The following is a 236,217-nucleotide window of genomic DNA, read 5'->3' on the forward strand; positions in this document are numbered from 1 at the left end:
CTGGACAATTTTATGCTCCTAGTCACCCTGGTGTGCTAAAAAATTTAAATATGAATGGGAATATACTTCAGAGATATTTTACTCATAAGAATTTCTAGGGGTGCTAATAATTGTGGCCGACATTCATTGGAGAAAAAATAAACACAACATGTGACGAAATCCCATTAGGCTTTATAGTTTTTTAATGAGAGGCTAATTTGTAAATGAATGTTAAAAGACTGCTGCAGGTTTTCATATATTTACTGATATAGGAAAAGACACGATAGTTACTATTTTTTACGATACTTAGTAAACAGGAGTAAGCAGAGTCAAGGACCCTAAAAAAGTGATATTTTGGCTAACTTTGAAAGTTTATTTTCGCTTTCTTTACGTTTCCTTTTAGATGTCAAATAGACGTATATTAGATGTCTTTAAGATGTTATGATTTAGAATATATATAAAACTGACATCTTACAGACTGTCAAATGTTTGTACACAGAAGATGCTTTTTAGATCAAGTGATCTTTAACAGACATCTTGCTATCTGGGACAGCATATGAATATTCATTTGAACATATTGTGAACAGCACCTTCTGTTAACAGCATTTCTGCTACCAATATTGTAGCGATAAAGAGGATTTATAACAAAAAACAGAAGTAAAATCCAGCATTGGGCATTGAGTGATAGCTCAAGTGATTCTACGAAATGATCCATTTAAACGAACCGATTCTCTAAATGATTCAGAGCGCTCTTCATTAAAGTGAGCTCGGTTTGTGCATGCACAGCCAGAGGGGGAGTTCAGCTCATTTCACCGTTCACCGACGCCGCGTGACGCTTAAACACGGGCAGCGCGCGCCGAACGCGAGGAAGCTCTCGCGCTCTCTCACGCGCAAAATAACGAATGCATACTGATGCATTTGAATTTACCGTGTCAGATCGGACCTGAGCGTTTTAATCAATGTCGGAGTTTTATCTCTGGATATAAGCCGAATCACCATCCTCCCCAGCTGAAAGGAAAGACCTCATCAAAGGTAGGATGTTCACGCAGCGGCCTGGCGCGTTTCGAGTTAAAATGGATCTTTTTAAACAAATGATGGAGTGCCATGGTTTTGCGTCCGAGTCCGAGCTGAAAAGATGCTGATGCAGAGGGGTTTGCGCTCGTTTTGGTCCAGTTAGATCTTTGATGTTGTCACTGCTTGTCATAATCAGGCGTTTTTTAACGAAATGAACAGTCGGTGACTATAAAGATGCATCACAGCTGTTGCAACTGAGCATCATTGGCATCATCTAAAGAAAGACACAGATTCGGCTGCTATATGCAATATTTCATTTTTGAGGAGAAACGCTGCAGTTATTGTCTTAGAGTCACGAGCATCTTTATGTATACGCATTAAGCATATATGTCATCAAAAATATGCATTATGCGTCTAAAGGCATTATTGCCGTGCGATGTTACAATGACAATATGTGTCATTGTCCTACAAAATAGTTTAAACGTCAACATTTAGTATGTATGCAAGCACTATTCGAATGAAATCATTAAGGAGCTATATTTCGTTTTCAATTTGCATCATGTATGAGGTTAGAATGATAAATATATCTAATATACCAGCCAGTATTTGACAAGGATATAGTGCAGTATATGTCCTATATCATTAGTGTGAAGATTAACAATTATTGTATAGCCCATCCAATCACAGCAGAGCATAGGCTTGCATTTGTGACATATTTGGATGCCATGTCTTAGGTTTTCACGATCCGATGGCAGACAAATGCTTGAAGGGAAATGTATACAGGCGATATGACCTTTCCATGCATGTCTTAATTTCCTCTGCAGGGCCTAGTAGGTCAAGGACTCTGATGGATATGAGTGACATTTGTGGATCCCATGAGCCTGATGTGTGCTTTTTGCTAGTATTTAAATGCAGAGTGTGTTTTTCTTGCTGTTGTTTGCTGATAATGTCTGTTTTTATGTGGGGATGTTGGTAGTGTGATTCTCTGCCACAATGCATCTGTTTGCTGGCTAGTTTTCATTGGGTCACACTACACGCATTGATTTTTCCACAGGCTGTAACTTTTTTTTTTTGTGACTATCCTAATAATACTTCTGTCATTTAAGCAGCATGTTATGCATTTTCTTTTTGCTGCCCTGGTTTGTTGAGAAATCGTAGTAACCTGTACAAGGATATTCTTAGTTAAAACTGGCATGTTGTTTGTACACCTCATATTCGATACTCCTGTATTCATGGTTTTGATTTTAGATTTAAAGGAATAAACATTGTCAATATATACATAATGGGACAAGTTTTATGCCAAATGCTGTTTTTTTTTTTTTTTTTTTTTTTTTTTTGTCATGACATGATGTAGCAGTTCATATATGTAGAATATAAGGTAACACTTTATAATAACATTAGTTGATAAACCTGAACTAGCTATGAAAAATGCTTCTGAAGCAATTATTTATCCTAATGTTCATTTCAACATTTACTAATGCAAAATCAGAAGTTGTATCTGTTAATATTAATATAATATTATTTAAATACTCTAACAAATGCATTGATCATTGTTAGTGCATTAACGTTAAGTAACGGGACCTTATTGTAAAGTGTTACTGATTAAAAAAGAAGATTTATGTGCCTTTAATAATCAAATAACGGCCTAAATTTTTGTCTAATGAACGCTTTTTACATGGTGTTCTCAAAAGCAGAGGCTAAATATAACGCATGAGTCGTATGGGCTACTTTTATAGTGTTTCTGACATGAAAGTAAGTAAATAAGGGCCGAATTTTCATGTTTATATTAACTATTCCTTTAAATATAGAGGTTCTTTTGGTGCCCACGTCTTTTACATGTTGGTTTGCTCGCAAACATTGGTTGAGACACTGGCCTTTTAGACCCAAAGACATACTGTATGCATCTTTTTGTCCTACGCCCACATTGTTGCATAATATAATGTAGCAGTGAAGGAAGTCACTGCACAGCCTCCCACTATATTCTCTGCGCTTTCTCGTTTTCTCTCTAACTCTCCTCTCTGGCTTTCACAGAGGCAAATTATGCCAGCAGTACCAGAGTCCCTGTCTCTGGTGACGTGCCAGCCTGTTGGTGAGACCCTCCGCTCCAGTGCCCACCCCTGTGCCCTCTCCCCTGGCAGGCCCATGCTGGTGGACGCCCCGCTCAGGCCCACGCCCGCACCATGAGTGCCAACGGCCCTGCTCCGCCTGCTGCGACTCCTGCCGCGCCCCCTGCAGCCTCCGTGCCTGTATCGTCAGTGGTACCGGTCGGCTCGCTGGCCCAGAAGAAGCGGCAGCAGTATGCCAAGAGCAAAAAACAGGGCAGTTCGGCCAACACGCGGGCGCAGAGAGCTCTCTTCTGCCTCAACCTCAACAACCCCATCCGCCGGGCCTGCATCAGCCTCGTGGAATGGAAGTATCCTTTTCTGTTTGTAAAACATTGGGATTGATTAATATCAAGACCCTTAGGGTGTTTAAAATGTTCTCATATCCAAGTTTAAAGGAGTTTTTTTTTCCCCAAAATGTACATATACTAACCTTTGTGTCGTTCCAAACTTGTATGACTACTTTTTTCCCTCTTTTTCCACACAATGGAGGGCAAAGTTGTTTAGACCCCAACTTTCTTTAAAATGCTTTGTCTTTCACAGAAGAAAAAAATGCACAACTTGATGTTAAGACAGCTATAATTAAGCCATTTATAGGTTGAGTCCATTGAAAATTGAACGATTTGGCTTTGTGGTGCCATCAGAACATTGCTGTTTGACTATATCCACCCAATGGTGGTAGTCATTGCGAAAAATTTACTGTGGTTTTACTACAAATAAAACCAAAAAAGCATGGTTAGGTAAACCATGGTAACCACAAATTAACTGTGGTTTTGCAAATTAACTGTGGTTATACAAATGGAAATGAATACGCCAAAAACTATGGTAGTACTCTTTTACTATAATAAAACCATGGTTAATTTTAAGAGTTTGAGGTCTATCAGGTAGGTTAGGTCTATCAGGTTGAAGGCAGCTTAGCAGCAAAATTGCAACAGAGCGATGCATAGCATTTTTGTAGGCCAACTCAGAAGTTTGCATCACCCTGATTCCCTCGACAAAAACCCAACAGGATTTTTCCATTTGCTTTTGGATTATGGCAGAATATAAGATCTGTGATCAACAAAAGTTGATGATTCTTTGTTGTTTGGTTCATCATGATAATCTTCTCCAATGAACACAACTTCTTTGAATTTTGAAGTCTAAATACAATTGCCAGAAGTAAAGACGTAAATGTAGGCTATAAAACAAACAGACTTCGACGTCATCACCAGTAAGCTTCTTAACTCTTTAACTAACTCTTTTCTGATTCTTGATTTTAAAAACATTTTCTCTAAAAGTTTGAGTTAGAATGGTTTGCAAGTGCATGATTACAAACACAATGAGGCTGTAAAAATAGACTAGTGAAGAACAGTGGACTCAAATATGTTTGTTTCATGGAAAAAATGGCAGCATACAGTTTTTCAGTATACTCGATTTTAGCAGACTTGCATTCGAACATGTGGAAAACTAGTGGTCTGCTCTTCAAGTCCAAGTTTGTTGTTTGTAAATACGCTTTTGAGTTTCCTCTGCCATTATTTCTCTAGAAAACTAACGTATGGTGTGGTTTGGTTGTGGCCTGTGCTGAAAATAGGTGAAGGTGAGATGAAGTAATTGAGCGAATCATCAAGAGAACAGGTAAACAAATGAAAGTAGTCCACCTTTGTGTCTCTAGCAGACATCCCAGCTCGTGATCTCCGGTAGAATCTTGTCTGGTGGTCTTTATTAGAGAGAAGCTGTGTTCCCTGCAGTGAGAAACACCTTAATCTCAAACGCAAGTTAGCGTTTGTAGCTGAGCTTTGAAAAGGACATCTGTTCCCCGGCCCTATGGGAAGAGCTATGGCTTCCAGGCTGTAGATTTCAGATTCATCTCTTCGAGAGAGGATGTATAGCCTAGAATGTCTTATTTTTTTTAAGCTGCATATTGTTGTTAAACAATATAATGTACAGTGAAACAAGCATTGCAGGTGTTAACATTTGTGTTGTGTAGAAATATGTTAACCTAGCGCTAGCAGCCTTGTCTTTCCTCAAGGGAATCATGGGAAAGTCAGAGAGAACTTCCCCTGAATGGCGCATAATCTAACATTTTAGTGTCCTAGCTCATGGCCTAATAAGAGTATTTAGCAGCGTAAAATTAGAGCATTGCATTGTACTGGATTTAAAAAACGCAAAAGTGTAATGTGAGACCCAACCTAGAATGTAGTGTAAAATGTATCCTTGACACACAAAATTAGGCATTTTTGTGAAAGCAGAGGATAGCTTTGTATGATTGACTGTCAAATATTTAATGTAGACTGCAGCATTTTCAGGTCCTCTGACTCACAGCTGTTTTATTTACATTTTGTACGTCTCACTAGCAGGAAAGCAGAGCGGCTGAGTCAGTGCTGTTGTGATGGACTTTTTACTGTTAAGCCGCATGCAAGTAGCTACTCACTGCTATTTATTTCTGACTCTTTTGAGCAATCACAAGATAAAATTTTGCTCAGTTGAATAATAAAGATGTACAGATTAACAGGGGCCGGTGTGACCGTTTCAGGCCAGCTGATGAACATAGTCCACGATCACTGATTGAATAATGAGGTGATATGTTTTTATGCCTCGTAAACTCACAAATTTTGAAAATGAAATATCACCAAGGAAATATAGGTACTTATAGGTTTTGTTGAAATTTAAAAAAATAAAAACAAATCAGCCATCTTATGCATAATAAAATAAATAAATAGGGCTTATTAAAAAACATAAATGTGTTTTTCAGACCCTTAGAAAATGAAATAAAAATGCTAGCAAGCCAAGTAACCAATCTGAATTTATGGCATTTTGAATAATCGGTTTGGAGTAATTCCATTTTAATCGAGCCAACTTGAGGAATGAGTTGAAAGTTGACTTATTCACATTTCGACCTTGAATTAAAATTTGTCCCCTTCCCATGATTTTAAATATGTCCAGTTGTCAGTCTTGTGTCCCCATGTCCTGTGTTTCCCTCCCGTTCCCATTAGGTTCTTCGATTAGGATTCCTCCCTGCTGTGTTTGATTTCCACCCCACCTGTTTCTGGTCCCTTTGATTAGTTTCCCAGTATTCTTAAGCCTTGGTTTTCCCTGTGTCTGATGTCCGGTATTGTTTGTCTAACCCCCGAGCTCCATGTTCCTTGTGTTGGCTTCAATAAAAAGGATATTGAATATTCTCCTCGTCTCCTTGCTCCTGCTTAGTGTGTGACACCAATATATGCCAGATTTTTTGTTGTTGTTGTTGATTGATTCCATTAGCAAATTTAACTTGTAAACCTTCACAAGAATGACTGGATGTATATTAATTGCCTCTGACTTGAATTATTAATGATTAATTCACTTTGTTCTACTCCTTAACTCTCATCTCAGGCCATTTGATATCTTTATATTGATAGCGATTTTCGCCAACTGCATGGCCTTAGCTGTATACATCCCCTTTCCCGAGGATGATTCCAACTCAACCAACCACGACCTGGTGAGTAAATAACTGCAACCTTTTGACCTCTTAGCTTGTTCCAGTCTGACCCCTGCCATGACCCCAAACCCCACACTCACATTAACTGTTGTTTGCATCTGAAGATGGGTCTCTGATCAAAGAGTGTGGGGTTTTTCATTTTTTAATGGAGACTAAGCTCCGCCCTTTTACATTTTAATGGTGTGTAGTTGTCATTTATAGAGAATTTCATAGTGAATCCTTGTGGCTTAAAGACCCCATGTGGTGAAATTCAAGTTTTTAAATTTGTTTACATGTCTGTCTACTGTTTTTAATATGCTTAAAGACAAAACATGTGCAAATTCATCAGTCAACGCCATTGCTGAGCATTTTCTCCTTGAAATCCAGTGTAGCAAAGACGTGGTTTGGAATAACGCATGTTTCTTATGTCACATACATGTAACCAATCCTGTCAACTTGCGGGGCAGGACTTTTCATATCATTAGCAAAGTGTTTGTACATATGGATGTTGAGTTTTAGAAGGTAGCTCTCTGAGATGGTGAACAGGAACATGGTTTGTTTAACATTTGTAACGCATTACTAGCTGTTTGATAATGCAGTCAAGCCAAAAGCTAATGGTATCAATTACCATTACATGTCCGACGTTGTAGAGAGCTATACATAAAATAAATGACCATTCTGATACATTGACTTTTATAATTCACTCTTCCTCTTCTTCTTCAGAATCAGTTTCTACAGTAGTTCAAACATATACGGATGGATTGATATAATATTGCCACTTGCCATTGTGTAGCGTTAACTACTTCAGTTAACCGAGTGAAAGTGGAGCAGTTTTGAGCTGGTGCATTGAGTGGAGGCAGGGACTAATTAGCATATTCATGCGGTTCTGCGTATACTTAGAGTTAAAGGTTTAGTTCTTCCAATCTTTATAATGGCAGTGAATGGGGGTTAAGAGTTTGAAGCCCAAAAAACTGCATCCATACATCATAAAAAGTGCTCCACATGGCACCGGGGGGTTAATAAAGGCTTCTGAGGTGAATTGATGTGTTTGTGTTAGAAATATTTAGATTTAAAACTTTATAAACTGTAGCTTATCTCTAGTTTCTGTTAACTGTCGTACGCATGTTCACTAGAAAGTGGCATTCGAGCAGATGACGAATGCGAATTAGAAGCACAAAATGAGGATTTGTAAAGAAAAAGGTTGAAGGTATAAGGCAATTTAAAAAGGTTTCGATATATGGCAAGAGGAGACTGGTTTTCCTTTGCTGTAAACACAACTTAGTTCTCGCGAGACAAGCATATTCTCACCAGTTTACGCTACTCATACGTCCTACGTCATCTGCTGGACGTCTCTCTGGAAGCTAGAGATTACAGTTAAAGGGATAGTTCACACAAAAATGAAAATTCTGTCATTAACTTTTATGTTGTTCCAAACCCGTAAGACCTCCGTTCATCTATGGAACACAAATTAAGATATTTTTGATGCATCCCGTGAGCTCTCTGACCCTCCCATAGACAGCAAGGATCCTAACACGATCAAGGTCCAGAAACGTAGCAAGGACATCGGTAAAATAATCCATGCGACATCGGGGGTTCAACTGTAATTTTACAAAGCTACAAGATTACTTTTTGTGTGTGGAAAAAGAATTATAATAAAAAAATAAAAATACCGACTTTGTTCAACAATTCGTCTAAACAGCATATCCTGTTCTGTGTCAGCTTCGTAAAATTACAGTTGAACCCCCGATGTCACATGGATTATTTTATTATTTTAACGATGTCCTTGCTCACGGGATGCATCAAAAATATCTTTGTGTTCCCGAAGATGAACGGAGGTCTTACGGGTTTGGAACAACATGAGGGTGAGTAACTAATGACAGAATTTGAGTGAACTATCCCTTTAAGGGTATAAAGTGTACATTAACGCTATTTTGAGGCATGAAGAAATAATTTTCACTGGGGGAAAACGTTATGATTTTACGTATAATGTATAATATATTTAATATATCATTTTGATTGTCAAAGATGAGTTTTAATGGATAAAATTTGAGATTGCAGGGAGACTTTAAGAATATACAGTATATTATCAGTTAAGTTATAGCAAATGAGGACTTTATTTGTCAAGAATTTGCATAATAAAGACCAAATATTGTTAGGAAATCAGGCCGGATTTCAGTTGTTTCATAATATTTTTTTTCTTTGAGAACAGGCGAATGAAAGACACACAAAGCCACGGCATTGTGATTATATGTGTATATTTCTGGAAGGACATAGAGTAAAATCTGTCACATTATAATCTCGATGATCTTTTCTGAGAACAGATGCACGCTCAGCTCAGACATTTTCTTTTCAAACTTGCTTCGCTTCCTTTCGTCAAACTGCTTCGCTTGTACAGTTGAATTGATCTGATCTTGAACTCTTCTGATAAATGATTTATATTTAGACAAGCGGAGCATTTGGACCGGGTTCAGAGGGGGCGGATGTTCTTCTCTGTGCTTTGGATCGAGAGGACGATTGTGAGTTGAGATAAGACAGCTGTTCAATCTTGTGGCGGAGCGTGGCTCAGCACGAGGGCTTCGTGATTTGTGAATAGCTCTCATGGCTACTGGCACAGTTTGAGTGATTTCAGCAACTCAGACAGGAAAGAGAAATGGCAGGGAGATAGTGCTTCCTGGGTCCCCAACCCCCCACCCCCGAAGCATTTTGGGTGTTTTGCATTTTTTTGGCTGTAAAACTTTATATTTCTGTTGGACTTCGTTTGTAGTCTTACCACACGACCAATTCAGATTACTGTAAACCTCACAAGCAGGGCATTGTTCTTTTAATACACATCAAACAAACAAGCTTGTCGATTGTTTTCCTCTTGCTTGATTTATTTTTTCATGTGTTGGCTGTGTTATCTCATCCATCTGCACTCCCATGTGTGTGTGTTAAACAGCAGGAGGTAATCGCACAGCAAAATTTCATCAGAATCCCAGCAGGTATGATAGCATACTTCCCAGGTTGTCTCACACAGATGAGCAGAGGTCATGCTGGAGAGCCTATAGATGCATTAGAGGGTCAAAGATGTTCCAGCAGCCCATATAAAGGGTCGATGAGGCTTTTATATTTTACTAGATGAATAATTTGTGATGTTGCTGTGTAAAGAATCACCATTAGTTTTGGTCATTTTGAGCAAACCCTTTACCTTAAGTCATGCAATTTACAAATTTTGATGATTTTCATCTGGCTGGTGATAAAACTGGTGAAAAATTCATACTGACATACAGTCATACAGGCACCAAGGGACAGATTAATGAAACATTCTAAAAATTATTTTGATCTGCTATTTATCATCTTATTATTGTTCTTCTCTTTTTTTTCTAGATTTTTCAAAAGACAAGACTTAAAGGTGCCATAGAATGAAAAACTGCCTTTACCCTGGCATATTTAAATAATAACAGTTCTGTACATGGAAATGACATACAGTGAGCCTCAAACACCATAGTTTTCTCCTTCATATGTAAATCTCGTGATTAAAAAAGACCACTGAAAAACAGGCGAATCAGAACATAACACCGACTGTGACGCAACAGTCGGGATCACTACGCCCCCAACATTTGCATAAACCCGCCCTTGTTCTAAGCCGGCCGAACCATCAGAAGCTCTGCAGGTATTGTAAATAAACAAGCGCGGACAACAGCGAAAATAACAAAATAAATGTTATGTTCCAGGCCGTGCAGGGGGTGTGAAGTGCAGGGATGGGTTGGTGTCTGTATTCAGAAAGGCACAGAAAGCAAATAACGCGAGCCACTAAAGGGACATGGTTAGCTCCTTGCTAGCGGTAGCCTGTGACAGTACATACGATTTCACTCTCAGAAAGGAGAGATGAGGATGATGGCGAATGACTTACAGATCCTGAGCACCACTGACAAGCATCTGATCTTGTGAAATGTGTGGTAAGTACTGCCGCTCCATAATGTAAACATAGTTTGTGTGATCGCGTCTCTTGAAAGTGAACTATAACGCGATCGATGGATCGTTCAAAAGCAGTTTCAATGCCTCGCATATTAATAACGGCTCCCTGATGCCCGCGTTTTATAATACAGTATAATTACCCGACGATATAACTGCGAGAGAAAGTATTTAAATATATATTTTCCTCCCTGTGCTTCCTTCTTGCTGATGAGCCGTACTGTGAAACAGCCAATCAGAGCAGAGCTCATTATTATTCATGACCCTGCCAAATAAGCCAATAACAGACCGTTTCATTCTAGGGAGAAATCCTAGGGTTGTAAATGGACATGTAAAATCGTTTCTGGAGATTTTTTGCCCTTACCTAAGCCACATACCTTCTGTGTAGATATCAGAGAACAATTTAAAAATACTGTATCAATGCATTCTATGGCACCTTTAAGAACTTGAGATTTTAAATTCCTAAAAAACTGAATTTTCTTAAAAATGATCAGAACCTCTTAAAGTTAGCACAACCTTGTCTAAATCCTCATAGGTAAGATGTTTAAGGAATTTGTTGGATTGTTTTAAATATTAAACAGAATATTAAACATTCTGCTACAACAAATGCATTTATATTACTATGGATGAGTGATTATAATATATAATTATTAAATAGTTATCACACACATGAGAGCACCAGAGTCAGATAACACCATATTTGTCCTTTTCTTTTTAAGAAAAATGAATAAATATATAAATACAAATGTTGTTCTTAAGAATATATTCAAGAACCTTTCAAGAACTACCCATAGGAACATTCTTACAATCTTAAAACAATTTGTTCACATTTTAGTTTGGGGACCAACTCTCTCTAGTAGTTATTAACTACAACTTCTGCTTATTAATAGTTTGTAAGGTAGTTGTTCAGTTTAGGTTTGGGATAGGATTAAGGGATCTAGAATATGGTCTTGCAGAGTATGGTATTAATATGTGCTTTATAAATACTAATAAACAGCCAAAATGCTAGTAATATGCATGCTAATAAGCAACTAGTTAATATTGAGAATTGGTCCTTTAAATAAAGTGTTACTTAATTTCTTTGTGAATCTGGCCCCAGAATATCATGAGAACTTTATTGTGGGTGTTTTTCTTTGGCCAGTATCTCATTTTATAATGTCCCTGTTGTTTTTTTCCCACTTGCCTGCAGTTGTAAATGGCTTGCGACGGTTTTGAAAGCTGTGATATGTAATAGAAAGCGAGGAATAGAAATAGATTGGTGCAACCTAGCATCACATTGCTTCCTCATATAATACTATGCAAATTAATACAGAGGCTGTCTTTCGCTGATTTTAGCACCACAGAGAACACCTCACACAGGACTGCATGAGGTTGTGCTGCTTTCAGAGCACAGAGAGCTCAGAAATAACGTCTGTGGCACAGATCAAGCATTGTTACTGACTAAAAAGCAGGTTGGTAATTCTTAATTTCCTCAGCTGAGCTTCAGTTTTAGTTGTGGTTATAGATGCAGCTCTTGGGAGTTTTGTTAAGATCACAGATTCCAATTAGGGGGTCCGGTTCAGGATCAAACGTCTCTTAGATCCAACAAAAATGTTTAAGTATTTTTCAGAGCATGACTTTATCACAGAGCACACACAGACCCTACACTGCCTCATGTGAACAAAATTCCCAGCTGATATCATCATCATGCTTAAGTGATCGTAAAGACATTAAGAATGTTTCAAAAGTTTTCTGTTTGAAATATTTGTTGTTCTTTTGAGCTTTCTATTCTTCAAATAACTCTGGAAAAAAGATGTATCGTGTTTTTCCAAACATATAATCAATAATTTTTTTAATAATAATTAAGCATCAAATCATCATATTAGAATAATAAGGACATGCGAGACTGAAGACTGGAGTAATGATGCTGAAAATTCAGCTTTGCATCACAGGAATAAATTACATTTTACAAAATGTTATGATATTTCACAATATTACTGTTTCCACTGTATTTTGATTATATAAATGCAGCCTTGGTGAGCATAAACATTTGAAAATCTTACCAACCACAAATTTTCATACTAAATGACATCAAATAGTACAGTATGTGAAATAGGACAGTCCTCCAGTGATTGGGTAGTAACCACCTGTTTAACAAATAATGCAATGCCTTTTCAGTGTAAATTACAGGATCTTTTCCTTTGTCATTCTGCCTCTACAGAACAACGGTAATGTCTGTGCTGTGTTGTGAGGTGTTTCTGTGCCTCTTTTTATGCATGAGCTCCTTGTGTATTAGGTGTCCTATTTCTAAGGTACTTCGTTACCCAAAGGTATCAGCTTTCATTTGGCCTTTCCAGGTGATAAAGGTTGAGTATTGGAGTGTTCTGGGCTCAAAACAAGTCGAGCAATGACACAATACACAGACAATCACTTTGACCTTCTCTCAGTTTACACTAAGGCACTTGGAATGAAAGTCAATAGGACACGATATTCAGGACCGTTAAAAACAGTGTGAAGTTCAAATTTATTTTCTGTTTTAGGTGGACGAATCGCACATTTCAAGTCTAAACAAGTACATTCTTGACTAAAAAACTACGGTCACAAAAACAGTGTTATTTCTTCAATTATAGTGGATTTGGGCGTCCGCCATGACGCTTGCTGTGAGAAATACTAGAAGTGGAGTGATACAAACGGTTGGAGTTCTGTTACATTCTAAAAAATGCTGAGTTAAATACAGCCCTGTGCTGGGTAAAGTATGGACAAACTCAGCGATTGGGTTGTTTTTGACCCAGCGGTTGGGTTACTGGTAAACATTTAACCCAACTGTTGGTTGAAAACCACCCAATCGCTGGGTTTGCACTGGGCTGTATTTAACCCATTATTTTTTATAGTGTATCACTAGAATATTGCACTTCTCTTGGCTAAACCGATTTGAAGACCACAAAGAACTGCTGTATAAATATTTTTTTACATCCGGAAAGTATTCACAGCGTTTCACTTTTTTCCACATTTTGTTATGTTACAGCCTTATTCCAAAATGGATTAAATTCATTATTTTCCTCAAAGTTCTGCAAACAATACCCCATAATGACAAAGTGAAAGAAGGTTGTTTGAAATATTTGCAAATTTAAAAAATTAAGGTTAAAGCAATAATCACATTTGTTTTCTTTTCCGTTTTGACAGTAAACCTCTGTTGTGCAGCACTTTGTTTGACAAAAAATAAAAGGGTTTAATTTTCATTTGATTAGGATAAATGCAATTAATGTTTTATGGCTTCATTTGATTACCAGGAAAAAAAATTATTCCCTATTATTGATTTAAAAAAAATAGGACCCTATTAAAAAAAAAAAAAGAGAGAGAATAGGTTTACAATACAGGCCCGTGTCTCTTAATTTGTTAATTCACCACTCGTAAACTGATGTTTAGTAGTCAGTTTTTAGAAATATCAATTGCATTTGTATTAAAACTATATTCACTGAATGTAATAAAAAAAACTGAGAATCGAATCAACAATCAAATGGAGAGCTTGCGAATCTGAATTTAATTGATGTAGTGCTAAATTTATCCAAATCTGTTTTACAGCCAGAATTTCGGAAATGTTGGGACGTTTTTTAAATTTGAATAAAATGAAAAGAATTTCAAATCACATGAGCCAATATTTTATTCACAATAGAACATGGATAACATAAATGTTTAAACTGAGAAATTTTACAATTTTATCCACTAAATGATCTCATTTCAAATTTGATGCCTGCTACAGGTCTCAAAATAGTTGGGATGAGAGAACGCGATCATTCCTTCTTTAATACTAGTTTTAACGTGAATAAATATGTTTGAACATCTCATGCATCTCATGTAATCGCTCACTCAGTGTTTCAACCACGGAAAGACATCAACAAAACAGCATGGAAATAAAATGTCACGTAGCATTTCATTTACCTCAGCAAGTCATCAGTGTCCACAGCTCATTAGTTCACTAGAGAAATGAAGTCTAGAGGAGCATTTTGCAAAATATTACACCAAATGCTCATGATATTTTATTAAACCTGTTAGTCTTGATTATTTAATGTATGTTTAAATGAATCTGTTATGAAACATGCTATGACAGCCAGTGTGTAATTGAATTTATATACAAAGAGGAGAATCTTAAAGTCTATTCTTTGACAAACCGGCAACCAGTGTAAGGATTTAAGACCTGGGGTGATGTGTTCATGTTTACGACACTTTAAAAGAAGTCTGGCCGAAGCATTTTGAACAAGCTGAAACTAGAGTTTTAGGAGTGACAAAATATTTAATTTTGGACAGTAAGCGATGCTGATAAAAACTGGATCCGATAACGGAAGAGATATGTTTATCAAATTTTAAATGCTGGTCAACAAGAACTCCTAGGTTCCGTACCCGTAAGGATCTAAAAACGGATAAGCAAACAGCTTGTAACACTCCAAAGAGAAAGGAAAACTTGAAATCGCATCATATGACCCCTTTTAATGTGTTAACTTTGACAGCACTAATATATATATATGTATGTTAGTCATGGCCAAAAATATCGGCACCCTTGGTAAATATGAACGTGTATTTGAAAAAAACATTTATTTCATAATGATATTTCCCCCCATTTTAAATTCTTATCCAATGAAAGGTTAGATTTTTGTGAATTTTTAAAATAAAAGATCAAAAGGATTAACAATGCAGATAAATTTTCACAGCCTTCTTTGATCCTATTTACCAAGGTTGCCGATATTTTTGGCCATGACTGTATAAAATAAAACCGATTTGGAGAAATGTAGCACTACATCATTTGATCACCAATGGATCCACTGCAGTGAATGGGTGCTGTCAGAATGAGTCCAAACAGCTGATAAAAACATTACAGTAATCCACAAGTAACCCACACCACTCCAGTCCATCAGTTAATGTCTTGTGACATGAAAAGCTGCTTGTTTGTAAGAAAAAAAAAAAAACCATCACTAAGGCGTTTTAACCTTATATTGCTAATAATATTGCTTTCTCCATTGAAAAAGTTGTCTCATCTGAATCACGAGAGAAATATGCACAGATCAAGCACTGTTTGTAAGTGAAAACAGTTCTAAACAAATATGTCAGTGGATTGTTATGTGAGAGGACAACAGAGGATGGATTTTTTTCACTGATGGAAGCATTATTTTGGATTATGGACCATATTTTGGCCAGAAGCAACAGTAACGCCTTAACGAGGGATTTGTTTCTTACAAACTAGGGATGCACCCGATACAGAGCTCCTGTACTTGTACCCGTTAAAATGTCCCGATACCAAACGCCGATACCACACAGCATGTGAAAAGTGCCATATACAGACAACAGAACAACAGACAGCAGAATGGAGTTATTAGAGATTAAGGATGTGTACGAAGTAGGGCTGGGCGATATGTCAAAAATATCTTATCGATAATCGCCTTAAAAAATATTGCGATATCCGATAATATCGTCTACCTAAGCCCCACCTCCACCAGGCCCCGCCCCCGCTAAGAAAACATTGCCGACGTGCACCATATTCAGTTTGGTCTTAATTATTGCCACGTTAAAGTTTGGTATTACTTTTCTTAGTTTGTGCTTAAACTAACAGAAAACAGCTTTACTGTTATGTTGGTGTTGCTAATAATTTCCACTCTGTTCTGATCAAATTTGTGTTTGAAATTAATTTCGTTTTGTGAGAAGAACTGTTGAGGAAAAATGATAGAACCCAATTTTAAGTTCATCGTGGTGAAGTTGGACATTCTGGCGGTGATTGTAAGAATGATAAATGCATGTTGGTGTCATATAGTAATGTCTTGAATAAATATGCCTGTTTTCCGATGGTACTCTTTCTTTTTGGCATTAGACAAATTTCATGATGGTAAGTTTAATTTCCTTTATTAGAATAATTGTAGCGCTGTTTTTAAACTTGTAGCTATAAGTTATTTGATATTTATCATGTATGACTAAAGTCATGCAGAGATTAAAAAGAATTCTGAGCAAAAACATTACTTTGTTCGGAGGTCTCTTTTGGCCTGTTTTTAACAAAATAAAAATAACTGATTTATTTAGAACAAGGGGTAATTGAAAATTTTAGTTTTGTATTTTAGTTTTTATCATTTTTATTGTATTAATCAAAATACAACGCCCAAAATATAATATTCAGTGTTGGGCTGCCGAATCTCCGAACACGTGCATGTTGAGCCTATAATGTCTTCATCCGTTTGCAACAAAACTTTATAGTTTTGTTGCAAATGAATTAAGAATTTATAGTGCTATATCTCCGCTTAATTAAACATAATTATACTGTATACACTGTTTAAAAAAATAGGGCACTGTGTGTGCTGTATGAATAGGCTGTGAAGGAATTTGCGTATTTTAATTATAACTGTCATGTGTGTGGTTTTTCATCATTATACAGTCCGTTAAAATAAATATTCAGAAACACATGCAGTGCCACTGTTTGTCCTTTTTTCTGGTTAACTTTGATTAAACTGGAGATCAAAATAGAATGGCCTTACCCTAAATAAGGAGCAATTATACTGGAACACATCTCCAAAATAATCGCATACACAGATGCTCATTGTCTTTACAGTAGTCAGCGCCGAACAACAGGAAAATAAAATATAAACTGAGGTTACAAAAGTGATTCAGTCAAGATCAGTGAGGGATTTTCTTTTCTTTTGTTCTTTGATTAACATTAATGACTGGCGGCAGTGACTGCTGTCAATGCACGGATCCAATACACCCTCTTTACGTTCACTTAAGACATAACCGATTATATTTATGGGATATTTGGATATAATTTTGTGTGTATTTGTCCATTCGAATGTGTAAATGCAAGAAAGAGAGCTCAGTCCAGTGTTCGCGTATATAAGAGGTGCGAGCTGTGTGTGTGTGTGTGTGTGTGTGCGTGCGCGTGCTCTGCACAGAAAACAGCGCGCGAGTGCAGAAGTGAGTTCTATTTCGTCTTCTTGCAGTTGAATCTTTTGAAATCACAAAAAATGCGCATACAGGAATCGAGAAGCAGAATCGAAATTTAATTTTATAACAAGTAATTCGATTCCTGACCTTACGCATCTGATCTTATCTCCAAAATTGGAATAGCTTTTCGATTCCCAACCCTCCTATTAAATTATTTCATTCTTGCATGCAAAAAGACCTGTATGGTGACTATGGGGCTGTGTAAAATATTTTTTGCAACCTACTAGGTTTATCATTTGTCATTTTTTTTTCCTGATAATGTCGATAATCGTCTGTTACCTGACTGTTGACATCGACATCGTGATACTTACGAGACATCGTCGATTATATGATTATATCGTCATATCGCCCAGCCCTAGTACGAAGTATATGCATGCAATGAAATTAATGTTAAAGGTGACATAGAATGCATTGATACAGTATTTTTAAATTGTTCTCTGATATCTACACAGAAGGTATGTGGCTTAGGTAAGGGCAAAAAATCTCCAGAAACGATTTTACATGTCCATTTACAACCCTAGGATTTCTCCCTAGAATGAAACGGTCTGTTATTGGCTTATTTGGCAGGGTCATGAATAATAATGAGCTCTGCTCTGATTGGCTGTTTCGCAGTACGGCTCATCAGCAAGAAGGAAGCACAGGGAGGAAAATATATATTTAAATACTTTCTCTCGCAGTTATATCGTCAGGTAATTATACTGTATTATAAAACGCGGGCATCAGGGAGCCGTTATTAATATGCGAGGCATTGAAACTGCTTTTGAACGATCCATCGATCGCGTTATAGTTCACTTTCAAGAGACGCGATCACACAAACTATGTTTACATTATGGAGCAACAGTACTTACCACACATTTCACAAGATCAGATGCTTGTCAGTGGTGCTCAGGATCTGTAAGTCATTCGCCATCATCCTCATCTCTCCTTACTGAGAGTGAAATCGTATGTACTGTCACAGGCTACCGCTAGCAAGGAGCTAACCATGTCCCTTTAGTGGCTCGCGTTATTTGCTTTCTGTGCCTTTCTGAATACAGACACCAACCCATCCCTGCACTTCACACCCCCTGCACGGCCTGGAACATAACATTTATTGTGTTATTTTCGCTGTTGTCCGCGCTTGTTTATTTACAATACCTGCAGAGCTTCTGATGGTTCGGCCGGCTTAGAACAAGGGCGGGTTTATGCAAATGTTGGGGGCGTAGTGATCCCGACTGTTGCGTCACAGTCGGTGTTATGTTCTGATTCGCCTGTTTTTCAGTGGTCTTTTTTTAATCACGAGATTTGCATATGAAGGAGGAAACTATGGTGTTTGAGGCTCACTGTATGTCATTTCCATGTACAGAACTGTTATTATTTAAATATGCCAGGGTAAAGACAGTTTTTCATTCTATGGCACCTTTAAATATTCAGTATTGACGCCTGCATAGCTGATGTGTGCGAGCTGATGGGCTAAGCAAAGCACGCTGAGTGGATTGAGCGTGCGGCGGCGCAGATACGCAAGCTCGTCGAGTGAATATCCCTTTCTCACAGACATCACTGGATAGTTTGTAGTTCGGTCGGATATGTCAAAAACAAGTAAAACAATACACGAGTTACTTAACGGTAGGGAGGGAGGGAGAGAGAGAGAGCGTGCGCACATTTCTGTTGTGTGATCTTTATTGGGTTTTTATGAATATTTTCAAATTGCCTTTCCTAATAATGTGCTAGTTAGCCAGTTTTGCGGCTGAAGTTTAGTAGTATGCTCCATAGATATACCTAGATGCCTCATTATCGACTGTTTCTATGGCCTGCGATACGCAAGCCATCCACCATTTTTGGAACGGTCTGTAAATCTTTGTGTGCATTGACTGTGTGCGTCTACAACAGCAAGTTATATGCTTGTATATCTTTGAATATTCATTGATTATTATGGTGAATGCAAGATGGCTGACGCGTCAATGTATCTGGAGCGGTCAAATAGGGAATCTACACATATCTATGGTCTGCTCGTCACTCCACGGAAGAGAGTCAGCAGAGCTCATAGGATTTAAAGAAACATGGATGAGATCAGCGTGCTGAAGACAGAGCTGATTTTGACAGGATAAAGGCGTTTTTACATTACCATTGAGAAATTTTAACCACAGTATGTTACAGACCTTTCATTAAGACCCTAAAGAATCATATTCCCATTGTCTAAACTTTAAGCAAACAAAATCACAATAAATTGTAATATTGAATTGCAATAGTAATTGCTAAGATGTTTTTTTTTAGTCTGAATATTAAGTGTATCATTCAACTTTTTCCCATGGTCTAGACTCTAGAGTTAAAAAAAAAAAGAAGAAAATTGCAACATATAGTAATATCGAATCGCAATACTTGTAGAATTGAAATTCTTTAAAAAATCGCAGTGCATATCATATCGGCACCCAGGTATCGTGATAGTATCAAATCGGGAGGTAGGTGTATCCCTCCCTACTGTTCAGATGAACAAACAAGTTTATATATATCTTGGATGCCTTGAGGGTGAATAAATTTCAGCTACTTTTTATTTTTAGGGAAATGTTTAATCCTTTAAATGTAATATTTAGTACATCTCAAAATAAAAATCTATTATACTGCATAATTTCACTGATGACAACATCTATGGCATACTTAACTTATTTTACTTGACATATTGAACCCGGTCTCCTGACATTTTATCCTACCCGTCAGATTTTGCTACCGGGGCTTACTGCGCATGCACACATCAATTTCGTCCTTTTTCTCACGCTGAACAACAACATTTAATGTATCTGCATTACTGTAAGGGTAGGTTTAGGGTTGGGGTAGGTGTGGGTGTAGACGTTAATAAAACACAATCTAATAGGTAGAAAAAAAGGTTTATTGTTGATTTCCGGTAGCTGTATCCCTTCTAGCCACAACCGCGAATATAACACAATTACTGTATTTGCATTACTGTAAGGGTATGTTTAGGGTTGTGGTAGGTGTAGACATTAATAAATCATAATTAAACGGGTAGCATTTTTCATTGTTGAATTGTACTACCTACTGTTTTAATGGGAGGTAGCAAAATCTGACAGAGTAGCACAAATCGACAGAACACCGGAACATTATTTTAAGACATTTAGTTTCATTATTGGTTATTTAGCAGATGCTTCAAGAGACTTGTGTAAATCAGAATCAGAATGAGCTTTATTGCCAGGTATGTTTAAACATACGAGGAATTTGTTTTCATGACAGTAGCTACCGCAGTGCAACAGAATGACAGTGACAGAACAAAAAACACAGATAATAAAAAGAAGAATTAAAAAGAACAAGTAAATAAGGAATAACAATAAACAAATTGACAATTGTATGTACAGGTATATTACAGTAGGCAGTTTTGTATGTAGAGGTATATTATGTGCAATTGAAATGTAGACCAAGTATGTGTGTTAGATAAATAAGTGTATAAATAGTGTGTGTACCATAATTATTGTCAAGTGTACATGAGATGGATTGCCTGAGGGAAGAAACTGTTCCTGTGTCTGGTCGTTCTGGTGCTCAGAGCTCTGTAGCGTCGACCAGATGGTAACAGTTCAAAGAGGGAATGTGCTGGATGTGAGGGGTCCAGAGTGATTTTACCAGCCCTTTTGCTCACTCTGGATAAGTACAGTTCTTGGAGAGTGGGGAGGGTTGTACCAATGATACGCTAACCTCTGTAGTCTTCTGAGGTCAGAATTGGTAGTTGAGCTGAACCAGACAGTTATTGAAGTGCAGAGGCTGGATTCAATGATGGCGGAGTAGAACAGTTTCAGCAGCTCCTGTGGCAGGTTGAACTTCCTCAGCTGGCAAAGGAAGTACAACCTCTGCTGGGCCTTTTTTACAATGGAGTCTATGTGATTGTCCCACTTCAGGTCCTGGGAGATGGTGGTGCCCAGGAATCTGAATGACTCCAGTGCAGTCACAGTGCTGTTCATGTTCATGGGGGTTTCTCCTGAAGTCCATTATCATCTCCACAGTTTTGAGCGTGTTGAGCTCCAGTTTATTAAGACTGCACCAGACAGCCAGCTCCTTAACCTCCTGTCTGTAAGCAGACTCATCACCGTCCTGGATGAGGCTGATCAGTGTGATGTCGTCTGCAAACTTTAGGAGCTTGACAGAGGGGTCTTTAGATGTGCAGTCGTTGGTATAGAGGGAGAAGAGCAAAGAGCAGTGGGGAGAGAACGCAGCCTTGAGGAGCTCCAGTGCTGATGGTGCAGGTGTTGAATGTGTATTTTCCTAGCTTTACTAGCTGCTGCCTATCTGTCAGGAAGCTGTTGATCCACTGACAGACGGATGTGGGCACGGAGAGCTGAGTTAGTTTGAGCAGGAGGACGTTTGGAATGATCGTGTTAAAGGCCGAGCTGATGCCCACAAACAGGATCCTCACATAAGCCCCTGGTCTGTCTAGATGTTGCAGTACATAATGCAGTCCCATGTTGACTGCATCGTCCACAGACCTGTTTGCTCTGTAGGCAAACTGAAGAGGATCCAGCGAGGGTCCAGTGATGTCCTTCAGGTGGGCCAACACCAATTTTTCAAATGACTTCATGACCACAGACATTAGAGCCACAGGCCTGTAGTCATTTAGTCCTGTAATTTTGGATTTCTTTGGGATGGGGATGATGGTGGAGCGTTTGAAGCATGAAGGGACTTCGCACAGTTCCAGTGATCTGTTGAAGATCTTTGTGAAGATGGGGGCCAGCTGGTCAGCACAGGATTTCAGACAGGCTGATGCGACACTGTCTGGGCCTGGTGCTTTTTTTCTTTTCTGCTTCCGGAAGACCTGGCGCACCTCGTATGAATATTACAATGTCATATAATGCAAGCAGCCTTCATTACTGCATATTAAAACTCGTTATCTATCACTAACCATACGATTTCTGCTTCCAATAGATCATGCGTCAGTTTGCAAAAAAAGGAACATCTTCTGTCGAGTATATGAAAAGCAGTCAACACATGCTGAAGCCCCAATCTCTTGGTCCACTAATGACGTACCTGTCTGAGTCAAACATTCCCTAGTCAAGTATTCTCTACAATGTTTTAGGTTACCCATCTTTACATACAATATGCCGCTCAGAAATGTGGCTTGCAGCAAGTATGAGTATAAAAACATAATTTGGTACATTTTAAAGTGCGCAAGGTGACACACAGACTCTTTAGACACTCACATTTCTTCATCAGACACAAGCACAGACTCAGAGTCTGGTATAAGGTTATTCCTGACTGTTTCTTGCAGTAGATTGAAGGCTCCAGGCAGCTCCTGCTGTGTACAAGCGTGCCCTTTTCATGGCCAATAATATTCACATTCTCCAACCTTTCCCATAAGTACACACACACACACAAACACATGCACACACACACACTTGTCATGTTGTATATCACGATGGAAACCTAACATTCACTTCTGTTGTTCTTAAATTAAGCTAATTATTATTACTACACCAGCACGTTACCTCTTGCAGTCATATTTTGGGAATTACTACATGTAAAATAACACAGTAACATGGTATAGTGATTGTAGTGGATGGGTGACATGACATTTCAAGCTGTGACTGCATTGTCCTGCAGTGTGACTGTTTTAAAATGCACTTTTCTAATTCATTTATAATTATACATGCTGCTTTTGTTATCTCATATCGAATATTTAGACATTTATAAATGCACTTGTCACATCACAGGCCGTTTTAGTGAACTCCAAAAAAGCTACGTGGGTAAAAATGACATGTTGTGAGTTCTTCCAGCACATAAAATACACACGACTATAAAAAATGTAAAATTGTAACTTTAAAATCGTTTAATAATTTGCATTTTCAGAATTTATGTAATAATTTAGGTTTGTTTCATAATTTACATATTTTAAGTATTCCAACGTACTTCACAGAATAAAGATCATGGTACTAGTGTAAGGAAATTAAGTTTTATTTTATTATATTTTATTTCATTATATTCCCACTGGAGTGGGTTTCATAGAAAGTTACATTTATATATTTTTCTAACTTTTCTAACCAACACTCTGTCTGTGCCCCATTTATGTCAAATAGTTCAACTCAATTCATTAAAATAAGTTTTCCAACTGAATAAATAAAATGAATAAACTGGCTTATAATAGAATTTTATGTAGTATATAAGATATTAATAAAAAAAAAAAAAAAAAAATGTATTCCACACAATTGGAATTTTTCTACCAAACCCATTCATTTTTTTTTTTTTCTTTTATCCTGCATTTTCAAAAAGCATTACTTTTGGTACTTTTTGATAGCAAATTAGTCCCTTTATAAAGCTTGTTTCCACGAGGTTGGCCACAGACATCATTTTAGAACAAATTTATCCCTATACGAGAAAGGACAAATTAGAGCAAACACAGCACATTCTGGCCTATGCAAGCTTCACACCATCATTTTAACACAGTTGTCTGGTTTAACCTATATTAGAGTCACAAGTGAGATAAGACAAGCTTAAAATAGAACAAAATTTGCGATGGAATCAGTCCTAAGCACAAAACTGCACCATAAGAAGTATGAGAAAAAGACTGATGCTAAGCATAAACCTGTTTAGAAGGAGAAGCCGCTGATTTCTCTGAGGGGAATGAGACGTGTGTGTGTGTGTGTGTGTGTGTGTGTGTATGTGTGTGTCTGGCTGTGTCTCCGGACCCCAGCAGTGATGAAGGCTGAAGTGTATGTTTAATCACTTAGCTAACTGCTTATTTTCACCAGAAGCGCTGACTTCCTAGTGCTCTTTATCTTAGCTTGTGTGGGTTTGATGGCTTTGGAAAGCCACTGTCCGTTCTTGTGTATATGCATATGTAATACTGATATGAGTGTTTGATTTTGTGTGCCACACTGTGTGTTTTATATGCATTTCGATTAGTGGGATTCTGTGTAATGGTGTGTGTGAGAGGAGAAGAGAGAGAGTCATGGAGTTTGTTCTAGTTTACATGCTCTCAATGCATTTACTAACATTTCAAATTGTATATTTAATACTCTTAGTTATAGTTAAAGCCATTTCATTTCTGGACCCACATATTGCACATGTAGTAAGTCGTTTTAGGTAAAAGCATCAGTTAAATGAATAAATGTAAATGTCATGCTCTAATGTGAGACAGCATGGAATGCAGTAGCATTCATAATCTTAAACATTTCTGAGCAAGTGATTTTAGTCAGGAAAAACTATTACCTGGGATTTGATGTTATCTACTGTCAATTGGGTAGATCATCAACATTTTCTGAAATATTAGATTTTTTAATATATATATTTTCTTTTATTGTAATGTTTATTTGTCTTTAAGATAACATGCATTTACAGCATGAGGGAAAGTTTATTTTTCTTAAAATATAAATAAAAATAATGTTAAAAAATAATAAATAAATAGTCATTTATTTAAAAATGATTGCTCTGTTGTGTGAATTCCTATGGAGATTTGTGAAGTGTTGAAAATCTCGTATTTTTCTAACCATTTGTGAGTAATATAGAACAATACAAGTTTTTTTTAGATTTCTGTCTTTTCCTCAACCACTCAGATTCAGTGTTCAGTGGCTTCAGGTGTTCACGTGTATGTGCAGAAGCTGGTGGTCCACTGTGTGCGTGTGTGTCTCTGGCATTAGCACTCTGTCCTGGCTAAGTTTTCCTCAGGTGATCTTTGTGTTCAGGCATAAATAAGCGATCTTGCTAATGGGCATGGAGTCAAGTCATATTTCAGAATCACACTTACTAACATGCAGAGTCACTCAGAGGGACACACAGGCAAAATAGATGCAGATATAGCCATAATATACAAGGTAATTTATTTTTGGCAGTGCCTGAATTTGTAAAGGTGGTTGTAAGTAACTGGACTAGTGTTCTAGAATAAAGGATTCTGGATTATTCTAAGCATTTCTTTCATGTTAAACAAGACATGTTGGTCCAAGAATACTGTCCATGAAATGTAAGTAGAAATGAAACATCTTCAAATGACTAACTAGCAGCTGTTTTTGTTGCAAAGACTTCGCTAGATGTTCTGACTTCAGTGCTGATGTTTGTATACAAACATCAGCACTGAATGATGCACCGATTGCAATTTTCTTGCCAGATTCCGATTTCTGACTTTTTGGAAGTGTACCCTTCCAAAACCGATTTTTGTCGATTCCGATTTTCTTTCTAAGAACTATAATTGACAGCATATACAAACAAAAATCTATGCAAATTTCAATTTACATAATAAAAGCAATTATTAAATCTAGTGATCGACCGATATTGATTTTTTTATAACCGATACCGATACCAATTATTTGCATGTCTATGTGCCCGATAACCGATATGCAGAACCGATATTTATTTACTGTTATAAAGTAAATAAATGACTGCGTGAAGTAAGTCCATACTTCACTTTGGTTTTTCCTCCTTTCAGTCATCTTAACAAAAAATGTTTTGAGAATTAGCAGTCTTTCACGCAGGGCTCTAGACTCATTCTTCCCACTGATCTCACTTTTGCGCACGAGCACATAATTTGGTTGCAATTTGTTTTTTGTTTTTGCTACAACATTTGATTAATCAATGCATGCTGATGAACTTTTATCATAGTTTATAGTTATATGGTAACGAAAGTTTTCAACATTCAACTCGTTCTTTTTCATCTGTATTATTTGTGATTTAAATTTTGTGAACAGGAATTTCTTTTTTCGTGCGCTTTTTACTTTCAAATTTGCGATCTTGGTGTCACATTTTACAAGAAAAGATCATTGTCTGTTTTGCTTATATCTATACACCTTTAACTTTTTAAGACTAAAACAAAAGATGGATTCATTGTTATTCTTAATTAAAAAGCGCAACAACAATAAAACAGTACGTTGACAATGACAAACTCTTACATAACATTTATCAACAAAAACGAATAAGACGAGGCATGGCATAGGACACACCACATGCTGTACTATATACCTAGTATATTACAGAATGTTTAGCAAACTCTGAGGAAGCAAATAAATATTAATATATATTTTTTTTTAATTAAGGAAAGCCTCCATAGCATAACCTGAGGTAAACAGCAAAGATAACAAGCTTCTCAAAACGAAAACAAAAAGAAAAGTAAAACTAAACTGGCTGTAGCTGACAGGAGTTTTTTCTACAAGAATACCACCACGTTCACCTTCTCTGGTTTAAGAAGCGGTCTTTTACTTTAGTTTGAAAACAAATCCATCCGTTGCGCTCCATCCGCGACGCGCACCTTCACGCTCGTGCTGACGCGGCGAGTATAAACCAGGCTCTACCCACTAAGCGCTCGGCTGAAAGCACCTCTCTTCACGTGATCAGTGAAATCTGACTCCTGCTATAATGTGCTGCGGCTGGCAGCGCGCGCTGTATGAAGCAGACGCTTTGGAGCAGCGCAGACCATGCACTCGTACAAATGCGACCACGTCAAATTTTAACTCGCAAACAATTACCATTTTGGTCGCAGTCTAGAGCCCTGTCATGTTCAATTTAATCTTCGTATTACAACAATAAAAAAACATTTTATTTATAAAAAGCTTTAGCAGCAACACTAATATTAGCAGTAAGCAAAATTAACATAGAAAGTCTAATGTTTTCAAATGGAGAAAATAAAGGAAAGGAGTCATATCAACTTAATTTTTAACTACAGTTTTAGTAGGTTTATAAGCTGTTTAATAGGATAAAGAGTGAAGAATAATTCACTGGATAATGTTAATTCACGGAATAATATTCTCTGGAATATTGGAATATAACAAGCATTGTATTTTATTGCATTTCTCAACTGGCATGCTCTAAATTATGCTGCTGACAGCGCGGTTTATCTATGCATTTACACAGAACTATAGGCTACTCAAACTGCGATCGATCGCGGAGATAATAAATAATTAATTTCCATAGAGTTGTATTAATTTAGATGTTTATAAACGAAATAATGGTTATATAGTAAGTGTTAATACAATTTAGGGTGCTTCAAAAAAGTGAATCTTGTTAAAAGTTACATGCGGTGGCCGAGCTGAGCATTTCTTGAGCATCAACTGCTGAGTGAACTGCAATATGAAAGCGGCTTCACGAGACTAATGATGAGCATATAGACAACAGAGAGAGAATTACATTCAATGCTTTTCTTTCCAACATGCAATCATTCATGGCTGTATTATTTAATTCATGCAAAGTTACGTCTTTATTGGGAGAGGACTCGACGGATTATCTATGTGACTCCGACTTCACGAGACTAATAGACCACAGAGAGAATTAAATTCAGCGCTTTTATTTCCACCATGTGCTAATTCATGGCTGTGTTATTTCAGGCAAAGTTATAGCCTATCTTTATAGGGACAGGGCTTGACAGAGTATCTTATTTATCATATTTCTTAGAGCCAAGTTGCATTTAAACTATATATCAGGCATTTATGTAATACATCTAATTTGTGCATTAATGCCTGTAATATTAAATAGTTTACTAACTACAGCAAATCAAGTACCTGCATGCCGTTGCTGTCTCGTCTCCCCTCAGATGCGCTGCAATTGCGATCCTGCGCGCAATTCTGAAAACGTCCACAAGATGGCGGTGTTTATCGGGGAATCCGATATTACAAAACCGATATTCGATTATGGAAAAATGCTTAAATATCGGGAAAAATATCGGTAAATCGATATATCGGTCGATCTCTAATTAAATCCCAATCTGCACTAAGTTACAGATTTTCTCTCACTTAAACAACTATCAAAATAAAGTGTAAAATGAGTTGCTGTATGTAACACAACAGATGTCATTTCCCACTGTTTATAAATGGTAATTTTTTCCTTATTAAATGTCATCTTTCACATCAAATTCTTACTTTGTTTCAATTAATTCAGTTAGCATAATAAGAAACTGTAGAGTTGTTACTATTCAAATTAAATTAGTATTAACTAATTAATATTAGTATTAAAAATGCAATGATACTTTTAAATATGACTAAACCACCAGTAGGTGGCGGCAAGTGTCTGTTTTAATGAGTGAGTCATTTATTCATTAATTTAACCGATTTATTCAAACGGCTGATTCATTCAGAAACGAGGCATGTGACTGTCCTTATGAATGGGCCACTGAATCATTCACTCACTCGATTTGTTCAAAAACGTGGATTCATTCAGTAACGAAACACCGCTGTGTGTTGCTCAGATACACACAACAGTTCTGCTGTGGCTTTGATCGGAACTATTTTCGTCAGCGAAATTGAGCAAAAACTGTCAGTATTCAAGTCGCTTAATTTGAACTTGTTTATTGAAATAGTATTGTATAAAATCAGTGTCACGTTGCAATCGTGTTGATTCGGGGAAACACCATGGCCGTATAATGTCGCATATCTAAATCGTATTTAGAATTAATTTTTTTTTCTTCTACCGCAGTATGCATCTATAAATTTATGTTTACACAGAATGCTATTAAAATTTGAATCTTTCTCACGCAAAACGACGTGTTTACACGTGGCTGTGACGTCGTTGCCTGCACCGCTGGCAATAAAAGGATGGACGTGAGACTGACCAGCCGGTCACCGATCCGAGCCGGTAATGCGAAAAATCGTCCGATTCCGATCACTGACCGGTGCAACTCTAAATACAACCTTATTTAGTTTTGCCTGACTAATATATTTCTTGCATGAATAGAACATCCTGCTGCTTATTAAGAGACGGTGGGAAGCATTTGTCAACGTTTGGTTAAATGGTTTCATTTTAAATTAGCTGACTGGCAGTTTCACTTTGCATCAAGCTGTGAATTTGTAATTTACTCTAATTTATAATAAAATATTATTAGTAAATGCTTTTTTTCTATTTTACAATTGGGGAAGTGAAATTAAAGTTTTTCTTTTGTGTTTTAGTATTAACAATAAGTCTCTGTTGAGCATTATATAGGTTTTATAGATACATTAGATACATTATACATATATACATTATTTTTATCTTCAAAAATTTTATCAATGATTACCAAATGATGGAATAAAATATTAACAGTTTAATGAAGCTTTTAAAATGCAATCCAATTACAATTTGACAATATATTATTTAGCAAGTGCTACACAGAGATTTAGTCTTAATTAAAACAAGGATGGAGGAATCATTTTAATGTTGTTATTATTATTTCTTAGAAATGTACATTCTGCTGTACGATAGAAACAATTTCTGTTCAAGTTATTGTTATGGTGTGTCTTAGGAAGGCAGATTGACAAAAGGTGCAGTTCCAAATCTTAGTTTAATCATAAACATAAGGAGAATGGTGAAGGTACACACAACTTAGAATAACGTAGAACGGACAAATGCTGAGGGAGAACTGAGTGTTCAGGTAGGAAAACTAGGTCACAGGGGAACAGGCCAACTGAAAACACAATGAAAACTAAAAATCAAACATAACTAACAGTTATCTGTTCAACGATAATTTCTTAGTTAAGCTAAACTTTTCTGTTTTCTGCATCACAGAAATCATAGAGCCCTAAATAAATGCAGGCTTGTTGAACATAAGAGACTTTGTAACATTTAAAAACTCTTGCCAACCCCAAATTTTGAACTGTTGTGTCTGTCCAAGCACCTTTTGTCCATATAATAAAATTGAGTGACATTCCTGGTTCTTTCCACTTTCGTTGTATGGAAAAGAGCTGCTTAGTTGTGTTCAATGAATGACAGAGTTTGACCCTGAGGTTGTCTAAATAATGACTACGTTTTTGGCTGAACTATCCCTTTAACGCTCTATCTCAAACGTTTCTGCTTCGACAGTCCCCTCTGTTCAATCAGAGGTCACATTTTCAGGAGAAATTGCTTTGCTCCAGAGGTCATCGTGTGATAAATGAATATCTGAATGGAATCTGAGAAGGAGTGTTGAATTGCAGTATAATGGCAGATGATGATGTTTTGAGGGAGATCTTTGGTGCAGGAGATTTCTCTCCTTATTCAGTCATTTTTTGCATGTGCCTGTGCTCTCTGCTGCCGCCCCCACACACTGCCCCTCAGTGGTTAGGGGTGGAACAAGACTGCTGGATTCTGAGCGGCACTGCATCATGGTTTGTTGCTGGGTTACTTATCACAGGTTTGTCATTCAGGATTGCATGGCTGAGAGGGAGAGGTGGAATAGATGCTGCATTCAGCTGCCTGTCTTCATGCATTGAGTTTATCACTGCAAGGTCATTGGAAATACCATCATATTTCTAGAGCGTGTTTGTGATCAGGATCTTTTCTCTTTGAGTTCCTTTCTTTCTGGAGAAAAGTACTTCCTGTGCCGGTACGTGGTTTATTTGTCACTCTTGGTCAACAACCCACACACACACAACACACACCGTAGGAGGTAGAGGGGCAACTCTATGAAGTGGTCTCCGCTCCCTCCAGCTTTCCTGGTGTAGACTGACGGATCTATAAGAGAAAGAAAGATGGAAGTAGAGGAGGTAGAGAGATGCATTTTTCCTGTCTCTCAGAAATACCAAGCTGTAGCTGTGTCACAATGCTTCTACTGCTTTGAAACCTTAAAATCACTAGTCAAATGACATCAAGAACTTGTATGCAAATTTATTTATTAGAACTAGTGCTCTCAGTGGTCTCAACACCTTTATTTAAGGTGATTCATTCCATTTATTATAATAGTACATTTATGTAATATTATGCAATATCTTTTTTCGATTGCGCACACAATACTGGTGGCCAAAAGTGCACAATATTTCGTTTTAATGACCCCTTTTGTATTTGAGTTTAATTTGACCTTCATATTATGAGGAATATATTAGATTGGGGAGAGAAAAACACCCATTTGCTTTTTAACTGACTAAATTATTTGGCAAAAAAGGCAAACTACAGCTTATGGTGGAATATTGGATTTATTTAATGGGGTCCTATTATGCTTTTTCACTTTTTGAATTTTAGTCAGTGTGTATGTTTGGGCATAAAACGATCTGCAACGTTACAAATCTCAAAGCCCACTCCAAAGGGAGATATTTTGTTTAAAAAAAATTCCTTTTCAAGAACTACAGCGAACGGCTCGTTTGGACTACAAATTTGCTTTCCTGTATTTGACATCACAACGTTTCAAAATCGAAACCCAGTGCGAGTGTTTTTATATCACTGTATTCCTGAAAGAAACCAACTATTTTCAGAAAATTTTGGATGTCATTTTTCATTTAATCTTGCATGTAATATCTGATAAAGCAGAGTTTGTGAGCAGAGCTCTGCTTTGTGTACAGCGTTCCCGGGGAAATCTCGCTCTCTCCTGCTCCAACAGCACCTCCTGCTGGCAGAGAATTAATTTGCATATATATGCCGCCACAAATAGTGCAAGTCTGTGGGACTATGGTATAAATAAATTCAACTGTATAACAGTTTCAGTGCAATTCATGTTATAATGTTAGAATTAAAGAACAATAAACATAATACATATTACCGTTGCACTTATCTGTACATAGTCAATGCAGTTATTTTTAAGCTGTTGTTGACATCCCATATAAAATGTGATTTAGCCAAAAAAACAACTATAATATTACCACTTTAATGTCTTGCAATATCCGTGCATGCAAAGGCTCTGTACGATCCTCTTGTTCAATATTCTCGGGGTCTGAACTGATATAGCAATATTGACGAACTTGCTGTTCTGACAAGGGGCGGGGAAACTTGCTGTTTCTGACTGAAACGCCGTCTAAGCTGTTCGCCAATCACAACGTACTGGGACAGCTAACCAATCACAACACATTTCGTTTTTCGGAAGGTGGGCCTTCATCAAACCCGGAACTAATTGAGTCGTTTGTGTCAGGCTGGGGAGAAAGGTATTGTAATAATGTAAATTATGTGAAAAATAATGTGATTTTTGAACCACCAAGCACGAGAGCATGTTCTAGTACACCCCCAAAACAAAATCAAGACTTTGTAAAAGAGCATAATAGGACCCCTTTAATGTTCAATAAAAAATGCATAGAAAAACAAAAAGCTCACAGGAAAGTATACCTTGACTAAAATATTATCAGTTATTAATATTTCATTGGTTCCCCTTGTATTTGATTAGCAGTCATTCTCATGCACATTCTTCAATAAAAATATATCTGCTTCAAACTAAATTTATAAAATGTATTGCTGTGGAGGTCTGACATGAATGACAGACAGCAGGAATATTAGACTGCTGTCACTTTAAGAGCTGCCTGGATCCAAAATACTGTTACATGCGTTTTCTTTCTCAGCTGTTTGCTTTCACTTGGAAATGTTACGCGCCTTACCGTATTGTGATGCCGTGTCCCGGTGCGACGACACAAAACCAATAAAACCCATTATAAACGAGGCATTTGTTACATCCAGTGGGGACATAATTACTGATTATATGACTTTACTGTCTTTTTACACTCTGCGTTGCATCACGCCACGTAAACATTACCATGTCTGCATTTGTGATCAGAGAAACGACAAACAACAAGCACTACTCTACACTGCTCGAAACTTGCGCTTGAATAGTCAGTGGCAAATTCTTTAAATAAGAAATCGTACTTTCAGGCTATGAGTCAGAAGCGCCAGGCTGTCCTTGCAAAGTTGGAATTGCCCCACTTTATAGAAACAGCCTTTGTGCAAGTCAGCATTGTAGGCTACTCTCCCAGGTTCAGGAAATAGTCCTCCGTAAAATGCGCTGCACACACTCTAATATGTTGGGAACAATGTTGTAAATGCAACTTAACCACTGATGACTTTTGGAAGTCCAAACAAAGCACTTTCACTTTCACAACGAGAAACATTGTCTCCAGGACATGGCGCCTGCGGCAGCAACAATACTACAACGATAATAATAGTTCCGCCTTCTTTCTATGAATATACATTTGGGAGGTGTTATTAAAATCTTCCCACACCATGATGTAGACATGTGGGGGCGTGTTTAATGTTAACTTTTCACTTGTAACACACTCACATACAGTCATGGCCAAAAATATCGGCACCCTTGGTAAATGTGATCAAAGAAGGCTATGAAAATTAATCTGCATTGTTAATCCTTTTGATCTTTTATTTAAAAAAAAAATCTAGCCTTTCATTGGATAATAAGAATTTAAAATGGGGGGAAATATCATTATGAAATAAATGTTTTTCTCAAATACACGTTGGACACAATTAATAGCACCCCTAGCAGGGCTCGCAAAATTTCAAAATCCCTGGTAGCCCTTCGAGCAGGTACTCTTCGGATTTTGGTAGCCCGGAAATTAATTTAACTAGCCCAAACAGAATAAAGACCATAAATGTCAATCAAAAACATTTTCAATACACAAATATCAACGAATATCAAGGAAAAAGTTTTATTTGACTATTTACAAGGTATCTGCAGAATTCTTAAAAATCTATTTAAGGCAATTTGAAAAATTATTTCTTATACCATTTAACGTATTTAAAACTGTCTAAGGCCTTAAACTCTTCAATTTAGTTGTATCAAATTTAAGGACCCGAGGGAGCAATGTTGCCTCTTTTTTTTTTTTTTTTTTTTTCTTTTCTTGCTGAGCAAAACTTTTCTCTATTGGGCGGACATTTCGGACACCTGAGCAAAAGCATTCTTTATACCAGACCTGTACAGCACGCACACAAAAAAGTGTGTAACTTTTAACTTTTGATTTGACCCTTGATGTAACTAAATGATGTACATTTTAGGTTACCTGAGAAAACATTTTTACTGTACAATACACTGCAGTTCAAAAGTTTGGATCAATAAAGTTTTTTAAAGAAGTTTCTTATGCTCATCAAGACTGTATCTATTTGATAAAAAAAATACTGAATATTTCACAAAATAATATTGTGAAATATTATTGCAATTTAAAATAAATGTTTTCTATTTTAATATACTTTTAAAATTTTATTATTTCCTGTGAAGCAAAGCAGTATTTTCAGTCACATGATCCTTTAGAAGTCATTCTAATATGATAGAAAAAAACTATATAAAAAAAAAAGTTTATGCCTTTAATCTTGTAAGCTTTATGAAATATTTTTTCAAATGACTGATACAAGTCATAGTCGATTTATTGACAGTTTGTTGCCAGACGAACATAGTGCATTTGCTGATATGTATTCTGACATTCTGTTACTTTGAACAGAGGACATTGTGATGTTTCCGTGACATGATGTCACTCTGACTCATGTCACGGCAGCTATTCGCCACATGCACACATTTGCCTGCGTGTGTGTGTGTGTGTGTGTGCATGTTTATATATATATATATGCTTCATTTCAAACCAATGGTTATGCTAAATGACATGCTGTATTTACCAATTATCAAAACACTAAAAAGAACTAAATCAGAATCAGTTTAGCCTTCTTGATGGATCAGCATTTAGCATTAATGTATTGCATTTTTCTGCTCACATTTTTTTTTTTTTTTATGAATCAGTTCATTATTAATAATTTTATCAAGCACTTACATGATTTCATGGATTCATCCTGAAAGAGTCCTCATACACTGATTTAGTTTTGTTTCCACTCTATAGTATTGATTTTACTGTAATATAGGCTTGATTTTGTATTATGGTTGTGGACCAATATCAAATTAGTCAACTTTAAGTTCAAATGAATAGTTTCCTCTAAAATGAGTCATTTAGACCTATCACGGCACTCATATATAAGGTCCTTCAGTATTATCACCAGCTTCGAGTTGCTCAATAACTAATTAATGGCGAATTCGCCAGGCAAACACTAACGTTTCAGTATTGTGCAATCGGGGATATAGCTTGAGGATTCGCTTCCCTTATGGATTTCACCTCGATTCATTCAAGTGTAACTTGAACATGTGCTTTCACAGCGGGGTTAAGTTTGTGCTTGATTTTCTCACACATTCAGGGATTAACTTGCCCAAAAAATTAAAACAGTATTACGACAAAGAGCAAAGCTGATTATGTTTCTCATCATTATTTCAGTTGTAACGTGCATTAAGCCGTGAGAGATCGCTCTGGCGAACCGTAAGTAAGGGACCATGGGGAAACTGCAAGTTTTCGCGTATTGATGCCTGATTCGGAAATTAGCATTGCTTCACGCATTGTTATATTATTGATATGGACTCCATTAGTTATGTGACTGACTAAGAACGAGTCAGATCTTCAATCCCCACATGAAGAAGGATAAGAGATCAAGCATCCACGTCCCAGCTGGCTATATGTTTCATTCTCCATTCATCTCTGAAGGTCTTCAGGAAGCTAAACTAAGTTCCTTTTTAATGCTCTTAGATTATTGGCAACATGCTTGCTAAGGCTATCTGTATTGCTTAGGCTTTAGTTGTTTTCAGTGAAGTGATTGTGCTAAGCTTGTGATCATACTGACAATATGCCTTACTTCTGATTGTTGGGAGCATGCTTGTTCCTAAGCGGTCTGGTTGTTATTGGGAGCATGCTTGTTCCTAAGCTGTTTGGTCATTATTGGGAGCACGCTTGTTCCTAAGCGGTCTGGTTGTTATTGGGAGCACGCTCATTCCTAAGCGGTCCCTTTTGTTATTGGGAGCACGCTTGTTCCTAAGCTGTTTGGTCATTATTGGGAGCACGCTTGCTCTAAGGCTATCTGGTTGTAAGCGAGAACATGTTGCTTAAGCTTTTCAGGATTGGCAGCATACTCGTTAGGTCATCTGGTTAAGGGCAACATGCTTGTGGCTATGGCGTTTGTGGGTTTTGGCAACATTTTTGTCATTTAATGGTTACATGCTTGTTGCTTAAGGCTTGAGATTTTCGCTGTCATTTTGTGTTGGGGGTATGGCATATGGTTTTGGTGGGTTATCGCTGCTCTCCCTGCTCTTATCCATGCTAGGCTGCATGGATGCGAAGGGAGTTCTTGCCCAGAACAGAACCATACCGCCAATCCAAACTGTATGCTAATTGTCAGTCATCTTTGACGATAGTGGTCCTGACAGAAATGTAGCATTACATCACTTGCTCACCAATGGATCTTCTGCAGCTAATGGGTGCCGTCAGAATGAGAGTCCAAACAGCTGATAAAAATATCACAATAATCCTCAAGTAATTCACACAACTCCAGTCCATCAATTAACGTCTTGTAAAGTGAAAAGCTGCGAGAAACAAATCCATTAAGGCATTTTAGCGTGAAACCGAATCACTGTATGGCTGTTTTGAATGAAAAAATATTTTAGATTTAACAAATATCCAGACAAAAAATATACCACAGCACTAACCAAAAAATTAAAACAGATTCATTAACATAAAAGGGATGTTGAGCTTTTGATGTTGAAGGTGAAATTTGCATGTGTGGAACACTAGGGCATGTGTTTGAGAGATGTTTTTGTTTCAGTAAACTAGCTAATGATGGTTTGTGTGTATATGTATGTGTGTGTGTGAGAGTATGTACAGTTAGTCTTTAGAGCATAAATAAGCCGAGATGAGTCAGAGATATTTATGGCTTTCCCCACAGGCCTCTGTTTTCCTCTCTCTCTTTCTCTCTATTCTCACACTCTGCTGATGGATGAATAAAGTAGAGGGGTAATGGATCGGGAATGCTGTATCACATTGTCCTCAACCGCATATCGCTTAATGAAGCTCTTCTGCTCCTGTTTGTTTATTTGATATGCAAATTTGCTTCAGTGTTGTTTATTTGCACAATATGATAAGTTAAAGGCTGTTTTGTTAGCAAAACTCATCATTTTAAGTAGCCATATTTAAAATATGAAATTGAATCGGTGTTTCCTTGCTCGTTCACTGAATCTCACAGAAATATGCCTTGGCCATATTTTGCCTTAAAGTCAGAAGAAGAAAAAAACATATTTCGCATAATGGAAATAAAGTACATTTTTAGCACCATTGCAACATTTTCATGTCACCATATTTCCCTCCAAATGTTCATTAATATGATGCATCTAAACATTTTTATACAAAAAGTTGCATCATAAACCTTGTATAAAGTAAAAATGTATATATTTACACCTATATACACTTATCTTTTATATATCTTCTATATATCATTATATACTCACTGGCCACTTTATTAGGTACACCTTGCTAGTACCGGGTTAGACCCCTTTTTTCCTTCAGAACTGCCTTAATTCTTCGTGGCATAGATTCAACAAGGTGTTGGAAACATTCCTCAGAGATTTTGGACCATCCCAAAGGTGCTGTATTGGATTGAGATCTGGTGACTGTGGAGGCCATTTGAGTAAAGTGAACTCATTGTCTTGTTCAAGAAACCAGTCTGAGATGATTTGAGCTTTGTGACATGGTGCATTATCCTGCTGGAAGTAGCCATCAGAAGATGGGTACACTGTAGTCATAAAGGGATGGACATGGTCAGCAACAATACTCAGGTAGGCTGTGGCGTTTAAATGATGCTCAATTGGTACTAAGGGGCCCAAAGTGTGCCAAGAAAATATCCCCCACACCATTACACCACCACCACCAGCCTGAACCGTTGAGACAAGGCAGGATGGATCCATGCTTTCATGTTCTTTACGTAAAATTCTGACCCTACCATCTGAATGTCGCAGCAGAAATTGAGGCTCATCAGACCAGGCAACATTTTTCCAATCTTCTATTGCCCAATTTTGGTGAGCCTGTGCGAATTGTAGCCTCCGTTTCCTGTTCTTAGCTGACAGGAGCGGCACCCGGTGTGGTCTTCTGCTGCTGTAGCCCATCTGCTCAGGTGTTGTGCGTTCAGAGATGGTATTCTGCATACCTTGGTTGTAACGAGTGGTTATTTGAGTTACTGTTGCCTTTCTATCATCTCTAACCAGTCTGCCCATTCTCCTCTGACATCTGACATCATCAAGGCATTTTCGTCCACACAACTGCCGCTCACTGGATATTTTCTCTTATTCGGATCATTCTCTGTAAACCCTAGAGATGGTTGTGCGTGAAAATCCCAGTAGATCAGCAGTTTTTGAAATACTCAGACCAGCCCGTCTGGCACCAACAACCATTCCATGTTCAAAGTCACTTAAATCCCCTTTCTTCCCCATTCTGATGCTCGGTTTTGAACTTCAAGTCATCTTCACCACATCTAGATGCCTAAATGCATTGAGTTGCTGCCATGTGATTGGCTGATTAGCAATTTGTGTTACCAAGCAATTGAACAGGTGTACCTAATAAAGTGGCCGGTGAGTGTATATTAAACATGATCCTATTAAATTTTTATATCCCACTATTATCAAAGGTGATTTTTATTTTATTTTATTTTTTATTCCAACCATAATTTATTTAATTTACTATTTAAATCTGTATCCTTATTCGATTTTTTTGGTGGATAGCTAAATGCTATACTGTACTACAAAGGTTTGAATTTTGGCAAGTGGATTTGTTTGTTTCTGTAATGTGTTTTTCTGTGTCATCTGTTTTTGATTGCCTCTTTGATATCCTGTAAATATCTCATATTCAGTGCTGCGACTTCTTCTCCGCTGCTGTCACTCGTATAACTCTCTCTCTGTCTGGCTGTAGTAGTAGGATCAGTGAGCCCGGGTTACTCTTTTCCCGCAGAAAGGCTCTTTCTCTGATGCACAGGGCTAAGTGCTCCATTCAGTCATCTGTAAAATGTTGGCCAAACGAGGCCCACAGCGTATAAAAGCTTCCCAAATGTCGCTACACTTAAACGCACACGCACGCACGCCAACTAACCTCTTTCATTGTGCAACCTTTGCACAGCTGTCACACACACATAAAGGAGAAAGCTTGAGTCTGTCTGTGTGTTTGTATAAAGAGATGCTATTTGACAAGTTAAATGGCTGTGTCTAACACCATCAATGCACCGAAAACAACCCACTAGCCACTGCATGACTGAGCCGCATGCTTTAATGCTTCAAAAATACTTTGCTTTAGGTTTTAGTAAAGTACTGTAGCACTATTGTTGAGGTGTTGCGGAGTAACTAAAAGGCAAATCACATGGAACAGTATTTTCCTTCATAACACATATTCAATGACAATTTCAGCTGCCATTGATCTGTTTATGCTTGTACAGTTTCTAAGACAAAGACTTAAAAGGCTGATGATAAATAGGATTATTTATATTATGTTTCTGGATGTGCTGTGGAGATTCTAGCTTATGAAGTGTTTTGCATCCAAAAAAGTGGAAGAAAAAGATAATTTTCCATCTTTTTTTATTTTATTATAGAGTAGTGGAATAAAGATAATTTTGACTTGGTGTCTAACAATTCAGATTTTTTATCTCAGTTTATATCTCACTTTTTTTATATTGTAAGTTCACAAATCGCAATTCTGTTCTAATGTTTCTTATGTTTCCGCCATGGAACCCCCCCCCCCCCCCCCCCCAAAAAAACAGAATAATTTAGATTATTAATTTAATAAAGAAATATCTAATTAATTAACATTTAAATAACTTGTTTTCATGCTAAAATTATAATTTTTTTGTCATCTCTGACTTGTTCACATAGATTGGAAAGACCTACGCTGACAAAATTGGCTGCACAAAGTCATTCAGCTGTCTTGTGATTTATTATTGTGTGATCAAACAAATCCAAAAAAGTACATGTGTGTATGTGTTTGACGGAGGATTGCATAGTTTTGGCAGTGAGCTGTAATGTGTCTTTGAATTTATTGTACACTCTCTGCAGCTGTTCATCTTATTGATTGGTTTCTCTCTCTCCCTCTTCTGTCTCCCACAGGAAACAGTTGAATATGCCTTCCTTATCATTTTCACTATCGAAACCTTCCTGAAGATCATAGCGTACGGCTTGGTGATGCATCAGAACGCGTATGTCCGAAACGGATGGAACATGCTGGATTTCGTCATTGTCGTCATAGGGTATGTTTTATCTGCTTATATTCCAAAGCATAGCTACGGTTCAGTTAACTCAAAGTTTTTGCACATCACCTTGATTACAAACAGCACATCTTTTTAATTTTTTCTCCTTGATTTCTTGACCCCAACCCCCGCCTACAATTTAATTAAAATTGTACGTTTTACAGTTATATTGGTAAATCATCAGTGAAGTAATAATAGCAAATAAAATATTGATAAATTTCAATAATAGTGCATAAATGAAATAAATTATACATTTATTTATATTCAATATGCATATATATTTATATATGTACGCAAGGGTTAAAAAAATCTACAGTTTACTATGGTTCTCACCAAGGCTGCATTTATTTAAATATTATTACACTTTCAAATAATTCAAATATATATTAAAATGTATATATTTTAAAATGTAATTTATTCATGTGATGCAAAGCTAAATTTTCAGCACATTACTTCACATGATGCTTCAGAAATCATTCTAATATGCTGATTTGCTGCTCAAGAAACATTTCTTATTATTATCAATGTTGAAAACAGTTCTCTTTTACTGCTTTTTTTATTTTTTTTATTAATTTAATGCATCCTTGCATACTAAAAGTAAATAAATAAAATAAAATCTTATTGACCCCAAACTTTTGAATCTATATACAGCGGTTAAAAATAATAGAAACACATAATTTTTTTCTGTTTAATATTAATAGCTTTTATGGATTTGTATTGATTTGTTTTATGAAAGACATTTTGCTGTCCCCAAACGTCTCAACAGCTATATATATATAGATAGATAGATAGATAGATAGATAGATAGATAGATAGATAGATAGATAGATAGAGATAGATATATATATATATATATATATATATAGAGATAGATATATATATATATATATATATATATATATATATATATATATATATATATATATATATATATATATATATATATATATATATATATATATATATATATATATATATATATATATATATATATATAGAGAGAGAGATATATATATATATATATATATATATATATAGAGAGAGATATATATAGATAGATAGATAGATAGATAGATAGATAGATAGATAGATAGATAGATAGATAGATAGAAAGAAAGAAGAAAGGCATTTAGAAGGATAAGGTAGTTTCTGTTTCCTTCTTTATTTCAGCATCTTCTGGAATGTCACTTTCAATTTTCCTCCTTTCAAGCTCTTCACCTTCTCCTCAACTCCCAACGCACACACATGCACGTGCTCCTCATGCGGCTATATGACCCAGAAAAGACCTGAGCTGCTGTCTTGCTCTATACTGTCTCATTATACCAGCCTCTGTGGAGCATTTCCTGATTTTAGATTAAGAGTTCATCATGGACTGTCTTACTCTTTATTCTCAGATGAAATATATTCAAAAACCATGTTTGCAGACCTACGCTTCCTGTGTCCTTTTGCCGGCATTAGTTGCTTTATATCAATTGGCTATTTTATTTTTTGAAGACTTAGTAGATGAGGTAGAATCCTCTGGCTGTTTTTTGTAAAAATGTGTTAATTACATGTCACTTTCTACTGTATCAGCCTAAAAAAGAAGCAGAGGCCCAGAGATAAAATTTTGAAGAAAAAAAGCTGCTCTTCTTTTGTCCGTGCCTCAGGCCTGTTTCATAGCGCATGCATAAGCAGTGTGTAAGCAAAAGCAGCGTAACTGCACCATCAGGATCACATGCTTTCACACTGCCAGCGCCTGTGCTGCGTAACACTACTGTGTCTCTATACAGAAAATAAAGGGTTCTCTGGGTGATTTCATTGAGCATTTGCTTTAATAATTTTTGATACTTCTTACACTTTGAAAATATGTATTTCTTCAAAGTTCCAGTGGCCAAAAAATACCTTTTTCTGTCTCTATCAGTTTTTTCCCCCCAAATTATATTTGGCAAATTTAAAATTTTACATACAGTATATTGTCAAATAGTTTGCAGCAGGTGTACTCAAATTATGGAGCAAAGTATTATTATCAGATAAAACATTGATATGTTTAAAAAAAATGGAGCAACACTACACTGAAAATGGGTGATGATGAAGCCATTTTCACTCAGAAACTGCTAGTAAATTTCACAATTAATTATAAAGAAATGGTAAGTAACACAATAAATTAAACATGAAATTTAGAAGTATAACACAGCTCTAAGTGAATGAAAGCACCCTGCAACGTTTTAAATCTGATGCACCGTGCATAAAGTTATTGTCTCTCAAAAGAGAGTCGACTCTGAATCATTGAAACGAGTTTTTAAAACGAATCCCAAGCCGTTTCATGTTGACCTCAGCATGAAACATTAGCATATATTGCCCTGCATATTGAAAATATGAACCTTTCTTTACCCATAATAGGGGCACTTTAAAAAAGAGCCAAAATCAAGGTTATGAAGAGGCACTTGTTGAAAGCAGAATTATGAAGCATTTAATTTTATAAATACACTGACATTAATTCTTCACTTTAAATTTTGGTATTTGAGCTGTAAAGTTTATACATTTTACAGTCGTTTTATTATTTATTTATTTTTTGGGATAAATTATTGCTTTTATTCTGCAAGGCCACGTTTATAATCTAACAAAATATTTCTATTTCAAATAAATGCTGTTCTTACACACTTTCTATTTATCAAAGAATCATAAAAAACACAGTTTCCACAAAAATATTAAGCAGAACAACCATTTTCAGCAATGCTAATAATAAGAAATGTTTCTTAAGCAAATCAGCATATTAGAATGATTTCTGAAAGATCATGTGACACTGAAGCCTGGAGTAATGCTGCTGAAAATGTAGCTTTGCATCACAGGAATAAATGACACTTTACAATCTATTCAAATAAAATTGTAATAATATTTCACAATATTACTGTTTTTACTGTATTTTTGTTTTTACAATGTATCTTGATGAGCAAAAAAGAGACTCCTTTCAAGAAACATTAAGAAATTTTACTGATCCCAACATTTGTTTAATTATTGATTCTGTTGATTTGATCTTAGCTTGTATTGAACCCTGAATTTTCCTTTTAATTTAAACCTTACACCACACTGTAGCCATAAACTACTTAAATTTACATTTAGTCATTTGGCAGATCATTAAATCATCTAGATTCAGTCTGTAATTGTACTGAATTGAAACTCACTGTTTGTGAGTCTGTACTGTAAATTCCTTGTGTGCGATTTTATATAAAAATAAAAAAAAAGCTTTAACTGTTCTGTCCACTTTTACATCTGCATTAGGGATGTTCATTTCGGTTACTTCTCCTATCCGACAGCCGATGCTCGTTAACCGATTATTAACCGATAACCGACAAGATTATTTTAAATTAGAATTTATTTCAATTAGAAAGGATAAGTTATGTGACCCGTTAATAATAGGCTACTATAAAATTAGTTTTCCGGGCAAACAACAGAACATGAGGATTCACATGAACATATCATATCACATTACGCACCTGCAGCGCTTCTGTGAGCGGAGAATATATAGGCTATATATAAAACGAATAAATAGGCCTATATGAGAAATATATCTTTACTTAAATAATAAATTAAGAAAACAAAAGAAATTGTGCAACAAGTAGCCTAGTTCATTTTTGTGCTGAGCAAAAGGAAACGGCAGACACCAGCATCCTATTTTACAAAAGCACAAAGATTTGTTTGTGTTGTGAATGTACACAAATAAAAGCAAACCTTTTACAATTCCGATTATCTGACTAAAAGGAGTAGTTGCTTCCACTGTTAGAAGGAAATAATTCAAGTGATTGTGCTGGCGCCACATGCGCGCACGGTTAAGCCTTGCTTAAAATCTGTGCCGTTAAGCGTTACCACCGTACCGTGATGCTATCCAAAACATTTTGTTTAACGTGGATATTGGAACGCCAGTGAAGTAGCTACATAATAATATTTTGGCATTCAAATACATCGAGAATATGGAAATATTTGATTTTGTCGAATGAGAGACCTAACTTTGTTTTAGCCTAAATTAATTAGTTTTGGCTTGTCGTTTATAGGCTATAGCGTTTTATATTTTTAATTCTTCTTCTTTTCTAAATACTATTAAATTGAAAGGATTTGTTGTGGAGTGAGGGGTACTAAAATAGCCTAGCTATGTTTACAGTGTTTATTATAATGTTTATAAACATTTCGGTTAGGCATTAGGCCTTTTTCTGAATTAAATAATAAAATGCGCCTTATACGCAACTTATGTTTTTTTTCTCTAAAAACGCATTTTTTTTATATAAGCATTTGCAGCAAACCTTTTAAAGTATTTTGATAAATTAGTCCTACTGAATTTTTTTTTAAAGCGCTTAACTGATTGTAATAATCGGTCAAAATTCTATACGGTCGGTTAACAGTTAACTGGTTAAAATGGACATCCCACTGTCCTGTTGGCTTCTTTGTAGATCACCTCAAACTGTATACACTCTCCTCTTCCTCCTCTGTATTTCCTCATCTCACTCATACACGCACAGTCCACTGGGTAGCTAGGTCACATTTCGATCAGTTCACCTCATGCAGAAGAGCTGTCTCCCTCTCTCTCTTCACCTACCCGTCTCTTTGTTCACGGGGCTGTCGCTCTTGATCTTTAGCTCCCGCGCAGCAGCCCCTCTGTAGCTGAAGATTAACCAAGAATGCTCACAGATGGGTGATTCATAGATGATACTCAGATAGATGTATTCAAAGTACAATTTGTTACAAACACATTTTTATTAGTGTTTTATCTGCTGTTGTTGAGGCCCTGTAAAACATCATTATTCCGATGTGCACCATGGTCAGTTCAGGTCATCGCATGCTGCTTTTTTATCATGTGTACAGCAGATGATGCCGCCTGATGTTGTTCAGATTGAATGTCTTGCTGTTTATGTTTTGGCAAATTCAGAAAAGGTCATGCAGACATGTGATGCTGAAAGTGGTTTATCTATGTTATAATCCAAAGACGATTTGATATTTTGGCCATTATTTTGCTACTTTACATTACAAGCAATTTCTGAAAGCATTATTTTCAAAGCAGGTAACACTTTTTTTATATTAGTTATTGTGACTCATAAAATAGAAGTTATTTATTTTATTTTATCCTGATTTGAATACAGTGAAGAATAAAGATTATATATTGTACATACTATGTAAGATTTTATATACTAACCCCCGGTTTCAAAGACAAGGCTTAAAACTAGTCTCAGACTAAAATGTAAGTCTAAGCTGTTTCAGCTGAAAGACACTTGCACTGACTGAGCTTAAAATATACCAGTGTCTTTGTTTGTCTCAAGATGCACACCAGTAATGTTTTTTTCTAAGGCATATTTATAAAAATTACTTAAATGTCCTAATTGAACTATGGCCTAATCCTGGCTTAATCTAAGCCCTGTCTGTGAAACCAGCCCTAATATGTTATTGCCCACACACACAACAAGTATTGCTGTTAATTAAAAGTATTAAAGTTGCAATAATACATGAACTTAACCATGAACGTAACTTAAACTTAAAAAAAAGAAACACATACAAAAATGTTAAATGTTGCCTTATAACTGGAGGAAAAATCAAACAAACAAAAGTAGCCGAAGTACCAAATCTGTTCAAATTGAAATTGAAATAAAATAAAGCTAAACTAATAAAAATGACAAAAGCACATCAAAATTATTGAAACGCACTATGAATTGAAAACTGAAAATATAAAAATAAAACTAATTTAAAATATAAATAAATACTGTAATACTAAAGTGCATCTGGAAAATATTCACAGCGCTTCACTTTTTCCACATTTTGTTATGTTACAAGCTTATTATTTTCCTCAAAATTCTTCAAATACCCCATAATGACACAAAGAAATTAGTTTGAAATCTTTGCAAATTTATAAAAAAAAAAAAACTGAAAAAGAAATCACATGCACATAAGTATTCACAGCCTTTGCTCAATACTTTGTTGAAGCACATTTGGCACAAATTACTGCCTCAAGTCTTTTTGGGTATGATGCGACAAGCTTTGATCCTCATCATCTGGCAATTATCTGTCATTCTTCGCCTCACCTCTTCACCTCTCAAGCTCTGTCAGGTTGGATGGGGGCAGATGCACATTTTCAGGTTTCTCCAGAAATATTTGATTGGGTTCAAGCCCAGCCTCTGGCTGGGCCACTCAAGGACATTCACGGAGTTGTCTATAAGCCACTCTTGCTGTGTGCTTAGGGTCCTTGTCCTGTTGGATGGTGAACCTTCTGCCCAGTCTGAAGTTCTGAATGCTCTGGACTAGGTTTTCATTAAGGCTATCTCTATATTTTGGTGCATTGAGCTTTTTTTCTACTTTGTGTCCCTCTGTCCCTGCTGCTGAAAAACAGCCCCACCGCATGAGGCTGCTACCAGCACACTTTACTTTTGGGATGGTACTCTGCAGATGATAAGCAGTGCCTGGTTTCCTTCAAACATGATGCTTAGAATTGAGGTTCATCAGACCAGAGAATGTTGTTTCTCAGAGTCTGAGGGATCTTTAGGCGCTTTTTTATTCTTTGCAAATTTCAAGTGTGTTTTCATGTGTCTTCACCGAGGAGAGGATTGAGTTTGGCCACACCAACATAAAGCCCAGATCAATGGAGTGTTGCAGTGATGTTTGGCCTTCTGTAGGTTTCCCCTATCTCCACATAAGATTATGGAGCTCAGTTAGAGTGACCATCAGGTTCTTGGTCACCACACTAACCAAAGCCCCTCTCCGTCGATTGCTCAGTTTGGCCAGGAGGCCAGCTCTAGGAAGAATCCTAGAAGGTTCCATTAAGGGTAACAGAGACTACATTCTTCTGTGAACCTTCAATGCAGCAGAATGTTTTTCTATACCCTTCCCCAGTTCTGTGCCTCGATACAATCCTGTCCTGGATTGTATACGAGCCACTATATATATGCGACAGGCGTAACCATAGCAAAAGTTGTGCGTTTTCAAATGCACTAGTGTAAACGTAGCCTGAAATCTTTGAATTTGATCTATATTTGAATGAGTCTAAAAAGCGTTTGGTTTGCTTGAGGTTTGTAAGATAGAAACGATCAGTAAATACATTTAATTTTATATATATATATATATATATATATATATTATTGATGTTTTGTGTTATGAGCGAGTTATTTGTCTGGTTCATTATTATTTTTTCTCTCCAGATTGTTTAGTGTTGTTTTGGAAATTCTGACCAAAGATGGGGAGAAGGAATCTGTTGGAAGCCAGCCGCCCGTTCACGGCCATGGAGGGAAACCGGGAGGTTTTGATGTCAAAGCCCTCAGAGCCTTTCGAGTGCTGCGACCGCTTCGCCTGGTCTCAGGAGTGCCCAGTGAGTTAAAAAAAAAACCTTCGTCATTAGCTGGTACTAATAATGGTAGTCCCTATTTGTTACAGTCTTCAATTATAATGAGTACACTGAAAATGTGACTTTTCTAGAAGTCAAAAATATCATTTATCTTCACTGAACCTACCAATATACAATAATCTACACAAACATAATTTTATGGGTTAAATCAGGTGGAAATGACTCTTTAAGGTAACAGTTGTAGGTTGCCACTTTTTACAGTAAATATACTGTAATTTCGCTAATATTGTAACATTGTTATTTTAGTATCATTGATAACTATTTTTAAATTTTTATTTTTTTTTTTACTTTAGTTTTATTAATTTGTTGCTTGCTTTAATCATTTATTTATTAAGTTTTTAATAATTCATATTTTTATTATTACTTTTAGTTAAACTTAACAAAAAGAGAAACTGGTCTTTGTCAGATTCCTTGTGCATACAAATATCCCACTGGATTATTAGTTATTTTAGTTAACATTTATTTTATTTCAAGTAACTAAAATGTTTTTAATGGGTTTAGTTAATGAAAATAACTAAGGGATATAGATTTAATAATATAGGTTTAGCAAGGTAAAAACCATTTTGTAGGGAAAAAAAGTAGTTCAATAAAGGTCAGGAGAAGCTGATTACATATTCAGGGCTTCTAATTAAGACTGATTAGTCGACTAGTCGTTCAGACAGCCCACGGCTATTCGTTTTCTAGAAATATGCACAGTAGTTTTGCACAACACTATTCATGAGGCACTTTGACAGCATCCCCTTCTGAGTCCCCAGAGCGCCGGACCCCCGCTGTGGGGTGGATGTTGGGTGAGAGATGATGGCGCATGATGTGGCCATATGGCAGGAAAAGCGCAGTATTCCTTACTGCATCCCCGCAGGAGCGTTCTCTGAGAACAAGCTGTCAAACTCAATGCCCTAAAGACACTAGTGTGTATGCACTCTGAGTTAGATGTGAAAGTTTGGACTTAAATGCACCCAAGCAAACAGCAAACACTCGGTCGATGTGAATAAGTGTCAATTTGTGTGCGTGTACATGCATTTTTATGTAGTTTTGCATATCCCTAGGTTTACAGGTGGTGCTGAACTCCATCATTAAAGCCATGGTTCCTCTCCTCCACATCGCCCTGCTGGTTCTGTTCGTCATTATCATCTACGCCATCATCGGTTTGGAGCTTTTCATTGGAAAAATGCACGCTACCTGTTATTTTAAAGGGACAGGTGTGTTTAACCTCTATGGCAACATAAATGCTGATACACTACTGTACAAAAGAAATGTTTCTTATTATGACCAATGCTAAAAACAGTTGTTCTGCTTATTTTTTTGTGTTTAGTAATAATATAAAAATCTTTACTGTCACTTTTGATCAATATAATGCGTCCTCCTTGCTTAATAAAGGTATTAATTTAATCTTAATCAATCTTGCCTATTCTTGAATGCTTAGTGTATAAAAAAATTTTTTTATGGCGTTTAATCTAAAGACAGAATATGGCTGTGACACTAGATTAGCATACATGTTTGTAAAAGGGTTACATGTCTGTGAATCTCTAAAAATAACACATGTATCAAAAATAGTACATGTGGCTTGTGCAACGAAATGAGCAATGCTAGCATTAGTGTTTGCAAACAATCTCAAGTGTGTACATCATATGAACACTTCATTATGTGGTTGAGGTGGTTGATTTCTGCCATAGTTTTGTTATTTTCCGAGCTGATTATCGTAGTGTAGAAATTCCCTCAGGTAGCCCAATTAAATTTCATAATCACAAAAATAACACACTGAATTAAACGTGATATTTTTGAAGTACAATTTCCAATAATCTTTTGTTTACAACTTCAAAAAATATTTTTTTACAGTGTAGATATTATATACATTCATATTTTTTGAACACATTGAGATTCATATGAATTGTTGTAAAGTAAAAAAAGTATTATTTAAAATACATTTATTTCATACCAAGTACAGTACAGGGCGATACGGGCAAATACAATATCAAAATTTTTGTTCATATCAGTCGATAGTTTTCACGATAAATGTCAAATCTTTTATTTATTTCAAGTTTAAAGCCACATTTTTGCTCCAAAGTGAAAGTTGTAGAAACCAGACCATTAATTTTCTTTAACAAAAAAAAAAAATGTCTTAATAGAATAATTTATTTTCTTTTCTTAGTTTCTGCATGTTTTGCATGTGATTTTTATTATTTCAAATCAAGAAACAAGTTTGTGTTACCTGATAATATTAATAATAATATTACTTTTTTGTCTCTTAGTAATGCACATTTGACAATAGTAGTCGCTTGAGTTAAGATGCAGATGTACATTTTTGTTCATTATCAAAATCAGTTATATACGTCAAAATTATAGAAACTTCATTTTTATATGGTGAAATGTAATTATTCTGTTTTTTTTTTTATTATTGGCCTTCCATAGTAATTAAGTCATGATAAACAGTTAAAACCACACATATAGCACACCTCAATACCATGGTAAAAATATAACTATATGGTTTTTAGGTATTTGTATGAAAAACAGTAGTCTAAAAACATTTAGTATAGGCTGAATGCACACATGTTAGGGTTAGCTTAATCACAAAACTACTGTAATTATATTCCATTACTCCTTTAATACATTTAATTCATGTCTACATTAATAATATAATATTTGATACAAATACCCACATTTCTGATACAATACCATGGTGCAGTTGGTGTTACTACAGTAAATCCATGGTAAATAATGCAATTTGTATATTGAAAAGCCTTCTGACGGTCTCGTTGCACACTGCTGTTTGTCAGTGCTTTCATCTGGCAGTCATTTGTGTTCTTTGCTGAGTTCAAGCACTTCACACTGAATCTCACAACGCTGCTTTAGTGTCACATGACCAAGTAAACGCATCTGCTCTAGTGATCCGAGCGGATAAACGGTCCGTGTGTCGCACGTCAAATGAGTCGCGTTATGTTTCTGCTTTTGCCGCATAAACATTATATCGAGCATTTATCGAACTCTTTATATCGTTTTATCGAGAAATTATATTGCGATAATTATCATAATCGATTTATTGCCCAGCCCTCTAGATCAAATCTATTAACATATTTACTCACATATCACTCGAAACTTACTGATATAAAAAGTTTAATTTAAGTTTATTTGGAGTACTATTTGTGCACAATGCACATTTCCTAATATTAAGCCTAAAATGTGTTTTAATGTCACTATTGATGAGGATTGTATGACCTATGTCTTTTAAATGCAAGATATTTAAAGTGTGCCTAATAGTTCTTCTTTAGCACAATCAAATATACTTCAGTATTCAGTATTTAGTTGGACTTCAGCACTACTTCCACACAGCTAAAGTGCATGAAGTACAAAATTTGTTGTTTCAATTTTGCACTTTAAGTATACCAGTTTAGTATGCTAAAAGTACCAATGCAGGGTATTTTTATTAAGTACATAAATATGTATTTGTAGTATACTTAGCATTAAATACATGTATTTCAAATACATTTTAGTATATTTTTAACTAGGGTTTATAGCTATTATGTGTGTTTAGGTTTGACATTCTCTCCTCTTTCTGCAGATATAATAGAGGATGAACCTGCGCCGTGTGCCGTTAACGGTCATGGCCGCACATGCCCCATTAACGGCACTGTGTGTAAGGAGGGCTGGCACGGCCCCAACGGAGGCATCACGAACTTCGACAACTTCTTGTTTGCCATGCTTACCGTGTTCCAGTGCATCACCATGGAGGGCTGGACGGATGTGCTCTACTGGGTTAGTATTAGCTTGCTACTTGCTCTCGCATCCTAACTAGCACGTCGTCTTGTTGGTGTACTGTATAATGAACGTTAGTCAATAATTATATTTGTGTAGAGAGGATGAAGGGCTCGTACAGTCATTACTGCTTTGAGGAGAGTGTGAGAAGCTCAAACTAGCAGCCCACACACTGAAGCAGGAACTCAAGGGTCTGTGACTGACCAGTGTGCTCTGTTGAGATCCACCCACCTCTCACATCATCCGCTGGAATATTGTTTCTCCATTTCATCACAGCACACTGTTCATTTACAGCACCATAAACTTTAGATTTTCAGCATAGATTTCCTGCGAATCACCCCCAAAATGTTAGTAACTGCTTATTTCACATGCACTAATTTAACATGTAAATATGCATAATGCAGCAAGGTAGTGCAACTTGCCTCCTGAAAAAAGTTTTTTATTGATTTAATTTAGATAGATAGTTTATTAATTAAAAATTTCCTTCTTAATTTATTATTTATTTAAAGAAAATGCCTGACAAAGGTTTTTATATTCATGCATTTATTTATTTATTTAAAGAGCATGCCTGTTAAAGGTTTACATATGTATTTATTTAAAGAAAATGCCTGAGAAAGGTCTTTGAAACCTAACTTGTTCAATACTATTCTTTTTACAAGCTTATGGCCAGTGTGTGGGACTTCTCCTTTATCTTATCTTTATATCGACTTCATCCTACACTCAATTTTTTTATTAGAAGTTATGCTTGTGAAAGCCTTCTGGTATTTATTCAAAACATTGAAATGTGTTATAACTGAAATCCTGTTTGATTTTGAGCTGAACGTCTTCTTGAGACCTATTTTTTAACCTTCCCCTTACAGTTTCTGTTTCATACTTAATCTTTCATCCGTCTCTCTCTTTCTCTCCACCTTGTTTCCTCTTCCTCATTCCTCTCCTCTCTCAGATGAATGATGCTATGGGGTTGGAGCTGCCCTGGGTGTACTTTGTGAGCTTGGTCATCTTCGGCTCTTTCTTCGTCTTGAACCTGGTTCTGGGTGTGTTGAGCGGGTGAGCAGCTCCTCTTTTCTCTTCACTACGGCCCCTGATCTCCAGTTTCTTTTTCTCTCTCTCCTGAGACTAAACTCCTTCCCTGGAGTTTCTCACAGCTAAATGTAGCCTCTCTCTGTGGGTTAACCGTCCTGTTTGGGCCCCTGTAGGTGAATGATGCCATCGGCTGGGAGACGCCATGGATCTACTTTGTTAGTCTGATCATTCTGGGCTCGTTTTTTGTGTTGAATCTTGTGCTGGGTGTACTCAGTGGGTAAGAGATTGTGTGCGGTGAAGACTGCTGTGCTTTTCTTCTGTCTGCTGGTCATTTCTTTCAGCATTTTATCTGAAGATTTTCCTGCATGGGGTTCAGCATGAAGTTTGATGTTAGACCTGGTTATGGGTCAATACTACAGTCATGGACAATTGCAAACTTATCTGGTTACTAGGGTAAACTAGGGTGAATTTGGTTAAATGGGGCAACTTTTTGTCATGTAATGGAGTAATGCTAATAATTATAAATAATAATAATAAACCAAGTGTTAAATTAATTATTAGGTAGCAGTTTATTATTAGTAATATTAATAATATGCATGATTGATTATTGAAATAAATAATTTAATATAACTATAAATTATTATTTTTTTAATTATTATTCTGTATAATTTTAGGTGCCCACACAAAATATTAATTTTCTAAATATTTATATTAATAATATATGTATTAATAATATAAAAATGTGCTTTATATTCAGTTAATTTTAAAGTATATTTAAATGTTTATACTTAAATTACTAATAATCATTGATCAGTACTATACTGGGCAACTTTTGTCACAGTGTCTGAATAATAATAATAATAATAATAATAATCATCATCTGAGTATTAAATTCATTATATAGTACATATTTTAATAAAAAATGATGCATGCATTAAGGATAATATTAACCATTTAATATGCATATACTATTTTTAATTTAAATGCATATTATTATTTTAGTTCATTTATTTTTATTCTGCAAAAATTTTTGATTACTTTCATATGGGTAATAGATGTTCACTTGTTTTAGCGATGCTCGTTTACCTTCAACAAAACAATTTATACCAGTATCATATCAGAATCAGAATCAGAATGAGCTTTATTGGCCAAGTATGTTTACACATACAAGGAATTTGTTGTAGTGACAGAAGCTCCACAGTGCAACAGAAGGACAGTAACAGGACAGGACACAGGTAATGAAACAAAATAACAGGAAATAGCCAATGACCAATGTGCAAAGCAGCAAAAAAAAAAAAAAATACACAATATATAATATAGGCGACTATGTATGTATCAGGATGGTTATCTAATATTTAAAACAAGGGATGTACCGTAATGACCCACAGGTCCACAGAACAACATCCCAGCGAGCACTTTTAGTCCAGTGAAACAATAACGTTGTAATAAGGATGAATATTCCTTTGTTTACATTTCATTTCTTCGGGAGAGTTATTGTTCGCGTCTGTTAGGGGTGTGCATTGGCACTGCCCTCACGATTCGATTCGATTACGATTCACCAGGTAACGATTCAATTCGATTCTATGATGCATTGCGATCCATCAAAATTCTACTGCACACAAGGCAAATTTTTCATCAGTCATGAGGCAATACAAGCAGATATTAAACAACAGATTTTATTGGCTGCTATGTGTCTCCTGTATCTTTGACATAAGTTATTAAATTAAATAAAATGTGATTTAAATAAAATGTAATTAAATAAAATGGTACAGGGTATTGGATATGGCATTTTCAAACCTGAAAAAGAAAACAATCAAAATCAGTGCTTTCAGTGCTTTGAATGAGAAATGTTTCTCTTCTCTCTGCTTAAGAACCATTTGAAATTAAATAAATAGAGCAATAAAATAACAGCCAATTTTTTTCAGCAGTGAACATAAATATTTTTTTTTTACACACAGTAAAATAGCAGCTCTAATAGCAGCTTCCTGAAGTCCTGTACAAATATTAAAATAATAAGTAGCACTATTTTAACAACAACCACCCAGGAATAAAAATATTCAGTGCAACAGCAGTAACCACTTATTACTGTGAAACTTTTTTCAAGTAGTAAAGTAAAGTTTAAACTATTCTCAACAAAACAGCAGCTTAGCAGCTTTAAGACAATGGCAATTATATGCCTGCCCTGATCCTACATCACATCAACTGCATACAACAAAATATCAAGATGTTAAATACAGTAATGTAAACAAAAACAAAGTGTGTAGGCTTAGCCTACTACCAAATTTGTGCAAACAAACAACTTCTTCCATCTGCGTTCAACATCATCATCAACAATCCGTTTCAGAGTGAGGAAATGTATAGTTTAACCTAAGCCTACATCATAACTTCTCGCTGTTTAGCATTTGGGAATTTCAAGGTTCTTGTGCAAAAACACAAGCTGATCGACATGGTCCGGTTTGAGAGCGCTTCTTTTTGCAGTGATAACATCTCCTGCAGTGGAGAAGACTCTCTCTGCTGACACACTTGTCCCGGGGATGCACAAGTATCTCTTTGCTAACCTAGAGAGGAGAGGAAATGTGCCCAGATGTCCGCTTTCCAAGCTTTGGGCGCGTTTTTAATAACCCGTCTATCGCGGTCATCTCCCTCCGCCTCAGCCATCTTGCTCGTTGTTGTTGTTATTCCCCCGGGACCGGAAGTATTTGAAATTTCACAACTTTATTTTCCGCCAGAAAATAAACAGTGACATAATCGATTATGGCACTTTGCCGCATCGATGCTGAATCGTTCATGCCCCGCATCGCGATGCATCGCCGAATCGATTATTGTTGACACCCCTAGCGTCTGTTATGGAATAAATTACGCTCAAAAACAGCGTCTTGGTGGTAAAAAAACAACACTGTGCTGTAGCATACAGTTTTACAAACAGAATGAGACCGTCCACGAAAAAAAAGTCTCAGAAAAGCGGAATATAGTTTATTTGAATTTGGCGCTCTCTCCTGAAAGTGTGATGCACGCTGTGACGCAGCTGTCATCTGAGCGGGGCGTAACTTAGCGATCTGCTTTATCCATAAAAAACTGTTTTTTTTTTTTTTTTTTTTTTTCTTCAACAGTTTTTATATGTGTGTGTGGGAAATGTGGCCGTATCTGCATGATTATCATATGTATGGACGCACATCAAGGTGTTTATTACCGACTCTATGACGGCCATCATTGTGATTCAATGATCAGCTATTATTGATTATATGGCCCATCTGTATGATTATCATCTGTATGGAAGCACATCAGCGTGCAATTACTGACTGTATGACCATGTCATGAATATGTATAATGACTAAAATAGTTTGTATAATTCTGCAATTACTAATAATAATACTGCAATTCTGGTGGTTATTTTTCCTCAAACAGGGGCTGGGGGGACTATAAATATTTTCAGAAAAAATATAACAGGAATCTAATTTTTCATGGTATCGTCTTCAAATTTGAAATATAAACTCATGAGACACGTGGCTTTCAACCCATTACTTTTCTGGATTGCTCCAGGACTTATTTCATGTATTTGTATATGAAATAAAAAAATATTCAGTGTGGAAAAACATTTTTCAAGGCACGTCAGTGTCTATAACTTTTTATCTTTTTGAGCATTATCAACTCTGGATGATGGACAGTAAAGCCTAGAGTGTCTTCTTTCCAAAGACACCTAATTTGTTTGTGTAGCACACTTTGTCAGGAACTGTTACCATTTTAATTTAGGTAGGTTATTTTCACCTGTGAGGCCCCAAATGGGCGGGGCGAAGGTTAACAGGTTAATTGTCAAGCCGTTCGAATTTCATATTAAGAAATAATTTTAACCCAAAAAGCAAATGATGCTCCCTTCGGAGTGGTTTTCTTTAAAATACAAATCTTGTGTAATCCCAGGCTATCTGTAATCAGAAGCACATTTAAAACTGGAATATAATTTAATTTCAAAATAGAAAACATTATTATAAACTAACCGTTGTGAATCAGGCTAAAGCAGTGGTTCTCGGCCAGCGGGCCGCATTTGTTAAGGGAGAAAACAAAATGTGGAAAATGCCAGCGAGGAACGCATTCAAACATAGTCGCAGCATCAGCAGTGAAGAGAGTGCTGGACTTTCGGTTTGCTCCGCCACTCACTTGAAGATGTTCAGGCAAAAAGAAACACCCATAGGCTACTACGCAGCAATCATCCTTAATTACAGAAACGTGGCAAACCATCTCTGGAGAGAACCACAGATTATTACATTCGAAAATGCTCTCCATATTTGGTTCAACATAGGCTACATTTGTGAACGCACACTTTCTGCAATGTCGCGTGTCAAGTCACGCTTTCGTGCGCGTCTTTAGCCGGGCTCACACTGTGCGTTTTTTTTTGTTTTTTTTTTTTAAAGTCCTTTAGGATTATACTTGTCAGACTGTACGGACATGATGATCATGTCACACTATCGGATCTCAGTTGTCATTAATGTCAGATTGTACGACTGCGCGCAAGAAAACTTGTCTGGAGTTTTACATTACAGTGACTGTGAACTGCATTGCACACGGGACCGAAATGATGGCTATCATGAAAAGTATATGAACGGCGGCAATACCAGCATATTTAAGAAGAATAGTGTATGCAGCTCTACACACCCACATGAAAACAGCGGCGCAACCCGTGTTTATATAGAAAAGGCAACATATCAGATGAATTCGGTGAGCGGAGGAGCGCCAGAGTTTATGGCTGATAGAATAATTCTCTAGCGTTAATTCTGCTCATAGCTTGTCTTGAAAAACAGAGACAGTTTGACATTCATCGTAGGCGTAGTCACACTGCAGGACTGTGCGCCAAATCTTCTGACACTGCCAGAATTTCGTCAGAGGTGAAATTTGATCGCAGACTACAAATCAAAGACTTCAAATTTTAGCCTAGGATTATAGGAATCTTTTAGGATTTTTAAAATTTGTCTCAGACGACCAAATCGTGGCCAAAATCGCACAGTGTGAGTCCGGCTTAACAGACTGCAACTTACAATTGCAACTTCATGTGCCGTTACTCCTTTCGAGCAGAATTTCACAAAATTGGTCAGACAGCAAAAATTGGTGAAATTACAGATTCATCTGCTTTGGATGTCTGCAATCCTTTTTCCATGACTGTCTTTCTAGGGCTTTTTTTTTCTTCACAGGTTTCAGGTGTTTCTGATGTGTTGTGTGCTGTGAAATAATCATCACATCTCCTGGGTTGAATTGTTCTGAACTGATGATATTATTAACTAAAATGGTTTGAAGGACGGAATGAAACATTATGAGAGAGGAAGTGAAACAGACTCATGAAAGTCATGGAGGAGAAATGAAATAGTTTAGACTACAGGACGAGGGCAAGCAGGCGAAGGATGCTAATTCAGCAGAAACATAGAAAAACCCATCTGTCATTAAGATGTTTTAGCAATTCAGCACTTAAATACAGCGATCAAAAGTTTGAGGTCATTAAGATATTGTAAGCAAGGTAATATTTTGAAAGAAGTCCCTTATTCTCAGCATGGCTGCATTTATTTGATCAAAATATATTGTGAAATATTATTATTGTTATTATTTAAAATAACTGTTTTCTGTTTTACTATATTTTAAAATCCAGTCTTCAGTGTCACATGATCCTTCAGAAATCAATCTATTATTCTGATTTGATGCTCAAGAAACATTTTTTTATTATCAGTGTTGAAAACAGTTGTGAGGTTTAATATGTCTCTATTCATTGATGAACACCATTTATTTGAAATAGTAAAGATATTTATGTTATAAAAGATTTGTCACATTTGATCAACATTGCTGAATAAAAGTATCAATTTTACTGACCTCAAACTTCGATATAGGTTAGGAAACATGCACAGGTTTATCATAACTTTTGTTGGACATCTGTTTTTTGCATGAATCTTAAAGAGAGTATTGAGATTAGTTAAGACCGAAAGAACTTGAGGAGAATAAGCCAGTGAAAGGAAGTGCAGATGAAGGAGAGGAAGGAGACTTGAGCCAGACAGGTGACTCAATTCAATTCCGTTGTTTTGTTTTTTACATCAGAAAGACAACCCATGACTCTCACATTCTTCCTCTTCTCCTTCATTTCCCTCAGAGGGGGGCACAAATTTTGTATCCCCCTCCGGAAGAGTGAAATTAATCTCCTTCCTGTGTCCGTAAATCCTAAATGCATTTCTTAGAGCTGCAGGGTTATTAATATTCCACCACGAGAGACGCAGACGCTGTGCCCGTGGTGCAACATATACAATTAGCAGATTGAGCAATCTTTCTAAATTAGGTTTGGGTTCCATTTTTGTGCTTCTGCCATTTCATTAAGGACACCACACACACACGTCGTGTGACCTTTCCGAGTGTGTTTTTGTGTGATGTTTCTTTAGATCCTTTGTGGACAAGCATGCACCCTGCTGGCAGCACACTGAAGCATTTACATTTAGGTTTAGCTGTATGGTGAACCTGTGCATTAGTTTGTAATTTGATCAAACCCCTAACCTCTAGCATTATATTTTGAAGTGGAACTCTAACAGTTTGTTATACACATGAATAATGCATCATTTTTGCATATATCTGTTGTTTTATTTAAACCTAACAAATGTCTTTTTGTGAAATGTTATGCTTGAAAAGTGCCATCTTTCTGAAATTCAGTGTTGCTTGGTTTGATATTTTTAATTTGTAATAGCATTCAGACGTTTTTGAAAGTGTGGTTTAGGTTAAATGTTAAATAAATGTTGTGGGCCGTTGTATATTTTGTAGACTGTTAGTGCACTTGAGAGTAAAACTGTGTTTTCCTGAACCCAGGGAGTTCTCTAAAGAGCGTGAGAAGGCGAAGGCTCGTGGAGATTTCCAGAAGCTACGGGAGAAACAGCAACTGGAGGAAGATCTGAAAGGTTATCTGGACTGGATCACGCAAGCCGAAGACATCGATCCTGAGAATGAGGAGGAAGAGGAGGAAAGCAAACGCAACCGTGAGTACCTGAGTACTGCTCTCACAGCGCTGTGGGATTCGTATTTCAGTCAACTAATATAGGTTACTCTCACAAACCATCTAATCTCACTTCATGCTGGCCTGTGACTGTTTATTAGCACATTTCTACATGACAGGAAATAAGTGACGTGCAACCGGCATATTCCTCTCAACTAACAAGTCATTTCAATGCATACTAATAACTTGGCAATTACTGAGCGCTCAATCAGTTCATATTCAGGCAAATGCAGAAAATTATTGCATGTAAGTATTCAGAATTGAACTGAGAATGCTTTTTAAATACCAGATTAGTTTATGAATTTCAATTAAATATGACCTGAGGAGCAAACAGGATCAAATTGGTCAATTTGATTGCACATTATGGAAGTAGAATTAAACATTTATATTACTGCTGTAGGTGTGGTATGCTGTTTATTAAATAATACTTTCACTTTAAATATTAATGTAAAATAAATTGTAAATGTATTTGTATGTAATTTAAGTTTAAGATTCCTGAGCTGCATTTATATGGTTAAAAATACAATAAAACAGTCATATTTGAAATATTATTACAATTTGAAATAACTATTGTTTAAATATTTTTTAAAATATTACTTCAATATTCATTGTCACGTGATGCTTCAAAAATGATCAATTATCAATATTCTAAACAGTTATGCTGCTTAATTTTTGTGGAAACTGACATTTGATGTTTTTTCAGGGTTCTTTGATAAATTAAAGCTTTAAATTAACAATTTATTTAAAATATATTTTTTTCTTATTTTATAAATGTCTCCACTGTCAATTTTGATTAATTTCCGCGTCTTTGCTGAATAAAAGTATTCAATTATTATTATTTTTTTAAGCACAAGGTCTCCAAACTTAGGTAGTGTATTTAATTTACGTTTAATATTAGAATTTTATTTTATGCAACAGTCCATTTGGCAGAATGCAGTATTAAATAAAGATCTGAAACAGTGCCGTTGAGATTGCGGTGCTTAATAGCTGTTCATTATTTTTGCAGTATTTGTGTAGTTAATAAAACTGCTGAACATTTTGAAATATTAAAGAATCAATAGGCCTAATTAGTCAAAACTAATTATTTGTATTTTGTGTCGAATCAATGAAATTTGCTCAGTGAGCGTCGCAGTTTTTAAGGATTAAGGATGACATTACAACCAAAGCTTTCCAACATTTTGTAGCAGCCACAGAGCCATCTTTAATTGGCCCGTCATCCCCATCAAACTGCAGCGTGACACAGAACAGATGTCAGCAAACCCCAAACAGCTGCCTCCGGTGTATTTTTGATGAAATAGTTGAGGAGCCGTCTCTCCTGCCGAAGCGCAGATTTGTCAAAGTCAATCATCTCCAGGTCAGAGGGTTCAGCAGGGGCTGATTCTGGAAACTGGAGAGCTAGGGTTCATCATACTTCCATCCACATTCTATTGCCTCATTTTTCAAACATTGTTTATAACGTTGAGAGAACCTTGGCAGAACATTCTGAGAAGGTTTCCTGTTAGCTGGCTATCTGCTGAGCGAGAGGAGTCTGCTCAGAAGGGCATGAAGTGGAGAAACTGAGCAAAATAAGGACTAATCCTAATCCCTTTTATATAAGCAGCACGCATGATTCTGAGCGGTTAGAGCCGCTGCTACAGCTTCCACTGTCACCGGAGCTCTTTGACTGACCTGTTCTGTGAGAGGACGGTCGGGTTAGATTAGCAGGCTGCTTTCTGAAAGCGTTTTTTTGCTTTAATTGATTGATACAGACCCACAAAAGTCGCTTGTCTGGAAGGCTTAGCATTTATGCAGAACTTATTCTGCAAATGGAAATTCTGTTTCCGCTCACACAAGTCCACAAAATCTCTTAGAAGAGAATATATTTCCATTCATAATCTGTATCTTTGTCTTGTTTTCCTGTAAATGCTGTTGGAAACAAGATAGAAGCAACTGATTTATTATTTACTTGAAAAAACTATATTCACTTTTATATGCAGTTTTATACATCAATTGTAATGTTCTATGCAATTTTGTTTCTTAGTTGAATTTATCTTCAGCGTAAGAAAAAACATGCATGGAAAAACAGGTACTGGTAATTTTCTGCCAGGACATTATCTGTTACGTTTACAACAAGTTTTCATTAACATAGTACCTTGTTTCAATATTTTTACTGAAAAACTAGATTCGGCATGATATAGTCATCATATTTGCAGTTATTTTGTGATTTGAACTTGTTAATTTAGAATCACTATTAGAGATACTATTATAGTTTTTAATTAATATTTAAAAAATTTTATTTAATAATTTTAAATGTTCGTACTTTTGCTGTGTTAATTGTGTTAGTTAATTAAGTATGTTTGTAACTTTTATTATTTTTATTTCCATTTTAGTACATCAAGTTAAACTAAATAAAAATAAATAAAATAAAGTTTTCTTATTCTATTTCAGGTCAGGCTAATTTTATTTCAAGTAGCCAATTTAATGGCTTTAATTTTGAACTGTGATATAACATTCAACATCTCATTGCTGTTGCTTAGACATCAGGAAATACCATAAAATCACATTAAAAATAATTTGAGTAATGACTATTTCATTTGATTAGCCTGCTGTGTACACATTATATTCCTGATCATTTTAGATGTCGGTCTAAATTGGTTGTTCATTTTCGATAAGTCATTTCAATAAGTTAACAACATGCAAATAATGGCCTGCATTTCCAATCAAATATCAAACCGGCGTTTTCATCTCTATTGACTATTTTTATTTGTATTTGATTGTGTAGACTCGATATGAGATATCATTAAGATCTTAAGAGGCCTTTTTTAAAATTTATACACTGATTAACTTACTATGAATGTATGTTGGAGGCATCAGGGTCAAAGGTCAGCTTCATATCATGCACGCATCTCTATCAGATCTCTATCATCTGCACCATTGAATCTCAACACTTGGTCCCTCACAATGTTCCTATATGTTTTCACTGAATTCATTGCAATGTGATCCTAATAACCTGCTCTCACTCACTGTTAACTAACTACCCATCATCCTTTGCTCCCATCCAGCTGACCAGCTGCCTCAACGTTGATGTTGTTGTTTTATTGTTGTTAATTGTTGTGTCGGGGCTGTTCTTGTTCCCGTGCTGTAACCTGTGTCGATGTGGCCACTCGTTCTCGCCCCTTTGACCGTGCCACGGCTGTGCTGTGCTGTGTAAATCATGCATGGGCTTTGGGTGCATGGGAAATGAAGGGGTTACACTGGCCAGCCTGATGGAGAAGAAGAAGAAAGGGTTTAGCTGGTTCAGCCAGTCCTCTGACACTCATGGTAAATCTCCCTCCCACCCTTCTGTCCCTTTCATATGTGTGATATAACTTGATGATATTTATGAATATTACCTGTTAGAAGCCTTGTACAGTGTTTAATAGGAATTTTAAAGTGACTGGTTCTGCATTTAAAATCTGATTGGATTACAAGTACTAGGTAAAAAAATTGACTATTTCTGGTGGGATAATGAATGAATTCACTGATGTTTGTGCACAATGCACATTTCTTAATTTAAAGCCTAAAATGTTTTTAATGTCACTATTGATGAAGATTGTATGATATTTGAATAATAACAGTCTTTAAATTTGAGATATTTAAAGGGTGCCTAAAGTATACTTGCAATAGTTCGACTAGCACAATCAAATATACTTCAGTATATATTTAGAGTGACTTTATTAATACTTCCGCACAAATAAAGTGCATTAAGTACAAAATTAGTTGTTCCAATTTAACAGACTTTAAGTATACCAGTTTAGTATACTAAAAGTGCAATTGCAGGGTATTTTATTAAGTACATAAATATGTAAATGTAAATGTCTAAATGTTTTCAGTATTTTTTGCATTTATCTGTTTAATGTTACTTTTAGGCATATATAGTTGACCTCAAAGCTACCAGAAATAGGCATAAAGCTAAAAACTTGGATTTTCATTGGGTTTCTAACTAATAAAATTACTTTTCACTACTGTTCAAAAGTTTGGGATCACAAAGATTCTTTTTTTGTTTTAGAAAGAAGATTTAAGCAATATTGTATTTTTCTGCTGCAAAATACAATGATACAGTAAAATTCTGAAATAATTTTACCATTTAAAATAACTGATTTCTATTTGAATATATGTTCAAATGTAATTTATTTCTGTAATGCAAAGCTGAAATTTCAGCATCGTTACTCCAGTCTTCAGTGTCACATGATCCTATTCTTTTGAGAGGAATATTATGTTGAACACTTATATTTTCCTTAATATTTTTGTGCAAACAGTGATACATTTATCAAGATTCTTTTAATTAATTAATATAAAGTAAAAAAAGAATATCATGCAGATTATATAAATAGATTTTTTGTAACATTCTAAATGCCTTTACTGTAATTTTGTATTAATTTGATGCATTCTTGTTAAATAGAAGTACCAATTTCTTCTTTAGAAAATAAAAATCATAGTGACCCCAAAATTTTGAATGGTAGTGTATACATATTTGTATTAATCATTGACTTATGCACAAATTGCCCATTTTGGCCTGTACAGAAGTATGTATTTAAGCTAATAATGTCCATGTGTGTGATGTTTATGTGGACGCTGTAGTGTGTGAATGCACTGCTAATTCCTAAATCGTGCTACTTGTGCTTTGCAAGTGTGAGTTTTCCTTCTCTATGCGCTTATGCTCCTTGTGCCCATCAGTTTTTCCACAACATTAGTGTTATCAAACTCCTTGCTTGCCCGTTTCCTCCTTCCTGTACTAATTTAGTCCTCTTATTCTCATTTTCTCAAAATCAGAGTGAGTCAGAGATCAGATCCGACAGGAGTGGGAGTGTAGTGTCTCTCCTACTTAAAAATCCCACTTTAAAACAGTGACAGCGAGCTTCTAACATAGAAATGAGGTTAAACCCAGATCACCAGGCTCATGGTCAGCAGTTTATAGAGCAGTCACAAAAAGTCTGATCACACTCACTTATTACTGTCTTTGGATGTGTCAGAATTCATCCGTATATCCTGCGGGAATGTGAGGGCTTAGAAGAACAGATAGTTTTTACTTTTTGCCTTTGTTTTACCATTTCTGAACTCATGATAAAACTTTTGTCCTTTGATTTGACTCTGTAAATTTCTTCTCAGAACAGTGATGCAAGTTGACTGTCGTTTAGATATCATATTAATAATAACTAACACTTTACATAATGATTCTATGAATTAGCGAATGGAACTGTGGAGACAAATTAATGACAAATATATTCTAAAAACAAAAAGAGCATGGTGAATTGGTCTAATTTCAATGAATGTACATCGCGTGTATGTGGATACAGTATATATAATTTATATTTATTGCATATTTTTACATAATGCATGTTAGCATGTATTTGTCACGGTACGTGGTTGTAGATAAAGCGCTCGACAAGAGTAGACGAAAAGGAGTCTTTAATAAGCATCAACACACTTAAGCATTGAAAATAACATTTAATCCAGGACAAAGAAGAAAAAGATATTGAAAGCTTATAAAGACTGGGAAACAAAGGAGCAAACGAGATGATTAATACAAAACAGGTGATCTAAATGAGCGAGGAATTAACAAAACGAGAACAGGAAATACCAAATAAGGCCAGACAGGAACTAAACAGAAACCAACACGTAACAGTATATGTTTACATTTTTTAAACAAGATGAATAAATGCTGTAAAAGTATTGTTTATTGTCTGTTCATATTAACTATTGTTTATAAAGCAACTACTTTATAAAGTGTTACCACATATACCAAGAAGTCTTGTTAAGTTCAAGATCAAATTGCATAATATCGGAGTTATATTCATGTATTATTATTCTTATGCACATGCAGTTCTCACTCTTTTAAGCCTTTCTCTTTCAAAACAGTGTGCATGTAGTTATATTATAATTGGAGCTTTTGACTGGAATTGGGTTTCACCAAGAATGTGTCTCAATCTTATCTCGTTGAATGTTTTTTCAGGTTTTTGTCCACTAAATCTTTCTTGGCAGAGTATGTGTGAAGTATGTGTTTTAATGTATGTATGATGAACCTTGTGTTTGTGACACAATAGCGAGTATGCCGGCGAGTGAGACAGAATCCATGAATACAGAAAATGAGAAAGTGGAAGATGAGAAGGCAACGTGTTGTGGCCCGACATGGTGAGAAAACTCACAAATACACGTGAATGTATATTTCATCAGTAATGATTGCCAATTGTAATATGCTGTATCAAGAACATATGTGAATTTTCTGGTTTCTGTTTTAACTTTACAATTTGTTTTCATTCACAGTCAAAAAATTTCAAAATCAAAGTTCAGGTCAGTAATTTTGAGATTAGCTCACGCTAATGTTCATTTACAGTTTGTTTACAGCTGCATGTTATTGCATGTATTACTGTGAGCTTTCATCTCGCTAACTAGCTAGCAACACTGAGGTAGAATGTTAGACCGATAGATCAAATGTTAGCTAGCTTGATAGCTTTCTAGCATCTCGCTAGCTATCCTTTTGTCTGTCTATTATGTGTTGAGCATTCTGTCTGTTTAGCTTGCTAGAGAACATTCTAGCTAGCATTCTGTCATCTCAGTCTTTATATGTAAATATTTCACCCTGCTGAAAAAAACAATAGACACCATCAACAAACTTGTATTGGTTTTATGGACCCTGTGGCTTTCTACTGTTAAATGGTTGCCTTCTATAGAGGGCAAACATGTTCACAAGTCTCTGAGGTCCAAGTCAAGTCTCAAGTCTTTGTTCTATTTTTGTTCTTTCAGCTATTTATTGAGGCTAAATCGGTTTTGAAATACTGATTTCACAATACGAGTGTCCTTTATTATTTCTCAGACAATAGGCTGCACATTTCTTTGTAAAACTGAAATATGTCAAATAACAAAACTTAATTTAAATCCCAATCAATCAAATGAATAACACAAATGAAAGAAATCTCATAAACAAACTAAGGCTTTGTCTGTGCTTTTTCCATTTAAAATTAGAGGCAACCACAGCATTTTAAACACAGTCCAAACAAAGATGCTGCACACATGCAGCATGAACAGATTTTAATCTAAATTGGATTGTATAATTTCGTAATTTGAAGCAAAAACAGAATGGTCTGACTTTAGTTTTGTGAAACTATAAAACATATCTGCACGAAACAAAACATCAGACAAGCTGAATTAGAATGCATATTCACTCTTTCCCAGTAGGTGGCGCTTATGGAACAATGGTAATATAGAGTTTCCTTAGTTACCACTGTAAGCAAAGCAGTGCTGCTGTTATGAACACTACTTTAATATGCATTATACAGAGGCAAGATGAAAAGAAAATACCATCTAAACTCTTCTAAAAACAGTATAAACATATAAACTCCCATACCAAATGATTTGTTTTTTACGAGTCTCACGAGTCCAAGTCAAGTCTTGAGTCAGCTGTTAACGAGTCCAAGTCAAGCCGCGAGTCTTTATTTATGCAACTGAAGTGCATAATAAAAATTATTATGCACAGACTCGAGTTTCCATCCCTGATAGAGGATAGGCATTGACGTCACTTTCCCGCCGGAACAAGCCCCCTCAGCAGGACTAAGTGGAAAAAGAGCCTTTTAATAGGGAAGCTGCGAAAAGCTGAGCAAAACAAATGATAATCAGTTTAAAGGGGTCATCGGATGCAAAATTCACTTTTCAAGTAGTTTGAACATAAATGTGTGTGTGTACACTTCCATTCTATAATGATAAAAATCCACCCAGTGTTTTTTTTTTTAAATCCCTATTTTAAAATCCCCTTTCACAAATCAGCTGTTCGGAGAGCCCCGTTAGAATTACGTAGTTCTGTACAGACCGCTCCCACGATAGTTGATTGACAAGACCGTCTTACCTTATAATTTAATTTGAATTACTTTACTGTATTAGTTTTCTGTTTGGCATTCTAGCATCCTGCCTATCTACAGTAGCATTCTGTTGTTCTGTTTAGACTTCTGCCTAATCTTCTAGTGTTTCGTCTAGCGTTCTGTCTTTCTAGCATTCTAGTGTTCTGTCTTGCATTCTATTTTTATCTCCTTCTTTCATTGTATAAATCTGTTGTCATTTTTCTCTGTGTGTCTGTGTTGTCTGACTTCAGTCGGCGCTGGCGTCGCTGGAACCGGATGTGTCGGAGAAATTGTCGTTTGGCTGTGAAATCTGTGCCGTTCTATTGGCTGGTGATCATCCTGGTGTTCCTCAACACTTTGACCATCTCTTCAGAACATTACAACCAGCCCTTGTGGCTCACGCAAGTCCAGGGTGAGCCCTGCATGTGTTTGTGCTCTTGCAATAAATGTAAAAGATCAAGACTTCACATTCTTTCGTCTTTCAACACGTTTGGTTTTCTCCTGTAGATGTGGCCAATAAAGTGCTGCTGGCCCTGTTCACATGTGAGATGTTGGTGAAGATGTACAGTCTGGGCCTGCAGGCTTATTTTGTGTCTCTGTTTAATCGCTTTGACTGCTTCGTGGTGTGTGGAGGCATCACAGAGACCATCCTAGTCGAGTGTGAGATCATGTCACCTCTAGGCATCTCAGTGTTTCGATGTGTGCGACTTCTCAGGATCTTTAAAGTCACACGGTAAGGAATGGAAATTATGTTAATGGAATACGACAAATATTTGTAAAGAGCACAGGACACTTTTACATGGTTTGTTTTTTGCCTTTAGTCATTGGGCGTCTCTTAGTAACTTGGTGGCATCTCTGCTGAACTCCATGAAGTCCATCGCTTCTCTACTGCTGCTGCTCTTCCTCTTCATCATTATCTTCAGCCTCCTCGGTATGCAGGTGTTCGGTGGCAAGTTTAACTTCGACGAGACACACATGAAGAGGAGCACCTTTGACAACTTCCCTCAGGCCTTGCTCACTGTGTTTCAGGTCTGTCTGTGTGCATCTGTTAAGTCTTTAGATTTGATTTCGATGGGATATGTGTTTACGCTGTCATGTGATGTGTTGTTTTCAGATCCTGACTGGTGAAGACTGGAATGCCGTCATGTACGATGGAATTATGGCGTATGGCGGCCCATCATCGTCAGGAATGATTGTGTGCATCTACTTTATCATTCTCTTTATCTGTGGAAACTGTATCCTCTTACTGCTGCTGACTTGCTAACCAAAAAACCCAAAAAACTAAATTTCCTTAAGGAGTCAGTTCATCTACTGGTGGTAATCTAGCTGTGGGTTAGTTGGTTACTATCTTTGGGTTTTTTTTTAAAGAAATGATCACATTTTATTCAGCAAAGACGCATTAAATTGATCAAAAGTGACAGAAATATTTTGTAACCTTTTGTAGTCTTTCAAATAAATGGTGTTCTTTTTATTTTTATGTAAATGCATATAACTTTCTAGTCACCCTGAAAAAATACTCTGCATCACTGTTTCTCCACAAATAATAAGCATCTTATTTTACATATACAGAATATTTTAAAAAGACTAAAATTGCATTTTCACATTTTGCATTCAGAATTGCAAGTATCCCCAGATTTTATCCCAGATAGACTGTTGTTTGCTTATGAGCATCATAATATTGCTGGCTTTCTTAGCACATTGACACCTAGACATTCTTCTGAATGTGTTCTTGGCTATCGCTGTGGACAACCTTGCCGATGCTGAGTCTCTGAACACAGACAGCGATAAGAAGAAAGGGTAAATGATAAAAGCTTGTAGAGGTCATTTAATCTGACGTTGAGTGCCTGGATCTGGTTTCTATGCTTGTGTGTGTTTTTCTTTTTTTCCAAGTGATGAAAACGATGAAAATGAGGATGATGCCAAGGTAATTATTTGTTTTTTGTTTGTATTTGATATTTTTCTGTGTTAGTAGTAGCATATAATAATGTTGGCTTCTCTCCTTCAGGCTGGAGAGGAAGACGAGAAGGACAATGCAGGTAAAGAACTACATTTGCATGTATTTGCACATTGAAGATTATTTTTTTTAAATATGCTTGTTCTGATCATCATGTCCATGTAACAGAGGAGGATGAAGACGAGCCGGACGTTCCTGCGGGGCCCCGCCCACAGATCTCAGAGCTCGTTAAGAAAGAGAAAATCACGCCAATCCCAGAGGGCAGTGCGTTCTTCATCTTTAGCAGCACAAACCCGTATGTGTCACATGGACGTCTGCTCAAACTTACACAGAACCAGACAGGAGCAAAGAGACATGTAGACATTTACATATATACTATACATATATATAAAATGAGTCACTCTCATTTTACGTTGAATTACATTTATCCAAAACTACTTGCACTGCATTCTAGGTATTCACATCGGTTTATACTTTCCCTAAGAACTGAACCCATTGCCTTGGTGTTGCCAGCACCATTGTTTATTATTTGAGTTAGTGTTATTTTAGTATTATTTATATAGCATTATGGCATTTATCAATATTTTGAGTTTTTATATCTTGAATTATATATTTTATTTAATTTTTTTAAAATATTTGTATTTATATTTTTGGTTTTCATTTTAATTTCTTTAATTTTATATATTAGTCAAACGATTAATCGCGATTTATGGCATCCAAAATAAAAGTTTTTGTTTACATAATATATGTGTGTTTATATTTATTATGTATATAAATACACGCACATGCTTGTATATAGAAAAATGTTATATAATATATAAGAAAATGTTTATACATTTAAAATATTTGTATATAATATCAATTATATGAATATAAATATATACATGGAAATATTTTCAAAATATATACTGTATTTGTGTGTGTATTTATATATACATAAAAAATATGCACACATATATCATGTAAACAAACTTATTTTGGATGCGATTAATCGTATGACAGCACTAATATACATTTAGCTTTAATTTATTTATATTTCAGTTTTAGTCATTTTAGTACTTATTTCATTAAGTTTAAGTTTTTTAATCTACTATCAATATTTTATTACTTTTTACAATTCCTGGTATTTACATTTAATCCACGTTTCTGATTACTATTTTCTAATTCTAGTTTCTAATGTCACAAGGCAACTGAATTTTTCGTTTTAAATACTTAGAATAGAATAGCCTTTTTTTAAAAAAAAAAAGCTTCTGAACCCTGCAAACACACATATAGTGTTCAAGATGTGTCTCAGTGTGTCTTTTTCTCTTTCTCTCTCTGTCTGTAGAATTCGTGTCGCGTGCCACAAGCTGATAAACCACCACATCTTCACCAATCTCATCCTCGTTTTCATTATGTTAAGCTCCGCCTCCTTGGCAGCTGAGGACCCAATCAGAAACTTCTCTGCCCGGAATATTGTGAGTACAAATTGCGCACACACAGACGTACACACAAATAATTTGCTTTGGTTACTCATCAATGTCCAAAACTTTGGACATTGATGAGTCACATGCTCGATCAATTCAACTAAAACAACATGGTAAGTGATATTTAATTGTTATCAAGTTAACTTTTTATTTTCACATCCGAATATTGTAAAAATACGACTTATTTTGAATTGGTTAAGAACGGCTCGATGTACCCAGATTGTGAATATAAAAAAAATAAAAAATGTATGATTAAATAAGAGTTTTCCAAAGCATTTACAGATTATAAAATATCAGTAGAGTTGTAAATGACTAGTTGCTTTGTGCATCTGTTATTCCTTCATCTTTTCGTGTTTGCTAACTCTTTTCCTTCAAACTAAGGAAGCTATCTTCACTGAAAGCGTAATATTTTTGGGGTGTTACCGTTACAGACACACTGGTACACCCGGAATAATGAACTGAACTACACCACATATACTTACAGTTCTAAATCTATTCTATTCTGATAAGAAATGATGATTGCTGAATGTCATTGTTAAACATGTACGTTGCTCTTTGCAGATACTTGGTTACTTTGACTATGCTTTCACGGCTATCTTTACTGTAGAGATCGTGTTAAAGGTAAATGTCCTGCCCTGTGCTGGTGTTGTGTGTGGTGTATGTGCAGTAACGCTGTAACCATCTGGTTTATTCCAGGTCCTAGGCTATGCAGATTATGTCTTCACTAGTATGTTTACATTTGAGATCGTGTTGAAGGTAACCTCTCGGCACACAGGCCTAGCTGCATTAACTCCATGTGTGTCACCTGCTACTTCAGTACTACCTGGCTTGATCAATCTCTTTTCTTTCTCTTTTTTTAAACCATGGCACCTCTTTTACTAAAAGACTAAAAGAAAAGAAATGTCTCAGAACATGATAGCACATCTTCATCAAACAAAGCACAAGAGTTGTCAGGTTTTCAGCTTTCTTTTGGGGAGAAACGACAGGGCTTGAACTCAACCCTGATTGCTCAAAGTGGGGTTAAGGAAGTTTGGAGAAATCACACAGGATGTGTCTGTGAAACTAAAATGCTTTTTGTTGAGGAAAGAAACTAGTTTCAAAAAGACGAAACTATGCAACTCTTTGTGATATGAGAACAACACTGCCTCTCTCATGCCTTCATAACCGATTGGCCCGTATCCAGTCCATAAAAGAGGGGGCAAATACAACCATGCTTGGACAGAACATGGTTCAAACCCCTTGACTGAGTGCATATCAATGCAATGTGACCTCCAGCGCTGAACGGGGCAGCACAGTTATTTAATGAAGCTGCAGTAATTCTCTCTGGCTGTGTTCAGAAAATCATAATACAGTTCTATCCGTAATTCCGTATTGTTCCTATTCGAAGTGTATGTATATGTATATATTATTATTTTTTTTATATATATATTTTTATATTTATATTTACCTTTAATTCAGTTTTAGTAATTTAAAATGATTTAAGTTAACTGCCAGTATAGCATTTCCATTAAGTTTTAGGTTTATATTTTTATGCATATTTTATTAGATTTTTAGTTGATTTGAGCTACAATACAATTTGAGAAATTATTAGTAGCCTTCTCTATGATAAAGAAGTTGTTTAGCTAGTAGAAGAGAAAAACAAAACAGTTTAAATTTGTTCCTGACATGACAAAAATGTGTCGCCACAAGTTTTTAAGAACAATAAAAACTTTAGAATGTTTGACTGTCATTCTTGCATTTGATTAAATCTATATATACTTTTATTTATTTAATTACTTAAAAGCCAGTTTTTACACATTTGATGCTTTTGGACCTTGAACACACACACACACATATAGTATTCAAAATACAGAAAATGTACCCACAATTCAATGCGCATGACTTGACCTTCTATTTCTAGTGTAATGTATTAACCCAGAAACAACTCATATTTTTTCTTAATTACGTTTAAGTCGTTTTTGATCAGATTGCCAAAATGTAACATTTTCATACAAAATTTCATGCATATTTTCAAGATGCTAACTGGGCGCCACTCACATGCAGTGTTACAACACTATTAGCATACTAATATTTGAAAGTTTTATTGCATTTAGTCTATGGCTATTAGCTATTATCAATTGGAAACATCGACATGCTGTAGAAAACAAGAAAACTGCACTTAACAAATTATTTTAATTGGGTCTTTTAAAGAACAGTAGGCAGTATACGGTGTGTACTGGGCATTATTTAGTAAATAGTATTCTAATATAATATTTAGAACTTGGCCCTATGGTTTTGTGGAGAGATTATTATAAGTGCTGATAAGTGCTGGACCAGCAACTACTACTTCAAACATTTAAGGTAAAAAATTGTACAATTTTTATGTAGTTACCCAAAATTGGTCTCTGATCAGCGGCCTAATGTAAGCGTGACCCAGTGCTTGCCCTTCTAGTGTGTGGTTGCATCAGTATTCATATACATTCAGCGAATGACTCCTTTGCATTCATGATTTTGGAGCGACTTGCTTTGGTTTTGGCTGGTCTTTTCACTGCCTGCTGAATATGAAGTTGCAGTAGGAGCTTTCCCCCCCTCTTTTCTTTACCGAATCTTGCCGAGGGAACAGGGCACAATGTTCTCAAGGATAAAAAAAAAAAAAAAAACGGCTCACATGAATGTGACAGTAAGGGAAGTTCTCATTTCAGATCGCCTAATAGATAGGTTGTTCCCTTTCTGACTCTTTCTGTCTTTTCTTGCTCTTTTGTCTTCTCCTGTATTCTTTCTGTCGATCCTCATTTCTTCTGTCATAATTTAGGTCCCTTCAAAGCTTGGCAACAAACAGCATGTTTTATTGCCGGGCCCACTAGTGGCGGATTGTGAAACAGAGCTTACTACTACATTCATGTTGACTCAGGCCGTGAGGGTTTGGCGTTAGTGCTAGGATCTCGCCTTTTGTCCAACTCCGAGCACGCCACCCTTAAAAAAGAGTGATATTAAGGAGTGTTTATGTGTGTTTCTGTCTATACGTGTGTGTGTGTGTGGGAGTGTGTTCTCTTTCTGAGAGTGTGATTTGCTGTTCCATATGTCTATGTCTTTCATTGCGGTGGAGCAAGTTTTGACCTTCTATGCTTGTTTTGTCAGATGACCACATATGGCGCATTTCTCCACAAGGGGGCTTTCTGCAGGAACTACTTTAATCTTCTCGATCTGCTGGTGGTCGGCGTGTCGCTGGTGTCCTTCGGAATTCAGTGAGTGATCGTTATATTTTAGGGCTGTGTGTTAAATTAATATAAAACCAGAATCACAATTTTGTGTTTTATTAAATTGGGATTATTATCATTGGGATTCGTAAATCCCAAAGGTTGAAATGTACTTAAATAAATATATTTTTACAAATGCAATGTGTATATTATTATTATTATTATTATTATTATTATTATTATTATTAATTTTACAATTAAATATTACACACATAATGTTTCTTATTTTAATATTTTGATTTTAAAATAATAATAATACTTATAATACTATAATAATACTTTTTTTTTTTTTACAGTGAAATTACAATAGTATTTTTTTTTTTTAATATTTGTATTTAGTAGTAATCATACTTTTTCTTAAGGGCTCTAATAGCAAATTATTACAATTAATATTCCTTTTTTTCTTTCTTTTTTTCCACATTTATTTTATAGTCATTTTATAAATAATTCCAAAACGTTTTTTGCCAAATAATGCCACAATAATCACAATTGCAATTTTTTTTTATCAGAAAACAGTTAGATTCACAGTTTAACAGTAGACTGTAATTTCTACTTATTTCTAGCAAGGTATTATTTACAATATTAATATTTCTTATTTTGTTTATATTTATTTTATAGTCATTTTAATATGTAACAAAAAAAATGGCCAAATAATGCTACACTACAGTCAATCTTTTTTTTTTTTTTTTTTTTTTTTTTTTTTTTTTTATTATTACATTTTAAATCACAACTGCAATTTTTATCACAATAATCAATCTTTTTCCCTGATCATACGGCGCTATTATATTCCGTTATTGAAAGAGAGCTACACGACTTTGCTCAAAGTTTGCCTTTTTTCTTTGCTGAGTTCTCAATTATATTTCATTTAAGTATCAATTTTTCCTCAGAACTTTTTGGGTAAAATACAGTAAGAGTTCTGAAATGAATGTGTCTAGCATAGCTTGGATAAATTGGCCAGAGTTGAGATAGGACAAGTTGGCCTGGTTTCGTGCTGGTCTAGCTGTTGGCCTTCAGTGTTCACAGAAAAAAAACATTTCATGGCTCCATGAAGCTAGGTGACAAAGAAAGTCTTGCTAGTTAAGCTAATTTAGAAACCTGTCGAAGACACCAGCATCATAAGGACTTTAAAGCATGGATTTTTTTCTGTTTTGTATGTTTTTCGGTAACGTGTGCATGCTTCTGTCTCCTGCAGATCGTCGGCCATCTCAGTGGTGAAGATTCTGAGGGTTCTGAGGGTGCTGCGTCCACTCAGGGCCATAAACAGAGCTAAAGGACTGAAGGTTCTGCCCACTGCTTTGCTTTGTCTTCAGGAAATATGAATGTTGATATGATTAATTGGAATAGGGGTTACGTGCCCTGCCAGCTGTTTAAGCAACTATAAATTTGACATTTGTCTGACAGCCTCTGAGCTTTATCCTTTGCTTTCTGCAGCATGTGGTCCAGTGTGTGTTTGTGGCCATCAGAACTATTGGAAACATCATGATTGTCACCACACTGCTACAGTTCATGTTTGCCTGCATTGGTGTACAGCTCTTCAAGGTAAACTACTTTATATAGTTTTTATATAGGTATATATGTTGTTGGTTTTTAATTTTTTTTTTTTTGTGTATTTGTTTAGTGCTCACCCAGGCTGCATTTATTTGATAAAAATACTCTAATATTAATAAAAACTCTAATATTGTGAAATATTACTGTAATTTACTCTTTTATATTTGAATATATTTTTAAATGTAATTTATTCCTTTCATGCAAAGCTGAATTTTCAGCATCATTACTCCAGTCTTCAGTGTCACATGATCCTTCAGAAATCATTCTGATATACTGATTTGCTGCTCAAAAAACAATTCTCATTATTATCAATGTTGAAAACAGTTGTGCTGCTTAATATTTAATATTTCTTCTTTTTCTTCAGGGGAAGTTTTATCGTTGTAATGATGAAAACAAGTCCAGCCCAGAGGAGTGCAAGTGAGTCTAAACTAAAGTCTGAACATTTTAATCATTGCTGATATTAACTGTTTAACATCATGCACTTTTTAAATAAGCCTTTCTAATAAGACTACTTCCTTTCACAGCATTTACAATTATTGTAATAACATTCACAAAAGGAAACAAAAATAAACTTCTCTCTCTCTCAGGGGAACATATATCCTGTATAAGGAAGGAGACGTGAACCAGCCAATCATTCAGAAGCGCTATTGGCACAACAGTGATTTCAACTTTGATAACGTGCTCATGGCCATGATGGCTTTATTCACAGTGTCTACGTTTGAAGGCTGGCCAGCGTAAGCATTCAACAATACAACAGATATAGAATAGCACCTTTATTTTATTTTTAATTTTTTTTTTATCTTATTTTGCTGTTTTATTTTGTGCACGTTAATATACATCAGATACAGAATAGCACCTTTAGTTTATTTTAATATTTTATTTAATTATTTTGCTTCACCTTCAGATATAGAACAGAGCACTATATTTTATTTTATATTATATTTCATTCACCTAATTATAGATCAGGTATAGAATAGCCAATTTTATTTTATTTTTTTATGCACTTCAATATTTATGTATCAGATATAGAATGGCTTATTTTTTATTTTATTTTAGCATGTTATTTTATTGTTATATTATGCATCTTATTATAGATCAGATAAAGAAAAACAGCTTTGTGTAATTTTATTTCTGTAGACAATAAATACTAACCACATATATAAAACCTTACATGTATTACTCTTTATGCATCCATTTAAAAAGGAACAAAAATTCCCATTAGATAATTGGTAATTAAAGATTAAGTAATATAAGCAATAATCAGAAGCCTATTATTTTCCAACCTATAGTTTTGTGCATTTTTTAAATCAGCATTACTCTGTAATATTTAGAAAATGGCTCTACGTAATTGGATATTTAGAAATAGCTAATATTGGTTCTTGTATTGCACATTCTTACTCAAACAGTCGAGTTTCCATTTTCAAAACCACAGGGGAAATGAACGAGTGTGTTATTGTGTTTGTATTGGCGCTGTTGGTAAGTGCCACTGTGAACTCGATGCCAACAGTAGCACGCTGTCCCTGTAATTACAACACCACACTGCTACAAATGTTCTGTTAGTTTAACACGCACTTAGTTTCACACACACACACACACACGCTGTGACAGAATAACACAAAATAGCTGTTCTGTAACTGCGGGTGATGAAGTACACTTTTTCCTCGGCTCTCATTTCTTTTAGTTTACTTCTACATTTTGTCTTTCCTAAGGTTGTTGTACAAGGCCATAGACTCCAACCGGGAGAACTTGGGTCCCATCTACAACTACCGTGTGGAGATTTCCATCTTCTTCATCATCTACATTATCATCATCGCCTTCTTCATGATGAACATCTTCGTGGGTTTCGTCATCGTGACTTTTCAGGAACAGGGAGAGAAAGAGTACAAGAACTGTGAGCTGGACAAGAACCAGGTAAGAGAAGACACAATAAGAGTATGTGGAACATGGGATGCGTCACAAACCAGTGTGCTGCTTATCTAGACTGTATTTATATATAGACATATATAATAAATAAAAAGAAAACGAGTCGATAGAATAGAAAAAAAGTATAGGGAATGCTAGTGTTAGAGGGTCATTTTTATAATAAATAAAAAGAAAATAAGTAGATAGAATAGAAAAAGAATAGAAAATGCTAGTGTGTATATATGTGTATATATATATATATATATATATATATATATATATATATATATATATATATATATATATATATATATATATATATATATATATATATATAATATACTGTATATTATTTATAAATATTTTTAATTCATATTTTAATGTTTAGCTTTTATAGATTTTTATTTTTTATTTTAAATTTAGTTACATTTAATTAATAATCTTATGTGCTTTTGTCATATTTCTATTTCTAAAGTTTTAATTTATTTTTATTGCAGGTATTTAAGTACTATCAAGGACACATGTCTAATTTGATATATATATATATATATATATATAGCTTTTGCAACTATTTATTTCCGTTAATTGCCAATGCAGTATTTAATTCTAAAAATCTTAGTTTTTCAGCTTAAGCTTTATTCCAACATAAATTTTATTATTTAAAAATGATTATATAACGGTTTAATTTTTAGCTAGCAAAAACAACACTGATTGCGAAGATTCAAAATGTCAATATGAATTATTATAGTCAATATTTCTGACAGATTTTTTTTTGTGCTTGTTGGCATTTTATTGCTAATCATATGCTAACATCAGCTGTGAATGTTAGTTGAGTTTCTAGTGCTCTTGGGTTCCATTTCAGTGCCACCTATATAGACAGCGATTGAACTTAAGGTTCAGAACCAAGCCATTGAGTTTCTGCAGGTTCTTTGTACTGTATTCTGTTTATTTCTGGATTTTAAATTATTATGCATATGAGCTGACCACTTGTATGTTAATTGACAGAATGAAAAGCATGGTTTCATCTGTGTGTTCCTCAGCGTCAGTGTGTGGAGTATGCGTTAAAAGCACGTCCTCTCAGGAGGTACATCCCAAAGAACCCGTATCAGTATAAGTTCTGGTACGTGGTGAACTCCACCGGCTTTGAGTATATCATGTTTGTCCTGATCTTACTCAACACCATCTGTCTCGCCGTTCAGGTAACTTTCTTTATTCTTACATATTTTATTATTATTTTAGTAATATATATTTTACATATTGTAGTTACTAACTGCATATCTACAGTATATATTTACAAACTGAACAAAATAAATATTTTTATGGATATTTTCTGTATTTATATAAGTCAAACATTATTTATACTATTATAGTATTTATTGATATTTTGAAATTTATTTTTATGTGCTTTTGCCTTATTAGTTTTAAATATTTGTATTTAACTTTATTTATTTATTTATTTATTTTTATTTGAGTTAAGTGTATAGTAATTTTTGTCCAATAAATTGCTATTTCACATTTCTACAATTTTTCTATAATACATTCTGTTAGCATTTCTACAATTTTTCTATCACACATTTCTCTGTCCAGCACTACGGTCAGTCCGAGCTGTTCAATTATGTTATGGACATCCTGAATATGGTCTTCACTGCCGTCTTCACTGTGGAAATGGTACTCAAACTGATCGCCTTCAAACCCCGGGTGAGTAACTCAAACACACAGACACAGCCGTCACACAATATCACATCATTTCCCATGTGGACATTGATAACAGCACAGTATAATTACACTTCCTTTCTCAATATATCATACTGTTCCACTTATGATCCCGGTTTTCTCATGTTAACATCCCTCTGCCCCACTGTCCACTTTGACACATGCAGATTTGTGTTGAGAAGAAGAACAGAATGCTAGTAAGCAGCTCAGTGTGATTTGCAGTGCTGTCGTTTTCAGCTTTTCTGTTCTTTAACTTATTCAGTCTTGCATGAGGTTCTTGTGTAAAATGCTGTAGTAACCTTTCTATTTAATATTAATACTTTGTGTTGATTGATGGTGTAATAAATAACCCAGCTAACAAGGAATGTTCTCAGAACTAACAGGCTAACATTCAGGCAAACTTCTCTCATGTTATAAAATATGAAAGTTTGTTCAGAATTTTCCGGTCAATTATAACATTATCGGCACAAAAATGTTATTTATACATTGTTCATGGAACGCTGAAACATTTTAGACATTTGTCCAATGTATTTTTTTCTCTTTTTTAACATTACTACTATTGATTTTTACCATCTGAACATTCAAAAGAAACATTTCCATTATGTTTGCAAAATTACCATTTAACACTCCCTTGTTGTTTTTCTAACATTTTAAGGGAAAAAAATGTATCTATTGAGATTTATTTATATATATATATATATATATATTTTAATTAATTTATTTATTAAAATAAAATTAATTATTTATTTATTTATTTTTTTATTATTATTTATTTTATTTTATTTTATTTATTTTAGTTTATTTATTTTAACATTTATTAACATTTTACTGATTTTGTTTTGCTTTGCCATTTTTATTTATTTTAATGTCAGCTCATAATTTATTTTAATAAATTAAGTTGCCTTGGTGAATTAGAATAAATCTTAAATATCTTACAAATTTCAAACTGAATAAAAAAGGTGTTTTTATGAACTATTGTATTTCTATTAGTTTATTATTATTGATTTTATTTTATTTTTGTTTCATCGTTGTTGTTGTATGGTTTAACTTTGTTTTAGTTTACCATAGTTCAAACAACCAATAAATAATATTTTTAGAAAAAAGAAAAAAACAATTCTGAGAACGTTCAGAAATAACTTTCGTAATTTGATTCTTAGAATGCATCTTTTGTTCGCTGGGAAGCTAATATCTTTTTTTTTTTTTTTTTTTTTTTAAGTAAGAATTTCTGCATAATCAGATATGTACAGCAACTAATTGCTAATCATCACATATATTTTCTGGCCGTCCGCCCCTTTGCGTTTCTCAGGGGTATTTTGGGGACGCCTGGAACGTCTTTGACGCTTTGGTTGTGATCGGCAGCATTGTAGACATAGTACTGAGTGAGATTGATGTAAGTACAGCACAGTTGTAGGCCCTGTCCCCTCTAATATCCGCTCACCCGTCTCAGCCCTTTACTTCAGACAGACTCGCTTTCAGCTCAGGATGAGCTACTTTTCAACTGACAGCTGATTTCTTTGACTGCTGAGATCTAACATCTGTATTTCTTTCTTTTCAACCTCATTCTTTCTCCAACCATTTCTTCCCCCCTCCTCCTTGTGTGTGGTGTGTCTTTTATTAACAGCATTATTTCACTGACGCATGGAACACGTTTGACGCCTTAATTGTTGTCGGTAGCGTCGTAGATATTGCTATCACTGAAGTCAACGTAAGTACAACCGTCTTCACCTTTCTAAGTTCAGAAGCCTTGCAAGAAAACCATGTCTGGTGCCCAACACAAATTATATCCACAAGAGTATATGTTAACTATATTAATGAATGAATTTTAGTAACCCTTTATGATTTAATCAATTTGCTTCAGAGCCCAGGTTTTACATTGGACATCAAGTGGCGACCCAACAATTTAATATCATTTATTAATTGTGATTGTGTCATTTTATTTGATGAGATATGATAAATATGTATATTAAGGACCTCATATTATTATTTACCTATATACATGAGTTACCTCTGTGCAGTCTCCATGAAATCAAAATGTTTTGTGGTTTATAGTCCGTCTGTTAGCATTGAGATATAAAATCTACATTTGAAAAAAAAGAAAAAAACTGTAATATATATTTTACATATTGTAGTTCCTAACTGCATATCTGCAGTATATATTTAAATGTAACAAAATATATATTTTGTATATTTAATTATACAAGTCAAACATTATTTATAAACTAGTATAGTATTTATTGATATTTTGAAATATTTTATTTTTATTTAATTTAGTTTGTCAACATTTTAACAATTTTTTTATATTAATTATATTTTATTTTGTATTTAAAATGCAGACTATATATACATATATTAAACAATTTAAAATAAATCTTTTATGCTCAAGGCTGCACTTATTTGATCAGAATTACAGAAGAAGATCAGAAAAAAATATTACAATTCAAATGAACTGTTTTCAATTGTAATAAATTTTAAAACGTAATTTATTCTTGTGATGCAAAGCTGAATTTTCAGCATCATTACTCCAGTCTTCAGTGTCACACGATCCTTCAGAAATCATTCTAATATGCTGATTTGCTTCCCAGTAAACATTTCTTATTAACAGTTGTGATTTTTGTGTAAAACGAGACCATTTTATTCAGGATTATATGAGCAGGTCAGCATTTATTTAAAATAGTAATTTTGTAACATTTATAAATGTCTTTAGTGTCACATTTGATCGATTTAATGCATCTTTTATGAATAAAATAATTAATTTTGTTTCCCCCCCAAAAAAAATCTTACTGACATATGATATCAAATCTTAAATGAAATGTACAGTATTAATATTAGCATGAACTGCATATACCAGAAATAGGCTAAATTATTAACATCACACGACAGGAAAATTTTGTGAAAGCATAACAGCTAAGTGAATATTTTCCCAGTCAGTTTCATTTCTTGTAATGGCACTGATGTTTTTTTGCAAGGCTTCACTATATGTTGTCTTTGATGTGAATTGAGGTCGAACATCTAACCTTAATAACATTAACAGTCACACTTTCTGTTTCCCCTGCTTATCTGATAATAAATCCCTGAGGACTCTGCTGCTGAGAAAACAACCTTTTTGTTGTGTATTTGTGTTGACCATCAATATGTGGTCTCACATCCAAATGTGTGTGAATGCAGTCAGAGCTGCAGAAATCCATCAGCTGGTTTGTCTAACGCTTGTTCTTCCATTCTGTCTCCATAGAAACTTGTAGAGGCAAGTATGGCAAGATGTGATCTCCTGTTTGCTTGTGTTCTGCTTTGTAATGACTTGATTCCTTGAAGTGCTGTGAGGGCAAAAAATGTCCTTGTCAAAAGTTTGACAATATTGTACTAGTTTAAGAGCTTTCATCAAGATCAGTTCAGACGAAAAGAGCTCATTTGTGCTTTGCTGATTTTGTGTAATGAAGTAAAGCTCCCACCGCCTTGGCTTTACTGATTACAAGCCAAATCAGCATTAATGATTAGTTTTTGTGGGCAGGGAGGTTGACGACTTGTTAAAGGAACAGACCATCACTTTTTGGCATCACACTTATTATGTTCAGCAACAAACTAAGTTGATGTGGAAGCTTCGACAGCTTAATTGTCTGCTTGTACAAATAGAACAGATTCTAGAGTTTTGTTAATATTAATGGTGTATTTTTATACGAATGTTGTTAATATTTTGAATCAGATTTTAAATTTAGATGGTTAGTTTTCATTTCATGTGCTATCATTTTATTATTAGTCATTTTTATTTCGTTTTAGTTTTATTAATTTTAATGCTTTTATTTCATTTAGGCACCATTGCTGGGTTTTTTTAAGTTTAAGTTTTTCTTATTTAATTTATTTATTTATTATATAGTATATATGTGACCCTGGAGCACAAAACCAGTCTTAAGTCGCTGGGGTATGTTTGTAGCAATAGCCAAAAATACATTGTATCAAAATTATAGATTTTTCTTTTTTGCCAAAAATCATTAGGACATGAAGTAAAGATCATGTTCCATGAAGATATTTTGTACATTTCTTACTGTAAATATATCAAAACTTAATTTTTGATTAGTCATATGCATTGCTAAGAACTTAATTTGGACAACTTTAAAGGCAATTTTCTCAATATTTAGATTTTTTTGCACCCTCAGATTCCAGATTTTCAAATAGTTGTGTATCGGCCAAATATTGTCCTCTCCTAACAAACCATACATCAATGGAAAGCTTATTTATGTATAAATCTCACTTTTAATGACTGGTTTTGTTGTCCAGGGTCACATGTATTACACACATTTATTTTTTTATGTTTTTAATACATTTAATGTTGGGCATGAAGAGGTGGTGCTGGGAAGTGATGGTGTTCTTTGATTGAGTTTCAGTGTGTGATGTCTTGGGTGGTGCTGCTTAAAATCCTGTATCTCATAAATACTGTCCAGATTCAGACATATAACATAGGGAATACGCTAGGGATGTAACGGTATGAAAATTTCTCATCACGATTATAGTGACCAAAATTATCACGGTTATCAGTATTATCACGGTATTGTTAAAATGTGCTGGAGATGTTCAAAAAGTACCGAAACATAAATCACTTCACCAAGTTTCATACTTAAAAATCAACAAACAGCAAATAAAATGACTTTTTGTTTGCATAATCACTAAAACAATAACATTACCAATGAGGTCTGGATTTTAAATGACAACTTGACTGACACCAGTTTAATAGCATGTTCAAATAAATAATGTAAATGTTCAAATAAAGCTTTGAAAAAGTTTAACATAAAGGTAGACCACACATTTCAGCCTTTAAAGAAAAGGGTTAAATTAAAATGATAATTAATAAATGATTATATGTATTTTATCTGCTCCATAAATAATTCTATATAGCATATCTGAATTGTTTAAATGTACATAAGTTTGTTTTTCATCAACCGGTTAAAATTTACAGCAGGTCATGCAAATTTGGTCAATTTTTTGGCCAGACAGAAACTGCACACAGACTGAATGTAAATAAGTGTCTGTAAATCCACTCTCTGGCAGCAGGTGGCGCTTTATACGGAAAAGCTGAATTACAGCTGATTCCTGTGAACTCCGCGAACACTTCCTTTAGGTATTACATGGAGCAAAGATGAGAACAAAATGCCATCAAATCGTTTCTGAAGACAGTCCGAACCTTCAGAGGTACATTCATATAATTAATTCATTGATATATTAATTTGTATAATTCCCTTAGCACTCTTTTAAAACCTCCCAGCTTTTCCGCCCTATTTTCACTCAGAACGAAACTACTGTGCTGCTGTGCGCACGTGAGACTGTTACTGAAAACTGCTTTATGCCGGACAGTATTTATTTATCGCGAGTTGTTTAAATCACGGTAATCGAATACGGTTTTAATGATAATTAAAATATGAAACGGTAATACTAACCGCGGGGAATTTTATCATGATTTATCGTCAAACCGGTAATCGTTACATCCCTAGAATACGCACACATGTATATTATTCACACGGCTGTCACTCTGCTGTCTGAGCTACAGTGCTATTTTTCTGGTGTTTTTCATGTCCCAGCGTCCATATATAAATGTATATATATGTGTGTATTGTATATGTCCCTGTAGGTGTTGTGTTGTGGCCATTTTCATTAGATGTGTTGTATTGTGTGTTTGTGGAGTCTTTGGTGTGCTTGTATTGTTTGAATGTGGACATGTGTTATGAATTAATGAGAGATTGTGGATGTTTGTGTGTGTGTGTGTGTGTGTGTGTGTGTGTGTGAGAAAGAGACTTGTCTCGTCTTTATATGTTTCTTTTTTTGTCTGTGTTTTCCTCTAAATCTTTATTTCCCGCTGTCTTCGTGCTTTCAAGTGGTGATAAAATTATCAAGAGGTTTCACAAGGTCTTCTGTTAAATTTATTAAACTAGATTCTTGCCATCAGCTAGCTGTTTCAGAAGAATTTTAAAGGGATAGTCACCCAAAAATGAAAATTGTCGTCATTTAGTCATCTGTTTTTCTAAACCTTTTTTCTTCTGAAATTTTGAAAAATGTATTGGTCCCTATTTTCCCAAACAATTACAATGGACAGAAAATGAATGGAAAAGCTCCATAAAAATATCATAAAAGTGTTCTGTATGATTATTGGTTATTTTTTTTATAGTTTTCTGGACGTATTATATTAGCTTTGGGTGAGAATCTTATTTAAATGTAGGTAATTATTTCTTAAACATTGCAACTAGATCTTCTAGTCAGTGAGTTGAGAACTGGATCTCTCTGATTTGTGAATGAATCATTCAGACTGGTTTTGTGAACTAGATTCATTAAAAAAGATTCAATTCACATGAATCCAAGAATTCATGTTTTTCAGTGAATAACAGCTTAAAATTCACTGTTTATTATACAAAGTTATTATATGGTTAAGAAGGCCTGTTGACTGCTTTAGGACACATTTATGGCGCTTTTTTAGTCATTTTGGAGTGTCCCAGTCCTTATCAATCAGTTTCATGATTTTGCAAAGGATGGACAGGAAATTCTTCAAAACAATGAGGTGATCAAATAATGACAGAATTGTCATTTTATGGTGAATTATCCCTTAAAATGTTACTTCATTTGTCAAATAATTATTCCATAATTTTAAAAGCCTTGTGAAGCTCATTTTATCACATTGATTTTAGTGGCTTTCAGGCTTGTTAAATTGCAATTATAGATATAAAGCATTAGATCAAAGACGGCAGATATTATGTCTAGTTGTCGGATCTATCATGCTCGTATCTATATTCATCACTCCCCACTCATGGGTATGTGTGACTTTCACCCAATCTTGCAGTGGTTGGAGTGACTGGTTTGCTCATCCCCTGTTGCATGCTGGGATATGTAGCTGCTAACATTAGCTTCGTTTTCTGCAGATGGCGCTCGGCCACCCGCTCCATTCTCCTCCGGTCAGTGCCCAAGCGGTGTAGTCCGTTTGAAGTTTAAACTTCCTCTCTTTCAGTTCCTCCTGTTCCCCTCCAGACAGAATGGCCCTGGAGCTCAGAGCTGATTTAAATAACGAGAAATCAAGATATCAAAGCTGAGCGTCCAATCACTAGCAAACAAAGCACTATCATTCTAGTATACAGAGAAAGAAACAACACATGTAGAATCACAGGGCTCAACAGTGACCACCCACGTTGTCAGTAGTCTGGATTCTGGGAGTATAATTCAAAAATGAATTCTGTGTGAGCATAAAAAGTTACATTATTGTTCTATTATTATTATTATTAAAACAGTTTAACAAAGGAAGAATCTCGATTAGATGTGAAGGCAGCACAGGCTCATTATGAACGGCTGTTCGGTGTTCTCTCTGTAGTCTGTGTGTCTGCTGAGTGACCGTGTGTCTCTGTTCTGTCTTCCTCAGAGGAGAGAGCTTGAGTAGAGCAGGTGTGTAGACGTCAGACAGGCTGCATGACTTCCATTACTGCTTACTGCTCACTTCCTTCCTTCCTCCTTTACTTTTTTATTTCTGCCTTATCATTTCCTTGTTTTTCTTTTCTCACATACCTACATTTCTTCCTTTTTTTCCTTTTTTAATTTCCTTCCTTTTTTCTTCTTCCTTTTTCTTCTTCCCTCCCTCCCTCCTTCCTTATTTCCTTTCTTCTTCTTTTTGTATATTTCAGAAATTTCATTTCTGCCTTCATTCTTTTTCCTACTGTCTTTTTCCTTCTATTTCCTGCTGTTCCTGCTTCCTTCTTTCCTTCTTTGTTTTCCCATCTTTTATTTCTTTTCTCTCCCTTCCTTACTCATTTTTTTATTTTATTTTTCCTTATTTAATTTCTGCTCTCCTTCTCTTTTTTTTTAGAAATCTATGAAATTTTATTTCTGCCTTCATTCTATTTCCTGCTTTCTTTTTCTTACCTTCCTTCTTTGTTTTCCCTTCTTTTTATTTCTCTCCTCCCTCCCTCCTTCCTTTCTTCCCCCATTCATCCCTTCCTTCCTTGCTTCCTTCCTTCCATTCTTCCTTCATTTTTTTACTTTATTTCATCTCTGCCTTCATTCTTTCTTTACTGCTTTCTTTTTCTTACCTTCCTTCTTTATTTTTCCTTATTTAATTTCTGCTTTCTTTTTCTACTTCCTCTCTTCTTTTTTTACCCTTCTTTTTTTTTACTTTATTTCATTTCTGCCTTCATTCTTTCTTCTTGCTTTATTTCTCACTTTCCTTCCTTCCTTCATCCTTCTCTGAATTCTTTCCTTCCTTTCTATCTTTCTTATTTCCTTCCATCATTTATTTTTTTCTTTTTGCCATTTCATTGTTTCCTACCATTTTACCTTTCTTTCTTTCTTTCTTTGTCCCTGCTTTCTTGCCTTTCTGCTTTCCTTCTGTCATTACTTTTTTCTCCCTCCATTTTTCTTTTCCACCATATTTTCGTAGTTCTGTATTAGTTTTGCCTCATTTTGCCTTCCTTCTTTCCTTCCTCGTTTATGCTTTCCTTCCTTCCATCCTTCCTTCTCTGAATTATTTCATTCCATTTCCTTTTCTTCATTCATCTTTTCTACCATCTTTCTTTCTTTCTTTCTTTCTTTCTTTCTTTCTTTCTTTCTTTCTTTCTTTCTTTCTTTCTTTCTTTCTTTCTTTCTTTCTTTCTTTCTTTCTTTCTTTCTTTCTTTCTTTCTTTCTTTCTTTCTTTCTTTCTTTCTTTCTTTCTTTCTTGCATTGGAGTGTTAGAGCGCCCTCGGGTGGTGTCTCTTTTGCAGGGCACATGCATGGAGATGCTGCGGTGCTACTGGAACACTGAGCTCCTTCAAGTCTTCTGTTGCTTTTATGACGAGAGTGCGTTTGAGAAAGACATTGTATGTTTGTAAGCGTGTGCACATATGCCTGACTGCTTAACGCATGCACCATAAATGCTACAGCCAGAAACTGCATCTTATAATTTCTGCTTCTCATGCAAATGTAAATAGCTATAGACAAGGGATGCCAGGCTGTGTGACTGAAGCCATGTCTGTCTGGAGTCTTTCTGCACAGATGAAGGATTCATCTTTTTTTTCTGATTATATGCTGAATTTTCTTCCCACTGTGTGTGTGAGTGCTTTAATGTTGATGAATGTGGTTTTTGTTTTTTTGTTCTTTCAGAGTCAAGAACTGATCTGTTCTCCAAACCAAATGTGTGGATGGGGTTTATTTTGTGTGCATGTGAAAACATATAATGCTAAATGTAAAGCTGTTTGACTAAGCAAATAATAAATTACATCAGTAGTGGACATTGGTGGACATTTATCTAGTGAAACTATTATGACAGGGTATTTAATAAACATGTTCTGTGCATAAATTGTTAATTATTATACATTTTCAATGTTTGGTATTGGTTACTAGTTAACTGTTAGTGTCACACTAAACGATTAATTCACTAAATATTATAATGAATATAAACATATTATAAACATATAGATTCATGTGCAATCTTGTCAATGCACATGAATGTAGAAGAATGTCAATTTCATGATATGGCATTGTAGGTTTGTTATACTTGTCTTTAGCTGTTGCTTGTTTTTTTTGGATACGCTCTTGTTTACAAAGTTGTAATAGTTGCATAAGTGTGCACTAGTCCCAAACTGTCCTGTTAATGTGTGTTGTGTGCGCTGTACTGTACGTCGGATGCTGTCTGCAGCTGCTTATGTAATCCACAAGATAGAAATAAGGTCACATGATGGATCTTCGTATTATATAAGCCCCTTATGTGAGTCTAGTCCTGTTTGTCTCTGGTCACTGGTCATTTTCCAGCCCTTATAAGCAGTTTTGAATGGAAGATTGACTAATCTTGAGGTTGTTTGAACAGGTTTGCTGTTCTGATATCTGTCGGTTAGAAATGCTATTATAGAGTTTGTGATATTATGAGTGCCTGTGTATGTTGTGAATGCGTTTTAAAGCGTAAGTGGCTGTGCAAAAGTTATGTGTGAGTGATTAATTCAGGTCTTTGATTTTTAAAGCCCACAGAGGCACCTCAGGTGGATGAGTCGGGGGTAAGAAATTCTGCCCCTCTTGGGCTTTTTGCCCAGTTTTACAGTCTGCATTCTTTTTCAGGTTTCCGTTTGAGTTCTGAAATCTTGATTAAACATTGTTACCTGTCATCTTAACCCACCCCGACTTCAATTTGTTGAGTTTTGGCTTTATATTTACATTTGGTTTCTCTTTGTTTGCTTTGTTTGTCAAGATTTTGCTTTGGTTTTTACATCCTTTGACTATTTTGTCAATTAGGGGAGTGTCACCCAAACGTGACGAACTGTGTGAGTGTGTGTGTGTGTGTGGGTGGGGTCGTCGGCCCCTCACGTTTGTAGCGCTGACACTGCTGCATGGTTAAGTGGCCCCTGAAGTCAGGTCAGATTAGGTCGGATCGGGTCAGGTAAGGTTGTGACCTCAAACTGACCTTTCACCTGTGAGGTTTGGGGGCCCACTGTAAGTTGGCATGAAATAACTCTGGGTCAAGAGTGCCATGCTTGTGCTGATGCGTGCAGTCAAGTATGGCAAGGTTTTTTTGTTTGTTTTTTTTTCACCCAGCATGCACCCCTCTACCCCCTTCCTTTTCTCTCTAGGATAAGCATGAAACGCAGAGTCTCTGGTAGTGTTTATGGATCAGTCAAACCAGTCTAAATACTATTTACAAACCACTTAAGTTCTAAATTCAAAATTTGAATAATTATTTTTTAAATTTGGCTGCAAATGAATCAACTCACCACATGCTTTGAAACTACATTGTGGTTCCCTCTGCTGGTCAGACTGCCATAATACAGCCTGGTGCCCTGTGTTATATCTTTCTCCTGATTGGTTCACTAATGCTAACTCCACCCCCACAGAACACTGAGGACAGCGCTCGCATTTCAATCACCTTCTTCCGTCTTTTTCGAGTGATGCGATTGGTCAAACTGCTGAGCAGGGGGGAGGGCATTCGAACCCTTCTCTGGACCTTCATCAAGTCCTTCCAGGTCAGATGTTATTCTAACCTAATGAAATGCCAGATATTATTGAAACTTTCTACATTAGTTTTTTTTTAATCATAAAGCAGTTACTGTATGCATCAGAAAAGGTGACCGTTATCGTTTAGCTACAGAGTAATTAGTTAATTTTGGGGTTAATTGAACCCAGCATAACAAGTTTTATATTATTTTATGTTTTATTTTATTTAGAATGGAATTTGAAGCTTAAAGGGATAGTTCACTCAAAAATTTAAATTATGTCATTAATTACTCCTCATGCAATTAATCCTCATGTCGTTCCAAATCTGTAAGACCTTCATTCATCTTCGGAAGACAAATTAAGATATTTTTGATGAATTCCGATTCTCTGACCCTCCCATAGACAGCAAGGATCCTTACATGATCAAGTATCAGAAACGTGCCAAGGAGATTGTTAAAATAATCCATGTGACATCAGGGGTTCAACCGTAATTTTACAAAGCTACGAGAATACTTTTTGTGCGCAAAGAAAACAAAAATAACAACTTTATTTAACAATTCGTCTGCTCCGCGTCACCCTATAGCGCCATTTTGGAAAGTATCACATACGTAAACAATTTATACTGTTCTGTGTCAACAGCACTACGCTGATTCACTGTTTACGTTGTTTACACTTTGATCTGAACGTAAACAACGTATCTGCATACATATGTTGTATAAGTTGTTACGAATGTGATGCACTCCAAAATGGCTCTATAGGGTGACGCAGAGGAGACGAATTGTTGAATAAAGTCGTTATTTTTGTTTTCTTCGCGCACAAAAATTATTCTCGTAGCTTTGTAAAATTACGGTTGAACCACTGATGATGTCACATAGATTATTTGATCAATCTCCTTGCTATGTTTCTGAGCCTTAATCGTGTAAGGATCTTTTCTGTCTATGTCTATGAAGATATCAAAAATATATTCATTTGTGTTCCGAAGATGAACAAAGGTCTTACAGGTTTGGAACGACATGAGGGTTAGTAATTAATGACAGAATTGTCATTTTTGGGTGAACTATCCCTTTAATGCTAAAATATTACTATTAATAACTGGGGTTCTCAACTCAAGGTCCTCTTTCCTGCAGAATTTAGGTAACAAGCTGATCAGGGAACCCCTGATTTATAAAAAATATTATATAATAGTTATAGTTATATACATACACACACACATACATATTAATATATATTATGCTCTTTTCTCAGGCCCTGCCATATGTCGCTTTGCTGATAGCCATGCTGTTCTTCATCTACGCTGTCATTGGCATGCAGGTTAGTTTCATAATAAGTTGTACCACAGCCACCAAAAATCATTAAAATGCAATTCGAAAACGATATGTATAGCAAATCTATTAGGGTTATTTATTTTATTGTATTGCCATTTGTATGCTTTGTTTTTATGGTTGTCTTATCTGTAATTAAAAATGACGATTTTGCTAAATAGTATTTAAGTACTGTAATCGTAGCTGATATCTTGACGAAAATGAAAATCACCCACATTCAGTGCAAAAAATACACACTTGGGGCCAGATTTACTAACAGCTTGTACCAGCACAAACCGTCTTTTGGCGTTAAAATAGTACTGTCAGGATTTACTAAAGACACGCAGTGAAGAATTAGCGCTGAAAAGGTGTGGACAGTTATTTTTGCACCTGACCTTATTGAATATGCATTTGTAGGAGGTTCCCTTTCAGACACAAAATTTATGGGAGGAGAGTATTAAAATGAACCTCACAACGTGATTTACTAACGTTTACGCTCTACAAATTACTGGTATTCGGCCATTATTTAACGCCCAAAAAAAGCATAAGAAAAAAGCTTAAGGCAGGCGTTAATTTGCGGTCATTATGGAAATGAACTGGCTGTGTCTGTGTTAGTCAACGTGCGCATTGTTTGTAAATCACACACAGAATTTTCCCCTCCCATCGACGCTTTATATGGATTATGTGATATTTTTACTTGTTTAGTAAATCTGCCCCTTGACCTTTTAATACAGCACAGTGCAACTTGGTTTACCATCTTTCAGGTGTTTGGGAAAATTGCCATGGTGGACCACACACAAATCAACAGGAACAACAACTTTCAGACGTTCCCTCAGGCTGTGCTTCTGCTTTTCAGGTCAGCGAATGGCACAATGAGGATGTTAAAGCTGAAAGTGGCAGGGTTTTAAACCTTTATTAATATGTTTTTTCCTTTGGTTCTTATTCTTTTCCCCATTATATGCTACCACTTTATCTGTGTGTTTAAAAGAGTGTTTCACGAGTTCATACTTGCATATAATAAATAGAATAAAGTTTATGCGTATTTGGCGTGCTGTCCGAGGGGAGGGCTCCAAGCTCTGAATTTTGGCCTGAACCCAGAGTATCCCCCCCTTCAGGTTAGGACAGGAATAGTTGTAAGTGCGGAGAAGGGGTGGCGGAGGGATGCTGGAAAACATCTCAGGTTATGCAAGTAACCATGGTTCCTCGAAGGGAACGAGACGCTGCGTCGAAATGCTAAGGGAACTTCTCCAGCGTGACCGCGCTCTGAATCACATGTGTAATCTGTCCAATGGGTGGGCGAGACGTCACGGGCAGGTGACGTAATCGGCCAGGAAGCATAAAAGCATGTGCGGTGGAACTGGCGTCAGCTTCAGGAAATGAAGCAACCGCTCGCAGGGATGCCGGAAGTATGGCCCCGAGACGCAGCGTCTCGTTCCCTTCGGGGAACCATGGTTACATGCGTAACCTGAGACGTTCCCCTTAAGGAACTCGAGCTGCGTCGAAGCGCTATGGGAACGAGATGCCCACGCCGCCGGACTTCCAAATCCCTGCCCAGTGTGGAAGGAGCACAGCTAGAGCGAGAGAAAAAAGGGCCACGAGTGGCTATAGTGGGCGGGGCCTGCGTCCCAAAGGCCGACTTCTGAGAAGTGAGTCTTGATCCCCAAGAAGGGGGAGAGCAGAGGACTCGAGGCTATGGCAACCACATAGCATAGGCTCTCTGGCCGGAGGCCTCAGCCTCTGGAGGAAACATGTACTAGGGGGTGCCTACCCACTGAGAGGCCACCGAGAAGGGCGCGGTAGGCCGGAAGCCGCCACGTAGACTCTCAGGCTGGAGTGGGTTAACACTGCGAAGGAACAGGCCTGCACAAACTCCAGAACTGTACCAATCGGGGAGTTGGCTGGGTCGAGCTGGCAACCTCCGCACCATGAAGTGAAGAGCTTCCACTTCAGGGTGTACAGTTTCCTCGTAGAGGGAGCTCTGGATTGGAGGATGGTCTCAGCAACCTCGGTTGAGAGACCGGAAGCTATGAGCTGCGCCCCCTCAGAGGCTACACTCACAGCTTCCATAACTCCGGGCAGGGGTGAAAGACCCCTGCCTGTGAGAGAAGATCCCTCCTGACGGGAATCTCCCATGGACAGCCGTCGAAGATAGAAATCAGATCCGAGAACCATACTCAGCCCAGCCAGAATGGTGCTACCAGTAGTAGACTGACCTCGTCCCGGCGCACTCTCGCCAGAACTCCCGGGAGCAGAGCAATCGGGGAAAAAAGCGTACAAACGAAGCCTTGGCCAAGTCTGCACCATAGCATCCAGTCCCAGTGGAGCTGGAGGAGTCAGAGAGAACCAGAGGGGACATTGCAATGTCTCCTGAGTTGCAAAGAGGTCCACCTGTGCCTGGCCAAACACTTTCCATATCTGCTTCACCACCTGGGGGTGAAGCGTCCATTCCCCGAGCCTCGGCCCCTGTCTCGACAGGATGTCTGCTCTCATTGCGCACCAACACATGGTGACCTCTTAGGTCTGGGAGAAGTGTTTCAGTGCTTAAAACACGGCCAGCATCTCCAGGCAGTTGAAGTGCTATGTGAGATGGCGACCACTCCAGACCGCGGGCAGTGTGGCCACCCATGACCGCTCCCCAACCGGTGAGGGATGCGTCCGTCGCTAGCGTTACGCGGCGACAAGGAGCTCCCAACACCGGGCCCTGAGACAAGAACCAAGGACGTCTCCACATGTCTAAGGCACGTAGGCATCGTTGCGTGACCTTGATCATGTGAAGTGGGTTTCCCCCTTGGGGAAAACCCCTTGGTTCTGAGCCACCACTGTAGGGATCTCATGTACAGCAGGCCAAGAGGTATCACGTTGGACGCAGCTGCCATCAGACCCAGCAGTTTTTTATTTTAACTGCTTTACAGTGAGTGACTGGCCTTCTCTCTCTCTCTTGACTGACTTGAGGATCGACTCGATCCGAGCAGGGGACATGCGTGCCTGCATCGCGGTCGAATCCCACACCATGCCTAGATAAGTGGTTCTCTGTACTAGAGAAGCACACTTTTCCTGGCGTTCAGTCTCAACCCCAGCTCTTTCATGTACGCGAGAACGACATCTCGATGTTGAATCGCCAGTTGCTCCGATTGAGCTAAAACCAATTGTTGATGTAAAAGTGCAGGGTGAGAGTGCAAGGCCAAAGGGAAGAACCCGATATTGGTAAGCTTTGCCCCCAAAAGCAAACCTCAGGGACTTCCTTTGAGTGGGAAGGATGGCCACGCTCCATCCTTCTTTGGAACTATGAAGTACCGGCTGTAGAACCCGGACTCTCCTTCGTGAGGAAGGTACCACCTTGATGGCCTCCTTCCTCAAGAAAGTACTCTAGTTCTCGTTCCATTACCAGAGCTTGCTCTGTATTCACCCTGTTGTAACGAGGCAGAGGAGAACCAAACTGGATTCTGTAGCCTCTCTCTACAGTATGCAGGACCCATGGAGACACATTTGGCAGTAGTTTCCACGTCCAGAGTGATTTTACCAGCCCTTTTGCTCACTCTGGATAAGTACAGCTCTTGGAGAGTGGGGAGGGTTGTACCAATGATTCGCTCAACAGTCCGGATTACCCTCCGTAGTCTTCTGAGGTCTTGGTTGCTGAGGATTTGGTTGCTGAGCTGAACCAGACAGTTATAGAAGTGCAGAGGATGGATTCAATGATGGCGGAGTAGAACTGTTTCAGCAGCTCCTGTGGCAGGTTGAACTTCCTCAGCTGGCGAAGAAAGTACAACCTCTGCTGGGCCTTCCTGACAATGGAGTCTATGTGAATATCCCACTTCAGGTCCTGGGAGATGGTGGTACTCAGGAATCTAAATGACTCCACTGCAGTCACAGTGCTGTTCATGATGGTGAGTGTGGGGAGAGCAGGGGGGTTTCTCCTGAAGCCCACTATAATCTCCTCAGTTTTGAGCGTGTTAAGCTCCAGATTGTTAAGACTGCACCAGACAGCCAGCTCCTTAACCTCCTGTCTGTAAGCAGACTCGTCACCGTCCTGGATGAGGACGATCAGTGTGGTGTCGTCTGCAAACTTCAGGAGCTTGACAGAGGGGTCTTTAGAGGTGCAGTCGTTGGTGTAGAGGGAGAAGAGCAGTGGGGAGAGAACGCAGCCCTGAGGAGCTCCAGTGCTGATGGTACGAGTGCTGGATGTGAATTTATCAAGCTTTACTAGCTGCTGTCTGTCTGTCAGGAAGCTGTTGATCCACTGGCAGACGGAGGTGGGGACGGAGAGCTGGGTTAGTTTATTTTGAAGGGTTTCCGTGATGATGGTGTTAAAAGCGGAACTGAAGTCCACAAACAGGATCCTCGCATAAGTCCCTGGTCTGTCCAGATGCTGCAGGATGAAGTGCAGTCCCATGTTGACTGCATCATCCACAGACCTGTTTGCTCTGTAGGCAAACTGCAGGGGGTCCAGTAAGGGTCCAGTGATGTCCTTCAGATAAGCCAAAACCAGTCTTTCAAATGATTTAATGGCTACAGACGTTAGGGCCACAGGTCTGTAGTCATTAAGTAATTTTGGGTTTCTTTGGGACGGGGATGATGGTGGAACGTTTGAAGCATAAGGGGACTTCACACAGCTACAGTGATCTGTTGAAGATTTGTGTGAAGATGGGGGCCAGCTGATCAGCACAGGTTTTTAGGCAGGCTGGTGACGCACCCTCTGGGCCTGGTACTTTCCTTCTTTTGTTCTTCCTGAAGACCTGGCACACATCTTCGCTGATTTGAATCGTAGGTGTGGGGGAGAGAGGGGTTGCTGGAGGTGTGAATGGTTGTGTGGAGAGGTGTTCAGGACGGGTGTGGGGTGATCATTCATAACAACAATAGAACTCGTTCAAGTCGTCTGCCAGGTGTTGATTCTCCAGAGTGCTGGGGGATGGTGACTTGTAACTGGTGATATCCTTCATTCCTATCCACACTGAAGCAGGATCACTGGAAGATAATTTGTTCCTGAGCTTGTCAGAATAATTCCTCTTTGCCACTCTGATCTCCTTTTCCAGTGTGTATTTGGCCTGTTTGTACAAGACTTTATCCCCCTTTCTGTAAACATCTTCTTTGGCCTGACGGAGCTGTCTGAGTTTTGCAGTGAACCATGGTTTGTCATTGTTGTAGATTAGATGAGTCCTGTTAAGAATGCACATATCCTCACAGAAACTGATATATGATGTTACAGTCTCTGTGAGCTCGTCCAGATCGGTGGCAGCGGCTTCAAGAACAGTTCAATCAGTGAGGTCGAAACAGGCTTGTAGATCCCACTCTCTTTCGTTAGTCCATCTTTTAACAGATATCTCAATAATCTGAGACATCTTGTCTTCCCCTGCACCGGAGTCGACACAATGCCGGTCGGACTGTTTACAGCTCACTCAGTTCACTCAGCTCATTTAGGGCGGGTCTAAGGTAAGACGGTCTTGTCAACCAACTATCGTGGGAGTGGTCTGTGCAGAACTACGTCATTCTGACAGGAATCTCAGAACAGCCTGATTTGAGAGAGGGGATTTAAAAAAAAAAACACTGGGTGGATTTGTATCATTATAGGATGGATGTGTACACACACTTCCAACACATTTATGTTCAAACAACTTGTAAAGTGAATTTTGCATCCAATGACCCCTTTAACGTAAGATATAGTCTGCTTTATAGGATTACATTTAAGATTAATTATTGCTTGGGTGTAGATGTGCAACAGGTGAGGCTTGGCAGGACATCATGTTGGCATGCATGCCAGGGAAGCTGTGTGACGCAGAGTCTGATTATAATCCTGGAGAAGAGATGACCTGCGGGAGCAACTTTGCCATCATCTACTTCATCACCTTCTACATGCTCTGCGCCTTCCTGGTACATACACATTAACTACATAGAGACTTCCTTTTGATTTATTCTAATTTTTATAATTACCTTTTATAATATTATTATTTAGAATATTACTTTAAACCTCCAAAAATATTTAGAATTTAGCATTTTAAGAATTTATTAAAGACATTATTTAACTCTTTTGTCATTTAGGAATCCCAAAAGGTTTTATTTTGTTAGTTTTTTTAGGGTTATTTTTTAAATGATCAATAAGGTTGTTCTCAAAAGTTGTACATGAAGAGTTCAGATGCAAAAGCCTCCAAATACCGTCTGAAATTTTCTTCTAAAATGAGCATTTTCCTATACTTATGTTCAGTTATTTCACCTTAATTTTATAGTATAGGACTTATACATTGCCATTAGAGTAAAATTACTGAACCTAAACATAGCAGCCTGATAAAAATGCTCATTTTATATTAAGATTTCAGATGGCACGCAGAGGCTTTTGCATTTGAACTCTTCACATGTGAATCAAATTAAATAATGTCTTGTTTTAGATCATTAACCTGTTTGTGGCTGTCATCATGGACAACTTTGACTATTTGACCCGTGATTGGTCGATCCTGGGGCCACATCATCTTGATGAATTTAAGAGGATTTGGTCAGAGTATGATCCAGAGGCCAAGTAAGGATGTGAAAATGTTTGTCAAGTCACCTTTATTTCTATTGCACTTTATAAAATACAGATTGTTACAAAGCAGCTTATAAATAGTGAAAAAGCAGTAATAAACAGGAAAATAACAGAATCAGTGATGCACACCTCTTCAGATATGAGACGAATTCAAATTTTGCTGCAAAACGGCTCTAAAAAACAACAGTTGTGCCATTATTCAGCTCAAGTTAGTTCAGCTTTGGTTCACTTCAGTTCAATAGCGGTGTAAAGTTCATATAAGCTGTAAGCAGAAAAAAATGGTGTCATTATTCAGTTTGAATCAGTAAAATGTTGATTCAGTTCAATAACTGTCAATATTGCAAAATTTGTCAATTATTAAACAAATTCAATTCTGCTCAATTCTCAATATGGCAGTTGCTTGTCCAGGATATCAATGAGATGAAGAGTAAATGGAGAATTTCTCTCTCTTATTTTATTTCAGAGGCAGAATAAAACATCTTGATGTAGTGACGTTGTTGCGCCGTATTCAGCCTCCTCTTGGCTTTGGGAAACTCTGTCCTCATAGAGTCGCCTGCAAGGTAAGACACATTTATAAAAAAATGTGTTTGAACATTAGCAAACACACTCGAGCCACCTTCTCACTCTCTGTTGTTGTGTCTCTCTATTCCAGAGGTTGGTGGCTATGAACATGCCTCTGAACAGTGATGGCACTGTCATGTTTAATGCTACACTTTTTGCTCTTGTGAGAACCGCACTGAAGATCAAAACAGAAGGTATGTGCATTCTTTTCAGAACTACAAGTAGCCATCAAAATATAGAAAATTTGCCTTTTTTTCAGTCCTAGTTGACAGTAGTGAATAGAAACTGCATTGTGTTGATAACATGGTGTGTGTTTTGACCCAGGTAACCTAGAGCAGGCGAATGAAGAGCTCCGAGCTGTGATTAAGAAGATCTGGAAGAGAACAAGCATGAAACTTCTGGATCAAGTGGTGCCCCCTGCTGGTGGTCAGTTATAAAGCTCAGAGTTTGTCGCCACTAATGAGAATACGCACAACATGTCAACTCACACCTAAATCCCATTCGATCTAAATGCCATTTAGATAAAGATCAAAAATATAATTTTTGAACACACTTCAGTTTCCCAAATGTAGCGTATACACACACATACTGTACAGTTGTATCATGCGCACACACACACACACACACACACACACACTGTTGCACTAGCTTTTTCCTGCTATTGTACTCTTAGATTCTCCTGGTCGGGTCTCTGCGTTGTTTGTTCTGTTCCGTATGTGTTGCGAATGCTCTCCTGTCCTGCTCGGTACCACACTGCGTCCACACTGGAACCTCAATGATGTGTGTGTGTGTGTGTGTGTGTGTGAGTATATGGTTGGAGGATTTGGAGAAGGTGTGTGTGTGTGTTGAGCTTTGGGCTTGCATGGCAACTCGGGCATGCTGTGTCCTTTTAAAAATATGTCTCTTTCTCTCTGTTTCTCTCTCATTTCTACGCTGTCGCTCTCTCCTGTATCTGCTTGAGCTTTTCCGCAGCTTCCGTTCCTCATTATGTCTTTCTGTTCATGTAAAAGTTCAAATCTTCAGAATATTCTGAAGCAATTCTGTTTTAGGGTGGTGGCATGGAACTAATGTTGCCTCTTCTTTCCTGATGTGTCCCCAACGTGCTTGTTTAAAAAAAGTGACACAGACCCCTGCTTCAGAATGATTCTCACACACACAATTACACATACAGTACACAACATGCAGATATACACTTTATACTGTTTACACAGATGATTGAAATGCATATCCAAAAACAGAATATTAGACATGCTCAACTACACCCACAGAAATGCAACGCTAATATGCTAATACATATTGCTCAGTGCTGCTTGCTTGCATGCTTCCAGTAGAACTTAAACACATTTAGGACTAGATTTTACTGAAGTTAGATGGCTTAGCTGATGCAGTTTTTTTTTTCAAACCCCTGCCCTCCCCTTAGTTGCTATGCTAATGCTAACATGCTAATACTAATATGTTTACACATGTCTCGTGACTCAAACTAGATGGGTGCCAAACCGTGAATTTGAAATATTCTACCACTAACATTTACATTAAGCTGGTAGCTATATTTTGGAACAAGATAGCTAGTTTCTAGCTGGTCATTAGCTGTTTGACTAGCTGGTAGCTGGTTTGTTGCTGGTCCAAGGTGGTCTACCAACTAATAACCGGCAAATTACTGGTTTAAACCAGCTAGAATCCAGCTACTGTGTTCCCAAACACAACTAGCAGCTTAAGTTGAATTTTCCACTTATTATTGTAATTTGTCTTAGATCTAGTTGAATTGAATTACTTTTACAATAGCATTGTGAATAAAATTTGTAAACCTAACAACTATTAATTGTAATTATCTATATTTCTATCATGAATGGCTAGGTAGAAAAACAGCACAAGTTTTGTATTTTATATATGTATGTAATTTAGCATTATTTATATGCAAAATACTTTTTTTAAAATATTTTTATTACGACTTTTGGTTACACTTTATTTCGATAGTCCACTTTAGACATTCTACTAACTATAAGTAACTTTGTAACTACATGTCAACTAATTCTTATTAATTTGCAACTACATGTCTACTAACTCTCAATAGGGTAGGTTTAGGGTTAGTAGAATAAGTTGACATACACTTGCAAAGTTTCTCATACTCAGTATGTTGTATGTTGTGGACCCATCAAAATAAAGCTTTAGAAGATATTAAGCAGACAGTCTACTAATACTCTAATGACTGCTAGTTGACATGTAGTTTCAAAGTTACTTACTGTTAGTGGAATGTCTAAAGTGGACTATCGAAATAGTGTTACTCTACTTTTATTTAGCATAGATTCATTCAAATGATTCAACATTGATAATAGCAATGTTTTTGTGCAGTAAATCAGCATATAATAATGATTTCTGAAGGATCATGTGACACTGAAGACTGGAGTAGTGATGCTGAAAATTCAGCTTGGCATCATGTGAATTAATTACATTTTAAAATATATTTAATAAGTTATTTTAAACAGTAATAATATTTCACAATATTGCTGTTTTTACTGCGTTTATAAAATAAATACAGCCTAGTGTAGAGTACTGTATATATGTTCAAGGGCACTAAAACAACAAAATGTATCGGTGTCTTGTGATGTACAGCATATTTTGCTCATGTATGTGGTGTTTGTTAATTAAGACCATCTGTGTTTATTATGTAGACACAGGTCCTATTTTACAAGCCATTTATGTAGAAATCCAGATCATTCTAAATGGGTTATTAACATTTGATTCACAAAGCTGTTTTAGTAGTACATAGTTAGAATAACATAAAGCATCTCATTGCGTCAGTTTCTGTCTCTCACCGTGCGTCACCGCAGAGGTGTGTATGCGTGCGTTGAAACTACTTGCTGACAGCGAAGCCGTGTGTGTGGTCTGTTCACTCAGATGATGAGGTAACGGTGGGGAAGTTCTATGCCACTTTCCTGATACAGGACTACTTTAGGAAATTCAAGAAACGCAAAGAAGAAGGCCTGGTGGGCGTTCACCCAGCACAGAACAACACCGCCGTCGCCCTGCAGGTAAGCAGAACTTGGAGATAGATTCTTTAGAGTTAATAAGTTGTATGTTCTTTTATGGTCATAATGTTGTTGGTTATGCACTGTTGACACTGACAGAAATTGAATTATTGTATTGTTGGCACAAATTGTTGTTCTTTATTTTTTAATTGAACAGAATTAAATATTAAGGTTCCCCAAGAGATTTGTTGTCTGACTTTACATTTTGATCAAAAAAGTGCTTTTTTTATGCCAGAATAAGCTCCAATGTTATATGTTAGTCAAAAGCAAATCCATGTCAGTGTAAACACCCTGAATAGTCAAAAAAAGAAGACAAACTGTATTTCCTTTGCATGAGACCTTCTTTACCTCAACTGTATCTCTCTGTTTCTGGATGCGCTAATGCTGTTTTAGCTTGAATATGGATCCCTCAATGTGATAATGGTGATCTGTAAATGTATTTCTGTCTGTTATTCATGTAGTTTGAAGTGTTTGTATTCGTTTACCATCACTTCAGAGTTATAATTCATGTATTATTTTGTTGGTCTCCATCCTCATAAATCAAACACTACTACTAATGTGTTTGATTTCTCTGCTAACATAATCCTTGTTTAGAGGTTTTTAGTGTGATTAGTTAACCATAGAAGTGTTTTTCACTTTTGAAATATTATACACAAAAAGTTAATGTTTCTAAATAGCACATGTGGCTAATATAGTATTTTTTTAGAAAGTCACAGTAAAGGCTAGCATCTTAGTTAAAGTGTATTGGTTGTAGTGTACAATTACAGGAACGTTTTTGTGTGTTTTTCCTCTTTGTCTACTGTGATTTGTTGTCATCTCATGAATTTGTCCTGTCTGGAACTGTCTTCGTCAAGCTTGTGTGTCGGTGTGTCTGGTAAACTGCCCCCTGGTGGCATGTGTGTGTGTGAGGGTCTCCGTTTACAACATGTCGCTGCTGTTCAAGGGCTTTCCATTCAAGAGCGGGTCCTTAGCTATCTTGTCGTCACGGTTTCAGGCTGGCCTTCGTACGCTGCATGACATTGGGCCAGAAATCCGCCGTGCGATATCATGTGACCTGCAGGATGATGAGCTAGTAGACTTTATACCAGAGGAGGACGAAGAAATTTATAGGGTAAACTATTCACCTTCTATGACCACTTTTTCCTTATAAAATCGATCTGTACCTTATTGTCTCTCTTTAACTGCCTGGTACAATTGAAAACAGTTGTTTTTAATAGTAACGATTCCTTAAGGGAATTACGATGAATTGTTTGCCATCCCTGGAGGTCATACACACCTAGATTAAGTTGCCAAGTTGACAATCTAAAAGGTTGATTTTATTGAAGATTATACAATAGGTATATTTGTATGGCAGGTTTGTAGTAATAACGTTAGCCATAGCATATCTAATTCAGTTTTTCAGCATTTCTCTTGATTTCAAATTCAGTTCAGATTAATCAGTTCATGAAATTCACTCACACCATACGCCATTTTACCTCCTTTCCAACTTCTTTTTCCCATGAGATCATTAAAAATGGCAATCAAATTGACTTGGCATTGGATAATTGGTCAGAGACGCCATATTTCATTTTTGCAAAGGTTGTGTGGGATACATTTTTTTTTGACCGCAAAAGGAAATTTTTTAGTTTATTGCATCAGCGAAAGGACGATGTTACAATTGCAGCCTGTACATCTATTCATTAAGGGCCGTTCACACCAACGAGGGTAACTACAACAATAACAATTGTTCCATTTCAATAAAAATAGTGAAGTCCACATCATGGCTATAACAATAACAACAACACTGAGGAATGATATTGTTGGGATCACTTTTAGAACTATTTTTATTCCAGCTGATGAACAACTAAAACATTGACAGCCAATCAGAATCCACTCCAAATCCGCATTCAGGCGGCAGGTGACAAAATTGCAATGCGCAAGTAAAATAAACAGAACATTATCGTCTTTGGTGTGGATGTAGTTCTTTATAGTTATATTTTTAGTTATTGTTCTTACGTTTTCATTTCATTTCCGAAAACGTAAATATGGCGTCAACCCTGACAAAAGTCCATTGCGTATTTCTGTAAACTTACAAATACAAGTATATCTTCTCAGCGAAATGGAGGACTCTTTGGCAACCACATCAATCACATAAATGGAGACCCCCGGAGGAGCTCCGGCCACCAGACAAACGCTACACAGCGCCCCCTGCAGGTGCAGCCGCCTCCACATTACGCCCACATGGAACAGCCTGTGGGGCGTCTGGGCCGCGCCAATGCCATGGCGCAGCAAAACCGTCATCGCCACCACCACCACCATCATCATCATCATCACAACTCCCACAACAAGTCTCCCAAGTCTACCAACATCAACCTCAACAACGCCAATGTGTCCAGCTTACCCAACGGAGGACACAATCGTTACTATGAACACATGCCCGCTAATGGTTACCCGGGATCATACTACGGAGAATACGACAAGCCCAGGAACCCACATGGACAAAGGTGAATGCTTGTTTTGTTCATCCAACATCTTGATTTTACTATTTTGGAATATTTATTTGTATGTATTCAATGATTTGTCAGTGCTAGTAGATTATATTGTAATCTCATGTATGTCACTGACTTCTTAAACCAATTCCTTAAATCTATTCGGATTGACTGGAATTGCTTTAGGAAGGGTGTTATTCAAGGTCTTAAGTAATTGACTTCTTTAGTAGATTGATGAAGAAAGTGGCTTTTTAAACTCTGCATTCATTTACATTTATGCTTTTAGATGATTATTCATCAGCATTATCATCAGCTTACCATTACCATTGTTTGCCAAATTTTCACGGGCGAAATCCAGTCATTGCCACAGCCATATCACCTTGTAGCCCAAGACAGGTTGCACACGGAAGCTAAGCAGGGTTGAGCCTGGTCAGTACCTGGATGGGAGACCTCCTGGGAAAACTAGGTTGCTGTTGGAAGAGGTGTTAGTGAGGCCTGCAGGGGGTGCTCACCCTGTGGTCTGTGTGGGTCCTAACGCCCCAGTATAGTGACGGGGACACTATACTGTAAAAAGCACCGTCTTTCAGATGAGACGTTAAACCGAGGTCCTGACTCTCTGTAGTCACTAAAAATCCCATGGCACTTCTCTTAAAGAGTAGGGGTGTAACCCCGGTGTCCTGGCCAAATTACCTCCACTGGCCCTTATCAATCATGGCCTCCTAGTAATCCCCATCCACTTGATTGGCTCTATCACTCTCTCCTCTCCACCAGTAGCTGGTGTGTACTAGCGCCATTGTACTGTGGCTGACGTCACATCATCCAAGTGGATGCTGCACACTGGTGGTGGTTGAGGAGAGACCCCCACCAGTGAGATTGTAAAGCGCTTTGGGTGTATGGCAATACACAATAAAAGCGCTATATAAATGCATCATTCATTCATTCATTTCTATTGGAATGGGTGTGAGTGAAATTTCCCCATGCAGTTTTTGCATCAGGTCCCAAAAAATTTGCAACAGAAATCGCCTTTGTTTTAAAGTGACTTCTGTGTGAACTGGGATCCATTCATCACAATATTATTAACAATAGACAACTGATCTTTTTGCCCTCAAAATTTGGCCGAAATTTGCCTAAAGTGACCATACCTTTAGATTAAATTAAATTATTTTACGTTTTAGCATTTATCCACCTTTGAATCAAACCACCTGGCTCTTGTCCCACCCACTGTCCTCCTCTGACCTACACTGGTCCATTATCTGACCATGTTTTCTTCAAGGTGTTTTCACAAACCCGATCTCATGAGTAAACGTAACTATTTCACGAGGTGCTGACTTCGTTTGAATTCATACACAATGTTTTGTATGGAAATTTCAGATTTTTTTAGAGTAAAAGTTTGTATGAAGGTTCACACCTAACACCACTCCTAAAGCTAACCGTCAATGAGGCTTAAGCAGACTGTACAATGTACAAATGAAATCATACATATTAAGATGAATTTACCACTAATTTGCCAAAACGTAATTTCAATGAGTGTGTTGCTTTACTCTAGCACATTTGGTGCAGACCCAAGTCCATTTGAGATGTTTGCCAACCTTGATATTGGACGCCAAGATACAGTCTTACTTTACTGCCTCATCACTGTAATGAGGCCATTTCTGGGTGAAGGGCTTTAGAAACCAGAAAAGATTAATGAGGGTTGATATGGTCATCTGAGCAAAATTTAGCGAACGTTAGACAATATGTGTATAATTCACACCTTGATAGATTAGAGGAAATAGAATTATGTTGTAAAACATTTACAAGAAAAATATGGTCCAAATTTTTATTCATCAAAATGAATCAAACGTTCAGACCTTCGATAATCAGTTTCTACTAATTTCAAAAAGTGAAGCCAAAATTACCACCTTTTTGGTGCTTATTTAGCTAGTCAAACCACATAATGCAAAGTAAAATCATATGTGAGGGACGGAGGACATGTTTTTCAACTCGAGTTTAGACAAAGCAATCGAACCAAGTGTGAAAACAGCCTCACATATATGAAAATGCTGTATATATCATGTATATACTGTATGATATATGTGTGCATCCATTCCTTTATCCTATTCCTCTGCTTTTCTCCACCTTTCTCTCTTTCCTTCCTAACCGAAATGCTTTCTCTTAACCATCTCTCTGCTTTCTGGAACAGAAGGCGCTACTATGAGACGTACATTAGGTATGTTAAATTAGGTATTACATGTTCACATAACAGGTACTAATGCTTGTAGAGAAACAGACAGTGAATGATAAGCAGAACTATGTTCAGTGAATAACAGCGTTGGGATTTCCACCTCTGCCCTGTCCCATATGGTCCTTTTAGTTGATTTTACATGTTTGCGAGACTGGTGCTCTTGAAGGACTGAGAGTGCTATTTGGGACAGGGCTTTATACACACACACACACACACACACACACACACACAGACTTTCTACAAAGCTGGAACAAGTTGATAGGAACATCTAGTAAAGCATTAACAAATCAGGATGCGTCTTTGAGTCTCTGTGTGTTGTGATTGGGTGATGAAGGGAAAGAGGAGGGGCTCGTTGCATGTGTCTGCTGGATAACCGGTGCTAACAAAATGAAATGCTTGCCTTTAAAGGATGACTCATCAGATTAATACTTCATAGAAATGCAAATAACGCTTAAACACAATGTTTATTTATAGTTAAATAATTATATGGTTTATTTTTCTAAAACAAGAGTTGTCCTTTAAGTTCACCTCTGCAAGGATGTTGAGATGTCTTATTTAATTGGCCAGTGGGGCTGTACGTCTGTCTAGATGCCTTATCTTTCTTGTACAAAAGCATGGCTGTGAGTCATAGAAGTATAGTTTGCTCAACATCTTATTTATTTAGACATATTCAAATTAATGGAAGAATATGTCCCACTTTTAGTAGCACTTTTAGTTAGCAAATCTTTAACACAGTGTAATATATTGACCAGATTGTACTTCTTTCACAGCTTCATTTTTATGTCAGTAAAATGTAGAGTATTCACTCTAAGGTCTATGCTTCACAGTCACTGAAGACATCTAGACTCGGTGCACTGAAAACTTCAAGTAGAATGTCTCTGAGCTGAGACTAGATTTCTTAAGACTGTACAGCTTGTTACTAAAGACTATATGCAAAAGCTAGAAGGGTTATGACACTGCTGGCAGCTTTCTTGATAAGATTTTGCTTGTTTTCAAATGAGGTCTAACCCCGTCACTGCAGTCTGGAGCCGTACGTCTGCATGGTAGTGCATGGTTATTCACTGACTCGTTGACCGCAATCTAACCGGCCTCTCACTGACCTCTTGACCTTCACGCAGGTCACAGGGCAGTGACAGAAGACCCACTATATGCCGCGAAGAGGAGTATGAAGAAGATCGTTACTCTGGAGAGTACTACAGCGGAGAGGAGTTTTACGAAGATGACGGCATGCTGTCGGGTGACAGGTAAAACTTGCAACTGCTGCACGGCCCATTTCAAATAAATCACATTTAAAGAAGTTCATCCGAGGGTATTTACTGTATTACACGTCCTTGTGCAGGTATCCCAACAGTGACCAGGAATACGAGACGCCACGGGGTTACCATCATCCTGACAGTTACTATGAGGATGACGAGCAGCCCCTTTATCATGATTCACGTAGGTCACCAAAGAGAAGACTGCTTCCTCCAACACCGCAAGGCAAGTCTTGGGGTTCCTTACTTGGCCCTCTGCTTAATGGTTCCGCATCAGTGATGGAAAATATTAATCGCTCTCGTTTATAGGTAATCGGAGACCGTCATTTAATTTTGAGTGTCTGCGCAGACAGAGCAGTCAAGACGATCTTCCTCACCAGCGCACCGCTCTTCCATTACATCTCATGCAACACCAGGTAACATTAAATACGACACTATTGTTCTGTGACATGGAGTAAATGACATTATTATGTAAAGGCTGAATATGGTAATATTCTAGATAATAATAAACCATATTTATTAAAATGGTATTAAAATTAATTCCATATATATCAATGTATAAACTATTTATATTCAACAATAATTATTATTATTTATATATATATATATATGTATGTGTGTGTGTGTGTGTGTGTGTGCATGTTTATGTGGTTTATGAGGACACAAATTTGTATAATGACATGGGTATGACAGAGGTATTACAATATGAAGGTGGTTTATGAGGACACCGCCTATGTCCCCGTAATTCAAAAGGCTTAAAAAACATTTTTTTGAAAATATAAAAATGCACAAAGTCTCCTGTGAGGGCTAAGTTTAGGTGTAGGCTTGGTGTAGGGCAATAGCACACACAGTTTTTTCAGTATAAAAACCATTACGCCTATGGAGAGTCCCCATAAACCACAAAAACCAACGTGTGTGTGTGTGTGTGTGTGTGTGTGTGTAAGGGATAATCAACAGGCAGCCGTGCATTAAAGTGCATCTTGAATAATTTATTTAATCCTGTTTACTTCGTTTAGAAAACTTTTCGTGACAGTATTTTAATTAAATTTTTTAGTTTTAATATTTACAGATAATACTTATAGCTATAAATAAACAAGAGTATAAATTAGCATACAAGAAATAGATTTTGGCATCAACTAATGAAATAATCAGTTTTATTACAACCCTATATTCCAGCATAGTATTGTCTATATAGTATATTTGCTGTATTTATATTGCACTGTATATTAAAACAATACATATCTATTGGCCACTGTACTTGTTGGTCCAGGTGATGGCGGTAGCGGGTCTAGACTCCAGCAGGGCTCACAGGCTTTCACCTACTCGATCTACCAGATCATGGGCATCACCTCCTCCCACTCCTGCAAGTAAAGACCGAACGCCGTACTACACACCACTCATCCGCGTAGACCGTCCTCTGAGGGACAGCGCCCACAGCAGCCACTCATCCATCAGGAAGAGCTCATGGTATACAGATGACCCCGAGTACCAGAGGAACTACTCACCCGTTCACCTGCAGGTTCCACCCGAGTACAGAAACCAGTACCACCAGAAGAGAGGCAGCGCTACCAGCCTGGTAGAGGCGGTGAGTCTCAGACCTCTTTTGCCATTTGTAAGATGTAGGTTGGCAAACATTATGAAAATCAGTATCTTTTTTAACATTTTTTTTTTATGTCTTGACAACTTTCAGGAGATATCTCAGTATTTATGTATTTGCTATGAAACACTTTCAAAGTTTATTTATTTAAAATGTAATTAATTTAAACCGAGCTAAGTAGATACAAATTGGAATGCTAAATAAATAAACAAGAAAAATATTTGTGTGTATATTTTAGTGCTGTCAAAATTAGCGTGAACGCAGACGATTCATTTTTTCAGTTTAACGGGTTAAAAATTTTTAATACAATTAACGCAGGGGCAGAGCTAGGGTTGGCCACCCCACATCTCTTTTTTTCTTGAAGCGCATTTATTTAGTCGCAGGACATCTTTACGAGTATATCAAATGGTAGACATTTCAGACGCACACTCCAACTTCACTTCAGTCAAACGAGTTATGGAAACGGTGCTGTGCTCACAGCGCATGTTCTTCAATTGCACATGCAAAAGCGCCGGCGTGCACATAGCTTGTATCATTTCATATCAAAGCGCGAATGAAACCACGGTCGTGGTCAATTAAGTCACGAAGTTACCAAAAACATGATGTCTGTTAATCAAAGAAAAAAGAGGAAATCAATAAATTGTATAGCTTTAAGGATTCATCTATATTTAATTTAGAATTTAGTGTTTGAGAACTTCAATTTAATTTCTGGTGAAGGGCACAGGTGAAGATTGTTTTAAGTTCACTTAAATTAGAAGTTATTTTTTTTTAGGTATAATAAATGTTCAAATTGATATCTCTATCTTAAATATTAGGGGGAAAAAATTATTTTATAGAGACATCAGTAGTATTGGTATTAGTGATACGGGCCTTCAGTCATAAAAAAGATGCCATTAATCTAATATTAAAAATATACTGTCTTTATATTGTTTGTACATTAATTTGAAGATTGAATAAAATGTTTGCAATATAAAAGTATATTTAAAAACTTCAATGTTAGGAGGGAGTAATTGTGATTTAATTTCAGAAAAAATGTGCGATTAATTCGTTATTTTTTTTAATCGATTGACAGCACTAATATAATTAAGTAAATTACCTATTTAAATTAATAATAAATTTACTTAAAATAAATAATAAATAAATCAGGAAAAAAAATCAATAAACATCTACTGTGGCCACTTAGTTTCATATTGGAATGCAAAAAATAAATAAATAAATAAAATAAACACAGACAAACATTTGTATATTTTTATATTTATCAATAAAAAAATATATAGTAATAAGAGCTATTTATTTATTTACTTGTATAATTTAATTCAGAGAAACTGTCATTGTAGCCAATTAAATTTAAATTGTAAATAAATAAATACAACAAACAAAAAGAAATGTATGTATATTTACAGCCATTGTATCCAAGTAAATTCAAATTAGAAATGAATACAAAGATGCATATGCATGTATTTATTTAATGCCTTGTGGTTTACATTTACATTTGCATTTATTCATTTAGCTGACGCTTTCATCCAAAGCGACTTACAATTGCTATATATGTCAGAGGTCGCACGCCTCTGGAGCAACTAGGGGTTAAGTGTCTTGCTCAGGGACACATTGGTGTCTCACAGTGGATTCGAACCCGGGTCTCTCACACCAAAGGCATGTGTCTTATCCACTGCGCCATCACCACCCCATGCTAACAGGGCAGAAGTATGTAAGACACTTATGTTTCCATTCCCACTTTTGTATAGTTTCTAGTTTCGGGACCAAATGTTTTCTTCAGACAGTGACAGTAAGTCATACTATGTGTCAGTGAAGACAGAATCTATACTTACAGAACAAAGCATCATTTTGTCCTCCTCATGTTTGAGCAGGTCTTGATATCAGAAGGACTGGGTCGCTACGCCAAGGATCCGAAGTTCGTGGCCGCTACGAAGCACGAGATTGCGGACGCGTGCGAGATGACCATCGACGAAATGGATAGCGCCGCCAACCATCTCCTGAACGGTGGCATTACGCCGGGAGTCAACGGTGTCAACGTCTTTCCCATAATGGGCCCCAGAGACTACGAGATGCAGGATGTCTCGGCTAGCTACAGCGACGAGGAACCAGAATCCGAACCCAGACCGCAGTACGAGGAGGACCTGGCGGACGAAATGATATGCATTACCACTTTATAGCACCTGGTTAGCGGTTGCTGCTCTTCCTCAGAAACTGATCAGTGAAACAAACAAATCTAGAGTAGATTTACTGGCTTACTACCTAAAGAAGTGCCTTCACAGCAGAACAGAAAGGCACCATAAGAATGGACGCATCGGTGCCGCTCGCTCACTTCCTGTTCGCGCAGGAACTTGGCAGTCACGGCGCCGGGGAGGAGCTAATTCGAACTCTGGAGGTGAACTTTAATTGGCTGCTTGTACCGTCACTGCAGGAAATGGACCAATGAGCAGCGAGGGGCAGGGGTGGGGGGGCAGGCTGTTTCCACGGTGATGACAATCAAAACGAATGTCATTACCTCAGTCACTTTATTAAGGGTTCTGCATATCAAGCACGTTGCAAGCTCAATGCAAGCTAAGTACGGCATATCCCTCAGCAAAGGCTTTAGTTTCGACTCGCCCCGTACGACTATTTTAGTACCGTTTAAGGTCAAGTGCATATTTTAGAGAACAAACGCTAATTCTACAGCACTGGTTTACAATAAGGATATCATGCAGGTTTGTGGATTTGGAGAGGATTTCAGCATTAGTGTTAAATGCACTAGCAGACAGGTTATTTTTATAATTTAGGATAGCCTGTTTGATATTTCATAATATGCTGTAAATGACTTGTAATATATAAAGCAAAAGAAAACTTTGTAAAGAGACATTATATATTTTGTAATTATGTACTGTACAAAAAAGAAAATCAGCAATATTAATCCTAGTTGATGTTATTGCATTACAAAAAAGGCGAAATTTGGTGTTATTTTAATAGGTACTGTACTTTATTATTAAATTATTTGGCCTTTATTCTTTGCTCATATGCATTCTTACTCGTTTGTGAAAAGTATAGAACAAAAAAGCCAATTTTCTATGAGGTTACGTCTGTGACACACCTGCACAAGATATGCAAGTTGTTTTCTCAGTGTCCGTTTCATAAGCGTAACCGACGTAGTGTTCCTTTAATATCTACGGCATGCAGTATGGGGCACGAGCATCGACCCCCTTTTATGAGGACTTTAGTAGGGCTTACAGAATTGTGTCTTAATCATGCTCTTGTTTGTGTAGATTGAACGAGTTTCAAATAGGACTTCCCGTTTCAAGGCTTCGTTGCATATTTTGTGCCAGGGAGGTGCACAGGAAGGTGCAATGGTAAATGCTTTGTGCATTAACAATGCTGCTTAATTAGTCTGCAATTAAACTGTACGACCCTCACCAGGAACATGCTGCCACTTGGAAAAGCCTGCTGCCACTGGCTGATCTATGAATAGCTGATCTAGGACCGGCGCACTACCGCAAAGGGGTTTCGGATTAGCGAATCATTTCTGCCACTAACGTATTTAGGTGTGCTTTGAATACTGAAATCTTCCTTTAGCTTTATAATGATGTTGATTATGATGACAAAATGTGATGACGGGGGAGTTTTGGGTTGCTTGAAGTGCATGTTCGCATCATGAATCCTTAAACGGAACAGTTCAGGCAAAAACGAAAATTCTGTCTTTATTCACTGACTGTCAAATTGTTTCTTCCTCAGTGGAAAAAGTTGAATTTTGGAAGTAAAAACTCAATTAATTTTCTCCATTAGGGAAATTGATTTTTTATGATAACTGTGAGCTATGAGGTTGTTAATGTTTTGTTCAAGCCATCCATTCACATTATTTTAACTTTTGTGTTTAACAGCTGAATTTGTGCTGAAAACTACATTACCCATGATTCTATACAGAAAATTCAACCAATTACAGTCACATCTCCCATGAAATATTCATATGCGTTATTTTGCAATAAACTGAAACTTAAAAATCCAGTTTCTACACACATGATCCACATTTCTCCATTGTTTTTAATTTGACTGTCATTTGCAGTGCTTCATGGGACTGTAGTTCTTTCCCTCTTTTAAGTCTTCAAATCTTTTTGTCTGATTTTCAAATACTTTTTCTTTAAATAAAAGGTTGTCATGTGATTCACCTTGTAGCTGGTTGGTTTGATTTATGGTTTATAATGCTTTAATGAAGCCCTCAAAGGAATTTCTACAGAAAAAAAAATACTTCCAGAACCAATGCCACTGAAAAAGTGGGCGGCCACTAATGCACTCCATACATAGAGAATATTTGAAGAATTTTCCTGCTCAAAAAAATAAAAACTATATAAAATGCACACCTTAAAAATGCAATCTAATGCGTTGCTATATTGTAAATGTAATCATATGCCAAATTTACACTGCAAAGGTGGCACAGAAGCACTTCTAAAGTGGTTTTAGGTGTTTAATGCAGCTTAGAGGTGGAATAAATGCATTTACACAGATACAAATATATGCTTTGATACTAGGGGCTGAGGTGGGTCAGAGCAGGCTTACCTTAGTCTAGCTTTTATGTGACATTACAAAACATAATTTGTAAAGTTTAGAAATGTAAGAATTTGAATTGGAAAGTTAAAGGGGGGTAAATGACAGAATTTTCATTTTTGGGTGCACTGTTCCTTTAAGCAGGACAAGAAACTGGTTAAGCAATACTTTCCCCCTTATTTGTTTTATTTTACTCTTTCTTTGTTTCTTTCCACCTTTCACTTAAGCTCTGGCTTCTGGAAATACCTCTTTTAATGCAGGGGAAACATATCAGCATTTGAAGCGTCCTTTTTGTGAGTGTTTTTGCCTTTAAGGTGTTGTAAATCTGTACTTAGGCCTCAACTTGGGATACATCAATTCAATTGACCTTTTGTCATTTCTAACAGGCAAATTAATGCTGATTAATGCATTATGGGCAAAAAAAAGTTTGACTGCAAAGGCCTAGAAGTGTAAAGCTTCAATACAGCTTAAATAAAGGGAAATGAGGGGTTTGTTGGAATTCTTGTTCATGAGTGTTATTGATCTCTTGTGTTTTGGAAGAGTGCTGTGCTTTTCAGTCAACCGAATACTGTCATGAATCTCTGCGTGTGCACATCTGAAAGGGCTCTCTGAAATGATCCGTGCGGAAGAGAAAAAAACAAAAAAACATGATGTTGTGTTCTGGTCTTCATGTCAATTATACTGTATCTTGTAAACGGACCAATGCACATTCTTGGCACATTGTACTATTCGTAGCAATTACTGGTAAGGACAATAAAATATGCATTATTTTTAATAAACAAAGAAAAAAACGTCAAAAAAAACTTGTTAAACTAAAGATTTATCTTTTACCTCGTGTCAGGGACTCCTGAAAAGAAAGAAAAAAAATTTGGTTTCTTAATATACCAATGGGATTTTAATATTAGCACATTGCTGTTCGTCTTTGCACAAATTACTGTAACGTGCTATTTGTTTTCTATTCATATTTTATGTATCAAGGTGGGCGAATTTTGTACTATTTTCTGTGACTGTGTATGGTTTAGTGAAATCTATATTTGTCATTTACATTTCACCTTTCAGTGCTGGAGTGGGTCAAACAGGAGGAGGGGGAAAAGGTGCACTCCTCTGTATTGTTAACATTGTTAACCAAAAAAAAGGAAAAAGGTATTATACAATTTTCAGAGCCACATCTGTTGATTATCACATTTTCATCTAGCGTTGTTGCTACTACTATTATATACTTTTTCTTTTTAATGCTGTAAGGAAACATAAGATTATAGTGTAACATATATATATAGAAGTAATGGAAAGATGCGTGGTGATGTTCTCCATTTGAAAGTCTTTATCTTTGCTCTCTTATGGTTTTTATTCCATGAAGAAAAAAAGGTTTTCTCTTCGTAGCAGATGACTTATAATATCCCTCTAGGTTTTGTATTGATACATTTTTTGTAATTTTCCTATTTGTTTTGGCCTGGACTTGATTTTAATCAATATTGAAATTTTATTTTCTAATGATTAATACAGAATAAACTTAATGAATAAACTAATGACTGTGTCACTTATTTGTGCAAAAACATGGAACTGCAATTCATTACGTAACGGATAATGTACAGGCAGCCGGTAGTTATCGCGAAATAATCCCCGACAGTGTGATCAGGTCTTGTATTCAGCGATACAGGCTTATTTCGCGATAACTACAGGCAGCCTGTACATTATCCCGCTTATTACACGGCTACTTGCCACATAAGGAAAAAAAACTGGACATGAATATGAATTTGAAACATTTTATTGGCATATTTGTTTTAAATTAACATTTTTATCCTTCCGCGAAACGATATAGTACCACGTGACTAACATTCTGTTTGTCACAAGATGGCGCCAAACGGCAATCTTTGTTGTCGCGGAGGGATTTTAAACATACAAGTAGTACCGGCTATGCGTTATTACTTTGGAGCGGTTATTATTTGAAAAGAACGAACCTGAAAATGTCTCAACTGACCAATCAGAATCAAGCATTCCAGAGAGCCGTGTAATAAATTACAATAACACAATAACAATAACAAAAAAGTAGGTCTATGGGTCAAGGTGTCTTTAATTGGAAAGAAATGTGAAAAATTAATCTGAGTATATTGCAAGATTCATCTGGGGCTCTGGGAGTAGATGATGTAGCATTTAAGAGTTTTAGAATCAAGAAGTCTGTTTTTGTTTTTGAGAAGTCTCCATACATTATTTCATTAAAAATAAAGTAAAAACTGTATTGTGAAATATTATTACAATTTAAAATAACCATTTTCTGTTTTTGAGAAGTCTCCATACATTATTTCATTAAAAATAAAGTAAAAACTGTATTGTGAAATATTATTACAATTTAAAATAACCATTTTCTGTTTGAATATATTGTAAATTGTTATTAATTCTTATTATGCAAAGCTGAATTTCTCTAGTATGAGCCTTCAGAGATCATTCTAATTTGGTGCTCAAGAAACACCAAATTTGGTGTCTTTATTATCACTTTTGATCAGTTTAATGCACTGTAGCTGAATAAAAGTATTAGCAAAGTTTTGTGGCTTTAAATGTAGGCCTATCTGTAGTACACACAGTACAGTATAAACTAGTAAACAATCTAAACGTTGACACGAGCATAAAATAGTTTTTTTTTTTTTCTTGTGAGAAAATGACAAAAATACTGTCTTGCTTGTCTTTCATTCAGGAAGGTATGCATATTTGTTTCCATCCCAATGCAGTCTAGAATGAGAATGTCCCTCTCTAAAAACCAGTTAGTTCTGAACAGCTTTAGCAAGCAGATGTGACGTGAGTGAAAGGAAACAGGAAACATACAGCAAAGAAAATTGCATTCATCAAACCGTCTCACTTTTAGCAGTAAAGCACGTAGCTATAACATGACCGTATTGAAACGTACAGTAAGTCACTCTGGGCTGATTTTGTTGTTCTATGGTGACACGACAGTCTGAACATCAGATACATCTTCCTCTGAAGGCCAGGGATCCCTTCCACACATCAGAAATGTTATTGCATACTTCTGGAACTTGAAAAACAGCCCATCTTTACTACATTATATTCATTTATATACATGATGACCTTGTGAGATTTAAAATCTTGTGTATGTTTGGTGTGAATGTCTTTATTGTGTTAAACTATGCAAATTATACCGATCCTCATGATTTATCTGCTTGTTTCACTCACCTGTTTGTTCATGTATATGTAGATCAGGGGGTTGTAAACAGTGCTGCTCTTGGCCATGTATATGGGTACCACCTTCACCAGCACGGCCAACTGAACATCAGGGTTGAAGATGACCACCATTAGAGCCAGAGCGGCATACGGCAGCCAGCTCACGAGGAACGCCAACACCATCATCACTACCGTCCACGCCACCTTAGACTCTGCCCTTGCAGCCACACATCCACCTACTGTACCTTATCTACCTGTCAATGAAAATATTCCTTCAAGCTATCAGGGGTGGACTAAGTACTCAAATCAAATACTTTAATAAAAGTACAGCTTCCCTAATAAAATATTACTACAGTAAAGAACTCATTTTAAAATGTAATTTAGTAGAAGTACAAAAGTACTTGATTTATAATGTAATCGATGAACCATGTTTATTATTTATACCATCCACTACTAGTCTACATATTGATCTGCAAATAAATAATCGTACCAAAATTTGCTATACACTCTCAAAACCTTCAACTTCAATTTACTAAAAAAAAAATATTTAAGCTACTGATAATTTAAGTGTGCAAACTAAAAAAAATAAAATGAGGAAAACCAAAATTGGTGTAAGTATGTGTCAAGAAATAGTATAAAAATACAACGCACAGATGTCACATGAGGCAAAATCCCTTAAATGAATGGTTCATCCAAAATGTTTCTGTTTCTTCATCAGAACAGATTTGGAGAAATTTAGCATTGCATCACCTTATCCAGTTCACTAATGGATCCTCTGCAGTGAATGGGTGCCGTCACAATAAGAGTCCAAACAGCTGATAAATATCAATATTCTGGAGGAAGGACTTGTATTTTAGCCAGAATCAAAATTTGAAAACATCTTGATGTATTGTTTCTTCCAAACATTCAGCCTTCCACATCACAATACATTAATTGGACTGGAGTCCTGTGGAGTACTTGTGTACTATTGTAATGTTTTTAGCAGCTGTTTGGACTCCCATTCTGACGGCACCCATTCACTGCAGAGGATACATTGGGGAGCAAGTGATGTAACTAATGCTAAATTTCCCCAAATCTGTTTTGATGAAACAAACTCATTTACATCTTTGATGGCCTGAGAGTCTGAAATTGTCAGTAAATTTGAATTTTTCGATTAACTTTTCCTGTAACATTTCAAATTCAAATTGGACATCCCTCTTGCATTTCACAAGCGAGGGTTTATATCATGTAATCAAGTAAAAGTAAACATTTTACAATATAAAAATACTCTGGCAAAGTACAGGTACTGCACTGCAACTAAATTTCACCAGCTCATAAGATAACTTCAAAAACATAAGTAAACCGGGACTGTCCTACTTGTCTTAGCGTGTAGAGCAGCCATGAACATGACACTACAATGATGAGGAATGGCACAGCGAAACAGAGAGAGAAGTAACAGATGATGTAAGACACATTCTTGAGATCTCGACTCTGCCAGTCGGGTCCGCAGGATGTGCCGGCTCCCTCCAGTTGGTAGCTCCCCCAGCCAAATAGAGGCGCGCTATTCCAGACCAGAGACCAGAGCCAGGATAACAACAGCCCTCCTGCGGCGTGCTTGGTCTGGAATGCAATGGTCCCCAGAGGCTTGCACACTACAAACAGCCGCTCCACAGCAATCAGGGCCACTGTGCACAGAGCTGTTATACCTGAGCAGTCAACAAAGGAAACAGAAGAATTCACAGTTAAGTCAGAGTTCACTCAATTCATATTTTAAGGTTTAACACAGTTGATCAAAGGAATGATGTTTAATTGCCAGTCATACACAATAATGAGACAGTAAGATTATTGCCTTGTACAATATATAAAATATGCTTGCTTAGAAACAGACAGTTTTTAGGTAATATTTTCTGGGAAGCTAATGGAGACTGATTGATTCACAAACAGGTAACTTGTTTGAGCCAAAAGTGTCCTGACATTTTATCCTACCCATCAGATTGTCCTACCAGGGCATACTGCGTATGCACACATCAATATTTCATCCTTTTTCTCACGCTGAACAATAATTACTGTATTTGCATTACTGTAAGGGTAGGTTTATGGTTGGGGTAGGTGTAGTCGTTAATAATACTCAATCTAATAGGTAGAAAAATTTATTTATTGTTGGTTTCTGGCCGTACCGGTATCCCTATATCCACAACTTTAAATAACACATAATTACTGTATTTGCATTACTGTAAGGGTATAGTTTAGGGTTCAGGGTAGGTGTAGACGTTAATAAAAAACAATCTAATTGGTAGAAATATTTATTTATTGTTGGTTTCAAGCCATACCTGTATCCCTATATCCACAACTGCAAATAACACGTAATTACTGTATTTGCATTACTGTAAGGGTATAGTTTAGGGTTCAGGGTAGGTGTAGACGTTAATAAAAAACAATCTAATTGGTAGAAATATTTATTTATTGTTGGTTTCAAGCCATACCTGTATCCCTATATCCACAACTGCAAATAACACGTAATTACTGTATTTGCATTACTGTAAAGGTAGGTTTAGGGTTGGGGTAGGTAAACCATAATTTGTCAGGTAGCATTTTTTGTTGTCGAATTACTACTGTTTTAATGGGAGGTTGCAAGTTCTGACAGGGTTGCACAATAGACAGAACAGTGTCTTTTTAGTGAATAAAAAATAAAAGTGCAGTCTGTTTCATGAACAAATAGGCTACAAGAAAGAAAGGGGACCGAATGTCTATATGATCACAAGGGAACGTTGCTGTTTGACTCACTCAGTCAGGCGGCTATCAACCTTTTTTAAGGTAGGCTTATTACTTTTAGTGATAAGCAGGTTTTGTGTACCGGACACTTTCACCTCTAAATGGCAGTTTCCAATAAGCAGAACACGATTCGCAAATGAATTACTTGGTGTTAGTCGGTTAGACGGGTTTGCTAAAAGTCGAATCGGTTCGTGATTCAGTCTGAACAATTCGGACAGTTCCACGCACTGATTTGTTTGGACCGGTTTATGCAGTAAAAGACTATTTTAGAACGCAGAAAATGAAAAGTGCGCTGGATGAAGTGAATTTCAAAACCCTGGAAATGTCTCCTATCATCTGGCAGCCTATACGAAGAAGCTCTTTTTTAGGATCGCCTGTAGGACCAGCTTGTGAACCAGCAGGATTGCTTGTTCAACAGTAGCTTCACAGTAGCTACAAAAAGTAGGCTATTTTGATATTTTCATGTTCTTGAACAAATGCCTTTGAAATATATTACTGTCAGTCCTTTGTTGTGTGTCATGTGTTCCCGCCTCGTTTCCATATTTGGTTTGTTTCCTGTCCTAGTCTGATGTGATTATTAGTTAATGCTTGTCCAGCCGTGTTTGTCTAATTATCCTGTGTATTTATAGTCCTGTCTGTTCAGTGTAATGTCGTCTGGTTTACTTGTTACTCCCCGGTGTTCCTGTCTGTGTCAGCCCTGCTTTGATGTCTTCATTAAAGACTGTTTATTTGAGTTACATCCTCGTCTGCGTGTTCCTTGTTCCTCCCTGCTGTGTGCTCTGTGACAATTACACTGTATGGCCCCACCACAGTTACTGTACATTTAAATGTAATTTACAAAATAATACAGTTCTAAATTATACAGTCTAGAATCATTATTTTGTGTTGGAATGAAACCAGAACAGACTTACCAAATAATGCAACGCAAAATCCCTCCAATACACATCCGACCCGTCCCATAATGTAATAGCCCAAGGCATTGGTCACCACAGATGGCACACTTCCCGTTAATGTGATGCCCAGGTCAGCCACAGCGAGGTTGACCAGAGCAAAATTCAGTGGTTGCCACAGCTGTTTGTGCCGGAGGGTGACGACTATCACTGTAGCGTTCAACATGACAGCTGTGATGGAGAACACGGCCATGAGGAGGGACAGTGTGATGAATCCTCCCCAAGGCAGGGGCACCTTTGCACCAGGGCCATCCTGGATAGACGAGTCATTCAGGAATTCTGGGAAAGAGGCCATCCCCTCAGGTATTAACTAAAATTACAGTTGTATAAAAATTTCCTGTTCTGTAGTTTTGGTATTTTTCCAGTCAGTTTCAAGCTATATTCTTCTCTGCTGTGTTACTCAAGTTCATCAGACATGCACCTTCTGTCTGCACCTTCAAGACGGTGACACACAAAAAAGGGTTCTTATTCAGATTAGGTGTTGTAAGAAGAAAAGTCCCAAAGATCCAGACTTAAGACACAATAAGTCCTCCTGGATGTGATCTCTCTGATCCAGCTCTTCCCTTGATTGCAGACGAATGACTTGAAGTCAAGTTTAGAATAATTAAATTTTTTTAAATGTTTTTTGAAGAAATCTCTTATGCTCACCAAAACTGAACTTATTTAATAAAACATTAACAGTGCAATTTTGTTACAATTTAAAAGAACTGTTCTTTACTTAAAAATATTGTAAACACTGATAATAATAGCCAATGTTTCTTGAACAGCAAATCAACTTATTCGAATGATTTTTGAAGGATTATGTGACTGGAGACTGGAGTAGTAATCACAGGAATAAATTCTAAATATATTAAAATGGTAGACAGTTATTTGACATTTTAATAATATTTCACAATTTTACTGTTTTTACTAAATATTTGATCAAATAAATGCAGCCTTGGCTAACATTAAGGACATACAAATATTAACATAATTGATATATGAAAATATGAAAACATGATTTTTTTCCAAACTTTTGATCCTGCATTGATTGATTGATTTTAATAAATAAATAAAACAAACAGCTACTTAAGTTTTTCATTGCTAATTATCTAATACATTATTATTATGTATTAGATAAATAACAGCATTAAAGTAACTTGTATTTTTTATTTTTTTTACTTTATTTACTTTAAATGTTTAAATTTACAAGTTTATTCCTCAAAGTAGGTACTACACAGTATAGTACTCTTGGAATTTCTTTTTCTTTCTGCCAGAGGCTGTACACATTTGTACATCTTTTGTACACTGAAAGTGCACGACACATTGCTCAAAAAGTTCTACTTTCTCTCAGCTCCAAAAGTTTGCATTGAATATTTATATTTTGGAGTCATGGCTTTGATAACAATGGCAAAAGGGACCTTATTTCATTTCACTTTGCATCAGTGCATTAAAGTTTAGTAATTTTATATTGTTGTTTAAAAGATGCTCCCAGGAATCTGTATCCATTCATAAAGGCGTGTGAGTGCCTGTGTTTATTATGACGGATTTTGTAAGCGGTTCTGTTATTAACTGTGAAGAGTAACTCTCAGCGCCTTCACAAGTCACATATGTCCAGTACTATATTTGACCCGCTAAGAGTTTTAACTTCCATTAAGACGAGACCGATATTACTGTGTTTGGTGCCCTGAATTTAAATAGACGAGAGTGAACTCCAATACAGACTTAACCGGATTTGCTTCAAGAGTTGTTAAAACTATTGCTTCTATCCCCGAAAGACCCATCATTTCTTAATCTTATTGTTGTCTTTGTCATTCTGATTTAAGAAGGACCACCAGGTCACCAGTGAATAAAGACTTCTATTTCTAGATGTGCATCTATAGCTCCACTGGAAATACTGTAAGTTAATATAAGGTAAAATAGATCTACTTTTAGAATTTTAGACAAAAGCTGTTCAAGTGAACACAAGGTTCATTTTAACCATTTTAATTTACATTGTTAAAAATATGGGACAAATTGAAGATAAGATTTTTAAAGCTTTTGAAAGTCTCACATCCTTTGCTCAATAAACGTATAGATTTTTTTAAACAAAAATCTGTGTGTGTGTGAGTGTAGATAGACAGACAAATAGATAGATAGACACAGACATACAGATAGATAGATAGATAGATAGATAGATAGATAGATAGATAGATAGATAGATAGATAGATAGATAGATAGATAGATAGATAGATAGATAGATAGATAGATAGAGCATTGCAATAGTACTGTATGGCAAGTGTTCTTCAGCTCCACTCACTGCTGTTTCTAGCTGAGTCTGTGATGTATGATGCATTTACCAGCTAATCATGACTGCACAGAGACGCAGGCTGTGTTCAGACAGAACCATCAGACCCCTTACCACACACACTCACGCAGATGCACCTCATCATTTATGTGCTCGTGGTAATTAGAGGAACAAAAAAAAAAGAGAATGAGAGAATAGCAATTAACTCCTGGATGCCATTGTTAAGCATCAGGCTCAAGAGGTCAGTATAGTGGCTGGTCATAAATCTTATTCACTTACTTTCTTTGAGTACTATCTGCTCTTTTATGGCATCTATTGATGAGGAGCAGCTGTGCTACTGATTTATTCTGTATAACAGTCTGCATGCATTGTGTTGAAGGAATAATTCACCCCAAAATGAGAATTTGCAGAAAATATACTCACCCTCAGGCCATTTAAGATGTAGATGAGTTTGTGTCTTCATAAGAACAGATTTGGAGAAATTTATCATTACATCACTTGCTTACCAATGGATCCTCTGCGGTGAATGGGTGCCATCAGAATGAGTGTCCAAACAGCTGATAAAAACATCACAATAATATATACGTAAAAGGCAACTTTGTTTCACATAACATTAATTGAAGGGCTATACAGTAGTTATGTCTTACTTGTGGATTATTGTGATGTTTTTTTCAGCTGTTTGGACTCTCATTCTGACGGCACCCATTCACTGCAGAGGAACCTTTTGTGAGCAAGTGATGTAATGCTACATTTCTCCAAACCAGTTCCCATGAAGAAACAAACTCATCTGCTGTGCATATTGGATGACATTGTGGAGTACATTTTCAGCAAATTTTAATTTTTGGGATCACTATTCCTTTCATGTGCATCTCAATGAAAACTTCTTGAAATATGCAGAATCATACAGGTATTTTTACATATGACAACTCAGATAAGATTGTTTGCAGAGCAGAAATCACAAATATTATTCTAATTTTGAACTAGGTTTTCCAAACAATTATACAAAAACTCTGATATTTGAAACATAATTGGGCATAATCTTACAGATATAGCCGTTTGTGACAACTAATACAAAGTGTGACCTAAACTGTTGTAACCTCCAATATGCAGAATTATGCACTGCTGTTAGATAGGCTATGGAAATTAGTTCAAGTTCAAGTTTATTTGTATAGCGCTTTTTACGATTTTTTTTTCTTTTTACGAAATCGTTGCAAAGCAGCTCTAAAGGAAATTACGTTTCCACAATATATGTATATATATTGTAGAACCTTAATATGTTTAAATTATGGCAAAATTTGGTAATTCTGTATGTTGTCTGAGCTTTGGCATCCTCCGAAGTCCTCTGAGGGGTTGGCATTATCTTTTCTCAGGTGTTCGGTCATCTTAGATCATTTAAGGGTTGGATCCAAACTGAAGCTTCTGTAATTCCTAGTTACCATGGGATGTTAATCAGAGAAACAAATAGAGACATAATTAGCGTAGCTGCTGTTCCATCTAATCAAAAATGATTTGTTCAATCCAAGCTAAAAATAATAATAATGTACATTTGATCAGATATAACTGCAGTACAAGATTATAAGATGCATTATGTGGATGCTTGGCTAAAGAGATGTGTCTTTAATCTAGATTTAAACAGAGAAAGTGTATCTGAACACCAAACATTATCAGGAAGGCTATTCCAGAGTTTGGGAGCCAAATGTGAAAAAGCTCTACCTCCTTTAGTGGATTTTGCTATCCTAGGCACTACCAAAAGTCCAGAGGTTGGATTATAGCGTGGTAGAAGACAAGTTAGGTACGCAGGAGCTAAACCATTTAGGGCCTTATAGGCAAGTAATAATATTTTGTAAATTATATGGCACTTAATAGGTACCCAGTGCAGAGACTGTAAAATTGGGGTAATATGATCATATTTTCTTGACCTGGTAAGAACTCTAGCCGCTGCATTTTGGACTATCTGTAGCTTGTTTATTGAAGATGCAGGACAACCAGCTAGCAGTGCATTACAATAGTCCAGTCTAGAGGTCATGAATGCATGAACTAGCTTTTCTGCATCAGAAAAAGGTAGCATGTTTTGAAGCTTGGCAATGTTTCTAAGATGGAAGAATGCTGTTTTTGTAACATGGGAAATATGATTTTCAAAGGATAAGTTGCTGTCTAATATAACACCCAGATTTGTGACTTTAGAGGACGTAACAGTACATCCGTCTAGTTGCAAATTGTAATCCAAGAGATTTTGTGTACTGTTTTTTGGTCCAATAAGTAATATCTCTGTCTTATCTGAATTTAATAGGAGGAAATGATTGGTCATCCAATCTTTTATATTTTTTACACAATATATTAGCTTAGATAGTTTAGAAGTTTCATCTGGTCTTGTTGAGATCTATAGTTGAGTATCATCAGCATAACAATGAAAACTAATCCCGTATTTTCTAATAATATTACCAAGGGGCAACATGTATATTGAAAATAGCAGAGGACCTAGGACAGATCCTTGTGGTACTCCATACTTTACTGGTGATAATTGAGATGACTCCCCATTTAAATGAACAAAGTGGTAGCGATCGGACAGGTAGGATCTTAAAGCCTGCCCTTGAATACCAGTATAGTTTTGTAATCAATCTATGAGTATATCATGGTCTATAGTGTCGAACGCAGCACTAAGATCAAGTAATACTAGCAATGATATGCAGCCTTGGTCTGAAGCAAGTAATTTGTCATTTTAACAAGTGCAGTTTCTGTACTATGGTGAGGCCTGAAACCTGACTGAAATTCTTCATAGAGAGCAATTTTTTGCAAGAAGGAGCACAATTGAGCAGACACAACTTTTTCTAACATTTTAGACATAAACGGAAGATTTTAAATGTGTCTGTAATTTGCCAGGTCATTAGAATCTAGTTGTGGTTTCTTAATAAGAGGCTTAATAACCGCCAGCTTGAATGGTTATTGGACGCGACCTAAAGATAACGATGAGTTAATAATATTGAGAAGCGATTCTTCTGCTACAGGTAACAACTCTTTCAGTAGTTTAGTGGGTACAGGATCTAATAAACACGTTGTTGGTTTAGATGACCTGATAAGTTTATTTAGCTTTTCCTGTCCTATAGTTGTAAAGCACTGCAGTTTTTCTTTGGGTGCGATGAATGAAGCTGAAATACTAGACGCAGTAGAATATACATTTGTTATTGTATTTCTGATGTTATCTATTTTATCAGTAAAGAAATTCATAAAGTCATTACTATTAAACTGTGAGGGAATATTTAGATCGGGCGGTGTCTGTTTATTTGTTAGTCTAGCCAATGTGCTAAATAAGAACCTTGGATTGTTTTGGTTATTATCTATGAGTTTGCGGATATGCTCTACCCTGGCAGCTTTTAGAGCCTGTCTATAGCTGGACATACTGTTTTTCCACGCAATTCTAAAAACTTCCAAGTTAGTTTTTCTCCATTTGCACTCAAGATTACGAGTTTCATTCTTGAGAGAATGGGTATAACTGTTGTACCATGGCGCAGTACGTTTTTCTCTAACTTTTTTCAATTTGAGGGGGGCAACAGCTTCTAATGTATTAGAGAAGATAGTGCCCATGTTGCTAGTCATTTCGTCTTTCGTCTGTGTATTTATAGGTACACAGAGCAGTTGAGATAAATCAGGCAGGTTGTTTGTGAATCTGTCTTTGGTGGCTGGAACAATAGTTCTGCCCGGGCGATAACGCGGAGCCATATAATTAATATCAGTAATACGCAGCATGCACGATACAAGGAAATTATCAGTAACATCATCACTTTGAGGTACAATATCTATATCAGTAAGATCAATTCCATGCGATATAATTAAATCTAGCGTATGATTAAAACGATGAGTGGGCCCGGTGACGTTTTGCTTGACTCCAAAAGAGTTTATTAGGTCAGTAAACGCAAGTCCTAACGCATCATTTGTATTATCAACGTGAATGTTAAAATCTCCGACAATTAGCACTTTATCAACATTAACCAATAGATCTGAGAGGAAGTCTGCAAATTCTTTTAGGAAATCTGTATATGGCCCTGGCGGTCTATACACAGTAGCCAGAGCAAGAGACAGGAGAGATTTCTTTTGCATATCTAACAGTGTAACATTAAGCAGAAGTATTTCAAATGAGTTAAACCTCCTGTATCCTGTTTTCTGAGTAACATTGAGAATATCACTATATGTTGTTGCAACACCGCCGCCACGACCAGTCTGACGGGGCTCATGTTTATAACAGTAGCTTGGTGGAGTAGACTCATTTAGACCAAAATATTCATTTGGTTTCAGCCAGGTTTCAGTCAGGCAGAGTACATCAAAATTATTATCTGTGATCATTTCATTTACAATAACTGCTTAGGGTGCGAGTGATCTAATATTTAGGAGCCCAAGCTTTAAAAAAAAATTTTGTTCATTTATTTTGCGTTTTTCTGGTTTAATGACGATCAGATTTTTTCTAGATCCTGCATTAAATTTATATTTTGACCTCGCTATTCGGGGAACAGACACAGTCTGTATAGATTGGACAATGCAAGTACTTCTATCTTTTAAGTGGGTAGAACAAAAGTCATAATAGCAGTTATTTGAGAATTGGCTTACTAGTCAGATGGAGTGTAGCGTCCTGGAGATGTTGTCCGTCAGGAGTTCCGCTCCGACTCTGCTGGGGTGCAGGCCATCAGCACGGAAAAGCCTAGGACGCTCCCAGAAAAGATTCCAATTATTAACAAAGAGCAGTTTCTGTTCTTTACACCATCACAATAACCGTTCGTTTAAAGCAAACAGTCTACTGAACCTTTTGCTTCCTTGTCGATACGTGGGAAGTGGTCCTGACCCGATGATCGTCGCCGCGGGCGATTTACTGCGTACCGTCACGATCAGGCTCCTGAAGTCCCTCTTCAGTGTCTCCGTCTGCCGCAGCTTGGTGTCGTTAACCCCCGCGTGCAGCACGACAGCACCGATGCTCTCGGCGCCCTTCAGGATTGCGGGTATCTGCGCAGAAACATTGAGAACACGAGCACCGGGGAAACAGGGAGTGTGCACTTTACCTTCAGCTAACATAGCACGGACGGGCCGGACGATAGAGTCTCCGACGATCACAGCGTTGCGTTCCGTCTCGCGGAGGGGAGCGAAGCGCTTCTGGGTGGAGATCTTGAAGACCGTAGGCGGCGGAGGGGGAGAGGTCGTCGCCCGGGGCCTGGCTCGTGTCTTCCGCTGCTGGTGCACCCAGAGTTCGTGGCATCCTGGCGCCGGAGTCTGGGAAGATCGCGTCCTGGGTGCACAGGGCCTGTGCAGAGAAACACACGGAGTAGAGTTGGTGGGAGTGTTAGCAGCGTGCTGTATACTTACCCCGGACTTGTGAGCGTCAGCCTGGGATGTTTCCAGCGCGGCTCTCCACTCTCTCAGCTGGGATCTGCTTCTCCACGGCCTCCAGCTCCAGCTGCACCGAATGCAGCTCGAATGTGTCCTCACCTGCACTTAAAGGTAGACACAAATCCGCCATTTAAGCAAGTAACTGTGAAACAATGGTAATGTGTGTGAATAGAGTATTAGCAATCTAAGCGAAATTAGCGGCAGCCACGGTGTCGATGCTAACGGGCTATAAGCTAATAGCAGATTCGAGAAATCAAAATAAAACTAGTGATAACAAGGCGCTCTGATTGGTTTTGTTTTAGAATGCTATAGGGGATATATTCACACGTTATAGAAACTAAAATGATAGTGTATAAAAAAATTTTAAGATAGAAAATAGACGATAAAGAATCAACTTGATGGAGCTCAAAATTTGTCATATCATGATGAATAATAATGTTAATATATATGAAAATGTAATATATATTTTTTTTAATTACTAATTACTAATGAATAAATGATTATTGTTAAAGTATCAAGTTAAAGTATGCTTGATATCAGAGCAAAAGCATCCCCAAACGGAGGCATGCGCGTGGCCGAGGGAAAGTTTCGCATCAGCTTCTCTCGTGTGCGCGCTCGCATGGGGAAACCGCACTGGATCTCCTTGCCTAGGTTTACACGCGAGCCTCACTTTCCAATCGCCTTTCCTCTCCCTAAACTTCTGCCTGTAGTACAATGCACTGACCCCAAAGTGTCTTTCATCATAATATCAGCAGCGCCAGTAGTGAGAGCGCGCGCGTTCATTTGCTCATAATCAGCTCTGAGAAAAAGACTGCGTGTGCAAAGTAAGCTTTTAAACCTGTTTTTGTTCTGTATACCCCTAATGCAAGAATAAAAGCAAGGATCGGTGTCAAAGAGGTCGTGGGGTGTGTGACAGCTGGGCGGAGAGACTGAAACTCCGGAGGCAGCACGCGCGCTGGGGCGGCAGATGTGCGGCTGAATCGGCGCTCGCTGCTGTTTTTGAGACTGAGAGGAGGGGGAGTTCTAAAGGGTGCCCGAGCCGCCGGCTCCGTTGCAGCGCAAGAAATTTTGGGGGAAGGATGCTGCGGAACCGGAGAATTCCTCTCATGCACCTCCTCTTGTGTGTGATGAGCGCGTGCTGGACGGCGCTGGAGGTGCGGGGGTCCCAACCGGAGATCCCCTTATCAGTGTGAGTAGAAGAGCATGCATGCACAATATTGAGAACAAGCCATAATAATTGCATTTAACCTGTATGCATGTGTATAGAAAAAAGAGAGAGGATAAAACTGACAATTAGCTGTATTTTAAGAACATAGAAATTTCTAGAGTACAAATAATAGATGCATTTATGATTTATGTACATTGCATTGTATATAAATGAATGCAAAATATAGAAAAAAAGCCTTTAAATATGTAGGCTATTTAATCTGTGCATTCAATTTGTAGAGAATGAGGCTACAACTATCATTTATGATGACTTTGGTCATATTTAAATGGATTAGTTATATCTAAAAAAGCTTTTTTAATAATTAATGTGTATTATATTAATTTATATTAATGTTTATTATATTATGTACTTAGAGAAAGGTTACAGCTATGCTTTGTGATGTTATTGCGCTATTGTAATATTCTATTATCTCTATAATGCAAATATGAGAGGCTTTTATTATTTATGCACATTTTTTTATATTAAAAGGTAAATAATAATTGCTGTTATATGTATACAGCACTTACAAAAAAAATGACAGGTGATGTGCTTCATGTGATAAATCAACTGATCTGATTTGAGCCACAAATATAATTTACGGTAATATGATATAATCAACCTCACTACATTACATTACGCTAATAAAACTCATTTTTAAGAGTCAGGCCATGTATGCAATTAATTTGATGCAGATTTTCACTTTTTAGAGTGTAGAAAGAAAATACAGTATATGCTTTTTTTTGTCATACAGTAAATGAGAAACACAAAGGAGAAACATGTAGATTTAACCTACAAACCTACATGCTCTTATATGGCCATATGCAGTAGAATACAATGATTACAAACAGTTACTGCTTAACTTTAACGGTTTTATTCCTAATCTATCATTATTTGTATTGCTAATAATGGTGACATAATGGGTAGTAATTTCAGTGATTGAATATCTTCTTCCCCCAACAGGGTGAAACTCTGGGCTTCAGCGTTTGGTGGTGAAATAAAATCAATAGCTTCAAAATACTCAGGATCTCAGCTCTTACAGAAGGTATTTCCCCCCTCCCTCTCTCTCTCTCTCTCTCTTGCTCACACACACACACACTTGCATTGGCAGACACACTTCATAAGAATACAGATGGCTTTGGCTTTCAACATCCATGTGTATAATCTGAAATGTGTGAGAGAGAGAGCAGGAGAGGGAGTTTTTGGATAAGGCCCATTGCACTTGGTTTCTTTCCCCCCGATCTGTCTTTTGCATCTAAACACCTGTGTAGGACTAGCTGGAATAGACAAATAGAATAATTGAATAAATGTGTGTCTCTTTATAAAGCATCTGATGATGCACTACACACTTTAGCCACATGGTGGCAGCTGATATTATGACCTTAGTGCTTCAAATCTTTTCTGGTCATCAGGTTCAAATTTATGATATTTAAGGCTTTTTGAGACACATGTTGTACGTTTTTAAATCATTAATGAATCATAATGTTCTATCCAATATTACAAGATGCAAAAACAGAAATTAAATTAGACACTTGTGCATAAAGCAGACATTTGACGCTATAACAACCCCCCTTTGTTATTTTTTAATCTATTATTTATCCATTCATATTATGGAGTCTTTTTGGTGTGACGTACTGTAGATGGTTTATACAGTATTTACATGTGAACAATATTGATAACAACGTCAAAAGAGGGAAAAAAGGCACATACGCACTTTGCAATATTAATATTTTATTATTAAAGTTCATATCTGTGCTGATATGTTGCAGATAAAGGTCTCCACCTGGTTTCTTTGTTCCACCACACCGTGTTGTAGCTGTTACTGCTGTTTGAATGCACTATGCGGTGGCGTTATATACTACAGAACACACTTAATTTCCTCTCGGTTTCTATTGAAGGAAAAACAGTGATGGATGTTTTGAGATAACCCTCTCTCTCTCTCTCTCTCTCTGAAGTATTAATAAGTCTCTCAGTGTTGGTGTGAGATAAGAGCACAGCTCTCACCATCAGTGCACATATTATCGTCGTAATTACCTCCTCACAGAATGTGTGTACGTGACTCTTTAACTGAACTGGCCCGGGTCTGTTTATAAAACAGCAGAAATGAATGAAACTCAGGCTTTGAGAATTACAGCTGAATGTTTTAATGTATGTTAGTGAGTTGTAAGCGTCTGTAAAGGTGTCTATCTCTGTGTGTGATACAATAAGAGAGATATTAAATACAATTGAGTTTTTTAGATTTGGGGATTTGGGGTCTAATTTTAGCTACAGGGCCCTCACTTACAGAAAAAATCTATAGTGTAGTCAGAGCCGTTACCGGTGTTGTACGAGACCAATGTGGCTGATTTACCTTGCATAATTGTTAACTGAATTATTCACCCAAAAATGAAAATTCTCTTTGTTTACTCATCCTCATGTTGATCCAAAAATCATTTGTTTTGATGTTTTTACTCTTCAGTTCACATTAACCATGTCTGTGAAGCTCCAAAGCGGACAACATAAACTAGTCCATATGACCCATGTGCTAAACGCCAAGTCTTCTAAAGTGATACCAAAAAAATTCAAATTAATTTACTTATCTGCCTGTCTTTCCCATTTTATGACTTTCTTCTGTGGAACATAAAACAAGATATTTTGAGAAATGTCTGTTTGTTTTTTGCCCTGCAATTGAAGTCAGTTGGCTTCAATATTGTTTGGTTCCCAACATTCTTCAAAATATCTTCCATTGTGTTTCATGAAAGAAATAATCATGTAGGTTTGGAATCACATGAGGATGAATAAATGATAACCAAAAAACGTATGTAAATTAAATTTCAGATAGAGATTATCAGATATCGAGCTAGAAAATACTATATGAAATATAATGCATGAGCTGTTTTGATGACTGTAGGACAAATTTGGCAGCTGGGTAGATTACTTAGAAATGCTAATCGAATTAATAAATGCAAATCAAATTATAATCTGTTACTGATTTCAAATTACATAATATAAAGTGTAGTCAATAACAATGTATTAGGTAAGACTGCTTATTAATTACTTATATTTCTTTTGACCTATTTTGTTTGTCACATGGAAGGATAATCTTGTGCCAATTTGATATAAAATTACAAAGAGGAATATATTCAATCCTTCATATAAGTATATAAGCAGTAGGCTTCAGAATGATGTGATTGAAGCAATGTAAATGAAATACAAGTGCTTACAAGTAATTTCTGGAATCTGATTGTGTAATCTAAATTATATGTAATCAGTTACAGTAACACTGTTTATCTATTCTTCAGTTTCCCAAGGAAAAACACAGCATATGAGTTTAGAATGATGTAACAATGAGTAAATAATGACACAATTTTCGCTTTTGCATGAACTGAAGTGTTTACGCTAGAAATCTGTTCTTAATTCAGTCATAAGCTTCAATAATGAACTTGTTCTTCTATCCCACCCAAAATGATCTTCATCAACCTAAACGCAAGCACACACACATTAACACATTGTAAAATGTCCCAGCCAGTTGTGTTCTCTCTTCATTGCCATTTTTGTGTATGTTTGCACTTTTTCCCATCATCCTGCTCAGTGGGCGTGACCGATGGGTGGGGCTCAGCGCCAATAAACTGTCTGTCTGAAGAGCTGGATGAAGAAAGGGAGGGATGAGGCAGCAGGCCGGTTCATTAAGGAGGATCATTAAGAGTGATCATTAAGCTTGTTATGCAAAATTACCTGATTTTTACACAAAGGGGGGGAAAAACAGCCATACAGATGTCACCCTTTGTTGCTTTCAATCACTGAAATTTCCACATCGCCGCAACAAAATAACAGATTGTACAAATACATTACCATTAAGCATCTTTACAGTCAGTAATTGTGTGGCATCTTGAGAATATGATGGAAAAAACCTTGTTAATGTTTAACTATTTTGTCCAGTCACTCCCCGGGACTGTTTCGCTACAGTGTTCTGAATCAGTGGGGTGATCATCACTATTGATGAACGCAGCATTAATGGCTTTGATTATGGCTTTTTTGGTGCCGGGACAGAGGGTGAGGGGTGGGGAGGCAGGACAGGCGTGAAATGAACTGTTCCGCCTCAATAACCCTCCTTGGTCTCTCTCTTAAGGGGTAATTTGCTTCGTGGTGCTGCGATCTGTGTGTGTGGAGGGGGGTGTCGCTGTTAGAAACATGTCGTGGGATCTGAGATGTGCCAGAGTGTGTGTATTCATGCAATGTGATGTCCTGTTGTCTTTTTTTTTTTTTAAAGGGGGGGGGGGTGTTGTTTTGCTTGCAGGGGCTTTTTTTAGTTTAATTTGTGTCCTGTTGTTTTTAGAATAAAACTGAGAGATGTATGCTTGTTTCTTTTATTTCAGAAGGGCATTTTTTGTGTGTTTTTATGGGATAAATGTCCTGTGTCTTTAAAAAAGACATGAGAGAGATATGTATGGTTTTCCATTTTTCTTACTGGAAACTTATTTTTATCAAATAGTCTTTTTTTTTAGTTAAAAGGGGAGTCTGTGACACATTTTTGGATCTAAGATGTGCGAGTCTGTGTGTTTTCAGAGAATTTGTTTCCTGTTTTCTTGATAAAAGTAGAAAAAAATGATATATGTTGTGCCTACTGGAAATAATATAGTAAAAGTAAAATAATTTTTGTCTGAAAACTTTTTCAAGTAGAAAGGACTGTTACGTTTTAGGATTTAGTTATTTTGTGTGTGTGTGTGTGTGGTTGTGTGGGATTTGTGTAGCAAGACATTAAATAAATATGTATGTTTATCCATTTTTCTTGCTAGCCATTTTATCAGCTAGACCTTTCTCAAAGTTATGTCTGGGACATGTGTTGAAATGATTTTGTATCAGAGAGGCCTCAATTTAAACAGACCGTAAAGAACAGGTATTGGGATTTGACATGTGCAAGAGTGTGTTTTCATGCAATTTATGTCCTGTTGTCTTTGAAAAAACTGAGATATGAATGCTTATTCATTTTTCTTACTGGAAACTTATTTGTATCATCTTAAATGGAAATATTTTCTGTTGTCTTGATAAACCTAGACATATATAGGGTATCTGTTTTAGCCAACTATAAATATTACTCTTTTTTTTTTTTTTTTTTAAGTTGAAAGGACTGTGTTAAACACGTTTTGGATTTAGTGATTTGTGTGTGTGTGTGATTTCATGAAATATCCTGTATTCTTTCGAAAAGACTTGAGATATGTATGTTTATCCTTTTTTTAATATATACAGCAAATTAATTTGTTTATCAGGTCTTTTGTAAAGTGTAAAGGACTGTCTGTGACACATTTTTGGATCTACGATGTGTAAGTGCGTGTTTTCAAAAGATTTATGTCCTGTTCTATTGATAAAAGTATAGATATAAATTATATATCTGTTTTACTGAATATATTAGTTCTTCACAAAAAGGGTTTTTTGATAAGTTGAAAGGATTGTGTCAGGGATTGCGTTTTGAGTGTGTATCGTCACAAAATTTGCGTCCATGTTTCGCTTAATCCAAACTTAATTTTATCAGAAAGGCTTTTTTCAGGTGGAGTGGTGTAAGTCTGCAGGCGTCGATGCCTGAGTGTGTTTGAATAGCCTAATATCACAATGCCCGTTGAGTGCTGTTGCTTCAGGTGTCACTTGTACTGCAGACTCAGCATTGTCTGAAGTGTAGTTCATTATCCAGACTCGCCCAGGCTTGACAACTTATTATCTTTCTCCTGAATTCTGACTCCATTTCAATTACCCTCCAACAATGCATGGCCCTTTCGACAAGCCCCGCCCAACCTCCCCAAAGCAGCCCACCCACTGCACTCTGCCTCCACCAGTAATACACACTGCAGCAGCAGTTCCACCAATTACGGCGACAAGATTGAGCTCGTTATCTAGAGAGGATTTGTCTTATCAGCCAATCAGAGTGGCCGCTGTCAGAAAGCGGCGCACGACGGCGTGCTTATCTGAAGACTTGTGGTACTAACTCGCATGAGACAGACAGCTGTATTAATGCAGAGACAATGCAAACCGTAGGTCATGGAGACTTGTAGAGGCCTCTTCTTACCGTCCCCCGTCTCTCCATCAATGTCTCTCATCATTTTTTATCTCTGTTTGTCAGCCACACATGACTGCCTCCTTCAGATTTGCATATGTCTAAATATCCCAGTTCATCACTATTTACTGATCACAGGCAAATGAACTTGTCATGCTGGACATGTGAAACACGCACACTTGTAAAGCTATCTTTGTGGGGACTTGCCGCGTTTGTTTTTGTGAAAAGTATGGAGATCACATTGTCGAAATGGTTATTATACTGTACAAACTGTATGTGCTATTGCCCTACACCTAAACTTAGCCCTCACAGGAGACTGTGCATTTCTGCTCTCCCCCCAAAAAACTCACTCTGTATGATTTATAAGCGTTTTGAAAAGTGGGCACATGGGGCAATGTCCTCATATGTCACCTTATCCTTGTAATACCTGTGTCATACCTGTGTCATTATACAAATTTATGTCCTCATTTGTCACAAAAACGCACACAAACACACACACACAAATAGCATCAATAGAAGTAAAGAAGAAAATTATCTGCTTCATTTAAGAGTACAACTATGAATGCAATTAAATGAGTTATTTCATTTCTATTTGCTACTTTTTTTGTTACAGCCTAATGTTTCCAATGTGCTTGTCTAAGAGATTTGTTTTGTTGGCTATTAATTGTTCTAATACATGCAATACTTTGCCCATTACCAGACAAGCTGCATTAAAAATAGATAGGCCTATTTCAAGTACTTTCTTTGTGTTAAATTACAGAAAACATGTTATATTTAAAGCTGATTGCTGTTCAAATAATTTTTTAATCCACAAAATGTCATTCAGTCTTGAACACACTGTCACAAAAAAAGTCTGTCGTGCGTAAATTCATTGCGTAATATGACCCGTTTATTTCTCTTTAGAAATACAAGGAATATGAGAAGTCGGTGCGAATAGAGGAGATCGACGGCGCAAAATTGGTGAAAAATGTGGCGCAGAATATGGAGGAAATTTTTCGGAAAAAAGCGGAGGCCACACGAGTAAGTAACTCAAGTGGAAAATAACTGAATATGTTCTGCTTGCGACTGTTTTATTTTTTAAACTAATGGCCTTAGTTTACGCTTAATATTTTTGTTCATGTAATTTGGAATGATTTCTATTATTATAAGCTATTTTTCGTGTTATTTTATGATTTTGCATGAATTCCTATTGTTTCAGTCAGCATTTTTCATCACTCATCTAGCCTATTGTCTTGGATTCTGCAGCCGCAACAGCTTTATTTATTACTATCGTATAAAAAGCCTCTCGATTAAAGCTTCTCCCTTCTATATGGAAGAACATATAGATTTTCCCGTTACATCCAGCTCATGCCGTTATTCTTCAGAGGGACACACGCGGTCCAGGCTTTAATTGCCTGTGTGTGTGGAGTGTGTGGAGGAGATATGCTTATCTAACTCCTGCAGACACACACTGTCACTTTATGATGCAATGGAGTCGGTTTGCCATGAAAGGTAAAACCCATGAAATACACCTCATGCATTTGTAGCTTTCAACTGCATACTGATTTTATAAAATGCATGCGCGTGTTTATGCGAAATAAATTTACACGTTTGTCAGATTTGAAGGGAGTTGACGCAATTTATACCACAGAAATCCAAGTTCATTGCAGCACATTTTATTTCGTTAATAAATAATTCTACAAACACGGGAAAACATAATTTAAACACTTTTGTTTGTATTCAGAGTGGTTTCATTTTTGAATGATTTCCTGCTGGCAATTTACGCGGAAATAGTTTATCTATCTATATATATATATATATATATATATATTAAACAAACCACAAATGTTTTTGTTATATAACCTACTTGTGATATATCTATAATAAATTGACAAGTGATGTCCTCTTCTTATGCTGACCTACTCAAGCGCGCGCATCTTCTGTTCACGAGCATACACAGAGGACATCTGCACGCTGACTAACATATTTCACTAAAATATTGTTTGAAAGCTGTTTAAAAGTTGGCACGGTTAAAGAATTAAGTAGGTAAAAAACTATAAGCTGTCTTTCAGGGCTGTCTGTGAAATTTTTTAGGGTGTAATTTAGCAGTTCATTTAGCGTCATTTAGACTTTTTAAAACAAAATGGCTCAAATGTTAATGTTTTTAGAAAATATTTCTGATTTAAATCTCTACCGAAACCATAAATGCTTCTTGGTCATGTTTGTTAAAGTTCAGACCGATAATAATTGTCGTGTTGTTACTTTACCTTCTCAGGTAAACGCGCTTATTCCGTCCTGTTCGCCAAGAGGTGAAAATACGAGCTTTAACTAACTCGTGATTGAGCTTTTGTGGTTAATGAGGCGATTAAAAACACTATTTGTAAAAAGAGCACACAAGCCACCTCCAGCCTTTTGTTTTGACTGTCTTTTGGGGTCAAAACAAAACGCACCCTGTTTGTGCCTAAAACATAGAACTCAACGTATTGCTGGCATGCATAAATCAAGACATTTTTTTCAGGAATATAACCTCATTTTATTATTATTATTATTATGTTCAGAGCAGCTTGGCTTATATTTCTAGAGGGTGTTTATAAATTGGCACAAAGCCTCGTTTTTGGTTATGTTGCTATATAATTTCCTCGAAATGCGACAAGTATTAATTATTTTTCCTAAAGCGCTTTGTGAATTGGAAGCAATTATACCGGCATGTAACAAAAAATGCAAGCCAGCAGTTTTCAATGACAACAAAACATACACTGTCCTTTACACACACACATTGTGTTTGCCGCAAGGCAACAAGCATGTGATATACAACCTGTTTGCAAGCAGCAGGTAAACTAAACAGTTCAATTTTTACTTTAAAGAGGTCGCCCTATACAATTACTTTCATAAATAATTCAGCATGACTATTTAATTCATAACTCTTTATGACTGGGGTTGTCACTTTTATTCTCTGGTGACTGTTTCTCAGGGTCAGTTTAATCTTTGTAATCAAAGGAATTTTAAAAGCATGTTAATTTATGATCAGATAAGCAATATAATATATAGTATATTTGCTAATGACTTATTGATAAAATATATGAAAGTGCATGTCGTTAGAGGCTCATCATCACAAATGTCTGCATTTTGAAAGCTCTTAGCCCATCAAGATGAAATCTTTGTGTGTTGCCATCAATCATCTAAGTTTCTGCTGTTTTCTCGGTCATCTGTAGAGGCTTGTAGAAGCGGCAGAAGAAGCTCATCTCCAGCATGAGGAGAACCCTGACCTACAGGTGAGAGAGTTTGTACACTTGTACACTGTGTTTTGCAGTATTATATGTGATGATTTCAGAACCATGGACAGTTCTTTGTTCAGAAACAAAGAAAAACCCAGTCGTTCTAATGCTCTGATGCCACTTTGTAGTGTCAGAAGTATCCAAACCCATATAAAATTACATGCATATTAATTTTTAAAATGCTCCTATTGTCATGGATGTTTCATGGGGTGTAATATGAAATTATATTGTGTTCTTTAGAATAGACTCTTAGAGGATGTTTTAATGGTATAGCCCCTCACACTCTTTGCTGTAATCTTGTGGCCCTGTTTTATGCAAATGTCCTGTACATGACCTCCAGCTTAGTTCTTGAAGTGAATTATTTATATATATATATATTTATGTGTTGGAAAGCCCTCCCCTCTCTCCGGCCTCCGCACTCCGACTAAGATAAATTACTCCACGTTGGCTGCGCTTTTCAGGGACAAATGGAAAATTCACTGAAGCAAAATACGTTTAAAATAATGGTATCCCCCCTCAGTAATGAATTCATGCACTCACTCTGTTATACGTAGGAATACATTTCCAATGATTCATAAATGTTTTTTTATTCACGTAACTAATTATAGTGAAAGAGTCAAATTGCAGCCTCTATATTTCACTATGTGGTTGTTGTAACAGAACACTTTTTGCTAAACAGAAGGATGCTTATTTTAGGGCTTCAAACTCTTTATTGTAACACATTCAGTCATATTTATACACTCATTAATTAAATCATTTTTCACTAATTTTTTTAATAATTTGCAGGCCTAACATTTCTCTGTGTATATATTCTACATGTATATAAGTATGTACATATCTAACACATACATATCTCAATATCTATTTATTATAGGAATAAATATAAGAAATTACTTTCTAAAATAATTTGTAGCTCTAATAATTCTTTAGTCAGTAAAAAAAAAAAAAAAAAAAAAAAAAAAAAATATATATATATATATATATATATATTTCTAATATTTATGTGAAAGAATGATTTATTAAAAGAACATATTTTTTGAATGTTGTTACTGATTTTGATGATGATCAAAGACATCAAAATGCAATGGATATATTTATTATAGGAATAAATAAAAGAATAAAAAAAATGAATCAATTACATAGGGTATAAAAAAGCACCAAAAATACAGAATATGACACGGATGTTGTTATTGTTGAGTTATTTTCCCTGCCTCAGTGTAAGTATATACAAACTAGTCTGGCCGAGAGTGAATGTTTCTAAAGGGTCTGACCGTGACTTTTTGAATGAGGAGTTCTGACTCAGAACCCACTGAGACCGGGATTCGGTCGGGTGTGCAGCACCTGCTCCTGCTGTTTGTTGATAACCCTCAAAAGCTTGTCGCAGTGCTGTCAGAAATGCTGAGTGTGGAGCGTTTCTCCTCTCGACTCCACTCCCCCTCCGCCCCTCCAGGGGTGTATCACCGGAGCGCCCAGCCGTGGTATGAGCTGTCATTGCTGGGCTTTGTACTGATGCCCCCCTCCCCAACAGGAGCTGTAGTCAAGTGCATACACACATACACACACCGCTTAATGGTAAACACAAAGGTGTTACCAAGTACACTCACCTAACAGATTAGATAGCCTCTTTTCACAGAATGACCTCTGGTCCGGTAAAGTGAGAGGTAGTTTAATCACGCAGGGCCTCTGGACACAATCTAAATGTTCTTCGTCCATTATCCTTTATAGTTTGACTGGGGCAACGGTGAGAAATGTTTGTGTGTGTGCATGCTATCCGTAAACTAAAATTTTTACTGGTTTAGTTGCACCATTTTTTTTTTATCTCACAGAAGTGTTTGAAATTGTGCCCATACTTGACAAAGTCTGCAATCAAAAAGTCAGATATTTTAATGTGAACATTTTTGGGGAAACATCAGAGCCAAAGTTGATACTTAAACATGGACTCCTGGTTTCACAGACAAGGCTTAAGACTAATCCCAGACTAAAATGTAATTCTGAGCTGTTTCAACTGTAATAACCTTGCACTGACTAATCTTAAAACATATCAGTGCATTTGTTTTCTCTCAAGATGCACGCCAGTAATGTTTTTTCTAATGCATGTTAATAAAAATTACTCAAATGCCCTAATTGAACTATGACCTAATCCTGGCTTAGTCTAAACCCTGTCTGTGAAACCAGGCCTACATATTTCTGTCAAGTCCCTGTTAGATTATATTTATTAATGTTTGTTTACTCACCATTTATGTGATCAAAAATTAAAACAGTAATATTATTACACTTGTAAAGATTTAATGTTTTAAAATGTAATTTATTCCTGTGATGCAAAGCTGACTTCTCAGCATAATTACTTCAGTTTTTGGTGTCACATGATCCTTCAGAAATCATTCTAATATGCTGACTTGCTGCTCAAGAAACCTTTCTTATTATTTTTAATGCTGAAAACAGTTGTGCTGCTCAAAAGAACAGTATATATTTGAAATAGAAAACTTTTGTTGCATTTAAAAAACATTTTACTGACCTCAAACTTTTAAATGGTAGTTTACTGTAACAAAATTAATATTAATAATATTGCTATCATTGTTCATTTTTTCATTTGCATTTTCTTTTTTCCAGCCTGATGCCTCTATATTTATTTGTTTTGCAAAACATTTTCCCACAGTATGAGTATTTCAACGCAGTGCTTATAAATGAGGTGGATGAAGACGGGAACAGTGTGGAGCTGGGAGGAGAGTTTCTCCTGGAACCCAACGATCATTTTAATAACCTATCCGTCAACCTCAGCCTCAGCGTGGTGCAGGTGCCAACCAACATGTACAATAAAGGTAATGCATCCTTGTTTTACCTGAACATACAGGATATGAGGTGTGATTCAACCAACATGACACATTGATTGGTTGATGGCACTGGCAGTACAAGAACACGTGAAGAGTTAAGATGCAAAAGCCTCTAAATTAAATCGTCTACTAAAAAAATTTTTTCTCAGGCTCTCATGTGTAGGTTCAGTAATTTCACTTTCATGGCAATGAGTAGGGTCTTTTCATTGCCATTAAAGTCAAATAACTGAACAAAACATATGAGCCTGAGAAAAATGCTCATTTTAGAAAAAACTTTCAGACAGCACTTAGAGGCTTTTGTATCTGAACTCTTACTATCGAGGGGTGCGTTTCCCAAAAGCAAGTATGGTCGCAAGGTCTGTCGTTATAGAGTTCAATGTAAATAACGACCATAGCTAACGATGGTTTTGGGAAACGCACCCCAGAGCAGCAGGATGATAAAAACATCAATTCTTTCATGCTTGTAAGAGCCCTCTGAAAATTGAGAATAAGAAATCTGCGATAATGTAATGAAATATTTTTGATTTATATGTTGCCTGCAAGAAGTGTATTTTGCCATCAGAACGGTTATGAGTGGAGAAAGATGCTTTGTGCAACAAAATGGTGCAAACTGCTTAAAGTTGCGATGAAATGGATGTAGCGGCAAATCTTTTCTTCCATATTATGACATATGTCCAAGTGAAATAGATTATCTTATAAAAAAAAAATAATAAAATAAAAAAAAAAATACATGAATGAATTGTTCACAGTGAAATCAATAACATGCATTTAGAAAATAGATTTTCATGAAAAGAAAATAAGCACTGTTAGTCAAATGTTTCGAATCATTGAGTTTTTTTTATAAACTTAGAAAAAATAATATTATGAAATATTATTATGATTTAAACTGTTTTTACATATAACTTTTTATTATTTAAAAACAGTTATTTTAAATCATAATAATATTTTAATATTTTTTTTTATAATAATTAATTAATTATTGGTGCTCAGTTTTTAATAATAGTTCTTATTATTTATCAGTATTGAAAAACAAAATTATGCTTAATATTTTGTGGAAACTGTGATTCTTTGGTGAATAAAATCAACCTTTTGTTACATTATAAATGTCTTTACAGTCACTTTTGATCAATTGAATGTCCTTGCTGAATAAAAGTAATATTTTTTTACCCCATACTTTTGAATGGTGGTGTATCACTGTTCCTGTATCATAAAAATATTAAGCAGCAAAAAAGTTTTTAAAAATGATTCCAAACCTTTAACTGGTAGTATAAAAACAAGTTTACAGTTCACATGTAAGAGGATAAATGTGGCCATTTAAGGGTCCTCTGTGCAGATTAACTGAGAAACAGAGAGAGTAAGTTGATTAATAGTTTAAAAGCTTTAAACGTGCCGTTATATCTCACAAGAAAAAGCTCCTGGGTGTCCTGACAGAAACTGCCCCACGTTGCGGAGTGAAAGATAGAGAGAGTTAAGTTAGTATGTCATAGAGCAGTGATAATAGCCAACCACCTCAGGTCATTCTGAAGTTACTGATCCAAGAACGAACTCAGTGTCACTGCAGCACTACGGGTCAATAACTACCTGGGGGACGACGCAATGAACAAAGCCAAGGGCTCGATGCCCCAGTGAAGAGTGCGGTGAGAACAGAGTAATCAGTCTTAAAGTAGCTGTTCACTTTGTGATCTGTGGATGCCGCAGTGGCCGCTCACGCATAGTGGATGCGCCTCGTCCCATTGTGTGCACCCGTAATGTCCTTTCAATGGCGACGCTTTGTGTGCTGGAGGACAAAGGCAAAGGGTTTTTTATGGAGTCAGGTTGGACTCGGAGCAGAAGGAGGGGTGGAACTGCATGAGGTGATTCAATCGCTCCGCTTTTGGCTTGTACAACAAATTAAATAAGGGTTAAAGGTCAAAGTAGAACTCTGTCATTGCAGTGATTGCAAATGATGCTTCAAATAAACTTTTCTCGCTCTTTCTCTCTCCGTCCTTTTAGACCCTGACATAGTTAATGGAGTCTTTTGGTCGGAAGCCTTGAACAAAGTTTTTGTGGATAACTTCAAAAGGGACCCGACTCTTATTTGGCAGTACTTTGGAAGCGCTAAAGGTTTTTTCCGACAATACCCAGGTGCGTAATGTTGCATTATGTCAGCGCAGGAATTGATGAAGATCAAACTGGTTGATTTCACTAATGTTTTAATTTTACAGACCATCAGAGAGGACATAAGAGAAAATTCATTCCATTAATCAAAGCCTGTGGCGGACTAAATCTTACATTTTATAGCATTATGGCAAATTTACATATTAGCTATTTGTGCTAAACAGATGTGGTTAAAGAGCTGAACCGGCAGAGATGTACCATCTCTTTGATTTCTAACTAAAGAGTCTGCAAACTATAAAACAGTAAATGTGAAACATTGAATGAAGTTATTAAGAGCAGTCCTGAGATATGGATGTGTATGTATGTATATATATTTACACTATGTGTTTTCTCAGGTGTTAAATGGCATCCTGATGAACATGGTGTAATTGCTTTTGACTGTAGGAACAGAAAATGGTATGTACAACGTTCCTGCTTTAAATGATTCTTGAAATGCCTTTTTTTCTGCTTTTTATTTGTTTCCTGGTGGTGAGTAAAATCACAGTAAGCTTTTGTTTTATTTTAAAGAACAGAGTGCATTAAAACCAAACCTTTTAGTTTGTTTCTTAACACTTTACATGTGAATTCATCTATTTGCAATTCTGTCCCACTGCTTGATGTCTCAGGTATATCCAGGCGGCCACTTCTCCTAAAGATGTTGTGATTCTGGTGGATGTCAGTGGCAGTATGAAGGGTTTAAGACTGACTATAGCCAGACAGACGGTCGCTTCAATACTGGACACGCTCGGGGATGATGACTTCTTCAACATTATTGCAGTGAGTTCAACAGAGAAAGCTTTCTCAAGCTTAGTCTTCTTCTTATCCATTTGTTTTCATGAATGTAGATATCTTTCCAAATGCAGCTAATGAGTTTCTACAACCTCAATCCAAACCTGAATTATTAACAATAAAATAAAAAAAATGACTCTAGAACAGTGGCTGTGGTAAACTTCATCTAACATGGTTTGCTAAGAGAAATGTTATAAGTCGAAATGAAAATTAATTTAATTTAGTATATTTTTTAAATGAATGATAATTTATTATATTTCATTAAATGTATTATTATTATGTGTATTATTATTATGAAAATATGATAAACAAGTGTTTGAGGTCAGTAAGATTTTTTTTTTTAAGAAAGCAAGGATGCGTTAAATTTCTAAATAATGCTGTTCTTTTGAACTTCTAGTTATCAGGGAATTCTGAAAAAAGTATGGTTCATGCTTTTCACATAGCATTTTTAGCATTGAAAATAATAATTCCTGTTTCTTAGGCAGCAAATCCGTATATTAGAATGATTTCTGAAGAATCATGTGACACTGAAGACTAGAGTAATGATGCTGAAAATACAGCTTTGATCACAGGAATAAATTACATTTTAAATGTATTAAAACGGTTATTTTAAATTGTAAAAGTATTTCACAACATTACTGTTGTTATGGTGTTTTGATCAAATAAATTCAGCCTTGGTGAGTATGAGACTGCTTTCAAAAACCTGACCAACCCCGAACTTTTTTAATTAATTTGTTTTGTTTTGAAAGTTACAATTTGTTCATACACTTTAAAAAAACAAAACAAGGGATTTTGTTTAAAATCTATAAGTGAAATAATTAATACCCTTTAGGATATCAATTAATTTGAAACCCCGTTTTTAATTAACACTCACTGTGTCTAATATTTCTTGTGTTTCCAGTACAACCAAGAGATCCATTATGTGGAGCCCTGTCTAAACGGCACACTCGTTCAAGCTGACAGTACTAATAAGGATGTATGTCTTTCTCTTATTAAACAATGGCACACACTTTCTGGCTATAATTACCTAATTTTCAGTGAAATTAGGACTCTTAAAACATATCTGAAAGCCATTCCACTTGTTCTTATTCATCAGCACTTTAAAGAGCATCTGGACAAGTTATTCGCCAAAGGAATCGGACTCCTGGGCAATGCACTATCTGAGGCTTTCACTATCTTAAATGAGGTGGGTGAAGATTACCAAAAGCGTGAGATTACAGAGGTCCGGTATCATGACAGCTCTCCGTTCTGCTCCTGCACAAGTGTGTGTGTGTGTGTTGTCTTGCTGTTCCAGCCCCTCCTCGAGACACCTCTGTCTCTCCCTGTGATTAATTGTGGTAATTGGTAGCACTGATTAATACGCTGATGACAGAGAAAGCAATTGCAGACGAGATAGTGCTCAAAGTCGGTCCGGTTGCGCCCTTTATCTCTCTTTTCTCAGACCAGTAGTCTCGCGGAAAGAGAGAGGAGGGGAGAAACGCAGAGACAGAAAGGAGGATAGGGTTATATCTGTATTTATCACATTCATTAGAGCCAGCCCATTAATATGGTAATCGTAAAAGCCTGAGTCCGGCCCCTTTAAAGGACCGCATACTGTGTTTGTGTCTGATTGGTTGAAAGTATAAAAAAGGAACGAAGAAAACGAAGCAGTCTTTGACTTTTCGAATGACATCATGCACTGCACCACAGTAAAGTTTGTTTGGTGGAAAAGACAATAGTAGAGAAGCCAAAGCCTGATTATCACCAATAATGCAGGTTATTATAGCAGCAAAATGTATCCTTCTAAATACTATATCATAAACTCAAATAATGCTGGAAAACATGATTTGGAACATAAATGGTTTTGTTCATGTCAGCATAACTTAATATATTATACACTACCTTCAAACGGGTGTAATTTTATTTTTTTTTTATTTTTTTTATTATTATCCAGCAAGGACTCGTTTAATGACAGTAACAACATTTATAATAATACAAAGGATTTCTATTTCAAATAAATGCTTTACTTTTGAACTCTATATGCATCAAAGAATCCTAAAAAAGTATCACATTTTCCACCAAAAAATTTAATATATTTCAACATTGATAACAATAAGAAATGATTTTAAATACCAGATCATCAATACTTTATTAGAAGGATTTCTGAAGACTGGAGTAATCATGCTGAAAATTCAGTTTTGCCATCAAAGAAATAAACTACATTTAAAAATATATAATATATTTATATTATATTATAATTATTATATAAATATATATATATTTCACAATATTTTTGCAGTATTTTTGATTAAATAAATGCATTGGTGTCCACAAGAGCCTTCTTTCAAGAACATATTAACAAAACAAAAATATATGTAAAAATATTATCAACTTACCTTTAAAAAAATTTTTTAATTCACTTTTATATTATATTGTAAAGTTTATTATTATTATTATGTTTTTTTTTCTTTTCATTACAAATTTCTACTAGATGACTTTTGAACCTGACTGCAATTATAACCTTATATTATCTTTTTGTTTATACATGATCTTTTCTGTTGTCTGCATATTGCAAAGATTTGATCAAAACATGCAATACTTTGCAAATAATGGTGATGCATTGTCGCCTGTACAGTAATCACACACATACTGTATGTAACCAACGTAATCATAACATTACTAAACAATAACATATTAAAAGGTTGTGCTATTCTGTGTCCAAAGTTAAGCTACTGATACTGGAAAAAAAAGTATAGAAATTACTTTAGGGGCATTGCTACAGTACTTTAGCTAGTCACTCTTGATATTGACCAATCAGCATCCAGGATGTATAATGCAGCATAAACACAGTATCGGATATAGCTCTTTTTAGACTGGTAATGTAGATGCAGAAACCATTTCGAAGGCAATTTCCTGTTTGATTCTGTTAAGTTTTAGCTTTATGTGTTAGTGAATCTCTCTAAGGCTGATAGTTTTAGTTTAATCTGTCGAGCTGAATTCTCATTCTCATAATGAAAAGTCTCTCTCTCTCTCATTTCTCCTTATCGCTCCCTCTCACTGTGCAGATTAATCAGACCGGCCGAGGAAGTTCATGTAGTCAGGCGATCATGCTGATAACAGATGGAGCTACTCAAATGTACGATGATGTTTTTGCCAAATATAACTGGCCTGAGCGCAAGGTAAGAATAAGAAAATGATCAAAAGGAGGTTTTCTGCACATAACAATCACATTTTCAGTTTAAAATATGTATCATTAAATCTTACTTGAGATACATTATAAACTGCAGCATTATTTCTTTAAAGTATATTGGTTCGTTTCCTGCCTAAGTGCAGCGTTTTCTCTTACTTTATGGATTTAGTTATGATTTCTTTTTTCACCTCAGCACAAGTGTAAAATTCCCCTTTGAGAGCATTTTGACATTTTGAAGAATTGTGTTTGGCTCCTGCGGTGGTTGTCTGAAAAAGTGTGTTAATATATATTGAATTGCTGACAGCACCAGCTTATTTGGCACACTCTTCAAACATGGGGGAAAGTGTTGAATAAACTGATTTGGAGGGTTTGCTCATGTATCTGCCCTTGGCGGTGCTGAATCAGTCACCCGATTGACCCTGTGAACCAGTGTTTGCCGACTACGGTGCAGTTTGCGCAACCAGACGTGTTCATAAAGCATTTGGCATTCAGGTGAACATGTTAAGGGAATATTTCTGGCCTGTATTTGTCGCATGTGTAAGTCTGCATCTCATGTCCTAATCGGCGGGGGGAGAAATGCGTTTTTACAGCCTGCAGAAGGAGTGTGTGTGTGTGTGTGTGTGTGTGTGTGTGTGTGTGTGTGTGTGTGTGAAGTGTCGCTGGCCCACTGCGGTGTAACCGCTCAGTATTGGTTGAAATCAAAAACCATTTATACATGGGAGACAGGAGCAATGTACTGAGAAATGGATGGATGGAGAATGAAAAAGAGGAAGGGAGAGAGACAAAAAAAGAGTGCACAGAGAAGAAACATTGAGAGGAATGGTTGCGTTTGCACAGCCGTATCTTAAGACCAACTTCATGTACAAAAAATTAATAAATAAAATGTATTAACACTCAAGGATGTACATTTTGGACAAGATCTATTAAGCTTCTATTAAATAAAAATATTTTTTGTTCTCTATCTCAGATATTTGGTTGTTGAATTTAGCTGTTTTTTCTTCCCCACTGAGAGCATCAGTAAGAGCATCTTGACATGCATTTATTAGAGTTTTTAACTTGACAAAGAAACTACAAAATTAATTTTTACATTGTTTAGGTGCATTTCTCACTAGATAATACATAATACATGTAATACATGTTGTAAGCAGGGTTGTTACTGTAAACTAAAACTATTAAAATAATTTTTACTAATTTAAATAAAGCGCAACTAAAATTAAATATAAATATTAGATGAAAAACTTAATAAAAAAACTGAAAGAAGGTTAAGTGCTAAAATTACTAAAACAAATTAAACTAAAAATAAATTAAAGCATTCAGAAATATAACAACTAATAAAATGACAAAAGCACATAAGACAATTACTAAAACTGAAACAAAAAAAAAGCTAATCAAAAATATCAATAAAACTTTAATAGTATATAAATAATACTAAAACTACACTGGATTTATGGCCCTGTATTTTTAAATGGTCTAAACTGATTTTTAAAGAAAAGAAAATAAAAGAAAAAAGAAAAGAAAAGAAAAGAAAAGAAAAGAAAAGAAAAGAAAAGAAAAGAAAAGAAAAGAAAAGAAGTCTCTGGTCTCTAAAACTGAATCTTAAAACATATGGTGAACAATTTTCCTAGTTGGTTTGTTACAGCAGTTGTGTAATTAAGTAAATGCGCCAAGGCAGTTGTTTTCCAATGAGTAATCAAGTAATCAAGATTTACCCTGACGTTGGGAAATTGCATTGTGGGATACAAGCCGATTCTTTGGATTAAATTCAGAGATATGCTGCATGTGTGTTTTCAGCATGGAGAAACAAAGAGAAACAGAGAGATGAAAAGTAACAGACCAACATTATTGCATTAATATTTGTGTGTACGAATTCAACTTATGTTTTAACCGTAGCATGCCAAGCTAATAGCTACTTTGTTGAAGCTAATAGTTTACATTGTAGGAGTTAAAAGATACTCTTTTTTTTCTCTCCATAGGTTCGTATATTCCCGTACCTGATTGGCCGTGAATCTGCGTTTGCTGATAACCTAAAATGGATGGCGTGTGCAAATAAAGGTTTGTGTTTTTTTTTTTTTGGTGGGTGATCTTCCAAATGACGAGCTGAATTTGATTTACATTCCATTTTCATTTTTGCTAATTAGTTAATTAATTATCCTGGCTGGGTTTTGCTGGTCACGGAAACTAAACCCAGCATTGTGGGTTTATTGGTGTGAAGGCTGGAGGAAATCACGTGGGTGTTGAGTGCTTGATGGGAGTGTGACGGAAACTGGCTCAACTCGCAGAGCTGACATGCAGAGGTCAAGGGTCAACTGAGCCTAAATCACTCTTTCTGTCAGCTTGGCTCCTGTGGCTGCACAGCGTTGATCACTCCCATGTGCCCACGCCACGGATGACTGGCTGCGGGATGAGGAACGCAGGCACACACACACACACACCATGCTGAGAGTTTCTAGCTCTGCACCTGGAGCCTCTGCAGTAGCACATGCACGTTTTCAACACTGCCAAATGGATGGAAAATACATCTGATAATCAGCCAGTATATTGTAATCATTTAGTATACACACCGTTCAAAAATTTGGGGTCGATAACATTTTTAGATGTTTTTGAACATAAACCTCACCAAAGCTGCTTTTATTTGTACAGTAAGCTGTAAAAACTATAATATTGTGAAATATTAGTACAATTTAAAATAACTTTTCTATTTAAATATATTTTAAAATGTAATTTTTACTGTTTTATCACATGGTCCTATACAGAAATCCTTCTATTATGCTGATTTGTAAATTTGCTGAAAACAGTTGTGTTGCTTAATATTCTGGTGGAATTTTCTGGATTCTTCAAAAGAGCAGCCTTTGTGTGAAATAGAAATAATTATTGTAACAATGTAAACGTCTTATATATTATAATGATAGGGTCATAATATGTATTTTAAAGTATTATAAATACATTTAAGAAGGAATTGCAGGGTTCATAGAAATTGTTTAAAAAATGTATACATGCATTTCGCACAATATATATATATTTAGGTTAATCTGCAATGTTGCTGTGTTGTGCAGGTTACTTTAGTCAGATCTCCACGCTGGCTGACGTTCAGGAGAACGTGATGCGGTATTTGCATGTGATGAGCAGACCTAAAGTTATCGACCATGAACACGACACAGTGTGGACCGAAGCCTATGTGGACAGCGCAGTAAGTATAAATAATCACGCTGTGTTGTGTGTGTATAGCATCCGTATCCCTTACAGAAACGTACAATGTGAACCATAATTTCTGCAAAAATACAATTGTTACTAAAATAAGATAGCACACTTTTAGTTATAAATCACCACTATTATCAAAAATAAGTAAAAAAAATTACAGAAAAGAAACTTCTTACATTGCATTATTATTTTATTACTTATTTACAGTACCAACAACAACTGTAGTAACTATGGTATTTTAGCAGAAATCAATGCCATTATGGTACATTTTTGTAAAGGGTTTGTCTAAAACATCCAAAGTATTTTCTCTACAAAGTCTATGTGTTTTCTACAATCATTCACCTTCATAAAATGCAACTCAGTCTTCATTAGTAACTCCCTGAAGGTCTCATCAAGACACTCTTCCATTCAGTGAGCACTACGAGAAGCAGATCAGGTCACACCGTGCCGTGTGTCTCTTGTATGTGTGTAGTCGTGAGCACATGTCAATGACACGTATTATTTTTCTCCCTGTGTCCCTATAGCTCGCACAGGCGCACAAGGTAACAGTCGTAACCGGTCTCTGTGGCTCTGTTCCCAAATCTAGCGAGCTGCCTACGGAGGCAGCATTTTAAGGGCGCGCACAACATGAAGGCTGTTCCTCCTACGATAGCTAATAACAGCAAAATTTTGATGGCAGCACGTAGTGAACCAGGCAATCCCAGAATGCACTGCAACAAGTTTAAAGAGGGAAAAACAGACTGTAAATAGACTTTCTGAAAAAAAAAGGTACAAAAGGTGCACTGGGGTGGTACTCTTTTGTAAGGTACAGCTTTTTGCCTTATTTACCCCTAAAAGGTGCATATTAGTACCTTAAAGGTGTCAATATTATTACCATTTAAAGCAACTGTTTTAATATGGTTTGAAATTTAATTTATTCCTGTGATGCAAAGCAAAATTCTAATTTTAATATGCTACTTTGCTGCTCAAAAAACATTTATTATTATTATCTGTGATTAATTGTTTAATTGTCTTTTTTTGCGCAACAAAATAAAAATATAATTTTTAAAATTATATAAAAAATATTTTTCTTGTGAACTTTATATTCATCAAAGATTTCTATTAAAAACTGTTCTTTAACATTGATAATAATAATTATCATTATTAATAAACGAACATAACCATTATAATAATAAATCTGAAGGATCGTGTGACGTGATAATGTAATAATATTTCACAGTATTACTGTTTTTACTGTGCATAAGAGCATAAGAAACGTATTTCAAAAACATAAAAAAACTATTTTCATAATCAATCATAATGAATATTAGTACAACAATTTTATATTTGATTAGTTTTGAAAGGGTACCGACTCAGTGACAGCTCAGCGTACCTTTCTTCTGAGTGTATAAATTGTAGATTGTATGAATATAGTTCATTCACTACTGAAAATATAACACAAATAGTTCTGTGATTAAAATGTGATTATTTTACCTAATAACTGTTGTATATTTATGCTTATTAGAGGTTTGTACTTGCGCTTTTTAGCACTACTTGTATGACATACGACACAGAATGTTCAAAATCGTTCACCTAGTTAGAATGCTGCCTATGTAGACTGTAGTCAGCAAGGCAGCTGACTAGGTTTTGGAACAGAGCCTGTTTGTGTCCATTCTGTCACTGGTGTCTTGCAGCATTTCCTCATTGTAATTTGCTTTCAGCATTCCGTTTCTGGAATCTGAAACGTTTTATTAGTTCTTGAACGTGGATGTGGTGCAAAGTGCTACAGGGAAGCACAGAAAGCAGGCTGAGAGAGCGATAGATAAAAGCCAGAGAGGGCGAGATGTGGTCAGAGATAGGGTTTGGCTTCACTCTGCTGGGTATGTCGAGAACTGCAACACCGACCGCTGTGCCATTCCATTTCTGATAAGAGTGACTCATACACACACACACAAACACACACACAAATGCAAGTGTTCGCACCCTCCCGATGTCTTTGACACCCTCCTCTTTCACACACACACACACACACACACAGACATGGGCATAGGCGTAGGGTGTTGGGAATTGTTCTCCGGAGTGTGTGTTGCTGTATCTTGGCCACTGAGACACCCCATTCATCATTTTGTGGATCATTGGCTTTTATCTCCTAAAGCTGTAATAAAAATGACATCGGAGCAGAGGGGGTGAGAGAGGCAGCGACTGGGAGAAAGAGAGAAGGGAAGAGGGGGGAAGGAGAGGAACGGGGAAGCACAAGGTTAATTCACAGATTTCAATTTGGCTCCTGCAGGTACACCTCTAGTGTTCTGCACGAAGCCAACCAGACTGAACAAATGTTGGACCAAACTCAAACTGAGGTTGAGTTTTTTTTTTTTTTTTTTTTTTTTTTTAGCTCTCAAATGTGAGACAGAATAAGAGAGACTTTAAATCCATCTTCAGTGGGACTGGAGGAGATTTTTGCAGTTGGTTTAGATACAAACCTGCCAATCTGGCAGTGGAACACCGCCAATGATGCTTATTGCTACACACTGAAAACACAATTTAAAGGGATAGTTCACCAAACTGTTCACAGCATTCATTTTCTGATTCACAAACACACATAAACACACACACACACATTTCAGTCTTTTCAGACTTAATATAGTACACAAGCCATGTGGACCACTTTTATAATATTTTAATTATATTTGATTTTTCATTGTATTTTATTGTTCCCCTAAAAATAGATTTACAACATTTATTTTTGTTTTCTTTCTGTTTTCCTCTTTTACAAACACAAACAACCACATTCAGGAATCCTCTCAAGGGCCACTGTAAAACATGCATAATGGACACACACACATAAGGGTGAGGTGAGGGAATAACAGACCTAGTTTCAGCGTGCTCATGCGTTAAATCATGTTAGCCCTCATCGTGCCCGCAGCTGAGCTTACAGTTCAGCTACAGAGATGAACCATCTTCACCAGATCACCCTTCACTTGTCTACACCTCGCACGGCCATTATTCAAAACGTTGGTTTGAATATTTCATGTCGCAGCAACTTCCTTGATCTGAAGGCCGGTAGGACAACACAGTGTGAGCGTATGAACCGGCCCTGGCGATTAATGTCCATCCAAAGTCTTTATTGTGTGTGTTTTCTCAGATGTTCATGTAAATGTAAATCTGAAAGTCTTCTGTTGATCTGTCAGCAGCTTAGAGAGAATAAAGGCCCAAACCCGATAACCACAGTCGCCATGCCTGTGTTTAGCACCAAGAATGAAACGGTGAGGAGTGTTTGTTTGTTTGTGTGTGTGTGAGTGTGTGTGTCAGAACTAAACACAGAAAAAACAACATATTTTTGTATAGATACATACAGTATTAGTATTAAAGTATATTCGAAAACGTGTATATTTAGGTTTCGGTATGTATACATATACGTACGTATATGTAGGTTTCCTCATATTCATATTATTAATATCTATATTAATACTAGTTTAATTTTTTACATTTTGATATTATTAATATTTCATCTTAATTAAATATGACTATCAATATTAATGTTGATTCTAAAATGTGTATTCTACTAAGTTTCCATGTGGAACTATAATAACAACTGTAATGATATATTTTACAGAGTTTTCATATAAAACTATAATAACAATATTCATATTATTAATATAAAAATTAATACACATTTAAATTTTGATGTTGATAGTATTAATAATTAATATTAAGTAAATATGACTATCAATATTACTGTATATTCTAAAATTTATATTCTACAATATGGAACTATAAAAACGTCTTAGGTTACGTGTGTAACCCCAGTTCCTCGAAGGAACGAGACGCTGCGTCAGGAGACGCTTTGGGGAACTCCTACAGCGTAACTGGCTCTGAATACCAATGAAATCGGTCCAATGGATGGGAGGGACGTCACGGACGAGGTGACGTAATGACCAGCTGGTATAAAAGCACGTGCAGTGAAACCGGCGTCAGCTTCTAGAATGAAGCAATGCCGGAAGTGTGGCCTCGCGACGCAGCGTCTCGTTCCTTCGAGGAACTGGGGTTACATATACGTAACCTAAGACGTTCCTCTTCAGGAACTCGAGCTGTGTCAGGAGACGCTTTGGGGAACGAGATACCCACGGCACCAGACTTCCAAGTCCCTGCCCTGTGTGTATCCATATGGAGCACAGCTAGGGCAAGAGAACGGAAAAACCTGGAGTGGCTCGCATGTCTAGGCCATAAAACCTGACAAAGGTCAGGGGCGTACACCATCCCGCAGCGTTGCAGATGTCCTGGATAGGGACACCTGCGAGAAAGGCCTGGAGGCCGCCACACTCCTCGTGGAATGAGCTCTGACTCCCATCGGCGAGGGGAGGTCAGAAGACTCATAGCCCATCTGAATGGCATCCACAATCCACCGACTGAGGGTCTGCTTGGAAGCAGGAAGACCTCTCTTCGGGGGACCGTAGCAGACAAGCAACTGGTCCGCCCTTCTCCACATGGCAGCTCTGTGGACGTATGCGTCCAGTGCTCACACTGGACACTTGCTGGTCAGGCTCCCGAAAGGGAGGAGGACTAAAGGCCTGCAGTACGACAGGCTGTGGCATGACCGAAGGAACTTCGCAAAGTCCAAGTGAGAAGGGGCCACTGACAGGGCCGCAAATCCCCAACTCTCTTCAGAGATGAAATCGCCAGAAGAAACACGGTCTTCAGGGCGATCTGAGATCTCCTCAATAGGCTCGAATGGAGGCCTACAGAGAGCATCAATACCACAGCCAAGTCCCAAGGGGGGGCCCGGGACCGTACTGGAGGCCTTAGCCTCAGTGCACCACGGAGGAAACGTATAACTAGCGAGTGTCTGCCCACTGACTGTCCACCAAGAAGGGTGTGGTAGGCCGAAATTGCCGCCACAAAAACCTTCAAGGTGGAGTGGGCTAACCCTGCGGAGAGTCGAGCCTGCAGGAACTCCAGCACTGTACCAACCGGGCAGTTAACTGGGTCGAGCTGGCGATCTCCGCACCATGAAGTGAAGAGTCTCCACTTCAGGGCGTACAGTCTCCTCATAGAGGGAGCTCTGGATTGGAGAATGGTCTCAACAACCTCGGTTGAGGGATCGGAAGCTACGAGCCATGTCCCCTCAGGGGCCACACCCACAGCTTCCACAACTCCGGGGCGGGGATGCACAAGGTGCCTCCTGCCTGTGAGAGGAGATCCCTCCTGACTGGAATCTCCCATGGAGAGCCGTCGAGGAGGGAAATCAGGTCCGAGAACCATACTCGGCCCGGCCAGAACGGGGCTACTAATAGCAGCCGGAGTCCGTCCCGGCGCACTCTCTCCAGAACTCCGGGGAGCAGAGCAATCGGGGGAAAGGCGTACAGACGAAGCCTCGGCCACCTCTGTACCATGGCATCCAGCCCCTCGGAGCTGGATGACGTAGAGAGTACCAGAGGGGACATTGCGCTGTCTGAGTAGCGAAGAGATCCACTTGAGCCTGGCCAAACATTCTCCAGATCTGCTTCACCACCTCGGTGTGAAGCATCCATTCCCCGAATAACAGCCCCTGCCTCGACAGGGTGTCTGATCCCACATTGAGATGCTAACTCAGACGCTCAGAAGGGAGCGGTATGCTCAAGGTGACCCTCTAAGTTGAGGGGAACAATGCCAGCTTGACCAACAGGAGAGCCGGGAGGGAGCAGCATGCTCATAGGTGACCCCCTATAGTGAGGGGAGCAATGCTAGCTCTACCAAGGCAGAGCTCTGGTGAGCGGAGCACTTAACTCTCAGCATGAGAGGGAACTCAGATGCTCAGAAGGGAGCTCAAAGGTGACCCTCAAAGTTGAGGGGAGCAGTGCCAGCTCGACCAACCAAGAGAGCTCAGCCTCATAGCCCACACAAGGATCTGGTGCGCCAGCCTGTACAGGGGGCGCAAACCGCAGACCTCCTTGGTGGTTGATATAAGAGACCACCGATGTGTCGTCGGTGCGAACTAACACATGGCAACCTCTTAGGTCTGGGAGAAAGTATTTCAGAGCCTGAAACATGGCCAGCATCTCGAGCCTGAGCATGTGCCAAGTGAGATGATGACCCCTCCACAGACCGTGGGCAGGGTGGCCCCTCATGACCGCTCCCCAACCGGTGAAGGCTGCGTCCGTCGCTAGCGTATGCGGCAACACGGAGCTCCCAACACCGGGCCCTGGGACAAGAGCCAAGGTTGTCTCCACATGTCTAAGGCACGTAGGCATCGCCGCGTGACCTTGATCATGCGAAGCGGGTTTCCCCTCGGGGAGAACCCCTTGGTCTTGAGCCACCACTGTAGGGGTCTCATGTACAGCAGGCCAATAGGTATCACGTTGGACGCAGCTGCCACCAGACCCAGCAGTATCTGAAACTGCTTGACAGTGAGTGACTGGCCTTCTTTCACCCTCCTGACTTTCGTGAGGATTGACTCGATCCGAGCAGGAGACATACGTGCCTGCACCGTGGTCAAATCCCCACCACCCCCAGATAAGTGGTACTCTGTAATGGAGAAAGCACACTTTTCTTGGGGTTCAGTCTTAACTTCCGGTTATGCTGTAGGCGTTCCCCAAAGCGTCTCCTGATGCAGCTCGAGTTCCTGAAGAGGAACTATATTAATAGTGAAATTAATTAATAATTAAATGTCAATATTAATGTATATTAATATTATATATTACATATGAATAGTTATAGTTTCCATATGGAACTCTAAAAAAAATAATATTATTAATAACAATATTAATATAATTTTAATGTTAATATTAAAATTTAATTTAATTAAACATAACAGTCAATGTTAATGTATATTGTAAAACATATATTCTAAAAAGTTTCCATATGGAACTATAATAACAATGTTATTATTATTATTATTATTAGATTTGATATTATTATTACTAATAATTAATCCTGGTATTCATGTATATTCTAAAATGTATATTTTAGACCTGTTCTGTGAACTGAATCAACTGATTCACGTAAAAGATTTGACTCAAAAGAATGGTTCATTCATAAATCTGTACTTCTTTCATTAAAGGCTAGAGTTGATATAAAGATTTTTATAGGTCTCTTTCTCACACATATCTATCATATGAATTTTAAAGTACCACTTTTAGAGGAGTTTTGTGGTTTTGAAGCATCAACCTTTTATAATTGCATTGAATAGTTTTTAAAAATCTTTTTTTTTCTTCATTAAATTCTGTTTGATTTCTTAATCAAACTCATCAGAACACTCTCGTTAATAGTACACTATAATACTGACAGTGTTTCACTTATATTTAATTCTCAATGAGTTTCAATGATAGTTAATATCCACCATATAAAAACTTCAAATGACTTGTTAATCTCCCCATCTATTTTCAAACCTGTCAGTTTGTTATTTGTACCAGTGTCTATCCAAAAATGAATGTGCACACTTTATATACGAATACGCATATGTGTGAAAATAAAGTGATTTCACAGCATGTGTCCCTCCACAGAAAAACCAAGGCATCCTGCTAGGCGTCGCAGGCACTGACATCCCCATTCAGGAGTTAATGAAAACCATCCCGAAACACAAGGTAGGCTGTTGCCACCAATAAATATAGCCAGGATTCCAAAATCAATTTTAATCTGTTCAATGTTACACTCTCTGTATCTTTAAGCATGCAGGGGTGTATTAATGCTATCATTTTTAAAATCTTATCTTCTTTTCTCCAGCTAGGAATACATGGATATGCGTTTGCCATTACCAATAACGGATATATCCTGACACATCCCGACCTGAGGCCCCTGGTAAGGACTGATATCTTTTGGGCCCATTTCTAGCTTTATATTAGGATTATGATTTCAAACACCACCTAAAATATGATACAATCAACTACATCCACACCCCAACAAGCTGACTCAGGTAAAATCTACCCATACATGCAGTGTGTGCTTGTGAGAGCGCTGGTGGGACGCTGAAGTGCATCATGGGAGATGTAGTTTTTGTAATCCCAACCCTTTTCCTCTGATATATTGCATGCAGGAATAAAAGCCCATTCATGTGCCTGCCAGGGCTGATCAGAGCACTGAGGTAACTCACCCTTCACAGGGACACCCCTCACCCTGCTCTCAGTCAGCACGCGTGACTGCGTGTGTGTGTGTGCGCGCGTGCGTCTCTGTGTGTTGTGAACGTGTTGGTGTTCTCGTTGTAATGTGGCTCCAGTGCTGCTGTGTATTCGTTTGTGTTTGCGTAGCGGTGGTGTGCATCAGTCAAGGCTTCTGAGTGTGTAAGAGTGTGTATTTACAGACCGCACTGACTCTGTGTTGCTCAACAGGGACAATGTCATGAATGTAGGATATGCTAAAATGTGTATTATTAGTGTAAGTAGCATTGAACTGGACTGGATTCAAGTGTGACACAAAATAACATTCTTATTCAACTTTAGAGATATTTTAGGCTCTGTTCCAAACTGAACATCTAGTCAAATTTTCTAGGCATTATAGTCAAAAACTCTAAATGTGAAAGCTGTTTCAAACAGTAAGCAGCATTATGCTGGATTTTAACAGCATTGGACATTATATGTGGTATGTATCCTTCATGGATATCCCAGAATGCATTGCAATTTTACATGAATGTATAAAGTATATTTTATTCACTGAAAAGTATATAAAATTAGAAAAAATAGGTAAATCTAATTAAAAATGAAAATGAAATGTAACTAATATTTATGTTCTTATTGTTAACGAAAATTATTATAATATTTTAAATATTTTTTATTCATTAAACTAAACTAAACTAAAATGAATAATAAAAAAAGAAAATAAAAATATTAGGTAAAAAAAGAAAAAGAAAATTAGGAATGTTGCCTTGGCAAGTAATTGAAATAAAATAATAATAAAAAAATAAATATTTTAAATATGCAACAAAAAAAACCCTAATAAAAATGACAAAGCACATAATAAAATTAGTATAACCTAAACTGAAAATATAAGAATAAGAGCTATCTAAAGCTAAATATTTATCATTTCTATAATTAATACTAAAATAACACTGGCAGTTTGTTATAGATTTGAATCATTAGCTTAGCAACATGTTAAAGTCAAGCTGTTTGGATTTCTGTTCCTGCTTGTCTTAAAATGTATTCATTATTTATTAAAATTAAAACAAAAACTAAAATATACCTACATGTATTCATATTTATTTTTATATATATATTATATTTATATATATGGTCGCAAACCCACACATTTTTCATAACAATGCACCATTCCCATTGAATAAAATAAAACTAAATATTAAAATGAAATAAAATAAAAATATAAAAAAATAAAATAAAATAATAGTTGAAAAACTTAAAAAAAAAAAAAATAGAAATATTGCCTTTGCAAGTAATAGAGATAAAATGAGTTGCTTTTCAGTGGCTTTCAGTGCTCCATATGAAGAACACTATTTACATGGCACATGGGAGTAACTGTTAATGTTGGGTTGCTTTCTGCATAGTGTTTGAATTCTGAATTGAAGTGTTTGAATTCAGTAACTTATGAGGTTAAATTTAGTTTAGAATGCTGCCTGTGTAGATAGCAGACGGCAAGACAACTCATTAGGGATTGGGACAGAGCCACTGACTGACTGAATTTCCAAAGCCAATCTGAGCAAAACAGATTAAACAGATTATTCTGACACAGATCCCCATAAGCCAAATACTGGCTACTCTGATAGTGTGTAAACAAAACTCATTTCCACAGTTTGTCGATCCTGCTCCTGTAGTCCCTCAGAGCTGCACATATTGGATGTTTCTCTTATGTAAAGGTGCTGTAAGCAACTTTTTGGAATTCAACACATAAAATGTCCCAACTACTGACAGATACCAGTAAAATAGCTGTCCTCAGAAATCAAACCTGTCTCAGTGACAACACTAGATCCTGTAAACAGTAAATAAGAGTCAGAGAAATAGTCCACGCCTTAAAGCCAATCAGAAAACCAGTCAATCAGAATTGCTTTGTGCCTGTCAATCATACTCTACGTTTGGGATTGCTTTGATCGTTTTGGAGAAAGTTAGCAAAACGGTGAAACTGAGCAAATTGTTTACAGCACCTTTAACACGCTTCATCTGATTAGACACCGTAAATGTGCAGTGCTAGTTGGAAACCCAAGGAGCAGGAGTGAAAAATGCCAGACTAATGGCCTCTCTCACCATGTACTGTATGTTTCTGTCTCCATTGTGTTACCCGTATGATCCCAGTCCCTAAATGTAACTGCACTGCCGTCCTCTAAAGCACTTCCTGTCCTCTTTATGTCTCTTCCTGCAGTACCAGGAGGGTCAGAAGAGGAAGAAACCCAGTTACAGTAGTGTGGACCTGTCCGAGGTGGAATGGGAGGACACAGAGGATGTTGTATGGACCAGTTTTTAATGAGTGCACTTACTGCTGTACATTTAGACCCGAAACATACTTTATGCAAGTATGCAGATGCTAATGCTTTGCAGGTTCCCAGTCCTGTTATGCATTAGGTTCACATACTTGCATAAAGTGTTGAGATACAGTATTAAAGTGAATAAGTGCTGCTTCATAAATGTGTTTATTTGTAGTTACGCACAGCAATGGTGAACAGACGAACTGGCACTTTCTCCATGGAAGTGAAAAGAACAGTGGACAAAGGGGTAATGATTTATCTTTGCATGCAAGAACTAGAATAATATAGGATATTAGTATCATAAAGCTGTTAAAATAATAGCAAACTATCAAAAATACACCTCACTGGACAGCTTTTATCTTTAAATTTGTTCCCCACCAGAAACGTGTCTTGACGATGCACAATGATTATTACTATACTGATATTAAAGGAACTCCATTTAGGTAGGTAATGTCTTGTATATGTACATATTTTACATTTGAACGAACGTTGATTGAAAGTATGTGGCTGACTTTTGAAATGATATTTCTTGCATGTTTTGTAGTGTTGGTGCGGCGCTCTCTCGAGGACATGGGAAATACTTCTTCAAGGGAAATGTTTCACTAGAAGCCGGTGAGGATTTAAGGTCCTTTCACACGGAGTCCAAAGTTTTCGTATGCATTTCATATTCGTTTGCTATCAAAATGCTTGCTACGCAGGAAATCGAACCTGATCCGAATTTTCTACGGATGAAAGTCTCAGCCGAAAAGTTCGGACTCTGTGTGCAATGACCTTTACTTTATTAGCAAGGCTTGCCAAAACAAGTTCATTTTTATTGTACAAATGCTTGAATATCTGTTCTAATCTTATGGCTGTAGATTACATATATTTTGTTTGAAGCTCTACGAAAAGTCTGGTACTTTGGAGTTTTGGAGGTTATTTTTTATGTTTCATCATTGTTATACATTCATTTTTCGTTTCCTTTGTGGGAATTTGAAATATTTATAAGTAAGACACACAAATATAAAAATAATAGGATTTTTCATTTTCCCTTTACATATTTTTGTTTTGATATGAACATTTCAGATTGTACAGGAGTATTTACTGTATATTGCTGAATCATGAGTTTCTAATAACCCCCCCCCCCCCCCCCCCCCCAATATATTCATAACCAAAATACCCTCTAAAGCCTGACATATTTAATAAATAGTTAGTAAATCATCAGAATTTTTTTTTTTTAAATGGAGCAGTTTACTGACTTTTAGACAAAATATATAAAAACATTAATTAACCTTAATTGGGCCCAAACTGAGCAACAATTTTCAGAATGGTGCAGTTGCTTATATAAAAGTTGTTCATTTACTTAATAAAAAAACATTAAAGATTAAAGCAAAAAGACATGTATTCCACAACCTGAAGGTGAACTTTTTTACAGTTGGGCTAAAAAGCCTTTTATTTGCATAGTACTGTTTGCGAAGTATAAACAGAAAGCATATAGTAGATTGTATAGGCTTTTCAGCAAGGTTTTGAAAAAACAGGCTTTTCAGTAAAGTTTTGATAATATGGATCATTTAGAAGCCTATTTGCATTTTAAATATGATACTGTAGGCTTTTTAGTGTTTAAACTCTCAGATAAATAATGTTTAAGACATGTCCTTCATGGGTGAACAGATCTGTTTTCTTGAGATATTCCTCTCATTCAGCCTGAAAACAGATGAACTGCCAGTGCTCTTATTAACAGCACTGATATTAGATGTGCTCTTTTTCACATTGTTCCTTCCTTTTTCTCTGATTTATCCATAAATATCTAGAAATGTTCCCAATGTTCCAATTGCCCCCATTGCATCTGTAATTCTCTCGAAACTCACATCCACACTTTTGTTGCTTTTGTTTTTTAGGTCTACATGATCTGGAGCAACCCGATGTTGCGCTTGCTGATGAATGGTAAAGACCTATATTTATACTCAACATAGGCTACAGTATAACATGTTCTGTTAGTTTTATTAATCACACAATTAATATATTGTGCCATTTTCTATGTTTTTGTTTCAGGACATACTGTAACACAGATGAGCATCATGAGCATCGTCACCTGACTCAAGTTCAGGCCATCAAACTCTACATGACCAGCCGTAAACCACATCTCAAATGTAAGCAGTGTTTCAGATGAACATCAACATGAAGTCAAATTTGACCGTTTACTTTCTTAATACACATTTCTGGTCCAACCTCATCTCATGAAAGTGCGTATGAATAGTACGCCAAATAAAAATGAAAACTTGTGGTATTGATACGCAAAAATGGACTTTGGCGTGTATATGCTTTATACACTTTTATATGGTTGTGGGGTAGATGCGTATCATATGCACACGAAAACTGCATTTTATATGCACGCCAAACACGTTCGTATCATATATACGCCATAGTCCATTTTTGCGTATCAATACCACGAGTTTTCGTTTTTATTTGGTATACTATTTATACACATTCTCATGAGACTGGGCTCTCTGGTCTTATTATAATCGATTCATCAGTGCACATTATTCTAAGGAGAAATGTTTGTCTTCATAATCTTTCATCAAACTAATAAGTTGTTCCACCTCTCAAACGATTTTCTTTTCAGCTCAATCAGTATTCAGTTAAATGAGCTCAATTTCATACTGCAGTATACAGCACAGTAGCAGTTGCTCCAAGTTTTGCCACATTGTCCTTCATCTATCTTAAATCTTGCTTACAAAATTACCTCAGTCTTTTAAACACTGTCCCCATTAAAGTTTGTGTCGGATGAGTATTATGGAGTGTGTACAGTAAATGTCCTCTCGTGTGTGTTGTAGGTGACAGAGAGCTGATTCAGCAGGTTTTGTTTGACGCTGTAGTAACGGCTCCCTTAGAAGCATACTGGACTGGACTGGCCCTTAATAAGTCTGAGTAAGTTTGGACATTTACTTGGTCGTATTGCTTTAAGATGCATCTTAGTTTAGTATATTTAGTCTTACATAACTATTTTCCACCTTCTCTCATAAAGGGGTAGTTCACCCCCCCCACACAATTTTTTTTCATTAATTACTCACCCTTATGTCGTTCCAAACTCGTGAGACCTTCATTAATCTTCGGAACACAAATTAAGATATTTTTGATGAAATCCTAGAGCTTTCTGACCCTCAAAAAAGGCAATTTTAACGATGTCCTTACTACCTTTCTGAACGTGGTAGTTGTGTCTCTGTCTATGAAGGGTCAGAAAGCACTCAGATGTAATCAAAAATATCTTAATTTGTATTCTGAAGATGAACGAAGGTCTTACGGGTTTGGAACGACATGAGGGTGAGTAATTAATGACAGAATTTTCATTTTTTGTTTAACTATACCTTTAAAACTAAACAGGCTGTTTTTGCAGCTGGTTTTTAGTATATTTTGTTGGTTGACTGGGTAGGAAAACTGTGAGACCATTCACACACCATCTTGCCACATACACAATCTTGCCTACAACAGTCTTTTTGTTTGCTTTTATCAACAGGAACTCTGATAAAGGTGTTGAGATCGCTTTTCTCGGCACTCGCACTGGCCTTTCCAGAACCAACCTGTTTGTGGTTCCCGAGCAGCTGACCAATCAGTGAGTCCAAATGACTGGCCAATGACAGATTCTCATCTCATTACGCTGGCCAATAAAAGGCCTCTAAGTGTAAATGAAGAATGATGGAGTAAATGATCCTCCACGGCTGCATGTGTTTGCAGAGATTTCCTCACTGCTGAAGACAAGGAGGGTGTCTTTAATGCAGATCACTTTCCTCTGTGGTATAAAAGAGCTGCAGAGCAGGTGCCCGGCACTTTTGTGTACTCCATTCCTTTCAGTTCAGGTATGAAGTTCAAGCATGAAGTTCGAGCACATAAACACACATCCATGTCATGCAACATACTTCAACATTTAAGGATGATGTCATGTAGAAAAAAAAAAGCTTGGGGTTTAGAGATTGTTCAAATTAATAGCTATCAACATTAATCTGCAATGAACATAAAAAATTTTTTTTAATAATAATTGGTCTCTAATACTCCCCTATTGCTCCATCACACATCTTTAGCATATCACACAGCTTATTAGCTTGGCTTAGATCGTCATTTGACTCATATTTCAGGTGGATCTTCCCAATTACAGTTTTATGGCACACTAGTCAATGTCCATGTGTTGAAAGCCGCATACTGTTGATGTAATAGGCATCTGTGTGGTTTGTTACTCTAGCTGCACTGTACTGCTTTTCTCATGCAGACTGTCTGCTTATCTCTCTTTCCTTCGCCTGTAATTAATGTGCCCTACTTTTACGTTCACACAATGTGTGTGTGTGTGTGTGTGTGTGTGACAGATCAGGATCATTAAATCCCACTCAACAGCTCTTGGGCTCCTTATCACACAGACAGCGCTGAACTCCTCTCTGATCAAACACTCTCCCTCATCTGCCTGTACCGCTAGAAATGAGCTCTGTTTCATCATGTAACTGAGTGTTTGTTTCCATCATCTGAATATGCAAACGAAGGAGTCCCTCTTAATAGATTTATGCTTATAAATATTTATGTAATAAATGTCGCCCCCTGGTGGTTATGACTTGCCATTTAGAGCAATGTCTTTGCGGACATCAGATTTTATTTTATTTTATGAACATTAAAACAAATGTTTTATTATTTATTTATTTATTTTTAAAGAGAAATAGCATTTTATTCAGCCTGGGTCATGTTTTCTTTTATCTACTGTAGTTTTATTTATGATTTTTCGAATATTAGGGAGGTCATCAGTCTAATTTAACCACTTTGTACCATGTGACAGATAAATTTCTACTTAATAGTAGATTTTTATTTTACATGCAACCTTTGACGTCAACAATAACAGATATGCATACTATGTTTGCATCTCTTTCTAAATGGTCTGTTTATTTTGGTTTCCTAATTATGCACAATTATATGCTTAGTTACATTTTATCATTTAACATTGTTTTTCCCTTCAGAACAGACTTGCAACTGCAAGCAATTATTTTTTGGAAACCAGCCGTTTTAGCGGATCATTGAATATTCCCGTTCTCGTGTTCATTGATGATGTTGTTGTAAGTATAATAGGGCATTTGTGTTAATTTGTGATATTTGGTTTAAGGGGGAGAAAATAAAAGTGTGGTTTTGGCGAGCACTGCTATCCAACTACTCGATGACAGGAAGTCTCCTATAGTGGCGGGTACTTGTCTTCTCATTTCAAAGCAAAATGAATGTATTATAAATTTTAAATAGTTTTTCAAATGTACAAATGTTTCCAAACACAACTAAATGTCATTTTATTAAATGTGTTTTGTTTTTATGACACTCAAAGCTGTGGGAATTCAAATGAAGCTGGAATTCTTTCAGAGAAAATTTTGGACGGCCAGTCGACAGGTAAGCACAGAAATATTTCTGCTCATGAGAATATAAATATATGTATTTATCAAACCAGACCTTCTACGACTGATGTGTTGAATTGTGTATTATTACCTGCTGCATAACAGCTCTGTTTCATGTGTTTATGAGCAAAAACGTATGAGAGACCACGCTATATAATCATAGATATTGTTCAAAACTAATGTAACGCTTTATAAGCAAGGATCTATTTAGAAATGGCATTAATGTACACATTTGCTTCATGTTTTTACCTCTGCATGTGTCCACACAGTGCAATGCTCTGGATGGGAAATGTACCATCAGCTGTGATAATGAGGTAAATGCATCTCTCGTTCTCTCCCTTCGGCCATATTTTCATGATGGAGCTCATAAAATGGCCTGTATTCACGACATGCTCATTATAAAATGGACATTTCTGGGACATGACAGGCTTACTAGATCAGTCTGTACTTCTTTTATGATATATGGCATGTGCCTCGTAGCGTTTCTCATTTAAAATTCTGTGTCTTTTATTAATGGCTTTTTGTATAAAAAGCTATAAAATGCATATTACTGTCTTACTTGAAGTTTGTAATGATTTAAGAATATCACAACAGATCAAAGTTTGTTGAATCATATATTTAAATGGATATTCTATGTTTCTGGTCCTATTAGGACATTAAATGTTATCTCATAGACAACAATGGCTTCATCCTGGTCTCTGAAGACACTTCGCAGGTATGACAGACAGAGAATTATAGCAGAAGAGTTGTACAAGAAGAGCATGTAGCATAAAACCATTCTGTGTCAATATGAAATTAAATTAAATGGATGCATTTTTATAATGACTATACCTATAACTTTACATAATGTGTTTTCCACAGACAAACTTCTTCTTTGGAGAAGTGGAGGGAGCCGTCATGAACAAACTGCTTCTGATGGGCTCATTTAAAAAGTGAGAGAGAACACACACACACACACACACACACACGTTGGTTTTTGTGGTTTATGGGGACTCTCCATATGCGTAATGGTTTTTATACTGAACAAACTGTGTGTGCTATTGCCCTACACCAACCCTACACCTAAACTTAGTCCTCACAGGAGACTTTGTGCATTTTTAGATTTTCAAAAAAACACCATTTAGTATGTTTTTTAAGCCTTTTGAATTACGGGGACATAGGCAGTGTCCTCATAAACCACCTTCATATTGTAATACCTCTGTCATACCCATGTCATTATACAAATTTGTGTCCTCATAAACCACATAAACATGCACACACACACTAATAACCTACATTGTCAAGTTTTAAGATTTTGAACATCTGTAAATCCACTGTAAATTCTCTATTTTGCATATTTATGATGTTACTAAAACTGACTGGATATGTATTAATAAAAATATTAATATTAAACAAGGTATGAACCCAGGGCTGAGTTTAGTAGTGAATCTGCTTCTGCTTTTGTTTCTGCTAGGATTAATTTGTATGACTATCAGGCTCTCTGTAAAGAGTATGCAGGCAGCAGTGACAGCGCACGCACTCTGCTGGATGTGAGTACGCTATCATCTGTGCTGTAGTGTTTGACTTCAGGGCCTCGGGATTCTATTTCCTGTCTCCACTGACACGCTGCGCTCTTCCTTTCAGCCCTTCACCACTGTGAAATGGCTCTTGACAGAACTTGTCATGTGAGATAAAAAGCCTTTGCCTTATAATTATTATTGTCAGCTTGGGATTTGTCTGTGTTTCTGAGTGGGAATGTATGTTTTTCACAGATTTCTGTTGGAGTTTAACCTGTACAGCTGGTGGAACTGTGACTCGACAGTCAAAGGTATCACTCCATAGATGACAGGAACTCTTAGAAACATGTTAATGGGGTTGCATGCTCCTGTGAGCATGCCCTTGTTATTTTTCATTTCTTCCATATGATATATAATAGACATTAGATTTTCATCTAATAAAGGACTAAAAATCATATAAATCTCAATTAACTGTAAGGTGATGACACATGAATCACACACAGCATAAAAACTGTACTATCATGTTGGCTATCATAACCATAATGCAAACAAAAATGACATATATTTTAATATATATAAATAATTAAATACTATTTTAGTTGTACAGTGAATTTTTAGCATATAGCAGCTGAATTTAGTGTTCATGTGTGCAGCTCAGAGAGCTCAGAGGACAATGATGGTGCCGTGTGATACTGAATACCCAGCTTTCGTCTCTGAGCGCACCATCAAAGAGACCACAGGGAACATTGACTGTGGTGGCTGTATACGGTGAGAACATCTGTTAATGTCTATATGTGTACATGCTTGTTTATAAAACACAGCAGAAAGAAATTGGTGGAAAAACACAAATTACTTTAAAATGATTCTGATGCAACTCTAATGCACTAATGTTTCCATACTAGCATGAAAATGCACTTGAAGTGTCATAAAAAACACATGGTAATATATTTTACATTGTATAATTTCAAATAATTTATACGGGAAGAAATTTATATTACCTTCATTTATTACATTTGAAACATAAGTTACTATATTAGTCAGTCGTGGCCTAATGGATAGAGAGTTGTTGGGTTTGATTCTCAGGTCCAGCCGGTATTGTAGATCTCACGACTGAGGTGAGACCCTTGAGCAAGGCACTGAACCCCCAACTGCTCCCTGGGCGCCATCATTGGCTGCCCACTGCTCCGGGTGTATGTTCACTACTGTGTGTACACTTGGATGGGTTAAATGCAGAGCACAAATTCCCAGTATGGGTCACCATACTTGGCCACGCACCACTTTCCTTTCCCTTTATAGATTTGTTAGTTCCAGTCTTGTATTAAGTGTTATGCCAATTATTAATATTTTTCACTGTCTCATTTATTTAATGTAAAGTAGACAACAGAAAGTACAAATATTTTAACATACAACCGAAAGGCCTTAGATTTAGGCATATGACAGCGATGTAACACTTGATAGCCATCCTCACGCTTCTAATTAAAAATCATCCAGATAGAACTATATGAAGCCAAACCCGTGTCTCTGACACCCTTCTGCAGAAAGCTGTTTTATGTGGTTATTTTGCTCTCAGTGCTCGCAGCACACATATATCTGAGAGAGTATACATAGCATGATCTGACAACATTAAACATAGCTGCGCTTCTCTGTCGCTCACATTTTTATTTCTGGCAAGTGCTATGTTGCTAAATGTCATGTAATAATAATTGTTCCATAGTATTCTGGTATTATATCATATTTGTTTACATGTATCACAAAACATGCATTTTATAGATAGATTAGTAATAATAAGATGTATAGATTCTGTTTTAAATGTAGATTTTAAAATGTAGATTAGATAAAGATATTTAAAGGGATAGTTCACCCAAAATAAAAATGTTCAATTCTTTCAAACCTGTTCCAAACCTGTATGTGTTTCCTACTCAAAATAAGAGAAAGTCAGTATAATTTAAGAGGATTGTATATGTTCAAAAAAGTAAGGGCAAGAACTAATGCAAAAAGTAGGTGCTTATCTGTTAAAAGGGCAAATCTATGGAATAAATGTGATAAGGAACTTAAAGTATGTAATTCACTTTGCCAATTTAAGAAAATGTATAAAAATAAGGTGATAAACAATTATATGACTCAGTATTAATAAATTGTGGTTGTATTGTATTTTTATGTTTGTTTTGAATTATGTTTGTACATTTTGGGAAATGTTTTTGTAATATTGTTTATTTTGTGTTATTTAACTTAGTGAAAAGTGTCGCCCATTCAGTTAATTATGTATAAAGGGTAGGCATAATAAGCAAGGCTTCTGTCTACACCTTTTTCGGTAACTATGTATTTTTATTTATTTTGTGAAAATTTGTCTGTGAGGACCGGAATAAAATTATTATTGATATTGATATTGATACTTCTTTTGAGCACAAAAAAAGATATTTGAAAAATGTTGGTAACCAAACAGTTGACGGTAGCCATTGACTTCCGCAGTATTTTTTCCCCATACTAAGGAAGTCAATGGCTACCGTCAACTGTTTGGTTACCAACATTTTTCAAAATATCTTTATTTGAGCTCAACAGAAGAAAGAAACTGAACAGGTTTGGAGGGTGAGTAAATGATGACAGAATTTCATTTTTTGGGGGGTGAATCATCCCTTTAAATTATATATAGAGTTTTATATATTTTGAGAGATTTAATGATTTTCTTTGACAGAAATGTAATGCACATTTCTATGTGGTTTCTCTGGTTACTCTAGACCAATTTCTTTTAAAAAAATAGGACAGACCTGATTTGTTATCAGGTGAATGCCGGCCACTTCTACAGGTTTTGTGAACAAGAACTGCACATCTTTTTTGTATTTTTTCCACTCAGGACCTTTGTAATTCAGCAGATTCCCAGCAGTAACCTGTTCATGGTGGTTGTTGAGAATAAATGTGACTGTAGCTCCGCCCCTCCAGTTACCATGGAGCCCATTGAGATCATTTATATCCTTTTTATAAACCAAATAAAACATCGGCTTGTAAAATGTGAGGTTATAGCATGAGCATTTGTATAATTATCAGCCTTGACCTCTGAGCACATAATGAGTCTCTGAAGTGCGACAGACTGAAGTTTCAAAAGGATCGCAAACGGCCACAGTCCTGTCATCCATTTCATCCAGAGGTACATAATGCATGATGTTGTATTATTAAATATCTGCTTTTGATGACCAGCACGATACCAGATTTCAAAGTACTGTAAAGTTTTTTCAAATTTTTTGAAACTACTTCAGCATATATTTTATTTTAAAGTACCCCATTCACGCTGTCTGTAAAATGCTCACCCACATCACAGCTGAAAGAAAGTACACTTAAAACGTTTTAGTGGACTATTCACTTTCACTTGAGGGCTTTCAGCTCATTTGGAGTCATTCTGTCGCTGAAAGTGTAGTTTTCAATGACTTTTCTGTAAATTCCTGACTCTACCAAACAAGTTTTGCTCTATGCGCTTGCTAACCCTGTTTATATATATCTTTTTAACAGGAGAACGCTATGGAATGTGGATCAGCAAATTCTTTGAATTTTCCAATGGTAGCCATTTTATTCCCAGTGTTGTCGCTCCTGATCAGCAGGTGACCTTTGACCCCTGCCTTGACCCATTAGGCTTAATATACACTCAAATCAGAGAGCCTTGCTTCCACCAAACATGAGTTCACAGAGACAAAATCGTCTTTGTGATGTCTGGATTACTGAAGATAGATGATATGTATTACCGTCAAAGACTGTTAGAATGTGCTGAGTGTTTTCTTCTTACATGTGGACCAGTGAACATGCCTGGATATCAGTGGCCCGTCACGAGCCATCACAGCTAAACGCAGTCCATGTAGCTGTTCTTCAAGGTTCATAAACCTCAATTTTAGTCTTAATCTGTACTGTGTGAAGCGCAGACAACAAATTTAGCAGAAATGTCATTTTATGTCATTATTATTTGCCTGCCTTTCAGATTGATTCGGCGTTTAATTTGGAGTCTTAAGATGCATGACGTGACAAAATAGGAATATTTAAGCAGTTTGTAAGAATTGCATACATTGTCATCAAAAGATGAGATGTGAATTCTTCACAAACTTTATAAGTTTTGCCTGCTTAAAAAAGTACTTGGAAAATAACCTTTAATTGCCTAATCCCTTTACATCAAAGGAAAGCCATGTTATGTAAATAAAAACATATTTTCCATCATTTTTCTGGCATTCAATTCACTGGGTGGTCTATTTATAATCTTTGGGTTATAATAAGACAAAAATCTCTAATATCTCTTGAAGTGTAACTGCATTTTTTGTCTATATAGGCACAAGTCATCAAAGTACTAAAATCTGACATTTGTATCATAAATGTAGCTTTTTCAGTGCAAATGACACACAAAAACTTCACTGTAAAAAATATTCTGAAAAATATTGTGTGTAAAATGTACATCATTGATAACAAAAATAAGTGACGTCACGCTGGGACTTCGGGGAATGTCCTTTTACTGTTTTCCCATAAATATGTATTGATGATATATCATAATTTATTGTTTTCTTTCAAAAACTATGTTAAAGTGGTCATGAAATGAGAAATCAAATTTCCCTTGATCGTTTATATAACTAAAATAACTCATTTGGATATTGTGGAATCGTCCCGATTCCAAATTCTGTAAAAGATGCGCTTAAATTCAGGTATTCAGGGGAATGCCACGGCGCATGAGTGTAGTGCTGCTTAATATTCTGGTTCAAATATGTAAGGCTAGGCAAAAAATTACAAGTCATCCTCTCTGTTTAAATCTTCAGACATGTTTATGAAGGCTGCTTTACGGTATGTACAGCGTGCATCTTCCTCTGCTTGTAAACAAGGCACAGCGAATATGGGTTCCATTTCGTGGTACTCTCATGAACGTGCATCGAAGACTGACATAGAAGAGAAGAAATTGTTGAATAAAGTCATTATTTTTGTTTTCCACAAAATGTATTCTCATAGCTTCATAAAATTACGGTTAAACCACCCTTTCTGGGCCTTCAACGTGGTAGTTGTGTTGCTATCTATGGAGGGTCAGAAAGCTCTTGGATTTCATCAAAAATATCTTAATTTGAGTTCTGAAAAGGTCTTATGGGTTTGGAATGACATGAGGGTGAGTAATTAATGACAGAAATTAAATTTTTGTGTGAACTAACCCTTTAGCTAAGAACATATACTTCTGTTTAGGAGAAATCTTAGTAGTAAGATCAAATATTTTGTGAATACAGCTCCTGGTCACCTCCGCAAAAATGGTATTGGTTGTAAACGCGATTCAACTATAGAGTAATTATGACCCTTTTGGCTTACATTTTATGCATTTAATGCATTTTATGCATTCAAGTTACAGTGTTTTACATTTTATCAGCTCTTGCTTTCCCTGGTAATCGAACCCATGACCTTGGCGTTGCTAGCACCATGCTCTACTATTTGAGCTACAGGAAAGCCTGCTATAGGGATAGGGATAGCTTTGACGCATCCCTGGGGTTGCCAAGTCTGCGGTTTACTGCTGAATTGGGCTACGTTTACACTTTTGCCGCAGGTTGTTTTTGAAGTCCACGGGTTAAAATTATCTCCCCGAAATGTAATTTTGAGAGAGGGAGACCTTCCGTGATGTTGGAGAAAATCGAGGAAAAATCACGATTAGGCTAGCGTTGGGCTAGTTTTAATTAGCAGTTGAGCTTGTTTCGCAGACCTGGCAACCTTGTTTAAATGGCTCATTTGCATCTGTGTACAGCCTTCAGAAGGACCCCAACATCAGAAAGTGATTGGATTGGATCGCGTAGAACATATAGATTATATGTTTGTTCGGAGCATTTGAATGGGTTTTGTAAACGAGGCACAGTGTAATGGGAAGTCTGCAAAGAATCGGATCTGACAGCAGCTGCACCGCAAACCGTTAGTAAACAATTTCATAATGCTGTCTGTACATGATGTTTTATATGGATGATGTTTTCAAAACAAGTATTCATGTGCATTAAAATGATGGTGTTGAAGCATAGATTCTTTGACAGAAAAAAAAGAATATTTGTAAAAAATATATCGATCAAAATGTCAGATGGTTTAAAATGTACGCTTAAAATTTACTCCAGAAAAGGAGTAAAACATTATTACATTTATTGGTTCAGCCTTAAATGCCCAAGATTCTTTTTAGACCTTGACAAAAAAGATCCTCTGAGCAATGTCTGTGAAGCTCATGACCCTTTAGCTGGATGTTTACTTAAGGTCACAATATATTCCACAACAAACAATGAATAATGAAAATAAACACCTGTCTGCTAATAAAGATATTTTATTTGTAGTGGCTGTACATAATGAAACAAGATTTGAGATTCATCAGTGCATCTTCACCAAACTGTAGACTTGATCTCCTTTGGAGTGATTTGGTTTGTGAGGGATCGTGTAATACAGGTGATTAACATTCTCAAGGAAGAAGTTAAAAAAAAAAAGATAGAAAAGAAACACATGAAGCAAATGTTTTCGTATTCTGTTCATGATCAATGTCTCATTTGGTTATGTGGGTTTGGTGGATAACAGCTGTTCACACATAACACATTTTCCTCTGTATTTCCCCATTTCTGTTTTTTATTGACCAAAGCATTTTTAATGCAATTTAGAAGCATTTGAACCAGTCAAATCACTTTAAAAATGTTATAACCTTGATTAACAAACTCTCTACCATGAAGCTTTAGTGTATAAGCTTTGACACTTTGCACATATCATCACAGACTAATTCTGTGCAACAGTGCTTTGATGAAATTAGTATTTGCCCTACTTCCTCCATAGTAGCTCCCTGTGACTGGCCGGCCAAGTTTTTTAGCGCCTAAATGTGGGCATGTAAAATATAGGTTTTAGCCCATGCAGAGAGGACGTTTTGAGTTGTGAAATGACAGTGTTCCTTCATAGTAGGCCTAGACATTCGATTCCTCATGATATTACTACTGTAATGAAAGAAACATTTCATTTCCTGAGGGCTGGTCAATTTGATACATGTAAAGAAAGAGCGAGTGTCTGTGGGATCCGTTGTGCTTTCTGATGTGGTGTTGGAGGCCTTTGAAAGAACAACATGATGAAGAGGGTCAATAGAAAACCATCCAAAACGAGGGAAAAAATAAATAAATATGGTTGTCTGTTTGTGTGTAAATTTATGTTTACACCCAACTTTTTTCTCTTTTGATTTTATTTCTAGAGAGAAATTAATATTATATTGATTAAATATTTGCTTATTATCAACAAAGTTCAATCTATATTTTGTTGTAGATCATTAAACACTCCAGGTCTAAAGCTTCAAACTCGTTATTTTAGAAGCTCAACAGCCCTTCAAAACTGCTGCTTTTATTGTATTGACAGTGTAAATGTTCTGCAAAATAGCTCATTTTGTGACGTGTATTTCAGCAGGACAATGCAAAACTACATACTACAGCTATTACAACAGCATGGCTTCTTAGCAGAAGAGTCCGGGTGCTGAATTGGCCTGCCTGCAGTCCAGGGGCCTCATTTATAAAATGTTGCGCAGAAACAGTTCTAAATTTGTTCTAAGATCATTTCGCAAGAGTGGTTCGTGCTTATTTGGAGTCTCTCCAGTGGGATTTCACACTAAACAAAATTTGTGGCATGGTAGTGTGTAGCGCAGGCTGTGAATGAGGTAGGGGGGCAGCAAAGGTCCTTAAAAGACGTAAAAAAAAATGGTCTGACTTGAAATTACAGTCCAAAAAGTGTGTTGCACGACATATTCTTAAGTCTGCACAGATAAAACAGTCGGAGATGTGTTTATGCATTTTTTTTAATTATTTTTTTATTTCATTTTACGCATTAGTATTAAATCAGGACGTCACAAGTTATCTTGTAAAATAAAATAATATACAAAAAAATAAAAATAAATACAACAACATGGAATAAACTGTGTAGCCTAGAATGCGAGTAAAGAACTCTCAACATTAGGCTACCAAAAAGGTCAGTTTAATCTCGCAAAAACTCCCCTTAATAAAAAATCTGACTACACTGCACAAATGATCTCTCACCCTGCATCTTTGTTGTTTATGATGAATTCGGTGCTTGCACATACACCACTTTTATTAGATGTCCAAACCGCTGCAGTACTCCGACTTTGCCACAAGGAAAAGTGCGTACGCCTGCTCAGACCTTGACGTGGTGGTAAGTACTTTTCCACGCCAAAGACCGTTTTTATAAATATGAGCGCTTGCGTGGATTTAAGCGCACGCACACTCTAAGATCAAATCTGAGTTTACGCACGCTTTATAAATGAGGCCCCAGATCTCTCACCTATAGAGAACATTTGGCGCATCATTAAACTAAAATTAAACCGCATTAAAATCTTCAGCAGCTGGAAACCTATATCAGGCAAGAATGGAACCAAATTCCAACACCAAAAGTCCAGAAACACATCACCTCGATGCCCAGAGAAAGAGCGAGTGCCCAGATATCTTCAAACTGTTTTGAAAAGAAGAGGAAATACTACACCATAGTAAACAGGCCCCTGTCCCAACTATATTGGGACCTGTAGCATGCATCAAATTTGAAATGAACTCATTTTGTGCAAAAATCGTAAGATTTCTCAGTTTAAACATTTGTTATGTTATCTACGTTCTATTGTGAATAAAGTATTGGCTCATGTGATTTGAAAGTCTTTTCGTTTTCATTTTATTCAAATTTAAAAACCGTCCCAGCATTTCTGGAATTCGGTTTGTATGTCAGGTAGGTTCACATGTAGCCCCTTTGACATAGAAAAATATTAGACAATGACACTTTGCTCACTACAAAGGTGAACAGTATTTAATCAACATTAAATAACAGAGATCACTTACTGTAAGACTGAACCTCCATCAGGAGTTGAAACACAATGAAGGTGAACAGCTCCATTACATTGAGCGTGAGAAAAGAGACTCACACAATAGGTGAAGTAACACATCAGACCACAAACCATATGCTTTGTGCTGTCTGTTTTAAGAAGATGAACGTGGCGCCACATTCAAAGTTGTGTGCACTGTAACATGTAAGCAAACATTTATACACAATACCAGTGTTGGGGGTAACGCATTACTAATAATATTACTTTTTTCAAGTAACTAGTAAAGTAACGCATTACTTTTTAATTTACAAGAAAATATCGGAGTTACTTTTTCAAAAAAGTAAAAAAAAAAAAGTTTTCCCATTTATTGACTGACAGTGCGCTGTGTGAGCATGCTGTTACTGTAGTTCTAGACTAAATGTGAATGTGCATTAATTCATCCCACTGAACAGGTTATTCTCACAGATGAACTCTGACCTCCAGACCAAATACTGATCTGAGATCCAGTGAGTGAGACATGACTGATGAGCTCAACTTTGAGTTACTTTCTCTTCCATTTATGATAAAGACACACTTCTCCATCTTCAGGTCTTCAGTATTCTCACATCTCAGCTCAATTGTGTCTGTTTCCAGAACAACTGAAGCAGACACTGACAACTTGGCCTGAGAAAGACCTTGACCTAATGGAAAAACAAAACAATGAACAATGCATTTATTACACTATAGTTATTAATCTTTGTTAGTTAATGAAAATACAGTTGTTCATTGTTTATTCATGTTAGTTCACAGAGCATTATGCAGTGGCCGAGAGAGCTCAACATGCTGCAAATAGAAAAAAAACACCTGCAAATTAAGAAAATAACTTCATTAATTTGACAACACACGCGCTGCAAATGCTCACAACACAACCAAATAAAGAAGCGCACTGCAAATAAAATTCTTTATTTAGTTGTGTTGTGAGCATTTGCAGTGTGTTTCTTTATTTGTTTGTGTTGTGAGCATTTGCAGCACCTGCTGTCAAACTGATGAAGATGTTTTCTTGATTTGCTGGTGCTTTTTCTATTTGCTTGTGTTTTCTGAAGTTGCAGCACGATGAGCTCTCTCGACCACCGTAGTATTAACTAATGTTAACAAACACAACTTGTGATTTTAATAATGCATTAGTAAATGCTGAAATTAACATTAACTAATATTAATAAATGCTGTAGAAGTATTGTTCATTCGTAGTTCTTGTTAACTAATGTTGTTAACTAATATTAACTAATGAACCTTATTGTAAAGTGTTACCATACATTTTTACTCATTTGCATGACTTGCATGAATTGTAATTTAAAAATTGCATTATATTTACGTTTGCCTTTTCTTGATATGTTCAAACTTATGAGTCACTAAAACATTTTACCTCTTTGTTTTACACATACAGTAACTATTTTACATTATAATATAAATAATGCTTGTAATGTATGAAATGCTCTCACCTTTGATGGTGAATGTGTCACTGTGTGGTGATCTGATCTCAGGTTGAGTTTTGAGTGAATAAACACAGATCACTGATCGTGCGAAGAGTTCACTGAGACTTAAATAAAACATACAAAGACTACTCTCTCCAGACCGAGTCCTCTGAGAGACACGCTGATACAGAAGATCATCATCCTCAGTGTAGAGACTACAGATGAAATCAGCTCGGACTGAAAGTGGTATTTCACAAACTATGTTGAACAAGTTATCATCTCCACTAGCACTGATGATGGGTTTCTGAAGTGAATCTGTTTGAAGAGAAATTATCCAGTTATTAAAAACACTATAGCTTCCAAAACAGAAGAACAGCAGTGAAATATCTCACCTAGTACCGTCACTGTGGCAGGAGGAGATTCAGATGATGGTTTATTGATGCCTCGCTTATGTATTGTGTAGTAACAGTTAATGTAGATTGATTCAGGTGATTTTAAAGCTGCCCATCTGAGCACTTCAGCACCAGTGAGATCCAGCGCACATGATGAACTGACTTTTATATTCTTCTCTTTTCTGTTTATGTAGAAATAACACTGATTCACTGTAACATCTGCTGGCGTCTCACAGCTGATCTTCACTGAGCTGGACTCTCTTATGACATCTGGAGACACTTTTACAGTAGGAGAATCTACAACAACACAAAACAGATCAGCTGCATTACATCTCCTCACCAACCGAGTTTACAAGCACAGCATTTTATGATGTCTATATTCTGGCTGAGACTTTAGTCATTCAAATAAGTGCTTCACAGCTACTCAAATATTCCTGTATAAACATTAATCATCATTCATTATTAATCTTCATTTAATTATTTTTAATCATCGTCACTTTGTGTGTTTCAATTTTCTATTTACTGATCAGACATGCAGAAATATTCTAAACAATGTAACTTCGTCAAAAGATGAGTCCAGATAAGAACATAAATTATTTAAGAATATATTAAACAACATAAATCACTTACCGTAAGACTGAACCTCCATCAGGAGCTGAAAAGCAATGAAGACAAACAACTCCATTACAGCGAGTGTGAGAAAAGAGACAGAATGAGACCTACACAACATGAGTGAATTAGGAAGTGGTACATCAGACCACAGGAAATCATATGTATACTGTGCATTTTTATGTAGATGGAATAAATAATAAGACTACACTTAAAAGACACATGCAATGTAATGTGTATTATAGAGCATGCACTAGTGTTAATAACCCAGATGTATTGTATTATTTACTCTATTATTTGTCACTGATTATGATGTTTAAATTAATTTTAAAGGTCAAAATTTAGATATAAATGGTAATTTTCTATCCTGAATTTAGCTCTCTGATTTGACCGCTCCATTAGAAGGGATGTGTCTGCTGTGAAACATCAATGTAAGCAGCCACTGCTATGATTGGCTAACATCTTTGCATGTGAAATAATCTCTTTCAAAAACTTTTACTGTGTTTTTACTGTAACAGGATTAACTAGGCAAGGCAAGGCAAGTTTATTTATATAGCACATTTCATACACAGTGGTAGCTGTGCATAGCTGTGATAGGCAATTTGGTTCTTCCTCATTATCTGACTTAGTGGGAGCATATACAGGTTAAACAAGAGTGGTGCAAGAATTGAGCCTTGTGGGACTCCACATGTCATGGCCGTCCACTTAGACTTATGCTCTCTTATACTCACATAATAACCTCTCCCTTCTAAGTATGACCTGAACCATTTGAGTGCCATCCCAGAAAGCCCGACCCAGTTTTCCAGTCTCTCTAAAAGTATGTTATGATCGACAGTGTCAAACGCAGCACTAAGATCTAGTAGTACCAGCACTGATATTTTGCCAGAATCAGAATTGACGCGAATATCATTTATTATCTTAATGAGTGCTGTCTCTGTGCTGTGATGTGCTCGGAAACCAGATTGAAAATTGTCCAGGTATCCATTTGACTTTAAGCACTTTTAACTAATTAAAAGTGTTGATTAAATAAGGAATAATTGATGACGGGTCATTGAATTATTACAAAAATAATGCACACCAAAGATAGTAATGCAGGTTGCAGCACTGCACTGGAGCCGAAATATAGTCATGTCTACTGAGCAGTGGGCACACAATGCAGTTAGCTCATTATTGCAATGCAATTTCTGCAAGCTCACAAATAGTTCCATCATACTAACCCAGTGAAAACAATGTAAATAAGAGACTCGTTGAGCAAACTGTTGCTGATTATATCAGATTTTTATGGCGAAAATGCAGAAATCGAATCGCCAATAGACTCATGTTTATCTCACAATAATGGTTTTAATGATGCTAACAGGAACAGTGTGAACTTTGTTTAATCACTGTTTTGATTCACTATTGCATTTTGATAGCTTTTCTCAATCATTTATATCAAGTAATACCCAAACTTTCTTTCATACGAACGTGCAGATGTAAATTAATATTACAGTGAATAGGTGTTTACACAACTAAGTCTAGTTCTAGGACCTCAAATTGGCTTCATCAGGTTATTGGAATTAAGTTACAGGTTTTTCTTTTTCCCCCTCACTATTTTCACAGGTAAGATGTACATTTTCGAAACTCATAGTACAAAAATCCACACTGATCACACACAAGATTGTTGTAATGTGTCATGAGAACATTTGGTTTAATCACAGAAACACAGCAGCATCATCTTTCAGCTTAATACTTTTACCAGTCAGATAATTTAATAGCAAACAATGCAAGATACATGTTTCAAATCACCCTTGTTGCTGAAATAATTAGTAACACAGGCTAAAGATGCCACATTAGAAAATACATTTAAATTACCTAACTTATGTAACTAACATGAAATCCAGTATCTCTTCGGAGTGTCACTAAAAAATGTCCCCACAAGGTAAAAAATGACAGGTATTACCACCCCACAAGAGTTTACCAGGACCGACCACACTCACACACACACTTTGAACATAGTGGTTACCATCTAAGATAAATAGTGTAGAATGTAAAAATAATTTGGAAACTGGAAACAAGTTCTATAGAAACTATATCTAGATGTACCAAATGATTAATTGATCAGTTGTATTAAATAATAAACAAATGTATTCAAGTGAACAAGAAGAGATGCAAATGAAAAGTTTGATAGTAAAAGAGCTTTATGAAAGGTGTTTACTGTGAATGAAACATTTATATATATGAAACACTTATTTTGTGTAGTGAACAGAATACTTTGTGATTTCATTTTGTACACTCCTACAAATAAAGGTTCCAAAAGAGGGTTTTAGAAGAACCATTTTTGGTTCCCCAAAGAACATTCTAGTGAACAGCTGTTAAAAGAGTAATTTTTTTTCTTAGTGTAAACAACATTTTAAAATGGAAATAAACTTTTTCTACTATAAAGAACCTTCTGTGCAATGGACAGGTTCCATTAAAGGTTCTTCATGCAACCACTGATACCGTTAAAGAACTGACAGAAAAAAATTAGTTCAGTCTTTATTGAATGCTCAATTAGCTTTTATTACAAGGTGCTATTGGACTAGTGGGCCTTGGCACAGGTCACAGTATATTCCACACCAAACACTAAATGATGAAAATAAACACCTACTTGTCTGTAGGTAATGATGCTTTATTTACAGTGGCTGTACACAATGAACAAAGACATGAGATTCATCATTGCATCTTCACCAAACTGTAGGCTTGATCTCCTCCACCTGAGTGAACTGGTTTGTCAGGAATTGTACAGTACAGATGATAAACATTCTTAAGAAAGAAGAAAGAAAGACAGAAGAGGCACGCAGGATGAGAGTCATGTGTGTTTGTTCATGTGTGTTTGGTGTGTGACAGTGTTCAAACATACCTCAGTTTCCTCCAGATTTCCCTGTTTCTGTTGTTTATGGACCAACACATCTGTAATGCAATGCAGAATCACTTTAAAAAATGCGTTGACCATCATATACTACGCAATTTTCTATGAAATCTGTTAACTCAAATCTGCAGACTGGCTCTGACTTTCAACAACTAGCTTGGACTTCTCCAGACTGTAAACCGGTGGGCAAAAGTCATGTAGAGTATTCCAACCTTTAGCTTTGTTAGCATTTTAGCACTTCTGATTCTGTCATCCCATTTTTTGAATGGGTTTGGTAAATGCCTAAAATAAGATCTGTGTTTTTTCATGTTATTATTATATGACATACAGTACTTCCAGGGGAAGGCTAACCTTTCCCAGCCTGACACAAGCTCCCTCTATGGTCTTTATCTTTGGCACAGAGTTGTTCATAAGCTGCACGCACAATAAAGAGCCTCTTTGTCATTGACAAACGATAAAAGACATTTGTGGGTTTCTCCTGGTTGGAAGCTTAATGGTGGTGACATTGAAGTAATGCGACCATTGTGGAACAAAACGTGTAAGAATTAAACTTTTGTTGGTCATAGAGCTTATTTTCTGCAATAATCTAAAAGCCAATGGACATATTTATTGGGTTTTTGTAGAGGGAATCAGGGAGATGCTGACTTTTGAGCTGGCCTGCGAAAATATGTGATTGCAACAAACTGCACGACAATAGGGAAAGACTTTCATGTGAACTTAACTTGAATGGACTACTTTTATGAAAAGTTTATGGTAAATGATTTTCATTTTGGTGTGAACTGTTCCTTTAAAAGAAAATGTGGCCAAAAATACTGATCTGCTGATGACTTGAAAGAGGAAATGTGTGCAGTAACAGTTCCTGAGAAGCTGTGCTCATTGAACAGTGTTTCTAACTATAAGATCAGACGGTGATGTTGGTTAGCTGATATGTTTTTAATTTATCTTAGATCATTTCCTGAGAATGATGTTCTCTTACCTGCAGATATGGGCTGAGATGTGGCTAGTACAGAAGTGATCAGAGAATATGTCTCTGCAGGCCCAGAACAACTCTAAACAACATAACTAGTAATTAAGTTAAAGTCCCTTAGAACAATTCATATTGATTATTGTTAAATGCAATTTATAGTCAATATTATGGTGATACTCACCATACCAATTCTTTGACTGGGCACATCAGGTTTTACTGATCTCGTTTTTTTGCTAAGAATGAAATATAAATATGGCATCTTTTCATCAAGCCGTTATCAGATAAGCAGCTAAACATTTACACATACAGCTCCTGGACTACAAAATAGACTACTAACAAGACTACTGAATTGAATGACTATAAAACTTACCATTTTCTTATTTTTTTACCTAGAAAACAATAAGCTTCAATATTATATATTCAGTTTTTAATCCTGTACATCACTTTGGTCAACTATCTGTTGTTTTATAAATAAATTGACATTGATATTTAAATGCTTACTTGCAAATCGGCACAGACTCCCATGAGTCCAGACAAAATTACAGCAACACCAGTGAAAACTAGCACTATAAACCATATATCTGTCAAAGAAGAAGAAAAAAAAACTTTAATCCATGTTCATGTGTATTATGATATTTAATATGGTTACTGTAGATACATTAGTCAACCTGAAATTTTGAAGCTTATTATTTATTTATTGATGGATTGGATGTATGGAAAGAAGTAAATGTTATGCAGAGTTTTGAAAAAGAATGCAATGGTCAAATCAATTTGAATATGAAAGAAAAAGATACAGAATAATACCTTTGTATTGTGAAGTGGGTAGACCTTCAGTGAGAACCACTGAAACTCTAGAAAATTCTGCATCAGAAAAGACTCGACTGAAATCACACTCGACTGATGATGATGGTTTATACAATAGTGTTTCAGTATTTGATGAAGTTGCATAAAAATCTATATTTTCCTTATATATGGCATTGTACTTATTTTTAAAAATGATACAGTAAGTTACCTGTTCTGCGGTACTTTGGGGTTTCAGATGTAAAAATAACAGTATCCATTTGTGAAGTTTTTTGTGTGGTTGTTGTTGTTGTTGTTGAAACTGCAGTGAGAACATCTTAAGTTGTATTTAGCAAAGACTGGCATATGTATATTTCTTTACATTCTACTGAATTCAGCATTGTAGCAATAACCATAAAAAACAGATAACTGGACAGTTGTGTATTGCATGATACTGAAGAAGCATTCATATGTATGATGCATGTATGTTTAAGTCTGTAAAATTGAAATGGATAATTCAAAAAACAGCATAATCATGAACCACGTCATTATTGAATTTGATGATAATGCTTCCCATGCTTTTGTATAAACTGTATCCCAGCTATATTTTTGAATATGACTTTAGAATCCAACATATTAATTTTACACAAAGACTTTGAAATATGTAAGAGGCATGAAGTGGACTGGGGAAAAAACACAAGGTCCCGAGACATTTTTAAGAGTTGAACTTTAACTTGAACTTCACATTTTTAGGAAGACGTGTCGTGCTCCAGATGTTGCAGAAGACAAGACACACAAGCTCAACGGTTGAGCACGTCTGTCTAGTGCATTTACATATAAAATGAGTAACGGAATAGAAAAAGCATTCTGTGCCATAATCATGTTGAAAAAGCAGCAGAATCATGAACCATGTCATTATTTAACCCTTGTGCGACCTTATGGACATTTTTGTCCATTTCAGTTTTTTGTTATAAGTGTGCCTGTGTTAATGCCAACTGCATAAATTTAGCTCAGGTGTTTATTTTTATTGGAATTTTAATATTTTACCCTCATTTCCTTCAAAAAAAATCTATTTTACCCTCCAAAAAATACTCACACTCAGGACCTTAAGGACAAAAATGTCCTCATTGAAACCCATTAAAACTGCTATTTTTAATCGCAGTGCCGTTTAACTGTAAAATTATGCAATTTTTGTTAATAGGCTTTCATTCTGTTGACAAGGCTTCAAAATGATTTTTTTTTACTATTTTTTACCAGATGGTGCCATTTTTTCAGGTTTGGTCTATAAAGGGTCTATAAAGCAAATACTCACTTTATTCCTGTTTTCTGCTTCTGCGTATTATAGAGCCAATTGGATAAATAATGCAGCTATAATTGTGTAGGTGTGTTGGTATGGATGTCAGAGTGTGGTTTGTATGTGTGTCATAAAAAATTGACTCTACTGCAAATCACAAATCCAAGCACTGTGTGCACCAGCAGAGTTTTGCTGGCATCTAATGGGGAAAATTTGGTACTGCACCCAAACAAACTTTTACTGAAAGCTCATTTTTTGAGATATCAACCTCAAATTTGGAACACAGCTTCTTTAGATTTATGGCTTTGATTTTCTAGCAGGTTTAGAGTTCAACATGTTTTTTTTTACTTCAACAATAATTTGCCATGGGTCTTCTTTAAAATGAGACCACACTTAAGCCTCTGCTCCCAAGCTTCCCATTTTTATGACCGGTTTGTTTGACATGGACATTTTTGTCCACTATGGACCTAAGTGTAACTTTTTTTTATTGATGCACAAGGGTTAATTCTCTACAGCTTATTGCTTACCATGTACAAATCAACTTTAAAAATGAATTTTATCACTGATAACTTACACAATGTTTCCTTTGCTGTGTTGGTTGGTAGGTTTGTATTGGAATGAAGGTCTACTAATATAAAAATAACATGTTCAATCATTTCTCAATGAATCTAGAATCATCAGAAAATGTGTTTTCAGTAACTTACAAGTTTTACTGTATGTTGTGGCTTCAGTAGTGGACATTATGGTTAAAGCTGTTGAAAAAAACATTGTGAATTTTGCACTGACATATAAGTAAATATTCAACAAATAATAATGAACCTGACAGAATGATTGTCATTTTGAAGACATTCAGAATGGAGTAAGAATAACTGATTTACAAACTCAATTACTCACTGGTTTTCATGGCTGTTGTTGTAGTTTGTTCAGTGGTGGTAGATGTTGAACCTGCAGAGACAATTTATCAGAATTACAGGGTGTCAATTCACATTATTTATTATGTACATGTATTATATTACATTATCATGGTAAATTTACATTACTTGCAACCTTTACAGCAAAGTTTGTTTGCTGAAGGTAAAGGTCCTTCAAATATAGCACAGGTCACATACTCCTGATGTAACTTGACATCACCTCTACATTGGCTAACATGAGTATGAAAATAAAACCTTACTCTGGACTGTTACTGTCACTGGATCAGAGTGAGCAGATGGTTTTTCAACTTGTCTCTTCTCCACAGTGAAGAAGCAGGTTATTCTCACAGATGAACTCTGACCTCCAGACCAAATACTGATCTGAGATCCAGTGAGTGAGAGCTGACATGATGAGCTCAGCTTTGAGTTACTTTCTCTTCCATTTATGATAAAGACACACTTCTCCATCTTCAGATCTTCAGTATTCTCACATCTCAGCTCAACTGTGTCTGTTTCCAGAACAACTGAAGCAGACACTGACAACTTGGCCTGAGAAAGACCTTGACCTAATGGAAAAAAAAAATTGGATGGTTGATATGGGGGAAAAATGGATGGTTCAAATGTTGGTTGATATTCTCCTGTAAACTAACTGTCAATTACTGAACAATGGCTCTTTATTTGCATCCTGTTCATTTTATTGCAGCTGTATAAAAATCATCATCAACTCATAATCAGTAAGACACATGATGAGCTCATATTGAGCATATTGCTAAAGGATACTTTAATTAAAATACTTCAACACATGTATTTTTTGTAGTCACGGAGTATAAAAGGTGCTGCAAAACAATGTTAAGAGCTTACAAGGAACATTTTAAAATATTTTATGAAAATCACTTTTTGTTCATTTTCTCCTCAATAATTGCAGAAATGAGTTTCCATAGATTTGTCAGACATAGTCTGGCTCTCTGACATCTCAACTATGATCACATGATTAAATCAAACAGCTCTTCCTTCCTGTCTAAATATATCAGACTGTTCACTTGTCAAAAGTCACACTGTGGTTAGTGTTTGTCTGAAATGGACCTACAAGTTGTTCTGCGTAAGAAGTAAGACTTTATAGATGACTGATTCAGTGTCTGACACACTGATCTACTGTATATAATGACTGGATTGCTCTAACTGATCAATAGTCCTCAATAGTAAGATTTCATAATATCCTACTGGCCTACATAATTATACTGGCATCTCTAATCATTAAATGTGTTCATGTTTAAAAACAAAATCATAATAGTGATAACTAACCTTTGATGGTGAGTGTGTCACTGTGTGGTGATCTGATCTCAGGTTCGGTCTTGAGTGAATAAACACAGATCACTGATCGTGTGAAGAGTTCACTGAGACTTAAATAAAACATACAAAGACTACTCTCTCCAGACCGAGTCCTCTGAGAGACACGCTGATACAGAAGATCATCATCCTCAGTGTAGAGACTACAGATGAAATCAGCTCGGACTGAAAGTGGTATTTCACATGATATGATGAGCTGGACATCATCACTAACACTGATGATGGGTTTCTGAAGTGAATCTGTTTAAGTTGAAGAGAAATTATCCAGTTATTAAAAACACTATAGCTTCCAAAACAGAAGAACAGCAGTGAAATATCTCACCTAGTACCGTCACTGTGGCAGGAGGAGATTCAGATGATGGTTTATCGATGCCTCGCTTATGTATTGTGTAGTAACAGTTAATGTAGATTGATTCAGGTGATTGTAAAGCTGCCCATCTGAGCACTTCAGCACCAGTGAGATCCAGCTCACATCTCCAACTGGTTTTTATATTCTTCTCTTCTCTGTTTATGTAGAAAAAACACTGATTCACTGTAACATCTGCTGGCGTCTCACAGCTGATCTTCACTGAGCTGGACTCTCTTATGACATCTGGAGACACTTTTACAGTAGGAGATTCTACAACAACACAAAACAGATCAATTACATTACATCTAATTACAGAAAATGTTTACAGGCACAATAATACTCCAATATTAATCACATATTTTTTTGGTTCTAAAAAACTAAAGACAACTGCTGATTATATACAAAATATTTTATAGTAAAACTCATATGTCAAGTAGGTCCACTTGTAGATCTACTGATCAGACATGTTGAAATATTTTAGACAATGACACTTTGTTCACTACAAATGTGAACATACAGTATTTAATCGACATTAAACAATAGAGATCACTTACTGTAAGACTGAACCTCCTTCAGGAGCTGAAAAACTATGAAGACGATCAACTCCATTACAGCGAGTGTGAGTACAGAGACTCACACAATAGATGAATTAGGAAGTAGCTCATCAGACCACAGGAAATCTTATGCTTTGTGGAGCGCGTTTTATGACGATGACAGTGATAATGATGCCACACTCACAGTTGTGTACACTGTGAACCTTTACTCTAGTATAGCACTTTTCAAACAGTGGGTCGTAAGTTTTAGGTGGACATAACTTTGATTTAAAGATTTCACCAGTGTTCACCAATTCATGTGCGTGTTAAAAGCAATGTGTATGTTCAAATAATTGAATAAAGAATTATATGCATTTAGACTAAATTAGATCTAATATTTAATACTTTAGCTAAATGAACAGAAAGGTCATCCATGTTTTGAGGAGCACATATCCTGGAGTTCAGTTTATGAACAACTAAACCTGTACATTGTACTTACTGGTAAAGCAGCACAGACACATGAATCCTATGAGTCCACACAGAAATAAACCAATACCAGTGAAAACTAGCACTACTGAAAGCCATGAGCCTGTCAAAAGAAAATAAGTATTTTAATTATTTTATTAATTTTTCATTATAATTATTAAAACCATGTTTATATTGCAATAAGGGAATGAATATGGAAAATTGCACTAAATCAGATAAATTATGTGCAGATTTTTAAAATACATTTTCACAGCACTGTACCATGTATGTAATATGATCACGAAAGCAGGACATTTCAAGGTTTGTGTTAGATTTTACAAATATTCAGACCAGCAGTATTGTGATTACATACATCAGTGTTTCTATCTGTTAGCCCTGTCATGCGATATTTATGTCTTATAAATGTCTTATAATTATTTTTATTTAACATTCAATACAGATTTAATATTCTTACATGTTCCTGTCTCTCTGGTGGAATCAGGCAGAGTAGAGGCTGCTGTAAAAACAGCTGATAGAATCAACAGCTGTGTCAGATGTGATGTGATAAGACAGAAATGAAATTATACAAATACAGTATGGAGTAAATCAGTTGTGTTGCCACAAACAAGGGTCGATTATACAGTTTAGCTGTAATTATATAACAGTATTTGCTAAATGCTTTGACTGAACAGTTACAGGCACATATTCAAAAAAGCTGCTGTGAAATAAACAGATGCAGTGAACTCTGTAAGTTATTTCAACATATGCATATACAATTTTTTACTCTGGACTGTTACTGTCACTGGATCAGAGTGAGCAGATGGTTTTTGAACTTGTCTCTTCTCCACAGTGTAGAAGCAGGTTATTCTCACAGATTAACTCTGACCTCCAGACCAAATACTGATCTGAGATCCAGTGAGTGAGACATGACATCCACTGACATGATGAGCTCCGTTTTGAGTTACTTTCTCTTCCATTTATGATAAAGACACACTTCTCCATCTTCATATCTTCAGTATTCTCACAGCTCAGCTCAACTGTGTCTGTTTCCAGAATAACTGAAGCAGACGCTGACAACTTGGCCTGAGGAAGACCTAATGAACAAACAAAACAAAAAAATATAGCTGCAAGCAGCAATTGCGGGGCCAAGCATATCAGCGGTAAAACGAGGAGCTAAGCATAGCACGGAGCATCAGACCAACTGCAGAAATTAGTAATTGAAGCCATTTATTGTTGTCCAAGTGGCTGAAAAATCATTTAAAACTATCAGTAATATGATTGAATCACTTTTCGCTTTTGACCAACAGGTGGCACCGTTGTCAAATCAATGAGGTGTGTTTTGTGTGAGCTGATAATGGCACACACAAAGTTTTGTGTAAATATGCCAAAGCATTGTAGAGATACGGCCTGTCATTTGGGCATCATGTTTCAAATTCGTTGATGTGGTATGTGAAAACAGTTTTGTCTATCAACACAAAACCTATAATTTTTTGTCAGCATGGTCTGAAGATGATATGATTCGATTTTGGTGAAAATCGGACCAACGGTCTATGAGGAGTTCGAAAAAGTAGGTTTTTAAAGAAAATCACAAGGGCAGAGAGGAAGTTTGGCTGGAGCATCAAACCAACTTCAGAAATGAGTAATTGAAGCCATTTTAAGATTATTGTAGTCCAAATGGCTGAAAAATAATTTAAAACTACTAGTAATATGATTGAATGACTTTTCACTTTTGATCAACAGGTGGCACCTTTATCAAATCGATGTGATGTGTTCTGTGTGAGGTGACAATGGCACACACAAAGTTTGGTGTTAATATGCCAAAGCATTGTAGAGATACGGCCTCAAGTGTTATTATGGCATCATGCCTCAAATTCGTTGTCTTCGAAAAATTTCTACAGGAGAAAATCTTCCTGTAAATGTAACAGCAGCAATGACCAGGTCTTTGGCTCCCTTTGCAGGCATTTGTAATAACATGTAATGTTAAAAAAAAAAACAATAGACACTATCACAAAATTAGTAGTGGTTTTACTGGTTATAATGGGACTTGTATTGGTTTTAATGGAAACTGTAATGGATCCTGTTGGTCTCAACTTGGTCACCTTCTATTGGTGGCTTTTTAAAATCAATAAATCCTAATGGAATATGTCCCAAAAATAATGCATTTTTAGTCAATTTAAAGGCTGTTGTTGGCTTAGGTCTGTGTTTATAACTACAAAAAAAAGCCTATATTATCTTAATACCTCTTTATTTATGAATGTAGCCTACCTGAAAGTGACGTGCCAGCTTCTATTTCATCTTTTTTAAATTTTCTTTTCTTGGCGCCGGATTGCTGATGTCTTTTCACGGGCATAGTTATCCATCAATTATGATCATCTGCATTCAGCCGCAAACATGAGGGTGTGAGCGGTCGCGGATGCGACCCCATCAAATTCACCCCAAGATCCGACATCCGACATGTGTAATGCTCAGAGAAATGGCAGACAACCCAAAAACCTAACCACAGGTTCCATCATGTGATGTTGTTCATCATCAAATTTTAAGACTTTCCAAGGACCAGATAATTGTTTATTATCTCCTGATACAGAAAACCATGGAATTCAATAGAGTGTCCTAACTTTTTCACATGACTGTATATTGAAAAAAAAATCCATTTATCATTACAATTTTATTTCAGCCTTTATTGTAAGCTCTTCTTACAAGGCAGTATTAGGCAACTGGGCCTTGCCACAGAAGAGGTCACAGTGCATAAATGATGAAAATTAAAATCTGTTTGTCTGCAAGTAAAGACTAATGGATATAAATCATGAAACAAGACTTGAGATTCATCAGTGCATTTTCACCAAATTGTAGGCTTGATCTTCTGAGTTTGAGTGAACTAGTTCAGGGATCGTGCTGTACAGGTGATAAACATTCTTAAGAAAGAAAGAAAGAATGAAGGAAAGAAAGTAAATGTGTTAGTATTTCATTCAAGATGAATAGTTATGTATTCATGTGTATTTGGTGTGTGAAAGTGTTCGTACATACATACCTCCTTTTCTTCTGGATTTCCCTGTTTCAGTTGTTTATTGATCAAACCATCTGTAATGCAATGCAGAACCATTTAAACCAGTCATATCAATTTAACGAACATGTGTTGGCCTGCTTGAACAAGGTCTCTGTCCGAAAACTTCATGACATATGTATTTAAAACTTTGACACTTTGCACAGCAGAATCATCTATTCTCAGACTCGTTCTGTGCAACAGTGTTGTGATGAATTTTTGTCCATTTCCTCCATATTAGCTCACTGTGTTTATGCAGCTGAGTTTCTCAACACCTAAATGTGGGCATGTAGCTTTTGTGCTAGTGAGGATGTTCTGAGTTGTGAAACCACTCTTAAGTGAAAAGAAAGAGACTGATTCTTCATTTGATTCCTCATGATATGACAAAGAAATATTTCCTTACCCGAGGGCTGGTATATTAAATTTACAGGCATAATGTGTAGTGTGGGATCTGCTGTGCTTTCCTGATGTGATTCTGGGTGTCCGAGGCCTTTGAAAGAACAGCATGATGGAGAGGATCAAACAGAGTCAATAGAAAACTATACAAAACAAATGGACAAATATGAAATTGCACAATGATTGGATGAGTGCATTTGTAAATTAGATGTGAGAGCTAGAGTACTGCAGGCATGACATATTTTTGTAGGCCAAAACCCAGAAACGAGGTAGCATTTTAGCAGTCTTGAAGTTGTTGGGTTGTTTGAGTGGGTTTTTGGTTAAAAGCCTTAAATAAGGTTTGTGGTTAACACAAGCTCAAGATATTTCCACATTTTACTCTACAACACAAGCAACATAAGTGTTACTCTACTAAATAAGCCCTTGTGAGCCTTTTGTTAAAACTTTTATTTGTCTTGAAAAAGGCGATTTCTAAGTGCCTAGACTCAGGGCCGTAGCTAGAGGATTGGGGGCCCCCTGAAAAAATATTGATGTTGGCCCCCACATCAATACATATAGATGTATACAGGGGCGGACTGGGGCGGACTGGGGCCAAAAACTGGCCCTGGACTCTTTGGCACAGAGCGACCCACCAAACCCTGTCCACACCACACCACACCACACCATAAATGAGTGGCATAATCTTGACATTATAATTTGTCTTTTCTGGTGTATATGGCAAATAGTAAATAATTTTAAATAATTTTTACAAGGGACAGTTTAATATCACTAAAGTTAAATACCAATATTATCAGTCCAAATGACACAATGCTCTGGTATCGTCCAGAAGACTTAAATAGTGCAGAATGTGGACTGTTTTAATAGGCCTTTCTATTGGTCATATACAGTATTTGTCCTTTTGCAGGAGCTTGACATCTATCATTATAAGTAATAGAGCTCCAATTGTGGAGAAGAGTATACTAATTATTTTGATGATGAAAAATACAGTAAACAGTACTGTGAAATATATAATGTTACAATTTAAAACAGCTGTCTTCTATGCGAATACATAGTAAAATATAGTAGACTGTTGTGATGTGCAGCTGAATTTTCAGCATCATTTCTCCAGTCTTCAGTGTCACATGATCTTCAGAAATCATTATAATATACTGATTTACTGCTCAACAAACATTTCTGATTATTATCAATGTTAAAAACTATTGTGCTGCTTCATATTTTTGTGGAAAATGTGATACCATTCAGTCTTGGGTAAGATTAAAAATATAAATTAATATTTTTCTTCAACAATGTTGCATTAAATCAAAGATTATAGAATACAAAAAGGGACTTTGATTTAAATTGATTTAAGCAACAGTAAATATATTTACACTTATTACAAAGTACTTATATTTCAAATAAATGCGGTTCTTTAACTGAGAACCATTATACCAATAATAAAACCATTATTAATAACTGATAATTAAACCGCAAATTAGGCATCATTAGAATTATTTCTGAAGGGACACTGAAGACTGGATGATGCTGAAAATTCAACTTTGATCACAGCAATAAATTACATTTAAAATATCCTAAATAGAAAACCACTATTTTAAGTGTAATAATTCATTATATTTGGCTATTGTTTTACTGTATCGTTGATCAAATAAATTCAATATTCTTTCAAATAAATAAAAAGCCTTATTTATTTGAAACTTTTAACTACCAGTGTGTATATAAAATATGCTAATAGTGTGTGATTAAGCAAATTATATTTTATTAGGCCTATAATATAAATCACTTTCCTATGCACAGCACTCGAAAGCAAAAGTCTTCAGATTTACAGTGTTCTAGAGTAAGATTGAGAATGATTTTTATAGATTTTTAAACATTTTCTTAGACACGTAAAATCACGGAACAAAGCAGATTTACAAGAACTCTTATCTCGTGTCGACTGAAAACTGCATTATAGCCTACATAGTGACAATTCGAATAATGGCATTAAAATATGAGACATTTGAAAAGGCCAGTAATAGTTTGCATTCCTAAAAATTAATGTCTGTTATTTAACTAAACGGTTGGCAAATATTGCTGAATTGTCTTGTCATGTTTAGCCGCTTACATCTTACCTCAGCTGGCATTCAAGTCGCGCGCAGCTCAGCATCTGTGAACAGTAAATCCCGCCTTCTACACTTTGATTGGCTGTTTCAAACATTTTGACATTGACGAGCGCTTTTGAGCCGCTGCACTGAGCTGGAGCATGCTAAATTAATTAGAATTAATTAGAATGCCCTGGGCCATTCGTCTGGACCGATGGAAGGATATACGTACATTTACTACAATCCAATTTTTTAATATATATTACGCAAAGGGCCGGTCCACATTGTACAGCGGCCCACCGGTCTCAACTCTGATTGGACGTCTTGTTCTCGATCTGGGGTGGGACTTCTTAGAATACTTCGTATCAGACTAAACCATTTTTCGGGAGGGTAGAGGGTAGACAATTTCTTTAACCAAATTGCATGCTTTTTTGTGGTTTTCATAATATCTTAGTTATACAACTACTAAAATATTAGAATTATTCACAGAACATTGGCCTATATAGTATAATTCCTGGATTTTGTGGGGCCCCCTGGGCGGTGGGAGCCCCTAGAATTGTCCCCACCTTTCACCCCACTAGCGACGGCCCTGGCTAGACTACAGAGGTTGTTGGGGAAATTAAACAATGAGCAGGTAAACTCATACTCAATTATAAGATTTAACATTATGTTCACTAATTTCAAAAGGGAAAATGTTTTAAAATAAAAACGGAAAGCACTGTCAGAAGCTTAATGGTGACTTTTAAGTCATGCAATCATGGTATATCTTGTTTATAGCCTACATTTGGCTATTTCTGCCGATTATAGGCTTCAAAATTTTTTAAAATATATATGCTGACTTGATTGGCCTGCAAAAATACATCATCACTGCAGCAATCTACATGATGAAAGGAAAAGAGCTTTGTATGACTTCTGAAGACTTGGAATATTAAACTTTGCACTACTTTTATGAGACGTTTATGGTAAATTATTTTCAATTTTGTGTGAACTGTTCCTTTAAGAGAAGACGTGTCTAATAATACTGATCTGTTGAAGGCTTGAAGTGGAAATGGCTGTGAGAAGCTGTGGTCACTGAACAATGTTTCTCAAAATGATATTCTCTTACCTCCAGATATGGACTGAGATGTTTCAGGTACAGAAGTGATCAGAGAATGTGTCTCTCCAGGGCCAGAACAACTCTAAATAACATAACCAGTAATTTAGGTCAAGTTCCTTTCAGCCATTCTTACTCGCTATAATATATTAGAAATATATATGTTAATTCATGATTTTAAAGATTTTAAATGCACAGATACTCACTATACCAGTTTCTTGAATGGGTGCATCTGGTTTTATTGATCTCATTTTATTGCTAAGAATCAAATATTGAAATTTATGAGACCTTTTCATGTATACATATATCAGATAGGAAGCTAAACATCTACAGATACAGCTACTGGACTACAAAAATATTTTTTGCTAAAAAGATAAACAAAATATCACAGACTACTGAATTGAATGCATGAAAAATACTTACTGTTTTCGTCTTTTTTTACCTAGAAAACATTGAGCTGCATTATATTGCTGTGTATCACTTTGGTTGAATTTCTGTTGTGTGTAATAAATAAATTGGCATTAAAATACTTACATGAAAACCAGCACAGACAGATGAGTCCCACGAGTCCAGACAAAATTACAGTGACACCAATGGAGACCACCACTATTAACAATGTATCTGTGTCAAAACAAAACAAGCACTTTAATACGTGTATTATCATATTTAATATGGACGCTGTAGATAATAGACACAAAAATATCAAACATGTTTGTCATCCTCAGACTGAAACTAAAAACAAATGTGCTCTGACTTTAACCAACTATAGCATCATTGTATCCAGACTGTAAATCTGGGCAAATATCATGTAATGCATTCTGGCCCTCACTATTTTCTGACATTCTAGTGTTAAGCAGCATAATTATGAGAATTCTCTGTGTTTACTGCTTATATTCGGGAACTACCACTATGAGTTACTGATGTACCAATAAACTTTGAAAAAAATTCCCAGCTATATTTGAACTTTTGAATCCAACATATTTATTCTACATAGTGGCTTTTAGCATTGAGAAAGAGTGGATGAACTTACACATTTCCTTTGCTATACTGGTTGGTGTGTTTGTCTTGGACTGGAGGTCTGCTAATATAAAAATAACATCTCAAGGGCAATCAGTTTTCAGAAGGAAATCATTTCTCAGATTTATTCTCGTATAACCAGAAAAGCTATTATTAGCAGTTTACTATTTTTCCTGTATGTTGTATTCTCAGAAGTGGACATTACAGTTAATGCTGATGAAAAAACAATGTGAGTTGTGTGGTGGTGTACCGTATATAGTAAATGCTTGAAAAATACTCATGAGCTTAAAAGAATGATTGTCCTTTTCAGGACATTCAGAATGGAGTAAGAATAACAAACTCAATTACTCACAGGTTTTCATGGCTGTTGTAGTAGTTTGTTCAGTGGTGGTTGATGTTGAAACTACAGAGAGAATTTCCCAGCGTTATAGAGAGTCATTTTTTATTATTATCAAACTTTAAAGCAAAGTTTGCATATAATAATAATAATAATATATGAGCAATATTACACGAGTAGAAGTGAGATATGACTGTATATCACACGGTTGTGATTAGGTAATCCGTATGTAATCACAGCCGTGGCGATATAAAGCCATAACTCACGTCTACGAGTGTGATATTGCGTTTATACAACAGTTCAACTGCACCAGTGTGTAAATAATTAAGAAACAACAACGGAGTATCTTTAAAAGCCCTCTTTTGTGCAGAACTACTTTCTTCCGCCACGGATTTAAATCTAAACTTGTCATAAGCTCGGCCCAAGCCTCCGTTACTACCAAAACGTTACTTTAGAACTAGTAACGAGGGAACTTTGAGTTGCTTCATTGAAAACTTATTGTATTACTGTAGGGAAAGCTTGCTGTATTATATAAAATAAGCATTATGCGAGATGGACTGAGCACCTGCATCTGATACAAGCATCTCATTCTCCTAACCTTACAATTAAGTTTAAATGTCCACTGAGGAAAGCGTTATCTTTGTCTTCAATATCCTTTCATTGATTTCTGATAACAGCGCTCCTCAGTGCATTTGTTAGCTAAGTCAAGCTGTTATTGTAAGTAAAAACTTTGTTTAGAAAAGCGTTTATTTTTCAAAGTAAAAGTCTTTATTGCAGTGCGACTCATTAAAACAGCAACAATGTAACTAAAATCACAATCACGAACAAACGCTTCATTGCTTCATTGTACTAAAGTACTAAACACTATTATTTATATAAAATACTAATAATTGAATAATCATATTTAATAAACAACAACAGCCATGATAAAACTTGCTAGGCAATTCAGTCAACCGTAAGCAAAGGCCCTGCAATATACAGCACTGAATTTATATGATAAACTTTTGCCAAAACTATTTGCTCTGGAACAAATAATAATTTAATGAGACCAAAGACTGGCCGTTAGATTTACGCAACACGAATTATATACGAAGTTATTTTTTACTTTCAGCAATGATGCGGCTAACAAATGAGCAGTGCTGTCAGCACAAATCATGCTTAACGGACGATACGACAAAGGTAAGGCTTTCCTCAGTGACTAATGTTTTATTCTCTGTAGGAGATCCTGTATCAGATGCAGGTGCTCAGTCCATCTCTCTCTCATAATGCTTATTTTATATAATACAGCAAGCTTTTACTACAGTAATACAATAAGTTGTCAAAGAAGCAACTCAACATTCCTTCGTTACTAGCTCTGAAGTAACGTTTTGGAAGTTATGGAAGCTTGGGCTGAGCTTTCTTTGTACCTTCTTCACCCCTAAAGTATATTATATGCATATTAATACCTTAGAGTAGTAATATGTACCCTTAAGGTAGTAATATGTACTCTTACAGTCTATTGAAAGGGTATTTCCAAATAATATCCAACCCTTCCAGAAGTGCCCTATAGGTGTGACATCATCATTACTAACTGATGATGGGTTTCTCAAGTGAATCTGTAAAGTAAAATAATCCATGGTTAGTAAAATGTTCTAATACAGAAGAACAACAGTGAAATATCTCACCTATAACCGTCACTGTGGCAGGATCAGAATCAGATGATGGTATGGATGAGCCTCGCTCATTTATTGTGTAGTAACAGTAAATGTTGAGTGATCCAGGTGATTTAACAGCTGCCCATCTGAGCACTTCAGCACCAGTGAGATCCAGCTCACATGATGAACTGCTTTTCATTTTCTTCTCTTCTCTGTTTATGTAGAAATTACATTGAATCACTATAACACGTGGTTCTGTCTCACAGCTGATCTTCACTGAGCTGGACTCTCCAATAACATCTGGAGATACTTTTACTTTAGGAAATTCTGCAAAACAGATCAATCAGTCATTAAATCTCGTTATAGACCATGTTTACATGCATCATTTTCCAACTAGGGTCCATGTTTTGGTTTAACCTTTAAACAAACTCATAAATGCCTTCACAACAGCACCCAAATAAACATGTTGGACATGAGAGATTTGAAAATTGTTCATTTATTTTCATTTATGGAAACAATTATGTATTTATTAATTCATTACTTTAAAAGGCGTCATGACATGAGAAATCACATTTGCCTTGACCCTTTTACATATAGTCTTTGTAAAACATATAGAACATTTAAGCAATGAAATATGTATTATAAAATGAGTAGCAGACAAAGAAGACACACAAAATGTGCAGTGTTTGACACTGAATCATACACAAGACACAATAATCATAGACAGTGATCGTGACACATGTGAACGAATGGGACGTTTTTAGTTTGAGCCAAACTAAAAAAATTAAATTACACTTCAAGTAAATTTTTACCAATGATGGTTTCTGTCATTTAGGTAGTTATTATCACTGATGTGTGTTTAAGTGATTTTTCTAATAAGTTTGGTTTTAGTTATTTGATGCTATAAAACCAGCATGCACAAAACCTTATTAACATTATAAGTGAGCCTCAAGGAACATATTAAAATAATTTAAAAAATCCAATGTCTGGACCCCTAAAAATGTGTATTTTCAATATCTGCACCTTTCTCAATTTCTCAATCAAAACACCTGGAATTACTTACATATGAACGTGCAGATGTAAATGAATAATACAGTGGATAGTCTAAGGGTGTTTACACGACCAAATCCAGTTAATATCAGCTTCTTTTTTCTAGGAACTGAAATGTTTAATCAGATTATTGCAATCAGGTAATGAATATTCATGGCATGGCTAATGTAAATAATACGCCTATAATAAGCAGAGAAGTTGTAGGTTCAAGTGTGTGCAGTATTACTAAAACGTACTGAACACAAACACTGAAATATGTTGGACATACAGTATTTCATCAATATTAAACAATAGACATCACTTACTGTAAGACTGAACCTCCATCAGGAGCTGAAAAATGATGAAGATGAACAACGCCATTACAGCAAGTGTGAGAGAAGAGACTGAATGAGACTCTCACAATGGGTGAATTAGGAAGTTGCACATCAGGCCACAAACTATTTAGTGCATTGTGTGGTTATTTCAATAAAGATGAACATAGGTCGTGAGACCACATGGACAGCTATATTCACTTTAACAAGTGACAGATCTGGGTAAAGAATCACACTAAAAGAAGTTTTGTAAAAGTAACATTTAAATGTGCCAAAAACACCTGTTCCATTAATACTCTTAAAAAACACTAGATCATAATATCAAAATTAAGAATGTGGAATACATTATTGACTTATAGTCTCTTTATTAGGTATATGTTTGCTCATTAATGCATAAAACAAGCAGACAACGTCAAGCAGTCAGTTGCTCTTTGATCAGACAACTGAAAGTGAAAATAATACAAATTAAACAAGTAAGCCACTATGCTAATTTTTTGAAATTGTTTATACCATGCTGCAACTTTGTTAAAAACTCTTGTACTTGTAGATTAGATTTTATATTTCTTAAGCCTCAGATCTATACCAATCACTGATCTTGTGGTGAATCTGCATCATTTAAGTCCACAGACGACTTTCATCTACATTTAACAAATTTTATCAATATAAAATCAATTTTCTCCCAAAATCAAAATGTGGGAGAAAAAAAGCTCCACAGATTCTGTCTGGCCTGCTCATCAGTATATGAATTCAGTAGTATATATTGTATTATCTTTCTGTACATATAATGTTTTGTCTTTAGAGGCAACAAGTGAAAAAAGTAAACAGGTCATCCATGTTTTGAGGAGCACACAGAAGAAGTTAAAAGAGTTGTTGTTTCTAGCTGACAGGATGTGTAGTTCAGTTCTGTGAGAACATCAGCAGAACCTGCAGAGATACAGACTTTATTATCATATGTTTCTCATGGAGTTCAGTTTATGCACATCTAAACCTGTTAATTGTACTTACTGGTAAAGCAGCACAGACAGATGAATCCTATGAGTCCACACAGAAATAAAGCCGTGAGTCTGTCAGAAGGAAAAATAATTCTTTAGCCCATGTTTATATTACAGTTGTCACAGACTTTCAGTTATTTTACCTTAGTTTCAGTGTTCGTGGACTTTCGGTTGTTGCTTGTTTTTTGACATACTGTTGCATTTGTTGGACCTTTCCGTGTGGATTATTTTATTAAATTTACTTTTGTATTTGAAACCTGGGACATGTCATCCTCTTTGAACCTTTAAGTGTGGCAGAACAACTGACTTTAAAAATGGACTATGCAGCCATTTTTGCTGCTGTGGCTCAGAGGGGCTCTGATTTCATGGATTACTGTATATGGTGGAGGTTTGTTGTCTCGCTGTCAGCACTCCTTTGGATGACGAGACCCTCCAATCCCTGTTCTGAAATGAGGGCAAACACCACCATCCTGTAGACCTCCCAGACACCTCAGGATTAGACGTAAGTGAGGCCATCATCCAGTGTCTACAGAGTGTCTACCCCCAATCCAGACTGCAGCCAGACCCAAAGCCCAGCTCATCAACACCTTGAACCGCAGAAACTTTGCTAGAGAGAGTCCTTTCGCCAGGATGAGTGAACCAGTGTTGGGTGAAGAAAGGACAGCGCTGACCATCTCCATGGAGCTGGAGCCCCAGAGTGAGTCTGACCAGGGATGTGATTCAGCGACAGCAGCAGCAAAGGGAAAACTGGTGGAATTGGACATGGAGTACTGGCTGATGTGATGGGACATTGAGGTATTGCCTCCCACCCTGAATTAATTGTTTCTTCTTCATCATTGTTGTTTCAAGCCAGCATCAAAACTGCATTGTCATCCTGCGTGGACTTTGTATTACTGTTGACAGACTTTGTACAACCTGTTGGCTCAGCCTTGGCTCCTCCCATCCTCAGCTCCATCAGAGACCTTTGTCCCTCCGGCTCCACCTTGGTCAGTCGTCACTCTACTTACAGCACGGACTGCACCCTGGGATCAATTGGCTCCTTCTGTGTCGGCCATCCCCCCTGGATGTCATCGGGTATACAGGTATCAATATCTTGGCTCCTCTCTCCATCGACTGTGCCATGGGCATCCCCATTGTGCTCTGGGTCTCAACCTCCTGGCCACGCTGTCCATCAGAACAACTTTGGCTGCTTCCACCATCAACACCAGGGTCTTTTCTGCCTGCTGTCATCACCCCTTCACCATCTTCTATCACCGTCCCTTCACTATCTCCTCGTCGTCCTTCTAAGCCATGTCCTGCATCTTTGCTGTCACTGCGCAAGGTTGCACCTTCCATGAGGGGGCATAATGTCTATCTTAGTTTCAGTTTTCATGGACATTTAGTTTGTATTCTTTAGTTCATGTGTTCCTTTGTTTTGATTCTTGAATTTTCTGTTGTCAGTTGTCGTTTGTGTTTTATATACTGTTGCATTTGTTGGACCTTTCTGTGTTGATTATCTTATTAAAATAAAACAATTTTTAAACCTTTTAAGTGTGACAGCAATAAGGGAATGGTTATGGCACCAAATCCGAAGTTATTTGTAGATTTATTATTAAAATAATTTTACATAAATTTACTGCATGATATGATCACAAAAGGAGGTAAACATTTTAAGGTTTTAGTTTATACAAATATTCAGTTGTGAGTAAATGAATAACCTTCAGAGTCATTTCTCAAATTTAATGTTGAATAATCAGAATATTTGTTATTTTTAACTTACCGGTTTTACTGTATGTGATGGTTTCAGTAGTGGGCTTTGCGATTAAAGCTGTTGAAAATGCATTGTGAAATTTGCAGTGTGGACAGTATAGTAAATGTTTGACAAATAATCATGAAAGAATGATTGTCATTTTGAGGATATTCAGAATGGAGTAAGAATAAGGGAATTACAAACTCAGTTACTCACGGGTTTTCATGTCTGTTGTAGGAGTTTGTTCAGTGGTGGTAGATGTTGAAACTGTGAATTTACATGTATTATAGAGAGTCACATTACATTATTTACCAACTTTAAAGCAAAGCTCGATTTTCTGAAGGTACAGGTCCTTTAAATTAAAAACAACAACAAAAAAAACTTACTAGTCCTTTCGTAATGTGTGGTTTTGGAGGGAAAACAATGGCGCAAATATCAGTATTAAAATTAGATTTGAGGAATTTAGTGATGTTTCATGGTGTTGGTTGGTTCAATAATATACACTGCCAGAACAAATTGTACCTTTAGGGGTACAACAGCTTGTCACTGGAACAGTACCCTCAAAGGGACTCCTTTGTACCTTCTTCACCCCTAAAGGATATTATATGCATAGTAATACCTTAGAGTAGTAATATGTACCCTTAAGGTACTAATATGTACTCTTACAGTCTATTGAAAGGGTCTTTACAAATAATATCCAACCCGTCCAGAAGTGCCCTATAGGTGTGACATCATCATCACTAACTGATGATGGGTTTCTCAAGTGAATCTGTATAAAGTAAAATAATCCATGGTTAGTAAAAACACTGGCATAAAAGTTTCTAATACATAAGAACAGCAGTGAAATATCTCACCTATAACCGTCACTGTGGCAGGATCAGAATTAGATGATGGTATGGATGAGCCTCGCTCATTTATTGTGTAGTAACAGTAAATGTTGAGTGATTCAGGTGATTTAACAGCTGCCCATCTGAGCACTTCAGCACCAGTGAGATCCAGCTCACATGATGAACTGCTTTTCATTTTCTTCTCTTCTCTGTTTATGTAGAAATGACATTGAATCACTATAACACGTGATTCTGTCTCACAGCTGATCTTCACTGAGCTGGACTCTCCAATAACATCTGGAGATACTTTTACTTTAGGAAATTCTGCAAAACAGATCAATCAGTCATTAAATCTCTTTATAGACCATGTTTACATGCATCATTTTCCAATTAGGGCCCATGTTTTGGTTTAACCTTTAAACAAACTCATAAATGCCTTCGCAACAGCACCCAAATAAACATGTTGGACATGAGAGATTTGAAAATATTAATATGATAATTAATTATTTATTTAAAGGCGTCATGAGAAATCAAATTTACTTTCACATATAGGATGTCTTTGTAAAACATCATGTTTCATTGGTTACATGTCCTGTATTATAAAATGAGTAGCAGACAAAGAAAATGTGCAGTGTTTGAGGCTCCAGAAATCTGCTTGAGAACTACTAGTATAGGTTATAAACCCTGCCCTTACCATGCTGTCATGATCCCTGTCTGTGTTTCTTATGTCTCTGTTCATGGGCTGTTCTGTTCATAGACTCATACTACAGTGGATATTCCAAGGGTGTTTACACAACCAAATCCAGTTAACATAAGCTTCTTTTTTCTAGGAACTGAAATGTTTAATCAGATTATTGCAATCGGGTAATGAATTTTCATGACATGGCTAATGTAAAACTAATAATTTTAACATATACTGCTCCGGGTGTATGTTCACTACTGTGTGTACACTTGGATGGGTTTCATTCAGAGCACAAATTCAGAGTATGGGTCACCATATTGGCCACACACCACTTCCCTTTCCCCTAATAAGCAGAGAAGTTGCAGGTCCAAGTGTGTGCAGTATTACTAAAACATACTGAACACAAATGCTGAAATATGTTAGACAAATGTGCACATACAGTATTTAAACAATAGACATCACTTACTGTAAGACTGAACGTGCATCAGGAGCTGAAAAACTATGAAGATGAACAACTCCATAACTGCGAGTGTGAGAAAAGAGACTGAATGAGACTCTCACAATGGGTGAATTAGGAAGCGGTACATCAGACCCAGTGGCAGAGCTAGGGCGGAGCTTGACGGGGCTATAGCCCCATCAGAAACTTGGTTAGCCCCGGCACAGCCCCCCCAAGGATTTCCAAATGATTTTCCTGTTTTTTAACTCTCGATGTCACTCTCATTAACACTGAAAAATAAACATTAAAAACCTAATATGCCTAATATGTGGCCTATAAACAATTGATAATATGAGGGAGGGGTCAAGCAACTCAAGCAAGCAACGCAGAAACTTTGCTCAAGACGGTGAACGTCAGTCAATTCACAATTCAAAGTGAAAGTAAAGAAACTGATTGCTAACGCTGCATTTACGGCGCATATTCTCTCTGAGACAACGAGACGAATAAAAAACTGATAGTTGAAGGCGTTCATTACTTTCTCTCAATTTAATTAGTTTTTTAGCACCCCCTCTGAACTGTTAAGCCCACTTTAGCACCCCCAACAAAAAAATCCTGGAGCCGCCACTGATCAGACCACAAACTATTTCATGCATTGTGTGGTCATTTCAGTGAAGATGAACGTAGATTGAGAGACCACATGTACAGTTATAATCACTTTAACAGGTAACAGATCTGGGGCAAAGACTCACACTGAAAGAAGGAAGGTAGTTTTGTAAAATATTCAGACCAGCAGTTTTGTGTTGTGAGTGAATGAACAATCTTTCGAGTGAGTGTGAACAGTGAGAGGAACAGCTGCAACAGAAAAGATCTCAGATTAAATCATATTAGAGTAAAAACTGAACTACTGTAGGCCTATAATGATAACAGACTTCAGTGTTTCTATCTGATAGCCCTGTCAAGTGATATTTAATGTCTTAAGTTAAGATTTAACACATATTTAATATTCTCTTATAAGCAAAGCAAAAAGGCAAAGTTTCACCAGTAGAGTTTGCTGTTGAAACCCACACATTGGACGAATATACTGTAAGTTTAGTAATTTGTTCTTATAATTAATTTTACTTTTACATATAGATCAGCCATTTAAAGATATGAATAAAAAATAACATACTCTGGACTTTTGAACTTGTCTCTTTTTCAAGTGTAAAGCAGGTTATTCTGACAGATGACTGATCTGAGATCCAGTGAGTGAAAGCTGACATGATCAGCTCAGTTTTGAGTTACTTTCTCTTCCATTTATGATAAGACACACATCTCCATCTTCAAATCTTCTGTATTCTTAGAGCTTAGCAGTGTCTGTTTCCACAATAACTGAAGCAAATGTTGTTAACTTGGCCTAAGGAAGACCTATAAAGTCATGTGAAAAAGTTAGGACACCCTATTGAATTGCATGTTCCCCTTCAGGAACTCGAGCTGCGTCCGAAGATTAGGGAACACCTTCAGCGTGACCGCGCTCTGATTCATCTGTACAATCAGTCCAATGGAAGGGCGAGGCGTCACGGGCGGGTGACGTCACGACCAGGAAACTATAAAGGCACGTGCGGCAGAGCCGGCTTCAGCTTTCTGTCATTCAGCAAGCGCTCTGTGTGTCTGTCAGTCCAATATTTGTTTTGTGAGTCTTATTTGGTGTTGTTTGTCAAAAAAAAAGCACTATGTCCAAGAGATCTCGGATCACGCTTCAAGCTGTGTGTTCCTCCCTGCTCTCACTACAATCACGAGTGGGGATGCACACAGTTTGTGCGCGGTCTGCCTGGGCGCGAAGCATGCGGAGTCGGCTCTCGAGGGAGCCAACTGCTCACACTGTGAGCGGCTTCCGCTACGCACGCCTCACTCCCGGAGGGCTCTCTTCAAGAAGGGAGCCTTTTGCGAGTGTTCCTCGCGGTGCTGGCCCCGCGGCTGCCGAGGCAGAGCGGCGGCTGCACTCGTAGGGTTCGCACATGGATCATCAGATCCAGCGCCCGCTCTCTGTGTTCGGAAGCCCCGCCCCGCGGTTTCTTCCCCCAGAAAGAAGGCTCGACGCTCCGCTTGTCTTCCTCCGAGGAGGTGGACGTGAAAGACGTCGATGAGCTTTGTAAAGCTGCAGTGTTTGCACAAGCATATTATGAATGACGACATCATTATATTCGCGCTGTCAGCTCTAAGATAAAGGGCTGATTGTGCTTTTCCCCACCGTAAGATCTCGCGGTTCCGGTCTGCCACTGCTGAGGCATGGCGGCGAGTGAGATCGCGGGGATTGCAACATGGATCTGGCGGATGGGTTGGAGACGGGTTCGCCCTATCTCCACCTGCATTCCCCAGATCTAGCACTCTCGCTTGGGGCTGGAAGCCCGCGGTGCGATTCTTCCCCCTTTTAGTGAGCGCTCGCTGTTGCAGCATGAGTTGCCGAGGCGACCGCGTGCATTAGGTCATTCTTATTATGAATCCTTTTCATATCAGACCCTGTTTACTCGTCTAGTAGTCTTTCTGCATTTAATTTATGAGGAATTAAATGATGTATTTCATCTAACTAGGAGAAGTTAGATGTATACACATACATGTATATAGGAGCCTCTTGGGACTTTTCTCGAGTGAGAGCACGATGCTTTACCTTTCTTCCTCTGAGGAGGTTGAGGTGATCAGCCGTGGCCCAGCTCCTCATTTAGGGAGCATCACCTCTCGTACTCCCAATAATATTGAAGTCAGAGTCGCGCTCCCGGGCCAAAGGCTTCTAGCAGAAGGCGGATCTGCGGATCGTCATTCTCGCTGGATAGTCTTTGGCTAAAACGTCCTGCTGCCTATGACCCAGGACTTCTGAGGGCCGGCCCCTCTGGGGAAGAGCGGCGTACATCGCATTACACGGTGCCCGTCTCTCCTCAGTGCCCTCAGGAGATCGGTCTGCCAACCCTGCCGTGTTCCAGGGCGCAGCGGTCTCCAGCGAGCGCTTCTTTCAGTTACTTCTGCCCGGAAATGTAGCGGAACTGAGAGGCTCGCCACCCCTTCGGGGGTCTCTAGAGCAGCTAGTTCGGCCGTCTCCTGCCGGTGTGCCGTTTCAGGACACTGAGCTAGCAGCTCTGGGTACACCAGAAGCCAGTCTCGAGAGACTGGTTCCCTTTAGTAGACTATTTGGCTATTGCCAAATGTGTCTCCATGGGTCCTGCATACTGTAGAGAGAGGCTACAGAATCTATATATTTTCATGACTTCATGATCCAGTTTGGTTCTCCTCCGCCTCAATTCAACAGGGTGAATCCCACTCAGGTGGGCCCTGAGCAGGCTCTGGTAAGGGAACGAGAAGTAGAGTACTCTCTTGAGGAAGGAGGTCATCGAGGTGGTCCCTCCTCACAAAAGAGAGTCCGGGTTCTACAGCTGGTGCCTCATAGTTCCCAAGAAGGGTGGAGGATTGCCTCCTATTTTAGATCTGCATCAGTTGAACCTCTCAGGCAGCAGACTGAAGTTCAAGATGCTCAAAACTTTAGCAGATCAAGTCCAAGGACTGGTTTGTCATGTTAGATCTAAAAGACGCATACTTCCACGTCTCCATCCTACCCACTCTCAGGAAGTCCCTGCGGTTTGCTTTTGGGGGCAAAGCTTACCAATATCGGGTTCTTCCCGTTGGCCTTGCACTCTCACCCTGCACTTTTACATCAACGATTGGTTGATTCTTCTAGCTCATTTGGAGCAGCTGGCGATTCGACATCGAGGTGTCGTTCTCGCGCACTTGAAAGAGCTGGGGTCGAGACTGAACGCCAAGAAAAGTGTGCTTTCTCCAGTACAGAGAACCACTTATCTAGGCATAGTGTGGGATCCGACCACGATGCAGGCATGCATTCCCCTGCTCAGATTGTGTCGATCCTCACGTCAGTCAAGAGAGTGAAAGAAGGCCAGTCACTCACTGCTCCCGCACCACAGATGTTATACTATGATCAGTCTGCGCTGTTGGAGGGGCACAAGGGGGGGACAAAGCATTTTTTGAGACACGCCCCTGGACGTCTGGACTATGACTGGGCTATTGCAGAACCTTGATTCTTTTCTTTTCAGCCGTTCTGTTGTAGATTTGCTGGTGTTCTTGGGATCATTGTCCAATTTTGGCCCAACTTTAGCTGTCAGACGGATGTCCTCATTTGACTCTAGAAGACTTCATGATCGATTCAATGACTATGACTACAAAACAAGCCCAAAATCATCAGCCCTCCACCAGCATGTGTGACTTTGAGGTGTTTGTGTGATTGCTGATGTCTTACCTCCTTGGCATTGTGTTAACATACACCTGAAGGCTCCAGACCAGCAAACTGCCAACACTTCTGCTTTTGAGGTGCTCACACTTGCTGATGAACAGTTAATCAAAGGCATCTGATTAGCAGTGCCTGACTGCTACTTAGCCTCTTAATTCTTATGTTAACAGTAAGGTGTCCTAACTTTGTTACAAATGGCTTTTGCATTTTCAGGAATGAAAAATCACAATTTAAAAATGACCTGATATCTACAGGTTTGCAATTGCCTGATAACACTTGGGAATTTTACCTTTTCGTTTTATACATAGAGTAATATAATAGTGTTTTGTTTTCTATTTTACATTATAATAAATAATGCTTACGTATGAAAAGTTCTTATTTCTGAAGGTGAATGTGTCACTGTGTGGTGATCTGATCTCAGGTTCGGTCTTGAGTGAATAAACACAGATCAGCTGTCTGCTGTTCACTGATTGTTTGAAGAGTTCACTATGACATACAAAGATGCACTCCAGACTGACTCCTCCGAGAAACACATTGAAAGGAGTTGAAAAGTATGAAGATGAGCAACTCCATAACAGCGAGCATGAGAAAAGAGACAGAATGAGACTCAAACAATAGGTGAATTAGGAGTTGGTTCATCTGACCACAAACTAGTTAATGCATTGTGCGTAATTTCTTTGAAGATGAACATAAAGTGTGTGACCACATGTACAGTTGTCTTCACTACAACAGCCAGCAGATCCGGGACAAATACTCACACTAAGAGAAGGTAGTATAAAATAACATAAATTTGCCAAAAATGCATGTACCATTAATACACTTGAAAAAGATTAGCTCATAATGTAAAAATTAGAAATGTGGAATATATTTTTCTTATCATCACTTTTAGGTGCATATGTTTGCTCATTAATGCATAAAACATGCAGACAAAGTCAAGCGGTTCAGTTGCTCATTGATCAGACAATTGACAAAGAAAATAATATACATTAAACAAAAGGCACAATGCTAATTTTGTGAAATTGTTTATAACATGCTGCAACTTTGTTAGGATCATGTTTAATATGCTAATGGAAAACTCTGCTTGTATGATGATTGATTGATTGATTGATTTTTCTACACTCCATTTTCTTTTTTCCATACCTATTCAGAAATTAAAAAACAAACAAACAACTGATTTCATACTTTTCCATCCATAGGAACCCTGTTTATATCGCTTAGGTGTGTGAAGAAGGCAATTTCTATCAGAAAGGACTCCTCTCACAAATGGTTTAGCTGTCAATTCTGTTTTTATAGTGTTCACCTAGTAGTTCTATTGTCAGTATTTATTGTCCGTATTTACTGCTGTTTTTTTAGGCCTTGTTACTGTCTACTACACACTACCGTTTAATTTTTATTCATTGTCATGCAATGTTTTAAAAATGACAATAAATTTGACTTTGTTTAACTACAGTAATAGTCTCTAGTAAAAATTAATATGTCAGGTTTGTTGTTGTTCATGGGTTTGTGTTCATATAAAACCTTCACGCCGATCAGACATGATGAAATATTTTAGTGAAACTTTGTTCACAATAAATATAAATGTGGACTCTTAAAGAATCGTTACACCACACTCACAGTCATGTGCAAATGTAACATTTACATGTAATGTATATGATAGAGCATGAACAAGAACTTCTGAAATAATAGTTTTAGAGGCCTTATACATATTTAAAGATATGTTTGAAAATAAATACTTAAATTAAGTTTCAGGATGATTCTCACAAAACTGTATTTACAACAAGCTTTTTCCAAGGTGAGTTCAAAAAGGCCACTTGGAGACTCCAAAAGGACATCTGATATCCAAATGATGTAAGGAGTCCATATAATTTAGGACTACTGTGCAAACCAAACCACACATGAAAAAAATTCCAGAACATGATTTTTAATCGTAATTCATAATAATGATAATTTCCATAATTCACAAAGTATGTAAACAGTGCAGCAGCAAAACTAATAAGGGACAAATGCTCAAAGCCTTTTTATGCAAATAAATACAAGTCAATGTGCCATACAAAACCGGACAACAAAATATATATACACTCTACGGATTGGTTCAAAATGACTAAATACACAAAAATAAACACAAAAACATTGTAAATGTGTGGAAACTCAGCAATGTCATCAGTGATGTCAGCGAGTGTCTCTTGTGTCTTTTGCTTGGAGCATCAGATGCCCATTTGACCTGCCATTCATTCTATATTTCACACAGCAGCGTGTGGGAACGGTCACGCTTCTCAGAAAAAAATCACAATATTTTTGAAGCTGAAGACACACTGGAATGAATGATTCACTAAAAACAGGATGTGAATCATTTACTCTCTCTTCCATCTCTGATGTAATTGGGTGGAGTTTGTGGGAGGAGAAGCTAACGTCACACGATGGTCCTTGAAAAACTGATTTAAGCATCTTTTAAATACAGAATAAGAATAAAAAATAATAAAAAATATATATTTGGTTCAAACCTTCAGATGGTTCAATTTCATCAGAAAAGTTCATTTATCATTACAATTTTAGTTCAGCTCTTATTGAATGCCCAAGCTCCACTAGTGGTATTGTACTAGTGGGTTTGCAAGAGAAGATACTGGATATTCACTGAGGTCACAGTATATTCCACACCAAACACCGAATAAAAAATAAATAAAAAAAACACTACTGTTTTTGTCTGCAAGTAAAGACACATTATTTATAGTCGCAGTACATAATGAACACAGATCTGAGATTCATCAGTGCATCTTCAACAAACTGTACATGTGATCTTCTGCATTTGAGTGAACTGGTTGTTCAGGGATCGTGCAGTACAGGTGATAAACATTCTTAAGGAAGAAGAAAGATTATTAAGGCACAAGTAAATGTTTGTATTCTGTTCACGATGGACAGTTATGTATGTTTGGTGATACCTCATTTTCCTCTGGATTTCCGCTTTTCTGTTGTTTATTGACCAAAACATCTGTAATGAAATACAGAAGCATTAAATATGTTGACCTGGATGAACAAGCTCTTTGTCATTAAAACTTTAATGCATGTTAAGCTTTGACACAGCAGAATTATCTCTCAGAATCATTCTGTGCATCAGTGTTGTGATGAATTTAATATTTGTCCAACTTCCTCCATATTAGCTCCACATGATTGGGAGGCTAAGTATCTCACCTTCTAAACAGAGGCACCAAAAATGTCGTTTTTGGAATACAGAGGAAGTTTTGAGTTGTGAAACCACAGTTTGTTTTCATAGTAGGTCTATATTAACAACTCTTATGTGAACAGAACAAAGATTTGATTCCTCATAATATGACCACTTTAATGAGAGAAACATTGCATTACCTGATGGCTGGTAAATTGAATTTACAGACATAATGAAAGAGTGAGGGTCTGTGGGATCTGCTGTGCTGTCCTGATGTGACTCTGAGTGTTCGAGGCCTTTGAAAGAACAACATGATGAAGAGGGTCAAACAGAGACAATAGTCAAAACTATACAAAACAAGAGGACAAATGTAAAATGGCTTGACTGAAAAAGCTTCAAATTACAGTATATGCATCACGTTCGATTTGATGACACTGACACCCAAACACATAAATGAATGTCTTGATACCAAACGCTATGACTGAATGAGAGCATTTGCAAAATAGATTGAGAGCTTTAAGACAAACGGGAAGATCTCTGTATAATCATACTCGGAATACAGAAGTCTTAATGTAAGTCTGATGTATGTATAAGTGACCACAAGCTCCTCACATTCAATTTGATTCCTTCTTCTTTGCAGACTGTGAAAGAATGTGTTATCCGTTTTAGGAAAATCAGTGCTATTGATCTTGACCATCTTAGTCATACTATTGGTCACTTACCAGTTGTGGCCTCTGTTGACCAATATGGACATCTCCATGGTATACATGTGAGTTATGCCAAATGAAAGCTATAGGCAGGCAGGTAGAACAGAAATACAACAAATCTGGCCTAACAGTTCATAGATCGATGTTTGAAAAGAATTAGATTACAATGTATCACAATGCTCTCAAAGCTGCAAAAATGGCTTATTATTCTACAATTATTAGTAGTGACATCTCTAATCCCAGAGTTGTGTTTAGAACAGTCAAACAATCTTATTAAACCTCCTAGTAACATTAACTGATCTACTGAGCAGTGTAAGGAGTTTATCCATTATTTTTCATCTAAAATTGAGAATATCTATAATTCTATTGCCTGTGATCATACCTCTTAATTTGTTGAGTTGCATCCTCCAAATTTACTTGATTTTATCTTCTCAAGTTTCAATGCTGTTGATTTTGATTTAATTTCTAAACTTTTGTCAACTACTTGTATACTTGATCCTTTCCCTACTACTGTGTTGAAAAACTGTTTGTCTGTTATTGTACCCCACATCACATCACATCACGACTGTTTCTCCTGCTTTAAAATTGGCAGCAGTTACACCAGTTCTTAAAAAGCCTGGGAGTGATATTTCTGAGATGTACAATTATCGGCCAATTTCCAATTTACCATTCCTGGCAAAAGTCCTTGAGCATGTGGTTGTTAGCCAACTCCAAACTCATCTTTATACGAATAGCCTACTAGAGACTTTTCAATATGGGTTTAGGTCTGGACAAGGTACGGATACCACACTAGTTAGGGTCTTGAATGACCTTCTCGTTACAGCTGATTCTAAGACTTGTGGCATTTTGGTTCTGTAAGATCTTAGTGCTACATTCGATACGAAATGTCACCGCATATTACAGACTACATGCTATAGGTGGATTGGTCTGTGTTGAACTTGTTTAAAGTTTACCTTTTAGATTGCTCTCAGTTTGTTTACCTGGATAATAATAGATCTCAGACGGCGCCTTTGTGTCAGGATGTTCATCAGGGGTCAGTTCTAAGTCCTGTTTTATTTAGTGTTTATATGCTGCACGTGTTTTGACTTAAACATCATTGGCTCCCGGTTAAATCACGTATTGATTTTAAAATTCAGATTTTAACCTATAAAGCAGCGCATGGGTTGGCTCCTGATTACATTTGTGACTTGGTTACTCTTTCCACTCCCTCTCTCTACTCTGCTGGTTGTCTCTCTCTCTAGTTATGGAACGCATTACCTGTGTTTATTAAGGATGCTACTGCCTCGAATTGTTCAAGAAACTTCTTAAGATGCATCTTTTTAGTAATGTTTTTAATTTATGATGGACTACTGTGGTTCTATTTTTGATATTATTATGTATGTTTGGTTTGATTTGTCATTTTGTGTTGTACATGTTGTTACGCTTTGAGTTTGAGAAAGGTGCATTACAAATAAAATGTATTATTGTTATAAGTTGAAAGATTTTATGGTGAGTTTTTTTTTTTTTCTTTATGGCCTTTAAAAGAAGATGTGGTTAATAATGCTGATCTGCAGATGGCCTGAAAGAGAAAATGGTACCAGACACCGCAGCCACTGCACAGTGTTTCTAAATTTAAACTTGACATCTGTTAACAACTATGTTTTTAATTTATCTGAGATCATTTCTTGAGAATGATGTTCACTTACCTCCAGATATGGGCTGAGATGTTTCTGGTACAGAAGTGATCAGAGAATATATCTCCGCAAATTCAGAACAACTCTAAACAACATAATCAAAAATCAATAAATAAGTCCCATTTAGCCATTCTCACTTATTATGGTGTGTGTGTGTGTGTATATATATATATAAGTTGTAAATGGACAGATACTCACCATACCAATTCCTTGACTGGGCACTTCCATTTTTATTAATCTAATTTTGTAAAGAATCAAATATTGCTATTTATAGCATCTTTTCATACACATATAAGCTAAAGAAGCTAAACATTCAGAGATTTAGCTCCTGGACTACAAAAATAGGTTTTATGAAAAATAAATATTTACAACAATATTTATCACAGACTACTGAACTGAATGCATGAAAAAAAAGACTTACTGTTTTCTTCTTTTTTTACCTAGAAAACAATGACTTACAGCATTATGTTTAATTCTAGCTTGCATTATTAATTATATAATGAACAGCATTAATCTCAGTATATATCCAACAGAATGTACAATGAGCTTCATTCATGTCTTACTTTCGTATTCATAAATGTGTTTGGTGATTTTGATAGCACCACACGTACTATTATGATATTTCACAAGTTTATTTGCCCCTATAGCCAAGTAATCTTTAAGCTATTAAAGGTTACACTTATTTGACTTGCTGTCTGCAGTGAAGAAGCTTGAGGATAAAAAGATCATATAACATTCATGTACACAATTCACATAGTTGTAATTCATGGGCGGGGATTATGTTAATTGTGAATGAATGTGCAAGCACACACTATTTACAAGTGATTCGAATGAATTTAGATACACACATTTGAGAAATCAGAGGAGAGTTTTTTTACACACAGGTTACTCCGAATGTACTTATGTCTTTATGAAAGATTGATGAATGAGGCCCAAAGAATGTACGTTTGTAAACTTGACTTACTTGCAAACCGGCACAGACAGATGATTCCTGTGAGTCCAGACAAAATTACAGCAACACCAGTGGAAACCAGCCCTATAAACCATGTGCCTGTGTCAAAACAAAACCAACACTTCAGTCCATATTTATGTGTATTATGATGTTTAATATGTGCTTTAGATACATCAGTCCACCTGACAATAGAAGTGATACACAAAATAACTGAGAAAATGTATATTTGTTTTACTTTTGTTGTGTGCATGAATAGAAGTAAATGTTTTACAGAGATTTGAAATGGAATAAAATCATCAAATCAATTAAAATATGGACGCAAAGTACTCCGAAATAATATTAAAACCTCTGTGTGGATCTGGATGAGCCATTGACGTCTGAACACTAGAAACAGCTGCAACAGAAAAAGAAAAAACAAATCTCACATGAAATCATAAGCTACTTGACTAACGCATGGTGATTACACACTTTCTGTTTCTGTGATTGATGAAGTCATGGTAAAATAATGAAGAAAAAATAATAATAATAAATCTCATGGCAGTCTGCTGAAATTTAGAAAATTTCTGGAGTTACCTGTTCTGGGGGATGCTGTTGTGAAAGTCCTAGCCATTGTTGCTGAAATTGAAACTGTAAAATAGTTAGCTATATGAATAAACATATGTGTATATATACATTTTATTTAAAAACAAATTGTCAGGTACAGGCTTTATATATATATATATATATATATATATATATATATATATATATATATATATATATATATATATATATATATATATATATATATATATATATATATATATATATATATAAAATTGTGCACAATATAATTACTCGTGTCTATTCGTGAAGCTTTCTGAGTGGATGTTTCTGTTGAAACTGCTGTGAGAACATCTTAAGTTATATTGAACATGGAAACAACAAACATTTTATGTCTGCAAGCCATAAGAAAGTATTACAATTTTATTAAATCAATGTAGCTTCCCCCAAAAATTGAAATAAATAAGCAAACATATTGGGTGAAACACAGAATGTTCCAATGTGATTTTACATTTTGTTCAGATATTTTTTGAAGCACTTGACTCAAAAGTCTGGTAGTGTGTGATCCTCAGTCATTTAGTGTACGATGGCCAGTTTTCCTCTGTAACTATTTACAAAGTTGTCAAGTGTATGATGTCTGGTGTTTAAAAATCTGTTCAGATTTTGAACGTTGTGCACTGTATTCCAGCTTTAAGTACTTACTATGTTCTGTTATCCTACTGTTACCAGGCAAAGTTGAGTTTGTAATGGAAACTGCAGGGGAAAAAAGCATATAGTTATAGTATTAAAAAGAATATTAATAAAAATATACATAATTCATAAACAAATATTAACCATGTTGAAAACACCATAATCATGAGTTTCCAACATCCGTGAATCCAATGGACGAATCCAACATTAATTTCACACAGTGATTTTTATCATTGAAGAAGAGTGAATGAACTTACTCGTGATTTCCTTTGTAATACTTGTTGACAGGTTTGTCTTGGAATGGAGGTCTAATAATAAAAATAAAAAAATCACAAGGGGAATCACTTTTCAGTAGGGAATTGTTTTTCCAAATTTAAGAAAAATAAAATAACCAGAAATGTGTTATTAGCAACTTACCAGTTGTACTGTATGTTATGGTTTCAGAAGTGGACATTACAGGTAATGCTGTTGAAAAGACATTGTGAAATGTGTGATGATGCACAGTATATAAATATTCAATAAACAATCATGAACCTGAAAGAACAATTGCATTTTGAGGACATTCAGATTGGAGTAAGAATAACTGATGTCCAAACAAAATCACTCACAGGTTTTCATGGCTGTTGTAGTTTGTTTAGTGGTGGTTGATGTTGAAACTGCAGAGATAATTTATCAGCATTAGAGGGAGTCCATTTACATAATTTGCTAACTTTAATGTAAGGTTTTGTTGTTGTTGTTGTGAAAGGTACAGGTCAGTGCAGACTTTAAGTTTTAATTCAAGGTGTTGAACAAAAATGTAACAAAATACTTAGGAATTACAACCATTTTTACAAACAGGCCCCCATTTTCAGGGGCTCAAATGTAATTGGACAAATATCATAAAATGTTCATTTTGAATTTGTTGTTGAGAATCCTTTGCAGGCAATGGCTGCCTTAAGTCTGGAACTCATTGACATTAACAGAGATTGGGTTTCCTCCTTTGTGATGCTTTGCCAGGCCTTCACTGCAGCTGAATACAGTTGTTTGTTTGTTTGTTTGTTTGAGTCTTTCTGGTTTTGGTTTTGTCTTCAACAAGTGAAATGCATGCTCAGTCGGGTTGAGATCAAGAGATTGACTTGGCCATTGCATAATATTCCACTTTTTTACCAAAAACTCCTTTTGCTTTTGCTGTAAGTTTTGGGTCATTGCCTATTTGTACTATGAAGCGCCGCCCAATCAACAGTATATGCACTATACCCTATACACTTCAGAATTTTCTGGCTGCTTCTGTCTTCTGTCACATCATCACTAAGCACCAGTAGCCCAGTGCCACTGGAAGCCATGCATGCTCATGCCATAACACTGCTCCACCATGTGTCACAGATGATGTTGTATGCTTTGGATAATGAGCTGTTCCGAGCTTTCTCCATACTTTTTTCTTCTCGTCATTCTGGTACAGGTTGATCTTAATTTCAGCCATCCAAAAAATGCTTTTCCAGAATTGGTCTGGCTTGTTTAGATGTTTTTTGGCAAAGTCTAATCTGGCCTTGTTTGCACCTTGTGGTGAACCCTCTGTATTTGCTCTCTATAGTCTTCTCTTGATTGTAGACTTTGACAGTGACACGGCTGCCTCCTGCAGAGTGTTCTTCTCTTGGCTGGATGTTGTAAAAGGGTTTTTCTTTACCATGGAGAGCATCCTCCGTGGACGTCCAGGCCTTTTTATGTTGCTGAGCTCACAAGTGTGTTCATTTTTTCTCAGAATGTACCAAACTGTTGATTTGGCCACTCCTGCTATCTCTATAATGGATTTTTTTAAATTATTTTTTTTAAGCCTATTATCTGTTTCACTTGTATGGAGAGGTCCATTAACTGCATGATGTGGTTCACAGCAACAGCTTCCAAATGCTAATTTAGAATTAGAATCTTAGAATCTTTGAATCAACTCCAGAACTTTAACTTGCTCAATTGATGTAGAAATAATGAAGGAGTAGCTTACGCCTGTCCATGAAATGGCTTTTGAGTCAACTGTCCAATTACTTATGGTCCCTTGAAAAAGGGAGGAGCAGGAGGTACATATTAAAGAGCTGTAATTCCTTAACCTTTCCTCAAATTTTGATGAGACTACCCTCAAATAAAGCTCAGAGTGTGCACTTAAAGCCCATATTCATTATATAACTGTAACTTGAATATGTTTTGGTCTCAAATTAAATGCTGGTGAACAACAGAAAGTATTAGCAGTATTACCAATTAATTTGAATTCAACTGTGTTTTGTGGTGTTAGGTTTGACAAAATACATCTGTAATACGTTTATATACCTGTAAAACATTTATAATATCAACCAAAAGTTGGTTGACACACTCATGTACACAAACTGTCAATTACTGGCTTTATAGTTGCATCAGGTTTAATGTATTACCATTGTGTAAAAATTATGATTATCAAGATTTTCAAATCGTTGTATCTCAGCCAAATATTGGCCTATACCCTAACAAACGATACCTCAATGGAAAGCTTATTTACGATGTATACATTTTATCATAAAGTACTTAAAATGCTATGTTTTATATATTTTAATGTGGGAAAAAGTGCTACTAATGACATAGTAGTGTACTTTATTGTACTATCATTAACATGCAGTTAAGTATATCATATAAAGGGAATATTAACATAGTTACAATACATTTTAAATTAATTATTTAATGTATATTTAATGGGCAATACATTATAAATACATTTTGTATATATTTACTACATAAATCATTCATAAGTATATTTTCTATGTATGATGAGTATATTTAAAAGTGTATGAAAGATGGGTTCGAATGTAATACAAGTGGTAAACTAAATACATTTTTAATACAGAGATAGTATGTTAAAAGCACATTTCAGTTCAAATGCATGGTGTCTCAAAATAGCACAGTTGAATACACTTAGATGTTCTCAAGATTATCTTAAGAAGGACTGAAGAATAATTTCTAAGTACAAAATTAGTGCGTGAAAATATAGCACTTTAAGTATTTTATGGAAGTGTACTGAAATAAAATATATTGTAGTATACTTTTTTTCACCTGGTTACACTGCCTTAAGACTTTTTCTGACACTGCCGGTTATGAACCGACAGGGAGAGATGCCTCGAGTTAAAAATGAACTGAGATCAAGAATGTGCCAAGAACGCCTCAACACTCTATCGCTGAAGTCGATGAAGTTTCGATGAAGTGGTAGGGTACATAACTTCTAAGGAAGACGAAGAAAGAAACTTATGTAAAGTAAGAAAATGTTTTGTTAACCATATGCTGGGTTGGATAATTGTCAGGGCCCACAAAAAAAGTATTTGTAATTGTGCTTAAATTGCATTTTCTGAATTTTGTGTGATTATTTGATATATTCAAGGCATGTGTCACGGGGTGGTTTTATGGTGACAAATAATTTGTATTCATGTGATCCATTAAATAATATTAAATGTATATTTGACAGTTAATTTAAGATGTGTGTTTCATACGCCTTAATTTGCCTCATTGTTGGTTTTTCATTGTGTAGCAAATATTAGACTTGTGAGAGAATTTTTTTTAAAACTTTACATTAAGGTTCCCTTTATGTGCCCTTTAAAGGGTTTATAAAGGTGTTCATAAATGACTAATAACTCCTTTACAAATGCATTATAAATCACTGATAAGCAGTAATAAATGCATGAATAAAAATGGTGATTTTAATGCAATACCTGCCGAATAGTGAGCTATTTTTAAATATAAAGTGTATAGCTCATTAATAAATCGTTCACATGTGTTCACTTTACATTAAGGCACACTTTCACAGGTTATTAATGTTTACAACTCATTAATAAATGGTTCTTTACATTACACAGGGTCACAGGATACTAATAAAGGAATTAAATTTTCATTAACATTTTTCATTCAAGTAGAGTTTGAGAATTTCATCTTAATGAAAAAAATATATCTGTTTCTAATCACTGATGTGGACAGGCATCATGAACCTTTGTGGAGAACCAAAACCATCATTGTAGGCCTACATTTCTGTCCATGGCATTTACATATCTGTTCTTTTTATATTCTGTATATGAAATGGTTAGGTTTTAAGGTAAGGTTAAGGGATCTAAAATGGTCAAAATCTATAAAATGGTTAAAATGCAACGATACAAATATTTTTATGATAAGATTTGTAAATATTTTGTTACTTTAGCTGTAAATATTTAACAATTTTAACATTTTAGATGGTGTCAATACGTACATACTGTATGTGTGAGAATTTATCCAAATGCACCAAAAAAAAAAAAAATTGTGTTTTTTTTTTTTTTTTTTTTTTTTTTTTTTTTTTTACCTGTAAATGTTATGTGCTAAATATAAACAATGAGAGCAGGCTGAAATATCTCACCCCGAACCGTCACTGTGGCAGGAGGAGATTCAGATGATGATTTATTGATGCCTCGCTCATATATTGTGTAGTAACAGGAAATGTAGATTAATTCAGGTGATTTTACAGCTGCCCATCTGAGCACTTCAGCACCAGTGAGATCCAGCTCACATCTCCAACTGGTTTTTATATTCTTCTCTTCTCTGTTTATGTAGAAAAAACACTGATTCACTGTAACATCGGCTGGCGTCTCACAGCTGATCTTCACTGAGCTGGACTCTCTTATGACATCTGGAGACACTTTTACAGTAGGAGATTCTACAACAACACAAAACAGATCATTACATCTCATTGACAATGTTTACAAGTACAATAATATTCCAATCACATATTTTGGGCTCTAAAAATGTGAATAAGACAGCTTCTAATAAACAGTACTATATGCAGGAACATTCTATAGTACAAAGAATATGTCAGGTATAGGTTAAAACCTCAAAAGTCACTTGAGAAAAATATTGATGAAATATTGTAGACAATGAAAAATTGTTCACTACAAATGTGAAAGACTACAGAATTTAACTGACATTAAACAATAGAGATCACTTACTGTAAGACTGAACCTCCATCAGGAGCAGAAAAGCAATGAAAACAATCAACTCCATTACAGCAAGTGTGAGAGAAGAGACAAGACTCTTACAATAGGTGGATTAGGAAGTAGCTCAACAGGAAACCATTTTAATCCATTGTGCAGTCAGTTCTGTGAATGTAGATCATGTGACCACATGTACTGTTCAACTCAGATGTTAACAGAAAGCAGATCTGGGGCAGATTTTGTGGTCAAACTCATATTAAAGACAGAAGGTATGTAAAAAGTTACTATGCGAAAGTTTAAATATGCCCGAAACAACTATTGAAGATAGAATAGATTTTGATATCAAGAATAATAAAAAAATAATGTGGAAATTATTCACTCAGGGGTTACCTTCATTGACTTTACTCCTTGATGCATAAAAGCACACAAACATTTAATTTGTTCATTGATCAGACTATTGTCTGACAAAGAAAATAATGCAAACAAAACCATGAGTGAAACTATGAAGTTTATTGTTAGAACCTGCGTTCATGTGTATATTAATATAGCTGATTAAAAAGTGTTAAAACTATAGAAATTAGATTTAATGTGCAACAAGTGAAGAAAGTAAACAGGTCATCCATGTTTTGAGGAGCACACAGAGGAAGTTAAAAGAGATGTTGTTTCTAGCTGACAGGAGGTGTAGTTCAGTTCTGTGAGAACATCAGCAGAACCTGCAGAGATACAGACTTTATTATCATATGTTTCTATATCCTGGAGTTCAGTTTATGAACAACTAAACCTGTACATTGTACTTACTGGTAAAGCAGCACAGACACATGAATCCTATGAGTCCACACAGAAATAAAGCCATGAGTCGGTCAAAAGAAAAAAAAATATGATTGTTAATATTACAGATGTTTATATTAAAATAAGTTAATTGATTGCACTAAATCAGATTAATTATGTGTTTTTTATTATTAAATTCATTTTAAATGAATATACGTCATGATGTGATCATAAAGGTAGGGCATTTCATATTTGTAGAAATATTCATAATAAGCAGTTTTGTGTTGTGAGTGAATGAACCATCTTTAGAGTGAGTGTGAACAGTGAGAAGAACAGCTGCAACAGAAAAGATCTCAGATTAAATCATATTAGAGTAAAAACTGAACTACTGCACAATATTACAGACATCAGTGTTTCTAGATTACATCACTGTCAAGAAAAGGATATTTAACATTTAACGCAGATTTAATATTATTTCATAAACAAAGCAAAAATATACTAAGCCTACATGTTTCTGACTCTCTGGTCGAGTCAGGCAGAGCAGAGGCCGCTGGGAAATTAGCCGCATCACGGAGCTAACGGGGAAAACGAGAGGTGGTGGACTATGTTTCTACATAAATGAAGGTTGGTGTTCAGATGTAACAACTCTGAAGAAGACGTGTTCTCCTAATTTGGAGGCCTTCTTCATAAACTGTAAGCCGTTCTATTCACCCCGCGAGTTTTCCTCCTTCATTCTCGTGAATGTGTACGTGCCTCCGGACGCGTGCGTGAGCGTCGCGATGCAACAGCTGGCCGAACAAATATCTGAAACAGAGCAAAGGTACCCGGACTCTTTTTTAATCATTCTTGGAGATTTTAATAAAGCAAATCTCTCCCGCGAACTGCCAAAATACAGACAGCACGTTACATGTCCCACCAGAGACAGTAATATATTGGATCATTGTTACACAATAATTAAAGATGCATATCACTCTGTCCCACGGGCAACTCTGGGGCTCTCTGATCACTGTTTGGTTCATCTCATACCGACCTATAGGCAAAAACTCAGATCTTCTAAGCCTGTATTAAGAACTGTTAAGAGATGGACTAATGAAGCAGAGCAATATTTAAAAGCTTGTTTTGACCTCACTGATTGGAGTGTTTTTGAAGCCGCTGCCACCGATCTGGATGAACTCACAGAGACTGTAACATCATATATCAGTTTCTGTGAGGATATATGCATCCCCACCAGGACATTCTTATCATTCAATAATGATAAACCGTGGTTTACTGGGAAACTCAAACAACTTCGTCAGGCCAAAGAGGACGCTTACAGAAGTGGGGATAAAATCTTGTATAACCAGGCCAGGAACAGACTAACAAAGGAGATCAGAGTGGCTAAAAAGAACTACTCTGAGAAGTTGAAAAAAGAACTTTCAGCCAACGATCCGGCGTCGGTATGGACTGGTCTGAGGAACATCACCATGTACAAGACACCACCCCCACAGTCTGTGGAGAATCAACAACTGGCTGACGATCTCAATGTGTTCTACTGCAGATTTGAAAAGGCCAGACTGACACCCAACACCCGCTCTGATCTGCACTTCACACATTCACCTTCCCCCCCTGCAACCCCCCTTACTCCCTCCCCCACCATTCTACCTGCGTTTAAAGTCTGTGTAGAGGATGTGAACCGGGTCTTCAGAAAACAGAAATCTAGGAAAGCTTCAGGACCAGACGGTATTTCACCTGCCTGTCTAAAAGTCTGTGCTGACCAATTGGCCCCCATCTTTACACAAATCTTCAACAGATCTCTGGAGCTGTGTGAAGTTCCCCGCTGCTTCAAACGCTCCACCATCATTCCCGTCCCCAAAAAGCCCAAAATCACTGGACTTAATGACTACAGACCTGTCGCACTCACGTCTGTGGTCATGAAGTCACTTGAGAGACTGGTCCTGGCCTACCTGAAGGACATCACTAGACCCTTGCTGGATCCTCTTCAGTTTGCCTATAGAGCAAACAGGTCTGTGGATGACGCTGTCAATATGGGACTGCATTACATCCTGCAACACCTCGACAAACCTGGGAATTATGCAAGGATCTTATTTGTGGACTTCAGCTCGGCCTTCAATACCATCATACCTGACCTTCTCTCAGACAAACTGAGACAGCTCTCTGTGCCCTCCTCCATCTGTCAGTGGATCACCAGCTTCCTGACAGACAGGCAGCAGCTAGTGAGGCTGGGCAAACTCACATCCAGGACTCTCACCATCAGCACTGGCGCCCCTCAGGGTTGCGTTCTCTCCCCACTGCTCTTCTCGCTCTACACGAATGACTGCACATCAAAGGACCCCTCTGTCAAGCTCCTGAAGTTTGCGGACGACACTACAGTCATAGGCCTCATCAAGGACGGTGACGAGTCTGCTTACAGACAGGAGGTTGAGCAGCTGGCTGTCTGGTGCAGCCTTAACAACCTGGAGCTGAACACGCTCAAAACTGTGGAGATGATAGTGGACTTCAGGAGAAACCCCCCTGCTCTCCCCCCACTCACCATCATGAACAGCACTGTGACTTCAGTAGAGTCATTCAGATTCCTGGGCACCACCATCTCCCAGGACCTGAAGTGGGACAATCACATTGACTCTATTGCGAAAAAGGCCCAGCAGAGGCTGTATTTCCTCCGCCAGCTAAGGAAGTTCAACCTGCCTCAGGAGCTGCTGAAACAGTTCTACTCTGCAATCATCGAGTCTGTCCTATGTTCTTCTATAACTGTTTGGTTTGGTTCAGCTACCAAAACAGACATCAGAAGACTACAACGGACAGTTAGGACTGCTGAGAGGATTATCGGTGCCCCTCTGCCCAGCCTCCAAGAACTTTACACCTCCAGAGTGAGGAAAAGGGCTAAGAAAGTCACTCTGGACCCCTCACACCCAGCTCACTCTCTCTTTGTACTGTTGCCCTCTGGCCGGCGCTACAGATCACTGAGCACCAGAACAGCCAGACACAAGAACAGTTTTTTCCCCCAGGCCGTATCCCACCTGAACAACACATAACACACCCCGGTACTGTACATCTGTAAATAACCCATCAAACCCTCATCTGTACATAGGACACATGCACATTCACAGTTCTGTCTATGGTCATGTCTCTTTTCTGTATATTTTTATTTTTATTACTATTGTTATCCTTAATTATTGTATATTCTCTTCATTAGTGTTCTTTATCACCTTAATTATATGTTGTCTGCACTATGTTTGTACTTTCTGTACTGGAAGCTCATAACACCAAGACAAATTCCTTGTGTGTGCAAACACACTTGGCAATAAAGCTCTTTCTGATTCTGATTCTGATTCTGATTCTGAAAACAACTAAAAATCAACAGTGTGTGATGTGATTTTTACACTGAATCAGTTTGAGTTAAATGAGCAAAATGTCTCTGTGTGCTTGTCAAGTATGTTTTATTTTAAATACAAACTTCACTCACAAGTTTTTATGGTTGTTGTCAAAGCTTCACCAGTAGATGTCACTGTTATGATGTAAAATAATATTCAACAATGTTACAGTGTTCATTTAGTTTGGAAATGCTGTTGCTGCTGAAACTGCATGGAAACATGCAAACATGGAAAACAATAACCATGATAAGCAGAAAACTGAAAAGTGTTTATTTATTTTTTTGTTTTGGGTTTTTTTTTGTATTGTGGAACATTAAAGAAGCGTTCACACATACTGTACAATGTATGTGTGCTTATGTAAGCCAGAGATAAGAATGCAGTCACTTCTATGTGAATAAATGTGGTCCGGAGTGCTACAGCGCTTTACCATGTAAAAAAAAAAAAAAAAAAAAAATCTATAAAAAGTGAATCCCTGCTATATTTTTGAATCCAACTAATTCATTTTACACAGTGATTTTCACCATTGAGGAAGAGTGGATGAACTTACTCGTGGTTTCCTTGCTGGCTTGGCCACTTTGTCTTGGATTGGACATCAAAATAAAATAAAAAAGTAATTTACTGTATTTTATTGTTTCAGATATGGAAAAGAACATTGTGAAATGTGCAGTGATGTACAGTAGTAAATGTTCAACTAGTGAAATGTTCGTTTTGAGGACGTTAAAGGTGGAGTAGTAATGCCTTTTTGATTTACAAACTCAATTACTCACAGGTTTTCATTGCTGTTGTAGTTTGTTCAGTGGTGGTTGATGGTGTTGGTGAAACTGTTGAGACATATGATCAGAATTGTAACAAATTTACAGTGTTCACAGATGAACTCTGACCTCCAGACCAAATACTGGGGCACGTTCAGGCTCACACCGGTGTGCAACGTTTTGCTCCGGTTTCCAGGTTGAACGACATGTTTCCTGGAAACGGTTTGAGTTATGTTTTCTCTTGTTTGGTGGGTGTGTCAGAAATGTCAGGCCAATCAGCAGCAACGTGTGTATAAACCACACAGTATTAAAGAGACAGCTCACACAATGGGTCCAAGTGAAGTCATTTAATATGTGTCCGCTGCAGCTTGTAATACACAACAATTGAAAATATTAGAAGACATGTTTGTCGTAAGAGTTTTATAGTAATATAGCATATCAACATGATGATGATGAATTTGTAAGTAAATGTAATCAAAATAAATTCACAAGAACAAGTATATTGTTTGCACGTTTATTTACATTAAAGGCAAAATAACTGAAATTATAAGAGCATAAGTATAGATCTGGCACAAGTAAATATCATGTAGTAATTGCAATGTCTTCTGGTCCATATCCTTTCCTTAGGAAGGTGTGCTAGACACTAATTAATGTAACATAAAAATACTATACATATTTATATATTTTGCTATTGTATTGTGGAGTGACACTTTCATAAACTTTTCTATGCTCCTCTGATTATATTATGGTAAATATTACAATATCACAACAACAGTGATCAGCAATAATGATAAGCCTAATACTTGCAATAAAAATAATAAGGTCATATAGATCATAACACAGTCTCGGAGGTAAGAAGTAGATTATCCTTCACCTGAAATTTCTTTTCATCCTGAAATGTGAGGCAAATGTTGGATCACAATAATTAGGAGCCACAGTTTCCACAAATCCCTCGATTGGGATGTTCTCTTTTATTCTGGACGGCAAGGGCAGTGACTGTAACATCAAGCATATTTTGCAGCATTAAAACTTTATTTATACCGATTTTATCAGGCTCTGAAAATTATTCAAAAAGAACACAAAGAATGTTCTTCTCAGCTGCAACGCTTGCTTCATCAGAACAGGGTGTTCAACGAACCACCGTTTCCGTTTAATAAACGTTTTGCACCGTTTTTTCGGGGCTGAACGTGGCCCTGATCTGAGATCCAGTGAGTGAGAGCTGACAAGATGAGCTCCGTTTTGAGTTACTTTTACAACTAGACAACTAGAAAATATATATATTCACTAAATTTTACTCATTTTGCACAAATTTTGTAGGCCTACAAATTTTTAATTAAAAAATTGCCTGATACTTACAGGTTTTCCATTGCCTGAAGTGTTAAACCTTACGAGTCACTTGGACATTTTTTACCTCTTTATTTTACGCATACAGTAATATCACAGTATTTTATTTTCTATTTTACATTATAATTTAAATTATGCTTATGATTCTGGCTGAGATTTTAATTCATACAAATAAGACCTTTACACGCTTCATAGCTATTCAAATATTCCTGTATACATAATAAACACAGACATGCAGTTTTCATAATTTGTAATCATTTTGTACTTTGTGTGATTAAATCTTCTATTTACCAATCAAACGCGGACACATTCGAGACAATGAAACTTTATCAAAACCAGTGAATATTAGTTTTTTTAGAAAAAAATAAACATGATAAATAACTTACTGTAAGACTGAAGAGCTGAAAAATTATGAAGGTAAACAACTCCATTACAGCCAGTGTGAGAAAAGTGACAGAATGAGACTCACACAACTCAAACAATGGTGAATGGTGAATTAGGAAGTGGTACATCAGACCACAGGAAACCTTATTATATACTTTTTATGTAAGCAAAAGTGTAGATAAACTAAACTTAATAACATATGCAATATGACTCTATTCTATTATCAGTGTAATATATTATATATAACAAGAAACAGGCCAAAACGTTGCAACTTGATGATAATATATAAATTAACAATTTAAAAAAATAATAAAAACAATTTAAAAGAGATCAGAGATTGGATCTGAAAATTTGCTGAAAATGTACTCACCCTCAGTAGAGGAATTTGTTTCTTCATGGGAAAAGATTTGGATAAATTTAGCACGACATCACTTGCTCACCAATGGGTGCCGTCAGAATGAGAGTCCAACAGCTGATAAAAAGATCACAAGAAATCCACATGACTCCAGTCCATCAATTAATGCCTTATGAATTAGAATGCTCCATGTTTGTTGTAAATCATTAAGAAGGTTTTAATTTCAAAGCATTGTTTCTGGCCTCCATTCTCCGTCCATTATTTTGCTCTCTGCAGTGAAAATCCCCTGCTGGTGTCATGATGAGACACGTTTCTTTCTGCCACCAAGAAATCAGATCAACTAATCACCATATGCAAAGTTTTCCATTATTAACTGATTAATTTCAGACTAACTTGGTTTTGGTCTTCCAATAACAGCAGTTTCACCAGGAATCGTGGCATTAAACTACAAGATGGAAATGAGGAAAATAATTTTCTAACCCCTCATCCTTTAACAACAGTAGATGCTATGACATGAACCTTTACTGAAGTTGAATTGCTTCAATGTAATTCAGGTATGTTTTAGTTTAAAATTAAAGGTCACTCACAAGTTCCTGTGGCAGTTGTCAAAGCTTCAGCAGTAGAGTTCGCTGTTGAACCATCACAAGGTGCATTTAAGATAATACATGACATCATTCCCAGGTTTAGATATCACAATTTTAAATCAACTACCCAAGCAAAGCTGCCAGAATATACTTAAAGTTTGGAAATACAACAACAAAATAACCTGTTTACATGCAGATCATTTCCATTGTATACATAGGCTACAGTTTTAAAATGTATTTCGTTGACTACTGTCACTATTTCAGTTTTGTCTTTTAGAGATTGATTGTAATAATTGTAAAAGAAACGGATATCACAGTGGGAAACTTGTGCTTTTAATTCATGCAACATTTGGCTGTCAAAAAAATAAAGCTGTGGGTCTGCATATAAATAGATATATAAATATAGATAGATACATGTGGTGCCTGTTTAAACTGCTATGACATTCTACAGTCTACATTACATGTCACCACAAACAAGCTAGTGACTCGTTGTTAGCAGTGTTCATGTTCCTGGTAGTTCCATTAGTTTTTAAATCAAAAGCTTTTTTTTTTCATGTTGTATTGCTCACACAACTTAGCACAAGCTGAATCCTGTTTTGCCAATTCACACCGCACAGACAACAATCCAGCAAACTCCAACAAACTAGTCTGTTGGAGTTTGTTGGATCAGTGTGTTACCCCTGTTGGCGTTGGTTGGAGTTTGTTTTCACCCGACTGAACATGCTTATAGATATAGAGTTGGTCGGTGTCTGCTGGGGCAGTGTGAACATGACAGTAATTTTTCATAAGTTTCTGAATCCAACGGCCAACTTGAGCCAACTTGTTTGTTGGCGTTTGTCTGTGCGGTGTGATTTGGCCTTAAGAATGCGTTTAGTGAATTAGTTAACTCAATTGTGCTGTTGCACTGCAATTCTAGGCCTTATGTATAATGGTCAAAGAAAAACGTACACTTACAATTTATTAAAATTTGAAAGGAGAAATTTCACATATACTGATCAGACATGATAAAATAAAACTTTTCACAATATATGTAAACATACAGTGTTTAGAAATATATAAAACAACAGAGCTAACGGACCGTAAGACTGAACCTTTATAATGAGCTGAATATTTTAGAAATGTGACCCTCAACCACAAAACCAGTCATAAAGGTCAGTTTTTTTAAAATTGAGATTTATACATCATCTGAAAGCTGAATAAACAAGGACGATATTTGGCTGAGATACAACTATTTGAAAATCTGGAATCTGAGGGAGTAAAAAAAAATTAAAATCTAAATATTGAGAAAATCACCTTTAAAGTTGTCCAAATGAAGTTCTTAGCAATGCATATTACTAATCAAAAATTAAGTTTTAATATATTTACAGTAGAAAATTTACAAAATATCTTCACGAAACATGATCTTCACTTAATATCCTAATGATTTTTGGCATAAAAGAAAAATCTATAATTTTGACCCATACAGTGTATTTTTGGCTATTGCTACAAATATACCCCAGCGACTTAAGACTGGTTTTGTGCTCCAGGGTCACAAATATATTAATATAAACAAAGTCACCTGAAGTGGAGTGATAGGGTGAATATATATATATAATACTACTATATCTTAGGGATTTTTTTTTGGAGGGGGGGGTGTCTATTTTTATTCTAGTAATGTGGTATTTTGTATGATTAAATGCAAAAGTAAAGATTTTGTGCAAATTCTGTGTCTCTGTTTGAATGGTTATATTGTTAATTGACCAGCAGCTTCACTTTGAGGGGAAAAAGCAGCTTCTTTGTAATGTTCAAGTAATAAAATACTGTTTGATGTCCTTTGGCTTTAACAAAGAGCATCAATGCACAAATTCAAGCATGTAATGATTAAAAGCATGTGGTTAAAATGTTGACAGATTCTCACTGGTCTGAGATACAAAGAAAAGTTTAAGGGAGAAGTGAGAGGCTGGGTATGTAGCCTATGTACAGTAGTGTATCCTACATACTGACCACAAGCATGAGTCACACAGAACAGTAAGTGTGTGTGTGTGTGTGTGTGTGTGGTTTATGAGGACACAAATTTGTATAATGGCATGGGTATGACAGAGGTATTACAATATGAAGGTGGTTTATGAGGACACTGCCTACGTCCCCGTAATTCAAAAGGCTTAAAAAACATACTAAATGGTGTTTTTTTGAAAATCTAAAAATGCACAAAGTCTCCTGTGAGGGCTAAGTTTAGGTGTAGGGTTGGTGTAGGGCAATAACACACACAGTTTGTTCAGTATAAAAACCATTACGCCTATGGAGAGTCCCCATAAACCACAAAAACCAACGTGTGTGTGTGTGTGTGTGTGTGTGTGTGTGTGTGTGTGTGTGTGTGTAATGTACAGCAGTGATGAAGTTAAAACATTCATGCCATTAATAGACCAACAATATCTGACATCACATTTTCTGGCATTGCTTTTTGTTTTTGATTATTAGAAAAACAAAATAGTTTGATTGAAACATCCACATTCTCTTTTAATGTCAATTAGTTTAACTATTATAATATAATGAAAGAAAAGTTAAACTGGCAGAGGATGGTTTGGCATTTGTGCCAGACAGTATAACACATGAGTGTCTACAGCGACATCAGGGATGGTGCAGTACACGTGGTTCAGTTTCATCTGCAGAGCAAAGAATATAGATAAATATACAATATGTGAAGAAATGAAAGAAAGCAAATCAATAAATACATAAGGTGGTGGATGTAAACATTGGAAGGTCTCTGTCACAGGCCTTTATATACTCACCCAATTTTCTTCAGAACCTTCCTCGCTGGCATCAATATCATCTGATACATTAGAAATACATTTTATAATGATATACTACCACAATATTTAATTTTTTCTCATTAAATTTATGAACATAATCTGCTCATATGCATGACATAATTAGTATAAATGATTATGATTTACCTGGGGTCTGGAAAATGATTGCTACAGAAGTATTCACAGGGCTTAAAATAATAAGAAACAAATTATTAATATTTTTATAGTTTTAACACTAACAGCATGTGCATTAGAAAAGTCTCACCTCTTCTTCCTTGGTTTCAGTCCTAGTAAAATAAATCATACCAGTGCATTAATGTGCTGTTCTGCAAACTGGATATTTAATAAAGCAGTCTACTGTATATTTGCACGTGTAGGTAACGTACTCATGCAGCACAGACAGATGCCCATGAGTCCGGTCAGGAAAATCCCTGCGCTTGTGGTTGCCAGTGTCAGGATGAGCCATGTCTCTTTGTCACCAAGAAATCAGATACCATTTGCAAAGTTATCAGTTGCAGTGATTAATTGATTTGTTAATACTTACTTGTTCTTGATGTTTGGACAGCATTTTCACCAAGAGTTGAAACTTTGAGAACTAAAAGATTGAAATGAAGGTAGAGACACGTGAACACTGACATCTCTTAAAGAAATATTTCACCCCAAAATGAAAATTTGCTGAAAATGTATTCACCCTCAGGCCATCCAAGATGTAGATGAGTTTGTTTCTTCAGTGGAACAGATTTGCAGAAATTAGCATTACATCACTTGCTCACCAATGGATCCTCTGCCATGTGAATGGGTGCCGTCAGCTTTCCACTTCATAAGACATTAATCAATGCTGTGGAGTTGTGTGTATCATTGTGATGCTTTATCAGCTGTTTGGACTCTCATTCTGACGGCACCCATTCACTGCAGAGGATCCATTGGTGAGCAAGTGATGTAATGCTAAATTTCTGAATCTCTATAGAGACAAAACAAACTCATCTACATTTTAGATGACTTGAGTGTGAGTACATTTTCAGCAAAATTTCATTTTTGGGTTAACTATTCCTTTAAAGGTACACTATGTAACTTTTGGCATTCTAGCAGTGAATAAACAAAACTGCATACATCCTGCGGAAGAACATTGTAGCCAGAACTACTTCATTATGACAAGTCATGCAGATACTGGGCTTCTCTGCCACAGCTGGCCTCTAAAACAGTCCAAATATAAACACTTATTATAGGTGTACCATAGTGATTCAGGATAAGATAAACGCATGTTTTGTACATTTTGAGCACACAATGAAGTCTTTAATGTCATTAGGACTGTGGCTGAATCTACTAACTGTTCCTCAATTCTGAGGGCAACTACAGAAAGAAACTTAGTGTTTCAGATCCTCATGACAGCAGGGAAAAATATCTCATCAGAACTCCAGCACGTGTGTCCCGAGGGCTGGATTTTACCTTGAGAACGGTTTTGTCATAATCCCTTTAAATGCTATTTAGTTATTGCAGAATTCATAATCATAAAATGAAATCTTAATATTAAAAAAGGTGCTCACCAGTTGTAGGGTTTATTGTGGTCTTATAACATGTACTGGATTCTGTAGCCAGAGCTGCTGAAATATTAAGAACTTACTATTCATTAAGTTGTTGGTAAAGAAGAAATCATCCCAATTGTTGTCACGTTTAGTTCTCTCACCTTTTGGCTCTGTTGTAGCATTTATAGAGAAAGTTGGAGCTGGAAAATTTTGCCATGTTACTAAATAATCATCACAAAAAATTAACAATCATAAATATCAGATGAACTTACATAATGTTCCCTTTGTTGTTGGTGGTGACTGAATTTGCACAGGAAAAAAAGCTATAGAGGAAAAAAAATCTTCATTAAAAACAATGAATTAATTAGCATTTATTGTGAAAATGTGAATATAGCACTAACATTACAAACCTGTAAGGTTGAACTTGTCACTGTATGATCGTTTGGATGGTGCGTTTTTTGGAGAATAACTGCAGCTCACTACTTTATTCTCGACTGACTTCAGATTATTTGAAAATTCATATTCCAAGACTGTAAAACGACACTGTGTTTTTCCAGAGAGTTCATGAGATTGTATCTTTTTAAATTGTGGATATTCATCTCCAAGAGAAAGAAAACAAGTATAACCACCATTATCTGATCCAGGTATTTCACAGAGAATTGTAAATTCACCGTTTTCAGAGTCATGGCTGACGCTAATGTCCGGCCGCTCATCTGCAAACACACACAGGCATGTGATAGTAGAGATTATGATCATGCTTCATAGAAGAGTTAAATGATACTCAGTGCTAAACAGTGAGATTTTACTGTAATACTTTACAGTACAAAAATAACCCCTTACACTGACTTGAACCAGACGGTGCGTCTCGTGCATCATGTCTCATCTGTGCTGTGCTTGAGTCTTTCTGAACTGATGCTGGAGACGCTGTCTGCCAAAACAGATCAGCGGACACTGTAGCAGAAATACAGTAAATCTTCAGATAACAATACATCAAATATAAATGGTAAATATAAGCTGCTGAACACAAGGACAGTTCCTTAGTCAGAATAAAACGGTAAAATATTACATTATAAAAGGCGAACAAATAAAACGATGTGAACAAAAGTAACTTGCTTTGACCATAATAGAGAATTTTTTCAACCAGGGGCCTTCTGCAAGCTTCCAAAAAGAGCCAAAAGACTACTTAAAATTATTTAAATAATTCATTTACTAAAAACACAATTGAATCAAGAAGTATTAATGAATAATAACAAACAAAACAAAACAAAACATGAATCTTACCACAAAATTAAGCGTATCTAATTCTGTTAAACTGTTAAAAATATGCAACATTGTCATGCATAAAACTGAAATACCAGAGAAAATAGCCAATAACTGGGCAATGTTAATGTTGTGTTGGACAATGGGTGGCCTTCAAGCCAAAGGTTGAGAACCACTGGTTGATAAGAACAAGGCAGAGGTTCAGAGGAAATCCAAAAACTACTGCTGTGGCATATCACCTTTTACAAGGTATTTCTGACGACGTGCATCTAATTCATGCATGCAGCTAGAAGAAAACTGCAACCCACAAAGAAAGTCATCCACCTAAAAATAACATTGGCTTTTGTTTTTGTGTTTGCTCACAGCTTCAAACAACTGTAACATACCAACTGAGGAACATACAGCATACACTGTAACACAAATACACATGTATGCATTTTAAAATAATGTAAATGCATAAGCACTGAAATATAGCTTTCTTCCCATCTCATTTATTTTCCATCATCACATCCCCTTTTCCACAAATTGCTTGATATGCCAAGTATAGCTGTGCGTATTTTGTCTATAATTGTTAAACGTTTTACAGTTGTTATTTGGGCTTTAAATATTGATTGTGCCATTTTATAAATGTTGGTAGTACCTAAAATAAGCACTTCTGGCAGATAATGGAGCAAATATTAAAGACAAAAATGTGTCTAAAGCCGAGAAGAACAGACACTTGATATGAGATAAGTTAATATAAAAACTGAAATTTTGACGTACCTTGAGGTTTTGCCTCCAGAAAGAGTGTATAGATGAGGGGGATGAGCAGCACCATGTCAGCGTCACATGAAAGGGTGATTAACTGAGGTACAGACACACACCACATCAGAACTTGCATGAGGAAGTAGGAAGAAATTAAAGGAAACCTTTAAAAAAATAGCACAATATATTTCTCTAACACTAAACACGATAAGATATAATATAATGATCAGTTACTTCAAGGATATCAAACCAAATAAATGAGAACACGAACATTTGATTTTTTTCTGATGCTAAGGGAAGTTCTGAATATAAATTTCATATTTAAGTCTTCTTTTGTTACAGTATTTGTCTGTAGGAGGTCTTTCAAAGCCACAGGACACAACTGTGATCGAGCTGGAGATGCAAAAACAAGACATCTTCTTGTCATCTAACTTGTTTGCCTGTGCACAGGAGGACTTGTGGCTTTGAAGAGTGATTTGCAGGGAGGGGGGGATCTTATGCTTTTAAAGCTAGCTAGCTATTGTTTGCCTCTCCGCCTACCCCACCTTTACTAGCTTTAACTGTTTGAACAGCTGTTTTCTGTCATTGACATAGGTAATGATTTATTTATTTATTTATTTATATATATATATATATATATATATATATATATATATACTAAAAAAATATTTTTAAATGTACTAAAAAAGTACTAAAAGTAAATACAGTACAGCTTTAAGAAAATAGGTCAAATGTTGTATAATTCCTTTATTATTGTGAGTCCAGTCAAAAGATGGAGGAGACTTTTTTCATACATGCCACGTTTTAATTCTTTTGATTCCGATTCTAATGGACCAAGATATTAAATGCACCAAAAACATAACATAATGGGTTATATATAACTGAATGTATCAAAATACATAATGTAGTGGTGAGAAGGGGGCTGTTATGTCACATACATCTTTGTAAATTCCTGTTTTAGACAGCAGAGGGCGCTGTCAGCGTAACTATTTCTATGTTGTTTACACAATTTTCGATTTAAATTTGAAGCATTGCACTTTTTGCAGTTGATTACATATTTCCCTAGTAGGTATCCAGATATATATATTTCCATTGTTTATTTTTATTTATTCATTCATTTTACAGAGCAGATTATTTTAGAATTCTGTCTGTATGCCACACTGTAAAAACAAAATTGAGGTTGTAAATAAAGTAACATATTACGTCAGTCTTTCATCTTTAAAATAATCAAATTTGAATGTGTTATTGTGGGTTCTTCATTTACTAGCAATTTTTGAGTGAAAACTTTATATTTATTTATTTTTATTTTTTTTCAATACACATGAAAAATATTATAAGG

General features: G+C 36.5%; 4 protein-coding genes and 1 pseudogene across 5 annotated transcripts; 2 read left to right on the forward strand and 3 right to left on the reverse strand.

Annotated features, from left to right (window-relative positions):
- Positions 1 to 930: 930 nt before the first annotated feature.
- LOC306855380 (voltage-dependent L-type calcium channel subunit alpha-1D-like) lies at positions 931 to 114,822 on the forward strand. The gene is made up of 50 exons (XM_079394052.1): positions 931 to 1,011; positions 3,025 to 3,406; positions 6,447 to 6,552; positions 39,974 to 40,113; positions 47,265 to 47,431; positions 48,514 to 48,666; positions 51,024 to 51,217; positions 52,161 to 52,264; positions 59,063 to 59,229; positions 62,472 to 62,546; positions 65,309 to 65,396; positions 65,529 to 65,555; positions 67,348 to 67,508; positions 67,604 to 67,829; positions 67,918 to 68,125; positions 68,211 to 68,331; positions 68,806 to 68,893; positions 68,987 to 69,020; positions 69,102 to 69,132; positions 69,219 to 69,345; positions 70,378 to 70,507; positions 71,078 to 71,137; positions 71,213 to 71,272; positions 73,634 to 73,740; positions 74,945 to 75,032; positions 75,184 to 75,291; positions 75,665 to 75,717; positions 75,888 to 76,034; positions 77,010 to 77,211; positions 78,243 to 78,401; positions 78,790 to 78,900; positions 80,537 to 80,620; positions 88,867 to 88,899; positions 89,731 to 89,859; positions 91,076 to 91,141; positions 91,896 to 91,987; positions 96,837 to 96,996; positions 97,509 to 97,636; positions 98,106 to 98,202; positions 98,295 to 98,397; positions 98,528 to 98,629; positions 101,099 to 101,232; positions 102,224 to 102,340; positions 103,324 to 103,712; positions 105,880 to 105,906; positions 107,040 to 107,165; positions 107,261 to 107,400; positions 107,484 to 107,590; positions 108,445 to 108,759; positions 110,640 to 114,822. The coding sequence occupies exons 2-50, from the start codon at positions 3,174 to 3,176 to the stop codon at positions 110,943 to 110,945; spliced, it is 6,330 nt and encodes a 2,109-aa protein (XP_079250178.1). The 5' UTR covers positions 931 to 1,011; positions 3,025 to 3,173; the 3' UTR covers positions 110,946 to 114,822.
- A 1,387-nt stretch (positions 114,823 to 116,209) lies between these two features.
- On the reverse strand, positions 116,210 to 120,471 carry LOC306855298 (parapinopsin-like; annotated as a pseudogene). The gene is made up of 4 exons: positions 120,138 to 120,471; positions 117,832 to 118,160; positions 116,488 to 116,725; positions 116,210 to 116,329 (listed from the first exon to the last, which is right to left on the reverse strand). The product of its transcript is annotated as a parapinopsin-like (transcript).
- Positions 120,472 to 127,513: 7,042 nt separating this feature from the next.
- Positions 127,514 to 171,856, forward strand: LOC306855288 (voltage-dependent calcium channel subunit alpha-2/delta-3-like). Its single transcript, XM_079393864.1, has 38 exons — positions 127,514 to 127,924; positions 128,683 to 129,002; positions 129,981 to 130,062; positions 135,946 to 136,062; positions 138,234 to 138,293; positions 140,953 to 141,115; positions 143,120 to 143,251; positions 143,620 to 143,680; positions 143,890 to 144,040; positions 144,954 to 145,028; positions 145,149 to 145,238; positions 147,097 to 147,210; positions 149,195 to 149,273; positions 150,275 to 150,408; positions 153,587 to 153,661; positions 157,877 to 157,957; positions 158,097 to 158,171; positions 160,674 to 160,757; positions 160,952 to 161,023; positions 161,158 to 161,219; positions 161,321 to 161,388; positions 162,654 to 162,699; positions 162,808 to 162,905; positions 163,590 to 163,683; positions 164,270 to 164,365; positions 164,488 to 164,609; positions 165,890 to 165,967; positions 166,100 to 166,161; positions 166,436 to 166,480; positions 166,819 to 166,881; positions 167,028 to 167,098; positions 167,620 to 167,695; positions 167,790 to 167,830; positions 167,918 to 167,973; positions 168,316 to 168,430; positions 170,514 to 170,626; positions 170,722 to 170,804; positions 171,164 to 171,856. Exons 1-38 carry the CDS (start codon positions 127,901 to 127,903, stop codon positions 171,254 to 171,256), a joined length of 3,471 nt encoding a protein of 1,156 aa, XP_079249990.1. The 5' UTR covers positions 127,514 to 127,900; the 3' UTR covers positions 171,257 to 171,856.
- A 4,475-nt stretch (positions 171,857 to 176,331) lies between these two features.
- Positions 176,332 to 179,008, reverse strand: LOC306855005 (uncharacterized protein). The gene is made up of 4 exons (XM_079393376.1): positions 178,948 to 179,008; positions 178,318 to 178,614; positions 177,953 to 178,240; positions 176,332 to 177,154 (listed from the first exon to the last, which is right to left on the reverse strand). The coding sequence occupies exons 1-4, from the start codon at positions 179,000 to 179,002 to the stop codon at positions 176,934 to 176,936; spliced, it is 861 nt and encodes a 286-aa protein (XP_079249502.1). The 5' UTR covers positions 179,003 to 179,008; the 3' UTR covers positions 176,332 to 176,933.
- A 2,416-nt stretch (positions 179,009 to 181,424) lies between these two features.
- On the reverse strand, positions 181,425 to 188,138 carry LOC306854867 (uncharacterized protein). Its single transcript, XM_079393147.1, has 13 exons — positions 188,016 to 188,138; positions 187,435 to 187,731; positions 187,068 to 187,352; positions 186,026 to 186,331; positions 185,749 to 185,799; positions 185,559 to 185,606; positions 185,429 to 185,482; positions 183,793 to 183,882; positions 183,585 to 183,641; positions 182,962 to 183,361; positions 182,790 to 182,862; positions 181,805 to 181,854; positions 181,425 to 181,707 (listed from the first exon to the last, which is right to left on the reverse strand). Exons 1-10 carry the CDS (start codon positions 188,068 to 188,070, stop codon positions 183,270 to 183,272), a joined length of 1,335 nt encoding a protein of 444 aa, XP_079249273.1. The 5' UTR covers positions 188,071 to 188,138; the 3' UTR covers positions 181,425 to 181,707; positions 181,805 to 181,854; positions 182,790 to 182,862; positions 182,962 to 183,269.
- Between the last annotated feature and the right edge of the window lie 48,079 nt (positions 188,139 to 236,217).

The sequence above is a fragment of the Barbus barbus genome (genome assembly GCF_936440315.1).
Source record: "Barbus barbus genome assembly, chromosome: 35".
Lineage (NCBI taxonomy): Eukaryota > Metazoa > Chordata > Actinopteri > Cypriniformes > Cyprinidae > Barbus > Barbus barbus.

Coding starts and splice junctions, on each gene's coding strand:
- LOC306855380 (XM_079394052.1), top strand. CDS start 3,174: ATGAGTGCCAACGGCCCTGCTCCGCCTGCTGCGACTCCTGCCGCGCCC. Junction 68,894..68,986: donor GACAGCGATAAGAAGAAAGG/GTAAATGATAAA, acceptor TTTTTTTCCAAG/TGATGAAAACGATGAAAATG. Junction 107,166..107,260: donor GGCATGCTGTCGGGTGACAG/GTAAAACTTGCA, acceptor GTCCTTGTGCAG/GTATCCCAACAGTGACCAGG.
- LOC306854867 (XM_079393147.1), bottom strand. CDS start 188,070: ATGGAGTTGATCGTCTTCATAGTTTTTCAGCTCCTGAAGGAGGTTCAG. Junction 185,607..185,748: donor AACAACAGCCATGAAAACCA/GTGAGTAATTGA, acceptor TTTTTTCAACAG/CTTTAACCATAATGTCCACT. Junction 183,362..183,584: donor ACCCACTTCACAATACAAAG/GTATTATTCTGT, acceptor CTTCTTTGACAG/ATATATGGTTTATAGTGCTA.
- LOC306855005 (XM_079393376.1), bottom strand. CDS start 179,002: ATGGAGTTGTTTGTCTTCATTGCTTTTCAGCTCCTGATGGAGGTTCAG. Junction 178,615..178,947: donor GATGGAGGTTCAGTCTTACG/GTAAGTGATTTA, acceptor GTGTTGTTGTAG/ATTCTCCTACTGTAAAAGTG. Junction 178,241..178,317: donor TGCCACAGTGACGGTACTAG/GTGAGATATTTC, acceptor CTCTTCAAACAG/ATTCACTTCAGAAACCCATC.
- LOC306855288 (XM_079393864.1), top strand. CDS start 127,901: ATGTGTCCTCACCTGCACTTAAAG. Junction 127,925..128,682: donor GTCCTCACCTGCACTTAAAG/GTAGACACAAAT, acceptor CCCTAATGCAAG/AATAAAAGCAAGGATCGGTG. Junction 168,431..170,513: donor GACTGTGGTGGCTGTATACG/GTGAGAACATCT, acceptor TTTTCCACTCAG/GACCTTTGTAATTCAGCAGA.